The 204,837-nt window shown below is 44.8% G+C and overlaps 13 protein-coding genes and 2 long non-coding RNA genes across 24 annotated transcripts in view; 8 read left to right on the forward strand and 7 right to left on the reverse strand.

Annotated features, from left to right (window-relative positions):
* The first annotated feature begins 2,803 nt into the window (after positions 1-2,803).
* Positions 2,804-13,730, forward strand: LOC148899842 (uncharacterized). Its single transcript, XM_088994183.1, has 6 exons — positions 2,804-3,143; positions 4,316-5,086; positions 6,800-7,177; positions 10,155-10,433; positions 10,573-11,736; positions 12,454-13,730. The coding sequence occupies exons 1-6, from the start codon at positions 2,966-2,968 to the stop codon at positions 12,573-12,575; spliced, it is 2,892 nt and encodes a 963-aa protein (XP_088850309.1). The 5' UTR covers positions 2,804-2,965; the 3' UTR covers positions 12,576-13,730.
* A 6,740-nt stretch (positions 13,731-20,470) lies between these two features.
* LOC148899843 (uncharacterized) lies at positions 20,471-26,062 on the forward strand. 2 transcript variants are annotated; one of them, XM_088995253.1, is made up of 5 exons: positions 20,471-20,711; positions 23,840-24,133; positions 24,224-24,380; positions 24,918-25,225; positions 25,908-26,062. In XM_088995253.1, exons 1-5 carry the CDS (start codon positions 20,534-20,536, stop codon positions 26,027-26,029), a joined length of 1,059 nt encoding a protein of 352 aa, XP_088851379.1. In that variant the 5' UTR covers positions 20,471-20,533; the 3' UTR covers positions 26,030-26,062. The 2 variants fall into 2 exon arrangements, with proteins under 2 accessions (XP_088851379.1, XP_088851378.1); XM_088995252.1 differs by having other exon boundaries at positions 20,472-20,711; positions 24,224-25,225.
* A 6,499-nt stretch (positions 26,063-32,561) lies between these two features.
* Positions 32,562-38,766, forward strand: LOC148899844 (uncharacterized). The gene is made up of 4 exons (XM_088995289.1): positions 32,562-33,100; positions 34,032-34,298; positions 34,457-35,359; positions 36,522-38,766. Exons 2-4 carry the CDS (start codon positions 34,094-34,096, stop codon positions 36,680-36,682), a joined length of 1,269 nt encoding a protein of 422 aa, XP_088851415.1. The 5' UTR covers positions 32,562-33,100; positions 34,032-34,093; the 3' UTR covers positions 36,683-38,766.
* Positions 38,767-43,422: 4,656 nt separating this feature from the next.
* LOC148899845 (uncharacterized) lies at positions 43,423-46,662 on the reverse strand. Of its 2 annotated transcripts, XR_016114817.1 has the most exons (3): positions 45,623-46,498; positions 44,101-44,391; positions 43,423-44,011 (listed from the first exon to the last, which is right to left on the reverse strand). It is a non-coding gene; the product is annotated as an uncharacterized LOC148899845 (long non-coding RNA). The 2 variants fall into 2 exon arrangements; XR_016114816.1 differs by having other exon boundaries at positions 43,423-44,391; positions 45,623-46,662.
* A 763-nt stretch (positions 46,663-47,425) lies between these two features.
* Positions 47,426-51,703, reverse strand: LOC148899846 (uncharacterized). Its single transcript, XM_088995312.1, has 2 exons — positions 51,543-51,703; positions 47,426-49,403 (listed from the first exon to the last, which is right to left on the reverse strand). Exons 1-2 carry the CDS (start codon positions 51,637-51,639, stop codon positions 48,496-48,498), a joined length of 1,005 nt encoding a protein of 334 aa, XP_088851438.1. The 5' UTR covers positions 51,640-51,703; the 3' UTR covers positions 47,426-48,495.
* A 398-nt stretch (positions 51,704-52,101) lies between these two features.
* Positions 52,102-55,640, reverse strand: il1b (interleukin 1, beta). The gene is made up of 4 exons (XM_088995326.1): positions 55,501-55,640; positions 54,509-54,674; positions 54,170-54,331; positions 52,102-53,533 (listed from the first exon to the last, which is right to left on the reverse strand). The coding sequence occupies exons 2-4, from the start codon at positions 54,672-54,674 to the stop codon at positions 53,169-53,171; spliced, it is 693 nt and encodes a 230-aa protein (XP_088851452.1). The 5' UTR covers positions 55,501-55,640; the 3' UTR covers positions 52,102-53,168.
* Positions 55,641-62,627: 6,987 nt separating this feature from the next.
* Positions 62,628-78,172, reverse strand: LOC148899848 (metal transporter CNNM4-like). Its single transcript, XM_088995335.1, has 8 exons — positions 77,577-78,172; positions 76,078-76,924; positions 70,328-70,471; positions 70,115-70,249; positions 69,872-70,041; positions 68,256-68,352; positions 65,654-65,856; positions 62,628-64,318 (listed from the first exon to the last, which is right to left on the reverse strand). Exons 1-8 carry the CDS (start codon positions 78,147-78,149, stop codon positions 64,094-64,096), a joined length of 2,394 nt encoding a protein of 797 aa, XP_088851461.1. The 5' UTR covers positions 78,150-78,172; the 3' UTR covers positions 62,628-64,093.
* Positions 78,173-80,683: 2,511 nt separating this feature from the next.
* On the forward strand, positions 80,684-118,219 carry LOC148899849 (phospholipid-transporting ATPase ID-like). Of its 3 annotated transcripts, none has more exons than XM_088995339.1 (28): positions 80,686-80,890; positions 96,939-97,033; positions 98,210-98,271; positions 100,562-100,675; positions 100,734-100,832; positions 102,807-102,868; positions 104,052-104,124; positions 104,198-104,268; positions 104,348-104,430; positions 104,504-104,662; positions 104,738-104,826; positions 105,944-106,140; positions 106,913-107,121; positions 107,193-107,239; positions 107,304-107,457; positions 108,237-108,425; positions 109,453-109,568; positions 109,631-109,795; positions 111,629-111,740; positions 112,662-112,767; positions 112,836-112,929; positions 113,159-113,342; positions 113,401-113,624; positions 115,240-115,323; positions 115,392-115,616; positions 115,684-115,822; positions 116,729-116,859; positions 116,929-118,219. In XM_088995339.1, the coding sequence occupies exons 2-28, from the start codon at positions 96,991-96,993 to the stop codon at positions 117,250-117,252; spliced, it is 3,555 nt and encodes a 1,184-aa protein (XP_088851465.1). In that variant the 5' UTR covers positions 80,686-80,890; positions 96,939-96,990; the 3' UTR covers positions 117,253-118,219. The 3 variants fall into 3 exon arrangements, 2 of the variants coding, with proteins under 2 accessions (XP_088851465.1, XP_088851466.1); XM_088995340.1 differs by having other exon boundaries at positions 98,213-98,271; XR_016114824.1 differs by lacking the exon at positions 115,684-115,822 and having other exon boundaries at positions 80,684-80,890; positions 116,929-117,067.
* Positions 118,220-118,321: 102 nt separating this feature from the next.
* Positions 118,322-141,192, forward strand: dapk1 (death associated protein kinase 1). 3 transcript variants are annotated; one of them, XM_088995338.1, is made up of 27 exons: positions 118,322-119,879; positions 120,295-120,492; positions 125,206-125,427; positions 125,509-125,647; positions 125,924-126,053; positions 128,117-128,165; positions 128,245-128,271; positions 128,355-128,507; positions 128,573-128,618; positions 128,708-128,797; positions 128,869-128,961; positions 129,032-129,259; positions 131,155-131,253; positions 131,333-131,431; positions 131,495-131,692; positions 132,621-132,818; positions 133,319-133,417; positions 133,496-133,573; positions 134,281-134,488; positions 134,889-135,077; positions 135,135-135,332; positions 135,402-135,540; positions 136,662-136,782; positions 136,868-137,056; positions 137,519-138,007; positions 139,539-139,880; positions 139,944-141,192. In XM_088995338.1, the coding sequence occupies exons 2-27, from the start codon at positions 120,329-120,331 to the stop codon at positions 140,322-140,324; spliced, it is 4,368 nt and encodes a 1,455-aa protein (XP_088851464.1). In that variant the 5' UTR covers positions 118,322-119,879; positions 120,295-120,328; the 3' UTR covers positions 140,325-141,192. The 3 variants fall into 3 exon arrangements, with proteins under 3 accessions (XP_088851464.1, XP_088851463.1, XP_088851462.1); XM_088995337.1 differs by having other exon boundaries at positions 118,322-119,918; positions 139,539-141,192; XM_088995336.1 differs by having other exon boundaries at positions 139,539-141,192.
* Positions 141,193-146,267: 5,075 nt separating this feature from the next.
* ctsla (cathepsin La) lies at positions 146,268-150,004 on the forward strand. Its single transcript, XM_088995341.1, has 8 exons — positions 146,268-146,409; positions 147,182-147,322; positions 147,402-147,524; positions 147,598-147,765; positions 148,766-148,990; positions 149,077-149,245; positions 149,566-149,683; positions 149,745-150,004. The coding sequence occupies exons 2-8, from the start codon at positions 147,194-147,196 to the stop codon at positions 149,842-149,844; spliced, it is 1,032 nt and encodes a 343-aa protein (XP_088851467.1). The 5' UTR covers positions 146,268-146,409; positions 147,182-147,193; the 3' UTR covers positions 149,845-150,004.
* A 958-nt stretch (positions 150,005-150,962) lies between these two features.
* On the reverse strand, positions 150,963-153,520 carry LOC148899852 (uncharacterized). Its single transcript, XR_016114825.1, has 3 exons — positions 153,396-153,520; positions 152,720-152,788; positions 150,963-151,103 (listed from the first exon to the last, which is right to left on the reverse strand). It is a non-coding gene; the product is annotated as an uncharacterized LOC148899852 (long non-coding RNA).
* An 836-nt stretch (positions 153,521-154,356) lies between these two features.
* LOC148899853 (fructose-1,6-bisphosphatase 1-like) lies at positions 154,357-159,928 on the reverse strand. Its single transcript, XM_088995343.1, has 7 exons — positions 159,710-159,928; positions 157,930-158,092; positions 156,216-156,308; positions 156,002-156,145; positions 155,613-155,750; positions 155,440-155,559; positions 154,357-154,624 (listed from the first exon to the last, which is right to left on the reverse strand). Exons 1-7 carry the CDS (start codon positions 159,877-159,879, stop codon positions 154,427-154,429), a joined length of 1,026 nt encoding a protein of 341 aa, XP_088851469.1. The 5' UTR covers positions 159,880-159,928; the 3' UTR covers positions 154,357-154,426.
* A 5,698-nt stretch (positions 159,929-165,626) lies between these two features.
* On the forward strand, positions 165,627-191,231 carry kank1a (KN motif and ankyrin repeat domains 1a). Of its 3 annotated transcripts, none has more exons than XM_088995345.1 (12): positions 165,627-165,909; positions 178,012-178,129; positions 181,833-183,356; positions 183,695-183,793; positions 184,645-184,756; positions 184,839-184,958; positions 187,636-187,723; positions 188,295-188,511; positions 188,596-188,738; positions 189,059-189,350; positions 190,484-190,582; positions 190,660-191,231. In XM_088995345.1, exons 2-12 carry the CDS (start codon positions 178,093-178,095, stop codon positions 190,815-190,817), a joined length of 2,889 nt encoding a protein of 962 aa, XP_088851471.1. In that variant the 5' UTR covers positions 165,627-165,909; positions 178,012-178,092; the 3' UTR covers positions 190,818-191,231. The 3 variants fall into 3 exon arrangements, with proteins under 3 accessions (XP_088851471.1, XP_088851470.1, XP_088851472.1); XM_088995344.1 differs by having other exon boundaries at positions 165,628-165,909; positions 188,292-188,511; XM_088995346.1 differs by having other exon boundaries at positions 165,629-165,909; positions 188,292-188,511; positions 189,059-189,259.
* LOC148899855 (uncharacterized) lies at positions 191,229-199,783 on the reverse strand. Of its 2 annotated transcripts, XM_088995347.1 has the most exons (5): positions 198,769-199,776; positions 197,130-197,395; positions 194,819-194,969; positions 192,417-192,690; positions 191,229-191,366 (listed from the first exon to the last, which is right to left on the reverse strand). In XM_088995347.1, the coding sequence occupies exons 1-5, from the start codon at positions 199,083-199,085 to the stop codon at positions 191,313-191,315; spliced, it is 1,062 nt and encodes a 353-aa protein (XP_088851473.1). In that variant the 5' UTR covers positions 199,086-199,776; the 3' UTR covers positions 191,229-191,312. The 2 variants fall into 2 exon arrangements, with proteins under 2 accessions (XP_088851473.1, XP_088851474.1); XM_088995348.1 differs by lacking the exons at positions 191,229-191,366; positions 192,417-192,690 and adding an exon at positions 193,581-193,857 and having other exon boundaries at positions 198,769-199,783.
* A 2,362-nt stretch (positions 199,784-202,145) lies between these two features.
* dmrt1 (doublesex and mab-3 related transcription factor 1) overlaps positions 202,146-204,837 on the forward strand; it is a 13,416-nt gene continuing 10,724 nt past the window's right edge. The window contains exons 1-2 of the mRNA XM_088995577.1: positions 202,146-202,854; positions 202,915-203,098. Coding sequence (XP_088851703.1) covers positions 202,642-202,854; positions 202,915-203,098 — 397 coding nt within the window. The 5' untranslated portion in view covers positions 202,146-202,641. The remainder of the gene's footprint in view (positions 202,855-202,914; positions 203,099-204,837) is intronic.

Here is a 204,837-nt window from a genome sequence, read left to right on the forward strand (position 1 = left end):
TTAACCACCTCAGTGACTTCAGTCACAAGGATCGGAGAGCCCACCTCGGAGTCCCCAGACACTGCTTCCTCAAGGAAGGCGTGTTGGTGGAGTCTTCGAAGTACTCTTCCCACCGGTTCACGACATCTCGAGTCGAGGTAAGCAGCGCCCCACTCTCACTGTACACAGCGTTAGTGGTGCACTGTTTTCCCCTCCTGAGACGCCGGATGGTGGACAAGAATTTCCTCGAAGCGGCCCGGAAGTCAGGCCTCTCCTGGTCCCTCACCCAGGACCTGTTTGCCATGGGTGACCCTACCAGGGGCAAAAAGCCCCAGACAATGTAGCTCCTTGGATCATTGGGACACACAAACCCCTCCACCACGGTAAGGTGACGACTCATGGAGAGGACTTTATGATACAATGCAGTGTATTTCTTTCATTACAATACATTTATTATACATAGAATAAGGTATGTTGTGTGTAGTTTTAAGGCTTATTTAGTTGAAAAGTATATTTTATGGAAACCCGGGAACGGATTATTCCCATTTTAATGGTTTCCTATGAGAATTTTTTTTTGAGATACACACACTGTTTTTAGTGACAACCATTTTGGATTTCTGACGAAACTCTGCCTGCATTTGATCGTTGATATTTGCTCATTAGTATTTTAAATCTTTTCTTGTGTTCTCTCTTCTCGTTTAGAATTTCAAAAGCTTTCCGATGGTACCTTACTCGTTAAGATCTGCCAAAAATGACGAAAGTTATGATCGTTTAAACTGTAATAAAGAACTCGCTGACAGATTTTCATTGTTTTAACTGCGTCATTACAGGCAGAAAATCCACTCATATTTCCAAAATTAAAAATGCCATAATTTCCTAATTATTTGTCATAGATCAATCATCTATTCTTCATTTGAAAGCTATTTAAATGCACTTTAATATGGTACAGTCATACCTCGATTTACGAACCCCGTGGCTTATGAACTTTTCGGTTTACGAATGTCAAATTTATGAAAATTTTACCTTGGCATCCAAACTATTTTTCGGGATACACAGGGAACGCCACAATGTGTGATGTGTCGTTCGCAAATGAGCCCGTTCTCCTAACAAGAAAATGTCAGCCGGCTTGTTTTTGTCCTCGATTCCCCGCCCCCAGTCTTCGGTTAAAGCCACGTGATTGGTCAAGAACGCAGCAGTGAGGGGAGGTGGTTTAAACATTAAAGAGACAGGCAGAAGACAGAGACCGAGTGAGAAAATGGATAGAAAACAGTGAAATCTGGACTTATTTCAACTTTGATAGTTCAAAGGCAGAGTGTACACTGCAAGGTTAAAATATCCCATCATTCAGGCTCCACAAATAACCCGCACAAGCCATCTGTACACTTGATGCAAAAAGCTCTCAACCCAGCTAAACAGAACACAATTGATGAGGAACAAGGTAAAATTATGGCAGAGAAAGCACCTGCAATGGATCATTCCTCAAGATGGTGTAAGAAGAAGACTACTCCATTTCATCAAGCCATCAACGACCATCACAAATGTCAATAAAATGACTTTATTATACAGTACCGTTTATTTCTTTAATTATAATACCATAGCACATTTATTATACATAAAATAAGGTATATTTTGTGTAGTTTTAATGATTACAAAGTAGAAAATGATGTTTTATGGGGACCTGGGTACGGATTATTCTCATTTTAATGGTTTCCTATGGGAAATTAATTTTTGGTATACACACTTTTTGCCCTACACACTGCGTCTGGGAACCAATTAAGTTCATAAGCCAAGGTATCAGTGTATAAAGAACCCGGAGTCCTCGCATGTTTCCAATGGAAGCACAAAATACGTTTTGGCAATATGGCCGCACTATTTTTGCAAAAATAAAAAATAAAAATAAAAAGACGAAACACTGCCATTCACTTATTTATTCGTGAATTGAAAATATGACGTGGAACGTAGATTCCCAAATTTGTTCTGGTTTTGTTTTGTTTTCTTGTTTGGGTGCTGATAAAGCGTTGGTTAGACCTCTGACCAGGGTTTATTAAGAATAATAATGTAACTCTCAAGTAATAATAATAACTCTCAAGGTCACTTTTGTTATGATTTGGTTGGCGACCAACGGGTGGCGCTGTCGGCCCCGCCTGCACCTGCACAGATGCTGGTCGTCCCGAGCCTTGGCGGACTGTCACGTTCGGATTGGCGACCAATGGGTCGCGCTGTCAGCCATGCCTGCTGCCTAGCAGGTGCTGGTCGTTACAATTAGTGACACTTGAAAGGACTCCCGGCACGACCATTCGGTGTCGGGTGATTGTAAAATGTCATTGAATGCTGTTCACCTTGGCGGACTTTTAATCTTGGTTTTCTTTTGATACTTTTTTGATACTTTTACAAAAGAACCCGGCTCCCTGTAAGGAGCCGGAATTCTCATCACGACTCTGTACACATATAAATCAAGACATATAAATAAAAATATTTGATATAGTGTATTTTTTACATGAGTAATCCGTTTTTAACCTAATTATACATGATTTTTGGGCGTTAATTCATTTAAGCAACAAAAAAAAAAAACTGAGGAGCCATGCGAGAGCCAAAAACAACGGATCTTTTTTAGTGAGTCGAGCCGAGCCAAAAGAACCGGCTCTCTCTTCGTTTTTCACATCCGTAGTTATACGTGATTTTTTTGGTAGTTCATTTCTTCTTCTTTTCCTTTCGGCTTTCCCTTTCAATGGGTCGCCACAGCAAATCAGTGTCCTCTATCTTTAGAGGTTTGATCGAGCCGAGCCAAAAGAACAGGCAAAAATTCCCATCACTCGTTGTTACACTCCGGTCCGATAGGTGGCGCCCACACGCCGCTCAGCTGACCCTTCTGCGCACGCGCAACCTTTCAAGCTCAACAAGGAAGACGAACGTTAGCCTCGCTGTTCAAGTCCAAGCGACGACACGGAACAAATCGCGTCATTTGCAACCGTTTAGCGTCACCGAAATGTTGCGAGAGTTGGTGAGGGAGCGACTGATGGCGGCCGCCGACGAAATCTTCGATTTGTTCCAAAGCACCATCGCGTCGTACGAAGAGCAACTTCGTCGAGCGAGAGAAGAGAGCGAGCGACGCCGACGGCAACTGGAAGACTTTCGCAAGAATGCGGTCGGGATTCGAGGCGAAGGTCAGTCCGCGGCCGCCTTGGGGGAAGGGGGAAGGCGTAAAGGGTACTACTTCCAAACGGGTCGTCCCAGAAGCTCTCCCGGTTCGGTTCTCTTTGTTGACCGCGGTCAAAACACCTCAGGCCGACGCCGGAGCCTCAAGACTCGGAAAAGAGACGCCGAGTAGACTGTAGTGATGTGTCGTTCGCGAACGAGCCGGTTCCTAACAAGGAACCGGAAATGGGAGCCGACTTTTTACCCCTGATTTTCAGCCATTTTCAATTGTGGATGACAAAGGATTCAAACCCAAACAGGAATTTCCCCCATTGTTGGGCTATTAAAGACTTTCTGATTCTGAAAATACTTTCTCAAATCATATACAGTGATACCTTGGCTTACGAACTTAATTGGCTCCCACACAGAGTGTGTAAGGCGAAAAGTGTGTATCCCAAAAGTTAATTTCCCATAGAAAACCATTAAAATTAGAATAATCCGTTCCAATTTTATGCTTTCTAATTTTCTAAGCTTTAAAACTACATAAAATAAACCTTAGTTTATGTATCATAAATGTGCTATGATATTATAATGAAAGAAATAAACTGTACTGTATAATAAAGTGGTTTTATTGACCTTTGTGATGGTCGTTGATGCTTGATGGAATGGAGTGGCCGCTTTCATCAGCATGAAACACTTGATGAGGAACGTAGCCTTCTTCTTACACCATCTTGAGGAATGATCCCTTGTAGGTGCTTTCTATGCCATCATTTTACCTTGTTGATCATCAATTGTCTTCTGTTTAGCTGGGTTGATAGCTTTTTGTCAAGTGGACAGATGACTTGTGCGGCTTGTTTTTGGAGCCTGATTGATGGGTTATTTTAACCTTCCAGTCTGCACTCTGCTTTTGAACTGTATATATCTAACTCTATCCACTTTCTCACCATTCCACTTTTGTTTTTTTCACCTTTGTTTTTTTTGTTCTTTGCTATTATCTATCTATTAGCTGTCTAGCTATCTATTAGCTTGCTAGCTTTCTATCTTTTTGAGTAATTCCGAGTTGAGTGAACGCTGGCGCGTGTGGCTGCCGCTGCTCACCCACAGGAAAACTTATCCCGTGACTGTAAAGTGACCTTGAGAGTTTTTATAGGCACTGAGAAATGACATGTATCATTATTATTAATATTATTTCTTTGCTCAGATCCTGCAGATGTAAAGGACGACGATCCGCAGGTGACCCCCCTCAAAGAAGTCCCGAAAGAGGTCGTGGTGTGGCCAAAGCATCCCCGCGTGAAACAGGAAGCAGAAGAGGCAGACTGCGAGTGGCCAAAGCTTCCCCGCGTGAAACAGGAAGCAGAAGAATTTGCACTTCCTGCCTTCTACGCAAAGAGTGAAGACGAGCCATCGAAGAGTGAAGACGAGTCGTCATCGTCGTCGCCGCCGCCCGCAAGCGAAGGGGCCCACCTTCAAGGACCACCGGCGTACCCGCACCCGCTTTCAGCCGATGACCGACCTTCCGGAAAGTGGACTCTTGGCCGCAAGGAAACGTCGGAAACGTGCCAACGGGACTTTCCCTGCTCCGTTTGCGGGAAGGTTTTTGCGAAAAAAGCGGTTCTGATTCGACACTTGAGAACACACACGGGTGAAAAACCCTTCCACTGCTCCCTTTGCGGCAAAAGATTCACTCAAAAGACCAGCATGAACGTGCACATGAGGACCCACACCGGAGAAAAACCCTTTGGCTGCTCGTTTTGCGGCAAGGTCTTCAGTCAAAAGCCCAGCATGGTGACACACATGAGAATACACACGGGCGAGAAGCCCTTCACGTGTACCATTTGCGGCGAGAGTTATGCCCGCCGCTCATATTTGACGGCGCACATGCACACACACGCCACAGAGTGTCACGATTGCCAATTTCCCCCATGTGGGACGATTAAAGGACAACCGACACCTCAGGACAAGTCGCGTCCATAATTTGGAAAATGACTTTAAATAGCTAGATTTGACAGTTTAAGATTTGCGCTGAATATTCATGAAGTCTTGTTTTTGAGTTAATGACGATGCCTGACATGACGTCATGTCAGGAACACCCCTGACAGAGAAAGCGACACACAATGCATTTTGGGTACTTTTTTCGTGTGTTGATGGCGAACTTAGAAGGAAAACGACATAAATAATGCGATGGTGAATCGTGTGTCGCAGCCAATTGCGGCAACACACGAAGATATACATCGGAGTCCAGACGGCTCGAATTGATTCGGAAGGACTTCTTTTATCGATGTCAAACATGTATGCTTTCCTCTTCAGAACTATTTGAATCATATTCATAACTGGTTGTGTAATAAGAAAGCATCTTCTCTGAATCAGAACTCTATAAAGCCATTAATTTGATTGTGGAGCAAGGCAGTTTGTGAAGGAGTATCCTGGTGTGATGTCACAAACAAGTGGGCGGGACTTTCTGAATCTCACCAGTTCCGAGCAGATTTTATGGCAGTTTTGGGACACTTGAAGCCATTTTTTATTGGTGTTTTGCATTTGACTCAAAATATCAGCCTGCGTCTTTTGGCTATTTTAGATGCTATCAAACGTTTTTTCTGATGCTAGTTAGGAAACAAAAAAAAAAAAATGGTGTCTGTTGTCCTTTAAAGCTTTTCTGATTGTGAATTTATTGCAGTCATCCAATATGTGAAATGTACGTTAAGTGATCCTTCCAACTCGAAACGGGACGGCTTTGTTGTGTCAAACGGCGCAAGGACATCTTTGAATTTCCACAAGCGCAAGCAGCACGGACAGAAGAAGTCAATGGAAAATGCTTCCTGGCCGAATGCAGCGTTCTGGAAGCTTTTTTTCCGACGCTACTACACATTTGCTCGACTCCTAATGAAGTCGTCAACACCACTGCAAGTTTTCATAAAATACATTTACTTTAGAAGCACATTTTGAATTGTATTTTTTGACTTCAAGATGGCGCCGCAAGAGTAGCTGCCTTTCCAGCAGCTCCCATATTTTGTTTTTCTTTCCTTTCCTCTTGCTTTCATAACTTTGCTGCTGTGAAATGTCAATTTATCCCCTGCCAGATGAATAAAAGTATACCCAATCCAATTTCAGAAACTCAAGGACACTTGCACACGACACAATACACATCCCAAAACCATAAATAAATGACCATGAAATAGCTGATTAAACTAAACCGCGAAAGCACCATCAAAAAACAAAAATGCTATGAATAAAGGGTGTTGCCTTGCAAATTTTTGCATTATCTCTGCAAAAATTGTGACATCTCACAATCTATTTTTAATAACAGTAATACATTTAATTTCTAAGCGCCTTTCAAAACTTTTATTATTTCGGGTCATCATCCGGGTAAACGAAAACAAACAAAAGCGGAGCATTTTCACCCGTTTAAGAGTTTAACTTTAAAACTAGCGTGAAATACAAACACATTAAATCTGTTCTTGAACTTAAATGCGATTTCTGAATAAGCAAAAGACATTAGAAGCGAGTGGCGAACAAAAGAGGAACGTTTCATCAGTCATGCTGACCCGGAAGTACATCAATGCGAATTTAACAAAAAAAGATTGCAGGATTTCGTAATTTTGCCGAGGGAATGCAACGTTATTTTCCATGTCCCCTTTGGGACTCCGTAGTTTTCTGACCTCTTTAAGGGTATTGTAATGCCCCTCAGTGCAAATAATAAGCACCGGACGTTACATAATTTTTCTTAGCTCCTCCGCTGTCGTCAATACCGTTGCAAGATGGCGGCCGCTGTCGGAAAAGCGTGGCCGCCGCCGAAGAAGAAGACAGCCGGAAGTTGATTTGCCAGACCGATCGAGCGCTCCACCGGGCGCCCAACCGCCCACCAAAAAACATCGAAACAGATTGAAAATGTTGAAAGAGTTGGTGAGAGAACGGCTGCTTGCGGCCGCCGACGAAATCTTCGGACTGTTCCAAGCGACCGTGGCTTCGTACGAGGAGCAACTTTGTCGAGCGAGGGAGGAGAGCGAGCGACACAGACGGCAACTGGAGGCGGTTTGCAAGACCCAGATTGTGATACGCGTCGAAGGTTTGTCCGCCATACTTGGATTCGGCATTCGCGGCGCTCTATTCGGCGGGAAATGCGTTAAACGACACCGACGCTCTATTTTGTTGAAACGGAAGCCCACGGTCTTCTGGTTAGATTTTGGCCTATCCGCGCACAATCTCGGACCGCACGAGACGCCGAACACCCGAATTCGAATCGGAAGACGTCGATTCGCTGCACTTTAATTTGAACAGAAAAGCTAGCAAGACCGTTGACCGGCCGCAATCGGAAGTAGTGATGTGTCGTTCGCGAACGAGCCGGATCTCTGAAGTGAACGAAGAGAGCCGACTTTTTTTCGCCCCCGGTTAAAGCCGCACGTGATTGGTCGACATCCGTGGTAGAGGAGGGATTTTCTTTGAAGAATTACAGATACAAGCAGCAGTGAAGAGAAGGGGGTGGGGCAAGGGGTTATGGTAGACAGGTGGATAAATGTTATCACATTATGCTTTTATTATTATTCAATGATGATATTTTTTTCGGGTTGGTATGATATGATTATTAATATGAAAAGCAAATGAGTGACAGCTGATCTTCAGACCAGACTAACCACGGGGAAAGTCAAAGTTAGCTTCCACTAACTCTGTGCACATAGAAATCAAGCCATATTAATACAAATACAGTGAGACATTGGCTTGCCAACTTAATTGGTTCCCAGACAGAGTGTGTAAGGCGAAAAGTTTGTATCCCCCCCAAAAATTCCCGTAGGAAACCATTAAAATGAGAATAATCCGTTCCCAAGTCTCCATAAAACATAATTTTCAACTAAATAAGCCTTAAAACTACACACAACATACCTTATTCTATATATAATAAATGTGCTATTGTACTGTAATGAAAGAAATACACTGCACTGTATAATAAAGTCGTTTTATTTACATTTGTGATGGTCGCGAGCGGCGGCCCCGCCCCAGCTGTCAACTCGCACGTGACAATTTCTGCGTCATTAGTCACGTGAAAGCATCGACTAAATAACGCCTTTGTGTCAAGCTTTTAGGTGAAGGATGGTGGCAATGGTGGAAATGGAGAAAGTTACTCTCAGGGAAGTGACACACACCGTGAAAGATGTGTCAGGCTGAGATTCACATGACAGCCGCGGTGTGCACATGTGACGCCACAAACGCACATCTTGTTCGTGTTTCTCAATGATCTCCTTCTCCTCGACGGTGATTTTATTTTTTGTGTCTTCTCTGGCTGAACACGAGCCTGTGGTGGGTTTTTTTCGGTCCCATAATAATAAAATTATCTGCAAAAAGCTCCTCGGAGGCGATCGACGTGTGAATTCAGAGAGAGGGGCCGTGTAAAGTAGCGCCGGCTGGAGCGCTGTTCGGTCGTGTGCTTCCGCCGAAGATCCGAAGATCACTCCGCCAGATCCGAAGAGCACTCTGCCAGCCGTGGTGGGTGTGTATCGCGAAAAGTAGTGCATATTCCAAGGTTTAATTTTCATAAATTTGGCGTTCGTAAGCCGAAAAGTTCATAAGGTAAGGTGGTCGTAAGCCGAGGTCGCACTGTATTTGATATAGTGTGTTTTTACATGAGTAGTTCGTTTTTCACATAATTGTACATGATTTTCTGTAGTTAATTAATTTAAGCAACATAAAAACCGAGGAGCCAAAAGAGCCGGATCTTTTTAGTGAGCCGACTCTATGAAAGCAGCCGCAATTTCCATCACTACTATGGACATAATTTTACATGATTTTTGGTAGTTAATTAATTTAAGCAACAAAAAAACAAACAAACAAACTGAGGAGCCATTTGGAAGCCATGAGAGTCGGATTTTTTAGTGAGCCGAACCAAAAGTCAAAGTCAGCTTTATTGTCAAATATGCTAATATGTATGACATACAGCACAGATGAAATGACTGTCCTCTCGGACCCAGCATGCAAGACACTTAGAATGACTTTAACAAACATAATAAACATGAAAACGGCAATTTGCCGGGAGAGGGGAGCCGCTGCGAAATAACAAATATGACAACACAAAGACAAACAGTCATTCGTTCTTCAGGACTTGCTGTACCCTCTTTGTGATGACATGAAGCAGTTCTAGTTGAAAGAGGAGAGGATCAAAGCATCCATGTCAGCAGTGGATCAGGGACGTACGTCATGGTGGAATTTGTACGTCTACTACAAGCTAAATGTTGAAAGCAAACACGAAGCTGTAGCATCCATTGACGAAAAGACACTGTCTCACATCTCCTGTCCGACATAAATCCGCTTCAATTCCAAGCCGCGACAGTTCCACATACGCATCGACGCTCTGCGCTGACGCTGCTTTCTTCTTATCGCGGGTTCCTCAAGCCACGCATCCATCCAACCGCAGACTGTCCAACAGCACTGACCTTTCCACTGAACAAAGCGGGGCTGTGAAGATGCTGCCCATGACAGGCGCAAAAAAGCACAATGGCCCCTTTGGTGTCCAGCGATGACAGTCAAATGGCTCCGACATTCCTCCCATTCAAACACAGTACTGGCACATTCATGCTGCCGAACGGCGCAACCGCTCAGCACAGTCTCCTCCTTGTTGATTGTCGTGGTCAAAAATGCTGAAAAACAATCTGTATCCGTTCCACGTGACGCACAACAACATAAAGTGACAAAAGAAAACACAATAACAAGACAAAAACAACCAAAAAGCAAGGCTCGTGAGAGCACTTGCTGATGGCTGCCTATTCAGGCGCCAAAAGAAAAGAGCCGTAATTCCAATCACTAATCGGAAAACGTCGATTCGTTGCACTTTCATTTGAACGGTCAAAGAACAGTACTGGCCGGCCGCCATCTTAGATTTAGCTTTCAGCCAATGAAACGGCGCTTTGGCGTCACGTGGCAGTGACTTCCTCTCGCGCCGTGGTCTTGGAAAAATGTTTCTTTTGCAGTTCAGAGGAAAATGTCGCACTCTGGCTCCTTTTGCCCTTCTATGATTTTCGAACTGTGTGAATGACGTCCTGCTTGTGTCCCTGCAGATGTCAATCAGCTAATCGGTCGTCAAGAAAAAGGTCCTGATATAAAATCGGGAAGCTCCGCTTTGGAGTACCCACAAGCCCCCCACGTTAAAAAGGAAGAGGAGGAGGAGGAGGAGGCCGATGTCAGCAGTTTGCCGCAAGATGGCGTCTCCGAGGAGAGTGTCGACGACCGACTTCCACCACTCGAGTGGTCAAAGCTTCCGAGTGAAGATCGCCGCTGGACGCCCACCTCGGGGCTTCACACAGAAGAAGCTTTGGGGAGCGCCGGCGATTGTGAAGGTAATGACATGTAGTCAAAAAATATGGCGGCTGTGACGTCGCAGGCGCAAAAAAACGTCTCCAGCAGCTCAATTCTTGGCACGTTTTACGATCAAACCAAAAACAAATCATCAGATTTTTTGTGTATTTAAATCTTTAGAGAAGGAGGAAAAGGCCGATGTGAGCACGTCGGTCCCGACCGGCGCCCGCCCGAAAAGCAAAGCGGGTGAAGACGAAGCGCCCGAATGCTCTGATTGGTCGCCGGCAGACGACCTTCTGGCGCCGATCTCGGACAACGACGACACCGACAGGCAAGGCGAGGACGAAACGTGCCCGGGATCTCCGAAAATGATCCCCGGCAAGAAAAGTTCCCGCAAACCCCAAAAGCGTCCCGCCCCCAATAAGCGTTTCTGCTGCTCCCGTTGCGGTAAAAAGTTTCCTTGCAATTCCCACTTGATGAGACACATGAGAAGCCACACGGGAGAAAAACCCTTTTGTTGCTCGGTTTGCGGTAAAAAGTTTCCTTGCAATTTCCACTTGATAAGACACGTGAAAACCCACACGGGAGAAAAACCCTTTTGCTGCTCGGTTTGCGGTCAAAAGTTCCCTTCCTATTCCAAATTGATGAGACACATGAAAAGCCACACGGGAGAAAAACTTCTTTGCTGCTCGGTTTGCGGTAAAAAGTTCATTTACAATTCCGACTTGATAAGACACGTGAGAAGCCACACGGGAGAAAAACCCTTTTGTTGCTCGGTTTGCGGTCAAAAGTTCCCTTGCAATTTCCACTTGGTAAGACACGAGAAAACCCACACGGGAGAAAACCACTTTTGTTGCTCGGTTTGCGGTAAAAAGTTCCCTTCCTATTCCAAATTGATGAGACACATGAAAAGCCACACGGGAGAAAAACCCTTTTGCTGCTCGGTTTGCGATAAGAGGTTCAGTTACAAATCCGACTTGAGAAGACACATGAAAACCCACACTGGAGAAAACCACTTTTGTTGCTCGGTTTGCGGTAAGAGGTTCCCTTGCAATTCGCACTTGATGAGACACATGCAAAGCCACACGGGAGAAAAACCCTTTTGCTGCTCGGTTTGCGGCAAGGCCTTTTCTCGGAAGGGAAACATGATGGTCCACATGAGGAGGCACAGCGGAGAAAAACCCTTCGGATGCTCCACTTGTGGCGAGACCTTCGCCGATAAGGGAATGCTGGTCAGGCACGTGAGGACGCACACCGGAGAAAAGCCCTTCACCTGCCGAGTGTGCGGCAAAAGCCTCGCCCGGAAGTCCAATTTGGATTCGCACGTCCGCACGCACCACGCCGGCAAGTAAACCGCACGCAGCGACCGGCGCTCGGCGATCCCTCGAATGGAGTGTCTGATTGTTATTATTATTATTATTATTATTAATAATAATAATAATGATAATACATTTCATTTATAAGCGTCTTTCAAGACTCTCAAGGTCACTTTACAGTCACAAGATAAGTTTTTCTGTGGGTGATCAGCGGCAGCCACACGCACCGGCGTTCTCTCAACCCGGAAGTAACTCAAATGGATTGAAAGCGAGCTAGTCAGCTAATAGATAGATAATAGCTAGCAAGCAAGCCAGCCAGATAGCTAATAGATAGCCAGCTAGATAGCTAGCCAGATAGCTAATCGACACCTTCTGGCTAGCCATCTTTCAAAACTCAAGGACACTTTACAATCACAGGATAGGTTTTTCTTTGGATGAGCAGCGGCAGTTGACCAAGAAATAATCTTTTTTTTTAGATTTGTCACCATATACAATTTGTTTCAGTTGCAAATTGCCATTTTTAGAAAATCGAGGGCCTCATTTGGTCAATTACAGTGTTTTTTAACTTTATGTAACTTCCGGGTTGGGTGAACGCTAGCGCGTGTGGCTGCCGCTGCTTACCCGCAGAAGAAATATCCTATGACTGTAAAGTGACCTTGACAGTTTAGAAAGGCGCTTAAGTCGAAATAAAATTGATTATTCTTAATGTTATTATTAATGTTATTGCTTTGCTCACGTCCTGCAGATGTCAAGGACGCCGATCCGCAGGCGACCCCCCTCAAAGAAGTCCCGAAAGAGGTCGTGGAGTGGCCAAAGCCTCCCCACGTGAAAGAGGAAGCTGAAGAGGCAGACTGCGAGTGTCCTTGAAAGTTTTGAAAGGGGCTTAGAAATGAAATGGATTATTATTAGTATTATTATTAGTAGTAGTAGTAGTAGTATACTGTGGCGACCCTTTGAAAAGAAGATTATAATTAATATTAATATTCATATTAATATGCTGTTCCTAATTGACCTCTAGATGGCAGCACTTAGCATACAGAGGTAACAGTGCTACTGCTCAATGGATTCATTCTACATGCTTGCCAGACATGATTGATTTTATGACGGAGGCTGTGGGCCGGAAGAAAATTGACCACGGGCCGCATTTGGCCCCCAGGCCGGACTTTAGTCTTGTTTGATGTAATAATACAGTAAAGTCTCGTTATATCGATATCGGCTATATCGACAGTCCCGTTTATTACGATACTATTTCTATGCATGCAAGGAGAAAATTACATGCGCGCGGGGTCGGATATATCGATAGTCCCGGTTATATCGATATTTTTCGGACTCCCGAGAATATCGATATAACGAGACTACTGTAATAATAATAATCACAATCATAATCACAACAACAGTAGTAGTAGTAGTACTAGTTGTAGTAGTAGTAATAATACATTTGATTTATAAGCGCGTTTCAAAACTCTCAAGGTCACTTTTGTCATGCAAGAAACGAAATGAGTGGAAATTTCGTAAGTAATCTCGTCAAAGCATACCTGCCAAGTACAGTGATGACTCGGCTCACAAACTTAATTGGTTCCCAGAAAGTGTGCGTAAGGCGAAAAGTTTGTCTGCTAAACATTTATTTCCCATAAGAAACCATTCATATGAGAATAGTCTGTTCCCAGGTGCCCATAAAACATCATTTTCTACGAAATAATAATGATACATTTAATTTACAAGCGCCTTTCTGAACACCCACGGACACTTTACAACAAAGACAATACACAAAACAGTAAAATCATGCATATGCAATAAATAATAAAACAGCATAATAAATTAGACCATGTAAGCAAGTTTAAAGAGGTGGGTTTTCAGGTGAGATTTGAAAGTAGGAAGGGAGGCAATGTTACGGGTGTTGGGTGGAAGTGCGTTCCAGAGTTTGGGAGCGGAGCGGCTGAAAGCTCTGCACCCCATCGTGGTGAGACGGGCAGAGGGCATATAGAGGTGGAGGGAGGAAGAGGATCTGAGGGCCCGAGTAGGAACGGAGATTTGAATTGGGTCAGACAGATGGGGGGGGGGGCAAGGTTATGGATGGCTTTAAATGTAAACAGAAGTATCTTGAATTCAATACGGACTTTAACAGGGAGCCAGTGGAGCTGTTGGAGGACAGGAGTGATGTGGTGAAAGGAGGGGGTTCTAGTGATGATCCGGGCTGAGGAATTTTGGACTAGTTGGAGTTTATGGAGACATTTTTGATTGACCCCGAAAAGAAGTGAATTACAATAATCGATACGGGAGGCGACGAGACTGTGGACGAGGATAGCAGTGGTGTGAGGGGTGAGAGAGGGACAGAGACGATTGATTTTACGGAGGTGGAAATATGCAGACCGGGTTATGTTATTTATGTGGGAGTGAAAAGATAGTGTGCTATCGAGGATGACACCCAGGCTCTTGACCTGAAGGGCGGGGGACACGGTGGAACTGTCAGTGGTGAGAGAGAAACTGTTAGCTTTGTGAAGGGTGGATTTTGTATCGACAAGGAGAAGTTCCGTTTTTTCGCTGTTTAGTTTGAGAAAGTTATGAGAAAACCAGGATTTAATTTCTGAGAGGCAAAGTGTAAGGGATGTAGGTGGAAGAGAGGCGTCGGGTTTACTGGAGAGGTAGAGCTGGGTGTCATCCGCGAAGCAGTGAAAATGAATGCCAAAATTGCGGAAGATATCACCAAGGGGAAGAAGGTATATAATAAAGAGAAGGGGCCCCAGGACAGAACCTTGGGGCACACCAGAAGACACAGGGGAGGACCGTGAAGTGAATGAGGTAATTTGGATAAACTGTGAGCGGCCAGTGAGGTAGGAGTGAAACCAACTGAGTGGGGTGTGTGTCACGCCTAGAGTGGAGAGTCGGTTCAGCAGGATGGGGTGAGAAATGGTGTCAAAGGCCGCAGATAGATCAAGAAGGATGAGAATAGAGAGGGAGCCGGTATCTGCTGCTATGAGAAGGTCGTTAGTGATTTTTATCAGAATCAGAATCATCTTTATTGCCAAGTATGTAGAACACACAAGGAATTTGTTTCCGGTAGAACACGCTGCACTAGTATCGTCGTCAAAAAAAACTGCTAAGTGGCACTATACAGTTAAATTTGGGCTACTGTTGAAGAGTTCAAAGAGTTAATGGCTTGGGGGAAGAAGCTGTTTAAATGTCTGCTGGATTTGGTGCGCATGGATCGGTAGCGCCTGCCTGAGGGGAGTAGCTGGAAAAGGTGGTGGGCAGGGTTCGGAGGGTCCAATATGATTTTCCGCACCCTAGTTTGGATTCTTGCAATGTGCAAGTCCTCGAGAGTGGCTAGGGCGGTGCCAATGATTTTTTCCGCCGTCCTAACTGTCCGTTGAAGTCGGATTTTGTCCATTTTTGTGGCGGCCCCGAACCAAACGGTGATGGAAGAACACAGGATGGATTCGATGACAGCCGTGTAGAAATGTTGCAGCACCTCCTGTGGCAGGCCATGCTTCTTTAGCAGCCTCAGGAAGTACATTCCCTTTTGGGCATTTTTCAGGATAGAGTTGGTGTTGACCTCCCACTTCATGTCCTGGGACACTGTGATTCCCAGGAACTTGAAGGTCTCAACGAAGAAGGCTATGAAGGCTGATTCAGTGCTGTGGCGGGGACGGAAACCAGACTGGAATTGTTCGTAGAGGTTATTGTGAGTGAGGTGAGAGTGGAGCTGAGAGGCGACGTTTTTTTCGAGAATTTTAGCGATAAATGAAAGATGCGAAATTGGACGTAGGTTATTGAAATCATTGGGATCTGAACCAAGTTTTTTCAGGATTGGCGTTACAGCTGCGGTTTTGAGAGGGATAGGAACAATTCCAGTGGATAATGAGGAGTGAGTAAGAGCTGAAATAAAACGGAGGAGAGGGGGTAGACAAGATTTGATGAGGATAGTCGGGAGAGGGTGAAGCTGACAGGTGGAGCTGAGAGAGATAGGGGGTTGAATGATTTTGTTGTACAGGGAAAAGAGAGTCCGTGCATTCCCAGTGTTGGCGTCAATCAGTCCAGAATAGTATTGTGATTTTGCGCGTGTGATAGAGTCCTTGTAATGGGTGAGGTGAGCTGTGTACATGTCCTTGTGGGTGGTGAGGCCGGTCTTCCTGTAAAGTCTTTCTAGTTGCCGAGTTTTCGCCTTGGTGGAGCGGAGGTCGGCGGTGAACCAAGGGGCGGATCGGGTGAATTGGACTGACCGGGACTTGACAGGAGCAAGGGCGATTAGCATGTTTGCAAGGTCCGTGTTGTACCGGGAGACAAGTTCATCGGGGGGGAGTTGTAGTCCGGATTGAGGGTGGCAGCCATTGCAGTGAGGGAAACAGTGTCGATGTGTTTGACGTTCCGATAAGTGATGATGCGGGGTGGCTTGGGGAGAGAGAGTGTGATGGGAACGTTAAATGAGACAAGGAAATGGTCCGTTACAGGTAGTTCATTTGCTGTGCAGTTGGCGGGGGTAAAACCACAGCAGCATATCAATCAGAATCAGAATCGGAATCATCTTTATTGCCAAGTATGTAGAACACACAAGGAATTTGTTTCCGGTAGAACACGCAGCACTAGTATCGTGTCCACTAATATCAAGTCCAGGGAATGCCCTTTTATATGCGTGGGGAAATCAGAGAATTGATGCAAGCCAAAACTCTCCAGTGAGGAAATGAAGTCTTTGGTGAGGGGATGGGTGGAATTGTCAATGTGTATGTTGAAGTCCCCCAGGATACTAATATTTGGTGACAGAGTGGAGAGGTGTGTGAGGACGGCTGAGAAGTCTTTTAAAAAGTCACGATGTGGTTTCGGGGGACGATATACAGTGGCTATAAGCCTTAAAACTACTCAAAATCGACCTTATTTCATGTATAATAAATGTGCTATTGGATTCTAATTAAATAAATATCCTCATACTGTATAATCAAGTCGTTTTATTGACCTTTGTGATGGTCGTTGATGTCGCTGCCTCTTGATGACATCTGAGTGAAGTTGCTGTGCTTTCTGGGCGATCATACCCTCACTCACACTGTCCCCTGCTAGCTGCTTTTCGTCCATCCAAATCAACAGAAGTTTGTCAACCTCTTCTATTGCCTGAGACCGTTACTGAGACGACACAGAAACACCCTTAATAGCTTCCTAGTTATGAAAGATGGTAGCAATGGTCGACTGCGAACGCTTTAGGTCACGAAAACATATAATCATGCTGTTAGATGCTTAGTCAACACTTGTGACTCAATACACAATTGAAGCACAGACAACCTGGGGTCAATCGGGTCAACAGACACAGCAAGTTAAACTGTCAGCTTCACAGAATTTAGAACTTGGGAAACTCTTAATCACCGAAGTTATTTACGACTTGAACATCCTGCACAGGAAGAGCTCATTAGCCAGGTTACAAATTTATCAGTTCATCCAAGAGTCAATGTTTTACAGCTGTTGGTGCTCAGAACGTCCAGAGGCGTGGTATTATAATCAAGAAAACTATGTTTTACTAATGCATCACTTTAATTTGCATGTCCTCTCAATAAATAGCTTGGCAGAGGGCCGCAGAATTCAGACGTGTGTCATGGATGACTATGTTTCCTGCCAGAAGTAAGGACAATCTTTCTGGTTCCGAGTCTCTGTCCACAGTGTCTGACAGTCATATCTCTGACACTCACTCTTAAGTTTAGTGCTTGAGCGCCACACGGTGGCTGTTAGGAAAAAAATAAATAAATTGGCCGCATCGTTGAAAGATTGTGACAAAAGTCGCGGCTTATAGTCCGGAAGTTACGGTGGTTTTCGTCACCCCCTTTCTTTGAGTGCGCATGTGGTTTGTTATCGAGTGGAGTACTTTTGCTATTACGGGACCAAAAAGACCCCACTACAGGCTAGCATTAATTCGAAGAAGACATGAAAGAAAATTAAGATCAAGCAGAAGAAGATCATTAAGAAACACAAACGAGGTGTGCGTTTGTGTGACTTAGTCTCCCAGTACGCTAAGTTGACCATTGCTACGTGTGGCAAAGGGTGTTCCTGTGTTGTCTAAGCAACGGTCTCAGGCAATTGAAGATGTTGAAAAACTTCTGTTGATTTGGATTAACGAAAAGCAGCTAGCAGGGGATAGTGTGAGTGAGGGTATTATTGCCAAGAAAGCAAGGCAACTTCACTTGGTCACCAAAATTGACGTGAACATTTTTACAATTGTCAACGTCAACTGATGCTCCAGCTTCGTGTTTGCTTTCAACATTTAGCTTGTAGTAGAAATGCACATTCCACCATGACGTCCATGATCCACTGCTGAAAAGGACGCTTTGAGCCTCTCCTTCTTCATCTAGAACTGCTTCATGTCACAAAGAGGGTACAGCAAGTGCTGAAGAATGAATGACTCTGTGTCTTTGTGTTGTCATATTCTTTGTTATTTAGGTTATTTTTTCTTTCTTTCCTTTCATAACTTTGCTGCTGTGTTACTTCCGGGGAGAGTGAACGCTGGCGCGAATGGCTGCCGCTGCTCACCTGTACACAAAAAAAAAATCATGTGACTGTAAAGTGTCCTTGAGAGTTTTGGAAGGCGCTTAGAAATGAAATGGATTATTATTATAATTATTACTTGGATATCATCAAGAGGCAACCTGGAAGTTCATCATCCATTGACAACGAACATTACAAACGTCAGTAAAACCACTTTTTTATATGGTACAGTTTATTTCTTTAACACCAATACAATAGCGCATTTATTATACGCATAAAAAGGTATATATTTGTGTAGTTTTAAGGCTTGTTTAGTAGAAAAGGATCTTTTATGGGGACCTGGGAACAGATTACTCTCATGTTCATGGTTTCTTATGGGAAATGAATGTTTGTCAGAAAAACTTTTCACCTTACACACACTTTCTGGGTGCCAATTAAGTTTATAAACTGATGTATCACTATATTTTGTGTAGTTTTAAGGCTTATTTAGCAGAAAATTATCTTTTATGGGGACCCGGGAACGGATTATTCTCATTTTAATGGTTTCTTATGGGAAATAAATGTTTGGCAGACGAACTTTTCACCTTACACACACTTTCTGGGAGCCAATTAAGTTCGTAAACTGAGGTATCACTATATTTTGTGTGGTTTTAAGGCTTATTTAGTCGAAAATGATCTTTTATGGGGACCCGGGAACGGATTATTTTCATATTTTATTTTATTTTAAAGCAGATTCTTTACTTACAGACAGTGTAGGCGTTCAAATACCTGACATGCTTTAAATTAGATATCAAGTAGACAGGATGAACTTAGTACAAGGATTATTTTCATTTTAATGGTTTCTTTTGGGAAATAAATGTTTGGCTGATGAACTTTTCACCTTACACACACTTTCTGGGAGCCAATTAAGTTCGCAAACTAAGGTATTGTGGCGGGCACTAGGACCAGGCATTTCACCCAACAGGTGCACAGGAGGGGGCGGGTTTATGTTCCATATATATCACCGCATTTTCTGTTTGAGTTCGATCCACGTTGCAATAAACACGTCTCCACTTTCAGTCGTGTGTGCGCTTTCCTCAACGGCTACAGTATCACTGTATTTTGTGTAGTTTTATGGCTTATTTAGAACAAAATGAAACTTTCTCAGATCATTTTGAAGTAGTTTTGGGAGAGTTTAAGTCATTTTTTATTTGTGTTTTTCATTTGACTAAAAATATCAACCTGCATGTTTTTATCAGAAAAAAAACCTTTATTCGTCCCACAATGGGGACATTTGCACCTAAAAGCTAGCAACCACTCATTTGACGACAATGAGGTTAAAATCTTAGCGAAAGAACATAGATGGTTTGAAAGGGGAGTAAAAGGAGCGATTCTCATAAAACAACTAAATCCTTCATTAAATCGGTCTGGTGGGGTGAGGTTCAATTTGGATCGTTCATATAATAGCCTGCTTAAGCAAAACAGGTTAGGCAACATCCGTAATGCTGATGAGGTGATACCGGAGGGGGTGGGGCAAACAGGCCAGTCGTTAGTCAGGAATGTAGGAACAATCGGTGGGGCCGCAGGGAGTGGTCCTCTGCTCCCCCCAACCTGAGAATAGGGACCTATCATAGCTGTGTCCGGCGCCGCCATGTCTGGACATTAGGAATAGATAAATAGGGCCGATACTACCAGTAAGACTTGAGTTCGCTGTCGAAGCCTCCTGGATGGGAGGCGAAACGTCGTACACCTTCAAAAAGTACAGATGACGGCTGAAGAAACCTTCTCATCGATGGACCACTCCTGTACGACTGTGAGCTTATGCAGACGTACTGCATGTTTTGGGTATTTTAGGTGCTATAAAACGTTTCTCTGGTCAGTTAGGAAACAAAAAAATGGTGTTGGTTGTCCTTAAAGTACTTGTAATGTCAAAAAGCGTTTGGCTAGAGCCCCTGACCAGGACAAAGTCCTCGACGGACCAGGGCCTGTTGCACCTCGACCCCGCGGCGCATTACTCAGCTTTTCTGGTTTCAAAAGTTAGCACGTATGTCAAAGTAGGAGCTTGCAAGTACGTGCCCGCCAGGTGGGGATATAATCAATAAAAGACTACTTGCCTCTTGCAACATATTGAGCGGCCATACACGTGTGACTGATTCGAGTTTGCCTTTGAGAAAACGGCCTCCCACAAGCTGAGCAACAACACCGGGCAGTGCCGCCACTCGCAACATGGCGGAGCGTCACACGTGTTACCGGATCGGTGTGGCGGATCAAGGCGGTCTCGCGATTCTCGCGCGTTTCGATATGACGTCACCAATACGAGACCAGATTTAGGCGAGCAGACGCCGCTTCGAGCCCAAAACCAGAAAGAACCTCGAGTTGTCGACGACATGTTGAAAGAGTTGGTGAGGGAAAGGCTGCTTGCGGCCGCCGACGAAATCTTCGGACTGTTCCAAACGACCGTGGCTTCTTACGAGGAGCAACTTTGTCGGGCGAGGGAGGAGAGCGAGCGACACCGACGACAACTGGAGGCGGTTTGCAAGACCCGGATTGTGATACGAGTCGAAGGTTTGTCCGCCATATTTGGATTCGGCATTCGCGGCGCTCGATTCGGCGGTCGAGGCGTTAAAGACGAAGCTACCGCTAAATTTAGTTGAAACAGAAGCCTACAGTCTTCTGGTTATATTTTGGCCTATCCCCGCTCATTCCCGGGCCGCACGAGACGCCGAACACGCGAATTTGAATCGGAAGAAGTCGATTCGCTGCACTTTCATTTGAACAGAAAAGCTAACAAGACCGTTGAACGGTCGCCATCTTGAATGTGAATCGGAAGTAGTGATGTGTCGTTCACGAACGAGCCGGATCTCTTAAAGTAAACGAAGAGAGCCGGCTAACAAGGAGTCGACTTCTGTGTAAGCTTTCAGTCGTACAGGAGTGGTCCATCGATGAGAAGGTTTCTTCAGCCGTCATCTACAAAAGTGAAGGTTTCGGACGTTTCGCCTCCTATCCAAGAGGCCGAACTAAAGTCTGACTGGTCGTATCGGCCCCATTTATATATCCCTAATGTCCAGACATGGGCCCTCACATCCTTCCCAGGGACTAAACCTAGACACTGGTTTAGATATGTGGACGATACTTTTGTCATAATTAAGAAACAAGAAATTCAATCCTCAACTCTGTAGACTTCAACATTAAATTTACTCGTGAGGACATTAAAGAGAACCAACTAGCCTTCTTGGATTGTAAAGTAATTATAAAAGAGGGCAGAGCGCTAAAAACACAAGTCTTTAGGAAGGCTACGCACACTGACCAATACTTACTTTTTGACTCTAACCACCCTTTACAACATAAACTAGGAGTTATCAGAACCCTCCAGCATAGGGCTAAACTAATAGCAACTAGCACTGAAGGTAGAGAAAAGGAGTCAAAACATATCAGGAGAGCACTCACTAACTGTGGGTACCCTCAGTGGTCATTCAACAAATGTCAGAAAGAAAGAATAGCGAACGAAACCAATAATTCTCAAGATTCAAAAAGGAGAGGAGTAGCAGTACCGTACATTGCAGGAGTTTCTGAAAAATTACAAGGAGTCCTTTGGCAACATAAAATTCCTACTTATTTCAAACCGATAAACACGTTAAGGCAAAAATGAGTGCATCCAAAAGATAGACTACCAAAAGAAAAACAAAGTAATGTAGTTTATTCCATACATTGTAAGAATGAAAATTGTAAAGAGCAGTACATTGGGGAGACTCAACAAACTCTCAAAAAAAGACTTTATCAACATCGCAGGGATAATACTAGTGGACCTCAATCGGCAGTACATTTGCACCTAAAAGCTAGCAACCACTCATTTGACGACAATGAGGTTAAAATCTTAGCGAAAGAACATAGATGGTTTGAAAGGGGGGTAAAAGAGGCGATTCTTATAAAACAACAAAATCCCTCATTAAACCGGTCTGGTGGTGTGAGGTTCAATTTGGATCGTTCATACAATAGCTTGCTTAGGCAAAACAGGTTAGGCAACTTTCGTAGTGCTGATGAGGGTCGTTATGCTGATGAGGTGATACCGGGGGGAGTGGGGGAAATAGGCCAGTTGTTAGTCAGGAATGTAGGAACAATCAGTGGGGCCACAGGGAGGGGTCCTCTGCCCCCCCCAACCTGAGAGTAGGGACCTATCATAGCTGTGTCCGGCGCCACCATGTCTGGACATTAGGGATATATAAATGGGGCCGATACGACCAGTCAGACTTTAGTTCGCTGACGAAGTCTCTTGGATAGGAGGCGAAACGTCCGAAACCTTCACTTTTGTACAGATGATGGCTGAAGAAACCTTCTCATCGAAGGAGTCGACTTGTTTTTGTCCTCTATTCCCCACCCTCAGTCTTCGGTTAAAGCCGCACGTGATTGGTAGAGGAGGGATGAGAGAATTACAGATATGCAGTAGTGAGGAGAAGGGGAGGTGGTAATGATCACATTATGTTCTTATTATTATTAAATTCTTATATTTTTTACTAGTTGGTATGATACGTCTGTGTAATCTCTCAGTCGTACAGGAGTGGTCCATCGCTGAAAAGGTTTTTTTCAGCCGTCATCTGTACTTCTTTGAAGATGTCGGACGTTTCGCTTCTTATCCAAGAAACTTTGTCAGCAAACTAAAGTCTTACTGGTAGTTTATATATAAACTAACCTATATATATCCCTACTGTCCAGACATAGCGGTGCCGAACTCTACTATGATAGGTCCTTGCTCTCAGGTTGAGGGGAGCCGAGGACTACTCTGTGCAGCTCCACTGATTGTTCCGATTGTTCTGACTAACGACTGGCCTGATTGCATCACTTCGACCAGTATCAGTATTACTAATCCTATGTTGCCTAAGCAGGCTATTGTATGAACGATCCAAGTTGAACTTCACCCCACCAAACCGGTTTAATGAAGGATTTAGTAGTCGCTTAGTGAAAGAACATAGATGGGTTGAAAGGGGAGTAAAAGCGATTTTCAGAAAACAACTAAAGCCTTCACTAAACCGGTCTGGTGGGGTGTGGTTCAATTTGGATCGTTCATACAATAGCCTGCTTAGGCAAAACAGGTTAGGCAACTTTCGCAATGCTGATGAGGTGATACCGGAGGGAGGGGGGCAAACAGAACCGGCTCTATGAAAGGAGCCGGAATTCCCATCACTAGTGTGCACGTATAAATAAAGCCATATAAATACAAATATTTGATATAGTGTATTTTTTACATGAGTAATTCGTTTTTCATATAATTTTACATGATTTTTGGTAGTTAATTAATTTAATCAACAACAAAAAAACTGGGGAGCCAAAAGAGACGTATTTTTGTGTGAGCCAAGCCAAAAGTCACTTGTGTGCACATATAAATAAAAAATATTTGTTAGTGTTTTTTTTACATGAGTAATTTATTTTTCATATGATTTTAGGTAGTTAATTTAAGCAAAAAACAAACCAACTGAGGAGCCATAAAAGCCGATCGTTTTAGTGAGCCGGAATTCCCATCGCTAATCGGAAGACGTCGATTCGCTGCAGTTTCATTTGAATGTACAAACAACACCTCTGGACGGCTGCCATCTTAGAGTTAGCTTTCAGCCAATTGGAACGCCGCTTTGGTGTCACGTGGCAATGACGCTCCATCATTTTCTAAAGGTGTGAATTACTTCCTGCTTGTGTCCCCGCAGATGTGAATCAGCTAATCGGTCGAAAGGAAGAAGTTCCTGACGTGAAATCGGGAAGCTCCGCTTTGGAGTATCCACAAGTCCCCCACGTTAAAAAGGAAGAGGAGGAGGAGGAGGAGGAGGCCGATGTCAGCAGTTTGCCGCAAGATGGCGTCTCCGAGGAGAGTGTCGACGACGGACTTCCACCACTCGAGTGGTCAAAGCTTCATCCCGGCGGTCCGAGTGAAGATCGCCGCTGGACGCCCACCTCGGGGCTTCGCACAGAAGAAGCTTTGGGGAGCGCCGACGATTATGAAGGTAATGACATGTAGTCAAAAAACATGGCGGCTGTGACGTCGCAGGCGCAAAAAAAACGTTTCCCGCAGCTCAATTCTTGGCACGTTTCAGGATCAAACCTAGTGAAGGAGGAAAAGGCCGATGTGAGCGCGTCGGTCCTGACCGGCGCCCGCCCGAAAAGCAAAGCGGGTGAAGACGAAGCGCCCGAATGCTCTGATTGGTCGTCGCCACACGACCTCCTGGCGCCAATCTCGGACAACGCTGACAGGCAAGGCGAGGATGAAAAGTGCCCTGGCTCTCCGAAAATGGTCCCCGGCGAGAAAAGGTCCCGCGTACCCCAAAAGTGTCCCTCCCCCAAGGAGCGTTTCTGCTGCTCCTATTGCGCTAAAAAGTTCACTTGCAAGGCCTACTTGATGAGACACGTGAAAAGCCACACGGGAGAAAAACCCTTTTGCTGCTCGGTTTGCGGCAAAAAGTTCACATGCAAAGTCTACTTGATGAGACACGTGAAAAGCCACACGGGAGAAAAACCCTTTTGCTGCCTGCTTTGCGGCAAGGGCTTTTCTCAGAAGGGAAACATGGTGGTCCACATGAGGACCCACACGGGCGAAAAGCCCTTCCGATGTGCCGTTTGCGACGGCACCTTTTCCGCCAAGCAACACCTGATAACGCACATGCAGATCCACGCCAGAGAGAAACCTTTCACCTGCTCTTTGTGCAGAACTGCCTTTTCTCACAAGGGCAGCCTGGAAAGGCACGTGCAGATCCACGCCACAAAGAAACCCTTCGTCTGCTCCTTTTGCAGCGCTACTTTTTATCGAAAATACAACCTGGAAAGGCACCAGTGGACCCACACCAGAGAGAAACCCTTCGCCTGCTCCCTTTGCAGCGCCACCTTTCATGGAAAGCAAAGCCTGGACAACCACATGCTAGCGCACCCGGGGGAAAAACCCTTTTGCTGCTCAGTTTGCGGCGAGACGTTTTCTCGGAAGGAACACGTGGCGCTCCACATGAGGACGCACACCGGAGAAAAAGCCTTCGCCTGCCGAGTGTGCGGCAAAAGCTGCGCCCAGAAGTCCAATTTGGATTCGCACGTATGCACGCACCACGCCGGCAAGTAAACCGCACGCAGCGCTCGGCGATCCCTCGAATGAAGTGTCTTATTGTTATTTCTTTTAATAATAATAATAATACAAAACTCTCAAGGTCACTTTATAGTCACAGGATAAGTTTTTCTGAGGGTGAGCAGCGGCAGCCACACGCATTCTCTCCACCCGGAAGTAACTCATAGATTGAAAGCGAGCTTGTCGGCTAATAGATAGATAATGGCTAGCAAGCTAGCCAGCCAGATAGCTAATACATAGCCAGCTAAATAGCTAGCCAGATAGCTAATCAATACCTTCTGGCTAGCCATCTGATCAGCGTCTTTCAAAAATCTCAAGGACACTTTACAATCACAGGATAGGTTTTTCTGCGGGTGAGCAGCGGCAGTTGACCAAGAAATAATCTTTTTTTTTTTTTTTTTAGATTTGTCACCATGTACGATTTTTTTTTTCAATTGAAAATCTCCATTTTTAGAAAATCGGGGGCCTCATTTGGTCAATTACAGATTTTTTTTTACTTTATGTAACTTCCGGGTTGGGTGAACGCTAGCGCGTGTGGCTGCCGCTGCTTACCCGCATAAAAAAAATATCCTGTTCCTGTCAAGTGACCTTGAGAGTTTCGAAATGCGTTTAGAAATGAAATGGATTATTATTATTATTATTAATGTTATTGCTTTGCTCACGTCCTGCAGATGTCAAGGACGACGATCCGCAGGCGACCCCCCTCAAAGAAGTCCCGAAAGAGGTCGTGGAGTGGCCAAAGCTTCCCCGCGTGAAAGAGGAAGCTGAAGAGGCCGACTGCGAGTGTCCTTGAAAGTTTTGAAAGGGGCTTTGAAATGAAATGGATTATTATTATTATTATTGTGATTATTATTATGAGTATTATTAGTATTATTATTATTATTAGTAGTAGTAGTATTATTAGTATTATACTGTGGTGACCCCTTGAAGGGAAAAGCCGAAAGGAAAATATTATTATTATTATTGGTAGTAGTAGTAGTAGTAGTATGATTATTAATATTAATATACTGTTCCTAATTGACCTCTAGATGGCAGCACTTAGCATACAGAGGTAACAGTGCTACTGCTCAATGGATTCATTCTACATGCTTGCCAGACATGATTGATTTTATGACGGAGGCTGCGGGCCGGAAGAAAATTGACCATGGGCCGCATTTGGCCCCCAGGCCGGACTTTGGACATATAATAATAAAAATACATTTGATTTATAAGCGCCTTTCAAAACTCAAGGTCAGTTTTGTCATGAAAAAAACAAAATGAGTGGAAATTTCGGAAGTAATCTCGTCAAAGCGTACCTGCCAAGTACAGTGATAACTCAGTTCACAAACTTCATTGGTTCCCAGAAAGTGTGTGTAAGGCCAAAAGTTTCTCTGCTGAACATTAATTTCCCATAAGAAACCATTAAAATGAGAATAATCGGTTCCCAGGTCCCCATAAAACATCATTTTCTACAAAATAAGCCTTAAGACGACGCAAAATAGACCTTATTTTACATATAATAAATGTGCTATTGGATTCTAATTCAATAAATATACTGTACTGCAGGGGTGCTCATTACGTCGATCGCGATTTACCGGTCGATTGCGGAGGTAGTACTGGTCGATCGCAGCATGATGTAAAAAAAAAAAAACATTTGTCAGCCTATCAAACGTCCCGTCACTTGATTGACATACAGGGCAACCATTCAGAACTGAATTTTTACTTTTAGGTTGCCGTGCATACGTAAACAACGGCGCTAAACGCAGGAAAATTTAAAAGCTAGTCAGCGAATTACCTCAGGTTTTAAGCCCTTGCTAAAACATATGGTGTTCAAAATGAGTGAGAAAGCTTGACCAAGTAAGGGGGCAAAACGTATTACTTTCATACGGAATGGGAAAATGTGGAGCGGCATTTTCGGACTCTTCATGGAAAATGCGACATTGACTTCCCGCCGAAAAGCCAGCTGAGCAAGAGAACGGTGGCCGAACTAAAATCCCAGTTGTCCGGACAGCGCTCATTTTTCACTCAACATACTTCAAAAGCGAAAGCCGCCAACTGAAGCATCGTTCCCCGTGAGACACGCCATCGTTAAAAACAATAAGTAAGTCCTTCCAAGACGGAGAGATGGTAAAAGAAGCATTCGTTGAAGCAGCTGACTCCTTGTTCAGAGATATTATCTTCAATCAAAGCTCTGCAGCTGTCAAGACATACAGTTACACGGACGGCGCTGTGAAGCCACGGCTGAGGATTTAACCCAGCAAATGTGGAAAGACATCGGAGATTGTGAGTGTTCTCACGGCTCCTGGACAGTTCTGTAACTTACTCACACAGGAAAAGTACCCCAACATGAGGACATGTGCTACCTCCTTGACTGCATTATTCGGCTCCACTTATTTATGTGAGTCGGCCTTTTCCTACATGAAGATCATTAAGTCCAAATAGCGTTCCACCATGAATGATGAACATTTATTTGGAAATGTGCTTGAAGCTGGCTGTCAGCAGCTACTGTACGGACGATGCATCCCTGGCTGATTCAATTCAGTGCAAGTCATCAAAGTAAACTCAGGTAATTACAAAAAAATGTTCATAGTTATTTATTATGTTATGTATATGTAGTTATTATGTGTGTTGTGCAATATTGGCTTATTCATTGATGCAAGGTACATCAACATACATTGCACATACAAAGAATCCTTAAAACATTTGAAAATAATTGTTTTGCATTTTTGTCGTGGGTACATCATTTTCACTTGGTTGTTTTTATAAGTATCTTGTATGCTGAAAAAGTGTGAGCACCCCTGCTGTACCATATAATTTCCCATAAGAAACCATTAACATGAGAATAATCTGTTCCCAGGTCCCCATAAAACATCATTTTCTATTAAATAAGCCTTAAAACTACGAAAAATAGACTTTATTTTACGTAGAATAAATGTTGGATTCTGATGAAATAAATATACTCGTACTTTATAATAAAGTGGTTTTATTGACCTTTGTGATGGTCGTTGCCTCTTGATGACACCTGAGTGAAGTTGCCGTGCTTTCTGGGCGATAATACCCTCACTCACACTGTCCCCTGCTAGCTGCTTTTCGTCCATCCAAATCAACAGAAGTTTTTCAACCTCTTCTATTGCCTGAGACCGTTGCTTAGACAACACAGAAACAGCCTTAATAGCTTCCTTGTGCTGAAGGATGGTAGCAATTTTCCGGACTACAGAGCGCACCTGATTATAAGCCTCACCCAGTACATTTTTAAAGGACAAACCATTTTGTACATTTGTACATGTTTATAAAAAAAAAGTTTTCATAATATACCTTCACTTTTCTTTCAAAACAGTGCCTGTTACGCAGCTGCAACACAGCGTGCATGACGGTAGTAACACGGCGAGGCAGTAACACGTTAGCACTGGCTAACAGGTCTGGTACAAAATCATAGCAAGTCACTGAGACACGTTAGCGAAGTTGCTCTTGGCGTCAAAGATTTCTCGCCGCTTATCCAAGCCTCCGATTCAACTCGGAGGGGCCACTTTAAATGCACAATTCACACGCGTAGTTACATGAAGTTGCGTCTACCTCGGCACAGATATTCACCATGATGGAAAATAAGAAGTTATCAGATTTAAAAGTTTCATACTATTAGATGCTTAGTCAACACTTGTGACTCAACAAGTGAAGCACAGACAACCTGGGGTCAATCAGGTCAACAGACACAGCAAGTTAAACTGTCAGCTTCACAGAATTTAGGACTTGGGAAACTCTTTATCATCGAAGTTATTTACGACTTGAACATCCTGCACAGGAAGAGCTCATTAGCCAGGTTACAAATTTATCAGTTCATCCAAGAGTCAATGTTTTACAGCTGTTGGTGCTCAGAACGTCCAGAGGCGTGGTATTATAATCAAGAAAACTATGTTTTACTCATGCATCACTTTAATTTGCATGTACACTCAATAAATAGCTTGGCAGAGGGCCGCAGAATTCAGACGTGTGTCATGGATGACTACGTGTCCTGCCGGCAGTAGGGACAATCTTTCTGGTTCCGAGTCTCCTTCAGTGCTTCCGTGCGTTTAGTGCTTGAGTGGCCCATGGTGGCTGTTAGAAAAAAAAAAGTATAAATTGGCCCCATCGTTGCATAAACCGCAGGGTTGAAAGCTTGTGACAAAAGTCGCGGCTTATAGTCCGGAAATTACGGTAATTTTCGTCACCCCCTTTCTTTGAGTGCGCATGTGGTTTGTTATCGAGTGGAGTACTTTTGCTATTATGGGACCAAAAAAAAAACCCCACTACAGTCTAGCGTTAAGCCGAAGAAGACAAAGAAAATTAAGATCAAGCAGTAGAATGAGATCATCAAGAAACACAAACAAGGTGTGCATTGGTGTGACTTATGTTGTACAGTTTATTTCTTTAATGACAATACAATAACACATATATTATACATAGAAAGGTATATATTTGTGTAGTTTTAAGGCTTATTTAGTAGAAAATTATGTTTTATGGGGACCCGGGAACAGATTATTCTCATTTTAAATGGTTTCTTATAGGAAATAAATGTTTGGCAGATGAACTTTTCACCTTACACACACTTTAATGGAACCAATTAAGTTTGTAAACTGAGGGATCACTATAATTTGTGTAGTCTTAAGTCTTATTTAGTAGGAAATGATCTTTTATGGGGACCCGGGAACAGATTATTGTCATTTTAATGGTTTCTTATGGGAAATAAATGTTTGGCATATGAACTTTTCGCCTTACACACGCTTTCTGGGATCCAATTAAGTTTGTAAACTGAGGGATCACTATAATTTGTGTAGTCTTAAGTCTTATTTAGTAGGAAATGATCTTTTATGGGGACCCGGGAACGGATTATTGTCATTTTAATGGTTTCTTATGGGAAATAAATGTTTGGCATATGAACTTTTCGCCTTACACACGCTTTCTGGGATCCAATTAAGTTCGTAAACTGAGGGATCAAGATTTTTCCATTGAACATGGAGGAAGAATCACCCACAGACTTTATTTGATACACGGTGACGTCAGCGCTATTTTATGGCATCAGCAAATGTGCTTTAATAAGGACTCTGGTTCAGGCATTAAAATGGGATCCAAAGCATTCCTTCAACATATCCGTCTGATTTCAGCTTCTCAGGACTTGTTTTGACTTATTTGTCTTGAGTGTCATTAAATAGCTTCATTTTGTGGATCTCAGATGATATGAGAATTGATCGTTGTCAAAGATGATGTGATTTGATATGATTCATATCAATTTGCGAGTCATTGATTTGAACAATCCTTGGTACCATGTGAGTACATGATGGCACTTTTTTGTACACTTTACAATGATTGTGTGTCTTTTTGTGTCTGTGTAAGCTCTCAGTCCTACAGGAATTGTCCATCGATGAAAAGGTTTCTTCAGTCGTCATGTACTTCTTTGAAGGTGTCGGACGTTTTGCTTCTTATCCAAGAAGCTTCGTCAGCATACTAAAGTCTTACTGGTAGTTTCGGCCCTATATATATATCCCTACTGTCCAGACGTGGCGGTGCCGGACTCTGCGAACATTGGTTCCTGCTCTCAGGTTGGGGGGAGCAGAGGACTAATCCCTGCGGCTCCACTGATTACTTCTATTGTCCTGACTGATGACTGGCCTGATTGCTCAATTTGCCCTGTTATCACCTCATCAGCATAACTAAGCCTATGTTGCCTAAGCAGTCTTTTGACTTCAAGATGGTGCCGCGACAGTGGCTGCCTTTGCGGCAGCTCGAGTATTTTGTTTTTCTACTTCTTTCATTCCTTTCATCTTCCGTTCATCACCTTGCTGCTGTGAAATGTCAATTTCTCCACTGCATTCCAATTCAATTTTCACGATTGACAAGTTGAAATGTGTATTTGTATATACAGTAAAGTCTCGTTATATCGATATCGGATATATCGATAGTCCCGGTTATATCGATATTTTTTCGGACTCCCTTGAATATCGATATAACCAGACTTTACTGTATATATATATATATATATATATATATATATATATATATACACACATCTTTGACGCTGTTGGTGGCTGACGAAGCCTCTTGGATGAGGAGTGAAACGTCCGACACCTTCAAAAATTACAGCTGACGGCTGAAGAAACCTTCTCATCGATACATCTTTGACATTGATTTGATCAACATTGATCAATGGTGGTGTTTTTAGCTTCATTTTAGGTAACTGCAGTGTTTGAAGTAACGTCTGCCCGGAGGCCCGGGGCGTACAACTTTTACGTCGTGCGTACAAGTTTTAAAATGTCTCTGCCCTGGTGGCCGACAACTTCAAGGAAAAAGAAAACGATTATTTTCAAATCAAACGTTTGTTTTATTCAATAAAGCAAACCGCTACAAGCCACGCGGACTCCTCTTTCTTAGCTTTCAACACTTTCAAGTACACTTTTCAGTCACGGTATAGTCCGAAGCACGAAACAGGCTTCTGATTGGCTGCCGTGCAGAGTATGCAAATTGCCAAACAAGCGGAAACGAAATGGAAGAGATGGAGAAACAGGCCCTCACATCCTTCCCAGGGACAAAACCTAGACACTGGTTTAGATATGTGGACGATACTTTTGTCATCATTAAGAAACAAGAAATTCAATCCTTCACAGATCACCTCAACTCTGTAGACATCAACATTAAATTTACTCGTGAGGACATTCAAGAGAACCAACTAGCCTTCTTGGATTGTAAAAGAGGACAGAGCGCTAAAAACACAAGTCTTTAGGAAGGCTACGCACACTGACCAATACTTACTTTTCCATTCTAACCACCCTTTACAACATAAACTAGGAGGGTGGATGGACCACTCCTGTACCACTGAGAGCTTACACAGACGTATTGCCAAACAAACGTTCGTTTGGAAATTTGCATAGTGATTAGTCATCTTATTGTGTTTTAAGTTGTGAAAAATGGGGCAGGCAACTTTTCAGAGTTGTCTGCCCGGGTGTCCGCTAACTTTTGTCATGAGTTTCAGACACTGGTACCTGTAATGTTTGTCGTGGACCGACCAGGGCCTGCGGCACCTGGACACCCGCGCATTACTCGGCTTCTCTGGTTTCAAAAGTTGGCACGTATGTCAAAGTAGGAGCTTACAAATACGTGCTTGCCAGGTGGGAACATAATCAACGAGCAAATGAACACAGGAGTTCCAAAACTTTGTTTTGTATGTCATTAATGTAGTTTTTCTGTCGTGTTGTCAAATAAGGCACATGTGAGTCCAGCTGTTCCATTAACGTGGGTAACTTTTATTTTGCCTCCAATGCAATGCCTTTTCCCCAGTCACCCCCCCCCCCCTCCCCGCTGGTCCTTGGCGCCTCCTCCTGACGTCATCGCCCAGCGCCACTGATCTTGTCAACAATCACACCACATTTCAAACTTAAAAATGTGTCCTTTTGTTCATTCTATTCCCTCGTGCGTCCATCATAAAAGACTACTTGGCCCTTGCAACATATTGAGCGGCCATACACGTGTGACTGATTCAAGTTTTGCCTTTGAGAAAACGGCCTCCCACAAGCTGAGCAACACCACCGGGCAGATCCGCCACTCGCAATATGGCGGAGCCCCACACGTGTTCCCGCAGGGGATGAGGCGGATCAAGGCGCTCTCGGTCTAAACGCGACGTCAACAATACGAGACCAGACGTCGCTTCCCTCTCAAAAGCAGAAAGAACCTCAAGTCGTGGACATTTTGAAAGAGTTGGTGAGGTAAAGGCTGCTTGCGACCGCCGACGAAATCTTCGGACTCTTCCAAACGACCGTGGCTTCGTACGAGGAGCAACTTTGTCGAGCGAGGGAGGAGAGCGAGCGACACCGACAACTGGAGGCGCTTTGCAAGACCCGGATTGTGATACGAGTCGAAGGTTTGTCCGCCATACTTGGATTCGGCATTCGCGGCGCTCGATTCGGCGGGAAGGGTGTTAATGACGACGCTCACGCTAAATTTTGTTAAAACGGACGCCTACAGTCGCCTGGTTATATTTTGGCCTATCCGCGCACATTCCCGGGTCGCACGAGACGCCGAACACACGAATTTCAATCGGAAGACGTCAATTGGTCGCGATTTCATTTGAACGGAAAAGCTAGCAAGACCGTTGAAAGGCCGCCATCTTGAATGTGTATCGGAAGTAGTGATGCGTTGTTCGCGAACGAGACGGATCTCTGAAGTGAACGAAGAGAGCCGGAAACGGGAGCCGGACTGTTGTACGTCTTCGTGTGCCCTGCGATTGGCTGGCAACCAATTCAGGGTGTCCCCTGCCTCGTGCCTATAGACAGCTGAGATAGGCTCCAGCACCCCCAGCGACCCTAATGAGGAAGAAGCGCTACGGTAAATGTATGGATGGATGTTATAGTGTATTTTTTACACGAGTAATTCGTTTTTCACATCATTTTACGTGATTTTTGGTAGTTAATTAATTTAAGCAAAAAAAAAAAAAAAACAAACAAACCGAGGAACCATTTGGGAGCCATAAGAGCCAGATCGTTTTAGTGAGCTGAACCAAAAGAACCGGCTCTCTGAAAAGAGCCGTAATTCCCATCACTAATCGGAAGACGTCGATTCGCCGCACTTTCATTTGAGCGGTCAAAGAACACTACCGGACGGCCGCCATCTTAGATTTAGCTTTCAGCCAATGGAACGCCGCTTTGGCGTCACGTGGCAGTGACTTCCTCTCGCGCCGTGCTCTTGGATAAATGTTTGTTTTGCGGTTGAGAGGAAAATGTTGCACTCTACCCCCTTTTGCCCTTCCATGATTTTCTAAATGTGTGAATGACGTCCTGCTTGTGTCCCCACAGATGTCAATCAGCTAATCGGTGGTCAGGGAGAAGGTCCTGATATAAAATCGGAAAGCTCCGCGATGGAGTATCCCCAGATTAAAAAGGAAGAGGAGGAGACCGTTGTCAGCAGTTTGCCGCAAGATGGCGTCTTCGAGGAGAGTGTCGACGACCGACTTCCACCACTCGAGTGGCTTCATCCCGGCGGTCCGAGTGAAGATCGCCGCTGGACGCCCACCTCGGGGCTTCGCACAGAAGAAGCTTTGGGGAGCGCCGGCGAATGTGAAGGTAATGACATGTAGTCAAAAAACATCGCGGCTGTGACGTCGCAGGCGAAAAAAACGTTTGCTGCGGCTCAATTCTTGGCACGATTTACGATCAAAAAATGTAAAAAAAAAAAAAAACAATCAGATTTTGTATATTTTTTTGTGTATTAAAATCTTTAGTGAAGGAGGAAAAGGCCGATGTAAGCGCGTCGGTCCCGACCGGCACCCGCCCGAAAGGCAAAGCGGGTGAAGACGAAGCGCCCGAATGCTCTGATTGGTCGTCGCCAGACGACCACCTGCCGCCAATCTCGAACGACGACAACGCTGACAGGCAAGGCGAGGACGAAACGTCTCCAAAAATGATCCCCGGCAAGAAAAGCTCCTGCAAACCCCAAAAGTGTCCCGCCCCCAAGGAGCGTTTCTGCTGCTCCTGTTGCGGTAAAAAGTTCCCTTGCCCTTCCCACTTGATGATCCACCTGAGAAGCCACACGGGAGAAAAACCCTTTTGCTGCTCGGTTTGCAGTAAAAAGTTCATTTACAATTCCGACTTGAAGAGACACGTGAGAAGCCACACGGGAGAAAACCACCTTTGTTGCTCGGTTTGCGGTAAAAGGTTCCCTTGCAATTCCCACTTGATGACACACATGAAAAGCCACACGGGAGAAAAACCCTTTTGCTGCTCTGTTTGCGGCAAGGCCTTTTCTCTGAAGGGAAACATGGTGGTCCACATGAGGACGCACAGCGGAGAAAAACCCTTCGGATGTTCCGTTTGCGACGCCACCTTCTCCGCCAAGCAACACCTGGAAAGGCACATGCAGACCCACGCCACAAAGAAACCCTTCGCCTGCTCCCTTTGCAGCGCCACCTTTCAAGGAGAAAAAAGCCTGGACAAGCACATGCGGGCGCACCCGGGGGAAAAACCCTTTTGCTGCTCAGTTTGCGGCGAGACGTTTTCTCGGAAGGAACACGTGGAGCTCCACATGAGGACGCACAGCGGAGAAAAAGCCTTCGCTTGCCGAGTGTGCGGCAAAAGCTGCGCCCAGAAGTCCAATTTGGATTCGCACGTCCGCACGCACCACGCCGGCAAGTAAACCGCACGCAGCGACCGGCGCTCAGCGATCCCTCGAGTGGAGTGTCTGATTGTTATTTCTTGTCATCATAATAATAATAATACATTTCATTTATAAGCGTCTTTCAAAACCCTCAAGGTCACTTTACAGTCACGGGATAAGTTTTTCTGTGGGTGAACAGCGGCAGCCACACGCGCCCGCGTTCTCTCAACCCGGAAGTAACTCAAATAGATTGAAAACGAGCTAGTCAGCTAATAGAATCGATGCTAGCCAGCCATGTAGCTAATCGATAGCCAGCTACATGGCTAGCCAGATAGCTTCTAGCTAGCTATCTAGATAATAATCATCATCATCATCATTATCATCATAATAATAATCCATTTAATTGATAAGCATCTTTCAAAACTCTCAAGGACACTTTACAGTCACATGATGTGTTTGTCTGTGGGTGAGCAGCGGCAGCCACACGCGCCGGCGTTCTCTCAACCTGGAAGTAACTCAAATAGATTGAAAACGAGCTAGTCAGCTAATAGATAATAGCTAGCAAGCAAGCCCGCCAGATAGCTAATAGATCGCCAGCTAGATGGCTATTTAGATAGTAATAGATAGCTTCTAGCTAGCCATCTAGATAATAAGAATAAGAATAATCAATTTCATTTATAAGCATCTTTCAAAACTCTCAAGGACACTTTACAGTCACAGGATAAGTTTTTCTTTGGGTGAGCAGCGGTAGCCACACGCGCCAGCGTTCACTTAACATAAAGTAAAAAAAAACATGTGAAACATGCATCTCAAAATTGAGTTGACATTGAAAACTCAAATTGACTATTCACTGAACTTCACTTTTTTCAACACTTTAATGAACTTTTTCTTCACAGTTGACCAAGAAGTAATCTTTTTTTTTTAATAGATTTGTCACCATTTACGATTTCTTAAAATTGAAAATCGCCATTTTTAGAAAATTGGGGGCCTTATTTGGTCAATTAGAGATATATTTTTTTTTTACTTTATGTAACTTCCGGGTTGGGTGAACGCTAGCGTGTGTGGCTGCCCCTGCTTACCCGCAGAAAAAATATCCTGTGACTGTAAAGTGACCTTGAGAGTTTTGAAAGGTGCTTAGAAATGAAATGGATTATTACTATTTTTAATATTTTTGCTCTGCTCACATCCTGCAGATGTCAAGGACGACGATCCGCACGCGAACCCCCTCAAAGAAGTCGTCGAGTGGCCAAAGCCTCCCCGCGTGAAAGAGGAAGCTGAAGAGAACGACTGCGAGTGGCCAAAGCCTCCCCGCATGAAAGAGGAAGCTGAAGAGAACGACTGCGGGTGTCCTTGAGAGTTTTGAAAGGGGCTTAGAAATGAAATGGATGATGATGATTATTATTAGTAGTAGTAGTATACTGTGGCGACCCCTTGAAGGAAAAAGCCGAAAGGAAAAGATTATTATTATGATTATTAATATACTGTTCCTAATTGACCTCTAGATGGCAGCACTTAGCATACAGAGGTAACAGTGCTACTGCTCAATGGATTCATTCTACATGATTGCCAGACATGATTGATTTTATGACGGAGGCTGCGGGCCGGAAGAAAATTGACCACGGGCCGCATTTGGCCCCCAGGCCGGACTTTGGACATGTTTGATATAATAATAATAATGATAATTTGATTTATAAGCGCCTTTCAAAACTCTCAAGGTCACTTTTGTCATGAAAAAAAACAAAATGAGTGGAAATTTCGGAAGTAATCTCATCAAAGCATACCTGCCAAGTACAGTGATGACTCTGCTCACGAACTTCATTGGTTCCCAGAAAGTGTGTGTAAGGGCAAAAGTTTGTCTGCCGAACATTAATTTCCCATAAGAAACCATTAAAATGAGAATAATCGGTTCCCGGGTCCCCATAATACATCATTTTCTACAAAATAAGCCTTAAAACGACGCAAAATAGACCTTATTTTATGTATATTACAGCTTACAGGTTGTTTCCACTCAGAACGTTCCAGGGGCGTGGTATTCTAATCAATAAAACGGTTTTACTAATATATCACTTTAATTTGCATGTACTCTCAATAAATAGCCTGGCAGAGGGCTGCAGAATTCAGACGTGTGTCATGGATTACTGCGTTTCCTGCCGGCAGTAGTGACAATCTTTCTGGTTCCGAGTCTCTGTCCACAGTGTCTGACAGTCATATCTCTGACACTCACTCTTAAGTTTAGTGCTTGAGCGCCACATGGTGGCTGTTAGAAAAAAAATATATAAATTGGCCGCATCGTTGAAAGCTTTTGACAAAAGTCGCGGCTTATAGTCCGGAAATTACGGTAGTTTTCGTCACCCCCTTTCTTTGAGTGCGGATGTGGTTTGTTATCGAGTGGAGTACTTTTGCGATTATGGGACCAAAAAAGACCCCACTACAGGCTAGCGTTAAGCCGAAGAAGACATGAAAGAAAATTAAGATCAAGCAGAAGAAGATCATTAAGAAACACAAACGAGGTGTGCGTTTGTGTGACTTAGCCTCCCAGTACGCTAAGTTGACCATTGCTACGTGTGGCTAAGGGTGTTCCTGTGTTGTCTAAGCAGCGGTCTGAGGCAATAGAAGAGGTTGAAAAACTTCTGTTGATTTGGATTAACAAAAAGCAGCTAGCAGCGGACAGTGTGAGTGAGTTTGCTTTCAACATTTAGCTTGTAGTAGACGTGCACATTCCACCATGACGTCCGTGATCCACTGCTGAAAAGGACGCTTTGATCCTCTGCTCTTTCATCTAGAACCGCTTCATGTCACAAATAGGGCACAGCAAGTGCTGAAGAATGATTAATTCTCTGTGTCTTTGAATTGCCATATTAGTTGTTATTTAGTTTTTTTTCTTTTCATAACTTTGCTGCTGTGTTACTTCCGGGGAGAGTGAACGCTGGTGCTAATGGCTGCCGCTGCTCACCTGCACACAAAAAAATAATCCTGTGACTGTAAAGTGTCCTTGAGAGTTTTGAAAGGGAGATAAATGGGAGTATATGGGAGTACATTTATGGGAGATAAATGTTTGGCAGATGAACTTTTCACCTTACACACACTTTAATGGAACCAATTAAGTTTGTAAACTGAGGTATCACTATATTTTGTGTCGTGTTAAGGCTTATTTGGTAGAAAATGATCTTTTATGGAGACCCAGCAAGGGATTATTCTCATTTTAATGGTTTCTTATGGGAAATAAATGTTTGGCAGATGAACTTTTCACCTTACACACACTTTAATGGAACCAATTAAGTTTGTAAACTGAGGGATCAAGATTTTTCCATTGAACATGGAGGAAGAATCACCCACAGACTTTATTTGATACACGGTGACGTCAGCGCTATTTTATGGCATCAGCAAATGTGCTTTAATAAGGACTCTGGTTCAGGCATTAAAATGGGATCCAAAGCATTCCTTCAACATATCCGTCTGATTTCAGCTTCTCAGGACTTTATCATTTGTCTTGAGTGTCATTAAATAGCTTCATTTTGTGGATCTCAGATGATATGAGAATTGATCGTTGTCAAAGATGATGTGATTTGATATGATCCATATCAATTTGCGATTCATTGATTTGAACAATCCTTGGTGCCTCGTGAGTACATGATGGCACTTTTTTGTACACTTTATAACGATTGTGAGTTTTTTTAACTTTTGAAGAGTATCACCGCTAAAATGTCTTTATAGTGCACAACGAGATTCCTGTGAACCAAATGCACATATGAAAATTCAACATCGATGAGGCCGTCATCTGGACTTCTTTGAAGGTGTCGGACGTTTCGCCTCTTATCCAAGAAGCTTTGTCAGCAAACTCGTCTTACTGGTAGTTTCGGCCCTATATATATCCCGTAGACCTCTTCAAAATTGACCTTTTTCTTCAAACATGGAAACTGACATTATTCCCATTCTCCAAGGTCTAAATGAGCTAAATATACCAGTTATTGTGATCTTGGACCTTGACTATGCCTACCTCAAGAGCCATGTTATTTTATTGTGGAGGTTTTTCAAAAACGCTGCAAAATTTGGGAAACTAAGGACATCCTTATTTTCATTGTAGCTTTCCAGAGTTTGATACTATAGCATTGAAAGTGGGACCAAATGAAGGCTAATAAAACTTTCTTGAATATGGTGGTAAGCACAATAAAACGTGATTACCTGTGTAAATTTTAGCTAATTTTAATGCACAATGTTGGACCGGGAAAGTTCCAGGAGGGGATTCTTCAGAAGGGAATGAGGTTATGGAAGTTCGGGCGCGAGGACTGGGAAGAAATTTAAAAATTAGATTTTTTTTTAATTTTGACCCAGGGGATTATGTGTTCTTTTTTTATTTAAATGCAGCTGCAATAGATCGTGGATTACCGTAACATTAATGCATTCACCAACATGAGCGCGTGGTCAGCACTGCTAGCCGTTGCTACGGGATTTCCCAGGGAGTTTCAGTGTCCAGGGGACAGGGGGGGGCTTGGGGGAGACGTCTTTGTGTGTGTCTTTTTGTCTCCCCTTTGTGTTCTTTGTCTCTCGTCTTTTTGTGCATGCACGCCCAGTCTCGCCTGCGTAGCGCGATGGGTTAGGTAGCTGAAGCGTGTGCCCACCCGCGGGCGGGGAGGCCTGGGTTGTGAGGGCTGCCAGGCTCGTCTCGACCGTCTCGAGCCAGCGAAGTGGTGACTTGGCGGAGTTCCGCGATGGCTCGCGCCATCTGGCTCGAACGCTCCGCTTGCATGGAGAGGGCGGTGAGGAATCTGTCTTCGCCGGCGGGATCCATAGGTGGTCGGAGTATTATGTTATGTCTCTTGAGGCTTGGAGGCAGGACTCAAGTGACGAGGGAAAGCGGGGAGTTCGGATCCAAAGTACACGGCGAGACAGATACTCGTGAAACAAGAAAAGTCTTTACTGAGACACATGTGCAAAAACTATACCAGTGGAGATGAGTGAGGACAAAAGATTAATGCAGACCTGACGGAAGGGAAGTCGCGACGGTAGCTTTCAGAATACTCCGACGAAGACGGTCTAGTTCGATCGGCAAATATAGTCAGAAGGCACAATCAAGGGAATGACAAACAACTGTGGGAACCCAGGTGCGTGATGATGGGAGGGGCCGTCTCCAGGGAGCAGCGGAGGAGGTGACACGGGGGGCGGGGCGCGCCCAGGACGGCGACGAGATGTGACCGGGGGGGAGTGGTCTGCCAGCAGAGAAAGTGGACAGCACACTCCCTCTTCCTTCTTTCTCTGCCCGTAAGAGGGGGGTGGGGGTGAATTCACAGCCGCATTCTGAGATCGGCAAATTGATTCATTCGCGAATAGGTTAATAAGCAAAAATAAAATTAATACAGGGTTGCTTAACATTCACGAACGTATTGTGCAAAGGCATTGTTCCTGCCGAATGTGATCTGCCGCCTAGGCCTCTCTTCTCCACAGGACGAGAGGCTGCCTTGTCATTACAAGATGACTCGACCGGGTCCCATGGAGTCGACTATCCTGTCTCATTGGGAAACCTGTCCAACCATGCAGCGAGGAGACTTTCGTCTTCGCTCGACGTCCTCATGAATGACATAACACTGTTTTTCCCCATAGCTTTTTGACGAATACCGTCCACTTGAAACAAAAACTGAATTAAATAGTCAGGCAAATTAAACTGGGCGAATCAAAATAATCCAACATTTTGGTGTTTCCGCCCGGTTATCTCTCGAGATACCCATTCTCAGGCGCCGTCTTGAAAGAGGGGTTTAACACCCAGAGGCCCCCACCACATTCCACGGTGTTGACCTCTCGTAAATGACAGGAACATTTGGAAGAATTACATAAAATAGTCAGTGAATTAGGCTAAATGACAGAAACATTTATCTTGAATTGGATGGAAATTGGCAAGGTAGATGTTGCTGGATTCACTGATAATTGATTACTTAATAGAAATTAACCCGTTGAAATTATGAGCCGTTTTCATGAAAGATAGCTTTATTGATTGAGAATAATCCGTTCCCAGTGAATAAGCGTATTGATAATTTTTGACCTGACAATTTGTTAATCCACTGAAGTCAAAGAACAGATGATTTCATTCATATATATGATAACAAATTGAATTTGATCAGATTCACCTTTATTAGTTTCTATGCGAATAAATTAATTTGAAGAGGACAAGATTGATTTGCAAAATATTGTGATTAACCTTTTTTCATTATGCTTTTATGCAGATGATGTGGTGAACCGAAACAATTCGCAGACAGTGCTGGGAGATGGTGAGAGAATTGTTGAGATTTGTTCCATTTGCAGGACGAATTGATGAACTGTGGGATGCACAAGCCACTTGCATCCACCCATCCTGTGATTTTCTAGGAAGACGCTGCTGAATCACAGTCTCATCCCAACTGAATTTTGATTCTTGGTGTCTTTGGAAACAAAATTTAATCTCTGTTTCAATTGTCATAGGAGATCCAACAAAGGAGCAGCCGCAACGGCTGGTGGGATTCACCCGCACAACTAGAGTTGGCACACCCAACTGATGATTTGGGATCGATGACAGAGCTCCTATCGAGAATAATTTTGATTTCCAAAAGTATAGTGTTTGGCATTTATTCAAATGCATGACATTTTTTATTTTTTGCAAATATTTCTCATCCAACCATCCAGCGAGCAACGAATTGTTACAATTAGGCTTGATCGTACGAAAAATATTCAACATTGTGGAGATGTGATGGCGGAAATCCAACGTTTATTAAGACAGCCGCAAATGCTAATTTATCTTCTGGCTGCCTTTGTGTACAGTAGTAGTTTGTAGTTACGACTAAAAAGGCAGGGTAACCTGTTGAGATTAATTTGATTATGAATTATCGTTATTATTATGAATTGAATGCAGTGCACATTAAAGGAATTTCTCGCCGGTAAGAATTAAATTGACGGATAAGTTGAGTGGGCACCGATGTCAGTCAGAGATTCAGGCGGAATCAAATATTATATTGTACAGGGTCTCCACGCTAACCAGCTTCTTTCAGAATTGGGAGAAGGAGATTCTTCAGGAGAACTCCTGGTGCATCCGTGCCAGGGTGACCGGAGATGAAGCTGGGTTGCGCGGATGGATGTCCTATGCAGAAGCGAAACTGACTGTCAACTGGTGCCCTCCAACTGAATGACAAAAGGCCAGTATGATGACCATTTACGCAGATTGCCATAATGTTGCTGACCATGTCAACTTGTGCTAAAGAATTGTGGAAGGCTGTCCTCCACCCAAGCAATGTGGCGACATGCCAACATTTGGCCTCCAAAATTCTGGGACAGTGATTGACAAATGGTTTTATACAAATTGATAATCTGGGCAATGTCAAAGACGGATCGTGTTCCACGCAAATACGCAGCCACAAGCTTCATCTGGATTCGCGAGGACATCGTGCGTCAAGAAGATTCCCGATGCACGTCACTGGAGCCGCGTTGACAGATCACACCCTCTTTCCCAGTCACCATCTCATCCGTGCCACACCCTGGGGCCTGCTTGCGACAAATGCTGCAAGCAGTTTCGTTCCTCCTCATCGTCCTGGCGATCGCCATCCAGGATGCCATGAAGATTTGACTGTTGTGGCGAATGACATGACTTTAAATTGAGATTGTTTCCATTGTGATTGTTCTATTTTGTGATTTTCTTTTCTTTTTTCTTTCTGTTCACCTTCACCGATGTTAGATATGTTCGTCAGGGGGGAGATGTTGGGGTAATTCGCTAAACAAACATCTTTAAACATTGCTTTCTAATCTTTGTTTACGACTTTATTTTGTGCAGTTTATTTCTTTAATTACAGTCCTTATGGAATGTGACTCTCTTTCCAAACAGCAATTCCTTTTGACCTCGGACCTCCAACGCCATTCCATCAATGACCACCGCAAATGTAAATAAAGTGACTTTATTATACAGTGCAGTGTATTTCTTTCATTACAATACAATAGCACATTTATTATACATAGAATAAGGTATGTTGTGTGTAGTTTTAAGGCTTATTTAGTTGAAAAGTATATTTTATGGAAACCTGGGAACGGATTATTCCCATTTTAATGGTTTCTTATGGGATTTTTTTTTGTGATACACACTTTTTGGCTTACACACTGTCTGGGAACCAATTAAATTCGTAAGCTGAGGTCTCACTGTATATGTATTAGTAACATCCTATCTGACAGTTACTTATGCAATATATGTGTCAGTGCAATGCTATCATACTACCAAACTGATTTTTTTTGGTAGTGTCCCAGCTGTTTGTGCATTAAAATTAGCTAAAATTTACACAGGTGTTTTATTGTGCTTACCACCATATTCAAGAAAATTTTATTAGCCTTCATTTGGTACCACTTTCAATGCTATAGCATCAAACTATGGAAAGCTACAATGAAAATAACGACATAATATCCCAAATTTTGCAGCGTTTTTGAAAAACGTCAACAATAAAATTACATGCCTCTTGAGGCATGGAATTAAAAAAAAAATAAAATTAAATAGGCATGAAGAGGTTTAAGGGATGTATATATAGGGCCAATACTAAACTTTAGTTTGCTGACAAAGTTTCTTGGATAAGAGGCGAAACATCCGACACCTTCAAATTTGTACAGATGACGGCTGAAGAAACCTTCTCATCGATGTTGAATTTTCATATGTGCATTTGGTTCACAGGAAACACGTTGTGCACTAAAAAGACATAATACGAGGTGATACTCTTCAAAAGTTTAAAAACCACACAATCGTTATAAAGTGGACAAAAAAGTGTCATCATGTACCCACGAGGCACCAAGGATTGTTCAAAACCCGTTGGCACGTTTCCGACGTTTCCTTGCGGCCAAGAGTCCACTTTCCGGAAGGTCGGTCATCGGCTGAAAGCGGGTGCGGGTACGCCGGTGGTCCTTGAAGGTGGGCGGCGGCGACGAGGACTCGTCTTCACTCTTCGCGTAGAAAGCAGGAAGTGCAAACTCTTCTGCTTCCTGTTTCACGCGGGGAGGCTTTGGCCACACCACGACCTCTTTTGGGACTTCTTTGAGGGGGGGTCGCCTGCGGATCGTCGTCCTTGACATCTGCGGGACGTGAGCAAAGCAATAATAATAATAATTATTATAATAATAATACTAATACATGTCATTTATAAGCGCCGTTCAAAACTCTCAAGGTCACTTTATAGTCACAGGATCACACACAGGAAGTTTTTCTGTGGGTGAGCAGCGGCAGCCACACGCGCCAGCGTTCACTCAACCCGGAATAACTCAAAAAGATAGAAAGCTAGCTTACTAGCTAATAGATAGCTAGACAGCTAATAGATAGATAATAGCAAAGAACAAAAAAAAAACAAAGGTGAAAAAAAACAAAAGTGGAATGGTGAGAAAGTGGATAGAATTAGATAGACAGTTCAAAAGCAGAGTGCAGACTGAAAGGTTAAAATAACCCATCAATCAGGCTCCACAAACAAGCCGCACAAGTCATCTGTCCACTTGATGCAAAAAGCGATCAACCCAGCTAAACTGAACACACTTGATGAGGAACAAGGTAAAATGATGGCATAGAAAGCACCTACAAGGGATCATTCCTCAAGATGGTGTAAGAAGAAGGCTACGTTCCTCAGCAAGTGTTTCATGCTGATGAAAGCGGCCACTCCATTCCATCAAGCCATCAACGACCATCACAAAGGTCAATAAAACCACTTTATTATACAGTACAGTTTATTTCTTTCATTATAATATCATAGCACATTTATGATACATAAAATAAGGTTCATTTTATGTAGTTTTAAGGCTTAGAAAATTAGAAAGCATAAAATGGGAACGGATTATTCTAATTTTAATGGTTTTCTATGGGAAATTAACTTTTGGGATACACACTTTTCGCCTTACACACCCTGTGTGGGAGCCAATTAAGTTCGTAAGCCAAGGTATCACTGTATATGATTTGAGAAAGTCCTTTCAGAATCAGAAAGTCTTTAATAGCCCAACAATGGGGGAAATTCCTGTTTGGGTTTGAATCCTTTGTCATCCACAATTGAAAATGGCTGAAAATCAGGGGTAAAAAGTCGGCTCCCATTTCCGGTTCCTTGTTAGGAGCCGGCTCTCTTCATTTTCTAAGAACCGGCTCGTTCGCGAACGACACATCACTACAGTCTACTCGGCGTCTCTTTTCCGAGTCTTGAGGCTCCGGCGTCGGCCTGAGGTGTTTTGACCGCGGTCAACAAAGAGAACCGAACCGGGAGAGCTTCTGGGACGACCCGTTTGGAAGTAGTACCCTTTACGCCTTCCCCCAAGGCGGCCGCGGACTGACCTTCGCCTCGAATCCCGACCGCATTCTTGCGAAAGTCTTCCAGTTGCCGTCGGCGTCGCTCGCTCTCTTCTCTCGCTCGACGCGATGGTGCTTTGGAACAAATCCAAGATTTCGTCGGCGGCCGCCATCACCAACTCTCGCAACATTTCGGTGACGCTAAACGGTTGCAAATGACGCGATTTGTTCCGTGCCGTCGCTCGGACTTGAACAGCGAGGCGAACGTTCGTCTTCCTGGTTGAGCTTGAAAGGTTGCGCGTGCGCAGAAGGGTAGAGCGGCGTGTGGGCGCCACCTATCGGACCGGAGTGTAGCCACCAGGTATGGGAATTGCGGCTCCTTACAGAGAGCCGGTTCTTTTGGCTCGGCTCACTAAAAAGATCTGGCTTTTTCGGCTCCCAAATGACTCCTCACTTTGTTTGTTGCTTAAATTAATTAACTACCAAAATCATGTTAACTTATGTGAAAAACAAATTATTCATTTAAAAAAACACATATGATTTTTTTAATATGGCTTGTTTTCTATGTGCACAGAGTTAGCAAATGCTACATTTGACTTTCCCTGTGGTGACTCTGGTCTGATGATCAGCTGTCACTCATTTGCTTTTCATATTAATAATGCTATCATACCAATTGGTCAAAAATATCATCATTGAATAATAATAACAGCATAATGTGATAACGTGTCCACCTGTCTACAATTCTCCCCTACTTCCTCTACCACGGATATTGACCAATAACGTACGGCTTTAACCGAAGACTGGGGGCGGGGAATAGAGGAGAAAAAAAGGCGGCTCCCATTTCCGGCTCCTTGTTTGGAAGTGGCTCTCTTCGTTCACTTCAGAGATCCGGCTCGTTCGCGAACGACACATCACGAGCTGATATGACGTAGAAAAAGAAGATGGCGGGCTGACCCGCTTTTCTTTTCATGAAAAGGATTGGAACTGGCGCCATTATTGAGTCGTTGGTTGCCATGACGACAGAAAAAAAAACATTTATTTGGTCATCTTGTTTTCTAAAGGTTTTTCACGTTTCTACGTTCACGTTTTTTTCTCCAAATCCTTATTTTGTCATGGATCACTTCCGGTTCCGTGTCACGTGTTTCGATGTGCCAAACGGAAGTAGAAAAACGGACGCAGAGAAATCGCCAGCGAGTTTATAACGTCATTAAAGTTGATCTACTTCCTCTTAAGGTGCACCCAACACGTTATTAATTTACATATTTATTATCGGTATTGTCAAACAGTCAATGGTTTTAACAATTTAAATCCTTTAGTTTTCACGGTGTTCCACAATAAATGTTTTGCTCAATGGATGCTACAGCGGCGCGTTTGCTTTCAACATTTAGCTTGTAGTAGACGTACGTGCGCATTCCACCACGACGTCCCTGAGCCACTGCTGAAAAGGACGTTTTGATCCTCTTCTCTTTCATCTAGAACTGCTTCATGTCACAAAGAGGGTACAGGGAGTTCTGAAGAATGAATGACTCTATGTGTCTGTGTTGTTTTTATATTATTTGCTATTTTTTTTCTTGACTTCTATAATATATAATAATAATAATATGACAACACAAATACAAAGTTATTCATTGTTGTGCACTTGCTGTACCCTCTTTGTGACATGAAACATTTCTTGATGAAAGAGGAGAGGATTAAAGCGTCCTTTTCAGCAGTGGATCAGAGAACATGCAAACAGCACACGGGGAGGCCAGTGCTGGAATTGGAAGCCCCCACACCTCTGCGCTAACAATGTTAGCATGGTAGCATTTGATCATTTCTTATTTGAAACAGGACTACAAATGATACGGATTGTATTGAATTAGCCTTCATTCGTCTGGCAGTGGAGAAATTGACATTTCTTAGCAACAAAATGATGAAAGGAAAGGAAGAAGTAGAAAAACAAAATACAGGAGCTGCTGGAAAGACAGCCCGTCTCTCATCTTGAAGTCAAAACAACAACCAAAAACCTAAATAACAAATAATGTCACACAATCGTTCCATTTTAAGCACTTTGTGCACCCTATTAGTTGCATGAAGCAGTTCTAGACGAAAGAAGATAGGACCGAAGCGTTCTTCTCACCAGTGGATCAGGGAAAGAAAAAAACAACACGTGACGCAAAACACCCTGTTTACATTATATTATTATGAATAATTTGTCTTTTCTTTCAAGAATTATTAGCTTTCTATCTATTTGAGTAACTTCCCGGTTGAGTGAACGCTGGCATATGTGGCTGCCGCTGCTCACCCACAAAAAAAAACCACTTATCCTGTGACTGTGAAGTGACCTTGAGTTTTGAAAGGCGCTTAGAAATTAAATGGATTATTATTACATTAGCCAGATGGCTAGCTTTCTATCTAAATGAGTTACTTCTGGGTTGAGTGAACACTGGCGCATATGGCTGCCGCTGCTCACCCACCAAAAAAATTATGCTGTAACTGTGAAATGACCTTGAGAGTTTTGAAAGGCGCTTATAAATGAAAAGTATTATTATTATTATTAGCTATTTATTCGTTATTATTAGCTATCTATTAGTTAGCTAGCTATCTGGCAAGCTTTCTATCTATTTGAGGTACTTCCGGGTTGAGTCAACGTTGGCATGGTTGGCTGCCGCTGCTCACCCACAAAGAAACTTATCCCGTGACTGTAAAGTGACCTTGAGTTTTGAAAGGCCTTATAAATGAATCTTATTATTATTATTATTACTTTAATGTGGCCCTTTACTTCATGCTTTCACAAAGGAATCTTGACGTCGTTGCGTTTCATTTTGTTTATTTCAAGCAATGAATGTTTTTCTCTTTCTCCAAGCGATCAGCCATCGGTGAAATAAACATGCGATGGATGAAAAGTACCTGCGCGTCGCGCGCGTCTCACCGGAGGCTCAGTCGGCCGCGTGCGTTCTCATGTGGGCGTTCAGCTGCTTCTTCCGGATGAAAGACTGAGGACACAGCGAACAACGCAGGGGTTTCTCCGCCGAGTGCGTCTTCACGTGGGCCGCCAGATTGGAGCTGTGGGAGAAGGCTTTGGCGCACAGCGAGCAGCCGTAAGGTTTCTCCCCGGTGTGCATCTTCAAGTGGGACGTCACGTGCTCCTTGCGGGCAAAGGCCTTGGCGCAAAAGGGGCAAGGGAAGGGTTTCTCCCCCGTGTGCATCCTCTGGTGCGCCAGCAGGTGCGGCTTCTGGCCGAAGAGTTTCCCGCAGAACGAGCAGCCGTGGGGTCTCTCCCCCGTGTGGACCCTCATGTGATTCTCCATGTTCTCCTTCTGGGAGAAGGGCTTCCCGCAAAAGGAGCAGACGTAGGGTTTCTCGCCCGTGTGCGTGCGCAGGTGCGACTTCAGATGCGGCTTCTGGGAGAAGGCTTTGCCGCAGGTGGAGCAGGCGAAGGGTCTTTCCCCCGTGTGCGTCCTCATGTGCGTCGTCATGTGTTGCTTGTAGGAAAAGGTTTTGGCGCACACCGAGCAGACGTACGTTCTCCGCTGCGCCGCCTCTTTTCCGGCGGGCCCTTTCGGCGCCGCGGCGGCGCCGCCCGAAGGTCCGTCGCCCGCGTCGTCGCTGTCCGACAGCGGCGCCAGGAGATCGCGCGGCGCCGCCCCCGCCTCGGCGCCGGCGCCGCCGCCGATGTCGGACTCGTGTTCCTCCTCTTTGACGCGCAGGCGTTGTGGCTCCTCCTCCTCCACCTCCATGAGGAGCGGCGGGGGGTGGTCTTCCTCTTTCACGCGAGGGCTCCGAGGATCCGCCTCTTCCTCCTTCACACGGGGCGGCGGCGGAAGTCCAGTCGGCCGCCAGACGCCTGCCGGGCACGAGCGAGAGTTTGGAAAAATCAACGGCGCCTCGTGGCGACGCTAACCGACGACAAGTAACCTTCACCTCGACTTGACTCGCTTGCTTTGTTTTTTTGCTCCCCTTTCAAATTGCTGCTGTGGATTGCAAAGTTCCCCATTGCGGGACTATTCCTACCAACTGCTGGCAGGATTCGCAATAATCACATGTGAAAAAAAATACAACTGCAGCCTTGTACTGTAAATATCAGTGATGGGAATTGCGGCTCTTTTCAGAGATCCGGCTCTTTTGGCTAGGCTCAGTAAAATGACCCGGCTCTTTTGGCTCCCAAATGGCTCTTCAGTTTGTTTGTTTTCTGTTGCTTAAATTAATCAACTACCAAAAATCATATAAAATGATGTGAAAAACGAATTACTGATGTAAAAAATATAAAATATTTCTATTTATGTGGCTTGATTTATATGTGTACAGAGTAGTGATGAGAATTGCGACTCTTTTCAGAGATCCGATTCTTTTGGCTCAGCTCAGTCAAAATGATACGGCTCTTCTGGCTCCCAAATGGCTCCTCAGTTTGTTTGTTTTTTTGTTGCTTAAATTAATTAACTCCCAAAAATCATGTAAACTTTTGTGAAAAACTATTAGCTATACAACTTTCTAGATGGCTAGCTATCTGTTGGCTGTTAGCTTTCTACTAGCTAACTGGCTATCTATTAGATGTCTACCTAGCCAGCTGCCTTACTAATAGCTATGTATCCAGCGAGCTGGCTATCTATTAGCTAGCTACTCACTGTATTAGCTGACTGACTATCTAGCTGGCTATTAGCTATATAACTATCGAGATGGTTAGCTATCTAGCTAGCTATCTGTTGGCTGTTACCTTTCTATTAGCTGGTTAGCTAGCTTTCTATCTATTTATTCGCTGCTCACCCACAGAAAATGTATCCTGTGACTCTAAAGTGACATTGAGAGTTTTGAAAGGCGCTGAGAAATCAAATGATTTATTATTATTATTATTATTATTATTATTATTATTATTATTATTATTATTATTATTATAAAAGCGACCCCTTAAAGAGAAAAGCCAAAAGGAAAAGAAGAAGACAGTTCATCATGACTAGAAAATACTCCCAAATGAGTTTTTTGTGTTGTATTTTTTTTGTATTTTGTATTTGTATACAAACGAGCTAGATAGCTAGCTAGATAGCTAGATAGCTCAAGCCCCATCCTTTTTTGGGACTTGCCACCTTTTCTTTTATAATAATAATAATAATAATAATAATAATAATAATAATAATAATAATAATAGATTTGATTTCTAAGCGCCTTTCAAAACTTTCAAGGTCACTTTTCAGTCACAGGATAAGTTTTTTCTGTGGGTGATCAGCGGCAGCCACACGCGCCAGCGTTCATTCAACCCGGAAGTAACTCAAATAGATAGAAAGCTAGCTAACTAATAGATAGCCAATACATCGCTAATTGATAGACAGCTAGCTAAAGACATTTTGTGTGTTCCAAATGTAAATTTAAAGTACAATTTACAAAGTATCACAATCTGAGCGATCAAACGAAAACACACAATTGACGGAAAAATGAAATTGATTATTATTATTATTATTATTATGACATTGTGATTTTCGATCTGTCAATAAAAATAGTACTTTTGTCACCAAAAACACAATTCAACTTGACATCAGTTTTCTTTTGTCATAATGATCCGGATTTAGCTATCTATATGCTACTTATTAGCTATTTCGTTCGCTAGCTAGCTATCGAGCTAGCTATAGGGCTAGCTATTGAGCTAGCTATAGAGCCAGCTATAAAGCCAGCAATAGAGCCAGCTATAAAGCTATCTATTGAGCCATCTATAGAGCTAGCTATCTATTAGCTATCTAGTTATCTATTAGCGAGCTAGCTAGCTTTCTATCTATTTGAGTTACTTCCAGGTTGAGTGAACGCTGGCTCGTGTGGCTGCCGCTGCTCACCCACAGAAATAAATTATCCCGTAACTGTAAAGTGACCTTGAGAGTTTTGAAAGGCGCTTAGAAATCAAATGTATGATGATTACTATGATTCCAAGATGTCCCCCTCCCCCTTTTTGGCCACCGGAAACGTTTTCAACGAGCGATGAAAAGACGATGAACGAACGCACCTTGGAGGCTTTGGGTGGACAAATCTTCGTTGCTTCGTCGCCGTGGCGGTTCGTTTTGCGATTCCGCTCGACAAAATTCATTTTGTGACCCGCTCATGTTGCTTTTTTGGGGCGATTTTTCAAGCTTTCTTCCACGCGTTTGTCCCTCTTCGATTGAAGTCGCCCCCACCCCTTTTTTTCTTCGTGTTCGTTTTCACAGCCGCGAAGGCAGCCACGACATCCCGCGGTCGCCACCTGGCGGCGGTTCACCAAAAGCCAAAGATTGGCACAAATCAACTCAATTATCATAATAATAATAATAATAATAATAATAATAATAATAATAATAATAATAATAATAATAATAATAATAATAATAATAATAATAATAACAAATAATATGACAACACAAAGACACAGAGAGTCGTTCATTCTTCAGCACTTGCTGTACTCTCTTTGTGTCATGTAGCAGTTCTAGATGAAAGAGCAGAGGATCAAAACGTCCTATTCAGCAGTGGATCAGGGACGTCATGTTAGGGTCATTATTAATGAAGCAGGAATCAAAAGTAAAAACAAAAAGAATCTTTAATCTTCAGGACGTGATGTCATGACCAGGAAGTACAGGTAGAAAACAGAAGTCCGAGAAAATAAAAGGATATAAAGACGGACAGAACGTGACAACATGACAGGAAGTCTGAGAAAATAAAACGATGTAAAGACGGATAGAATGTGACATCATGACAGGAAGTCTGAGAAAATAAAACGATGTAAAGACGGACAGAATGTGACATCATGACAGGAAGTCTGAGAAAATAAAACGATGTAAAGACGGAGAGAATGTGACATCATGACAGGAAGTCTGAGAAAATAAAACGATGTAAAGACGGATAGAATGTGACATCATGACAGGAAGTCTGAGAAAATAAAACGATGTAAAGACGGATAGAATGTGACATCATGACAGGAAGTCTGAGAAAATAAAACGATGTGTAAGGAAATAGAAAAGATGTTTAAAATATGTTCGTACAGCGAGTTGCCCAAACACTTTATTCTAAACACAAGCACACAGATTTGTATAAAATAAATAAATAAATACATAAATAAGATAAATAATGTCATAAATACTTTTGCAAATACAGCTAACATTCTACTTACGACCGGCGCAACTTACAACCAACCATACTTACGACCGCCAGACCCTATTTTTTTTAATTGTAATTCTACGCCTGGCACAATGTGGTGTATTAACCACAAAAGTTAATCGTGGGTTGTTTGGATACTTGGAGTTGCCGTTCAACATTTCAAATTGATCTCAACTTACGACCATTTTGACTTACAACCAAACGGTCGTACAAAAAAATTCATCTGTCACACGGTGAGGTCATGTCGGAAATAGTGAGGCTTGCTTTCGCATGGATGGACAGGTAAAATCCGACTTACGACCATTTTGACTTACAACCAAACGGTCGTAAAAAAATTCACACGTCCCATGTTGAGGTCATGTCGAAAATAGTGAGGCTTGCTTTCGCATGGATGGACAGGTAAAATCCGACTTACGACCATTTTGACTTACAACCAAATGAAAAAAAAAGCAATTTTTTGGGGGTCTCAGTCAGCAGCCATTTTGTGGCCTCCCCGGTCAGTTCTTTAGCTGTGCCTGAGGATGTGGAAGGCGACGTAGCGGTCGGCGGCGGCGGCGGGGCCGCGGCACATCTCCACGGGCATGTCGTCCTCCTCGGCCGTGCTGACGAACCATTTGGGGAAGCGGGCCGACGCTAGCGTGCTGAGGCTGACGCCCGAGTCGCGGCGGTAGAAGAGGAAGCGCAGCATGTCGCCGTCCGAGGCCACGCCCGTCAAACGCCGCCCGTCCTCCACCGACTCCAGGCGTAGGGCGGGCGTGTCGCCATCTTGCCGGCACGACAGGTACAGGTCGGTACCCTTGACGCCCAGGGCTACCGCTCGGGCTTCGGCGCCGGGTCGGGGTTGCGCGTAGGTGGACACGTTGAGGCGAACTGCGAAGGCGAAAAGCGACAACGTGAGACGGTTTCTGTCAGGAGACTCAACTCCCTCCCAGCCCTGCCCCCCCTGCCCCTTCCCACTGCCACACTCACCGAACTCTGAGTACACGCTGCATACAAATTACATCTATTGTCTGTTGTTGTCCATTGTCTGTCTTTTTTAGCCACATAATAATAATAATAATAATAATAATAATAATAATAATAATAATAATAATAATAATAATAATAATAATAATACTAATAATAATAATAATAGATAGCTAATAGCTAGTTGGGAAGCTAGCCAGCTAATAGATATACAGATAGATAGCTTGCTAGATTGCCAAGATAGCTATATAGCTAATACATATACAGACAGATAGTTTGCGAGCCAGCTAGAAAGCTAGCCAGCCAGTTAGATAGCTAGCTAGCCAGCTAGATAGCTAGCTATAAGTGCCGACAGGACATTAATTTCATCTGTGCTGTATGTCATGCATATTAGCATATTTGACAATAAAGCTAACTTTGACTTTGAGACGGCGCCGCCAGTCTGCGTGTGCTGCTGCGCCTTTGGTGTTCCCGTATGAGGACGGCGGCCGCCCGAATGCTACTTTGGCGACCGCCCTGAGGGTGCGGGCGGCGGCGAACCTTGGCGGTGGCTGTTTCCTCCCTGCAGCGTGACGGCGTGAAGTTCCAGGCTGTCCGCGAGTAGCACCAAACTCTTCTTCTGGCTATCGCTAACGCTGCACTCGTACTGGCCCGTCCGGATGAAGCGGTTTCGCGGCGTTCGCCCCTCGGGCAGGTACATCGCTGACAAGGAAATGAGACAGAAAATATTGGACTTGGACAAGCAAGTTCTTTGGGCCCACCGCAAGGTTGTCCGAGTTCTTCGTCCCGCTTTTGATTTGTCACCGCGGACGGATTGGTCGCCGAGTGGCTATCCGGCGACCGTTCCAGGGTCCCCGTAGCGACCTGGGCGGGGCTTACCTTCCAACACGTCGTCCGTGGTGATGTCCAGGAAGTTTCGGCCGCCCTTCCACCGGTCCACGGCCACCACCAGGTTGACCAGCTGCCTCAAGCTCGGCGGGTGACCGGAGAACTCCAGGCTGCGTCCTGTCGGCATGATGGACAATCTCGTCGTCTCGGCGGCCATCTTGAAAAAAACAACAACAAACATTTTATATCCTTATCATATTCTTGGAGGAAAAAAATGGAAATACGTACAGTGATACCTCAGCTCACAAACTTATTTGGTGCCCGGAAAGTGTGTGTAAGGCCAAAAGTGTGTATTCCAAACATTAATTTCCCATAGGAAACCATTACAATGAGAATAATCCGATTCCAGGTCCCCATAAAACATCATTTTCGACGAAATAAGCCTTAAAACTACACAAAAACACAGCGATGCCTCAGATCACTAACTTAATTGGTTCCCAGAAAGTGTGTGTAAGGTGAAAATTCATCTGCCGAATATTTATTTCCCATAGGAAACCATTAAAATGAGAATAATGCGTTCCCAGGTCCCCATAAAAACATAATTTTCGACTAAATAAGCCTTAAAACTGCACAAAATAGACCTTAATTTATGTATAATAAATGTGCTATTGTATTGTAATGAAAGAAATCTGAACTGTGTTAATAAAGTTGTTTTATTGACCTTTGGGATGGTCGTTGCATCTTGATGATATCCGAGTGAAGTTGCCGGGCTTCAATACCCTCACTCACACTGTGTCCTGCTAGCTGCTTTTCGTTCATCCAAATCAACAGAAGTTTTTCAACCTCATCGAAACACCCTTAGCCACACGTAGCAATGGTGGACTTAGCGTACTGGTACTGGGACGCTAAGTCACACAAACGAGACCTTTTAATTGTTAATCGGGCCGCGTTTCTTGAAGACTTTGACCTAAAATGGTTTTCAGTATCTTCGTTTTGCTGCTTATGGCCCCTCAAAGATTAAAATCAAAAGTGCATGTTTTTACCTTCTCTTGGTGCGTGTAAGTCGTTGTCGTTCTCCGCTTGGCGATGCTCTTTTTGCTGTTGCTGCAGTTGCGGTTGTGCTCGCGTGTTCAGACCTGAGCGCTTTTATGCACCTTTGGAGGAATTTCCCCGCAGGAAGTGGGACGTCACGGCCGCCGTGACGCAATCCTGTCTTGTTCAAGTCAATGAGTGGGATGATGAAACCAAAAAAAAGGGGCGGGTTCGGGGGGGCGGAGCCACGTTACGATTGACGCAAAATTGTAGGCTCATAAAATGGATGGTTGGGGTCTTTGTCTTACAAGTGCACACATACACATACACGTACACATACACATACACATACACATACACATACACATACACATACACACACACACATACACATACACATACACATACACACACACACACATACACATACACATACACATACACATACACATACACATGCACATACACATTAACACGCACACAAACAAGCACACCCAGATAAGTAGATAAAGGGCAAAGTTAATCTCTTCCCACATCTAACAACATTCAGACTTTTTCCTGTTGGAAAATATGATTGAACAAACGCAATCTGCTCATACAGCTTACAAACACTTTAGCTAACAAACTTCGACTTACGAACATTAAAGAATCATCTTGGTATAAAAACTAGTTTTCGGCGGATGACCCAAACCACACGGTGCCACGGTGGATGGCGGACTAGTTTTCTTTGAGTGCAGATGTGGTTTGTTATCGAGCGTAGTACTTTTGCTATTATGGGAGCGAAAAAGACCCCACCGCAGGCTAGTGTTCAACCAAACAGGACACAAAAGAAAATTACGAAAGAGATCATGGAAAAACACCAACGAGGTGTGCGACTTAGCGTCCCAGTACCAGTACGCTAACTCCACCGTTGCTACGTGTGGCTAAGAGTGTTTCTTTGTTGTCAAAGCAACGGTCTCGGGCAATAGAAGAGGTTGAAAAACTTCTGTTGATTTGGATGAACGAAAAGCAGCTAGCAGGGGACAGTGTGAGTGAGGGTATTATCGCCCAGACAGCACGGCAACTTCACTTGGCTATCATCAATTGGCAACTACATCAACGAGCATCACAAAGGGCAATAAAACCACTTTATTATATAGTACAGTTTATTTCTTTCATTACAATCCAATAGCACATTTATAATACATAAAATAAGGTCTATTTTGTGTAGTTTGAAGGCTTATTTAGTAGAAAATTATGGTTTATGGGGACCTGGGAACGGATTATTCTCATTTGAATGGTTTCTTATGGGGAATAAATGTTTGGAAGACAAACGTTTCTCCTTGCACACACATTCTGGGGAACAATTAAATTCGTAAGCTGAGGTATCACTGTATTTTGTGTAGTTTTCAGGCTTATTTAGTAGAAAATGAAGTTTTATGGGGACCCGAGAACGGATTATTCTCATTTTGAATAATTTCTGATGGGACATAAATGTTTGGAAGACGAACTTTTTGCCTCACACACACTTTCTGAGAACCTATTTAGTTTGTAAACTGAGGCAAGACTGTATTTTGTGTAGTTTTAAGGCTTATTTAGTCGAAAATGATGTTATATGGGGACCTGGGAACGGATTAATTTCATTTTAATGGTTTCCTATAGGAAATTAATGTTTGGATTACTCACTTTTCGCCTTAACACACACTTTCTGGGAACCAAATAAGTTCGTAAGGCAAGATATCACTGTAGTTGTATTTTTTTCAATGATAAGGATGTAAATGTTTTTTGTTTTTTTGTTGTTGTTGACCTTTCAACTCCAATAGTTTAATGTCATTTTTGAAATCATATTTCTTGAGTGTTGCCTTCCACAAATAACAATACTAATAATTCTTGTACTTCCTCGTCGTGAGCGTCCGTTTGAGGTTGCGCAAGCGCGGACGCTTTGACGATTTCGCCAGCGACAGCTGCGCTAACGACGCTACACATGACACGTTTCTTTTACGGCCATTTCAGCTCTTGGCTGCCGACACGCAGCCACATTTCTATTGGCTATCTATGAGCTATCTCTTAGCTAACTGGCCGGCTAGCTAGCTAGCTGGCTGGCTATCTATTAGTTATATTGCCAGTTGTCTAGCTGGCTATCTATTGGCTATGTATTAGCAATCTATTTGCTATTTATTAGTTCACTGGCTGGCTAGCTAGCTATCTGGCTGGCTATCGATGAGTTATAGAGCTAGTTGTCTAGTTGTCTATCTATTAGTTAACTGGCCAGCTAGCTAGCTATCTAGCTGGCTATCTATTAGTTATATAGTTAGTTGTCTAGCTGGCTATCTATTGGCTTTCTATTAGCAATCTATTAGCTAACTGGCCGGCTAGCTAGCTATCTGGCTGGCTATCTATTAGTTATATAGCTAGTTGTCTAGTTAGCTATCTATTGGCTATCCATTAGCTTTCTATTAGCTATCTATTAGTCAACTGGCTGGCTAGATAGCTATCTGGCTGGCTATCGATGAGTTATATAGCTAGTTGTCTATCTATTAGCTATCTATTAGCTAGCTAGCTTTCTATCAGTTTGAGTTATTCCGGGTTGAGTGAACGCTGACACCAAAGCTCACGGACAAGAACGCACTTGAATAAACGAGGATTCCATCTGTCTAAATGTGTTGCTCCACCTTTTGTGTTCCCCGCTTCTGTAATGGAACTGTATAGTGCCACTTAGCAGTTTTTTTGACAACGATACTAGTGCAGCGTGTTCTACCGGAAACAAATTCCTTGTGTGTCCTACATACTTGGCAATAAAGATGATTCTGATTCTGATTCTGATTCTGATTCTGATTCTCAAATCGCAGTTACTTCCTGTTGAAAGCGGTTCCCGGTGAGACCACGCCCAGTCTGGGACCAGGAAGTGAAAGAACGTGTTTTCTTCCGAGATGGGGAATTTTCCGGGGTCAAAGCAGTCTTGCGTGCAAACGACAAAAAGGATGATGATGAAAGAGCCTCTGGCGCGGGTAAGCGTGGGTGGGTGATTGCCGTGGGATCCAAAAAAATCCGCCACGCTGACGTCGTGAGCGTTCAAAGTGGAATGTGGTGGTTGTTACATTTCAAGAACAAAAGCGATCATTATTGATTAAGGCTCATTCGGAACTACAACGCATCGCCCTTCAAAGTAAAATACAACAGAAGTCGCCGTAGGATCGTGTCGCACTGGAATTAAAAAAAACAAAAATGTCTATACGGTGACGCCTCAGCTTAGGAACTTAATTGGTTCCCAGAAAGTGTGTATGAGGCGAAAAGTTCGTCTTCCAAACATTTATTTCCCATAGGAAACCATTCAAATGAGAATAATCCGTTCCCAGGTCCCCATAAAACTTCATTTCCTACTAAATAAGGTGTAAAACTACACAAAATACAGTGATACCTCAGCTTACGAACTTAATTGGTTCCCAGAAAGTTCATCTTCCAAACATTTATTTCCCATAGGAAACCATTCAAATGAGAATAATCCATTCCCAGGTCCCCATAAAACTTCATTTCCTACTAAATAAGATGTAAAACTACACAAAATACAGTGATACCTCAGCTTACGAACTTAATTGGTTCCCAGAAAGTTCGTCTTTCAAACATTTATTTCCAATAGGAAACCATTCAAATTAGAATAATTCGTTCCCAGGTCTCCATAAAACATCATTTTCAACTAAATAAGCCATAAAACTACCCAAAATCCAGTGATACCTCAGCATATGAACTCAATTGGTCCCCAGAAAGTGTGTGTAAGGCAAAAAGTTAGTCTTCCAAACATTTATTTCCCATAAGAAACCATTAAAATGAGAATAATCTGTTTGCAGGTCCCCATAAAACAACACGGACAAACCCTTAGCCACACGTAGCAACTTAGCATACTGGTAGTGGGACGCTAAGTCACACAAACGCACACCTTGTTGGTGTTTTTCGATGATTTCCTTCTTCTGCTCGACCGTCATTTTCTTTTGTGTCCTCTTCGGCTTAAAATTAGCCTGCGGTGGGGTCTTTTTTGCTCACATAATAGCAAAAATACTCCACTCGATAACAAACCACGTCTGCACTCAAAGAAAGTGGGTGTGGAGAACTAGTCCGCCAGCCACCGTGGCGCTGTTCGACCGTGGGGTTTGGTGTTCATCCGCCGAAAACTAGTTTGTATTCCAAGATTATATTCTCGCGAATTTAATGTTCGTAAAACAAAAAGTTCGTTAGCTAAAGCGTTCGTAAGTTGAGGTATCACTGTATATATAAAACACGCTAGGGTAAAAGATTGTATTGGGTGCTTGGTTGAGTTTTTCCCTTGTCGGAGGACAAGAGGCAGCCCGCCGACCACAGTTTGAGAAGCGGATCCTACAAAATAAAAGATCCAAGATGGCCGACGTAGAGAAATAGATCTCATGTTTATTCACAACATTCATCATGAAAAAAAATTAAATTATAAAAACACTATTTACAAGCTCATTTGGAATTTGAAGATTGCGGCAAAGTCCACATTTATTGATTGATTGATTGATTGATTTCTTTTTTCCTCCGCTCGCTGGCAGATCCGGCGTGGCCAAAACGACACGACAACGATCCTCGGCAGTGTTTTCAGGTACCAAAAAATAAAAATAAAAAACAATCTGAATGAACTGATTGACAGGCACGTGGAATCAATTGATTGAAAGCATTCGGGGTTGATTGAACGAGTGATTGCTTGCATGGGTTACCCCCCCCCCCCCAAAAAAAAAAAACAAAAATACAAAATAAAAGTTCCCGAGATACTGCTTTCCTTTTTAAAGTGCAACCATGAATAAACACACACACACGCGCACACACAAATGGAGAGATTTTCATTTAACGCCATTATGAGGAACAAATTGTCACCCACCCCACCAAAATAAAATAAAAATTAGATATATATGCTTCCCCTAACCCAAAATAAAGTAAAGTGACACTTAGGGGTGATTAAATTAAGTGTGTGTGTGTGTGTGTGTGTGTGACTGCATTTGTGAAGCTAGCATACAATCAAATGTCCGCTTCTTTTTCAGGTCTGACACATATTTGTATCTATTTAAACGCAAGCGCTATTTAGCTAGGTAGCTAGTCCGTTAGCTAGCTAGCTAGTTCGCCATTCATCCTTATCCATTTATCACAAGCTAGCTAGATCGCCATCTATCCATCTCCATTTATCACAAGCTAGCTAGCTAGTTAGCCAGTTCGCTGGCTAGTTAGCTAGCTCGCGAGCTAACTAGCTAGGTTGCCATCTATCCCTATCCATTTATCACGATCTAGCTAGCAAGCTAGCTACCTAGCTAGCTCGTGATATATGAACATTTTCAATTCTGATACATATTTGTCTCTATTTAAACACAAGCGCACGCATACTGTGCGTCTCTGTGTGTGTCAATCTAGTAAGACGTTTATTTCGATGTCTCGTACACTAGTTAGCTAGCTAGCTAGCCCGCCATCTATCCTTATCCGTTTATCACAAGCTAGGAAGTTAGCTAGATAGCTAGCTCAAAATCTATCCTTATTCATTTATTATAGCAAGTCAGCTAGCTAGCTAGCGAGCTTGTCATCTATCCTGACCAATTATTAAGAGTTCCGTAGCTAGCCAGCTAATTAGTTAGCTAGCTAGCTCGTCATCTATCCTTATCCATTTATCATGAGCTAGCAGGTTAGCTAGCTAGCTAACTTGTCATCTATCCTTATCCATTTATCACAAGCTAGCTAGCTCAAGACACACGCACACCTGTTAGCATATGGAAGGGAAAGTCCATCCTTTCCAAGAATGAGTTTGTTTTTAGCGTCTTTCAGAGGTCGCGGCGGGGTCAGTTTGAGGACGGCCGCTCAAAGTCTTTGGCATGGACAGTATTCAAGATGAAAACGTGCAGCGCAAAACGAACGTCTGTGTAAGCTCTAAGTGGTACAGGAGTGGTCCATCGGTGAAAAGGTTTCTTCAGCCGTCATCTGGAATTTTTTTTTCAAGGTGTCGGACGTTTCGCTTGTCATCCAAAAGGCTTCGCCAGCGAACTAAAATGTTGCTGGTAGCTATCAAACCGAGGACATGACTTTGTTTTTCGTTTGGCAGCTTCGTGTTTGCTTTCAACATTTAGCTTGAAGTCGACGTGCGCATTCCACCACGATGTCCCTGATCCACTGCTGAAAAGGAGGCTTTGATCCTCTCCTCTTTCATCTAGAACTGCTTCATGTCACAAAGAGGGGACAGCAAGTGCTGGAGAATGAATGACTCTCTGTGTTGTCATATTATTTGTTTTTGTTCCTTCAAGACGGCGCCGCGAGAGTGGTTGCCTTTCCAGCAGCTCCTGTATTTTGTTTTTCTACTTCTTTCTTTCCTATCCTCTTCCTTTCATAACTTTGCCGCTGTGAAACGTCTCCACTGCGAGACAAATGAAGGTACATCCAATTATTGGGGAGACTAAACAAATTCTCAAAAAAAGACTTGATCAACATTGTGAGCACCTCAAAGCTAGCAACCACTCACTGGCGACAGTGAGGTTACAAGCTTAGCCAAAGAAAACAGATGCTTTGAAAGGGGAAGCTATTTTGATAAAACAGCAAAACCCCTCACTAAATCACCATGGGGGGCAGAACTAACTCAAATAGCCAATAGATAGCTAATAGCTAGCTATCTAGATAGCTAACAAGCCAACTAGATAGATATATAGCTAATACATCGCTAGCTAGATTGCCGGCCAGGGAGCTAGATAGCAAATAGATAGCGAGATAGCTAGCTAGATCCTCAGAGAATAGTCCTCTGCTCCCCCCAACCTGCGAGCAGGGACCTATCATAGCAGATGTCTGGCACTGCCACCTCTGGACTGTAGGGATATATATATATATATATATATATATATATATATATATATATATATATATATATATATATATATATATATATATATATATATATATATATGGGGCCAGAGCTACCAGAAACATTTTAATTCGCTTATGAAGCCTCTTGGATGAGAAGCAAAACGTCAGACACCTTGAAAGAAGTCCAGACGACGGCTGAAGAAAACTTTTCATCAAAGCGCAAAACGAACCGAAAAAACGCCCAAATGTTGCCGCCAGGGAAATTTGGAAGCACCCCCCCCCCCCCCCCCAAAAAAAAAAACAACAACAACAACAAGAATAAAGGACGTCCATTTGACAGGACGAATTGGATCAAAAGAACAAGCGCAACCTTTTCAACCGAGGAGGTGAGCAAAACAAACGCTCCCGTCAATAATTCCATCAAAACAAGGGGGGCGGACGTGATTGTTTGTTTTTTTTTTGTTTGTTTTCCTCAATTTGGATCCAATCTTCATAGCGTGACAGGAAAAAAAAAAGGTGACATTTCACGTGAATCATCGGAAACAAAAACGTTACTAGCCCCATCATTTCCAAAAATGATCAAGAAGACCAGCTGGAAAAAAAAACAACAACTTTTGATTAGGCGAGGGGAAAGCGCACACAAATTTCACCCGACAAGATGGCGAGCTTCCGGCTTGTTCGCTAGCTAGCTGGCTAGTTAGTGAGACAACTGGTGAGGTAGTTAGCTGGCTAGTTATCTAGCTAGTTATCCAATGTTATAGCTAACTAACTAGTTAGGTAGTCAGTTGGCTAGTTAGCTGGTTAGATAGCGTTAGCTAGTTAGTTAGCCAACTAGTGAGCTAGTTACCTAGCAAGTTAGCTGGCTAGTTAGTTAGCTAGCTAGTTCGCTAGATAGCGAGCTAGCTAGATAGCTAGCTAGTTAGCTAGTTAGATAGCTAGTTAGATAGCTAGCTCACATCTATCCTTGTCCATTCATCACAAGCTAGCTTAGCTCCGCCTGAACTTTTTTATGAAGGCAAAAAGGACAATCAGAGTGCACGCATGCACTTTGATTTTGCTAACTGGACTGTGGAAAGTGTCAATCATCCGTCCAAAACGTTTCCATCTTCTCACTGCGGAGGGGGGCGGGGTTATCTGGGATTCTAACTGTCATGGGTGCAACGCTCAAATTTAGCTCACCAAATGTTGTCTTTGGTTCCAAAATAACTTTTTGGGGGGGTCAAACCACTCCCTTATTTTCCCGATCTGGAAAATCAATTAATTCCGCTTAAAATATAACCGCTTGATTTTTCATGGATGGGGGGGCGGGGTTTAAGGTGGCGTACTACTCGGCTCTTACTTTTAGCATGATGTGCCTGTGAAGATCAAGGTCGCAGCCGGCCGCCATTTTGTAGCACTAAAATGGCGGAGGGGTGTTCCTGACCAGCTGGGTTACCAACGACGCCCTCTTCCGACGTCATTCTTTGAATTCTTTGGCTTGCTTTGGGCGGCGTGGCCCGCCTCCCTTCTCGCTACAAACTTAATTTGCTTCCCTTCGAGTCAACTCGCCTCCATTTTGGTTCCCTTCGAGTCAACTCGCCTCCATTTTGGTTCCTGTGACACAAAATGGCGACATCCATTCATCATGGCGCTGATTGTCGCCCGACGTCCACCAACTAAACGACAGAACGAGGGTGATTTTTGGATTTTTCCTTGGTTTGCGACGGGGGTCTCCCTGAGTCTCTTTGGCGGCGGCGTGCAAGCGTGCGAGGGGGGCGGGGTCAAAAACACGAAAAAGGCGGGTGTTTAGATAGTTTGGTCGGGCTGCCCGCGGTGGTTGAGAAGCAGCACGGCCGTCTCGTCGGGCCCGTTTTCCGAGGGGCCCTCTGAGTCCAGCTCGCCCGGGGCCACGTCGGAGGCATCGGCGTCGGGCGGCGTCGGCGCGGGCGACTGGTGGACGCTGACCGGCGACTGTGGCGTGCTGTCCAGGCGCGACGCCATCAGGCCGTTCTGGTACTGCGAGCGGCTGATCTAGAACGCAATGTCAATCATTCGCCATTTGACTTCCACTCACACTTCTTTAAGAAATAATAACAAAGAAGTCATAATAATAATAATAATAATAATAATATAATATTAATAATATCATAATATCATAATCATCATCATAATAATCACAATAATAATAATATAAATAATAACAATACGGATAATATGAATAATATAATAATATTAATATTATAATAATAATATATGAATATTATTATTATATCAAAATAAAATATAATAATTACATTAAAATAATATTAAAATAACAATAATAATAATAATATAGTGGCAATAATGGCAAAAATAATGGCAATAATAATGATAAAAATATTAACAATATAATATAATATAATAATAATAATAATAATAATAATAATAATAATATCATAATAATATAATGACAACAACAACAACAATAATAATAATAATAATAATAATACATTTCATTTCTAAGCACCTATCAAAACTCTCAAGGTCACTTTATAGTCACAGAATCAGTTTTTCTGTGGGTGAGCAGCGGCAGCCACACGCGCCAGCGTTTACTCAACCCGGAAGTAACTCAAATAGATAGAAAGCTAGCTAGCTAGCTAGCTGAGATATAGCTAATAGATAGCTATATAGCGAATAGATAGCCAGCTAGATAGCTATATAGTTCATCGATAGCTAGCTAGATAGCCAGCCAGCCAGCAGATAGCAAATAGCTAGCTAGTTAGCTAGCTAAATAAATCAAGAAATATTCAGACTAAATGCAGATTTTTCCCCTTGTCATTCATTTAGTTTAACTCTCTCTAGCTAGCTACTTAGTTATGACTACCTAGCTATCTAGCTAGCGATGTAGCAAGCTATTAGCTATAATATAATATATAGCCATCGAGCTAGCTATCTATTAGCTATCTATTTAGTAATCTATATAGCTGGATATTTATAAGCTAGCTAGCTTTCTATATATTTGAGCTATTCCGTGTTGAGTGAACGCTGGCGCGTGTGGCTGCCGCTGCTCACCCACAGAAAAACTGATTCAGTGACTAAAGTGACCTTGAGAGTTTTCTCTATCTATTATTAGCAATCTATTAGCTACTCAAATAAATACAAAAACAGCTGGCTAGCTAAGATAGTTAATGGCTAGCATGCTGGCTGCCCGGATAGCTAGCTAGCTTTCTATCTATTGAGTTACTTCCGGGTCACTAACTAGCTCGCTAGTTAGCTCACTAGTTAGGTTTTTCTGTCTGAACTTTAACTCCTGACTCAGTGACAAATAACGGTCCCAGATTGGGCCCGCGGGCCTCCACTTGGACACCCGGCGGTCCAAAGACGTACCTTGACGTACTGCAGGTCGCTGAGCGCCCGCACGTAGAAATCGGGCGTGTAGACGGTGCTGCAGTTGAGCTGACTGCTGAGTTGCGTGTTGAGCTGGCCGCTGCTGCCGCCGCCGCCGCCGCCCAACAGCGACTCGGCCCGGTCGGCGCCGCTCAGGGACGTCGTGCGGTTCAGCCCGCTCAGGTGCGACGGCGAGCGGAACTCTGGCCGGGCACAAAAAGGGGGCGTGCGTTAAGACACCCGAAAAACCACAAAAATCAACCTGCTGGGACACGAGGAAGCTGTAGGGGCTGGGGGGGCGGGGCTTAGCCGCCGCTGCCATCTTCTCACGCCGTTCGTCCCGCCAAAAGATGGCGCCCGAGGTGGGTATCGCCCAAAGTGGGTCGAGAGCCGATGACGCGGCAGCGAGAACCGTCCAGCAGGGGGCCTCGGTGAGTCATGGCAAAAAAAGAAGACTCCTTTTCATTTATCAGCGCCTTTCAAAACTCTCAAGGTCACTTTTCAGTCACAGGATGATGTTTTTCTGTGACTGAGCAGCGGGAATAGATACAAGTCTAGCTAGCTAGCTAGCTAATAGATAGCTCATAATAATAATAATAATAAATTTCATTTATAAGCTCCTTTCAAAACTCTCAAGGCCACTTTTCAGTCACAGAATCAGTTTTTCTGTGGGTGAGCAGCGGCAGCCACACGCGCTAGCCTTCACTTCACCCGGAAGTAGTGACTCAAATAGATAAAAAGCTAGCTAGATTGCTAATAGATAGCGAATAGCTCGCTAGTTAAATAGCTAGCAGGCTAGATAGCTATATAGCTAGTATATAGCCAGCTACATAGCCAGCTAATAGATCGCAAATAGATAGCTAGCTAGGTAGCTAGATGGATAGATAGATAGCTGGATAGCTAAATAAATAAAAAGAAGTGAAGAAATACATATTTTATTTCTAAGCACCTTTCAAAAGTCTCAAGGTCACTTTACAGTCACAGGATTAGTTTTTCTGTGGGTGAGCAGCAGCAGCCACACGCGCCAGCGTTCACTCAACCCGGAATAAATCAAAAAGATAGAAAGCTAGCTCACAAGCTAATAGATAGCCAAAAGCTAGCTAGATAGATAGATAAGATAGCCAGCTCGATATCAAATGGAGAGCTAGCTAGCTTGATAGCAAATAGAAAGATAGATAGATAGCCAGCTAGATAGCAAATAGAAAGCTAGATACGAGCTAATAGAATGCTAGACAGCTAGCTAGATAGCCATATAATAATAATAATAGTAATACATTTCATTTATAAGCACCTTTCAAAATAGCTAATAGCTAGCTAGCTAGCTATGGGAGGGATTCACCGAGCTTTATTTTCTACGTTGGGTTTTTGTTCCGTGAGCCTGGAGCTAGCTAGCTCGCTCGTTAGCAGGACTTGGATTTCGGATCGGGAGCGGTGGTGAGTGATGACGTCGACTGCTACCTTGTTAGCCGCTAGTGCTACTTGGACGCTTTCTCCCGCGACTTTCTAGGCTAACCCCGCCCCCCTCCCCCTCCGGTGTTAAGGAGACCCCGACATGCCGGAGGTTACCTGGCAACCAAGCCAAAAGTGAAAACCTCTTAAAGGAGTGACGGCGAGGCCGGGGGGCGGCCGCTGAGAGGAGAAAAGTACAAAGGGTGACCCGGGTGGGGGAGGACGGGGGAGGACAAAAAGGTGCGGCGCCGTGATAGCAACGCACAAACAAGGTGAGCACGTCTTCCAAAAAATAAAATACAAACAAAAAAACAACTCCTAGATAGAAAGCTAGCTAGCTAATAGATAGCTAATGATAACAATCAGAATAATACGTTTCATTTACAAGCGCCTTTCAAAACTCTCAAGGTCACTTTTTCTATGGGTGAGTAGCGGCAGCCACACGTGCCAGCGTTCACTCATCCCGGAAGTAACTCAAATAGATAGAAAGCAAGCCAGCCAGATAATGGATAGCTAATAAATAGCTAATAGTCATATAGCCAAGAGCTAGCCAGCTAAAAGCGCTATATAAACCGACATGCATGTACCGCATTGTATTTTGTACATCTGCCCCCATTTCAAGCTCACATAACTCCAGACCTATATCACTTAGGAATCAACCTTTTTTTCTGATGAAAAAAAGAGAGTCTCAGGTTTCTGACGCCAAATTGAATGTTGATGTGGTCCTAAAAGTCACTATTCTGTGGGTCCGGCAATTTAAGTGACAATGACAAAAACCCTGGCACTGGAGTGGACACACCCCCGTACGTCTGGTAGTGAATGAGTTACTATTATTATTTTTACCGTAGCTAGCTAGCTAGCTAGCTAATAAACACAATATAGCATGATTATATACCGTAGCTAGCTAACTAGCTAATAAACACAAAAAATAAACACAATATAGCATGATTATCTGCCGTAGCTAGCTAGCTAATAAACACAATATAGCATGATTATCCACCGTAGCTAGAAGTGATTTTACAAATTATGGGCCCAACTTGTCCGGCGGTGTCGGTTGTCCTTTAAAGTGACAAATGGATGCTAATGAACTGAAGTGGTTTGTCATTCATGTGAGCTAACTTTGCGTCTGCGGACAAAGTTTAGCGCGACTCACCTAGCATGGGCGCGCTGAGAGCCATGATGCCGTAGTAGGAGAAGGGGCCCGTCTCAAACTTCATGTTCTCGTTGCCGGCCTCCACTTCCACTCGGCCCTGAAGGGGGACAAAAACACGTCAAGTGGGTTGGGGGCGGGGGGGCCATCATGGGGGGCGGAGTCATCGTTTCCTCTCGGGGGCCATTTTGAATCTGGCTTTCTAGCTGGCTACCTAGCTAGCTATTTGCTATCTATTTATTTCTCTCTTGTATTATTGTCATGATTATTATTAGCTAGTTAATAGATAACTATATATTAGCTATGTAGCTAGCTATTTGGCTATCTAGCTAGCTAGCTATCGTATGACTGTAAAGTGACCATGAGAGTTTTGAAAGGCCCTTAGAAATGAAATGGATTATTGTTATTATTAGCTATCTATTAGCTAGCTAGCTAGCTAGCTTTCTATCAATTTCAGTTACTTCCAGGTTGGGTGAAAACTGGCGCGTGGGGCTGCCGCTGCTCACCCACAGAAAAACTGTATCCTGTCACTGTAAAGTGACCTTGAGAGTTTTGAAAGGCGCTTATAAATGAAATATTATTATTAGTATTATTAGCTATCTATTAGCGAGCTAGCTAGCTTTCTATCTCTCTATTTCAGTTACTTCCGGGTTGAGTGAACGCTGGCGCATGTGGTTGCTGCTGCTCACCGACAGAAACTGATCCGGTGACTGTAAAGTGACCTTGAAAGTTTTGAAAGGCGCTTGGAAATCAAATGTATTATTATTATTATTATTATTAGCTATCTGGCTGGCTTACTGGCGATCTAGCTATCTATTATTTAGTTTTCTTTGTTTTTTTATAATAATAATAATAATAATAACTCCTTTCTGTGAGTCATAGAAGGAAAAGTGGGTCAATTAGCGGCCTCGGCTAACGAGTCAATGATTGACGAGCGGACTTTGGAAGGACAAAATAGAAGAAAAGTTGGGAGAGTTGATGAAATCCAAGACGCAAGGCAGCCAGCGCCACACTCGCCCTTGCGTCACGTCCATTTCGCCAATGCGGGCGGGCGGTGTGCAAAAGCTTCCATCTGAAGAAACCTTTTGTTGTGCCTTTTTTTTGTGCTTTATTGGCTTTTTTGGGGCTTTTTATTTGCTTTTTTGTTGCTTTTTTTGGCTTCTTTTTCTTTTTTTGGGGCATTTTTGGCTTTTTTTAATGTTTGGCTTTCTTTGTCTTTGCTTCATTGACTTTTTGGGGATTTTTATTTGTTTTTTTGTTGCTTTTTTTGGCTTTTTTGGGCTTTTTTTAAAATTTTGGCTATTTTTTGATTTATTGCCTTTTTGGGGCTTTTTATTTGCTTTTTTGCTGCTTTTTTGTTGCTTTTTGGCTTTCTTTTTTCCTTTATTGGCTTTTTTGGCTTTTTATTTGCTTTTGTTGGTTTTTTGGATTTTTCTGCGGGCATTTTTTGGGGGATCTTTATTTGTTTTTTTTTTGGCTTTTTTATAATACTACTACTACTACTACTACTAATAATAATAATAATAACGTCGTTTTTTAGTTGACATTGCATAAAACAAATATTTTATAAAGAATCTTTTGGGCTTTTTTTGTGTCTTTTTTGTGAAATAATTTTTGACCTGCAAGATGAGGATGAAGTAGTCGACGGATTTCCCCCTCTGGTAGACGTAATTCTGCGGCGAGCGCTTGTCGCTCTCGTTGAACTTGATCTCCTGGACGACGTCCGGGTGGCGCAGCATCCGCAACAGAACCTTGTCCGAGATCTGAGTCGGGCTGAACAGGGCCACCTCTGCGCAAAACACCCGCAAACGCCCGCTCCGTAAACCGGCGAGATCCGCCATCCGACGGACGGCGACGCCCACCTGTGGCCAGGAAGCGGTGGGCCGCCAGCAGCAGCTGAGGCGAGATCTTCACCTTGGACTCGCTCTCGTGCTTGAAGGCCGAAAAGTCCCTCTTGTTCTTGTCGGGCGCCACCTTCTTCCTGGTTCGGTTGTCGGCTAATCAAAAGCAGGCAAAGTCAGACGGCGGCCATGACGGGCGGCCATGACGGCGGCCATGACGGACGGCCCACTCACTGTATTGATCCGACTCGTCCAGAATCTCCGATTTGATGATCTCCTCGATGACGTCCTCCAGCGTGACCAGACCGAGCACCTCGTAGAAGGGGTCACCCTCGCCCTCGTTGTTCACCTTCTGCACGATGGCCAGGTGCGATTTGCCTAATTAGGGGCGAGGAGCCAAAAAAACAACATTTCGGGCTGAGCAACAAAACGCCTTTCGCGGCAGAAGAAGCTGCATCCGCAAAATAGTGAGAAATCTGGAAATCCCAGGGGCTTTGAACGCATCCGCAGTGGGCCTCTCATTCGCAAACATCTTCAGTCCAGGACAGTCCAACACGTGTACAGCGATACCTCAGCTTACAAACTTAATCGGTTCCCAGAAAGGGTGTGTAAGGCGAAAAGTGTGTATTCCAAACATTAATTTCCCACAGGAAACCATTACAATGAGAATAATCCGTTTCCAGGTCCCCATAAAACGTACTTTTTGACTTAATAGGCCTTAAAACTGCACAAAGTACAGTGATACATCAGCTTACAAACTTAATTGGTTCCCAGAAACTGTGTGTAAGGCAAAAACATATTCTCCCAAACACTTATTTGCCATAAGAAACCATTCAAATGAGAATAATCCGTTCCCAGGTCCCCATAAAACATAATTTTCTACTAAATAAGCCTTAATACTACACAAAAATAGACCTTATTTTACGTACAATAAATGTGCTACTGGATTGTAATGGAAAAAAAATACACTGTACTGTATAATGAAGTTGTTTTATTGACCTTTGTGATGGTCATTGAAGTAGTTGCCTCTTGATGATATCCGAGTGAAGTTGCCGTGCTTTCTGGGCGATAATACCCTCACTCACAATGTCCCCTGCTAGCTTCTTTTCATTCATCCAAATCAACAGGTTTTTCAACTCTCTTCTATTGCTTTGACCGTATCTTAGAAACACCCTTAGCCACACGTAGCAACTTAGCATACTGCTACTGGGACAGCTAAGTCACACAGATGCACACCTGGTTGGTGTTTTTAGATGATCTCTTTCTTCTGCTCGACTGTCATTTTCTTTTGTGTTTTATTCGGCGTAACACTCGCCTGTGGTGGGGTCTTTTTCGCTCCCAAAAAAAGCAAAAGTACTCCACTCGATAACAAACCACATCTGCACTAAAAAAAAAAGAGGTGACGAAAACTAGTCCGCCAGCCACCGTGTGGTTTGGTTCGTCTGCCAAAAACTGGTTCGTATGCCAAGATTATATTCCCGCCAATTTAATGTTCGTTAGCTAACGTAAGCTGAGGTATCACTGTACGTGCACGCCTGTCAGTCCCACATTACGCTGAGCCTTTCAAACGGACACACACACACACACACACAGGTGAGCGTAGCTAACATGTAGCGACTCGTCCCAGGCTGACTTTAGTGCCGTGTTCTCCTCCCCAGCTAAGCAAAGGCGCCAACGCCGTCCGCAGCTTAGCGCCGAAGCGAACACGCCGCCCGCCTGACAAGACGGCGACCATTTTGCTTTATTAGCATGGCGCTATTCACGAGGCGCTATTCCTCTTTGAAGGAAATGGAGTGGCCAGCTTTGTCGTGAGCACCCTTTCCTGGTTGACACCCGGGTTGCCTTTCCCGCTCCGTGGTTATCGTCACCCGTTAGCCTGATGGCACGCAGCAAGAGATAACTAGCTAACTCTGTAGCTGGCTATATAGTTAGCTAACAATCATCCAAAAGGAAACACGCTAGATGGCAATTGTCAGTGTTTAGTTATGAGCTAACTATCTAGCTGGCTCGCTACTTGCTATCTATTGGGTATCTGGCTAGCTCTCTACTTGCTATCTAGCTGGCTATCTATCTAGCTATTAGCTGGCTATCTAGCTATTAAATATCTATCTATTTAGCTATTAGGTATCGAGCTAGCTAGCTCTCTATTTGCTATCCATCTATCTATATATCTATCTATCTAGCTATTAGCTATCTAGGTAATTTGCTAGCTAGCTCTCTATTTGAGAGTTTTGTATTAGTATTATTATTATCTAGCTGGCGAGTTATCTATCTAGCTATTAGCTATGGAGCTAGCTAGCTATCTCTCCATTTGCAATCTATCTGTTTGAGTTACTTCCGGTTTGAGTGAATGCGGGCGCGTGTGGCTGCCGCTGCTCACCCACAAAAAAAAAATCATCCTGTGACTGTAACGTGACCTTGAGAATTTTGAAAGCCGCTTAGAAATGATATGTATTATTATTATTATTCTTATTATTATTACGAAGAGGCACACGCCCGCTTGACAAAGCGCCAGGGCTTGAGTTTCAGGTGCGCCCGGATGATGTCATCAGCGGCGGGTTGGCTAACGAGAAGGCGAGAGAGAGTAAAAAATGTTTTGCGAGCGACACGTTGTGCGCGAGCGAGTGGGTGGGGGCGGGGTCTTGGGGTCAAAGTGCAGAGGTGACGGAGGACGAGCTGTCAAGGAGACTTGAGAAATGATTGGAGCAAACACCAACAAAAGAGCCTCGCCAAAGATACACACACGCGCGCACACGCACGCGCGCGCACACGCACACGCACACACACACACACACACACACACACACACACACACACACACACACACACACACACACACACACACACACAGCCGTGTTGTTTGAACAAAGACGAGGCGGGCGCCCAAACCGGCTTCGGCAAAGCGACAATACGTCAAGCGACAAATTCGAATAAAGTTATAGCAATACAAACATTCTGTTGATTGATCAGCAAGCCACAGATTGATTGATCGGCGTGACATTTTTCAATGGCTTATTTGGTTAAACTGTTTACATCATGTTTCTAATGTGACTTATACAGGTGACATCCAACTTACGACCGGCTCAACTTACGACCACGACCTCCAGAGCCTATTTTAAACATTTTAATTCTACGCCTGGCAATGCAACGCGTATGACAATTTTGGCCAGCCAGCATGTCACACACTCGCACAGCAATCGATCGTGTGATGGCACCAGAGGGAAGGAGTTTGCCAGTCATTTAGCCTACGAGTCTCTATTCAACACTTTGAATGGATTTCAACTTACGACCATTTGGACTTGTGGCCATTACGACCACATGCGCCAGCGTTCAATCAACCTGGAAGTAACTCAAATAGATAGCGAGCTAGCTAGCAAATAATAATAATAATATGTTTCATTTCTAAGCACCTTTCAAAACTCTCAAGGTCACTTTACAGTCACAGGATAAGTTTTTTTTTCCAGTGGGTGAGCAGCGGCAACCACACGCGCCAGCGTTCACTCAACCCGGAAGTAACTCAAATAGATAGAAAGCTTGCTAGATAACAGGTAGCGTGGTAGATAGCTAGCTAACTAATAGATATCTAATAATACAAATAAATAAAACATAACTGATAATAATAATAATAATAATAACAATAATAATTTTCATTTCTAAGCGCCTTTCAAAACTCTCAAGGTCATTTTACTGTCACAGGGCATGTTGGAAACCTAGCTAGCTTGCTAACTAGCTCGATAGCTATAAAGATAATAGATAGCTGGCTACCTATCTATCTATCTATAGCTAGCTAGCTAGTAGCTAGCTAGCTATCTATTAGATATACTAGTAGATAGATAGTAAATACATATTTTTGAATGGTTGAATGTTGTTTTTTGTTTTAAAGATAAGGAAAGAGATTTTTGGGGGTGTCAAATTTGCTCGCACGCCGCGATCGGCCATTTTCGGCCTCCATGTTTCTCAGCCGTGACCTTCAAGGCGAAGGTAGCGCCGCTTGAACTTTGCCGCCTCCCGCCGCGACTTCCCGCCGCCGGCCTGAAATTTTCATCACGGCGAACGGCGGGGGGTTGCCGTCTCGGAAGGTCACCCGCCAGTCGAACCGGACCCCGTCACCGCGGCAACCGACGCCCGGCAGCGGCGCGCGGAACTCGGCGTACCGGCAAGCTCAACTGGCCGATTTGCGTCATCTGCAATATGTTCAGCCATCGCTGGTGTTTGGACTTGAAAGCCCGGCCGCGGGACGACTTGAACTCGCGAGTCAAGGCGGCGGCGTGGCCCCCCGCTGTGTTTGTAGTCAAACCCTCCCGCCGCGCCGGAGCGACAAGCACCGCCGAGATTTTTGTTGGCTCGCCGCCACGACAACAGCGGCGGCGGCAAGCTAGCGGGGGAGGGGCTTAGGGGTGACTGACACCCGGCAGGAAGTGACTCCTCTCGAGCCTCGTTGCGAAATAGCGCGCTTTTAAGGATGACCTGAGCCAAGATGGCGGACACGGGGGAGGCCAAGAGGAAGTGCACGAGTGCGAGCGCCGAGGTCAACTAAGGCAACAACAAGCGGCCGTTTAATAATAATAATAATAATAATGTGTTTCATTTATAAGCACCTTTCAAAACTCTCAAGGTCACAGGATATTGTTTTTCTGTGGGTGAGCAGCGACAACCTCAAGCGCCAGCGTTCACTCAACCCGGAAGTAACTCAAATAGATAGAAAGCGTGCTTGCTAATAGATGCAAATTTCCCCATTGTGGGACGAATAAAGGTTTTCTGATTCTGAGAGCTAAAAGATAGCTCGGTAGATAGTTAGCTAACTAATAGATAGCTAATAATAATAGCAAATAAATGAAAAAAGCTGATAATAATAATAATACATAATAATACCAATAATAATAATAATGTTTCATTTATAAGCGCCTTTCAAGGTCATTTTACAGCTAACTGGCCAGATAGCTATTGATAATAGACAGCCAGCTAGCTAGATAGCTATCTAGCTAATAGATAGCCAGTTAGCTATATAGCTAATAGATAGCCAGCTAGATAGGTATATAGATAATAGATAGCCAGCTAGCTAGATAGCTAATAGATAGCTAGATAGGTATATAGATAATAGATAGCCAGTGAGCTAGATAGGTATATAGATAATAGATAGCCAGCTACCTAGATAGCTATATAGCTAATAGATAGACAGCCAGCTAGATAGGTATATAGATAATAGTTAGCCAGCTACCTAGATAGCTAATAGATAGATAGCCATCTAGATAGGTATATAGATAGCCAGCGAGCCAGATAGCTAGATAGCTATATAGCTAATAGATAGATAGCCAGCTAGATAGGTATATAGATAATAGATAGCCAGTGAGCTAGATAGCTATATAGCTAATAGATAGCTGGATAGCTAGATAGGTATATAGATAATAGATAGCCAGTGAGCTAGATAGCTATATAGCTAATAGATAGCGAGCCAGCTTGTTGCTTTCCACTATCTGGGGGGGGGGCGTTAGCAAAAAACCAATCCAGAGAAGCACAATTGGTTTTGCTGACTGTCATTCTTGGTGGGACTTTGAAAGCAGTGGCAGAAATTTTGCCACAGAGTGAAAAGAAAAGAAGAAAAGCGCTTATACATGAAACCTATTATTATTATTTTTTATTATTCTTATTATTATTATTCTAAAAGACGCAAAGTTGAAAGGGAGCTGTGTTTCTGGCGCCGATCTTGCGTTTTGAGCCACGCGGTGACGCGACACCCCCAAAACTGACGGGAGACTCGCATTTGCTGAGCAGAGCGTCGACAGGCAGCTCAGGTTAGCGGTTAGCAGTTAGCATTGCAAAGTGTAAAGCGCGGCCAACGTTTCCACGTCCGGCACGTCTCGGCTAACCAATTTGTAGAAAGGCGCTCGGCCGCCATCTTGGAGACCTTCCAAGACGGCGTCCGCGAATTTGGCGTAGCCGACGGGAAGCTCCGCCCACCCGCCCGCCCGCCGGGCGGAACCGACCTTTTTTGAACTCCTCCAGCATGGAGTCCAGCTTGGTGTCGTGGAAGACAAAGTGCACGGGGCGGTTGTAGAACTTGGTGATGGTCTTGAGCGTGGTGCTGTCGTCGGGGTCGACGAAGGCCAAGTCCTTGACGAAGAGCACGTCGACGACGTTGGAGCGCTCGCCCTCGTAGACGGGGATGCGGGTGTAGCCGCTCTCCATGATCTCCGACATGGTGTCAAAGTCCAGCAGGGCCTCGCTGCGGATCATGAAGCAGTTGCCCAGCGGCGTCATCACGTCCTCCACCGTCTTGGTGCGCAGCTCCAGCGCCCCCTGGATCATGTTGAGCTCCTCCTTGACCAGGTCGTTGTAGGGCTCCGTCACCCGCAGCATCTCCACCAGCTTCTCGCGGTTGTACACCGTGCCGATCTCCTGGCCCAGCGCGCAGTCCAGCAGCTTGCTGATGGGCCACGACAGCGGGAAGGTGAGGAGCATGAAGAGCTTGGTGACCAGGATGGTGTTGGCGCCCACCGCCAGGCCGTGGCGCGAGCACAGCGCCTGGGGGACGATCTCGCCGAAGATGACGATGCCCACGGTGGAGGCCACCACCGCCCCCACGCCCGACTTGGTCAGGTCGTCCAGCAGGATGGTCAGCGTGGTGTTGACCAGGACGTTGCCCAGGAGCAGCGAGCACAGCAGGTAGTTGCCCTGGCGCCGGATGGGCTCGATCTTGCGGGCGTACTTCTTCTCCTTGTCCGTGCCGCAGCTCTGCACGATGCGCAGCTCCATGGGGTCCAGGGCCATCAGGCCCAGGTTCAGGCCGCTGAACATGCCCGACAGGACCAGCAGGAAGGAGATCAGGATCACCTGGAGTGGGGGGGGGCGGGACCGGGGTCGCGTTAGATTTGCCACCGCCGTCGGACATTTTCTCGTCTAGCTAGCCGGCTATCTAGTAGCGATTTCCACTTACGACCATTTTGACTTACAACCGTTTGGTCGGAACGGAACTCGGTCGTAAGTTGGATGTTACCTGTGTATACATTTTTTTTTTTAATCGCTGCATACAAAATTTGACACATTTTGGCACAGGTAACATCCGACTTACGACCACAAGACCCTATTTTTAACATTTTAATTCTACACCTAGCAGCGCAACGCGCTAGCAGGCCGGCAACGCGCGCGACAATTTTGGCCAACCAGCACGTCACACAACACACTCGCACAGCAATCGACCGTGTGATGGCACCAGAGAAGGCGGAGTTTGCGTGGCATTTAGCCTCCGAGTCTCGATTGAACATTTTGAATGGATTTCAACTTACGACCACTCGGTCGGATGTTACCTGTATAATTTTGGACTGCTCGGTTGGCCATTTTGTCACAAAGGATTTGGCCGTAAAAATAAAGTTCAGAGAAAGCACCCCCGGTCCTACTTTGGAGCCAAAAGCAAAAGGGTCGATTTGAGTTTGGCTCGAAGCCCTCCAGTCCGTTTCCCGGTCTTTTGGGTCGCAGTTCGCCTCACCTGAAGCCAAATGGGCAGCAGCGACTTCTTGACCTCCACCACCCGCATCCTGCCGTCGCGCTCGTCCAGCAGCGACCACTCGTCCGGGGGGTCCAGGGGGTCCCGCACGCACAGGGCGAACACCTTGACCACCTCGCTCTTGCGGAGCTGCTTGACGGCGACGCTGGCCAGGCCGGCCGTGTTGCGGTTGCTGACGTTCATGGCGCCCTTCACCACCAGGTCCTTGCTGTGCTCCGGGCACGTCCGGTTGAGGGCCACCTCCACGGCGCCCAGGGCGTCGTCCTCCGCGTCGCTGGCGTACAGCTCGGTGAAGCGGACGAGCGCCGAGCTGTTGGGGAACAAGTGGAGCCCGTAGAACCGGACCAAGACGTCGCTGCCCTCGGTGACCTGGATCACGCCGCGCTCGGTGGTCCCGGCCGGCATGTCGCTGCGCTCCAGCCGCATGCCGAGGATCCGCGTGGCGCCCGCCGCCTCGCCCCACAGGTGGCCCAGGAGCAGCAAAGTTGGCAGGAAGCCGCGTCCGCTCAACGCCGCCGCCGACGACGACGCCATGTTTGTTTCGCTCACTGTCATTTGGTGGCGGAGGGAGGGGGAGGGAGGAGGGAGGCCGCTATGACGTCACCGCTTTCGCCCGGCTCATTTCCATTCGCGGAAGGCGGCCAATCGCATGCTGCCGCGTCACCGCCGCGCCGGCCGTCGGACCGCCCTCCCGGCGGACTTAAAGAGTTTCTTTTCAAACCCGATCGCGAATTTCAATTTTCTGCCGAAAAGAAATCGCCGTCGAAATATTTTCGCCTTCGTGATTTTCCTGGAAAGGTACCCGTTTCCCTTCGCCGTTTTCTACAAACTTTGGCCGCGTCGAAAGATCTTTTTTTGACCATTTCCGCATTTCCCCACTGCCTATTCTCTCCACCGTTTACTATTAAGTCGACACACTACTGATCCAATACAATGGCCGAATAAAAGGACAAATAATAATAATTATCTTTACGTTTCCCTTTTTTTTAACGGCCAAGAACGCCGAACTTCCTCATTGAAATACAGCTCCATAAATGTTATTTAGCAACGGCCTGTCGTTCAGTCCACCCCATTAAACCGCCCTTTCTTATTTTCAACAGACTTCCGGTGACTTCAAAGGTCTTATTTATTTCAAAGTAATGTACACATTTCCCATAAAAAAAGACCAAGTGGCGTTTTCTGTTCAAGAAACCAAAGCATGGTGACGTCCGCCCGAAATGACTCCAATACATGAGCGATATAAAACACAAAAAGTGTCACTTAAAATCGTTTCCTTTGATTTCGCTTTTGATTAACGACGCCCTGTCAATGTCAAAGTCCAAAACCCTAAAAGGAAGTCATTGTCAGAATTTCGGTGACAGCGCCATCTTTTGGTCAAGTGACACACTCCACCTTTCCATCCGAGAGATCTTGGTGGAAATTCACATTCTACATTTCTTTGTTTTTATTTTATGTTACCCGCAGAAATAATATCCTGGGACTGTAAAGTGTCCTTGAGTTTTGAAAGGCGCTGATAAATGACATGTATTATTATTATTATTATTATTATTATTATTATTATTATTATTATTATTATTATTATTATTATTATTATTATTTCTCTGACAGTGTCAATCAATCGACAGTCGTATGTGGGAAATGTTCACCCCAACCAGCCCACGTCAACGATTCTCCTCTTGGCCACTAGATGGCGTGACGTCATTGTGTTTTTATGTCTCGCGATGTTTTTTTTTTTTTCGATTCCTTTATTTCTAATAATAATAATAATAATAATAATAATAATAATAATAACAATCCATTCATTTCTAAGCGCCTTTCAAACCTCCCAAGGTCACTTTACACTGTCACAGGATAAGTTTTTTTTCTGTGGGTGAGCAGCGGCAACCACACTCAACCCAGAAGTTACTGAAATAGATAGAAAGCTTGCTAGCTAATATAAAGCCAATAGCTAGATAGCTATATAACTAATAAATAGCTAGCTAACTAGATAATAATAATAATAATAATAATAATAATAATAATAATAATACGTTTACAAGACTGTTAGTTAGTTATTTATTGGCGCATTAGCTACAGGCATTTTTGTATGCTTATCAAGAACGGTGCTTATAAATGAAATTTACTATTCTTAGTAATATTCTTCTAATATTCTTCTTCTTCTTCTTCTTCTTCTTCTTCTTCTTCTTCTTATTATTATTATTATTATTATTATTATTATTATTATTATTATCTATTAGCTATCTATTACCTGGCTAGCTGGCTTTCTATATATTTGAGTTATTTCCGGGTTGAGTGAATGCTGGCACGTGTGGCTGCCGCTGCTCACCCACAGGAAAAAAAATGACGGTCTAAGTGGTGGGAATATTGCCATTGGTTGCCATTACAACCAAATATAGAATTTATTTAGTATTTTTATTTTAAGTGTTGAACGTTTCTATTTGATCCTTTATATTGATTTTTTCTCTCTCAAGCTTCAACATTCGTAAAATCGATCCTCTTCCCACCTTCAAATCCCATCTCAAAAGCCACCTATTGAAAATTGCATTTTGGGTGTAGCTATATCTCTTGTTTCTATTTATAATTGTAGTTTATTTATTATTGTATCAATGCTTGTCTATCACTGTAAAGTGTCCTTGAGAGCTTCAATAAATTTATTATGATTATTATTATTATTATTATTATTATTATTATTATTATTATTATTATTATTATTATTATTATTATTATTATTCTCTCGCACATCAAAACACGAAGTGATCATGACAAAACATTCCAAATAAGGTATTTGGGACGATTTCAAGAAAAACATAAATGCAAAGGTTCACATAGAAACGTTGACAAAATAACAAAGACCAAATAAATTATATATTTTGTTGTCATAACAACCAATGACAATATTCCCGCCAGTTACAAGACGGAAATCCTGAAGATGGTTTACTGGAGGGCATATCGGACTTCCCGCCTTCCGGGATTGCAGTGACGTCATACTCGTCGTTTTACGAGTGGAAAACTCGCGAGATTTGTCGACCTCGAGCGCGATGATTTGGTCCAAGTTTGGGACTTTTTTTGGTGGGCTGTCGGAGAGGCGGTGGTTGGAATGGAGGAAACGGAGGAGGGCCCAACTTGCCGAGAGAAGAAGAAGAAGGAGGAGAAGGAGGAGGAGGGTGGCCAGCTTGTGGACGTCGAAGCGGACCCCGAAAGGAAACTTTTATTCCTTCGCGGTGGCTCCTCCGAGCTCGACGACGTCCTTCCATCCCCGGCGCCATCGGCGGTGCTTCCCCGGCTCGGCGATCGAGGTAAGTCGCCCCGACACCGACACCTCCGGTCACTCCCCGCTCAGTCGACGTCGAGGTTGATTCTTAAAAGTCGAGCAAGAAGAAAGTTGAACAAAATCAGCTTCTCCTTTTCTTCAGCGGCGAAAACGGACATTTTGACTTGGATGTAAAGTGCTCGCTGACTCATTTTCCGTCGCTTCATTTCACTTTCATTTGACAATGTTTCAATAATCATTCATCACACATTTTCTAATACCCTATTAAAGTGAATTTAAATAGCTTTCAAATAATTGGATTGGATTGGATGTATAAGTGGTACCTTGGCTTACGAACTTAATTGGTTCCCAGACTGTGTAAGGCGAAAAGTGTGTATCCCCAAAATTAATTTCCCATAGGAAACCATTAAAATGAGAATAATCCGTTCCCAGGTCCCCATAAAACATAATTTTCTCATTTCCTAAGCTTTAAAACTACACAAAATGTACCTTATTTCATGTATAATAAATACACTATGGTATTATAATGAAAGAAATAAACTGTACGATATAATAAAGTGGTTTTATTGACCTTTGTGATGGTCGTTGATTGGCTTGATGGAATGGAGTGGCCGCTTTCATCAGCATTAAACACTTGATGAGGAACGTAGCCTTCTTCTTTCACCATCTTGAGGAATGATCCCTTGGAGGTGCTTTCTCTGCCATCATTTTACCTTGTTCCTCATCAAGTGTGTTCTGTTTAGCTGGGTCGATCGCTTTTTTGCATCAGGTGTACAGATGGCTTGTGCGTGTTATTTGTGGGGCCTGATTGATGGGATATTTTAACCTTGCAGTCTACACTGTGCCTTTGAACTATCAAAGTTGAAACGAGTCCAAATGTCACTATGTTCTATCCATTTTCTCACTCTCTCTCTCTGTCGTCCCCCTGTCTCTTTAATGTTTAAACCCCCGCCCCGTCACTGCTACGTTCTTGACCCTGGTCACAAATGATGGCTGAAATGCGATTGGTTCAATGCGAAAACACACATCGGGAAGCGGCACAATCGGGGAAAAGGAAGCCGAAAGACAATTTGGAATGATTTCATAAGAATTCGTGGCCAAAATAGAATTCACATTCATCTGTGATGTCAACATTATTAGGATCTTAACGAGTAAGGTACCATCGGAAAGCTTTTGGAATTCTAAACAAGAACAGAAAACACGAGAAAGGTTAAAAATAGAAATGAGCAAATATCAACCATCGAATGCAGGCAGATTTTCGTCAGAAATCCAAAATGGCCGTCACTGAATACAAGGAAAGAAAATTGCTAGCTCTAGAAATATTGATGCTAACGCTTCTTTTTGCTTGAAACTTGGCAGTTATGGAGAAAAATATATAATCTACTACTTCTATGAGTTATAAAAATACAACGTACTCACCTTTATAAACTGTAGTGGTAGCAAAAAGAGTTTCTCATTGTCGCATTAGGAAATCTCAAGAACCAGCATGGAGGGAAACGTGTAATACTACATCGATAAATACATAGATATAGATATCTATCTAGCTAGCGCTACAAAAGCTAGCTTAAAAGGTCTTTAGCTCAATATATTGCCCAGCTGCCTAGCTATCTATTAGCTATCTAGCTATCTGGCTACCTATATAGCTATCTAGCTATCTGGCTACCTATATAGCTATCTAGCTCGCTGGCTAGCTATCTCGCTCGCTGGCTATTGGCTATCTATTAGCTAGATGGCTAACTTTCTATCTATTTGAGTTAGGTCCGGGTTGATTGAACGCTAGCGCGTGTGGCTGCCGCTGCTCACCCACAGAAAAAAAACTGATCCTGTGACTGTAAAGTGACCTTGAGAGTTTTGAAAGGCGCTTAGAAATGAGTACAGAGTGCGCTCGCTTCACTGGCGGTGGAATATAGCGAACTGTAGCGTACCTACCTGTTTTTTTCTAACAAGGAGTCAAATTGGCATTTTGGCAAGGAACGGTATTTAACGACGTTCTCGGAAGAGGCTGTTGTTTGGTTGAGTCTGACCGAGAAAGCGACACACAATGCATTTTGGGTACTTTTTTCGTCTTAAAAAAACCTGTTGATGGCGAAATTAGAAGGAAAACGACATAAATAACGCAATGGTGAATCGTTGTGTGTTGCACCAAGACTACTATTTGATACTAGTTGACACAAATTGACAGAAGCCAAAAACTCCAACGACGGAGGCAACCCCCCCCCCCCCCCTCTGGTGACATCACACGGCCGATTGCTGTGCGAGTGTGCGACATGCTGGCCGGCTGGCCAAAATTGTCGTACACGTTGCCGACCTGCTGGCGCGTTGCGGTGCCAGGTGTAGAATAAAAAAAAATAAAAATAGGGTCTGGAGGTCGTGGTCGTAAGTATGGGTGGTCGTAAGTCGAGCTGGTTGTAAGTTGGATGTTACCTGTAGTCCTTGCGGAAGCCATTGAAACTTAAGCTCTTTGGTGGAAGTCATTCGGCTTCAACCTTTGTAAAAGAAAGATCCAATCCGAAATCAGGTGATTTGGTCAAGAAAGCTTTGGAAAGGTCGTCCATTTGATCTCCAATCCATCCATTGGATCACAGAGGTCAATTCAAAGGTCGGGCGTTTAATCAGGTAAGATGAGAGGAGGCCCGAGGTGTCAGGTGAATTATTCAGAGGGCCATTGTTCGGCGCTGGCCGGGTGTTGCCGTTAGCGCGCGGTCCTCAGTCCAAATGTTCAAAGTTGGGCCTCCTGCCCGGCCGGTCCGGCGAAGAACAACTTAGATTTGACCTTAGAGGGCAACCGACACCATTTTTTTTGTTTTGTTGACGTCACGGAGGATTTGACAAAATCAATAATAATAATAATGATGTAAATGTATTTGGTGTGCATGGATCGTTAGCACCTGCCTGAGGGGAGTCGCTGGAAAAGGTGGTGTGCAGGGTGCAGAGGGTCCAGTAGGATTTTCCGTGCCCTTGTTTGGATTCTTGAGAGTGGCTAGGGCGGTGCCAATAATCTTTTAGATTTTTTTCCGCCGTCCGTCCAACTCAGAGCTCCTTGAGACACTTGATGCAAAAAACTATCCATTCCATCAAGCCATCAACGACCATCACAAAGGTCAATAAAACCACTTAAGTACAGAGAAGGTCAGAAGGAATTGCATTGTGTCTTTGTAGATCTGGAGAAAGCGTATGACAGGGTGCCCAGAGAAGAGCTGTGGCATTGCACGAGGAAGTCTGGAGTGACGGAAAAGTATGTCAGAGCCGTGCAAGACATGTATCATGACTGTAGGACAGTTGTGAGGTGTGCAGTCGGTGTGACTGAGGAATTCAAGGTGGAGGTGGGACTCCACCAGGGGTCAGCTCTGAGCCCCTTCTTGTTTGCTATGGTGATGGACAGGCTGACAGATGATATTAGACAAGAATCTCCTTGGACCATGATGTTTGCAGATGACATTGTGATCTGTAGCGAGAACAGGGAACAGGTGGCGGAGAAACTAGAGATGTGGAGATATGCCCTGGAAAGGAGAGGAATGAAGATCAGTCGCAGCGAGACGGAATAGATGTGTGTGAATGAGAGGGATCCAAGTGCAAGAGTGATGCTACAGGGAGAAGAGATAAAGAAGGTGGAGGATTTGAAGTACTTGGGGTCAACTGTGGAAAAGAGGTGAAGAAGCGTGTCCAGGCAGGCTAGGAGAAAAATGTCAGGTGTGATGGTTGATGTCAGGCTTTCAGCTAGGATGAAAGGAAAAGTGTATAAAATGGTGGTGAGAGCAGCCATGATGTTTGGACTGGAGACAGTGCCACTGAAGAAAAGACAGGAAGCAGAGCTGGAGGTAGCAGAGCTGAAGATGTTGAGGTTCTCTTTGGGAGTGACCAGGTTGGATAGGATCAGGAATGAGCACATTAGAGGGACAACTCAGATTAGAGGCTTTGGAGAGAAAGTCAGACTGAGATGGTTTGGACCAGATGTCCAGAGGAGGGAGAGTGACTATATCGGGAGATGGATGCTAAGTCTTGAACTGCCAGGCAGGAGACCGAGAGGAAGACCCAAGAGGAGGTTTATGGATGTGGTCAAAGCGGATATGAAGGTAGCTGGTGTGAGAGAAGAGGATGCACAAAACCGAGATAGATGGAAGACATTGATTCGCTGTGGCGACCCCTGAAGGGAAAAGCCCAAAGGAAAAGAAGAAGAAGACCATAGCACATTTATTATACATAAAATAAAGCATATTGTGTCTCGTTTTAAGGCTTATCTCGTCGAAAATGATGTTTTATGGGACCTGGGTGTAGTTTGACTGCTTATTTAGTAGAAAATCCTGGGAAGGGATTATTCTCATTTTAATGGTTTCCTATGGGAAATTAATGTTTGGAATACACCCTTTTCGCCTTACACACACACACACACACACACTTTGTGGCAACTAATTAAGTTCATAAGCAAAGGCATCACTGTATGTGGAGGGGATGAAACTTCCCCAAAATCATAACGGCCCTCGATTGGAAACGGGAACTAACGACAATGTGGCCTGCTTGGCAAAACAAAATGGTGTCAGTCGGTCTCGCTAATGTTGCTAACTGAGAAACCAATGAGGCTAAATGACCTTGAGGCTAAATTAGTGGATCCAACCAAGAATTTTCAAGCACCAGATATTTGTGCTTTTTAGGCTATCTGGCTGGCTAGCTTCTAGCTGGCTTGCTATTAGCTGTTTAGCTGGATAGCTGTTGGCTATCTGGCTATCCATTAGTTATTTATTAGCTGGCTAGCTAGCTTTCCATCTATTTGAATTTATTCCGGGTTGAGGGAACGCTGGTGCATGTGGCTGCCACTGCTCGCCCACAGAAAAACGGATACTGCGACTGTAAAGTGACCTCAGAGTTTTGAAAGGCGCTTATAAATTCAATGTATTATTATAATTATTAGTATTATTATTTTTATTTCTTTTTTCCTCTCTTCACTTCATTTTATTACCGAGCTAGCTATCTAGTTGCCATCTATTAGCTGGCTATCTATTAGCTATATAGCTATCTATCTGGCTAGATATTTAACTAGCTAACTGTTAGCTATCTGTTAGCTAGCTAGCTCGTTTTCTATCTATTTGAGTTACTTCCTGGTTGAGTGAACGCTCGCGCGTGTGGCTGCCGCTGCTTACCCACAGAAAAACTGATCCTGCGACTGTAAAGTGACTATGAGAGTTTTGAAAGGCGCTTATGAAATAAAATGTATTATTATTATTATTATTATTATGATTATTATTATGAACTCGTCGCAACTATCGCTAGTTTTTCCAAGCAAAAATGGACAAAATCCAACTTCAACGGACAGTTAGGACGGTGGACAAAAACATAGTCACCGTCCTACCCACTCTGGAGGACTTGCACACTGCAACAATCGAAAAAAGGGTGTGTAAAATCCTACTGGACCCTGCGCACCCTGACCACCACATTTTCCAGCGACTTCCCTGAAGCAGGTGCTACTTATCCAAATCCAGCAGACATTTCAACAGCTTCTCCCCCCGTCACCATTAACTCTTTAAACAGGAAGCCAAACAGAAGTGGATAGTGCCTCGGAGCATTTTTTTAATGATGATACTAGTGCAACGTGTTCTACTGGAAACAAATTCCTGGATTGTTCTTCATATTTGGCAACAAAGATGATTCTGATTCTGATGTTCCCACGTGGCGGTCAGCTCGAAGGGGGGCAGGTACAACAATTGGCAAGGGACGACCTTCGGTGACCCCTGCTTGCTATTATTAGCCGTCGCCTTTGATAAAAGCGCCGCCATCCAAAAGTCATCCGGAAAGACATCCTGGCATTCCTCAAACGCCAAAGACTTGATTTGATCCGCACCAAACGTTTAAGCTCTCAGTGGTACAAGAGTGGTCCATCGATGGAAAGGTTTCTCCAGCCGTCATCTGGACTTCTTTCGAGGCGTCGGACGTTTTGCTTCTCATCCGAAAAGCTTCATCAGCGAACTAAAATTTTGCCGGTAGCTACGGCCCTATATATATCCCTACTGTCCAGAGGTGGCGGTGCCAGACCTCTGCTGTGATAGGACAAAATAGTCTCGAAAGAGCTTCACAAGTTGTTACGGTATTCTTCGTCGTATTCGCTTGCTTTGAAAACCCGCCGGAACGAAATTTTCTGCAATGCGGGTGACACCCGGCGTGTCGTTTCAGGGCGTTATCTTCCCAAAAACGCCTTTCTATACATGGTCATTTTTTTTTCAGTCAAAAAGGAAAAGAAGAAGATTTACCTAGCTATCCAGCTATCTAGCTGGCTTCTCGCTAGCTAGCTATTTGTTATCTAGCTCCCCGGCCGGCTATCTGGCTAGTTATGTATTGGCTATATAGCTATCTAGCTAGCTTTCTATCTATTTGAGTTACTTCGGGCTTGAGTGAACGCTGGCGTGTGTGGCTGCCGCTGCTCGCCCAGACAGAAACTTATCCTGTGACTGTAAAGTGACCTTGAGAGTTTTGAAAGGCGCTTATAAATTAAATCTATCATTATTATTATTATTATTATTATGATATACGGTGATATCTCGCTTTACGAACCGTTTGGCTTACGAACTTTTCGGTTTACGAAGGTTACATTTATGAAAATGTAACCTTGGCATATGAACTTTTTTTGGGGGGGGGTTTAAACATTAAAGAGACAGTCAGACGACAGTGAGAGAGTTTCAACTTTGATAATTCAAAGGCAAAGTGTAGTCTGCAAGGTTAAAAGATCCCATCAATCAGGCTCCGCAAACAACCCGCCCAAGCCATTTCTACACTTGATGCAAAAAGCCATCAAACCAGCTAAACAGAACACACTTGATGAAGAACAAGGTAAAATGATGGCAGAGAAAGCACCTACAAGGGATCATTCTTCAAGATGGTGAAAGAAGAAGGTTACGTTCCTCATCAAGTGTTTCATGCTGATGGACTTCCTTCATTATAATACCATAGCACATTTATTATACGTAAAATAAGGTCTATTTTGTGTAGTTTTAAGGCTTATTTAGTAGAAAATTGTGTTTTCTGGGGACCTGGGAACGGATTATTCTCATTTGAATGGTTTCCTATGGGGAATTATTTTTGGAATACACACTTTTGGCCTTACACACTCTGGGAAGCTGGGAAGCAATTAAGTTCGTAGTTCATCCGAGGGATGACTGTATGTATATAGGGCACACCTTCCAAGAAGTCTGAAGAGACCTTTTCCTTTTCATTGACGCCAAGCGGTCGGTTAGCCGCCTTTGGTTCCGTTTGCTGGGAGACACAACAGAGGAAATCCAGTCGTCTGCTCGCCGCCTTATCTGTCACGCCGGGCCTTTGTTTCGTGCAAGAATGCCACCGGCGCGACGCTCGCACTTATTTGGGATGACTTATCAAATAAGGAGGTGGGGGGGGGTCCCCAGGTTCAACTTTGTCAGAGTGGGATTTCGGGGCTACTTTGGCCACAAAACGTCTATACTCAGTGTCCGAGCCGGATTTCTTACTTCTTTAGCTTGTATTTCTTACTTTTTATTACTTTTTTATTTTCCTACTTCTTTAGCTTGTATTTCTTACTTTTTTATTATTTTTTAAATTTATTTTCTTACTTCTTTAGCTTTTATTTCTTACTTTTTTATTATTATTATTTTTATTTTCTTCTTTCACTCCGGACGCCCACGCAGAGTTGGAGGGCTTCCAACTCGTACGAGCGCAAATAGTTGCATGGCTAGCTAGCTGGCTATCTATTAGCTATATAGCTATCTATCTGGCTAGATATTTAACTAGCTAACTGTTAGCTATCTGTTAGCTAGCTAGCTCGTTTTCTATCTATTTGAGTTACTTCCTGGTTGAGTGAACGCTCGCGCGTGTGGCTGCCGCTGCTTACCCACAGAAAAACTGATCCTGCGACTGTAAAGTGACTATGAGAGTTTTGAAAGGCGCTTATGAAATAAAATGTATTATTATTATTATTATTATTATTATGATTATTATTCTGAACTCGTCGCAACTATCGCTAGTTTTTCCAAGCAAAAATGGACAAAATCCAACTTCAACGGACAGTGAGGACGGTGGACAAAAACATAGTCACCGTCCTACCCACTCTGGAGGACTTGCACACTGCAACAATCGAAAAAAGGGTGCGTAAAATCCTACTGGACCCTGCGCACCCTGACCACCACATTTTCCAGCGACTTCCCTGAAGCAGGTGCTACTTATCCAAATCCAGCAGACATTTCAACAGCTTCTCCCCCCGTCACCATTAACTCTTTAAACAGGAAGCCAAACAGAAGTGGATAGTGCCTCGGAGCATTTTTTTAATGATGATACTAGTGCAACGTGTTCTACTGGAAACAAATTCCTGGATTGTTCTTCATATTTGGCAACAAAGATGATTCTGATTCTGATGTTCCCACGTGGCGGCCACGTCAGCTCGAAGGGGGGCAGGTACAACAATTGGCAAGGGACGACCTTCGGTGACCCCTGCTTGCTATTATTAGCCGTCGCCTTTGATAAAAGCGCCGCCATCCAAAAGTCATCCGGAAAGACATCCTGGCATTCCTCAAACGCCAAAGACTTGATTTGATCCGCACCAAACGTTTAAGCTCTCAGTGGTACAAGAGTGGTCCATCGATGGAAAGGTTTCTCCAGCCGTCATCTGGACTTCTTTCGAGGCGTCGGACGTTTTGCTTCTCATCCGAAAAGCTTCATCAGCGAACTAAAATTTTGCCGGTAGCTACGGCCCTATATATATCCCTACTGTCCAGAGGTGGCGGTGCCAGACCTCTGCTGTGATAGGACAAAATAGTCTCGAAAGAGCTTCACAAGTTGTTACGGTATTCTTCGTCGTATTCGCTTGCTTTGAAAACCCGCCGGAACGAAATTTTCTGCAATGCGGGTGACACCCGGCGTGTCGTTTCAGGGCGTTATCTTCCCAAAAACGCCTTTCTATACATGGTCATTTTTTTTTCAGTCAAAAAGGAAAAGAAGAAGATTTACCTAGCTATCCAGCTATCTAGCTGGCTTCTCGCTAGCTAGCTATTTGTTATCTAGCTCCCCGGCCGGCTATCTGGCTAGTTATGTATTGGCTATATAGCTATCTAGCTAGCTTTCTATCTATTTGAGTTACTTCGGGCTTGAGTGAACGCTGGCGTGTGTGGCTGCCGCTGCTCGCCCAGACAGAAACTTATCCTGTGACTGTAAAGTGACCTTGAGAGTTTTGAAAGGCGCTTAGAAATGAAATGTATCATTATTATTATTATTATTATTATGATATACGGTGATATCTCGCTTTACGAACCGTTTGGCTTACGAACTTTTCGGTTTACGAAGGTTACATTTATGAAAATGTAACCTTGGCATATGAACTTTTTTTGGGGGGGGGTTTAAACATTAAAGAGACAGTCAGACGACAGTGAGAGAGTTTCAACTTTGATAATTCAAAGGCAAAGTGTAGTCTGCAAGGTTAAAAGATCCCATCAATCAGGCTCCGCAAACAACCCGCCCAAGCCATTTCTACACTTGATGCAAAAAGCCATCAAACCAGCTAAACAGAACACACTTGATGAGGAACAAGGTAAAATGATGGCAGAGAAAGCACCTACAAGGGATCATTCTTCAAGATGGTGAAAGAAGGCTACGTTCCTCATCAAGTGTTTCATGCTGATGGACTTCCTTCATTATAATACCATAGCACATTTATTATACGTAAAATAATGTCTATTTTGTGTAGTTTTAAGGTTTAGAAAATTAGAAAATGATGTTTTCTGGGGACCTGGGAACGGATTATTCTCATTTGAATGGTTTCCTATGGGGAATTATTTTTTGGAATACACACTTTTAGCCTTACACACTCTGGGAAGCTGGGAAGCAATTAAGTTCGTAGTTCATCCGAGGGATGACTGTATGTATATAAGGCACACCTTCAAAGAAGTCTGAAGAGACCTTTTCCTTTTCATTGACGCCAAGCGGTCGGTTCGCCGCCTTTGGTTCCGTTTGCTGGGAGACACAACAGAGGAAATCCAGTCGTCTGCTCGCCGCCTTATCTGTCACGCCGGGCCTTTGTTTCGTGCAAGAATGCCACCGGTGCGACGCTCGCACTTATTTGGGATGACTTATCAAATAAGGAGGTGGGGGGGGGTCCCCAGGTTCAACTTTGTCAGAGTGGGATTTCGGGGCTACTTTGGCCACAAAACGTCTATACTCAGTGTCCGAGCCGGATTTCTTACTTCTTTAGCTTGTATTTCTTACTTTTTATTACTTTTTTATTTTCCTACTTCTTTAGCTTGTATTTCTTACTTTTTTATTATTTTTTAAATTTATTTTCTTACTTCTTTAGCTTTTATTTCTTACTTTTTTATTATTATTATTTTTATTTTCTTCTTTAGCTTTTATTTCTTACTTTTTTATTTTTTTTATTTTCTTACTTCTTTAGCTTGTATTTCTTACTTTTTATTACTTTTTTATTTTCTTACTTCTTTAGCTTGTATTTCTTACTTTTTTATTATTTTTTAAATTTATTTTCTTACTTCTTTAGCTTTTATTTCTTACTTTTTTATTATTATTATTTTTATTTTCTTCTTTAGCTTTTATTTCTTACTTTTTTATTTTTTTTATTTTCTTACTTTAGCTTGTATTTCTTACTTTTTTATTTTCTTACTTCTTTAGCTTGTATTTCTTACTTTTTTTATTACTTTTTTTTATTTTCTTACTTCTTTAGCTTGTATTTCTTACTTTTTTATTATTATTATTTTTATTTTCTTCTTTAGCTTTTATTTCTTACTTTTTTATTTTCTTACTTCTTTAGCTTTTATTTCTTACTTTTTTATTTTTTTTATTTTCTTACTTCTTTAGCTTGTATTTCTTACTTTTTTATTACTTTTTTTATTTTCTTACTTCTTTAGCTTGTATTTCTTACTTTTTTATTATTATTATTTTTATTTTCTTCTTTAGCTTTTATTTCTTACTTTTTTATTTTTTTTATTTTCTTACTTCTTTAGCTTGTATTTCTTACTTTTTTTATTACTTTTTTATTTTCTTACTTCTTTAGCTTGTATTTCTTACTTTTTTATTACTTTTTTTTTATTTTCTTACTTCTTTAGCTTGTATTTCTTACTTTTTTATTATTATTTTTATTTTCTTCTTTAGCTTTTATTTCTTACTTTTTTATTTTTTTTATTTTCTTACTTCTTTAGCTTGTATTTCTTACTTTTTTATTATTATTATTTTTATTTTCTTCTTTAGCTTTTATTTCTTACTTTTTTATTATTGTTTCGTGTATTTTCTTCTTTGGCTTTTATTTCTTACTTTTTATGATTATTATTGTTATTGTCTTACTTCTTTAGCTTTTATTTCATAACGGGACTGCCGACTCATTGTCTGAGTGGCATTTCGGGGCTTCTTTGGCCACAATCAAACCATCTTTGCCTGCTTCCTCATTTCCTTCCCTCTAACACATATTTGTCTACATATTTGTCGCGGGCCGCATCGTTCTCACGGTTTCCCTTGGGGGGGGCCGTTATGAATTTTGGGAAACCTTCTAAATGTTTCATCATCTCCACATATTATATACAGAGCACACAACAAAATAATGAATAACTAGTTTTCAAATCTGAAGTCAAAAAATAATGACTACAGTGGGACGTTGGATTACGGGGTTACAGACAGAGAGAGAGAGTGAGGCCGTTCTCTAAAAAACAAAATGGCGTCTTCGGTTAAAGCCACGTGATTGGTCAAGAACCCAGCAGTGTGGGGGAGGGGGTTAAACATTAAAGAGATATGCAGACAGAGAGAGAGAGTGAGAAAACGCACACACGAAAGGGAGATGACAGAGCTTGAAACAAAAACACAAAAGTGAAAAAAAGAAAAGTGAAATAGTGAGAAAATGGATAGAAAACAGTGAAATTTGGACCCAGTGTAGACTGGAAGGTTAAAAGATCCCATCAGTCAGGCTCCACAAATAACCCGCACAAGTCATCTGTACATTTGATGCAAAACCCAGCTAAACAGAGCACAATTGATGAGGAACTAGGTAAAATTATGGCAGAGAAAGCACCGACAAGGAATCATTCTTCAAGATGGAACAATTTGAAGAGAACCTACAAGCAAGGGAACCGGCTATGAATGAAGTTTCTAGTGCGTCTGTCTGCATCTGTTGCAATATCACAACTTCTAAGATGTCCAACCCACACTTGATGCGAAAAGCTATCCATTCCATCAGGCCACCAACGACCATCACAAAGGTCAACATCACAACTTTATTATACAGTACAGTTTATTTATTTCATTACAATACCATAGCACATTTATTATACATAAAATAAGGTATATTGTGTATAGGTTTAAGGCTTACTTAGTTGAAAATGATGTTTTATCTAAACTCCTTACTAAATGGCGCCCCCCTGTGTGGCTGCCTCCACAGCAGCTCTTTCCCTTTCTTGTCTACTTTTTCACTTCTTTACTTTTCCGTTTTTGTTTTGCCTGATCTCGCTCCATAAACCTACGGAGAGGAGATGGGCATCTTTTCTTTTGCTCATCGCCGTTATTTTTTTACTTTTTCATCGCTCCTGTGAACGGGGAATCCACGCGCACGCGGAATCCCATTGTTTACAGTCGAGACCAGCTACTAGCGTGGCGGGCTAATAGCGGACTAGCGGCCGCCGCACCAGACATCCCCGATGAATTGAAGAGGAGGAAACGAGGATGTCGGGCCGGGAAAGATCGCCGCAAAAGAACGAGGAAATACCGACACGTTCTCCCGTCCGTCATCATGGGGAACGTGAGATCGCTCCCAAATAAAATGGACGAGCTGGCGGCGCTAACGCGACATCAGAGGGAGTACCGGGAAGCCAGCTTGCTACTCGTCACGGAGACATGGCTTTCGGCAATCACTCCGGACGCCCACGCAGAGTTGGAGGGCTTCCAACTCGTACGAGCGGACAGAAATGAAGGCAGCGGTAAGCAGAAAGGAGGGGGGATTGCTGTATTTGTGAATGACAAATGGTGCAATCCTGGGCACATCACGGTGAAGGAAAAACTTTGCACTCGGGACATCGAGCTGCTAGCCGTTAGCCTCCGGCCGCGTTACCTGCCACGGGAATTCTCACACGTCATAGCCGTGACGACGTACATTCCCCCTACGGCAAATGGCGGCGCTGCCTCCGATGCCCTCATATCTGTTGTAAACAAGCTGCAAACCCAGTCCCCCAACGCCTTGTTTATCATCTCAGGGGACTTCAATCACGTTTCCCTGAAATTCTCCCTCCCAACATTCACACAGTATGTAACTTGTGCCACCAGAGACAATAACATATTGGACCTATTTTATTCAAACGCCAAGGACGCATACAAACCCTCCCCCCTCCCCCCTCTCGGAAGAGCAGACCACAATATGGTTTATCTCCAGCCTGTGTACAAACCCCTTGTCCAGAGGCAACCAGCTGTGACCCGCACGATCAAAAGATGGTCCACAGAAGCTGAAGAAGCTCTGCGGGACTGTTTTGATTCAACCAGGTGGGAGCTCTTTACTGAGATTCATGGGGAAGACATTGACTCACTCACCAACACCATCACAGACTACATTAACTTTTGTGAACAAAACACCGTACCCACCAGGACTGTGCGGTGTTTTGCCAACAACAAACCATGGATTAATCCCGACATAAAAGTCCTCCTGAAGGAGAAGAAAAGGGCTTTTGTGTCGGGCAACAGAGAGGAACTGAAGGCCGTGCAGATCCAACTGAGGAGGAAGATCAGAGAGGGGAAGAAGGCCTACAGGATGAAAATGGAGGAGCAGCTGCAAGCCAGCAATGTCGCTGGTGTCTGGAAGGGCCTGAAAAACATCTCAGGCCACAAAAGCCCAGTGACATTGAACGAAAAAGACAAGGACTGGGCAGATGAAATCAACCGCTTTTTCAATCGGTTTGACAAGACGCCAGCCGCCCCCGGCCCACCGTCAACTTCACCTGTAGCTGCACCTGCACCAACTCTCACTGTGGCCTTACCCTCCCTGCCCCCTCTCACGACCAGCTTTCCACAACCAACATCTGCCCTCCCAACCGTTGCCACACCCTCAGCCGCCACTCTGCCTCCTGGTTCCTGCCTGTCTGTCACAACTGCGCAGGTGAGGAACCAACTGAGGAGGATGAAGGTGAGGAAGGCAGCAGGTCCGGATGACATCAGTTCCCGACTCCTCAAGACCTGCTCCGACCAGCTGTGTGACATTGTCCAGCACTTGTTCAACCTGAGCCTGAAGCTGGGCAGAGTTCCACAGCTGTGGAAAACGTCATGCCTGGTCCCAGTGCCCAAGATTGCCAACCCCAAAGAGCTCAACAGCTACAGACCGGTGGCGCTGACGTCTCACCTGATGAAGACGCTGGAGAGACTCGTCCTCGCCCACCTGCGACCGCTGGCAAGCTCATCGCTGGACCCGCTGCAGTTTGCCTACCAGCCCAGCATCGGTGTGGAGGATGCCATCATCTACCTCCTCCATACGGCGTTGCTGCACCTGGAGAATGCTGGGAGCACGGTGAGGATCACATTCTTCGATTTCTCCAGTGCCTTCAACACCATCCAGCCCAGTCTACTGGGGGACAAGCTGCAGCATGCCGGAGTCGACCATCACCTCACATCCTGGATTACAGACTACCTCACAAACAGGCCACAGTACGTGAGGGTAAAGAACTGTGAGTCGGACAGGCTTCTCTGCAGCACCGGAGCGCCGCAGGGAACAGTCCTGGCTCCATTCCTCTTCACCCTCTACACCTCGGACTTCAACTACAACACCCCAACCTGCCACCTTCAGAAGTTCTCTGACGACTCAGCTATTGTCGGCCTCATTACAGAGGGAGACGATAGGGAGTACAGGGGACTGACAAAGGACTTTGTGGACTGGTGCCAGCAGAATCACCTCCAGATCAACACTGGCAAAACCAAGGAGCTGGTGGTGGATTTCTGCAGGAAACAATCGTCACCTGCACCATTGAACATCCAGGGTTCGGACATTGAGAGGGTGACCTCCTACAAGTACCTGGGTGTTACTCTCAACAATAAACTGGACTGGACAACAAACACGGATGCCCTAATCAAAAAGGGACAGAGTCGCCTCTTCCTCCTCAGGAAACTGAGGTCTTTTGGAGTTCAGGGGTCACTCCTAAAGACTTTCTATGACTCTGTGGTGGCATCAGCCATCCACTATGGCATTGTCTGCTGGTCAGGCAGCATCACCACCCGGGACAGAAAAAGACTGGAGCGCTTTGTCAAGCGGGCCAGTTCTGTCGTGGGCTGCTCGCTGGACTCTCTTGAGGAGGTGGGCAACAGACGGACGCTAGCTAAACTAAAAGCTATGACGGACAGCCCCTCCCACCCCCTCCTGCCCATCCTGACAGCTCTGGGTAGCTCCTTTAGCCAGAGACTATTACACCCGCGCTGCAAGAAGGAGAGGTACCGCCGCTCGTTCCTACCGACTGCTGTCAGGCTTCACAATTCCCAATGATCACATGTGAAAAAAAAAAAAAAAACAAAAACAAAAAAACTGGTCACTTGTAAATATGGGTTGTTGCAATATATCTAAATGCATCTCTTGATTCTGCACTATGTACAGTCTTGTTTATAGAACGGTTTTTGCACATCTACATTTGCACAGTATACAGTTGACATTTTTATTTTGTTATGCTTAGAATATCTTGTTTTCTATCCTTTCACTCCCACCCCAACCCCATCCCTCTTCAATTGCTGCTGTGGACTGCAAATTTCCCCATTGCGGGACGAATAAAGGTATTCTGATTCTGATTCTGATTCTTTATGGGGACCTGGGAACGGATTATTCTCATTTTAATGGTTTCTTATGGGAAATGAATGTTTGGAATACACACTTTTGCCTTACACACACTTTCTGGTAGCCAATTAAGTTGGTAAGCCAAGGTATCCCTGTATTATGTTCACATTGACAACATCACGATGTCTACATATTGAAGAATGAACTTCCATCAACTTTACAACCAACAAATGCAATATTTGAACCATGGCATAAAAATGAAAGTGATATGAGAATTTTGGCATTCTGGTTGCCCACCAAACACGGGACTTTGTTCACGTTGCTTCGTTCTCCACAGACGCCAACGACGTCGACGAAGACGATGAAGAGCAGATAGCAAAGAAGTCAAGATGTCGTCGTTCGGCCTTCGTTGTGCCAGGAAGAAAGAGCAAGGTCAGCTTCAGGAGACTCTCATTTGCCACACAACACATTCTTCTTCTTGTCGTCCTTTGTTCAATAAGAATCATAATCATAATAATAATAATACATTTCATTTATAAGCGCTTTTCAAAACTCTCAAGGACACTTTACAGTTTTCCTGTGGGTGAGCAGCGGCAGCCACACGCGCTAGCGTTCACTCAACCCAGATGTACCTCAAAAAGAGAGAAAGTGAGCAAGCCTGCTCAAGGTAGCTAATATCTAGTCAGCAAGATAGCCATATAGCTAATAGATAGCTAGCGAGCCAGCCAGATAGCAAATACATAGCAAATAGATAGCCAGCTAGCTAGTTAGATAGCGAATAGATAGCTAGGTAGCTAGTTAGATAGCAAATAGATAGCTAGCTAGGTAGCAGCCAGCTAGTTAGATAGCGACTAGATAGGAAATAGATAGCTTGCTAGGTAGCCAGCTAGCTAGTTAGATCGCGAATAATTAGGAAATAGATAGCTAGGTAGCCAGCCAGCTAGTTAGATAGTGAATAGATAGGAAATAGATAACTAGCTAGGTAGCCAGAGAGCTAGTTAGATAGCAAATACATAGCCAGTTAGCTAGTTACATAGCGAATTGATAGCAAATAGATAGAAAATAGATATCTAGCTAGGTACTAGGTAGTCCGCCAGCTAGTTAGATAACGCATAGATAGCAAATAGATAGCCAGCTAGCTAGTTAGATAGTGAATAGATAGCAAATAGATCGCAAATAGATATCTAGCTAGGTAGCCAGCCAGCCAGCTAGTTATACAGTGAATAGATAACAAATAGATAGCCAGCTAGCTCGTTAGATCGTGAATAGATAACAAATAGATAACTAGCTAGGTAGCCAGCGAGCTAGTTAGATAGCAAATAGATAGCCAGCTAGCTAGTTAGATAACGAATAGATAGCAAATAGATAGCCAGCCAGCTAGTTACATAGCGAATTGATAGCAAATAGATGGAAAATAGATATCGAGCTCGGTAGTCCGCCAGCTAGTTAGATAGCGCATAGATAGCAAATAGATAGCCAGCTAGCGAGTTAGATCGCGAATAGATAGCAAATAGATAGCTAGCTAGGTAGCCAGCTAGCTAGTTAGATAGCGAATAGATAGCAAGTAAATAATAAGGCCGCCTTGGCGATGCTTCTGTTCTTTGACAGCAGAACCGGAGAGGAAGCTGAGGGCCAACGACCGCGAATACAACCTCTCCTTCAAATATGCCGTGAGTGTCCGCATCACCACATTCCCACGCAAAAAAAAAAAAAACAACAAACAACAACAAAAAAAGGTGGTGGTGGGGGGTTCCACACGCGGTGTCAAAGGTCGCATTCATTTCAATCACAGGTCTCAAAGTGAAGGCCCGGGGCCCAAAGCAACATTTCATATTGTCATTTGAAAACCATAATCACAGTCATTATCAGAATCAGAATCATCTTTATTGTCGCTGGAAAAGGTGGTGTGCAGGGTGTGGAGGGTTCAGTGGCATTTTCCGCGCTCTTGTTTGGATTCTTGCAGTGTGCACGTCCTCCAGAGTAGGGAGGGCGGTGACAATGTTTTTGTTTTTTTTCCGCCGTCCTCACTGTCCGTTCAAGTCGGATTTGGTAAAAATCCACACAAAACAGTCAAATAATAGGTGACATCAGCAGCTATCTAGCTAGCTATCTGTCTGCCTGGCTACTTGGCTATCTATTAGCTACTCCAATAGGTCGAAAGCTAGCTGGCTAGCTAATGGATGGTTAATGGCTAGCTGGCTGGCTGGTCAGGTGGCTAGTGGATAGCTAGCTAGCTAGCTTTCTATCTGATTTATTCCGGGTTGAGTAAACGTTGGCGTGTGTGGCTGCCGCTGCTCACCCACAGAAAAACTGATCGAGTGACTGTAAAGTGACCTTGAGAGTTCACTCAACCCGGAATACCTCAAATACAGTAAAGTCTCGTTATATCAATATTCAAGGGAGTCCGAAAAAATATCGATATAACCGGGACTATCGCTATATCCGACCCTGTTTGCATGTAATTTTCTCCGTGCGTGCATAGAAATAGTATCGATATCACCGGGACTATCGATATATCCGATATCGATATAACGAGACTTTACTGTAAATAAAAAACTAGCTAGCTAGCTAATAAATAGCCAGCCAGCCAACTAGCTAACAGATAGCCAGCCAGCTAGCCACTAGATAGCTCATAGATAGCCAGCCAGCTAACAATAGCACATTTATTATATAGAAAATAAAGTACGGTATTGCAAATTTCCCCATTGTGGCACGAATAAAGGTTTTCTGATTCTGATTCTGATATTTTGTGTAGTTTTAAAGGACAACCAACGTCACTTTTTTGTTTCTTAACTGACACCAGAAAAACGTTTTATAGCATCTAAAATACCCAAAACACGCAGTATGATATTTTTAGTCAAATGCAAAACACCAATCAAAATGACTTAAAGTGTCCAAAATCTGCAAAAAATTGAGCTGCGAATTGGGCATTTTCAGAAAGTCCCGCCCCCAGTTCGTGACGTCACGCCAAGACGTCTTGCATTGCTGGAGAACCAAAACAATGGCTTCAGATTCGGACAATATGCTTTCTTGTTACACATCCAGTTATGAATATGATTCAAATAGTTCTGAAGAGGAAAGCATACATGTTTGACATCGATTAAAGAATCTATTTGTGCCATTTTGAGGCTACATTGGGGAGAAACGATCACCAGAAAAGCCGTTTCCACAGGCTGATAAATCCCTTATATGGAGCTTGGACGCCCTCTTCTGGTGGCTTTTGGGTGCAACATGAGGTCCCCAGACCAAACAAGTACAGCAAAATACATTGACACGATGGAAGGACTGCTGCAATGTGTCTTTTTTTCAGGGGGGCGTTCCTTTAGTGACGTCACGTACGGACTCATCACCAACTCCAAAATAAGACTTCCTGAATATTCATCGCGAGTCTTAAAATGTTAAATATAGCTATATGCGGTGGAATCTTAGTAAAATACGCTCAGTAGAAGTCATTTGAAGCCATTTTACAAATTATGGACACAACCTGTCCATAGACGTCGGTTGTCCTTTAAGGCTTATTTCGTAGAAAATGGTGTTTTATGGGGACCTGGGAACGGATTATTCTCATTTTTATGGTTTCTTATGGGAAATGAATGTTTGGCAAATGAACTTTTGGCCTTACACACACTGTATGGGAACCAATGAAGTTGTCAAGCTGAGGTATCACTGTACTTTGTGTCGTTTTAAGGCTTAGTTCGCCGAAAATGATGTTTTATGGGGACCTGGGAACGGATTATTCTCATTTTAAAGGTTTCCTATGGGAAATAAATGTTTGGCAGACGAACTTTTGGCCTTACACGTTCTGGGAACCAATTAAGTCCGTAAACTGAGGTATCACCGTACAATGTGTCCCGCCCGCGGCAAAAAAGGACTTTGATAGCCTTGATTTCATGCAGTCGCAATCTGCGTTGGGATTTTGATGATCAATCGTGTGATCGATTTCTCGTCCCCCCGTTGCAGACGAACGCCATCAAGACGTCCAAGTACAACTTTTTCACCTTCCTCCCTCTCAACCTCTTTGAGCAGTTCCAGAGGATAGCCAATGCCTACTTCCTGTTCCTGCTGGTGCTGCAGGTACGCATCGTTTGGCTACTTTTATTTTGTAGGCGCTTCCCCCATTTTTCTCCATCAGTTGATTCCTGCGATCTCGTCGCTGTCCTGGTTCACCACCGTGGTGCCGCTGGCGCTGGTGCTGTCCGTCACCGCCGCCAAGGATGCCACCGATGACATCGTAAGCGCCTTAGCCGCCTTTCGCCGCTTGCCTTTCGCCGGTTTCGCCTTCTCTGCAAACCGTATTAGAAGTTTACAGTTTACGAACGTTTCGCATCACCAAAATTACATTCGCTAGAATATAATCTTGGCTGACGAACTAGTTTTTGGCGGAAGAACACCAAACCACACGGTCAAAAAGCGCTACGGTGGCTGGCAGACGAGTTTTCCACACCCACTTTCTTTGAGTGCAGATGTGGTTTGTTATCAAGTGGAGTACTTTTGCTATTATGGGACAGAAAAAGACCCCACCACAGGCTAGCGTTAACTTGAAGAAAATGACGGTCGAGCAGAAGAACGAAGAACTTTTGGCCTTACACACACCAATTAAGTTTGTAAGCTTGTCAAGATGTATGAATTGTCATCAACCAGTGGTGGGCCGTCAGGGCCTGCAAGGCCTTCTCTGCTGGGCTAAAAATATCGGAATTGCACACTCTCACAGCTGTGTATTTAGTTTTGCGGGTTCACTTTGTACGCCTTCATTTCTCTGATTTGAGTCGATTTTTTTCAGAGCGTACAACGTGAAACGATCCCAATAGACTTAAACTCACGCATGGCAGATATGCGGGTGTTGACTGAATTCCCTCAAAGCGGCCGATTGCGTCACCCCCGATTTCACAAGCCACTGCTCGTTTCCCCTTTTTTTTGGACAAACTAATCGCGGTAACTCAACTGCTTCCCTCGTGCGATGACCTTGCAACCTTTTACGCTTAACTCCTTCACTGCCAGACGATGTGCAGAAATGTGTTCACTCCAGTGCCAGGGTTTTTGTCATTGTCACTTAAATTGCAGGAGCCACAGAATAGCAACTTTTAGGACGACATCAACATTCAATTTGGCGTGAGAAACCTTCGACTCTCTTCTTTCATCAGAAAAAAAAAGTTAATTCCTAAGTGATATGGGTCTGGAGTTATATGAGCTTGAAATTGGGCCAGCTGTACAAAATACAATGCATCCATATTCATTTGTATAATAATAATAATAATAATAATCAATTTAATTTCTAAGCGCCTTTCAAAACTCTCAAGGTCACTTTACAGTCACAGCATCCGTTTTTTGTGTGGGTGAGTAGTGGCAGCCAAACGCGCCAGCGTTCACTCAACCCGGAAGTAACTCAAATAGATAGAGAGCTAGCCAGCTAGCCAATCGTTAGCCAATAGATACCTAGCTAAATAGCCAGCCAGCTAGATAGTGAATAGATGTAGCTTGCTAGATAGCTAGCCATCCAGATAGCAAATGGCTGGCTAATAATAATAATAACAATAATAATAATAATAATAATAATAATAATAATACATTTCATTTCTAAGCGCCTTTCAAAACTCTCAAGGTCACTTTACAGTCACAAGATCAGTTTTTCTGTGGGTGAGCAGCGGCAGCCACACGCGCCAGCGTTCATTCAACCTGGAAGTAACTCAAATAGATTGAAAGCTAGCTATCCATTAGATAGCTAACAGATAGCCAGCCAGCTAGCTAGCTAATAGATAGATAACAGATAGCCAGATAGCTAATTTATATCTAATAGATAGCTAGCTAATAGATATCAAACAGTTAGCCAGCTAGCTAACTAATAGATAGCTAATATATAGCCAGCTAAGAAGCTAGGTAATAGCTAGCTAGGTAATTAGCTAGGTAATAGCTAATAGATAACTAATAGATAGCCAGCTAACTAGCTAGCTAATAGATATCTAACCGGTAACCAGCTGGATAGATAGTGAATAGATAGCCAGCCAGATAGCTAGATAGCCAGCTATCAGCTTGCCAGCTATCTGGATAGATAGCTAATAGCTAGCTCGCTAGATCACTAATAGATAGCTAATAGATAGCTAGCCAACTAGCTCGCCAATAGACATGTAATGGAAATAAAATAGGCTAACGTCACAGATTCTTGGGTTCACGTTTTTTTCGCTTGACTTTTGTTTGTTTGCTTTTGCAGAATCGCCACCGAAGTGACAATCAAGTCAACAACAGAAAAGTCCACGTCCTCATGGATGGAAAGCAAGTATTTCTTTGCGCCCGTTTGCTGACTTTGGATTCCAGGAAAACAACGGGCGCGCTCTTCCCGAGCGGGCGCCACTTGAACTTCTAAACGTGAAAACAAAAGTTGCGGAGGGAATGGGGAAACTTCCTGTTGCCCACGCCCGTATTTGCCCATTAATAATCATCACACATTTCATTTCTAAGCGCCTTTCAAAACTTTCAAGGTCACTTTACAGTCACAGGATGAGTTTTTCTGTGGGTAAGCAGCAGCAGCCACACGCGCCAGCGTTCACTCAACCCGGAAGCTAGCTAGCTAAAAGCTAGTTAATATCTAGCTAGTCAGATAGTGAATAGACAGCTCGCTAGATAACCAGCTAATTAGTCAGATAGCTAATAGACAGCAAATAGATAGCTTGCTAGCCTGGTAGTTAGTTAGCTAGCTAATAGACAGCAAATAGATAGCTAGCTAGCCAGCTAGTTAGTTAGACAGCTAATTGACAGCAAATAGATAGTTTGTTAGTTAGTTAGCTAATAGACAGCAAATAGATAGATAGCGAATAGATAGATAGTTAGACAGTTAGCAAAGAGACAGCTAGCTGGATAATGTAGCTAGCTCTTTAGTTAGATAGCTAATAAACAGCAAATAGCTAGCTAGCTTGCCAGCTAGTTAGTTAGATAGCTAATAGACAGCAAATAGATAGCTAGCCAGACAGATAGCGAATAGACAGCGAGCTAGATAACCCGCTAATTAGTCGACCAGCAAATAGATAGCTAGCCAGCTAGTTAGTTAGATAGCTAATAGACAGCAAATAAATAGATAGATAGATAGCCAGCTAGTTAGTTAGATAGCTAATAGAGAGCAAATAGCTAGCTATCCAGCTAGCCATCTAGTTCGTTAGATAGCTAATAGACAGCAAATAGATAGCTAGCTAGCCAGCCAGCTAGTTAGTTAGATAGCTAATAGACAGCAAATAGATAGCTAGACAGACAGATAGCCAATAGACAGCTAGCTAGATAACCCGCTAATTAGTCAACCAGCAAATATATAGCCAGCCAGCTAGTTAGTTAGAGAGCTAATAGCTAGCTAGCTAGCTAGCCAGCCAGCTAGTTAGTTAGATAGCTAATAGACAGCAAATAGCTAGATGGTTCGATTTGTTTGTCCCTCGCGGCTAACACCCGTTTTTTGACTCCCGCCTTCCAGACTGCGTAGCCAGAAGTGGATGGACGTCCAGGTGGGAGACATCATCAAGCTGGAAAACAACCAGTTTGTCACGGTGAGCCTCCGATTGGTCGCTTTGGAGACGGCTTTGCAAATGTTTCCTGTCCTCAAACGGGTTCCTCGCTCAGGCCGACCTTCTGCTGCTGTCCAGCAGCGAACCGCTCAACTTGGTCTACATCGAGACGGCGGAGCTGGACGGGTAAGCCGTCTCGCTCTCGCTCTCGCTCTCGCTGCCACCCTGATTTCGGCCCAACTTTTCTCCTCGTCCTCCTCCCAAGCGAGACCAACCTGAAGGTCCGCCAGGCCCTGCCGGCGACCGGCCACCTGGGCGATGACGTCGGCAAGTTGGCGGCCTTTAACGGTAGGACGAGACAAACGTGGACGCCGTCCCGCTTGACCTCCGGCTCACCGTCCCCCCGCCCCGCGTCGCCAAGGCCACGTCCTGTGCGAGGCCCCCAACAACCGGCTGGACCGCTTCGGCGGGACGCTCGCCTACGCGGGGCAGAAGTACGCCCTGGACAACGAAAAAATCCTGTTGCGAGGCTGCGCCCTGAGGAACACCGAGTGGTGCTTCGGACTGGTGATCTTTGGAGGTGAGGGACGCCGCCGCTTTTTGGGATGGACGGAAGGCTCCAAGGCTCCTCCGACCTTCTTGTTTCGCCCTGCAGGTCCCGAAACCAAGTTGATGCAGAACTGCGGCAAAAGCACCTTCAAGAGGACCAGCGTGGACCGCCTCATGAACATCCTGGTTCTCTGCGTGAGTGACGCAAAAAACACTCGCCACCCAAAAGATAGCTTGCCTCATTTCACCTTCGCTTTATCTATCTATCTATCTATCTATCTAGCTAGCTAGCTAGCTAGCTATCTATTACCTATTTAGCTGGCTATCTATTAGCTAGCTATTAGCTCTCTCGCTGGCTATCTAGTTAGCTATCTGGCGAGCTAGCTATTAGCTGTCTAGCTATGGATCTAATAGCTATCTATCTATCTATTAGCTATCTATCTGGCTACTAGCTAGCTAGCTATCTAGCTAGATAGATAGATAGATAGATAGATAGATAGATAGATAGATAGATAGATATTAGCTAGCCAGCTATCGATTAGCTATCTATTAATAATAATAGCTAGCTAGCTGTTTCAGTTACTTCCGGGTTGAGTGGACGCTGGCGCATGTGGCTGCCGCTGCTCACCCACAGGAAAATACTTATCCTGTGACTGTATAGTGACCTTGAGCGTTTTGAAAGGCACTTATAAATTAAATGTATTATTATTATTAGTTGTATTAAGTCTACTTGATATCAGGTATTTGAAACACCGACAATACACTGTCTGTAAAATAAGAATCTGTTTTAAATTATTATTATTATTTTATTATTATTAGCTAACTATCTATTAGCCGTCTAGCTAGCCATCTATTAGCTATCTAGCTAGCTGTCTATTAGCTATCTATTTGCTAGCTCGCTATCTATCTATCTAGCTCTTAGCTAGATAGATAGCTAGCCCGCTATTTGAGTCAGGAAACATATTAGCTAGCTAGCTATCTATTAGCTATATTGCCATCTGTTAGCTAGCTAGCTTTCTATCTATTTTTGAGTTGAGTGAACGCTGGCGCATGTGGCTGCCACTGCTCACCCTCAGAAAAATTGATCCTGTGACTGTAAAGTGACCTTGAGAGTTTTGAAAGGCGCTTATGAATTAAATGTGTGATGATTATTAATGCCCAAATATGGGCGTGGGCAACAGGAAGTTTCCCCATTCCTTCCGCAACTTTTGTTTTCACGTTTAGAAGTTCAAGTGGCGCTCGCTCGATTCTGATGATGATAATGGTAGTCATCCATTTTGCAGGCGTGTCCTGAATGTTCCCCCTTTTGCAGATCTTCGGCTTGTTGGCGCTGATGTGCGCCGTCCTGGCGGTGGGCAATTACTGGTGGGAGCTGAACGAGGGTTCGGCGTTTGCCCGTTTCCTGCCCCGGCAGGAAACGGGCCAGCGCGCCGCCTTCTCCTCCTTTCTCACCTTCTGGTCTTACGTCATCATCCTCAACACGGTGGTGCCCATTTCGCTCTACGTCAGGTCAGGCCAAGGTCACGGTTTTCGTGGTGAGGAGAGGGGGGGAGGGGGTCTGCTTTTCATTTCTCCGTTCTTCCATCGCCGTTTGGTCCACAAAAATGGAGAAAATCCAACAAAAAATCATCGGCAGCGCCCTAACCACTCTGGAGGACTTGCACGCTGCAACAATCGAATACAAATGGTGCGAAAAATCCGACTGGACCCTCCGCACCCTGCCCACCACCTTTTCTAGCGACTCCCCTCAGGCAGGCGCTACCTGCACCAAATCCAGCAGACATTTCAACAGCTTCTTCCCCTGTCGCCATTAACTCTTTAAACTAACCCAAATAGAGATAGTGCCTCCATTTTGTCTTATGATGATACTAGTGCGGCGGAGACAAATTCCTTGTGTGTTCTACATACTTGGCAATAAAGATGATTCTGATTCTGGAAAAAAAAAATGGCCCTATTATAAAGGAAATGTATTGTTAATATTATTATTCTTAGCTATCTATTAGCGAGCTAGATAGCTACCTAGCTAACTTATCCTGTGACTATAAGGTGACCTTACAAGTTTTTAAATGCGATTATAAAGGAAATGTGTTATTGTTACTAGAATCATTCGCTATCTATTAGCTAGCTAGCTTTCTATCTATTTGAGTTACTTTGGTGTTGAGTGAACGCCGGGATTTACATCCGTGGATTGGTCGCCGCCATTTTGTCCGTTTTTTTTCACGGCGATCTTGCCAAAGCGATCTGGTCCGGAAGTGACGTTGTGGCGTTCTCTCTCGACTAGCGTGGAGTTGATCCGCCTGGGCAACAGCTTCTACATCGACTGGGACCGGCGGATGTACCACGCCGCCAGCGACACGCCCGCCGAGGCGCGAACCACCACCCTCAACGAGGAGCTGGGACAAATCAAGTACGTCTTCAGCGACAAGACGGGCACCCTCACCCAGAACGTCATGACCTTCAACGGGTGCTCCGTCAACGGCAAGGCCTACGGTGGGTGCGGGGAGGAGGCGGGGCCTGGCCCGGCTCGCCCGCTGAACGCCCGCCGAACCCTTTGTCTGCAGGCGACGTGTCGGACTGCGATGGAGGCCGGCGACTCCAAGCCAACGGGGTGAGTGGTCGCCCGCACTTGCGCCTCGACCAATCTTTTCAACGCCGCCCGTCTCCGCCGGCAGCGCGCCACGACGGGCGACTTCTCCTTCAACCCGCTGGTGGACCCCCGTTTCACCTCCCTGGCCGAGGCGGTCCGGCAGGAGGTCCCCGAAGTGCAGGCCTTCTTCCGACTGCTGGCCCTCTGCCACACCGTCATGGCGGAGGAGAGGAAGGAAGGTGAGGCGGCGGTGGTACTCGCTCTCCCGTCGGCGGACGAACCAACCACGCAGCGCCACCGTGGCTGGGAGACTGCTTTTCTTTGAGTGCAGATGTGGGTTGTTATCGAGTGGAGTACTTTTGCTATTATGGGAGCGAAAAAAACCCCGCCACATGCTAGTGTTAAGTTAATTGGTTCTGGAAAACAATTACATCAACAACCATCAAATAAAACGACTTGATTATACACTACAGTTTATTTCTTTCGTTACAATACAATAGCACATTTATTTTACATAAAATAAGGTATTTTTATGTGTAGTATTAAGGCTTATTCAGTAGAAAATGATGTTTTGGGAGCGGATTATTCTCATTTTAATGGTTTCCTATGAGAAATTAATGTTTGGCAGACACACTTTTGGCCTCACACACACTTTCTGGGAATCAATTAAGTTCGTAACATGGGGTATCACTGTATTGTGTAGTTCTAAGGCTTATTTAGCAGGAAATGATGTTTTATGGAGACCTGGGAACACATTATTCTCCTTTTAATTGTTCCCAATGGGAAATAAATGTTTGGCAGACACACACAAATATTTGGCCTTACACACACTTTCTGAGAATCAATTAAGTTTGTAAGCTGAATTATCACTGTAACTTGTCAAGAATTGTCATCAACAAGTGGTGGGCCGTCAGGGCCCGCAAGGCCTTCTCTGCTGACCTAAAAATATCAGAATCACAGACACTGGCTGTGGATTGATTGAGACGTAGCACGACTGAAGGCCTCCTCTTTTCTGCAGGCCAGCTCACGTACCAGGCCCAGTCGCCCGACGAGGGCGCTCTGGTGACGGCCGCCAGGAACTTTGGCTTTGTGTTCCGCTCGCGGACCCCCGACAGCATCTCGGTGGTGGAAAATGGCCGCCAGCGCACTTACAAACTCTTGGCCATCTTGGATTTCAACAACGTCCGCAAGAGGATGTCCGTCATCGGTAAGAATAATTATCATCATCATAATCCATTTCATTTATAAGCGCCTTTCAAAACTCTCAAGGTCACTTTACAGTCACAGGATCAGTTTTTCTGTGGGTGAGCAGCGGCAGCCACACGCGCCAGCGTTCACTCACCACCGGAAGTCACACAAATAGATAGAAAGTAGCTAGCTAGCTAATAGATCGCTAGCTCAAAAACTAGCCAGCCATATAGCTAATAGATATACAGATAGATAGCCTGCCAGAAGTTAGCCAGCCAGCTAGATAGCTATCTAGCCAGCCAGATAGCTCGCTAATAAACTTTACATTCACAGTAGTAGTTTTCCTGCGGGTGAGCAGTGGGAGCCACACACGCCAGCTTTCTATCAAATAGATAGAAAGCTAGCTAGCTAGAAAACTAGTCAGCCATATAGCTAATAAATATACAGATAGATAGCCTGCTAGCCAGCCAGAAAGCTTGTTAGCCAGCTAGATAGCTAGCTAGCCAGAAAGCTAGTTAGCCAGCTAGATAGATAGCTAGCCAGACAGAAAGCTCCCGATCCAGCTATATAGCTAGCTAGCCAGCTAATAAACTTTACAGTCACTGAGGTTTTTCTGCGGGTGAGCAGCGGCAGCCACACACGCCAGCGTTCACTCACCCCGGAAGTTGCTCAAATAGATACAAAGTAGCTAGCTAGCTAATAGATAGCTAATAGATCGCTAGCTGGGAAACTAGCCAGCCATATAGCTAATAGATATACAGAAAGATAGCCTGCTATCCAGCCAGAAAGCTAGTTAGCCCACCAGCTAGATAGCTAGCTAGCCAGCCAGATAGCTCGTGAGCCAGCTATATAGCCAGCTAATAAACTTTACAGTCACAGACGTTTTTTCTGCGGGTGAGCAGCGGCAGCCACACGCGCCAGCGTTCACTCAACCCAGAAGTAACTCAAATAGATAGAAAGCTAGCTAGCTAAGAGATAGTGTTTTATAAGGCGATGGGGGGGGGCGTCTTTCACTCACCGCGGTGTCTCCTTCCGATGGAAACCAGTTCGCAGCCCCGAGGGGAAGCTGTCGCTGTACTGCAAGGGGGCCGACACCGTCATCTACGAGAGGCTTGACCGCTCCTGCACCGAACTGATGGACGTCACCACCCAGCACCTCAACGTCAGAGCGGTCGTGGGGGGGTCGCTAACGCTAAAGTGGCTTGACGTGGACTCCCTCCGCAGGAGTTTGCGGGGGAAGGCCTGCGGACCCTGGCGCTGGCCTACAAAGACCTGGACGAGGACTTTTTCCTGGAGTGGCAACAGCGCCACCACGAGGCTAGCGTGGCGCCGCAGGAGCGCGAGGCCCGCCTGGAGCGGCTCTACGAGGAGATCGAGAGCGACCTGCTGGTAGGCCGCCCGCTCGCCTGCCGTCAACCCCTCAGCGCATTCAGAGCAAGCTAGCTATCTAGCTAGCCATTTAGCTAGATCTCTAGCTGGATAACTATTTGCAATCAATCTATCTAGCTATCTGGCTGGGTGGCTTTCTAGCTATCTAGCTGGCGATCTATTAGCTTAATAGAAGCTAGCTGTTAGCTATCTATTAGCTACATACCTCGTTTTCTATCGATTTGTGTTACTTCCGGGTTAAGGGATAGATAGCTAGCTATGTAGCTGGCTTGACAGTTAGCTAACCATTATTCATCCAAAAGGAAACACGCTGGATGGCGATTGTCAGCGTTAAGTTGTTAGCTAACTATCTAGCTGGCTAGCTATTTGCTATCTATTGGCTATCTGTTGGCTGTCTAGCTAGCTATCTATCAGCTGTATGGCTGTCTAGCTATCTACCTAGCTATCTTTTAGCTAGCTAGCTTCCCATCTATTTGAGTTACTTCTGGGTTGAGAGATAGATAGCTATGTAGCTGGCTAGATAGTTAGCTAAAAAATATTCATCTAAAAGGAAACACGCTGGATGGCGATTGTCAGCGTTTAGTTGTTAGCTAACTATCTAGCTGGTTAGCTATTTGCTATCTATTAGCGATCTGGCTGGGTGGCTGTCTAGCTATCTAGTTGGCTATCAGCTTAATAGCAAGCTAGCTGTTAGCTATCTATTAGCTAGCTTGCTCGTTTTCTATCGATTTGTGTTACTTCCGGGTTGAGAGATAGATAGATAGCTATGTAGCTGGCTAGATAGTTCGCTAACAATTATTCATCCAAAAGGAAACACGCTGGATGGGGATTGTCAGCGTTTAGTTGTTAGCGAACTATCTAGCTGGCTAGCTGTTTGCTATCTATTAGCTATTTGGCTGGGTGGCTGTCTAGCTATCTAGCTGTCTATCTATTAGCTTAATAGCAAGCTTGCTAGCTATCTATCTATTAGCGAGCTAGCTCATTTTCTATCGATTTGTGTTATGGGTTGAGAGATAACTAGCTATGTAGCTGGCTAGATAGTTCGCTAACAATGATTCATCGAAAAGGAAACACGCTGGAGGGCGATTGTCAGCGTTTAGTTGTTAGCTAACTATCTAGCTGGCTAGCTATTTGCTATCTATTCGCGATCTGGCTGGATGCCTGTCTAGCTAGCTAGCTAGCTAGCTGGCTCATTTTATATCGATTTGTGTTACTTCTGAGTTGAGAGATAGATAGTTAGCTATGTAGCTGGCTAGATAGTTAGCTAACAATTATTCATCCAAAACGAAACTCGCTGGATGGCAATTGTCAGCGTTTCGTTGTTAGCTAACTATCTAGCTGGTTAGCTGTTTGGTATCTATTGGCTACCAGTTGGAGTGTCTGTCTAGCTTTCTATTGGCTGTCTAGCTATCTACCTAGCTATCTATTAGCTAGCTAGCTTCCCATCTATTTGAGTTACTTCCGGGTTGAGAGATAGATAACTAGCTATGTAGCTGGCTAGATAGTTAGCTAAAAATTATTCATCCAAAAGGAAACACGCTGGATGGCGATTGTCAGCGGTTATTTGTTAGCTAACTAGCTAGCTGGCTAGCTGTTTGGTATCTATTGGCTATCTGTTGGCTGTCTGGCCAGCTTTCTATTAGCTAGCTAGCTTTCCATCTATTTGAGTTATTCCGGGTTGAGTGAGCGCTGGCGCGTGTGACTGCCGCTGCTCACCTGCAGAAAAACTGATCCTTTGACTGTAAAGTGACCTTGACAGTTTAGAAAGGCGCTTATAAATCAAATGTATTATTATTATTATAGTTATTATTATTATTTTGCCTGCCCGCTTAGCTTCTGGGGGCCACAGCCATCGAAGACAAGCTGCAGGACGGCGTCCCGCAGACCATCGAGCTTTTGTCCAAAGCCGACATCAAAATCTGGGTTCTGACCGGCGACAAGCAAGGTAGCCATCAACCTCCAAACAAACCTCCTTTTCCTCAATTGATTTCACTTTTTCTTAGATGAGATTTTATCTCCACTGCTCACCTTTTCAAATACGCCTTGTTGATGACAGTGGCAGGCCGTGCATGTCACTCGTAGGCCTTCAGTTGTGCTACGTCTAAATCAATCCACAGCTGCAAGTGTCTGTGATTCCAAAAATTTTTTAGGCCAGCAGAGAAGGCCTTGCAAGCTCTGACGGCCCAACCGCTCGTTGATGACAATTCAGATATCTTGTCAAGTTTCAGTGATACCTCAGCTTACGAACATAATTGCTTCCCAGAAAATGTGTGTAGGGCCAAATGTTCATCTGCCAAACATTAATTTCCCATAGGAAACCATTAAAATGAGAATAATCCGTAAAACTACACAAAATATACCTTATTTTATGTAGAATATATGTGCAATGGTATTATAATGAAAGAAATAAACTGTACTGTATAATAAAGTTGTTTTATTGACCTTTGTGATGGTCGTTGATGGCTTGATGACACTATGAATCCCTGTACGAAGTTGAAACCAGTCCAAATGTCACTGTTTTGCATGTCTCTTTAATGTTTAACCTCCCCCCCACCACTGCTGCATTCTTGACCAATCACGTGGCTTTAACCGAAGACTGGGGGCGGGGAATAGAGGACAAGATCAAGTCGGCTGCCATTTTCTTGTTAGGAGAACGGGGTCGTTTGCGAACAACACATCACTCTGTGTGTATCCCGAAAAGTAGTTTGTATGCCAAGTTGATAAATGTCACGTTCGTAAAGCAAAAAGTTCGTAAAGCGAAAAGTTCGTAAGGCGAGTTTCACTGTATTTCTTTTCCGTTTTCTTTCCACGCGTGTCGTTTTCGCTGGCACCTTCTCGTGACATGAAAACGTCGTTTGCGTTGCAGAAACGGCGGAAAACATCGCCTACTCGTGCAACCTGCTGAGCGATGAGATGAACGACGTCTTCGTCATTAGCGGCGCGTCGCCGGAGGACGTCGGGCGGGAGCTCAGGTCGCCGCCGCCCATTTGGCCCGCCGCATTTTCGCCGCTTTTGACGCGTTTTTGCCGCCGTTTTTCAGGAACGCGCGCCACTCCATGAAAGCCGACGCTGATGACGATCGGGACCGAACCCCCGACGGCGACTTTGGCCTCGTCATCAACGGCCGCAGTCTGGTACGCCTGTCAGAGATGCGCGATCGGACGCTGCGGACGAAGGCTCGCACCCAGAAGGATTTACTTTTACTTTACTGCCGGCGGGAGACGTAGCTATTCGTGACAGACGTCTGAATTCTGCATCCAACAGCATGACACGTTGAAATATGATAACTTGTTATTCTTGCGCTTTTTGGCGGCGAGAATGTGATTGCGCTGGGCTTAATTTGCCCTTTGTTGCGCTTGTCAGGCGCAGGCGTTGGACGGCGGCCTGGAGCTCGACTTTGTGCGCACGGCGCGCATGTGCAAGGCGGTGCTCTGCTGCCGCGTGACGCCGCTGCAGAAGGCGCAGGTGGTGCAGCTGGTCAAGACGTACGAGCGCGCCGTCACGCTAGCCGTCGGCGACGGCGCCAACGACGTCAGCATGATCAGAGGTGGGCCCGTTGCGATTGGCCGCCTTGGCGCTCCTCCTTGACACGCCCCCTCCCATAGTGGCGCACATCGGCGTGGGCATCTCGGGCCAGGAGGGCATGCAGGCGGTGCTGTCCAGCGACTACTCCTTGGCGCAGTTCCGCTTCCTGCAGCGCCTCCTGCTGGTTCACGGCCGCTGGTCCTACTTGCGCATGTGCAAGTTTCTGCGCTACTTTTTCTACAAGAACTTCACCTTTACTTTGCTACACTTCTGGTTCGCCTTCTTCTGCGGCTTCTCCGCGCAGGTCAGACTCGTCATACGCCCGTTTTGACACTTGCTGTGAGCAGCGGCAGCCACACGCGCCAGCGTTGACTCAAACCGGATGTAACTCAAATACATAGAAAGTTAGCTCGCTTCTAATAGCTAGCTAGCTAGCTAGTTAGATAACTAATAGATAGAAAACCGATAGCTAGCTAGGTAGCCAGCCAGATAATACAATAATAATAATTGGATTGGATATGCCTTTATTAGTCTCACAGTGGAGAAATTTACATTTCACAGCAGCAAAGTGATGAAATAATAATAATAAATTTCATTTCTAAGCGCCTTTCAAAACTCTCAAGGTCACTCACTATACAGTCACAGGATAAGCTTTTCTGCGGGTGAGCAGCGGCAGCCACTAGCGCTTTAGCAACAGCTGCCCCCTTGTGGAAAAGAAAAAAAAACATTGCCAGAGGCCATGTCCAGCGCTTTATCGGCACCCGAGCAAGAAAAACCAAAACCCAAACAAATTAGGGAATTTGTTAATTTATTCCTGATTCATCTTTTGGTGTTTTTACTCGGTTGGAATTTTTAATGAATTTGAATTTAATTATTTTTTTTTGGTCAGTTTTAGCATGAATTTTTCATTGGCTCATTTCATTTCATTTGTTTTTAGCACATTTTTATTTTTATTTTTGTTCAATTGGATGTTACATTTTTTTTTGGTACAGTGATACCTCAGATTACAAACATAATTGGTTCCCAGAAAGTGTGTGTAAGGCGAAAAGTTCATCTGTCAAACATTAATTTCCCATAGGAAACCATAAAAATGAGAATAATCCGTTCTCAGGTCACCATAAAACATCATTTCCACTAAATAAGTCTTTGAACTACACAAAATACTGTGATACCTCAGCTTACAAACTTAATTACTACCCACAAAGTGTGTAAGGCGAAAAGTTCATCTGCCAAACATTAATTTCCCATAGGAAACCATAAAAATGAGAATAATCCGTTCTCAGGTCACCATAAAACATCATTTCCGACTAAATAAGTCTTGAAACGACAGAAAATACCGTGATACCTCAGCTTACGAACTTAATTGGTCCTCAGAAAGTGTGTGTGAGGAGAAAAGTTTGTCTTCCAAACATTAATTTCCCATAAGAAACCATTAAAATGAGACTAATGCGGTCACAGGTCCCCATCCAACATCATTTTCTACTAAATAAGCTTTTGAACTACACAAAATAATGTGATACCTCCGCCTATGAACTTAATTACTACCCACAAAGTGTGTGTAAGGCGAAAAGTTTGTCTGCCAAACATTAATTTCCCATAAGAAATCATTAAAAATTAGGATAATCCGTTCCCGGGTCCCCATAAAACATCATTTTCTACTTAATAAGCCTTAAAACGACACAAGATATACCCTATTTTTCTGTATAATAAATGTGCTATGGTATTGTCATTAAAGAAATAAACTGTACTGTATAATCAAGTGGTTTTATTGCCCTTTGTGATGGTGGTTGATGTCGTTGCCTCTTGACGATATCCGAGTGAAGTTGCCGTGCTTTCCGGCCGATAATACCCTCACTCACACTGTGCCCTGCCAGATGCTTTTCGTTCATCCAAATCAACAGCCGTTTTCCCCTTTGCAGACGGTGTACGACGAGTTCTTCATCACGCTGTACAATCTGGCGTACACGGCGTTGCCCGTGCTGGGAATGAGCCTGTTGGATCAGGTGAGCGAGTTGGCCGTCGGTTGGCCGCCGCAATTTCAACCGGCGTTGACCTTGCGGGGCGGTTGAAGGACGTGAACGGCGCCTGGAGCCTGCAGCATCCTCAGCTGTACGTGTCGGGCCAGCTCAACTTGCACTTCAGCAAGGCGGCCATCTTGCGCTGCGCCTTGCACAGCTGCTACAGCTCGCTGGTGCTCTTCTTGGTCCCGTACGGCGCCGCCGGGCGGCACCCGGCCGACCGCCAGTCCTTCGCCGCGCTCACGCAGACCTGCCTGCTCTTTGCCGTCACCCTCCAGGTAGCGCCCGCCGCCGCCGCTTCTCTGACGCCCGTCGCCGCCCCGGTGACGTGAGCGCTGTTTGCAGCTAAGCCTGGAGACGTCCTATTGGACGGCGGTCAACGTGGTCTTTGTGGCGGGCAGCCTGCTCGTGTACTTTGCCGTCACCTTCGCCTTGTACAGCGACGGCCTCTTCCTGGCGCTGCCCTCCGCCTTCCCTTTCGTGGGTACGGACGAGTCACGTGTCGTTCGCAAACCAACCGGCTCTTAGAAGTGAACCGAGGGAGCCGGCTCCTGACAAAGAGCCGGAAATGGGAGCCGACTTTTTTTTTTTTTTATAAAAATGCACTTCATTCATAAGCCCCTTTCAAAACTCTCAAGGACACAGGATAAGAACAACAATGGGTTTTTTCTGCGGGTGAGCAGCGGCAAACACACGTGCCAGCGTTCACTCAACCTGGAAGTAACGTGTGTACACACATTTAACTCAGAATTCTGACTTTTAATAGAGCTAGCTAGCTAGATGGTTAGTTAGCTAATACACCGAATGTCACTATTAAATACACAGAAAGAAAGCTAGCTAGCTAGCCAGCTAGTAGATAGCCAACAGGTAGCTAGCTAGATAGCTAGCTACTTATAGAGCTATATAGCTAATAGATGAATAAAGCCATATAAATAGACATATTTGCTATAGTGTATTTTTTACATGAGTAATTCGTTTTTCACATCACTTTACATGATTTTTGGTAGTTTGTTAATTTAAGCAACAATAAAACTAAGGAGAAGCCATTTGGTCGCCATAAGAGCCGTATAGTTTTAGTGAGCTGAGCCAAAAGAACCCGCTCTCTGAAAGGATCCGGAATTCCCCTCACTACTCTGTACACATATAAATCAAGTCATATAAATAAAAATATTACATATATATTTACATGAGTAATTCGTTTTTCACACAATTTTACATTGTACATTTAAGCAACAAAAAAAAACTTCGGAGCCATTTGGGAGCCAAAAGAGCCGGATCTTTTGAGTCTGAAAAGAGCCGCAATTTCCATCACGAGTACGGACGCCCGCCGCCGCCATGCGCAATTCTCAAAGCGCCGCCCGCCATTTCACGCCGTGTCCCATCCGCTCAGGCACGGCGAGGAACGCGCTGAGCCAGCCCGCCGTCTGGTTCAGCGTCGGGCTGACCTCCATTTTGTGCGTCCTTCCGGTGGCGACCGATCGCTTCCTGTCCATCTTGCTCCGCCCCAGCGTCAACGACAAGGTAAAGGCGCACGCCGTCGAGTCCAGCTCGCCGCGTTTTACGTCAACGCGCCGCCGCCGCTCTCCGCAGGTCATGTCGGAGGTCCGGCGGGCCAAAGCGTCCCCTCCTCCGCCGCCGCGGCGCGCCCGAATGCGCCGCACCAGCTCGCGGCGTTCCGGTTACGCCTTCTCGCACGCGCAGGGCTACGGCGACCTGGTGACGTCGGGCCGCTTCCTGCGGAGGCCACGCCCCTCGCCGTTCGCCCAGGCGGGCCGCGGCGCCGCCGGCTTCAGCCCGCTGGGACGCTCGGCCGGCTACAGCCCGGCGGGGCGCGCCCGCTACGTCAAGGCCCAGGATGTGGAGGTGACCTCGCTGCAAATGTACGGCGACGCCCCTCGTGACACCTCCCCGTAAAACATCATCATCATCATCATCATCATCATCATCATCATCATTGTTTAATTCCTAAGCACCTTTCAAAACTCTCAAGGTCACTTTACAGTCACAGGATACAGTCACTAATAGCTAGCTTTTGGTTCCCCCGTGAATGCATTTATTAGCATTAGCATTGTTCTCAGTCAGAGTTCATTTCGTGTACAATTCAGCCAGGACGCACGCGGCTAAAGAATAGACGTAGAAAGGACGTAGGCAAAGAAAAGGCTACGCCTGAGCTACGATAGCTAACGGCGGTGTCGGAAATAACACCTACCCGGATGCCCGGGGCGTGCAACTTTTACGCTTGGGTAGCCGACAACTTCTTCAAGAAGTAAAGCAAACGTTTCAAGGAAGATTTCGAAGAAATCACAATTAAATGATTCCGATTTAGAAATCTTTGTTCGGTTCATTTGGCAATTTGCATACTCAGCACGGCAGCCAATCGGAAGCCTGCTTGGTGCTTCCGGACTTTCCCGCGCGTTATAAGGTCGTGCATTTGCGTATCGTTTTCCAAAGTAGACGCACGGAAGGAACTTCAGCTCCAGAAGAAAGATTCAAAAGAAGCTAACAACATTTAGGACGCTACAAAAGAAAGATTCTAAAAGAAGCTAACATTAATGACGCTACAAAAGGTAAACATACATTATCCTGTGACTGTAAAGTGTCCTTGAGAGTTTTGAAAGGCGCTTAGAAATGAAATGCCTGATGATTATTATTCTGTTTACATTTCACCTCAATAAAGTTGGGATTTTACAAAAAATAAATAAAATCTGCATGGATGTCGCGCAGCGCTCTATTTGCTGGCTATTTATTAGCGATCTATCCAGCTAGCTGGCTATCAGCTATCTATTAGCTAACTATCTTACTAACTGTCTATCTATTAGCTATCTGCTAGATAGCTAGCTATCTGGCTGGCTATCTATTAGCTATCTATCCAGCTAGCTGGCTATCTATTAGCTATCTATTAGCTAACTATCTTACTATCTATTAGCTAGCTATCTGACTGGCTATCTATTAGCTATCTATCCAGCTAGCTGGCTATCTATTAGCTATCTATTAGCTAACTATCTTACTATCTATTAGCTAGCTATCTGGCTGGCTATCTATTAGCTATCCAGCTAGCTGGCTATCTATTAGCTAACTATCTTACTATCTATTATCTAGCTGGCTATCTAGCTAGCTAACTGTCTATCTAGTAGCTACCTGGCTATCAATTAGCTATCTATCCAGCCAGCCGGTTAGCTGTCTATCTATTAATTATCTATACAGCCAGCTGGCTTTCTATTAGCTAACTATCTTACTATCTATTAGCTAGCTAGCTAACTGGCGATCTATTAGCTAGCTATTAGTTAAATATCTGACTGGCTATCTATTAGCTATCTATCCAGCCAGCTGGTTAACTGTGTATCTATTATCTATCCAGCTAGCTGGCTATCTTTTAGCTAAATATCTTACCATCTATTAGCTCGCTAACTGGCTATCTATTAGCTATCTACCCAGCTAGCTGGCTATCTATTTGCTATCTGTTGGCTATCTGTTCAGCTAGCTAGTTATATAGCTGGCTATTTGTTAGCTATATGGCTATCTAGCTAATTAGCTAACTGTCTATCTGGCGATCTATTTGCTATCTATTGCTATCTGTCTAGCTAGATAGTTGTATAGCTGGCTATTTGTTAGCTATATGGCTGTGTGGCTAGTTAGCTAGATGGCTAGCTTTCTATCTATTTGAGTTACTTCCGGGTTGAGTGAACACCGACGCATGTGGCTGCCGCTTCTCACCCGCAGGAAAAAATGATCCTGTGACTTGAGAGTTTTTAAAGGCGCTTAGAAATGAAATGAAATGTATTATTATGATTATGATTATTATTTGATCATTTTATACGCATTATTGTGGACAATGAGGGATTTTTTTCACAAATATCTTTTTGTATTTTTTTTATACCACGACTTGCAACCTTATATAATAAATGAATACAAATAAAAGTCAGTGAATCGTATTTCTTGGTCTGCTTGAAGTAACCTGAGATGGCAAAAGGCCTTTCAGCCTCAAGCTAATGTACACCTCATTCATATGACAGCAGCAAATATCAAATTAATAAATAATCATCATTAAAAATTAAACAGAGTCCAAGGCTTGTTTGAGCTGTGTGACGGGTACCTAATCAATTGGCCGCCGGGTGGACCGGATTGTCTTCCTGTTGTCTGAGACTGACCGATGCCGCCTTCGCGGTGCACCCAAAAAGTCGTACCTTCGACGTTTCCCTCGTCAAATCGTCCTTTTGGTCCTCACCGTCACGTGTATGTGCGCTCATACATTTGTACTGATTAATAAAGAGATTATCACGCTCAAATTGAATTTAAGCGGGTTTTAAAATTTTTGTTTAAAAAGTCTCTCGTGGATGTGCGCGTCAATTCCCACCGACACGTGAACGCAGCTGCGGCCGCCGACTGCCTTCTTGCTTCGTGGACGTCGATTTCCTCCCGCGGTGACGTTTCGTCGTCTTGCCGAGCGAGCGAGCCGACGAGCGGGCGAGCGTCGTCGTCGTCGGCGGCGGCGGCGGCACGAGCTCCAGGCGGAAAGCCGCCGAAACCTCGCCCGAGCGGGGGTAAGACATTCGGCCCCTCCCCGGCGTCTTCTTTCTCCGGCAAGTGCACCTGATAGCTTCCAATTCGGACAACCGTGGGCGACGCTCGTCCATTTTGGGATTCAATTCAAGAGGAAAATGGGCGTCACGAGAGCCTCTTTCGAGACGTTATTTGCCCGCTAGTGCCTTCGGCTCGCGGCTGGAAGAAAAAGAAGCGGGTTGCGGGGGGTGGGTGTCGCCGCGACGCCGCCGTTCGGGTCTCCTATGGCGACGGGAAGCCCCAAATGAAGAGCCGCTCACGAGTCGCCTTTTTCGAGCGGGGATTTCATTGAACGCCCCCGATCATCTCGCAGTGTCACGTCCCCGCCATTGTTTTCAAATGTCGGAGTCGTGACAAGCTTGACAGAGCCGCTCCATCCGATTTCCGCTCTTCCAGGCCCGAACATGGGAAGAGGGGGGGCCGCCGGCGAATGTGGCCCGAGCGGGGTGAGGGGGTTGCGGCTGTGACGAGCCCCGCGCCGCCGCCCCTTTTCCAGGAAATAGCCGGCACCCCGTCCAAGTGCGACCGCAACATGACTGTTTTCAAGCAAGAGAATGTCGAAGACTTGTACGAGATTGGAGACGAGCTGGGCAGGTGAGTCGTCACTCGCGCTTTTCATTGCAAAATCCATCCCGCAACCGAAGGGTGTCAGTCATTTTTTAATAATAATAATAATAATAATAATAATAATAATGTGTATATGTATGTATGTAATAATAGGTAATAATCACGTAACCCAGAAGTAACTCAAATAGATAGAAAGCTAGCTACCTAGCTAAGAGTTAGCTAATAATCACTCAACCCAGAAGTAACTCAAATAGATAGAAAGCTTGCTTGGAGTTAGCTAATAATCACTCAACCCGGAAGTAACTCAAATAGATAGAAAGCTAGCTACCTAGCTAAGAGTTAGCTAATAATCACTCAACCCAGAAGTAACTCAAATAGATAGATAGCTAAGAGTTAGCTAATAATCACTCAACCCGGAAGTAACTCAAATAGAAAGCTAACTAGTAATTCCTCAACACATGACAACAAATGAATGAATGAATACATTGTATTTATAAGCGCCTTTCAAAACTCTCACGGACACTTTCCTGGAACATTTTTTCCTACGGGTGAGCAGCGGCAGCCAGACGCGCCAGCGTTCACTCAACCCGGAAATACGGCACTAACTCAAATATAAAATGGCAACAATAATATTCAAAGTAAAACTACTCACCATTTGATGACAATGCTCTGATAGCCAATAGATAGACAACTAGCTAGGTAGCCGCATAACTAATCATTTATTAGCACCTTTCAAAACTCACATGGTCACTTTATAGTCACAGGATAAGTTTTTTGTGGGTAAGCAGCAGCAGCAGCAGCCACACGTGCTAGCATTCTCTCAACCCGGAAGTAACCCAAATAGATAGAAAGCTAACACGCTAGCTAATAGATAGCTAACAGATAGATAATAGTTCTGGAGCTAGCTTTCTAGCTAGCTAGATATCTATATTGCTAATAGATATAGCCGGATAGCTATATAGCTAATTGCCAGCTAGTTAGCTACAGACAGCATTGAGCACACCTCAGTAAGACAAATCTGAATAACAAAATGTATAATTTATACTGTTTTGGTGTGCACGACTTGGCCACCAGGGGGCAGGAGAACACATGATGCCATCCTGGGGGAAAAAAAGTAACAATCCCAATTGTCTGGGAAGCAGATCCGAGAAAGCGGCCGACGCCGGCCACCCGCTGACCTGCATTGAAGGCCTTCCTTTCAGCCGGGCTCACCTCTTTCTTTGAGTGCAGACCTGGTTTGCTAGCGAGTGGAGTACTTTTGCTATTATGGGTATTATGGGTTTGCTATTATGCTAAGTCCACCATTGCTATGTGTGGCTAAGGGTGTTTCTGTGTTGTCTCAGGCAATAGAAGAGCTTGAAAAACTTCTGTTGATTTGGATGAACGAGAAGCAGCTAGCAGGGGACAGTGTGAGTGAGGGTATTATTGCCCAGAAAGCACGGCAACTTCAAGCCATCAACGGCCATCACAAAGGTCAATAAAACAACTTTATTGCACTGTAATGTTTATTTATTTCATGACAATACAATAGCGCATTTATTATACATAAAATAAGGTTCATTTTGTGTAGTTTTAAGGCTTATTTTGTAGAAAATGAGGTTTTATGGGGACCTGGGAACAGATTATTCGCATTTTAATGGTTTCTTATGGGAAATAAATGTTTGGCAGACGAACTTTTGGCCTTACACACACTTTCTGAGAATCAATTAAGTTTGTAAGCTGAGGTATCACGGTATTTTGTGTAGTTTTAAGGCTTATTTAGTAGAAAATGGGGTTTTATGGGGACCTTGGAACGCATTATTCACATTTTAATGGTTTCTTATGGGAAATAAATGTTTGGCAGACAAACTTTTGGCCTTACACACACTTTCTGGGAACTAATTAAGTTTGTAAGCTGAGATATCACTGTATTTTGTGTTGTTTAAACGCTTATTTAGTCGAAAATGATGTTTTATGGGGACCTGGGAATGGATTTTTCTCAATTCAATGGTTTCTTATGGGAAATAAATGTTTGGAAGATGAACTTTTTGCCTTGAACACATTTTCTGGGAACCAATTAAGTTTGTACGCTGAGGTATCACTGTACTAGTATTGGAGGATGCCATTCCACTTTGTTGTCATCGGACGAGGACAGACGGACCAGTTTTTGGCCGTCCAAGGTGTTTTGATGCGCATTCTTCCAATCCTTCAATTGATCCAAAAAAAAAATGGCCGACTTCACACCAATAAGTGTCACAATTATTTGACAGTCAGTAAATACAGTGATACCTTGCCTTACAAACTTCATTGGTTCTGAGACAGTGTGTTAGGCGAAAAGTGTTTATTCCAAAAAATAAATTCCCATAGGACACCATTCAAATGAGAATAATCCGTTCCCAGGTCCCCATAAAACATCATTTTCGACTAAATGGGCCTTAAAACTACACAAAATAGACCGTATTTTATGTATAATAAATGTGCTATGGTATTGTCATGAAATAAATAAACATTCCAGTGTAATAAAGTCATTTTATTGACCTTTGTGATGGTCGTTGATGGCTTGATGGAATGGAGTGGCCGCTTTCATCAGCATTCAACACTTGATGAGGAACGTAGCCTTCTTCTTCCGCCATCTTGAGGAATGATTTCTTGTAAGCTTTGGCAGCTTGATCGCCACAACTGGCTGCCTCACCATGACGAAAGACACTTTGAATCCCTGTACGACGCTTCAAGTTCTCGAACCATCCGTGGCTCGCCTTGAAATCATCAATGGATGACGAAAATCCAGGTTGCCTCTTGACGATATCCGAGTGAAGTTGCCGCACTTTAATTTTATCTAGTTCCTCATCAAGTGTGTTCTGTTTAGCTGGCTTGATAGCTTTTTGCATCAAGTGTACAGAATGGCTTGTTTGTGGAGCCTGATTGATGGGTTATTTTAACCTTGCAGTCAAAGTTGAAACGAGTCCATATGTCACTGTTTTCTCCCCATTTTCTCTCTGTCTTCCTGTCTCTTTAATGTTTAACCCCACCTCCCCTCACTGCTGCGTTCTTGACCAATCGCGTGGCTTTATCCCAAGACTGAATAGAGGACAAAAATGAGTCGGCTGCCATTTTCTTGTTAGGAGAACGGGCTCGTTCGCCAACGACACATCACTCAGATTTGACCACCATTTTATTGTGATAAAATAACGATTCAACATTTGACGACCCTTGCGGCGACGTGCGTCAATCAAGTCAAAAGTGACGGCGTCAAGTTTTCCCGCTGGGACAAACGTCAATCAGACGAGACGCGCCTCGTCGTGACGCCATTTGCAACTTTCGGGGGTCAAAAAGGGTCAAATGCTCGTGACGAGCGGCCATTTATTGATTTGAGCCTCCAACCCGAGTTAAAAAGCACAAGAAAAGAGGGAGGGGCTTCGTTAGCCAAATTAGCGGCGTTACCTTCGCGTCATTTTCAGCCACACACGCCAGCGTTCACTCAACCCGGAAGTACTCAAATAGATAGAAAATGAGCTAGCTAGCTAATAGATAGCTAACAGCTAGCTAGTTAAATAGCTAGCTATATAGTCAATAGATAGCCAGCTGATAGATAGCAAATAGATAGCTACCTACATAGCTAGCTAGCTAGATAGCTGGATAGCTAAATAAATAAAATCAAGTGAAGAGAGGAAAAACGAAATAATAATAATAATAATCCATTTGATTTCTAAGCGCCTTTCAAAACTCTCAAGGTCACTTTACAGTCACAGGATCAGTTTTCTGTGGGTGAGCAGTGGCAGCCACACGCACCAACGTTCACTCAACCTGGAAGTAACTCAAATAGATAGAAATCTAGCTAGCTAGCTAGCCAATAGATAGCTAATAGATAGGTATTGAGAGAGCCAGCTAGCTGGCTAAATAGCTAGTTATCCATTACCTACATAGCCATCCATCTAGCTAGCTAGCTAACGACACACAAATACACAAAATGAAGCAGCATTGGTCGCAGGAACAAAATCTCCATCAAAAATAAGTCATCCGAAGAGAAAGGTCCAAAGTAGCAAACAAAACCATGAGTCAAACAAACAATGACCTGACACAAAATGGTGGTGCCGGGAGTTCTTTTAACTGCCACTGATTAAAACCCAGCAACACCACTTTCTAACACACCTCAAAATTGGCAAAAATTAGACTATAAAAACTAAATTAGCATCGCAAAGATAGTCCTGAACAATTAACTAGTGCCGTACTGATGAGACCAGCACGTAATAGAGAGTTTTATAGTAACCCCACTTTCTGGGCAGGGCAAGTTGCCAAAAATTAGGTGACTATGAAAACACAAAATAGCATCATAAAGATAGTTCCGAACAATATCTAGCTAGCTATCTTGGCTATTTACTAGCTGGCTAGATAACTTTCTCTCTGTGTATTTAATCAGGTCATTCATTGTATTAGCTAACTATCTCGCTAGCTGGCTATTAGCTATATAACTATCTAGCTGGCTAGCTATCGGTTGGCTGTCTATTAGCTATCTACTAGCTGGCTAGATAACTTTCTCTCTGTGTATTTAATCGGATCATTCAGTGTATTAGCTAACTATCTCGCTAGCTGGCTATTAGCTATATAACTATCTAGGTGGCTAGCTATCTAGCTAGCTATCGGTTGGCTGTCTATTAGCTATCCACTAGCTGGTTAGCGCGCTTTCTATCTATTTACTTCCGGGTTGAGTGCACGCTGGCGCGTGTGGGTGCCCCTCGCATTGCTTTGCGTCTTTGTGGGCAGCGGGCAGTTCGCGGTGGTCCGGCGCTGCCGTCGGCGGAGCACGGGCGACGAGTTCGCCGCCAAGTTCATCAGGAAGCGGCGCAGCAAGTCCAGCCGGCGCGGCGTCACCCGGGAGGACATCCAGCGCGAGGTGGACATCCTGCAGGACATCCGACACCCCAACATCATCGCCCTGCACGAGGTCTTTGAGAGCAAGGCCGACGTGGTCCTCATCCTGGAGCTGTGAGTGCGCCCGGGCGGGGGGGGGGCGAGGTGGGAGGGCGACGTCCATCGCCCAAGGGCGACTTGTTGTCCCTTTTTCAGCGTGGCCGGCGGCGAGCTCTTTGACTTCCTGGCGGAGAAAGAGTCGCTGAGTGAGGAGGAGGCCACGCGCTTCCTCAAGCAGATCTTGGACGGCGTCTTCTACCTGCACTCCAAGGGTATCGCCCACTTTGACCTCAAGGTAACGCCCGCATCCCATATTGGAGGCGACATTTGACACGGGTGTCAATAGGACACCCAACCGCAAAAAAAAATCAACTTTCCTGATAACACTGGTGTCCATGCCGAGGCCCGAGGGCCAAATGCGGCCCGCCATCTCATTTAATTCGGCCCGCCAAAGCAAATCAAACGTGGGAGATTCCACCATGTGTAACAGGCTCTTGGACCCGCCCACCCCAAAATAAATGTTAAAAATGAAGCGTGTCGCCGGCGCCAACCGGCTGTTGTGCCTTTTCAGCCGGAGAACATCATGCTGCTGAGCCGCTCGGCGCCGCACCCGCGCATCAAGCTCATCGACTTTGGCCTGGCGCACAAGATGGACGTCGGCAACGACTTCAAGAACATTTTTGGAACGCCCGAGTTTGTCGGTCAGTGACCCGCCGAAAGTGACCACGCGCCACAATGTCGCCCACTGAACTTGACCCGCCCCCCGAAATGGTCCTTGATGAGCTATCAAACGCCCCCCTCCTTCTGGTGATGGACACGTCCGCCGAATAATAATAATAATAATACATTTAATTTCTAAGCGCCTTTCAAAACACTCAAGTTCACTTTACAATCACAGGATCAGTTTTTCTGTGGGTGAGCAGCGGCAGCCACACGCACCCGCGTTCACTCAACCCGGAAGTAACTCAAATAGATAGAAAATGAGTTAGCTAGCTAATAAATGGCTAAGAGCTATCTAGTTAAATAGCTAGATCGTTAAATAGATAGCCAGCTAGATTGCTAGCTATCCAGCTAATAGATAGCAAATAGATCAAATAATGGAGAGAATAAAAAAAAAAGAATAAAACTCGACAAAAGAAGGTGGGCGGGGCGAATAAAATGGCACACTCGCGTCTAATAATCACCACGTTCAAAGCAAACTTTTGGAGCACAAGACATAGCGATGCACTTTGGTCGTAAACATGTCACTTGTGAGGTGACAGTGACTCGTCGAAATGAAATGAAATTGAAGCGTCGCGAGCGGCGGCCCCGCCCCAGCTGTCAACTCGCACGTGACAATTTAGCGCGACTATTGACACGCTGTTCCGGTGTGTGTGAAAACACTAGCTCTGATTGGCTTACCGTGACACATGACTCTCCCCTTTAGCCAATCACAATCACTTCTATCGCATCTTGACAGGGGGGTGCGTTCAAGTGTAGCAACGCAAAAACGTCGGCGAGTGTTTGTCACCGCTCATTCACTTAGACAATGCTTTCCAAACAGCCTAGAGTCTTAAGAAGTCGTGCGCTATTCTGGAACCTGAACGCAGCCCAAGTCTTGGATGACAAACAAACAGAGCAGAGTAGACGTGCACGGCTGGTAGTTTCTTCCATTTATTCATCGTAACGCACCACATTTGAACTGAGGCTGAACACCAGCCTGTGGTGTTTATTTTCCGGTCCCATCATAGTAAAATTATCTGCAAAAAGCTCCAAGTAGGCGATGGACGTGTGAATTCAGAGAGAGGGTGTGGAACGTAGCGCCGGCTGGAGCGCTGTTCGGTCGTGTGCTTCTGCCAAAGATCACTTTCGACAGATCTGAAGGTCGTGTGCTTGATGGACCGGCCGTGGTGGGTGTGTATTATGAAAATAGTGCTTATTATAAGGTTTAATTTTCATAAATTTGACGTTCTTAAGACGAAAAGTTCGTAAGATAAGGTGTTTGTAAGTTGAGGTCTCACTGTAAATAATTGTGCGGGTGAGAAGCGGCAGCCACATGCGCCAGCCTTCAATCAACCCAAAAGTAATAATCATAAGAAGAATACATTTCATTTCTAAGCGCCTTTCAAAACTCTCAAGGTCACTTTATAGTCAAGCTAGCCAGCTAGCTAACAGATAGCCAGCTAGACAGTTAGCTAACTAGCTAGGTAGCCATATAGCTTATAAATAGCCAGATACATAGCTAGCTAGCTAGACACATAGCCAATAGATAACAAATAGGTAGCCAGCTGTCTGATAGCCAGCTACAGAGTTAGCTCACTAGTAAGATAGCCATATAGCTAATAGATAGCCAGCTACATAGCTAGCTAGCTAGACAGTTAGCTAACTAGCTAGATAGCCATGTAGCTAATAAATAGCCAGCTACATAGCTAGCTAGACATATAGCCAATAGATAGCAAGTAGATAGCCAGCTAGACAGTTAGCTAATTGGCTATATAGCCAGCTACATAGCCAAGTAGCTAGACAGATAGCCAATATATAGCAAATAGATAGTTAGCTAACTAGCTAGACAGCCATAGAGCTAATAAATAGCCAGCTACATAACTAGACGGGCTGCGGGGGCTGAATTTTCAAAGGGGCGACTTTTGTCTGGAAAAAGGGCGTTTTATTGGGCAGACGGTCGATTTCAGTCACGGCGGCTTTGGGGGGTCAAAGGTCGAAATGGAAGTAAATAATAATAATAATAATAATACATTTCATTTCTAAGCAATGGTTGTCCTTGCAGCTCCCGAGGTGGTCAACTACGAGCCGCTGGGCTTGGAGGCCGACATGTGGTATGCCCTCGCCCGTCCACGCCCGATGCCACGCCACACCCGCACCTCAATCAAAATTTCCTCTTCCCCCCCCCCGCAGGAGCGTCGGCGTCATCACGTACATCCTGTAAGTCAGCCACGCTTTGTTTGCCCCCACTCAGACTCGCCCGTCCTCTCACGGGCTGTCTTTTTTTGCCGTCGGGCGACCAGGCTGAGCGGCGCGTCGCCCTTCCTGGGCGACAACAAGCAGGAGACGCTGGCCAACGTGTCGGCGGTGGACTACGCGCTGGACGAGGACTTTTTGGCCGGAACAAGCGCCCTGGCCAAAGACTTCATCGCCCGGCTGCTGGTCAAGGACCCCAAGTACGCCCGCCTCGCCCGCCTCCTTTTGTTTCTGAAAGCCGATGGATGGCCTTTTGCCTCGCCAGGAAGCGGATGAGCGTTCAGGACAGCCTGCGGCACCCCTGGATCCAGGTGACCGACCCCGCGCCGACCCCCCTCGCCCGGAGCAGCCGCCCGAACGCCGCCGTCTCTTCATTTTGGTCTTCCTTTTCCCCGACCAGCCCAAAGACACGCAGCAGGCGCTGAGCAGGAAAGAGTCGGCGGTCAACGTGGAAAAGTTGAAAAAGTTTGCCGCCCGAAGAAAATGGAAAGTCAGTCCGCGGGTGTCGCCCGGTTCCCCGTCGCCCCGTTTGGCGCTCCAATGGGCTTTGTTCCTTTGCAGCAATCGGTGCGCCTGATCTCCTTGTGCCAGCGCCTGTCGCGCTCCTTCCTGTCCCGCAGCGACGTGAGCGTGGCGCGCAGTGATGACACGCTGGTAGGGCTCCGCCCCCCCGAACGGGGACCACTTTTACCCCGCCCACGCCCCGCCTCCCCTTGCGGTCCAGGACGAGGAGGACTCGTTTGTGATGAAGGCCATCGTCCACGCCATCAACGACGACAACGTCCCGGGCCTGCGCCATCTTCTGGACTCGCTGAGCGGCTACGACGTCAACCAGGCCAACAAGCGCGGCACGCCGCCGCTGCTGGTGGCCGCCGGCGTCGGCGGCGGCGGCGGCGTCGCCGCGCTCCGCCTGCTGGTGGCCAAAGGGGCCTGCGTGCGGGCGCGAGACAAGGTCAGCGCTTGGCATCCTTCCTCAATTTCTTTGCTTGCATTTCGTCGACCCTTTTGTGGATTTCCAGTCATCCGGCGTTCCATGAGATGAGATGAAATTCAATCAGATGACATTTGATGAGATTCAATTAGATGATATTAGATTTAGATTCGATGAGATTACATTAGACATAATGAGATTCAATGAGATTCAATCATATTTGATCAGATTCACTGAGATCAGATTTGATGAGATTAGATTAGATATTAGATTTAGATTCAATGAGATTCGATCAAATTCGATGAGATTAGATCAGATGATATTTGATGAGATTCAGTTAGATGATATTAGATTTAGATTCGATGAGATTTGATGAGATTAGATGATATATGAGATTATATGAGATGATATTAAATAGGATTAGATGAGATGAGATACGATCAGATTAGATTAGATTAGACAAAATGACATTCAATCAAATGATTAGATGAGTTTAGATTAGATTATATTAGATTTAGATTGTATGATATTCGATGAGATTCGATGATATTAGATGATTTATGAGATTATATAAAATGAGACTTGATGAGATTGAATGAGATTAAATTAGGTGAGATTAGATTAGATGACATTTGAGGAGATTACATACAATGAGATTTGCTAAAATTAGATGATATTACATGAGATGAGATTTGATGATATTCAATGAGATTAGATTAGATATGAGATGAGACTTGATTAGATTCAAAGAGATTAGATGAGATTACATGAGATGAGATTTGTTGATATTATATTAGATGAGATTTGATGAGATTCAATTAGATGAGATTAGATTAAATGAGATGTGATTTGATGAGATTCAATGAGATTATATTAGATGAGATTTGATGATATTCAATTAGATGAGATTAGATGAGATGGGACTTGATTATATTCAACTAGATTAGATGAGATTCGATGAGATCATACGAGATGAGGTTTGATGAGATTAGATTAGATTAGGATGAGATGAGCCTTTATTTGTCTGACAGTGGAGAAATGGACATTTCACAGTAGCGAAAACAAAATACAGGAACTGCTGTAAAGGCAGCCACTCGTGTGGCCGCCATGTTGAAGTCAACAAATTCCCAAATTCATTCGGGAATTGAAAATATGACCTGGAACGCCATTCCGGAATTTGTTTACGTTTTGTTTTTTCATGCTAGGACTGCCGATAAAAGCGCTGGTCAGACCTCTGGCAATGTTTCTCCCCTTCCACGAGAGGGCAGCATTTGCCTTTTGTCCATGTTAGCGCTTTCTTCCAGCTTCAGCTGTTGTGAAAGCGCTACGGAAAGCAATGTTGTATTTTGCACAAAGGCCCTCATTTCAAGATCATATAACTCCAGATCCATATCACTTAGGAATTAACTAACTAATTAAGAGTCTAAGGTTTCTTACGCTGCATTCAATGTTTATGTCATACAACATATGTATTATAATAATCCATTTCATTTCTAAGCGCCATTCAAAACTCTCAAGGTCACTTGACAGTCACAGGATATGTGTTTTTTTTGTGGGTGAGCAGTGGCAGCCACACGCGCCAGTGTTCACTCAACCCGGAAGTAACTCAAATAGATAGAAAGCTAGCAAGCCGATAAATAGCGAGCTAGCCATCCAGCTTCATAGCTAATCGATAGCTAGCCAGATAGCTATCTAGACAGCTAGCGAGATATCCTAGAATTGGAGTGACTGTTACAATAACCCTGACACTTGAGTCGACACATTTTTGCACGTCGTCTGCCAGTCAACTTTCTGATTGGTTGCTTGAAGAAGTCGGCCATGTTTTTGGCTACCTTTGCTCCTAATTGCCATGGAAGCCATTTTCTCTGTTGACACCGCATATATCTTGAGCGCGCGTGTGTGTGTGGTTCCGGTAGAGCGGCGCCAACGCCATCTACTACGCGGCGAGACACGGCCACGTGGACACTCTGGAATTCCTCCACGCCAACAACTGCCCTCTGGACGTCCAAGATAAGGTTGGCGACATTTCAGCTTCATTGTCGCCAGTTGCCGTCTGGCGGGCGTCAAATGCGACTTGGCTTTGGTCGGTTGCAGTCGGGCGAGAGCGCCCTCCACGTGGCGGCGCGCTACGGCAACGCCGAAGCGGCGGCCTTCCTGTGCGACGCCGGCGCCGACCCGGACCTTAGCGACGGGGTGAGGCCTCACGAACGCGCCGGCTTCTGGCGGCCATTTTTTTCAAGCCACCGCCCCCTCCAGGAGCAGGAGACGGCGTTGCACTGCGCCGCCTGGCACGGCTACTCGGCGGTGGCGCGGGCGCTGTGCCGGGCCGGCTGCCGCGTGGACGCCAAGAACCGCGAGGGCGAGAGCGCCCTCCTCACCGCCTCCGCCCGCGGTTACGCCGACATCGTCCAGTGCCTCGCCGAGCACGGCGCCGACATGGAGACCGCCGACAAGGTAGGACCAAAAAAGAATATTTGTCAGCGGCACCACAGTCCTTTCTATCGATGAAGCTAGCTAGCTAGCTAGCTAGCTATCTCTCTATTTAATAATAATAATAATAATCCATTTGATTTCTAAGCGCCTTTCAAAACTCTCAAGGTCACTTTACAGTCACAGGGCAAGTTTTTACTGTGGGTGAGCAGCGGCAGCCACACGCGCCAGCGTTCACTCAGCCCGGAAGCTAGCTAGCTAATAGCAAGTTAATATCTAGCTATCTAGATAGCTAGCTAGACAGATTGTGAATAGATAGCTAGCGAGATAACTAGCTAATTTGTCAGATAGCTAATAGACAGCAAATAGATAGATAGCTAGCCAGCTAGTTAGTTAGATAGCTAATAAACAGCAAATAGGTAGCTAGCTAGATAGCCGGCTCGATAGATAGCTAATAGACACCACTTGGATATCTAGCTGGCTATCTATCTACCTAACTATTAGCTATTGGGTGAGCTCGCTTGCTCTCTATTTGTTATCTAGCTGGCTATCTATCTAGCTATTAGCTATCGAGCAAGCTATCTTGCTCTCTATTTACTCTCTAGTTGTCTAGCTATTGAGCTAGCTAGCTCTCTATTTTAGCTCACTTTTAGCTATTTGCGTTACTTCCAGGTTGAGTGATTATTAGCTAACCCTTAGCTAGCTAGCTTTCTATCTATTTGAGTTACTTCTGGGTTGAGTGATTATTAGCTAACTCTTAGATAGCTAGCTAGCTTTCTATCTATTTGGGTTACCTCCGGGTTGAGTGAACGCTGACGAGTGTGGCTGCCGCTGCTCACCCACAGAAAAACCTGATCCTGTGACTGTGAAGTGACCTTGAGAGTTTTGAAAGGTGCTTAGAAATGAAATATCTGATGATGATGATGATAATTCTTCTAATTTGGCTCCGCAGGACGGGCGCACGGCGCTGCATTTGGCCGTGCGGCGGCGGCAACTGGAGGTGGTGGACTGCCTACTGGCGCGAGGGTGCCCGTTGGAGCGGGCGGATCGCCACGGCAACACGCCGCTGCACATCGCCGCCAAGGACGGAAACGCGGACGCCGTCGCCGCCCTCTGCGCCGCCCGAGCCGCCGTCGACGTGCCCAACAAGGTGAGGCCGCATGATGGGATGTCGTCGGGCGACGTGACTTCCGGGTTGAGTGAACGCTGGCGCGGGTGGCTGCCTCTGCTCATCCTAGCTATCTAGCTAGCTACCGAGATAGCTATTTGCTGTACAGCTAGCTACCTTGCCAGCTATCTATTTGCTATCTATTATCCATCTAGCTGGATATATATTAGCTCTCTAGCTAGCTATTAGCTATCTATCTGGCTAGCTATCTAGCTGGCTAGCTATTAGCTATATATCAGCTAGCTTTCTATCTATTTGAGTTACTTCCGGGTTGAGTGAACGCTGGCACGTGTGGCTGCCGCTGGTCAACCTAGCTACCTCGCTAGCTATTTGCTATCTGGCTAGCTTCCTAGCGAGCTAGCTATTTGGTATCTATTATCTGTCTAGCTGGGTAAATATTAGCTATATATCAGCTATCTTATGAATGAAATGTATTCTTCTTCTTCTTCTTCTTCTTCTTCTTCTTCTTATTTTGGGAGCAGTACGGCCGGAACGCCCTCCACCTGGCGGCCGCCAACGGGGGCCTGGAAGCCGTGCGCCACCTGTGCCTGTGCGGCACCAACACCGAAGCCGTCACCAGCGTAAGTTCAACCGCCGTGGGGGGGTTGCCAGGGTTATGAAAAAGTCCATCCAAGCGGCCATTTTGTCCTTCCATCCAGGACGGCAAAAGCGCTGAGGATTTGGCGGCCGCGGAGCAACACCACCATGTGGTGGCGCTGTTGGGGAAGCTTAAAAAGGTAATCATAATCATAATCATAATACATTTGATTTCTAAGCGTCTCAAGGTCACTTTACAGTCACAGGATATTTTTTTCTGCGGGTGAGCAGCGGCAGCCACACGCACCAGCGTTCACTCAACCCGGAAGTTACTGAAATAGATAGAAAGCGAGCTAACAGATAGCTAATAGATAGCCAGCTACATAGCTAGCTAGCTAGACAGATAGCCAATAGATTGCAAACAGATCACCAGTTAGCTAGATAGCCATATAGCTAATAATTAGCCACCTTCATAGCTACATGTGCTAATAGATAGCAAATGGATAGCCAGCTAGTTAGCAACAAATAATGACAACACAATGACACAGTCATTCATTCTTCAGCACTTGCTGTACCCTCTGTGACATGAAGCAGTTCTAGATGAAAGAGGAAAGGCTCGAAAGCTAGCTAGCTAATTGATAGCTAGCTAGATAGCCTGTTAGTAGATAGTTAGCCATAGATAGTTAGCCAAATAGTTTGCTGATAAATAGCAAAGAGATAGTTAGCCAATTACAATTAATTATTAGTCAATTACGTTCTGATCTCATCAGTACGGCACTATTTTTTTTTGTCGGAACTATCTTTGCGATGCTAATTTTTGTTTTCATAGTCATCTAATTTTTGCCAACTTGAAGGAGGGGCTTGCAAAGCGGTCGGCGAATGCTATGTGTGTGCTTTGCCGCCGCAGGACAACCAGCGGCTAGCCCTGATCCAGCAGTTGCGGCCCACGTCGACGGCGCAGCCGCGCGTCAAGCTCAAGCTGTTCGGCCAGCAGGGGGCGGGCAAGAGCGCCCTGCTGGAGGCGCTCAAGTGCGGCCTCCTGCGCAGCCTCTTCCGCCGCCGGCGCGTCGCCGCCCGCCACGCCCAAGCCTGCCGCCGCCCCGGCTCGCCCGTCGGTAAGTCGCCGCCCGCTGCCCGACGTTATAGCTAGGCTGTCGGGTGTGCCAGCGTTCACTCAAACTGGAAGTAACTCAAATACATAAAAAGCTAGCTAATATATAGCTCATAGCTAGCCAAATGCACAGCTAATAGCTAGCTAGATCACCAATATATAGTCAGCTAGACAGATAATAAATAGCAAATAGATAGCTAGCTAGGTAGCTAGTCCGATAGCAAATACTAGCTAGGTAGCTAGCTAGCCAGATAGCTAGGTTGAGCAGCGGCAGCCATACGTGCCAGCATTCACTCAACCCGGAAGTAACTCAAATACATACAAAGCTAGATAGGAAATAGATAGGTAGCTAGGCAGTTGGCCAGATAGCAAATAGCTAGCTTGGTATCAACGTCCTCTTTCAGCGTCGGCGAGCAACGGCGACTTGTACGCCGGCCTGGAGAACGTGAGCGTGCGCAGTCGCAGCATGGTGTTCGAGCCCAGCCTGACCAAGGGCGCCCCGGAGGCCTTCGCCGCCGCCGCCGCCGCGCCGTCCCCCGGCGACCGCGAGCAGTCCACCGGGGCCATCGACGTGCAGCACGTCAGCATCCACGGTGAGACGCCGCCGTCGCCGGGCCGCCACCAAAACCCCACGCGGCTTTTTTTCGCAGGCGTCGGCGATTTTAGCGCGTGGGAGTTTTCGGGTCACCCGGCGTACCGCTGCGCCTTCGACCACTTTGCGGGCGGCGACCCCGCCGCCCTGCACCTGCTGGTCTTCAGCCTGGAGGAGCCCTACGAGAGCCAACTGGGCCACGTCAGCTACTGGCTCAACACGCTAAAGGCCTTAGCGCCGCCGCCGCCGAGCATCCGTGAGTCCCTCGGTTTTGGCCCCGCCCCCCCGCCCTCCCCCCATTTCATCACCCTGTGGCCCCTCGCAGCGTTCGGCGGCGGGGTCCCGCGGCCCCCGGCGGTGGTCCTGGTGGCCACCCACGCCGACCTGGCGGACCTGCCCAGAAGTCCCTCCGGAGAGTTCTGCTACGAGAAAGGGGCGGGGCTCCTCAAGGAAGTTCGCAGCAGGTCAGCTGTATAGCAAATAGCTAGCTAGGTAGCCAGGTTGAGCTGCGGCAGCCACACGCGCTAGTGTTCACTTAACCGGGAAGTAACTCAAATACATCGAAAATACATAGAAAGCTAGCTAATATGTAGCTAATAGCTAGCCAGCTAGATAGCTAGCAAAATGGATAGCTAATAGCTCGCTAAATCGCCAATATATAGCCAACTGGACAGATAATAGATAGCAAATCGATCGCTAGGTAGCTAGCTATGTAGAAAATAGCTAGCTAGCTTGATAGCTCGGTTGAACAGCGGCAGAAGTAACTCAAATACATAGAAAGCTAGCTGATATATAGCTAATAGCTAGCCAGCTAGATAGCTAGCCAAATAGATAGCTAATAGCTCGCTAGATCGCCAATATATAGCCAACTAGACAGATAATAGATAGCAAATCGATCGCTAGGTAGCTAGCTATATAGAAAATAGCTAGCTAGCTTGATAGCTAGGTTGAATAGCGGCAGAAGTAACTCAAATACATAGAAAGCTAGCTGATACATAGCTAATAGCTAGCCAGCTAGATAGCTAGCAAAATGGATAGCTAATAGCTCGCTAGATCGCCAATATATAGCCAACTGGACAGATAATAGATAGCAAATCGATCGCTAGGTAGCTAGCTATGTAGAAAATAGCTAGCTAGCTTGATAGCTCGGTTGAACAGCGGCAGAAGTAACTCAAATACATAGAAAGCTAACTGATATATAGCTAATAGCTAGCCAGCTAGATAGCTAGCCAAATAGATAGCTAATAGCTCGCTAGATCGCCAATATATAGCCAACTAGACAGATAATAGATAGCAAATCGATCGCTAGGTAGCTAGCTATATAGAAAATAGCTAGCTAGCTTGATAGCTAGGTTGAATAGCGGCAGAAGTAACTCAAATACATAGAAAGCTAGCTGATACATAGCTAATAGCTAGCCAGCTAGATAGCTAGCCAAATGGATAGCTAATAGCTCGCTAGATAGCCAATATCTAGCCAGCTAGCCAAAATGGCCGCCGGATGCCTGCCCGCCGTCCCCTTTGTGGGATGATCAAAGACTTTCTGGTTCTGGTTCTGATTGCGGATCTGGTTGTGGTTCCGGTTGAGGTTCGGAGCCGACGTGCAGATCAGCGACAGGCTGTTTGTGGTGGACGCCGGCGCCCCCAACTCCAAAGACGTCAAGATGCTGAGGAGCCACCTGCAGGAGCTGCGAGCGCGAGCCGTCCAGGTTGGCCCCGCACGCCGCGTCTACCGGACGCCACCGCCTCCGCCTCCACCTAACCCTAACCCCCCCCTCTCCCGTGGCGCCGCAGAGCTGCGACGCCTTGACGGCGCTGGCGGAACGCGTGCTGGCGGCGCTGCCGGCCTGGCGCAAGTCGGGCGGCCCCCACCGGCTGATGTCCTGGCAGCAATTCGTCGGCGACGTCCGCGACAACATCAACCCGCTGGTCGGCGAGCGCCACCTGCGCGGCTTGGCGCGGCAGCTGCACAGCATGGGCGAGGTGGGTGGGACCAGACGCCGCCCGACCGCCGCCGCCAATTGCTAGCTAGCTAGCTAGCTATTAGCTATCTATTAGCTAGCTAACTAACTTTCTACCCATTTGAGTTATTCATTCAACTATCTAGGAGTTAGCTATTAGCTCGCTAGCTATCGATTAGTTATCTATTAGCTAGCTAGCTAACTTTCTACCTATTTGAGTAATTCAACTATCTAGCTAACTATCGAGTTATTGATTAGCTACCTAGCTATCTTTTAGTTATCTATTAGCTAGCTAGCTAACTTTCTATCTATTTTGGTTGAACGCTGCCGCTGCTTACCCACGGAAAAACTGATCCGGTGACTGTAAAGTGACCTTGAGAGTTTTGAAAGGCGCTTAGAAATCAAATGGATTAGTATTAATTGCTCCCGATCGCCACCAATCGCAGCCAATCACCGCCAATTCCCCCCCCCCCCCGTGCCGCAGATCCACCTCCTCCAGAGCGAGACGGTGCGCGACGTGGTCGTGCTGGAGCCGCGCTGGCTGTGCGGCGCCGTCCTGGGCCGCCTGCTGTCGGGCGACGCCCCCCCGGCCATCCGCCATTACAGGGGCCGCTACGGGCCGGAGGAGCTGCGGGCCCTGGCGCCCGACGGCCACGCCGACGACCTGCTGCGGATCCTGGACGCCATGGACGTGTGCGCCCGCGACCCCGCCCGCCCCGCCGCCGCGGACGTGCCGGCGCTCATCATGGCGGGCGGGCCGCCGCGCCGCTGGAGCCGCGACGGCGCCGACGCGGGCGGCGACGTCTGCGGCGGCGTCCGACTGGTGCCCGCCGAGCATCTGGCCGCCTTCCCCTGCGGCTTCTTCCACAAGCTGCAGGTCAACCTGTGCCGCTGGAGTCGGCGCTGGGGGTCCGAGCCTCCCCGCCGGGACCAGAACCGGGACCGCGTTGACCTGTGGACCGACGGCGCCGAGGTGAGCGTCGTGCTCCCAAAAACAGAGAACCTCTTTTTAGAAAACGGCAGAACCCTTCAGTAAATGGCCACAGTGATAGCTAGCTAGCTAGCTAGCGATTTACTATCTATTAGCTAGGTAGATAGCTATCTAGCGAGTTAGCTACCTCAGAGCTATCTATTAGCTCGCTTGCTAACTTCCTATCTTTTTGAGTTACTTCCGGGTTGAGTGAACGCTGGCGTGTGTGGCTGCCGCTGCTCACCCGCAGAAAAACTCCTGGTACTGTAAAGTTTATTAGCTGGCTAGCTCAGATATCTAGCTGGCTCGCGAGCTATCTGGCTGGCTAACTAGCGATTTAGCTGGCTGGCTATCTAGCCAGCTATCTATTGGCTATCTCGCTGTTAATCTGATAGCTATCTGTTCTATCTTTTTGAGTTACTTCCGGGTAGAGTGAACGCTGCGGCGGCTGTTCACCCACGGAAAAACTGATCCTGTGACTGTAAAGTTTATTAGCTGCCTATCTATTTACCTGGCTGGCTGGCTAGCAGGCTATCTATCTGTATATCTATTAGCTATATGGCTGGCTGGTTTTCTAGCTAGCTAGCTATTAGCTATCTATTGGCTAGCGAGCTAGCTTTCTATCTATTTGAGTTATTTAACTTTCTAGCTAACTATCTATGAGTTATCTATTAGCTAACGAGCTAACTTTCTATCTATTTGAGTTACTTCTGGGTTGAGTGAACGCCGCCCCGTGTGGCTGCCGCTGCTCGCCCTCAGAAAAACTCCCGTTACTGTAAAGTTTATTAGCTGCCTATCTATTTATCTGGCTGGCTGGCTAGCAGGCTATCTATCTGTATATCTATTAGCTATATGGCTGGCTGGTTTTCTGGCAAGCTAGCTATTGGCTAGCGAGCTAGCTTTCTATCTATTTGAGTTATTTAACTTTCTAGCTCACTATCTATGAGTTATCTATTAGCTAACAAGCTAACTTTCTATCTATTTGAGTTACTTCTGGGTTGAGTGAACGCCGCCCCGTGTGGCTGCCGCTGCCCGCCCTCAGAAAAACTCCCGTTACTGTAAAGTTTATTAGCTGGCTAGCTAGCTATCTGGCCGGCTAGCAGGCTATCTATCTGTATATCTATTAGCTATATGGCTGGCTGGTTTTCTGGCAAGCTAGCTATTGGCTAGCGAGCTAGCTTTCTATCTATTTGAGTTATTTAACTTTCTAGCTAACTATCTATGAGTTATCTATTAGCTAACGAGCTAACTTTCTATCTATTTGAGTTACTTCTGGGTTGAGTGAACGCCGCCCCGTGTGGCTGCCGCTGCTCGCCCTCAGAAAAACTCCCGTTACTGTAAAGTTTATGAGCTGGCTAGCTAGCTATCTGGCCGGCTAGCAGGCTATCTATCTGTATATCTATTAGCTATATGGCTGGCTGGTTTTCTAGCTATTCGCTATCTATTAGCTTGCTAGCTAGCTAGCTAGCTTTCTATCTGCGTATTCTTCTTCTTCTTCTAATAAAACCCGTGTGGTTGCTGACCCCTCCCCCAGGTGAGCCGGTCCGGCGCGGAGGCGACGGTCCTCCTGGTCAACCGAGGCCAAGGTCTGGAGATCCGAGTGCGCGGGCCCGAATCCCGGCGGGCCGAGTGCGCCGCCCTGCTGGACGGCGTGTGCGGCGTGGCCGAGGGCCTGCTGGCGTCCACCCTGCCGGGCCTGCTGACCGCCAAGTACTACCTGAGCCCCCGCCAGCTGCGCGAGGGCCACGCCCCCGTCATGGCCTACCAGCCCAAAGACTTCCTGAGGGCGCGGCTGCAGGGCCACGCCCACTTGACCAACACCATGGCCGGATATCGCGAAAGTTTCTGCGCCGTCCTGGCCTTCGGCTCGGCCCAGGTAGGCCTTCGCCGAGGGGGGGCGGGGCCGTGGCGTTCTCTCGCGACTCCCGTGTCGCCGCAGGTGTACCGGCGCGGCGCGCTGGGCTCCGACGTGCCCGCGGGCGAGGTGGCGCCGCTCGCCCGCCGCAAGCTGTGCCGCATGCTGGACCCGCCCGACCCGCTGGGCAAGGACTGGCGCCTCCTGGCCGCCCGCTTGGGCCTGGGCGAGCTGGTGGCCGATCGCGGCGCCGAGGGCGGCGAGGGGACGCCCAGCCCGACCGCCGCCCTCCTCCGCCAGTGGGGGGGGCGACCCGGCGGCACGGTGGGCGTCCTGGTGCTCAAGCTGCGGGAGCTGGGCCGCAGGGACGCCGCCGACTTCCTGCTCAAGGCCTCGCCCGTCTTCAGGCTTCGGGCGGCGCGCGACGACGACGCCCGCTCGGGCGGCTCCGTCGTTTCCTGCTAAAGAAGAAGAAGTTTGCCTGCCGCCTTTTTCACGCGCTTTTTATCAGAATCAGAATCATAATAATCATACGTTCCATTTATAAGCGCCTTTCAAGGACACTTTACAGTCACAGGATATTCTTTCTGCGGGTGAGCAGCGGCAGCCATACGCGCCAGCGTTTATTCCACCCGGAAGTAACGCATACACATTTAACTCTGAATTGCGACATTTAACTAGCTAGCTAGCTAGCTAGCTAGCTGGCTGGATGGCGCCTCTTTCCCAACCGACCGCTGTGCCTCAAAAGCCCCTTTTGCCCCCTGGTGGCGGTTGGGTGAATTGCGCCTCCTCGCGCGCCGCTCGTCCAATCGGATTATTTTTTTCCTCAGTGGGCGGGGCTTCGGCAACCTTTGACATTGGCTACGTTTTATAATAATCCATTCCATTTCTAAGCGCCTTTCAAAACTCTCAAGGACACTTTACAGTCACTCGGAATATTATGGGATGGAGCAGCTCGGTTGAACTTCCCTTTGCTGATGCGTTACCTCGAGAGTGTGGCCAAAGCATCCTACGCGAGAGAAGCATTTAGTTCAATGAAAAAAAAGAATACGCAAAGAAAGAAACGCTTTTGCCTTTGCTCTCCACGTTGATGACGGACGCGCTGCCAAATGTCAATCATCTTTTGGAAAGGTCGCAAAGGTCGTCGAGGTTGCCCGACGTGGCTTTCAACGCACCGCTGCCTTTTTTATTTGCTTCGTGACATTTTTGTCTTTTAACCAAAACGGAAGTAAAAAAAAGGTGAAATGAAACAACACGCTTCTATTTATGTTCTCACTTTGTCATCATGTCCTATTTTTTTAATAATAAGCATGAAAAAAATAAAACAAACTCAACTGGATGTTTGTACATTCACGTTTTGGTTTTCATGTTATTTTTAGGAGACATTCGAGGCCAAATGAAGAAAAGTCGACTTTGGATTGGATTGGATTACACTTCATTGGTCTCGCAGTGGAGAAATTTACATTTCACAGCAGCAAAGTGATGCGAGGAAAGGAAAGGAAGAAGTAGAAAAACAAAATACAGGAGGAAAGGCAGGCGCCATCTTGAAGTTAAAAAAAAAACAATAACAAATAATATAATCATAATAATACATTACAAATACATTTTCCGTTCATGCAGTCGTCTTCTGACCTTTAACCTCATCACCAGTCAGCTGATCAGGGGATGGGGTTAAAGGTCAGAAGACTACATCGACAGAAACTTGGGCCACTCAACTTTATCCATCATGTGCCAGTAGCATTTGATAATAATAATCGTAATAAATTCCATTTATAAGCGCCTTTCAAAACTCTCAAGGACACTTTACAGTCACAGGATATTTTTTTCTGCGGGTGAGCAGCGGCAGCCACACGCGCCAGAGGTCACTCAACCCGCAAGTAACTGAAATAGAGAGCTAGCTAGCGCTCTCTCTCTCTCTCTCTCTCTCTCTCTCTCTCTCTCTCTCTCTCTGTATATATATATATATATATATATATATATATATATATATATATATATATATATATATATATATAGTGTGTGTAGTTTTAAGGCTTATTTAGTCAAAAATGGTGTTTTATGAGGACCTGGGAATGGATTATTCTCATTTTAATGGTTTCCTATGGGATATTAATGTTTGGAATACACACTTTTCACCTTACACACACTTTCTGGAAACCAATTAAGTTCATAGGCCAAGGTATAACTACATAAAATGGTGATAACATTGATTTTGAAAATATGACAACACAAAAGACACTGACAGTCAGTCACTCATTCTTCAGCACTTGCTGTCCCCTCTTTGTGACATGAAGCAGTTCTAGATCAAAGAGGAGAGCATCATATTGGACCGCAATATTAGGACTTTTTGGGTAAAAAAAACCAAACGACACCAGTGTTTGGGCGTCCAATCTAGCTGGCTATCTATTTGCTATCTATTAGCTACCTGGCTGGCTTGCTAGCTGTTTAGCTGGCTATCTATTAGTTATGCGGCTACCTAGTTAGCTGTTGTTATTATAATCATATCCAAATATGGCCGCCCATTATTCAGACGAGCGTTTGTTTGATCAGTCGAAAGACAACGAAATTGCCAACCGTGTGACATTGGAGAGAACGAGATTAAAGCCGTCGAGCAGTGCTAAACGATAGCCAGAGGTCACCCGGTCGCATTGGAACAATAGATGTCATCACGATCCCATCAATCAATCCATCAATCAGTCAATCAATCAATCAATCAGTGCAACCGTATATCCCATCAAAGAGTAACTCAAAACTGATTTTTAGGTTCTTTTTAACACTAGCAGCAAAAAAATTCTGACCAAAAATAACTTTTATATATTATATAGATTTATATATTGAAATATTTTGTTACTGCAGTTTCAGTTTACATTAGCGATCTGCTCTCTGTTTGCTAGCTCGCTGGCTGGCTATCTATTGGCTATCTATCCAGCTTGCTGGCTATCAGATATCTATTGGTTAGCTAGTTGGGTGGCTATCTACATATTAGCTATCTGGCTGGCTAGCTGGCTATCTATTGGCTATCTATCCAGCTAGCTAGCTGGTTGGCTGGCTATCTATTAGCTAGATAGATAGATAGTTTGCTATCTAATAGCTAGTTAGCTAGCTTTTTACTTATTTGAGTTATTCCGGGTTGAGTGAGCGCATGTGGCTACCGCTGCTCACCCGCAGAAAAACTTATACAGTGACTGTAAAGTGACCTTGAAATGAAATGTATTATTATTATTATTAAATGCTACATTAGCTATCTACTGGCACATGATGGATAAAGTTGAGTGGCCCAAGTTTCTGTCGATGTAGTCTTCTGACCTTTAACCCCATCCCCTGATCAGCTGACCCGTAATGAGGTTAAAGGTCAGAAGACGACTGAATGAACGGAAAAGCAAACATGGCCAGTCAGCAAAAAAGAAAAAAAAATCCATTTCCTGTTCTTCGTTGTCTTCACGTCGGCGTTCTTGTGACCTTCTTTTCCCGCCCCCCAAAAAAAGTGCCGAGTCAGTCATCACGCTAACATGCTAGCGTCAAGTCGTCACGTGAGGGATTGAACACGCTGACGTGTTCAAGGGGGCGACCACTCACGCAAACCACACTTTTATTATTTGCTTCAAAAGCTTTTTTATCTACGATGCATGATGATGCATAATGTGGCAAAAAAGGGAACAAAAAAGTTACCGTAGCAAGAGATTAGCGTGCCATTTCAAAGGCCTCGCTTCCCCTCAATAGCTGACTGGCTGGCTATCTAGCTAGCTAGCTAGCTAGCTAGCTATTTGCTGTCTATTAGCTATCTGAATGACTAGCTGGATATCTATCTCGCTTTCTATTTACTGTCTATTAGCTATTTAACTGACTAGCTGGCTATCTATCTAGCTAGCTATTTTCTGTCAGTTGGTGATCTAACTGACTGGCTGGCTATGTAGCTAGCTAGCTATTTTCTGTCTATTAGTTATCTAACTAGCTGGTTATCTGGCTAGCTATCTATTAGCTATCTATCAATCTAGCTATCTATCTAGCTGGCTATCTATTAGCTATCTAGCTGGCTATCTAGCGAACTATTTTCTGTCAGTTGGTTATCTAACTGACTGGCTGGCTATCGAGCTAGCTAGCTATTTGCTGTCTATTAGCTATCTGAATGACTAGCTGGATATCTATCTAGCTTTCTATTTACTGTCTATTAGCTATTTAACTGACTAGCTGGCTATCTATCTAGCTAGCTATTTTCTGTCAGTTGGTGATCTAACTGACTGGCTGGCTATGTAGCTAGCTAGCTATTTTCTGTCTATTAGTTATCTAACTAGCTGGTTATCTGGCTAGCTATCTATTAGCTATCTATCAATCTAGCTATCTATCTAGCTGGCTATCTATTAGCTATCTATCTAGCTGGCTATCTAGCGAACTATTTTCTGTCAGTTGGTTATCTAACTGACTGGCTGGCTATCGAGCTAGCTAGCTATTTGCTGTCTATTAGCTATCTGAATGACTAGCTGGCTATCTATCGAGCTTTCTATTTACTGTATATTAGCTATTTAACTGACTAGCTGGCTATCTAGCTAGCTAGCTAGCTATTTTCTGTGTATTAGTTATCTAACTAGCTGGTTATCTTGCTGGCTATCTATTAGCTATCTATCAATCTAGCTATCTATCTAGCTGGCTATCTATTAGCTATCTATCGAGCTGGCTATCTAGCGAACTATTTTCTGTCAGTTGGTTATCTAACTGACTGGCTGGCTATCGAGCTAGCTAGCTATTTGCTGTATATTAGCTATCTGACTGACTAGCCGGTTATCTAGCTAGCTTTCTACTTACTGTATATTAGCTATTTAACTGACTAGCTGCTATCTAGCTAGCTAGCTATTTTGTGTCAGTTGGTGATCTAAATGACTGGCTGGCTATGTAGCTAGCTATTTTCTGTCTATTAGCTATCTAACTAGCTGGTTATCTGACTGGCTATCTATTAGCTATCTATCAATCTAGCTATCTATCTAGCTGGCTATCTCTTAGCTATCTATCCAACTGGCTATCTACAGAGCTATTTTCTGTCAGTTGGTTATCTAACTGACTGGCTGGCGATCGAGCTAGCTAGCTATTTGCTGTCTATTAGCTATCTGACTGACTAGCCGGTTATCTAGCTAGCTTTCTACTTACTGTCTGTTAGCTATTTAACTGACGAGCTGCTATCTAGCTAGCAAGCTTGCTATTTTCAGTCAGTTGGTTATCTAATTGACTCACTGGCTAACTATTTTCTGTCAGTTGTTCATCTAACTGACTGGCTGGCTATCTAGCTAGCTAGCTAGTTTCTGTCTGTTAGATATCTAACTAGCTGGTTATCTGGCTGGTTATCTGCTAGCTATCTATCTAGCTGCCTATCTATTTGCTGTGTATTAGCTATCTGACTGACTAGCTGGCTATCTAACTAGCTTTCTATTTACTGCATATTAGCTATTTAACTCATTAGATGGCTATCTAGCTAGCTATTTTTTTCTATTAGCTATCTAACTAACCAGCTGGTTATATGGCTGGCTATCTATTAGCTATCTATCGAGCTGGCTATCTATCAGCTATCTATCGAGCTAGCTATTTATTGACTGCCTGTTAGCTAGCTAGCTAGCTTTGGATCTATTAGACTTCCGCGCGTGTGGCTGCCGCTGCTCGCCCACAGAAAAACTTTTCCTGTGACTGTAAAATGACCTTGAGAATTTTGAAAGGCGCTTATAAATCCAATGTATTATTATTATTATAATCACATTGTTTTTGTTTTGTTTTGTTTTCAATCTCCCACAAGTGCAGCCATTTACACATTCCAACAAACTCTACGATGGATTTTAAAATAAAATAACATGGCTGTTATTTTATTTCAGTTTTCTTTAAGCGCTCCAAAGTAAACACTTTTGACATGGTTTCCATTTGTGTTGAACAAAACACGTAATAGCATAAAAACATGAGTGGTTTTATTGACTCCGACTAAGACGACGTGGTTTATCGATCAAGTTAGACAAAGGTGATCAATAAAAAATGGCAACAGTGTTGTTGTGACGGCCGTTCAAAGTCCACATACTTTATTTAACCTGCGTTACGATAACAAACAAGGTGAATGTTTCTTTTCTCGCTCGTTTTCGATTCGTCGTCCACGAACGTGTCAACTAACCGGCGTTCGCTCTTCCGAGCGTACCGGGCGCTCATAACGAGCGCACCCTGGCATTCTCTTCAAATGCGTTACATGTTGTCACGCTAAAAGAAAAAAAACACGTCAGGAAACGCGAACGCATTAGTTTGCGTTGTGATGAAACCGTCAAAGAGTTTTTATCGATGTCATTTTACGGGGTTATCGTTCAATAAGAGTGCTTTTATTTGCCGTGTCATTCCAGGGAGGAATCACGTGAATCCCAGTGACGTCACCGAGGGGGGCGTCGTTTGACACTCGGACAAACAAAGAACAGGCCAATGAGAGAGCTCGGTAGGCGGGGTCTCGACTGCCACTCAAACCTTTATAAGTTAGTGTGGCTTCGCCGCAATTGGATATTTTTTTCCTTCTTTTCCTTCCAAGCGGTCTTTTCCAGTAAGTATGGCTGATGTGATTGATGCTTCTAAACAATGTTTAAGAGTTACGTTCTCTTGGTGACCAGAGTTTTAGCCCGATAATTCGGCCACGTTACTTTGGCCATTCGTCGCCCGGTCGTCAACGCAATGGCCGACGCGCTCCGTCCGACGGGACCAAATGTCGATTTTCAACGTCAACAAATGGACGTTTTCAATCGTTGTCGTTTTCAATTCGGCGGTCTTGAATCGGCGGGCCTTTTTTTCGGCCTCTCGTCTTAAAACAAAAGACAACAAACGGACACTCGACCGTTTGTTTTCGCCTTTGAGCGGCTGAGAACGAAGGTCAACGTGGCGAGAAAAGATGTCGGAATATGTATTTGCGTGTTTCTTGTTAATTGTGAATTGTTCGGACGGCCCACTAGTTCTTGGCTCTCCTTCGCGGATCCCGTGACTGGGGGGAAAAAAGCAGGAAGGACAAAAAAACAAGAACGGACCTGTTTCCGTTGTCGATCCGTATTTGAGCCGATGACGTCAGAGCTCATTTTGGCGGTGGGCGGGGTTCATGACCCAAACAAATATGTCTTCTGTCACCCTCCCAGCCTCTTTTTTATATCACTTGTTCTTATGGGGGACGTACGGAAGAGCATTAGGGCGAGGTTGAAATAGATCTAGGTATTATTCTGAGAAAAAAAAGTTGTAAAGTCTTAAATTTGCTCGATTTAAAGTGGCAAATTTGCTGGATGAAAAGTCACAAAGTTGCAGGGTTGACTGGTTGCCCCCACTTCCCGCAGGTTGCCGCGAGCATGTTGCCCCTGGTGGTGGCCCTGTTGTCTTTGTGCCTGAGCGCCGCGGGCGCCGCCCCCAGCCTGGACCCTCAGCTGGATGAGCACTGGGACCTGTGGAAGAGCTGGCACTCCAAGAAGTACCACCAGGTAGGCCCGCCTGCCAGCCTGGCGCCGCTTGGGGGCGGGACTCGCATCCGGACTCATCCGAGGGGTCGTGTCATCATAGAAGGAGGAAGGCTGGAGGCGGATGGTGTGGGAGAAGAACCTGCGCAAGATCGAGCTGCACAACCTGGAGCACTCGCTGGGCAAGCACAGCTACAACCTGGCCATGAACCACTTTGGGGACATGGTAGGTCGCCCGCCCGCTCGCCCGCCCGCTCGCCCCAAATTAGCCCCATCGGCTAAGCCGCGCCGCTCCGCAGACGCACGACGAGTTCCGGCAGATCATGAACGGCTACAAGCGCGGCGGCGCTGTGGAGGGCTCACGCAAGAAGGTCAAAGGGGCCCACTTCATGGAGCCCAACTTCCTGGAGGCGCCGCGCTCGCTGGACTGGCGAGACCACGGCTACGTCACCCCCGTCAAGGACCAGGTAACGCCGTCGTTGGCTAGCTAGCTAGCTATTAGCTATGGAGCTATCTGGTTGGCTGTCTTGCTATCTATCTTTGACTTTGAATAATGGAGAAAAAATGCAGTAATAATAATAACAATATTAATAAATACAAGAAAGTCTTTGGTAGTCCCACAATGGAGAAATTTGCAGTGTCCATTTTTCAAATTGCCTGCGGTATATGGCTATCTAGCTAGTTAGCTTACTGTCTAGCTGGTTATCTACAGTAAAACCTGTGACTGAAAAGTGATCTTGAGAGTTTTGAAAGGTGCTTAGAAATCAAATGGATTATTATTATTATTATTTGCTATCCATTTGCTATCTACTCGCTATCTATTAGCTAGCTGGATAGCGATGTAGCTGACTATTTATTAGCTAAATGGCTATCTGCTAGTTAGCTATTAGCTATCTGTTAGCTAGCTAGCTAGCTACAATCTATTTGAGTTACTTCCGGGTTGAGTGAAGGCTGGCGCATGTGGCTGCCGCTGCTGAAACCACAGAAAAACTGATCCAGTGACTGGAAAGTGACCTTGAGAGTTTTGAGAGGGGCTTACAAATGGAATGGATTAAAAGAAGTAGAAAAACAAAACACAGGAGCTGCTGGAAAGGCAGCCACTCTGGCGCGCCATCTTGAAGTTAAAAAAAAAAAAAAAAAAAAAAAAACTTAATAACCATTATGACAACACAAAGAATGGGGCAATCAGAGCCAGTCGTAGACCCCATAATCAGTCGGGACAATAGAAGTAATCAGTGTAGCCTCAGGGAATAGTCCTCTGCTCCCCCGCAACCTTAGAGCAGTGTCCTATCAGAGCAGAGGTCTGGCACCGGCCACCGGCAAAATTTTAGTTAGCTGCCGAAGCTTTTCGGATGAGAGGCGAAACGGAGTCCGGATGAGCTTCCACGGATGTCCCGGAAGCGCTAGCGGCTGCCGGGCGAGCTCCGCGTCGACGTTCCTTGACGTTTTTGGGTGGCGCGTTTGCAGGGCCAGTGCGGGTCGTGCTGGGCCTTCAGCACCACGGGGGCCCTGGAGGGCCAGCACTTTCGCAAGACGGGCACGCTGGTGTCCCTGAGCGAGCAGAACCTGGTGGACTGCTCGCGACCCGAAGGCAACGAGGGCTGCAACGGGGGCCTGATGGACCAGGCCTTCCAGTACGTCAAGGACAACGACGGCCTGGACTCTGAGCGGGCCTACCCCTACCAGGGAACCGTACGTGGACACCCGTCCGTCCGTCCGTCCGTCCGGCTGTCGTGGACTTTTCGTGGTGATGCAGTTTTCCCGTCCCGTCCCCGCAGGACGACCAGTCGTGCCGCTACGACCCCAACTTCAACTCGGCCAACGACACGGGCTTCGTGGACGTGCCGAGCGGCAAGGAGCACGCGCTGATGAAGGCCGTGGCCTCGGTGGGGCCCGTCTCGGTGGCCATCGACGCCGGACACGAGTCCTTCCAGTTCTACCAATCAGGTCGCTGCTTGCTTGCTTGCTTGCTTGCTTGCAAATTTCACTCCAAATGTTCATACGAAGAAAACATGTAGTAGCCAGCCATCGAGCTAGCTAGCTTGCTGTGCTATCTATTTGCTATATAGCTAGCTACCTAGCTATTTGAGTCAGGAAGCATATTAGCTATCTAGCTAGCTATCTATTAGCCATCCATCGAGCTTGCAATCTATTAGCTATGTTGCTAGCTACCTAGCTATTTGAGTCAGGAAACATATTAGCTAGCTTGCGATCTATTAGCTATGTCGCTAGCTCCAACTTTTCAAGCTGCCTTTGTTTTTGCGCAGGCATCTACTTTGAGAAGGAGTGCAGCAGCGAGGAGCTGGACCACGGCGTGCTGGTGGTGGGCTACGGCTTTGAGGGCCAAGACGCCGACGGCAGCAAGTACTGGATCGTCAAGAACAGGTGGGCAAAGGCTAGCGCTAGCGTCCGCCGGCTAAACGCTGACCCTCCGCCGGTCCCTCAGCTGGAGCGAAAAGTGGGGCAACAAAGGCTACATCTACATGGCCAAGGACCGCAAGAACCACTGCGGCATCGCCACGGCCGCCAGCTACCCGCTGGTCTGAGCGCGGCGGCTCCTCTTCATTTCCAAACGGCAACGTCGACATCGCGGACGACCGACCGACCGACCGACGAGCCTTTTTCTTGTCTTTTATTCCTTGTACATACGTTGGTTGCTTTTCTTGTTTTGACGTTTTATCGACCATTAAAGGTGGAAAACACAAACGGCCTTCTTCTTCTTCTTCTTCTTCTTCTTCTTCTTCTTCTTCTTCTTCTTCTTCTTCTTTTTCCCTTTGGGCTTTTGCAACCAGCCAATCGGTGTCCTCCGTCCATCTTCAGAGCTTTGATTGGCATCTTTGGGTGCCCTTCCTGACGCAAGCCTCTGGATTTATCCGGGCTTGGGACCAGCGCAAGAACACACTGGCTTGTGTCCCCTTGACTAACTTATTATACTACTACTAGTACTAACTTTTATTATACTACGACTAACTTATACTACTACTACGACTAGATTTTGTTCTACTACGACTACCTTTTACTATACTACTATGACTAACTTTTGTTATACTACTACTACAACTAACTTAGTATATTACTACTAGTACTAACTTATTATACGACTACTAACTTATTATACTACTACTAATTTTTATCATTCACTAACTTTTATTATACTACTACTAACTTATCCTACTACTATGACTAAATTTTGTTCCATGACTACCTTTTACTATACTACGACCACTAACTTTTGTTATACTACTACTGTGACTAACATATTACTACTAGCACTCACTATTATTATACTACTAACTTTAATTATACTACTACTAACTTATTATACTATACGACTAACCTATACTACTATGACTAACTGTTATTATACTACTAACATTATACTACTAACTTTTCTCATACTACTATTACTAACTTATTATACTACTACTAACTTTCATCATACTACTACTCACTTATACGACTACTAAGTTATCGTACTACTACTAATGTCATTCTGAAACTAAATTGGGGGGTGCAATGAGGACATTTCGGCACATCTTTTCAGCAATTGGCAGTTTTATTATGGGTCAAAGTGGGTGGGGCTGCCCGCAGGTCCCGCCCCCTCTCGGATCCCGCCCCCCTCGCCGTACTTGCGGACGCAAGCCAAATAGTCGCGGACGTCTCGCGGCGAGCCCACCGCGAAGGGGACTCGCTGGTGGAGGGCTTGAGGATGCACGTCCAGGATCCTTTGGGTGCCGGTGGTGGCCACGCCCCCCGCCTGCTCCACCAGGAAGGCCATCGGGTTGCGCTCGTACAGCAGGCGCAGCTACGACACACGCCAAAAAATGGCACAAATTACAAACCTTGAAAGTTAGTAGAAGCATACATTTCATTTCTAAGCGCCTTTCAAAACTCTCAAGGTCACTTTACAGTCACTGGATCAGTTTTTCTGTGGGTGAGCAGCGGCAGCCACACATGCCAGCGTTCACTCAACCCGGAAGTAACTCAAATAGATAGAAAGCTAGCTAACTAATAGATAGCCAGAAAGCAAATACACAGCAAATAGCCAAAAGGTAGCCAGACAGATAGCTAATAGAAAGCAAATAGCTAGCTAGCTAGGTAGCCATCCAGATAGCTAATAGACAGCAAATAAGTAGCTAGCTAGGTAGCCAGCCAGGTAGCTAGCTAGGTAGCCAGCGAGATAGCAGCTAGGCAGATAGCTAATAGACATTAAATAGATAGCTAGCTAGGTAGCGAGCCAGTTCGACTCCAAAGCGAAATGCTGCCCAGTCCACTTCCTCTTTTGGCCTTTCTGGCATGCGTTATTTTAACCTTTTGTTAATCTGTTAGTCCATCTGAAAGGTTGACTATTTTTGTTGTTGTTTCGTTGAAGGCACTTTTGTCGCTCTCCGAGCGCCTTCATCGTTTCCTTTTTTCGGGTTGCGACAGAAAAGTTAGTCATCTGGTCGTCGCTTTCACTTCCTTGTGCGTGCGTGACCTCTGCCGGGCGTGGCTTCCCTTCCCTTCCCTTCCCTTCCGGGCTTTTCCGGTTGGCCGTGTACATAAAGATGGCGCCGTAAGCGATGGTGCGGTGGACGTCCGCCACCATGGAGCCAGCGTAGCGCACGCCGTACGGCGCCCCGGCGTCCTGAGGCACAAAAGAGCTCACATTTCGGTTTTTAAAAAATTAAAGTATAAATACTGTTTGAGTAGAAGCCTTTTTTTCCCATGCTCCAATGGACCCTAAACGCACCGTTTTGCCTCACGGCCCAAAATGTGCACCCTTGTGCAAATGAGTTGCACCACTCTGTGATCAAAATCATTGGAAAGCTTGTGAAAAGTTCACAACAATGTTTGCCACCAAAGGGGTGGAGTCTGTTCGATATACTTGACCAACCACATTCCCGAATGACTTGTTTGCCAAGCCTCTCTCATTGGCCATTGGCTATCTATTAACTAGCTACAGAGCTGGCTATCTATTTGCTATCTATTAGCTATCTGGCTAGCGAGCTAGCTAGCTCTGTAGCTGGCTATCTATTAGCTGTATGGCTATCTAGCTAGTTTGCTAGCTGTCTAGCTGGTTATTTATTAGTTAGCTGGCTAGCTTTCTATCTATTTGAGTTACTTCTGGGTTGAGTGAATACTGGCACATGTGGCTGCCGCTGCTCACCCGCAGAAAAACTTATCCTGTGACTGTAAAGTGTGTTTTGAGAGGTGCTTAGAAATCAAATGGATTAGTACTAGTATTAGTATTAATAGTTGATATGAGTAGACACAAGGAAAGTCAAAGTTAGCATCCGCTAACTCTGTGCACATAGAAATAAAGCCATATCAATAAAAAAATATTTGATATAGTGTATTTTTCACATGAATAAATCGTTTTTCACAACACTACATGATTTTTGGTAGTTCACTAATTTAAGCAACAAAAAACAAACAAACCGAAGAGCCATTTGGGAGCCAAGGGGGAGCCGGATCTTTTTAGTGAGCCAAGCCTAAAGAACCGGCTCTCTGAAAAGAGACAGATTTCCCATCACGAGTGTGCACATATAAATAAAGCCATATCAAGCAAAAATATTTGATATAGTATATTTTTACGTAATTCGTTTTTCACATCATTTTACATGATTTTTTGTATTTAATTAATTTAAGCATAAACTGAGGAGCCATTTGGGAGCCAAAAGAGCCGAATCTTTTTCGTGAGCCGCCCAAAAGGACCGGCTCTCTCTGAAAAGAGACAGAATTCCAATCACAAGTGTGCACATATAAATAAAGCCATATCAATCAAAAATATTTGATATGGTGTATTTTTAAAATTAGTAATTTGTTTTTCACATCATTTTACACGATTTTTGGTTGTGAATTAGTTTAAACAACAAAAAACCGAGGAGCCATTTGGGAGCCGAAAGAGCCGAATCTTTTTAGTGAGCCACTAAAATTCACTAAAATGCTCTCCGGAATTCCCATCACGACTCGGTTGGCCTTTTTTGGACGAGCCTTTCCCCGCTACAACGTTGCTCCCTCTGGCGGCCACAAGGCGCTACTACGCACAGCGAAATGCCACCGAGACGAAGGCGAAAAAGCCCACCCGGAACTGGACCGGACGGGACGGACTCACCCGCTTGTAGATGGCAAAGATGGTCCCGATGGAGGCCAGAACCGAGCCGGAGTGAGACCCTCGTTTTGGGGGAGGGGCTATTTGCCTTGGAGGTGACGGGGGGGGGGGGCGTCCTGAAGCTCTCAGCTGAAAGGTCACAAGTGGAAGCGGAGAAGAGCGGACGCCGAGCGCCAAACGTACCAGGAGGGCCACGACGGGGGAGCCAGGATAATAATAACCATCATCATCATCCATTTCATTTCTAAGCGCTTTTCAAAACTCTCAAGGACACTTGACAGTCGCAGGATAAGTTTCTTTCTGTGGGTGAGCAGTGGCAGCCACACGCGCCAGCGTTCACTCAACCCCAAAGTAACTGAAATAGATAGCAAGCGAGCTAGCTACCGAATAGATAGCTAATAGCTAGCGAATAGTTAGCTATTAGCCAGCGAATAGATAGCTTTTAGCGAGTGAATAGATAGCTATTAGCCAGCGAATAGATATCAAATAGCTAGCAAATAGATAGCTAATAGCTAGCAAATCGCTAGTGAATAGCTCGTGAATATAGTTATTAGCTAGCAAATAGCTAGCTAATGGCTAGCGAATAGATATCAAATAGCTAGCGAATAGATGGCTAATAGCTAGCAAATCGCTAGTGAATAGCTAGTGAATAGATAGTTATTGGCTAGCAAATCGATAGCTAATAGCTAGCAAATCGCTAGTGAATAGCTAGTGAATAGATAGTTATTAGCTAGCAAATCGATAGCTATTAGCCAGCGAATAATTAGCTAATAGCTAGCAAATTGTCGCTTCTTTTTGTTCTTTGGACAGCGCTGCTGCAAGATTTTGTTGTCTCTGGATTTCTTCACAATTTGAATCGACATCCCGTCCCCCCTTGGCTACTTTTTGGGGTCCTCCATTCGCCTCCCGGCAAACGTCGTGACACCAAGCGGCGGCGGCGGACAATCAACCGACAAGGTGAAGCTCTGGACAACATTTTTTTATTCGCTGACCGCGTTTGTCCCTCCCCGCCAAGTGGGGCGGGGCTAACGTGCTCATTTGGCGGCGGCGGCGTGCTTGCGGCAGACGGCCACGTAGTCGGCCACGTCGTCGGGGGAGCCCATGGCCACCGGCGCCCTTTGATGGATGTTGCTTGGACGGATGTCCAGGATGTCCTCATGGCCCGTGGAGGCGGAGCCACCCGCCTGCTCCATGATGAAGGCCATCGGGTTGCCCTCGTACAGCAGACGCAGCTGGCGGAACGAGAAAAAGGGGGCGTGGGAGACGGCCATGGGTTTTTTGGCAGGGTTGCCGCGTGAAACTGTCCAAGAAAATGCCTCGAAGCGGGAAAAAATAATCATAATAATACATTTGATTTCTAAGCGCCTTTCAAAACTCTCAAAGCTAGTGAATAGATAGCTAATACCTAGCCATTTGCTAGCTAATGGCTAGTGAAAAGATAGCTAACAGCTAGCAAATAGATAGCTAATTGCTAGTGAATAGATAGCTAATAGCCTGCGAATAGATAGCTAACAGCTAGCAAATACATAGCTAATACCTAGCAAATAGATATCTAACAGCTAGCAAATAGATAGGTAATGGCTATCGAATAGCTATTAGCTAGCAAATAGATAGCTGATACCTAGCCAATAGCTAGCTCATTGGTAGCGAATAGATAGCTATAAAGCTAGCAAATAGATAGCTAACAGCTAGCGAATAGATAGCTTATGGCTAGCGAATAGATAGCTATAAAGCTAGCAAATAGATAGCTAACAGCTAGCGAATAGATAGCTTACGGCTAGCGAATAGATAGCTCATACCTAGCAAATAGATATCTAATACCGAGCGAATAGATAACTATTTGCTAGCAAATAGCTACTAGCTGGCGAATAGATAGCTAACAGCTCGCGAATAGATAACTAATACCTAGCAAATAGTGCAATGCAATACATCCATATTGGTTTCCATGTTAGCGCTTTAACAACAGCTGAAGCTGGAACAAAGCGCTCGTGGAAGGAAAAAAAACATTGCCAGAGGCCTGACCAGCGCTTTATCGGCGAGATCTCACCTTGCCTTCGGGGTTCTTGGCGTTGCCCGGGTACAGAAAGATGCCGCCGTACATCAGCGTCCGGTGCACGTCGGCCACCATGGAGCCAACGTAGCGCGCGTTGTAGGGCTCGCTCTTGTCCTGCGGACGGTTAGCATTAGCCGCTAGCCGTTGGGTGGTGGCGGCCGCCTTACCCGAGGAAACTTTTTGTGCTGCAAATACTCGGTGACGGCCGGCTCAAAGTATTTGGCGTAGCCTTCGTTCAGGCTGTAGATCTTGCCGCGCTTTTTGATCTTCACGTCGCGATCCACCAGGATGAATTCGCCGATGGCCTGCGCGCAAAAAACTTCCGTTAGCGTCCGGCGCTAACATTTAGCAAATTTGTTTTCAACATCGCAGCTCAAAGTCGTACACGAGTGGTTCATCCATGGAAAGCTGGCTACCTAGCTAGCTATCTATTTGCTATTGTCTATTAGCTAGCTAGCCGGCTATCTTTTTAGTTTGCTGACGAAGCCTCTTAGATAAGAAGCCGACACATCGGAAGCCATTTTGGAGCGGCGGGCGAAGGGAATTTTCCACTGACCGGGTCCAGCATGAAGCAGTTGACGCCGCGTCCGGTGGAGAGGACCATCATGGTGGCGCTGCCGTAGAGGGCGTAGCCCGCCGCCACCAGGTTGCGGCCGGGCTGAAGGGCGTCCTGCTCGCAAGGCTCGCCGTCCTCAGAGTCCTGCGGGAGGAGACGCCCGACGGGGGTCACGCGTGGACTCGGGACCCCCGACCCCTGACCCCACGGGCACCTTCTTGTAGATGCCAAAGATGGTCCCGATGGACACCAGGCAGTCGATGTTGGACGAGCCGTCCAGCGGGTCGAAGCACACGATGTACTTGCCCTGAGGGGGAGACACGGTGGCTATCAGCTATCTATGTGCTAGCTATTAGCTATCTATTTGCTAGCTATTAGCTATCTTTTCGCCAGCTCTTAGCTATCTTTTCGCTCGCTAGATAGCTTGCTTTCTATTTGAGTTACTTCCAAGTTGAGTGAACGCTGGCGCGTGTAGCCGCCGCTGCTCACCCGCAGAAAAAAATTATCCAGTGACTGCAAAATGGGGATCACGTCACACGCCACCTAGCTGTTAGCTATCTAGTTGCGAGGTACTAGCTATCTATTTGCTAACTAATAGCTATTCGCTAGGTATTAGCTATATATTCCCTAGCTATTCGCTATCTATTCGCTAGGTATTAGCTATCTATTTGCTATCTATTCACTAGCCATTAGATATCTTTTCACTAGCTATTAGCTATCTATTCAATATCTATTCGCTACCTAATAGCTATTGGCTAGGTATTAGCCATCTATTCGCTAGGTATTAGCTCTCTATTCACTAGGTATTAGCTATCTATTCGCTAGCTATTAGCTTGCTAGCTTTCTATCTAGTTATTCCGGGTTGAGTGAACGCTTGTGCGTGTGGCTGCCGCTGCTCACCCACAGAAAAACTGATCCTGTGACTGTTAAGTGACCTTGAGAGTTTTGAAAGGCGCTTAGAAATCAAATGTATTATTATTATTATATTATTATCTATTGGCTAGACATTAGCTATCTCTTTGCTAGCTATTAGCTATCTTTTCGCTCGCTAACTAGCTTGCTTTCTATTTGAGTGACTTCCGGGTTGAGTGAACGCTGGCGCGTGTGGCTGCAGCTGCTCACCCACAGAAAAAAAACATCATACGCCGCCTTGTATAATAATAATAATAATAATAATAATAATAGATTTGATTTCTAAGCGCCTTCCAAAACTCTCAAGGTCACTTTACAGTCACAGGATCAGTTTTTCTGTGGGTGAGCAGCAGCAGCCACTCGCGCCGGCGTTCACTCAACCGGGAATAACTCTAATAGATCAAGTTAGCTACCTAGCTAATAGATAACTAATAGATATAAAGCTAGCTAGTTAGACAGCAAATAGATAGCAAATAGATAGCTAGCTAGGAAGCCAGCAACGGTGACCCCGTTCGTCCGGGAATAACTCAAATAGATCAAGTTAGCTAGCTAACTAATAGATAACTAACACATAGCAAGCTAGCTAGTTAGACAGCTAATAGATAGCAAATAGTTAGAAAATACATAGCCAATAGATAGCGAGCTAGATAGCCAGAAACTGTAACCCCGTTAAAACAGGAATAACTGAAATAGATCAAGTTAGCTAGCTAGCTAGCTAATAGATAACTAATAAATAGCAAGCTAGCTAGTTAGAACTTCTAATAGATCAAAAAAATCGATAGCAAATAGAAAGCTAGCTAGGTAGCCAGCAACGGTGACCCCGTTCACCTGGGAATAACTCAAATAGATCAAGTTAGCTAGCGAGCTAATAGATATCTAATAGATAGCAAGCTATCTAGTTAGACAGCTAATAGATAGCAAATAGGTAGCTAGCTCGGTAGCCAGCAACGGTGACCCCGTTCAACCGGGAAAAACTCAAATAGATCATGTTAGCTCGCTAGCTAATTATGCCCGACCCTGGTTTCGGGATCCACGATGATGGCCTTGTCGTTCTCTTCGGACACCAGCACGCAGGAGGTGAAGGACGACTTGATCATGTTGATGACCAGGTCGTTGGACAGGATGTCCAACTTCTTCACTTGGTCGCCCGTCACGTTGGTGCTGCCGGCGATGCCGTAGCTGGAAAAAACGGACGCCAACAGCCCGACAATTGAAAATCCCAAGCGCTACATCAATCAAGATGGATTGTATTGTATTGTTTTGTATTGTATTGTATTGTATTCTATTGTACTGGACTGTATTGTATTGTATATAAAAACCCTCCCCTCTGTCTTCTATTTACTATCTATTAGCTATCTGGATGGCTAGCTAGCAATCTAGGTATCTATCTATTCACTATCTAGCTGGCTGGCTGGCTAGCAATCTGGCTGGCTATCTATTAGCTTAATAGCTATCTAGCTAATTATCTATTAGTTAGCTAGCTCACTTTCAAGATGGCGACAAAATGTTCGGAGCGCTTGCTATCTAGCTCGTTATCTATGTGGCTAGCTACCTCGCTAGCTATTTGCAATCTATTCGCTATCTATCTGGCTGGCTAGCTATCTATTAGCTTAATAGCTATCTAGATATCTAGCTAGTTATCTATTAGCTATCTATTAGCTAGCTATCTCACTTTCAAGATGGCGGCAAAAAGGAAGGAGAGCTTGCTGTCTAGCTAGTTATCTATCTGGCTGGCTACCAAGCTAGCTATCTATTTGCAATCTATTAGCTATCTAGCTGGCTGGCTAGCTATATGGCTGACTATCTATTAGCTTAATAGCTATCTAGCTAGTTATCTATTAGCTATCTATTAGTTAGCTAACTCACTTTCAAGATGGCAGCAAAAGGGAAGGAGAGCTTTCTATCTAGCTAGTTATCTATCTGGCTAGCTATCTAGCTAGCTATTTGCAATCTATTAGCTATCTAGCTGGCTGGCTGGCTATCTATTAGCTTAATAGCTATGTAGCTAGTTATCTATTAGCTTTCTATTAGCTAGCTAACTCACGTTCAAGATGGCAGCAAAAGGGAAGAAGAGCTTGCTCTCTAGCTAGTTATCTATCTGGCTAACTACCTAGCTATCTACTTATTTGCAATCTATTAGCTATCTAGCTGGATGGCTAGCTATCTGGCTGGCTATCTATTAGCTTAATAGCTATCTAGTTAGGTATCTGTTGCCGATTGGCTGGCTAGCGAGCTTTCTATCTATTTGAGTTACTTCTGGGTTGAGTGAACGATGGCACATGTGGCTGCCGCTACTCACCCGGAGAAAAACTGATCCTGTGACTGTAAAGTGACCTTGAGAGTTTAGAAAGGTGCTTAGAAATCAAATGTATTATTATTATTATTATTATTATTATTATACTTTGTGAATTTGGAGGGCAAGGCATCCCATTTTCACACCCTCAATGGCGCCGCCTCCCCTTTGATGACGTTTCCCTCCTTCGCGATTTGTCATTCCGGCGGCGGCGGTTGGAGCACCTTCGCCATCACTTTCAAAATGGGGAAGTGATCAATACCGAACGGAATTTGACAACGATTGGATGCCAAAGGGTGAGGGCGTGGCCTCAGGTATGCGCTTCCTGATTGGTTCGAGCCAAAGCAGAATCTCCTGCCTGCTCTGTGCCGACGTGGAAGTTCCCTCGCGAGGTCGAAAAAGGCTTTTAATGGCGCCCCCCCCCCCCCTCCCAAGATCCTTCAAAAAAGAAGAAGAAGAAGAAGAAAGAAGCCGGAAGTCCCGTTTGGCGCGACTTAACTTACAGGTGAGCGATGCCGGCTTTTCGGACGGCGCTGGAAATGGCCTTGACGGCCGTGCACAGCGAGTTGAGCAGGCGGGTGAGCTCGCCCGTGCCTTTGGCCCGCCGGCCCTCCTCCATCACGAAGCGGGTCACCGTCACCACGTTGGTGTCGAACGTGCCTCGGTCGGACATGATTGATTGACACCCCGCGGGAACAGAAGTTGCCCGAGTCCCGAGGAGGAAGTAGTCCCAGGTTTAAATGCACCTCTGACGCGACGGCGGGGGGCCAATGGGGAGAGGGGAAAGTAGAAGGGGGCGGGGCCTAAGGACCAAACGCCGCTTGGCTTTTTTTTTTTTTTTTTTGATAACAAAGATGGCGTGTGGGGCGGAATGATTGCGATCTCAAGTTGCTCAACTCGCTCAAGTTGCTCAACTTGAGCACGGAAGAGCATTACGTTGAAATATAGACACATATAGTCATATACATATAGACATATTTTTTAGAGATGGGGTATCATTCTGAGAAAAAAAACTCGCAAGTTTCAAACCCGCAAATTTGCTAAAGTTAATAATAATCATAATAATCCATTTCATTTCTAAGCACCTTCAAAACGCTCAAGGTCACTTTACAGTAAGTTTTTTTTTTTTTGCGGGTGAGCAGCGGCAGCCACACACGCGCCCAGAAGTAACTCAAATAGATAGAAAGCTAGCTAGCCGGCCAATCGTTAGCCAACAGATACCTAGCTAGCCAGTCAGCTAACTAGCCAGCCAGCTAGATAGTGAATAGATAGATAGCTAGCCAGCCTGCTAGCTAATAGATAGCAAATAGTAGAAGACAGATAAAGTGGCAAATTAAATCGAGCGCATTTGTCAGTTTGTATCGAGCAAATTCAGACATCCGAATTTTTTTTCCCGATTAAGGAATTTCCGTTTGACAGAATTGCTTATGAGAGAAGACTTATGACACCCTAGCTAGCTATCAGGCTATCTACCTAGCAATTTATTTGCTATCCATTAGCTATCAATTATAATAATATCATTGAATTTCTAAGGCGCAGTACGCCGTACATTATTTGAAATGATAAAAAAAACGCTAAAAATGTACAAATTAACTAGCTGGCTATCTAGCTAGCCATCTATTTGCTATCCATTAGCTAGCTAGGTAACTGGCTATCGACCTCGATATCTACAGGATTATCTGTCTAGTTAGCTATCTACTGTATTAGCTATGTATTAGTTAGCTAGCTAGCTAGCTTTTGATCTATTTGAGTTACTTCCAGTTTGAGTGAATGCTGGCGCGTGTGGCTGCCGCTGCTCACCCACAGGAAAACTGATCCTCTGACTGTAAAGTGACCTTGAGAGTTGTGAAAGGCGCTTATAAATGACATTTATTATTATTATTATTAATATTATTATTAAGCATCTTTCAAAATATTAGCTGGCTAGCTAGCTATCTAGCTAGCTATCGTTTAGCTATCTAGCTGGCCAGGTAGCTATCAGCGACCATATCCTGTGACTGTAAAGTGACCTTGAAGAGTTTTGAAAAGTGCTTATTAATGAAATGTTTTATAATAATAATAATAATTATTATTATTGTTATATCTATGAGCTAGCTAGCTAGCTTTTGATCTATTTTACTTACTTCTGGGTTGAGTGAATGCTGGCACATGTGGCTGCCGCTGCTCACCCACAGTCAAGCTTATCCTGTGACCTTGAGAGTTTTGAAAGACGCTTATAAATGCAACGTATTATTCTTATTTAAGATTAAACGCGGCGTTTAGGGACGTTAGTGAAAGGAGTTAGCGTTGCGTTGGAGGTTCCCGCCTGTTCAGGTTGAGGTTCAGGTTGTTCCCGTTCGTAGCCGGTTTCAACATCCTCCTCTGCGGCGTCGTGTTGGACTTTCGTAAGTGGGAACAATGCGGGTTTCTTAAGTACAGCGTTTTGGTGTTGAGTTTGTCGACTTCGCAATTGACCACACGTCAAACAAGCCATTGTTGTTTCTGTTGGACACCCTGACCCCATTTTGACCTTTGGCCCAAGTCTGATGCAAAACCCTCTTTTGCAAGGTCGCATCACATATAATCATCATCATAATAATAATAATCCATTTCATTTCTAAGTGCCTTTCAAAACTCTCACGGTCACTTTCCAGTCACAAGATATTTTTTTCTGCGGGTGAGCAGCGGCAGCCACACGCGCCAGCCACACGCGCCAGCGTTCACTCAACCCGGAACTAACTCAAATAGATAGAAGGCTAACAGATAGCTAATAGATAGCCATCTAGACAGTTAGCTAATTAGTTAGATAGCCATATAGCTAATAAATAGCCAGCTACATAGCTAGCTAGCTAACCAGATGGCTAATAGATATGCATTTAGCTAGCTAGACAGCTAATAGGTAGCGAGCTAGATATAGTGAATAGATAGCAAATACATAACAATAAATCCATTTCATTTCGAAGCGCCTTTCAAAACTCTCAAGGTCACTTTACAGTCACAGGATCAGTTCTTTTTCTGTGGGTGAGCAGCGGCAGCCACACGCGCCAGCGTTCACTCAACCCGGAAGTAACTCCCAAATAGATAGAAAGCTAGCCAGCTAGCTAACAGATAGCTAATAGATAGCCAGCTACATAGCTAGATAGCTAGACAGATAGCTAATAGATAGCAAATGGATAGCAAATGACTTTGAGTCACACTATTTGTTATTTAGTTTCTTTGTTGTTTTTTCGACGAGTAACTCAAATAGATAGAAAACTAGCTATATAGCTAATAGATTGCGAGCTAGATAGATAGCGAATAGATAGCAAATACGTAACAATAATAAACAATCCATTTGATTTCTAAGCGCCTTTCAAAACTTTCAAGGATACTTTACAGTCACTGAATAATAACTTTTTTTGTGCAGGTGAGCAGCGGCAGCCATTTGCGCCAGCAGCAACGTTATGAACGGAAGAGGAAAGGAAGTAGAAAAACAAAATACAGGAGCTGCTGGAAAGGCAGCCACTCTCGCGACGCCATCTTGAAGTCAAAAAACAACAACAAAAAATAAATAACAAATAATATGACAACTCAAAAACACAGTGTCATTCATTCTTCAGCACTTGCTGTATCCTCTTTGTGACATGAAGCAGTTCTAGGTGAAAGAGGAGAGGATCAAAGCCTCCTTTTCACCAGTGGCTCAGGGACGTCATGGTGGAATGTGCACGTTTGCTACATACAAGCTAAATCCAACCCTATCTACCTATTACCTGGCTATAAGCTAGTTATCTAGCTAGCTATCTATTCGCTGTCTATTAGCTATTTAACTGGCTATAAGCTAGTTATCTAGCTGACTATTCGCTGTCTATTAGCTATTTAACTAACTAGCTAGCTATCTATTAGCCATCTATCTCGCTATCTATCTATCTGGCTATCTATTAGCTAGCTATCTAGATAGCTATCTATTAGCTGTATATTAGCTATTTAACTAACTAGCGAGATATCTATTAGCTATCTATCTCGCTATCTATCTATCTGGCTATCTATTAGCTAGCTATCTAGATAGCTATCTATTAGCTGTATATTAGCTATTTAACTAACTAGCGAGCTATCTATTAGCTATCTATCTATCTAGCTAGCTATTTGATGTATATTAGCTATTTAACTAACTAGCTAGCTATGTATTAGCTATCTATCTCGCTATCTATCTAGCAGCTAGCTATCTAGCTATTTGCTGTCTATTAGCTATTTAACTAACTAGCTGCTGTCTAGTTAGTTATGATGATGATGAAAACCTGAACACAGACAACAACTACACGTTGATGCTGTTTTTGGTGGATCAAATACTTTTGAATTAAGCGGCGGAAACAACATTTTCCACATCTATAAAATATTGACGACCACCGACATTGATACATATTTTGAGGTTCTATCTGTACCGCTTATTCTTCATTAGGGTCGCGGGTCGCGGGGAGCCTATCGTCTTCAGGCATTAGGCGGGGGACACCCTGAACCGGTTGCCAGCCAACCGCGGGGCACACAAAGACAAACAGCATTTCACTGTCACACCTCGGCACAATGTTTGAGCGTTCAATCACTCCGCCATGCACGTTTTTGGAATGTGGGAGGAAACCGGACGACCCGGAGAAAGCCCAAACACACAGGCCCCGGGAGAAGTGCAAATTCCACACCGGTCTTGAACTCATCACCTCTGCACTGCGAAGCCGGCGTGCTAACCACTCGACGACACTAGAGTCTTATTTTCATGTTGACAATGAATTTTTGCACAACATTCGTGTTATATTGCGGTTTAAACTTCTGGTGATGTGAACAATAGTTGTACTGCGCATTTAAAATTAACTTGTAGTCAATAAAAAAATAACAAAATACGAATGAACTTGGAAAGAGAGACCGGAGAGAGAGCGTGTATAAACGGCACTGTTAAAAACTACAAAGGACTACAAAATGTCGGCCATGTTTTGTGTTGTTATATGTGCGGTCGCCACAAGATGGCGGCCACCGATCGTTCTGTCCCACCGCGCGACGACGCGCGTGCAACCACGCGATACTGGCAGCGTCGAATGTTTGTACAATTAGTCTACACTCACTCCCTCCCCACCAAAGTTGTCTCTAGTTAGCTGAGTTATGGTCGTCATCTTTATCGAGCTCGTACGGGGAAACAAAACTAGATTATTTGGCGGAGGAGAACCAATTGCCGCTCATGAACGTTGTGGTTGGGCAGGAGTAACAAACAGTGATGTGTCGTTCGCGAACGAGCCGGTTCTTAAAGGCGGATTTCTGAAGTGAAAGAAGAGAACCGCTTTCTAACAAGGAGCCGGAAAAGGGAGCCGACAATTTTTGTCCTCTATTCCCCGCACCCAGTCTTCGATTAAAGCCGCACGTGATTGGTCAATATCCGTGGTAGAGGAGGGAGGGGAGATTTACTGACACGCAGAAGTGAGGAGAAGGGGAATTAGGGTAGACAGGTTGACAATTCTTATCACATTATGATGTTATTATTATTCAATTATTCTATTTTTACTAGTTGTTATGATAGCATTATTAATATGAAAAGCAAATTAGGGACAGCTGATAGTCAGACCAGAGTAACCACAGGGAAAGTCAAAGTTAGCATCCGCTAACTCTGTGCACATAGAAATCAAGCCAAATAAATACAAATATTTGATATTGTGTATTTTTTTACATGAGTAATTCGTTTTTTATTTTTTGGTAGTTAATTTAAGCAACAAAAACAAACAAACAAACTAATTGAAGAGCCATTTGTGAGCCAAAAGAGCCGGACCTTTTTGGTGAGCCGAGCCAAAAGACCGGCTCTCTGAAAAGAGCCACAACTGCCATCACTACTCTGTACACATATAAATCAAGCCATATAAATATTTGATATAGTATATTTTTTACAGGAGTAATTTGTTTTTCATATAATTTTACATGATATATGATATTTAATTAATTTCGATGGACCACTCCTGTACGACTGAGAGCTTACACAGACGTATTAATTAATTTCAGCAAAAACAAAAACCGAGGAGCCATCTGGGAGCCATTTGGGAGCCAAAAGAGCCGGATCGTTTTAGTGAGCCGAGCCAAGAGAACCTGCTCCTTGAAAAGAGCCGGTATTCCCATCACTAGGAACAATATTCAATTCAAAAGTGTTTTGTATCGTTCCCCTAACTTATGTTCCATTTTAATACGGATATAAAGTTTAGTTGCTTAATAAAATTAAGAGACAAGACTTGGTTTGACCCTATTTCTTTTTTTCTTCTTCTGTGGATTAAACGGTGGTCGCTTTTAATGGCCTCGTTTTGCTTTGGTGTAGTTTAATATTTGAAACGTCTTGTAGTGTTGAATTACAAAGACGATTTTCGACTCAGGTAACTTCTTCCACCTGCCTTGCTAGTTGACCTTCGCGCTAAGCAGAAAGTTAAGAAGCGCAATGCGCATGCGCGCAGTTCGACCACAACTTGCTGCTCTCACACGACGGACGAGCCACAACCAACCAAACAAGTCGACCAAGAAGTGGCTCGGGACGACGAAAATTGAAACGCGAACGTCGCACGAAGGGCTCGACCGACCGCGTTTCTTCTGACGAGTTTGGCACGCGGACGTCGCCGACTTGGAAAGTTTGTCTGGACCGGCGCGGCTTTTCTTCGAGCTCGTTCGAGGCGCCGCCGGTGTGGCGTTCACGTTCCGGTCGGGCGTCTCGAGCGAGGACACCTTGCAACGGGTAAGCAAGCCTCCGTCCGTCCGTCCGTCCGTCCGTTCGAGTGAGCGAGCTGTCATTCATTCAAGCAGTGGAAAGGGGGGGCTGCAAATCGGACGGTCCGGTGAACCGCCGGGACGACGTCGAAAGTTTGACCGCTCCGCGGACGTGCTCGGCGTTTGCGGCGTTGGCCTTCAAATCCCGTGGGAAAAGGGACACTTTGCTATTTGCAAGCAGCCCCGAAATCGAGTCGCGGTGCCCCTTTCGCGTTTTGAGGACGACTTTGGACGTCATTTGACTCCTCTCAAGATTTCGGCCCTTAAAGGACAACCGACGTCACTTTTTTTGTTTCCTAACTGACATCAGAAAAACGTTTGATAGCATGTAAAATAGCCAAAACGCGCTAGCTGATATTTTTACTCAAATGCAAGACACCAATAAAAATGACTTCAAGTGTCCCAAAACGTCTTCAAAATGAAACCGGAAACGGCCAGTTTCAGAAGGTCCCGCCCCCTTGTTCGTGACGTCACGACATGACGTCTTCGCCTTGCTAGTTCTGAAGAGGAAGGCATAAATGTTTGACATCGAAATTAAAAGGAAAATTAATAAATAATGCGATGCTGAATGGTTGTGTGTTGCAGCAACACTACTATTTGATACTAGTTGACACAGATTGATTCCCAGCAGACAAATCAGCCCATTTCCAACGGCGCTTGGGCGCCATCTTGTGCATTTTCTGGGACGCCACATTGCTGTCATTGACGCCTCAAATTGATATGGGAGGACTCCTTTGATCGAGAGCTGGTTCCCTTGCTTGTCTTTTCTCTTCAAATTGAACTGATGGCTAGTGCGGGTTATTTGTGGAACCTGATTGATGGGAATTTTAACCTTGCAGTCTACAGTCTGCCCTTGAACTATCAAAGTTGCAACGAGTCCAAATGTCACTGTTTTCTATGCATTTTATCACTCTGTCGTCTGCCTGTCTCTTTAATGTTTAAACCACCTCCCCTCACTGCTGCGTTCTTGGCCAATCGCGTGGCTTTAAGCGAAGACTGGGGGCGGGGAATAGAGGATAAAAACAGTCGGCGTCCATTTTGTTGTTAGGAGAACGGGCTCGTTCGCCAACGACTCATCAGTCATTGTGGCGCTCCGTGTGTATCCCGAAAAATAGTTTGTATGCCAAGGTAAAATGTTCATCAATTTAACGTTTGTAAAAAATCTGCCATAATTGCCCAACAACGACCCCCGGCAGAGCTTAAAACGTCTCTTTTGGTGGCCTTTTGGTGCGCCTGGCTCATTTCCAGCTTCTTTTTAACTCCTCACGTGCTGGTGGACGGCCGCTGCCTCGCATGTGTCCAAATCTCCCTGCCGCATTCAAATGATCATTGTTTATTATAATAATAAAAAAAAAATAATAATAATAATAATAATAATAATAATGCTCCTACTGCTAATACTACTACTAATGCTAATAATAATGCTACTACTACTACTACTACTACTACTACAACAACTACTACTACTACTACTACTACTACTACTACTACTACTACTACTACTAATAATAATAATGCTACTACTCCTCCTCCTCCTACTACTACTACTATTACTACTACTAATAATAATGCTGCTACTACTACTACTAATAATAATAAAAATACTACTACTCCTACTACTACTAATACTAACAATAATAATCATCATAATAATACATTCAATTTATAAGTGTCTTTCAAAGCTCTTAAGGACACTTTAAAGTCACAGAACACGAAAAAAAAAAAGCCTTTCTTTGGGTGAGCAGCGGCAGCCAGATGCGCCAGGGTTCACTCAACCCGGAAGTAACACATCCGCACACATTTAACCCAGAATTCTGACTTTTAACTTAGCATTCCTACTTCTAATTCGGAATCCCGACTTTAAACTCAGAATTCCGACTTTTAACTCAGAATTCCGACTTTTAACTCGACCGGCTGGACTTGCGACCCCCCCTACTTCCGACCATGACCTCCAGACCCCATTTTTAACATTTTAATTGTACGCCTGCCACCTCAACGCACTCGCAGGCCGGAAACGCGTACGTAATTTTAATAATAATGATAACACATTTTATTTCAAGCGCCTTTCAAAGCTTTCAAGGACGCTTTACATTCACAAACAAGCATAGATACAATCATAAATAAACTACAACATTATAAATAGAAACAAGAGCTAGAGCTCCACAGAAAATGCCATTTAAAATAGGTGGCTTTTGAGATTTTGGCCAGCCAGCCAGCATGTCACACTCTCGCACAGCAATCGACCGCGTGATGGTACCAGAGGGGGGGAATTTAGTTTGACAGTCAATTTGCCTCCGAATCTCTATTCACCATTTTGAATGTATTTCAACCTACGACCATTTCCACTTACGACCGTCTGGTCGGAATGGAACTCGGTCGTAAGTGGGATGTTACCCGTACTTACAATGGAGCCCGCGGAGGAGATTTGACGCCATCAGGCGAGATGGGAGACGCGGCGGCCCTCTACAAGCGGACTTTTGACACCTACCTTCTAGAATGTGCTCCAAAGTTGACCCGGCACAGGCGCACAGTGGGAATTTGCTTCAAGAGGTTGGTTAGCTTCACGATTGTTAGCCTCGTCGTGTTTTGGGAGCTTTTGAGATCTTTGCCGTCGGCGTGGAAGGGGGTGGGGCTCAGAGGGGGCCCACCTGAGACGGGCAACGGCAAGAAATGGTGTTCTTGTTCCAGGCTTTTGACATTGGCTAGCTCACTAGCTTTCTTTCTATTTGAGTTACTTCCCTGGTTGAGTGAACGCTGGCGCGTGTGGCTGCCGCTGCTCACCCACAGAAACATTTTATCCTGTGACTGTAAAGTGAGCTTGATCCTTTTGAAAGGTGTTTAGCAATCAAATGGATTATTCTTATTCTTAATTCTTAATTCTTAATTCTTAATTCTTAATTCTTAATTCTTAATTCTTAATTCTTAATTCTTAATTCTTTATTCTTTATTCTAAATTCTAAATTCTTATTCTTATCATCTGGCTATCCAGCGTCCGTAGCGCCATCGGGGCTGTCGCTGGAGGCCTCCCGCGCACCCCCTTCGGTCCACATCTGCCCTCTTGGCCGGCTGGTTGCAGCTGTTGTTTATTTGGCGGCGGCGGCGGCGCACTTGTAATTTGCCCGCGGGCCGCGCCTCGGCGCATACTTTGGATGCTCCAAATAAATGCCGCGCCAGCTCGCCCTTGACTCACGCTGTTGAATTGCAACGTGGATTCAATGCATATGCATATTTAATGATAATAATAACAACAATAATACTTTGATTTCTAAGCACCTTTTATAACTGACTCAGATAGAAAGTTAGCTAGCTAGCTAATAGATAACTAATAGCAAATATATAACTAATAGACAGCAACACGAGCCAGCGTTCACTCAACCCGGAATATCTCAAATAGCTAGAAAGTTAGCTAGCTAGCTAATAGATAACTAATAGCTCGCTAGATAGCAAATATATAGCTAGCTAAGTAGATAGCTCATAGATAGCAACACAAGCCAGCGTTCACTCAACCTGGAATATCTCAAATAGATAGAAAGTTAGCTAGCTAGCTAATAGATAGCTAATAGATAACAAATATATAGCTAGCTGGGTAGATAGCTCATAGATAGCAACACAAGCCAGCGTTCACGCAACCCGGAATATCTCAAATAGATAGAAAGTTAGCTAGCTAGCTAATATATAACTAATAGATAGCTAATAGATAGCAAATATATAGCTAGCTAAGTAGATAGCTCATAGATAGCAACACGAGCCAGCATTCACTCAACCTGGAATATCTCAAATAGATAGAAAGTTAGCTCGCTAGCTAATAGATAACTAATAGATAGCAAATATATAGCTAGCTAAGTAGATAGCTCATAGATAGCAACACGAGCCAGCGTTCACTCAACCCGGAAGTAACTCAAATAGATAGAAAACTGGCTAGCTAATAGACAGCTAACAGGTAGATAATAGTTCTGTAGCTAGCTTTCTAGCTAGCTAGGTAGGTAGCTCATAGAGAGGAACACGCGCCAGCATTCACTCAACCCGGAAGTAACTCAAATAGATAGAAAGCTACCTATCTAATAGATGGATAATAGTTCTTTAGCTAGCTTTCTAGCTTGCTAGATATCTATACAGCTAATAGATATAGCGGGATAGCTATATAGCTAATCGCTAGCTAGCTACAGATAGCATTGAACACATCTTCTAGAATGTCTATAATGGCTCTCCCCCACATTTTATCTATACCTTGTCGGTGCTTTGTCTGCGGTCATTTTACCTAGTTCCTCATCAGTTGTGCTCTGTTTAGCTGGGTTGTTATTATTATTATTATATTATATAGTATATTATTATAGTATATTATTATAGCCGACGACGTGAGCGCACGCGGGCGGGCGGGGGAGCAGCTAGCTCCCCCCCGCTTTGTTTATTTTGCAGTTTTTTTTTCTTCTTCTTTTCTTCAAGGGGGGCGGGGCTTTCGTTGCGATTTGGATCAAGCCCTCAGCTACGCGGGCGGGCGTGCGCAGACGTTGCCCGGCGAGCGCAGGCATTCCTCAAAGGCGTCGTCTTCCTGCGTTTAGCCAAGGACGAGATCTGATCCGGCCCGCAAACGGCAACCACGTGGAAGTCGGCGCCGCTAGTCAGGCAAAACTATCTAGCTTGCTATCTATTAGCTAGCTAGCTAGCTAGCTATTTGAGTCAGGAAACATATTAGCTATCTACCTATCTATTGGCTAAATGGCTAGCTAGCTATTTGAGTCAGGAAACATATGAGCTATCTAGCAAGCTAGCTATTAGCTATCTAGCTATCTATTGGCTATCTGGCTATATATTAGCTGGCTAGTTGCATTTATTAGCTGGATAGCTATCTATTAACTCTATATCTAGCTAGCTATTTGAGTCAGGAACCATATTAGCTATATAGCTATCTATTGGCTAAATGGCTAACTAGCTATTTGAGTCAGGAAACATATTAGCTATCTCGCAAGATAGCTATTAGCTATCTGGCTATCTGGCTATCTATTAGCTGGCTAGCTATCTATTAGCTCTATAGCTAGCTAGCTATTTGAGTCAGGAAACATATTAGATATCTAGCTATCTATTGGCTAAATGGCTAGCTAGCTATTTGAGTCAGGAAACATTAGCTATCTAGCGAGATAGCTATTAGCTATCTAGCTATTGGCTATCTGGCCTTCTATTCGCTGGCTAGTTGGCTATCTTAGCTGACTAGCTATCTATTAGGTCTATAGCTAGCTAGCTATTTGAGTCAGGAAACATATTAGCTATCTAGCTATCTATTGGCTAAATGACTCGCTAGCTATTTGAGTCAGGAAACATATTAGCTATCTAGCAAGATAGCTATTAGTTATCTAGCTATCTATTGGCTATCTGGCTATCTATTAGCTGGCTAGTTGGCTTTCTTCGCTGACTAGCTATCTATTAGCTCTATAGCTATCTAGCTATTTGAGTCAAGAAACATATTAGCTATCAGGCTATCTATTGGCTAAATGGCTATCTATTAGCTGGCTAGTTTGCTTTCTTAGCTGGATAGCTATCTATTAGCTAGCTAGCTAGCGCTCTTTCTTTTTGAGTTATTCTGGGTTGAGTGAACGCTAGCGCCTATGGCTGCCGCTGCTCACCCACAGAAAAACCTATCCTGTGACTGTAAAGTGACCTTGAGAGTTTTGAAAGGCGCTCAGAAATGAAATGTATTATTATTATTATTATTATTATTATTATTATTATCATTGCGTTTCTCGCCCACGGGGACGCAGATGAAGCTGCCTGATGACGGGCGGGGGGTGGGCGGGTCTTCTCAGGTTTCAGTTTCCAGCGAGCGAGCGCAAGGTCCGGTTGCCGGGGCAACGCCTGAGCCCTTTTCCATCTTGACCAGGGAACGCTCACGCTAGGCTAGGCTAGGCGAGGTGAAGTGAAGTGAGGCGACTCCAGCTCGCGCTCGCTTTGCATCGTGGGCTCAATGTTTGTTTTGGGGAAGGGGGGGGGGGGCGCCAGATGCTGCCGTCCGCCGTTGGTGCAAGCGCATCCTGGCACAAGCGAGAGGAAACAACTGAGCAACTTTTACCAAAAGCAACCGCTGACGTTTTTTTTATTTTGAAAGGGTGGGGGCATGCAGCAAATGGGCACGCTGTGCTTTCCACAGGAATGACCCCACCACAAACAAACATGGCAACCCCCTTAAATAATAAGAATACATTTCATTTGGAAGCGCCTTTCAAAACTCTCAAGGTCACATTATAAAATCACTGGATAAAGTTTTTCTGTGGGTGAGCAGCGGCAGCCACATGCACCAGCGTTAACTCAAATCAATAAAAAGCTAGCTAGCTAGCTAGCCATTAGATAGCTAATAGATAGACAGCCAGCTAACCAGCTAGCTAATAGATAGCCAACAGATAGCTAATAGCCAGCTAGCCATCTAATAGATAGCTAGCCAGCCGGGTAGATAGCTAACAGATAGCCAGCCAGCCAGCTAGATGGCTAATAGATTTCTAATAGATAACCAGCCAATAGATAGCTAATAGACAGCCAGCTAGCTATTAGATAGCCAATAGATAGCTAATAGCCAGCTAATAGATAGCTAGCCAGCCGGATAGATAGCCAATAGATAGCTAACCAGCCAGCCAGCTAATAGATAGCTAACAAATAGCTAGATAGCTAATAGATAGCAAGACGTCTGTATAAGCTCTCAGTTGTACAGGAGTGGTCCATCGATGAGAAGGTTTCTTCAGCCGTCATCTGTACAATTTTGAAGGTTTCGGACGTTTCGCCTCCTAATAGATAGCAAGCTAACTAACCATCCAATAGATATCTAATACTTAGCCAGCCAGCTGGTTAGATAGCTAACAGATAGCCAGCCAGCCAGCTAGATAGCTAATAGATTTCTAATAGATAGCCAGCTAACTAACCAGCCAATAGATAGCTAATAGATAGCTAGCCTGTTAGCTAATAGATCACTAATAGACAGTCAGCTAGCTAATAGCTAGCTATCCAGCTATAAATAGCTAATAGATAGTTAACAGATAGCCACCCAGCCAGCTACATAGCTAATAGATAGCCAGCTAACTAACCAGCCAATGGATAGCCAACCAGCCAGCCAGCCAGTCATGAAACATGGTAAAAGACATTTTTAAGAAGAGCATCAACTATTAGGCAAAGAAGAGGGCAATAAAAAAAGGGAGAAAATGAGGCCAATTTGAAAGGACAACCGACGCCTCCGGACAAGTTGCGTCCATCATTTGTCAAATGGCTTCAAATGGCTTCCAATGAGCGTATTTGACTAAGATTCCAGCACATAGAGCTCGATTTGACCTTTTAACACTCACGCTTAATATTGAGGAAGTCTCGTTTCGGAGTTGGTGACGAGGCCTCACGTTACGTCACGTCAGGAACGCCCTTGACCCAAAAAGGGACACACAATGCATTTTGGGTACTTTGGTTGCTCTGAAAACACCGTCGTCTCTATGACGACATTAGAAGGAAAACGACATCAATAACGCAATGGTGAATGGTTGCACCAAGACTACTATTTGATACTAGTTGACACAAATTCCCTGCGGACAAATCAGCCCATTTCCAACGGAGCTTGGGCGCCATCTTGTGCATTTTCTGGGACGCTACCTTGTTGTCATTGACGGCTCCAATTGATACGGGAGGACGTCTTGAGTCGATGGCAAACATGTATGCTTTCCTCTTCACAACTATTTGAATCCTATTCATCACTGGATGAGTCACAAGAAAGCATCTTTTCCCAATCTGAAGCCATTGTTTTGATTCTGGAGCAAGGCAGTTTGTGAAGGAGGTTCCCAATGTGACATCACAAACGGTGGGGGCAGGACTTTGTGAACCTGCCCACTTCTGGTGTCATATTAGCCTGTGTGTTTTGGATGCTATAAAAACGTTTTTCGCATGTCAGTTAAGAAACTGACCCCCCCCCCCCCCCCCCCCCGTGAGACCTTGTCCTTTGGGAATGGAATGCAATGGAATGGTCCGGGATGTCAAATCCCAGATCCAAGTCCCAGCACCTCCCGACAATTGCGGAACAAATCATCTGGCTTCCACTTTGATGGGATTAGGCCCCTGCGCCCCTACGCCATCTTTCTTTTCCCTTCTTCGGGGGGGGGGGGGGGGGGCATTCCAATGCCGCTTCAGCACCATGAAAAGTGAGCGAATGAGGGAATCTTTTGGACCCAACCCGCCGGATGGTGCCGCCCACTCTAATTACCCATAACCCCCCTCCGCCGGCCAATGGCGGGGAAGCCGCCTGAGGGAAGTCCGCCGCCGCAGCCAGTCAAACCGCATCGCCAACTACGTCATTCGGCCCAGTGCTAAATGCGCTGTAAGCACTAACTGCTAACTGTTAGCGCTAACTGCTGACTGTTAGCCCTAATTACTGGCATAACTGCTGGCAATAACTGCTAATCTTTGGCGCTAACTGTTGGCGCTAACTGTTTCAGAACTGTTTGGCGCTAGTTGACACCACCATTATTATGATAATTTGCTATCTATTAGCTATCTGGCTAGCTTTTTGCTATCTAGCTAGCTATCTATTCACTATCTAACTGATTGGCTATCTAGCTAAATATCTGTTGGCTATCTATTAGCTAGCTAGCTTGATTTCTATCTATTTGAGTTACTTCCGGGTCGAGTGAACGCCAGCGCGTGTGGCTGCCGCTGCTCACCCACAGAAAAACTTACCCCGTGACTGTCAAGTGTCCTTGAGAGTTTTGAAAGGCGCTTAGAAATGAAATGGATTATATGATGATTGATTATGACCACACGTTAGTTGTACTTGCGCGTGTCTGATCTTGGATCGGTGTTTTGCTTTTTGGTAACGGCGCCGCCGGTTGTTTTCGACAGTCCAGATGGGAAGCGAGGCTCGCGCTCCTGCCTGCAGGGGGCACTGTTGCCCACAAGCGCTCCCTGGTCACGTTCCAAGGCCATCAATCCACATTTAACAGCGGACAACCGTGGACAAGAACACAATGGTGACCAATGGTGACCGGTGCTGACGGCTATTCCTTCGTAGATGGGGGCGGGGGCAGACAGAGGAGACGGCGCCGTTATAATAATAATAATGCCTTTGATTTCTAAGCGCCTTTCAAAACTCTCAAGGACGCTTTACAGTCACACAGTTGTTTTTTTCTACGGGTGAGCAGCGGCAGCCACACGCGCCAGCGTTCACTCAACCCGGATGTAACATACATACGAATAAAACCAAGTTGATGGAGAAATAATTAAATCAATACATAATAAATAATGAAAATACATGAATAAACATACATAAAAACAAATGAATAAATGGGTAGATTAAAGGGAAAATAAATTTAAAAAAATTAATGGATGGATGGAGAAATAAATAAATAAATACTAATAAATAAACTAATGGAATAGATAGAAAGCTAGCTAACAGATAGCTAATAGATAGCCAGCTAGACAATTAGCTATCTAGCTAGCCAGATAGCTCATAGATAGCAAATAGATAGCAAATAAATAGATAGCTAGCTAGTTAGCTAACTAGATAGCAAACGGATAGATAGCAAATAGCTAGCTAGCTAGTTAGCTAGATAGATAGCAAACGGATAGCAAATAGAGAGCCAGCTGGGTAGCTAGCTAATAAATAGCAAATAGATTAGGCACACATGCCAGAGTGGACAATTTGTGCTTTTTGACCAAACTTTTTTTGTTTGTTTGTAATTATTCAGCAAACACACATCCTAGCCCCGCCCCCCACCAAAAAAATCAAACCCGTATGTCAGGCTGAAATCAGTGTTAGCATTAGCATTTAACCGAGCCCTGGGTGAGAATTCTTTGCGCGGGGTGCCGCAAGGCGCTGCTCGAGGCGTCGTTACGTTTGGGCCGCCTTTTCGGCGACCTTTCCAAGTACGCAAAGACGTACCGGTCGCAGATCAAAACCGGTCGTTCAGGTTTGTTTGCGACCATCAAATCCGTCCACTTTGCCTTCGTGTTCGCTCAATCCGGTGAGTTTTGCATATTATAATCATAATAATAATCCATTTAATTTATAAGCGCCTTTCAAAACTCTTAAGGGCATTTTTCAGTCACGGGATCAGTCTTTCTGCAGGTGAGCAGCGGCAGCCACACGTGCCAGCGTTCACTCAACCCGGAAGTAACTCAAATAGGTAAAAAACTAGCTAGCTAATGGATAGACAGATAGCTAGCTATATAGCCAGATAGCTATTATATAGCAAAAAAGCTAGCTAGCCAGGTAGAGAGCCAGCTACATAGATAGCTAGCTAGGTAGATAGCTGGCTAGGTAGATAACTAATATATAGCAAATAGACAGCTAGCTAGGTAGATAGCTAGCTAGTTAGGTAGATAGCTAGGTAGATAACCAATACATAGCAAATAGATAGCCAGCTAGGTAGCTATCTTGGTAGATAGTCAGCTAGGTAGATAACTAATATGTAGCAAATAGTTGGCTAGCCAGGTAGCTTGCCAGGTAGACAGATTTTGCCTTAGATTTGCTTGAGTGCTTCACGTGTCGGGGTCGGGGGGTCAAGTAGACACTGTAATGTTTATTTGGCCTCCCCAGGAGGAGCCCGTTTCCCCTTTTAGTCGGCGCTTTGCTCGTTTTGTCATTTGACGTCATTGTCTAAACTTAGCTTGGTCTCAGCCACAAATCCCCCCCAAGCCCACCAATGCGGCGGCGTGAGCTTTGCTGTGCCGCTCCGCCACTTTTTCGGGGCCGCCGCCGTTTGTGGGGACGCTCACGTGGTGTGTCGTTCGCCCACGAACCGGCTCTTAACGCCGTCTCCGTGAAGTGAACGACTGGAGCCAGCTCTTCATAGGGAGCCGATTCCGCAACCCCTTCGGTTCTAATAATAATCATCATCATAATAATAATAATAATAATATTTGATTTCTCAGCGCCTTTCAAAACTCAAGTCTCACTTGACAGTCACAGGATATTTTTTTTTTGCGGGTGAGCAGCGGCAGCCAGACGCTCCAGCGTTCACTCAACCCGGAATAAGTCAAATTGAACGAAAGCTAGCTAAATAGCTAATAGATAGCTAGTGATATATTTAATAGCTTGCTAGCTAGATAGCTAATATGTATCTAGCTAGATAGCTAATGGGTAGCTAGCTAGATAGCCAGCTAGCCAGATAGATAGCCAATAGATGGCAAGCTAGGTAGCCAGCCAGATAGCTAGCTAATAGACAGCAAATAGATAGCAAGCTAGGTAGCCAGCCAGATAGCTAGCTAATAGATAGCCAGCTAGGTAGCCAACCAGATAGCCAGATAGCTAGCTAATAGACAGCAAATAGTTAGCAAATAGATAACCAGCTAGGTAGCCAGCCAGATAGCTAGCTGATAGATAGCAAATAGATAGGAAGCTAGGTAGCCAACCAGATAGCTAGCAAATGGATAGCCGGCTAGGTAGCAAGCTAGGTAGCCAGCTATGTAGCAAGCTATGTAGAAAGCTAGGTAGCAAGCTGGGTAGCTAGGTAGCCAGCCAGATAGCTAGCTAATAGACAGCAAATAGATAGCAAGCTAGGTAGCCAGCCAGATAACCTTTTAGTCGCACATGATTGGTCAATTCCGTGCTAGACACACACACACACACGCACGCACGCACACACACACACACACACACACACGCACACAGGAATCTAATTAAAAATTAAAGTCACATAAATTTAAAAAATGATCTAGTGTATCCTATATTTTTGGTAGTAAATTAATTGAAGCAACAACAAAAAAGCTTGCTACCTAGCTTGCTATCTATTTGCTGTCTATTAGCTATATATTTGGCTAGCTGGCTATCTATCTAGCTACCTATTAGCTATTTAGCTAGCTAGCTATCTATTAAATATCTCGCTAGCTAAAGGAGCGATTTGGGAGTCGAAAGAGCCAGATCTTTTAAGTGAACCGAGCCAAAAGAATCGGCTCTCTAAAAAGAGCCGCGATTCCCATCACGGCGAACTCGAAATGGCGGGGGGGGTCGCCTATGCGTGTCACTCGCCTTTATTAGCGCGTCGTCTTTGATCACATGGCGGCGTTCCTCACATGTGTCGTCGACATCGCTGACCCTATTTGTGTTGGTGTCTTTTAGGGTGCGCCGCATTGGGCACTGGATGCCGCCGCGGCTGCCGTGGGTGGCGCCGGACTGGACGCAGCGCGCAAAGTGGCGAATATGGCTGACGCCGCGCACGTGAACAACAGCGGTCCAGGTCAGGTTCTTCGCCGACGCCAAAAGCTCCGACTTTGCCAGGGTTGCGCCGTCCGAGTCGCCATTTTGGAGGCCCCCGAGGGCCCGGACCGATTTTCTACGTCACGGCTGTCAAACGTCACATTTATTGAATTTGGGCAAGCCATTAGCAATGTTTCAGACCCTCCACGTATGATATACCGAAATCACAACAAATTGATCAATAAATAAAGTGATACCTTGGCTTACCAAATTAATTGGTTCCCAGACAGTGTGTAAGGCGAAAAGTGTGTATCCCAAAAAATATTTTCCCATAGGAAACCATTCAAATGAGAATAATCCGTTCCCGCTTCCCCATAAAACATCATTTTCTACCTTCTACTTTTCTGAGCCTTAATAAAACTACACAAAATAGATGTTATTTATGTATAATAAATGTGCTATGGTATTATAATGAAAGAAATAAACTACTGTATAATAAAGTCATTTTATTGACCTTTGTGATAGTCGATGGCTTGATGGAATGGAGTGGCCGCTTCCATCAGCATTAACACTTGATGAGGAACGTAGCCTTCTTCTTTCACCATTTTGAGGAATGATCCCTTGTAGGTGCTTTCTCTGCCATCATTTTACCTAGTTCCTCATCAATGATGTTCTGTTTAGCCCAGCTAAACAGATAGCTTTTTGCATCAAATTGTACAGATGGCTCGTGCAGGTTAAAACAAAGTTTCAATCCAGCAAATACCATGAAAATGAAAGTTTGTTTCGTAAACTTGAGAAATATTTTCAGTTAGTTTTCATTAATGTTTGCCTTTGGCTTAAAAACAACAAAAAACAGTTCAAAGAAGTGTTATTCCAGTGAGGTCAGCCCCCCCCCCCCCCCCACCCCTTCCCAGCTGAATAGCGGCTCTCTTCTCCGAGCGAGGGCAGCGCCTCGCGCCATTGGCCGAGGTGGCCGTCCAATAGCGCCTGGCGACAAGAGTTCACACCAGCGGTGGCCCCGCCCCCGTCCGCTTTCCGTTAAGTCCGAGCACGGTGTCGTCTTTGTACGGTCGTAGCGGAGGTCTCGACGCCTGCCGAGGGACTCGAGTCCGGTGAGTGACACCCGGTCGCCGTCTCGCCTTTGCAAAATGGCCGCCGACGCCGAGGCGGCGTTCCTCAAGTTCCTCGCATACCGGACGCTTTTAGAGCAGCCAGTCGGAGGGAGAGGGAGAAACGGGACGGGGGGGGGGGGGGACTGCAATTTTCCAGTGGGGTCGGGGGTCGGCGGGTCGACATTTTGTTGCTGCGAATGCGACTTTGCTCTGATTGACGTCGCCAAAGTGTGTCTTTCTCTAATCACGTTGGCCAAACGTGACCTTTGACCCAGAAACCCGGAGGAGCTGCAGCTAGCGCTCCCACCCCCCAAAAGTTGGAAAACAATCCATGTATGTTTTTGTCTTTTTTTTCCGATCTACAGGTAACATCCGACTTGCGACCGAGTTCCGTTCCGACCAAACGGTCGTAAGTCGAAATGGTCGTAAGTCGAAATCCATTCCAACTATTGAATAGAGACTCGGAGGCTAAATGAGTCGCAAACTCCCTCTGGCGCCATCACGTGGTAGATTGCTGTGCGAGTGTATGACATGCTGGCTGGCCAAAATTGTCGTACGCGTAGCCGGCCGGAATTGAAAATGTAAACAATAGGGTCGAGAGGTCGCGGTTGTAAGTACGTGATTGACGGGCACTTTTATGTTCTTGCAAGGCTTTGGGTGGAACGATGACATGAAATGCTCAGGCAGTCACTTTACAGTCACGGTATAAGAACATTGTTTTTTTTGTGCGGGTGAGCAGTGGCAGGCATTCGCGCCAGCGTTCACTCTGCCCGGAAGTAAGGAGAGGTTGTAAACTCTCGCGGCGCCATCTTGAAGTAAAAAAAAAAAAAGGAAGTAAATAACAAATAATATGACAACACAAAGACAGAGAGGCATTCATTCTTCAGCACTTGCTGTACCCTCTTTGTGACATGAAGCGGTCCCACATAAATCCGCTTCAATTCCAAGCTGCGACAGTTCCACATGTGTTTGTCTGTCTATGTGACTGTTATTCATGTATTTATCTGGTATTTAATTTCTAGGTTTTAATTTGTTTTGCGTTTATTCTTTCTTTTATTTATTGTCTTTATTTATGTATCAATTTCTTTCTTTCTTTATTTATTATGTGTTTGTTTATTTTTTATTTATTTATTTGCTTATTTACATATTTATCTATTTATTAATTAATGTATTTATTATGTTGTATGTTTGTTTATTTTTTTAGGTATTGATGTATTTATTTGCTTATTTATTTATCTATTTATTAATTTATTTAATGTTAAGCAGATTCCTTATTAATTTATTTGTTTGCTTATTGAATGATTTATTTTGTATTTTATTTTATTGTTATGTCTATCTTTTATTTATTTATTTATGTATTTGTGTTTTTAGTTATTTCTCTTTTTTATTTCTAGTTTTTATTTGTTTATGTAATTACCGTATTTACAGTATTTATTTATTTATTATTATTTTTGTATGTATTGATTAATTTATTTGCTTATTTAATCATTTTTTTTTATTTTATTGTTATGTCTGTCTGTTAATATTTTTATGTATTCGTGTTCTTATTTATTTCTCTTAATTTTTATTTTTTTATTTATTTATGTATTTACAGTATTTATTTATGTGTTTGTTTATTTTTCATGTGTTGATTTATTTAATTTCTGATTTATCTATTAATTTATTTGTTTGCTCTTTTAATGATTTTTTTTTGTATTTTATTGTTATGTATTTATTTATTTATATTTGGTTTAATTATTTCTCTTTTATTTCTATTTTTTCTTTTTTTATTTATTTATGTATTTACAGTATTTATTTTTTATTATTATTTTTGTATGTATTGATTAATTTATTTGCTTATTTAATCATTTTTTTTATTTTATTGTTATGTCTGTCTGTTAATATTTTTATGTATTCGTGTTCTTATTTATTTCTCTTAATTTTTATTTTTTTATTTATTTATGTATTTACAGTATTTATTTATGTGTTTGTTTATTTTTCATGTGTTGATTTATTTAATTTCTGATTTATCTATTAATTTATTTGTTTGCTCTTTTAATGATTTTTTTTTGTATTTTATTGTTATGTATTTATTTATTTGTATTTGGTTTAATTATTTCTCTTTTATTTCTATTTTTTCTTTTTTTATTTATTTATGTATTTACAGTATTTATTTTTTATTATTATTTTTGTATGTATTGATTAATTTATTTGCTTATTTAATCATTTTTTTTAATTTTATTGTTATGTCTGTCTGTTAATATTTTTATCTATTCGTGTTCTTATTTATTTCTCTTAATTTTTATTTTTTTTATTTATTTATGTATTTACAGTATTTATTGATTTATTTATTATGTGTTTGTTTATTTTTCATGTGTTGATTTATTTATTTTCTGATTTATTTATTAATTTATTTGTTTGCTCTTTTAATGATTTTTTTTTTTTGTATTTTATTGTTATGTATGTATTTATTTATTAATTTATATTTGGTTTAATTATTTGTAGTTTGTATTTGTTTGTGGCCGTATTTCTTTCTTTCTTTCTTTCTTTCTTTCTTGCCTTATTGGTTGTTCATTTGGGGGCTTGAGATCAACAGCAGCTGAAAGCCCCCCACCCCAAAAATGTGATGTGGGCGTGCTTGTGCGGTTGCAGGAGCAGAGCGGAGACGCCCGAGCTCGGACGACCACCAAGACGGCGGCGTCGGCGCCGCCCCCTACGCGGTGGAAACGCCCTACGGTTTTCACCTGGACTTGGACTTTCTCAAATACGTGGACGACATCCAGAGGGGCAACGCCATCAAGAAAGCGAGCCTTCAGAGGAAGGCGGAGGGGGCCCCGCCCCCGCCCCCGCCTCCTCTGCCTCCGCCCCTCCACGCGGGGGCCCAATGGACGTCCAGCGACTCGCCGTCATCCTCCAACGGCGACGACAGGCCCTCGACGGAGGCCCAGTCGACGGCCCGGCGCCGACCCCCCGGCGACGCTGACCCCCTTGCGGACAAGACCCCGATGGAGACGCGGGAGCGCCCGTCAGCGGAGCCCCGCAGCCCCCCGGCCTCCCCCCGCCCCAACGTCAGCCCGCTGCAGTTGCAGCAGATCCGCCAGCAGATGGCGGCGGCGCTGCGCCGGCTGAAGGAGCTGGAGGAGCAGGCCCGCGCCATCCCCGTCCTGCGGGTCAAGATCGCCGTCCTGCAGGAGGAGAAGCGCCAGCTGGCCGCCCGCCGCCAGGGGCCGCCGCTCGCCTTCCGCAAGCGCTCCTGCAGCGTGGGCGGCGCCGAGAGCCCCGCCCCCCGAGAACCCCCGCACCACGGCGACGCTCCCCGAAAGCCCCTCCGCCGCTCGGTCGGCGTGGGCACGGAGGCGGGCCCCGCCCCCCCCGCCCGCCGGGACGCGGCGGCGGCCACCGAGCCCCCGGACACCCGCGCCGCCTCGGTGGGCGTCACCGAGGCCATGCTGGGCCTCTCGCCCGAGGCGGAGCGCCAACTGGAGCTCCAGCGCCGGAGCGTCCGGACCCTCCAGGACCAGACGTACCGCTTGGAGGTCCAGCTGAAGGACGCCGCCCACCGGCTGGAGATGAGCAAGCTCAAGCTGGAGCTGCGGGCCGCCGCGCCCCCCGCCAAGAAGATGGCCGACAAGGGCTGCGGCGCCAGGCCCGACACCTTCAGCGTGGCCGTGGAGGCCAAAGTGGGCGAAGGGCCCCTCGCGGAGCCGCGACGCCCCTCCGTCGGGGTGTGGTGTCACCCCAGCGTCGCCGACGTCGCCGCCGGGCCCGAGGCGCCGCCGCTAAGCCACGCCTCCGCCGGCACCGAGACGCGATCGGTCGCCGCCGGCGACGGGCCGCCGGAGATCCGCCACTTTGGCGTGGGCTCCGTCGGCGTGGACCAGAACTTCCTGGTGGGTCTGGAACGGCGCCACGTGGCCTGCGGGCCTTCGCGGCCCCCCCGAGAGGCGCCGTCCGGCCCCCCCGTCCTGGACCGCTACATCCGGAGGGTCCGGCAGCTGCTCGGCGAGCAGCAGCAGCTGCTGGCGGAGAACTACGGCGAGCTGGCCCAGACCCGCTTGGGCTCCATCAACGGCCAGCTGCTCAGCGCGCTCTCCTCCATCGAGACGGCCGCGGAAGGCGCCGCCGCCGACCGCGACCGCCCGGAGCTCCGAACCCAAGCCGGCGCCGCCCGCTCAGGTCGTTCGCCCGTCGTTTTTTCTCATTGGGGAGTCTCAAACGCTCTCTACCCTTAGCTAGCTAACTATTGGCTGGCTACCTAGCTTTTTATCTACTTATTTTGGGTTGAGTGAACGCCGGCGTGTGTGGCTGCCGCTGCTCACCGACAGAAAAACGTATCCTGGGTTTCTCCAAGTGACATTGAGAATTTTGAAAGGCGCTTAGATATCCAATGGATTATTATTACTATTATTATTATTATTACTAGCTAGCTAGCTATCTGTTAGCTATATGGCTAGCCAGCTAGCTCAAAAATTATGTGACTGTCATTATGATGATGATGATTATGATCATTTCAGACGCCACGCCCGAGACGCAAATGGTGGCTCGGCGGCAGCCGCCCGGCGACGCCGAGCAGAAGAGCCGCATGGACCTGCAGATGTCCACCGCACTGCATGGTGGGAAATGCGCCGCCGCCACAAACAAACAAAAAAAAATCCAATCAATCAATCAATCAAAACATCCTGCTCCAAAAAAGTTCCAAAATAACAATTTCAAACATTCTGGACATTTTTTTGCTTGTTTTATTTGACTTGCTTTTATTCGACTTTATATAGTGATACTTCAGCTTACGAACGCTTTGGCTAATTAACTTTTCGGCTTACGAGCGTTAAATTCACAAAAAATTAATCTTGGCAATCTTGGGGCGGTTACAGAAACACGGAGATGCTAATATAAAATAGATAGGCAGACGACAGAGAAGGAGAGAGACAAAATGGATAGAAAACGGTGACATTTGGACTGGTTTCAACTTCGTACAGGGATTCATAGTGTCTTTCTTTGGTCATGGTGAGGCAGCCAGTTGTGATGAGAAAGCTGCCAAAGCTTCCAAGGAATCATTCCTCAAGATGGCGGAAGAAGAAGAAGGCGACGTTCCTCATCAAGTGTTTAATTCTGAGGAAAGCGGCCACTCCATTCCATCAACGACCATCAACCACCATCACAAGGGTCAATAAAATGACTTTATTGTACAGTACAGTTTATTTATTTCATTATAATACCATAGCACATTTATTATACATAAAATAAGGTCTATTTTGTGTAGTTTTGAGGCTTATTAGTAGAAAATGATGTTTTATGGGGACCTGGGAACGCATTATTCTCATTTTAATGGTTTCCTATGGGAAATTAATTTTTGAGGTACACACGTTTCGCCTTACACACTCTGTCTAGGAACCAATTACGTTCGTAAGCCAAGGAAGGTATCACTACCTCAAACTCCAAATGTTTTTTTCAACTTTAATTCCAGGCGAGGCTTGCTTGGCCAACGCGCTCAAGTCCATCATGAAGAAAAAAGACGGGCGAGGCGACTCGGGCGGCGCCAAGAAGAAGAACCTTCAGTTTGTGGGCGTCAACGGCGGGTGCGTGCCTGGCCTGGTTTTTTCACGTCCCGGCTAAGCGCCTCACCCCTCCTCACCCCTCCTCACCCCCATTGCGCAACAGCTACGAGTCCACCTCCAGCGACGAGTCCGGCTCGGAGGACGGCGGCTCCTCCGGATCCCAAAAGGAAGACGAGACGGAGGACGGCGCCGCGAGTCCCGACGAGCGGGAGGCCAGAGAAAGGTCAGCCAACAGCTTTTTTTATTTTGTCGCGGGCGCCATTTTGGGGCTGCCGTTCTCTTTGGAAACGCCCGCATGGTGCAAGTCAAACTCCCGCAAATCATAATCATAATATTCCATTTCATTTGTAAGCGCCTTTCAAAACTTTCAAGGTCACTTTACAGTCGCACGAAAAATTTTCTTCTGTAGGTGAGCGGCAGCCACACGCGCCAGCATTCACTCAACCCGGAAGTAACTCAAATAGATAGAAAGTTAGCTAGCTAGCCAGCCAATAGATAGCCATCAGCCAGTGAACAGATAGCTATTACCTAGCGAATAGATAGCTAAAACCTAACAGATAGCTAATAGCGAGAGAATAGGTAGCTAATAGCCAGCCAATAGGTAGCTAATATCCAGTGAATAGATAGCTAACACCTAGCAAATAGCTATTACCTAGCGAATAGATAGCTATTAGCTAGCAAATCGATAGCTAATACCTAGCAAATAGATAGCTATTAGCTAGCAAATAGATAGCTGATACCTAGCAAATAGATAGCTATTAGCTAGCGAATAGATAGCTATTACGTAGCGAATAGATAGCTAAAACCTAACAAATAGATAGCTAATAGCTAGTGAATAGGTAGCTAATAGCTAGCTAATAGCTAGCGAATAGGTAGCTAATAGCCAGCGAATAGGTCGCTAATATCCAGTGAATAGATAGCTAACACCTAGCAAATAGCTATTACCTAGCGAATAGAGAGCTATTAGCTAGCGAATAGATAGCTAATACCTAGCGAATAGATACCTAATACCTAGCGAATAGATAGCTGATACCTAGCAAATAGATAGCTATTAGCTAGCGAATAGATACCTAATACCTAGCGAATAGATAGCTATTAGCTAGCGAATAGATAGCTGATACCTAGGAAATAGATAGCTATTAGCTAGCGAATAGATAGCTAATACCTAGTGAATAGATAGCTATTAGCTAGCGAATAGATAGCTAAAACCTAACAAATAGATAGCTAATAGCTAGTGAATAGCTAGCGAATAGGTAGCTAATAGCCAGCAAATAGGTAGCTAATATCCAGTGAATAGATAGCTAACACCTAGCAAATAGCTAACACCTAGCGAATAGATAGCTGAAACCTAGCAAATAGATAGCTATTAGCTAGCGAATAGATAGCTAATACCTAGCGAATAGATAGCTAAATTAAAGCGGTCTGGTGGGGTGAGGTTCAATTTGGATCGTTCATACAATAGCCTGCTTAGGCAAAACAGGTTAGGCAACTTTCGCAATGCTGATGAGGGTCGTTATGCTGATAAGGTGATGCCGGGGGGAATGGGGGTAATAGGCCAGTCGTTAGTCAGGAATGTAGGAACAATCAGTGGGGCCACAGGGAGGGGTCCTCCGCCCCCCCCAACCTGAGAGTAGGGACCTATCATAGCTGTGTCCGGCGCCGCCATGTCTGGACATTAGGGATATATAAATGGGGCCGATACGACCAGTCAGACTTTAGTTCGCTGACGAAGCCTCTTGGATAGGAGGCGAAACGTCCCAAACCTTCACTTTTGTACAGATGACGGCTGAAGAAACCTTCTCATCGATGGATGGACCACTCCTGTACCACTGAGAGCTTACACAGACGTAGATAGCTAAAACCTAGCGAATAGATAGCAAATAGCTAGTGAATAGATAGCGAATAGATAGCTATTAGCTAGCGAATAGACAGCTAAAACCTAGCGAATAGATAGTGAATAGCTAGCTGTTGGGTTTAAATTCTTGTTTCTTTCCTGGTTCGGTGTTCAAAGAAGTTCAGTGCTAAAAATATCAGTGACGACGATAGATGGTGAACAAAAAACTACTTTATTCTCGTGAGACAGAAAAAGCACTCTCTCGTCTCGGTAGGAGCACACGGACAAAGATAGGAAACAAAGAGAGCGAGCTCCCGCTCTGACAAGTTTTTGAATGTCCACAGCAGCGATCTGTTGTCCAATCAGCTCCGGGCAACTCAGTGTTGGGAGGGTCTTAGATTGAAGTTGGAGCCGTTGCTTCTTTGCAACGACTATTGAACTAATAAGATTGATAATGCTATTAGACTGAAATTAAACGTGCAATAATCATAATGTGTACTAAGCTAAACATGAAATAACATAATATGTTTACTAATGTGCATAAAACACTATCAATAGCGAATAGATATCCATTAGCCAGCGAATAGATAGCCATTAGTACTTGAGACTTCAAACAAAATGGCGGAACAAACATCCTTAAAGATGGTGTAAACGAAAGAAACACCAGAAGTAACTCAAATAGAAAGAAAGCTAGCTTTCTAGTGAATAGATTAGCCAATAGCTAGCGAATAGAGAGCCAATTGCTAGCGAATAAATAGCCATTAAACACTGAATAAATAGCCATTGGCCAGCGAATAGATAGCTATTAGCTAGTGAAAAGATAGCCATTAGTACTTGAGACGTCAAACAAAATGGCGGAACAAACAACAAACCTCCTTAAAGATGGTGTAAACAGAAGTAACTCAAATAGAGAGAAAGCTAGCTAGCGAGTAGATAGCCAATAGCTAGCAACGAACGCCAGCAGCCCCCCTCAAAAATGCAAATAATTAGCTTGGCGCGCTTTGAATAAACGTCGTTGGGTGTCAGAAAACTGAATTTTGTTGTTGTCTTTGTGGCCGCACGAAAGGTTCGAGCTCAGCGAGAAGATGTTGGCGGCCTGCAACGTCCTGAAACTTCATCTCAGCAAGCCCGACCACGTGAGCCACAAAGACCTGGTGAGACTTTCACTCCGTTTGCCTTCTCTCACACCAAAACAAAAAAACTAACTTCAATTTATTCCATTGAAATATTTTGTTACTGCAGATTCGGCTCACATTAGCTGCCTGGCTAGCTGCTAGCTGGCAGGCTGATGGCTGGCTATCTAACTGGCTATCTGTTGGCTAGCTGGCTGGCTATCTGTTAGCTATCTAATAGCTAGCCAGCTTTTTATTTATTTGAGTTATTCCGGGTTGAGTGAACGCTGACGCGTGTGGCTGCCGCTGCTCACCCACAGACAAACTGATCCTGTGACTTTAAAGCGACATTGAGTTTTCAAAAGGCGCTTAGAAATTAAAGGGGATTATTATTATTATTATTATTATAGTTGTTGTTATTCAACAAATTCATCAAAGCGTCCTTTTCAGCGGTGGATCAGGGACGTCATGGTGGAATGTGCACGTCTACTACAAGTTGAAAGCAAATACGAAGCTGTAGCATCCATTGGCGAAAAAGAGATTGTCAATCCGCTTCAATTCCAAGCCGCGACGTTCCACATACGCACGGGCGCTCCTTTCCCCCCCGCAGCAGGCGAGCGTCAACGCGGTGCAGCACGAGTGGTTCCGAGCTTCCAGCCAGAAGGCGGCGTCTGCGTCCGCCGTGTCGGACTACCTGGCGGCGTTGGCCGCCGTCTCGCCGGACCTGCCGCGCCACGTGGTCAACATGGCCGACGGCAACGGCAACACGGCGCTGCACTACAGCGTGTCGCACTCCAACTTTGCCGTCGTCAAGAAGCTTCTGGATGCCGGTGAGTCGCCGGCCGCCGCCGCCGCCGCGTCGCTCGCTCGCCGTCCACACCCGCTCAAAAGCCGCTCGCTCGCGCGTGCGGCAGACGTGTGCGACGTGAACCAGCAGAACAAGGCGGGCTACACGCCCATCATGCTAGCGGCGCTAGCCGCCGTGGAGACGCCCGGCGACATGCGCGTGGTGGAGGAGCTCTTTGGGAAGGGCGACGTCAACGCCCGCGCCAGTCAGGTGGGTCAAAGGTCACCGACACTCAAATTCAAATCAAGTTTGAATCGAGCCAATTTGCGACTTTAAATCCGGCAAATTTGCAAGTTTGAAAGGTGCAAATTTGCGAGTTTAAATCTGGAAAATTAGTGACTTTAAATGTCTCAAATTTGCGTGTTAAAAGGTCAAATATATCATTTTTTCCGGTGGAATCTTTGTCAAATGCGCTCAGTGGAAGTCACTAGAAGTGATTTTCAAATGATGGCCGCAACTTGTCCGGAGGTGTCGCTTGTCCTTGAAGGTGCGTTTGCGTTTGCGTTTGCTTGCTTTGCGCCCGCCCGCAGGCGGGCCAGACGGGCCTGATGCTGGCGGTGAGCCACGGCCGCATGGACATGGCGCGGGCGCTGCTGGCCAACGGCGCCGACGTCAACGTGCAGGACGACGAGGGCTCCACGGCGCTGATGTGCGCCAGCGAGCACGGCCACGCCGACATGGTCAAGCTGCTGCTGGCCCAGCCCGGCGCCGACGCCACGCTCAGCGACAGCGTGAGTCGCCGCCCCATCCCTTTGACTTCCAAGCGCCTTTCAAAACTCTCAAGGTCCTCACTTTACGGTCACGGGATCAGTCTTTCTGCGGGTGAGCAGCGGCAGCCACGTGCGTTCACTCAACCCGAAAGTAACTCAAATAGACAGAAAGTGAGCTAGCTAGCTAATAGATAACTAGCTAGATACCTAATATGCTAATAGATAGCCAGCCAGCTAGCTAGATAGCTATTAGATTGCAAATAGATAGCTAGCCAGATAGATAACTAGCTAGACAGCACGCTCCTTCCCTTTTGCCACCATCTTGAAAGTGAGCTAGCTAATAGATAGCTAATAGATAACTAGCTAGATAGCTATTAGGCTAATAGATAGCCAGCCAGCTATATAGCTATTCGATTGCAAATAGATAGCTAGCTAGGTAGCTAGCCAGATAGATTACTAGCTAGACAGCCCTTTTGCCGCCATCTTGAAAGTGAGCTAGCTAGCTAATAGATAACTATCTAGATAGCTATTAAGCTAATATATAGCTAGCCAGCCAGCTATATAGCTAATAAATTGCAAATAGATAGCTAGCTAGGTAGCTAGCCAGATAGATTACTAGCTAGACAGCCCTTTTGCCGCCATCTTGAAAGTGAGCTAGCTAGCTAATAGATAACTATCTAGATAGCTATTAAGCTAATATATAGCTAGCCAGCCAGCTATATAGCTAATAAATTGCAAATAGATAGCTAGCTAGGTAGCTAGCCAGATAGATTACTAGCTAGACAGCCCTTTTGCCGCCATCTTGAAAGTGAGCTAGCTATCTAATAGATAACTATCTAGATAGCTATTAAGCTAATATATAGCTAGCCAGCCGGCTATATAGCTATTAGATTGCAAATAGATAGCTCGCAAGGTAGCTAGCCAGATGGATAACTAACTAGACAGCAAGCTCTACTTCCCTTTTACCGCCATCTTGAGAGTGAGCTAGCGAGCTAATCAGAATCCGAAAACCTTTATTCGTAATAGATAACCAATAGATAGATAGCTAGATAGCTATTAAGCTTATAGATAGCTGGCCAGCCAGCTAGATAGCTAATAAATTGCAAATAGATAGCTAGCTAGGTAGCTAGCCAGATAGATAACTAGCTAGACAGCAAGCTCTCCTTCCCTTTAGCCGCCATCTTGAAATGAGGACGGCCCCCAAAATGGACGTCACGAAATCCCACTTTGACTTTCTTTGTCCAGGACGAAAGCAACGCGCTGTCCATCGCTCTGGAAGCCGGCCACAAGGACATCGCCGTCCTGCTGTACGCCCACGTCAACTTCTCCAAGGCGCCGTCGCCCGTACGTGCCGCGTCCCGTCGCCGCTTTTCAGGCGATCGGACGCCGGTCGGTCTGACGCCGTCTTTTGTCCCCCTCAGGGAACCCCTCGGCTGGGCCGCAAGATGTCGCCGAGCCCCACGCGCCGTGGCGCCTTCGATTAGCCGCTCCGAGGCTAACGCTAGCGCAAGGGAGGCTCCTTTTCGTTAATCCCACTCACTCGACAGGTACTTCAAGTACAGGGCGACTTTGGCTTTGAGGCTATTTTTAGCCCCTGAGATGTTAGCCACGCCCAAAGTGGTTTTCAAAAGTCCCAAGTTAGCATTAGCGACACCCAAAGTTTTTCAAAAGTCCCAAGCTAATTATTCGCCACGCCCAAAGTGTTTTTCAAAGGTCCCAGGCTAGCATTAGCGACACCCAAAATGTGTTTCAAAAGTCCCAGGCTAGCATTAGCGACTTGCGGGTTAGCAAGTCGGTTAGCCCAAGTGGTCCTCGCCTTCTCTGCCGCTCGCTATGGTGGCCACCATCTTTTTTTAAATTTAATTGAGTTGAAATCCGCCACGAAAGTTGTCATTGGTTGAGGCTAGCTGTAAATAGCGCTGATCTGAGATCAGCAACTTGTCTGCTTTATCGCTTTGTATCCATTTGAAATTAAAGTGTATTTATCAACGTGTACTTTGCAACGCGCCTCTTGTTTATACATCGCGTTGTGATGTCATCCATGATGATGTCATCATGTCACAATAAACGTCAATCAATGGCCGCTTGGACTCGCGATGACCTCATCACACTGCAGGCAGGTCGTTGGCTGCAAAATAAGAGTCAAAAAAACACCACGAGTCACTTGTTGCTAGGCAGAAACAGTATTTCTTTATCTATCTTTTAATATATTTCTTTATCTTTTTTTACCCATTTCCATTTTTATATATAAACTATCAGCAAATAAACTATATAAACTACCAGCAAATTTTTAGTTCGCTGACGAAGCCTCTTGGATGAGAAGCGAAACATCCAACGCCTTGAAAGAAGATAGCGGCTGAAGAAACCTTTTCATCGCTACAGCCTGAAAAAAAACGTTAATTCCTAACTGATATGGGTCTGGAGTTATGTTTGCTTGAAATGAGGGCGGATATACAAAATACAATGCAATGCATCCATATTGGTTTCGATAGCACTTTAAACAATTTAAACAAACATTATCAATTTGTGAATGGCAGTGAAAGAGTTAACAAGAGTTGAACAAGAATTAGTGTCGTGTGCAAAATGTTACCATGGCGCCAGCCGCCATGGTAACATTCCCACGGGCGAGCCCCCCCTGACGGCCTTCAAGGCCTTCTGTGGGGCGGTTCAACATTATTGTGTTTTGGAGCGAGTTGCTTGTTCTGTAGCCACAAAAAGGGACACAAGTCTTCTTGTGCCGGTCCCAAGCCCAGATAAATACAGAGGCTTATGTCAGGAAAAGCATCCCACATAAATCTGTTAGCTATTTATTAGCTAGATAACTAGCTAGGTAACTGGCTATCTATTCGATGTCTCGCTATCGTGCTGCCTTACTATTAGCTATCCAGCTACCTATCTATCTGTTAGCTATCTGTAAAAAGCTATCTGGTTAGCTATCTATTAGCTATCTAGCTAGCTCTCTGGCTGGCTATCTATTAGCTATCTATTATATAGCTAGCTAGCTACTCAGTATATTAGCTGGCTGGCAATTAGCTATATAACTATCTAGATGGCTAGCTAGCTATCTGTTGGCTATCTATTAGCTATCTACTAAGCTTGAGAGTTTTGAAATGCGCTGAGAAATCCAATGTATTACTATTATTATTATTATTATTATTATTATTACTATTATTATTACCCTGTTGCGTCGGCAGCTACGTCGAGCCATTTTGCGGACGGTTTCCTCCAGGACGGCCACGTCGGCCGCCAGGCGGGCCTTCTGTTGTCGCAGGGCCTGGTTCTCGCGGGCCAGCTGCTGGGCCTTCTCCGACAGGCGGTCGGTGCGGCTCAGGGACTCCGGCTCCGGCTCTGGCCCCGGCTCCGACTCTGTCTTCAACTCCGACTCTGGCTCTGGCTCCGGCTCCGACTCTGTCTTCAACTCCGACTCCGGCTCTGGCTCCGGCTCCCCCAGACTGTCCGCGGTGCAGACACGAAATCACTTGAACAACTTGCAGTGTCTGAAATAACGTCTGCCCGGACGCCCGGGGCGTGCAACTTTTCCGTCGGGCGTACAATTTACAAAACATCTCCGCCCGGGTGGCCCACAACTTCTTCAAGAAAAAAAAAGGAAGGATTTTTATTCAAATCAAACGTTTGCTTTATTTAATATTCTAGATATTCTAGTTCTAGATGAAAAGGGAGAGGATCAAAGCATCCTTTTCAGCAGTGGAACAGGGACATGTGTGCGCCGCTTTTAAGCCCAAATAAATTGGTGAATGGCAGTGAATGAGTTAATTCCAATGAATTGATTGTGAATTTTGAAAATGTCTGGTGACGGCGCTCCGTCCAAACATGTCGTCTGCATCGTAAATACCTTGCTAGCTATTTGCTATCTATTAGCTATCTGTCTAGCTGGGTAGTTATCTCGCTAGCTATCCATTAGCTGCGTGGCTATCTATTTAGCGTCTGGCTAGCTATCTATTAACTACTATTAGCGATGTGTTGGCTAGCTAGCTTTCTATTCTATTTTACTATTAGCTATGTATTAGCTAGCTAGCTAGCTAGCAATGATATACGGCTGTGAGTACAGAGTGTGCTCGCTTCACTGGACAGAAACAATCGTGGTGGAATATATTAGCTAGCTACCTAGCTATCCTTTTGCTATCTATTTGCTTTCTATTGGCTATCTGTCTAGCTACCTAACCAGCTATCCATTTTCTATCCATTAGCTAGCTACCTAGCTGGCAATATATTTGATATCTATTAGCTAGCTTTTTAGCTGGCTATCCTTTTGCTCTCTATTTGCTTTCTATCAGCTATCTGTCGAGCTACCTAGCCATCTATCTATTTGCTATCCGTTTTCTATCGATTAGCTGGCAATATATTTGCTATTTATTAGCTAGCTGCCTATCTATTTGCTATCTATCTGCTATCTGTCTAGCTCGCTATCTGGTTATTTCTTAGCTATATGGCAATCTAGCTAGTTAGCTAACTAGACTAGGTGGCTATCTATTAGCTATATGTAAGCTAGCTGGCTAGCTTTTGATCTATTTGAGTTTCTTCTGGGTTGAGTGAACCCTGGCGCGTGTGGCTGCCGCTGCTCACCCGCAGAAAAAACGATCTGGTGACTGTAAAGTGACCTTGAGAACACAAAAACAGAATTCCTTATAAGAAATCACTTGTGACAGTCTCGCTAGCTTTCAAGCTAGCTACCTATTTGCTATCTATTAGCTGTCTAGCGGACTGGCTAGCTATCTAGCTCGCTAGCTAGCTATCTATTAGCGATTGCATTACAACAACATGATTGTATCTACTAGCTATCTAGCTAGCTGGCTGGCTATCTGTTAGCTATCTATCAAGCTAGCTAGCTGTCTATGGGCTGGCTGGCTGGCTGGATGGTTAGCTGGCTATCAGTTACCTATTGAACGGAGCTTACAAATGAAATGTATTATTATTATTATTATTGATTAACTAAATGGCTAGCTATCTAGCTAGCTATTAACTATCTACTAGCTAGCTAGCTTTCTATCTTTTTGATTTACTTTCGGATTGAGTGAACGCTGGCACGTCTGGCGACCGCTGCTACCCCACAGGAAAAAAAACTTATCCCGTGACTGTAAAATGACCTTGAGAGTTTTGAAAGGAACTTAAAAATGAAATGTATTATGACAATTATTATTTCCATAAATATTGCTATCAGCTGTCTAGCTGGCTATATATTAGCTATCTAGCTAGCTATTAGTGATATATCTGGCAACTATCTAGCTGGCTAGATAGCTAACTATTAGCTACTGTATCCATTAGCTCGTGAGCTAGCTTTCTATCTATTTGAGTTACTTCCAGGTTGAGTGAACACTGGCTTGTGTGGCTGCCGCTGCTCACCCACAGAAAAAAAACGTATCCCGTGACTGTAAAGTGGCCTTGAGAGTTTTGAAAAGCGCTTACAAATGAAATGGACTATTATTATTATTAGTATCTAAATGGTTAGCTAGAAGCTAACTATTAGCTAGCTAATGGCTATCTATTCGCGACCTATTAGCTCTCTATACTATTCCGGATTTGACATTTTTGGGGTGCCTCGAGCGTCGACCTCCTTCTCACTTGTGTTTTTCCAGCAGCGCTTTCAGCTGCGCGGCGTGCTGGTCCTCGCGGTCCGCCATCTTCTTCTCCGCCGCCGCCAAGTCGCCCACCAGCCGCTCCCTCTGCTGGTCGAGGATCTCCGCCGCCGTCGTCGCCGTCGCCAGCCGGGCCACTAGGGGGTGCCGGAGAGGAGCGTCATTTCGTCTCACGCGCACTTTCATATCAATCAAGTAGCTACCCTACACTGACCGATATGATATTAATAATAATACATTTCATTTCTAAGCGTTCACTCAACCCGGAAGTAACTCAAATAGATAGACAGCTAGCCATCTGGCAAACACATAGCTAATAGATAGCCAGCTAGTCTAGTTAGCTAACTAGCTAGAAGCCATATAGCTAATAAATAACCAGCTACGTAGCTAGCTAGCGAGACAGATAGCTAATAGATAGCAAATGGAGAGCAAATAGATAGTCAGCTAGGTAGCTAGCGAATAGATAGCAAATATATTGCCAGCTAGGTAGCTAGCTAATATATAGAAAAAGGATAGCAAATAGATAGCTGGCTAGGTAGTTAGACAGATAGCTAATAGAAAGCAAAAGGATAGCCAGCTAGGTAGCTAGCTAATATATTCCACTGTGATTGTTTCTGTCCAGCGAGTGCACTCTGTACGCCATGGTCTTTGCTAGGATTTTCCAAGCTATGTAGTTTATGATGACATATAATAATAATAGTAAATATAATTATAATAATCCATTTCATTTATAAGCGCCTTTCAAAACTCTCAAGGTCACTTAACAGTCACAGGATCAGTTTTTCTGTGGGTGAGCAGAGGCAGCCACATGCAACACGGAAGTAACTCAAATAGATAGAAAGCTAGCCAGCTAGCTAATAGATAGCCAACAGCCAGCGAGCTAGATAGCTAGCCAGTGAAAAAGATAGCATCAGTATATAGATAGCTAGATAGTTAATAGATATCTAGCCAGCTAGACAATATAGCTAGCTAAAGATCTTTTTAGCTAGCTTTTGTAGCACTAGCTAGCTATATATCTATATCTATGTATTTATCGATGTTGTATTACACGTTTCCCTCCATGCTGGTTCTTGAGATTTCCTAATACGACGACGAGAAACTCTTTTTGCTACCACTACAGTTTATAAAGGTGAGTACGTTGTATTAATATAACTCATAGAAGTAGTAGATTGTATATTTTTCTCCATAACTGCCAAGTTTCAAGCAAAAAGAAGCATTAGCATCAATATTTCTAGAGCTAGCAATTTTCTTTCCTTGTATTCAATGACAGCCATTTTGGATTTCTGACGAAAATCTGCCTGCATTCGATGGTTGATATTTGCTAATTTGTCACTTATATTTCGCTCTAGACATCAAATACTGAAGAATACAGATGATTTAATATGCAATCGAATAAATGATCGCTAAATCATTCCAATTAATAACTTAAATAACGAAAATATTGAGCGTGTTTACTCGGTCACAGATTTTCATTGTTTCATTGTGTGTAATTACAGGCAGAAAAATCCCCCTCAAAAATGGATTGAAGTTGACGCTCTTTTTGCTAACGCTGCAGTTTATGAAGGTGAGTACGTTGTATTTTTATAACCCATAGAAGTGGTAGAATATATATATTTCTCCATAACTGGTAAGTTTCAAGCAAAAAGAAGCATTAGCATCTATATTTCTAGAGCTGGCAATTTTCTTTCCTAGTATTGAGTGACGGCCATTTTGGATTTCTGACAAAAATCTGCCTGCATTCGATGGTTGATATTTGCTCATTTATATTTTCAATCTTTTCTTGTGTTTTCTGTTCTTGTTTAGAATTCCAAAAGCTTTCCGATGGTACCTTACTCGTTAAGATCTGCCAAAAATGACGAAAGTTATGATCGTTTAAAGTGTCATAAAGAATTCGCTCACTGATTTTCATTGTTTTAACTGCGTGATTACAGGCAGAAAATGCCCTCATCTTTCCAAAATTAAAAATGGCGTGATTTCCTTATTATTTGTCAAAGAACAATCATCTGAAAGCTATTTAAATGCACTTTAAAGGACAACCGACAGCATTTTTTTGGTTTCCTAAGTGACATGGGAAAAACGTTTGATAGCATCTACAACAGGCAAACCACGCAGGCTGATCCTCTGAGTCAAATGCAAAAAAATAAAAAAATACAATTGACGTAAAGTGTCCCAAAACTGATACCAAAATGCACTCGGAATGGCGAGTTTCAGGAAGTCCCGCCCCCCTTGTTGGTGACGTCACGCCAGGATCCTCCTTCACAAACTGCCTTGCTCCAGAATGAAAAAATGCGGCTCACCGAGGCCCGCGTTGTCCTCCTCCAGCCGCCGGACGCGTTCCCGGAGGTCATCGGCCTCCGATCGGGTCAGGACGCCGCCGCCGTCTGGCGGGGTTTGGTCCAGACTCCGCTGGAGCCTTTGGGCCAGCCGCTCGGCCTCGTCCTCTTTGCTCAGCAGCTCCGCTTTCAGGTAGTCCACCGCGTCCTTCTTGTCCGTCTCGGCCGAGGCGCAGCGCCGCGCCAGCGCCGCCTTCTCCCGTTCCAGGCGTTGGCATTTCGCTTGCTCTCTGCACAGGTCGGGTCCATCGGCGGTTCGGGAAAGCGTCCGAGAAAACGTCGGCAGTGAAAGCGAAATGAGATAAAAGTGTGTATTCCAAACATTAATTTCCCATAGGAAACCATTAAAATGAGAATAATTTGGTCCCAGGTCCCCATAAAACATCACTGTCTGCTAAATATGCCTCAAAACTACACAAGATACAGTGATAGCTCAGTTTACAAACTTAATTGGTTCAGAGAAACTGTGTGTGAGGCGAAAGGTTTGTCTGCCAAACATTTATTTCCCATCGGAAACCATTAAAATGAGAATAATCCGTTCCCAGGTCCCCATAAAACAAAATTTTCTACTATATAAGCCTTAAAACAACACAAAATAGACCTTATTTTATGTACAATAAATGTGTTTTTATATTGTAATGAAAGAAATAAATTGTACTGGATGATGAAGTCATTTTATGTCATGATCTGGTTGGCGACCAACGGGGGGCGCTGTCGGCCCCGCCTGCGCCTGCACAGGTCCGAGTGAAGTTGCTGTGCTTTCTCGGCGATATTCGCCTCACTCACACTGTCCCCTGCTAGCTGCTTTTCGTTCATCCAAATCAACAGAAGTTTTTCAACCTCTTCTATTGCCTGAGACAACACCCTTAGCCACTTAGCATACTGCTACTGGGACGCTAAGTCACACCAACGCACACCTGCTTGGTGTTTTTCGACGATCTCCTTCCTTTTGTGTCCTCATCGGCTTAAAACTAGCCTGTGGTGGGGTCTTTTTCGCTCCCGTAATGGCAAAAGTACTACACTCGATAACCAACCATGTCTGCACTCAAATGAAACTACTGTGAGGCTGCGTGTGGTTTGGTTCGCTTGCTGAAAACTAATTTGTCTGCCAAGATTATATATGCTTGCAAATTTCATGTCGGTGAGGTGAAAAGTTGGTGAGCGAATGCTGAGGTATCACCGTACATCGAGCTCACTTGATTTCGGGCAATGGCGCCCGATGATCCGAGTGGCCAAGAGGCTCCTGGTCGGTCTTCGAACTTGGCTTCGGTGAAGCCAAGACATTTCTAACATTGCCATCCATGTTTATGAGAAAAAAAGGCACAAGTTTGACAGTTTCAAACTCGCACATTTGCTCGATTTAAAGTCACAAATTTGCTCGATTTAAAGTCGCAAATTTGCAAATTTTGTGAAGTCACAATTTTTATATTTGCACGATTTAAATTCGCAAATTTGCGAGATTTAAAGTCACAATTTTTATATCTAGCACTTTAAATCGTGCAAATTTGCTAGAATTCAAGTCACGTCTTTTCTCCAGTGGCAAAGGTGACGCGTGTGGATGAACGTCTGCATTTGAGTAGCGGCGAGCGAGTGAGCGACTCACCTTTCGAGCTCGTCGCTCAAGAAGCCGAGTTGAAGGCGATAGCGGTTCTTCTCTTTGTCTTTGTCTTGGGCGGCAGCCGGCGGACTCGGCTTTTTCTTTGGCTTTTCGTCCTCCTCTGCTTTCTTCTCCTTCTTTTTGGGCATGGCGACCAAAACAAACAAAAAGAGGAGGAAAAAAGTCCGCTGGACAACAGTTGACGCAAGGCCACTTGCGGAGCTGTTTTGGTTGCTAGGCCACGGTGCGTTCAGGGAACCTCGGACAATTCTCAACCGTCGCAGCGACGACCTCAAATCGTCCTGCTGGACCAAAATGGACATTTGCTTGAAGAAGCTCACCTGATCACTTGAAGAAGGTCAAATGGCCAAATGACATTTTTATAATAATCATAATCATCATCATAATCCATTTCATTTATAAGCGCCTTTCAAAACTGACACTTTACAATCACAGCTAATAGATAGCCAGATAGCCAACAGCTCACCAGCTAACTTCATGTCCCGGGAGACTGTGATTCCCAGGAACTTGAAGGTCTCAACGGTTGACACACAGGCACTTGGATAGTGTGAGGGGGAGCTGCCGTGATGGATGTTTGCGGAAGTCCACCATCATCTCAACTGTCTTCAGCGTGTTCAGCTCCAGGTTGTGACGGCTGCACCGGAGCTATATCCTTTTCAAATCGGCAAAAGAAGAAGAATTTAGTCTCATTGGTTTCTCGGTTAGCAACGTTAGCAAGACCGACTGACGCCATTTTGTTTTGCCAATATCTTCGAATAGAAAACCCAGAACGAGTGTTCCTTCCACATCTGCAGGACCAAAAGGGGAAAAAAATCTATCTATAAGTGGACCGGGGCTACCATCCTTCAGAACAAGGAAGCTATTAAAGGGTGTGCCCGCGTTGTAACTAAGCAACGGTCTCGGGCAATGGAAGAGGTTGAAAAACTTCTGTTGATTTGGATGAACGAAAAGCAGCGAGCGGGGGACAGTGTGAGTGAGGGTATGATCGCCGACAAAGCACGGCAACTTCACTCGGATATCATCAAGAGGCAACCGGGAAGCTCATCGTCCATTGACAACGACCATCACTAAGTTCCCAGAAAAAAAGACAAAAATATATATATATATATATATATATATACATATATGACTATTTTACCAGCAGACAAGGGCAGATGTACAGTGCTTCTCAACACATTGGATGATGAAGACAAAATAATTAGGTTAATCAGTGATTCTAACACTTATGAGCAACTAAAAAGGGACCCTTCCAATAGATACAAGAAAGAAATGATTGACTGTCTCCAAAAGTTAGAGAAAGGAAAACAAACAGATGTATTTTAGATGATAGCCGGGAGAGGCCACGCCATGTATCTATGGCCTGCCAAAAATACATCAAGAAGGGTTCCCCCTCAGACCCATTGTTTGTAGCATTGACTCCTCTACATACAATGTAGCCAAATATTTAAAAACTATTTTAGCTCCATTGGTTGGTAAGACAGAATATCACGTAGAGAACACCACAGGGTTTGTAGAGAGGATCAAAGACCTCATATTGGAACCTGAGGAAACATTGGCATCATACGATGTGACTTCTCTCTTGCCATCTGTCCCAACCCCAGCAGCAGTCTCAGTGGTGAGGACGAGGCTGCTGGCGGATGTTTCTCTGCATGAAAGAACCAAACTGAAACCGGATCACATCTGCCAATTATTAGAAATCTGCCTTAATACTACGTATTTTCAATTTCGGGAAACATTTTATAAACAAATTCATGGTTGTGCTATGGGCTCACCAGTTTCACCCATAGTGGCTAATCTTTACATGGAAGAGATGGAGAAACAGGCCCTCACATCCTTCCCAGGGACAAAACCTAGACACTGGTTTAGATATGTGGACGATACTTTTGTCATCATTAAGAAACAAGAAATTCAATCCTCAACTCTGTAGACTTCAACATTAAATTTACTCGTGAGGACATTCAAGAGAACCAACTAGCCTTCTTGGATTGTAAAGTAATTATAAAAGAGGACAGAGCGCTAAAAACAGAAGTCTTTAGGAAGGCTACGCACACTGACCAATACTTACTTTTTGACTCTAACCACCCTTTACAACATAAACTAGGAGTTATCAGAACCCTCCAGCATAGGGCTAAACTAATACCAACTAGCACTGAAGGTAGAGAAAAGGAGTCAAAACATATCAGGAGAGCACTCACTAACTGTGGGTACCCTCAGTGGTCATTCAACAAATGTCAGAAAGAAAGAATAGCGAACGTAACCAATAATTCTCAAGATTCTAAAAGGAGAGGAGTAGCAGTACCGTACATTGCAGGAGTTTCTGAAAAATTACAAAGAGTCCTTTGGCAACATAAAATTCCTACTTATTTCAAACCGATAAACACGTTAAGGCAAAAATTAGTGCATCCAAAAGATAGGCTACCAAATGAAAAACAAAGTAATGTAGTTTATTCCATACATTGTAAGAATGAAAATTGTAAAGAGCAGTACATTGGGGAGACTCAACAAATTCTCAAAAAAAGACTTTATCAACATCGCAGGGATAATATAAGTGGACCTCAATCGGCAGTACATTTGCACTGAAAAGCTAGCAACCACTCATTTGACGACAATGAGGTTAAAATCTTAGCGAAAGAACATAGATGCTTTGAAAGGGGGGTAAAAGAAGCGATTCTTATAAAACAACAAAATCCCTCATTAAACCGATATGGTGGTGTGAGGTTCAATTTGGATCGTTCATACAATAGCCTGCTTAGGCAAAACAGGTTAGGCAACTTTCGCAATGCTGATGAGGTGATGCCGAGGGGAGTGGGGGTAATAGGCCAGTCGTTAGTCAGGAATGTAGGCACAATCAGTGGGGCCACAGGGAGGGGTCCCCTGCCCCCCCAACCTGAGAGTAGGGACCTATCATAGCTGTGTCCGGCGCCGCCATGTCTGGACAATAGGGATATATAAATGGGGCCGATGCGACCAGTCAGACTTTAGTTCGCTGACGAAGCCTCTTGGATGAGAAGTGAAACGTCCGAAACCTTCACTTTTGTACAGATGACGGCTGAAGAAACCTTCTCATCGATGGATGGACCACTCCTGTACCACTGAGAGCTTACACAGACGGACCATCACTAAGGTCAATAAAATGACTTGATTATTCAGTTCAGTTTATTTCTTCAATTACAATACAAAATTTTAAAATCAGGTCTATTTTGTGTCGTTTTAAGGCTTATTTAGTCGAAAATGAGGTTTTATGGGCACCTGGGAACGGATTATTCTCATCTTAATTGTTTCTTATTGGAAATTGATGTTTGGAACACACCCTTTTGGCCTTAGACACACTTTTTGGGAACCAATGAAGTTCATAAGTTGAGGTCTCACTGTATTTTGTGTAGTTTTAAGGCTTGTTTTGTCGAAAATTCTTCTTCTTTTCAAGTTAGTCGAAAATGATGTTTTATAATTATAATAATAATGCATGACATTGAAAAGCGCCTTTCAAAACTCCCAAGGACCCTTTACAGTCACAGGATATTTTTTGGGACCTGGGCACGGATTATTCTCATTTTAATGGTTTCCTATGGGAAATTAATGTTTGGAATACACACTTTTGGCCTTACAACGACTTTCTGGGAACCAATGAAGTTTGTAAGATGAGGTATGACTGTATTCTGTCTAGTTTGAAGGCTTATTTAGTTGAAAGAAAAGAAAGAAGGCAAAAGTGAGTGTTCACTGCAAATGGAGATTGTGGCTAATCACTCCCACACTTTAGTTGCTACTTGACGGCCTGACGGGGGAGGGCCGGCATCCTCCCCCCCTCCCCCCGTCCATCCCTTTGCCATCTTCATAGCGAGCGCAACCGCGACGGCTCAGATGCCATCGCGGCCGACCATGAGCAAGCTGCCTGCGTCGGCTTCGCCGCCGCGCCCGCCGCGGGGGGCCCCCCGGATGCCCAAGTGCTCCCGCTGCCGCCATCACGGCTACGTGTCGCAGCTGAAGGGCCACAAGCGCTTCTGCCCGTGGAAGGACTGCCAGTGCGACAAGTGCAAGCTGATCGCAGAGAGACAGCGTGTCATGGCCGCTCAGGTAAGCGTCCGCGACCCCCCCGCGACCCCCAGCCACTTCAAGTGGTTTCTTCCCTCCCAGGTGGCCCTGAGAAGGCAGCATGCTCAGGACGAGGAATTGGGCCTTTTCAGACCCGCTTTTTCAGCCCCGACCTCCATGCCCTCGATGGAAAGCGAAGACGCGCCCCGCCACCTGTTTGCCTCCGAAGGACGACCTTTGACCGTGTCCGCAGATTCTTCTACTTCTTCTCTGCCGACAGCTGCCGGTGAGGCCGCCCGACAAATTTCTGTCTTTTCGAAGCGCTTGCAAAGTTGAGGCCCGAGGGCCGCGATCTGGCCCGCCACTGAATTTGAGATGGCCCGGGAAAACCAAACCAGCGTGTGGGCCAAAATGCCCGCCAAAAATGGCCCCCATTTTAAAAACAATCATAATCCATTTCATTTCTAAGCGCCTTTCAAAACTCTCAAGGACACTTATTAGTCACAGGACTTTTTTCTGTGGGTGAGCAGCGGCAGCCACATGCGTCAGCGTTCACTCAACCCAGAAATAACTCAAATAGATAGAACGCTAGCCAGCTAATGGATGGCTAATAGATAGCCAATATCTTTCCTGACTCAAATAGCTAGCTAGCTAGCTAGATAGATAGATAGATAGATAGATAGATAGATAGATAGATAGATAGATAGATAGATAGATAGATAGATAGATAGATAGATAGATAGATAGATAGATAGATAGATAGATAGATAGATAGATAGATAGATAGATAGATAGATTAGTCCCACAAGGGGGAACTTTGCATTATTTGCTAGCTAACTCCAATCCAAAACTACTCTCTCACAAAGTCAGTCTTGCCTGGGAAAAAAAAAAGTTTCCCATCATACTACATTTCATTTCTAAGTGCCTTTTAAAACTCTCAAGGTCACTTTACAGTCACAAGATACTTTTTTCTGTGGGTGAGCAGCGGCCGCCACATGCACCAGCGTTCACTCAACCCGGAAGTAACTCAAATAGATAGCTAACTAATAGATAACTCAGATATCTGGCTAGATAGTTAGCTAGATGGATAGCTAATAGCTATCAAATAGCTAGCTTGCTAGATAGCCAGTTTGATATATAATAGTAATGGAGTGATTCTACTTTACAAATTCACTCTTAGATAGCAATTCAATTAGCTAGCTCTCTCCCCTTCTTTTGATAAAGTCGAAACATTTGTCAACATTTTGCGAGCGAGCGATTGTTCCGATTGTGCGGATACATCTGTATCTGCCGAGCGCCGCATGACACGTCAAGGCCGTCGTCGTCGTCAACGCGAGTGGGAATAATAAGGAGGCGAGCACGCGGCGACTCGGCGTGACGAGTGACGGACGGCCCCACGCAAGCCTCACACCGGCCCGCGAGGTCATCGGGGTCGTCAAGGGTGGCTAAAACCCGGCAAAGCCGCTAGCCGTCGTTAGGGGGCGCCCTTCACTTGCTTTCAATTTCAAAAATGCGCACACGCACACAGACACAAAAATACACGTTCACACACGCACATACACATTATACAGACAAACGCATATAAACACACACACACACAAATACACAACCACACATCATATAGACAAACGCACACAAACACACTTGCACACACACTAATATAAACACACAAAAATACAGATTCACATAAGCACACACGCGCACACACACACACACAAACACACACATGGACAAACAAATACACATTCACACACACATTATATAGACAAACGCATATAAAACACACACACACACTAATACACGTTTACATACACACATATAGATACATGCATATAAACACACAAACACTAATATAAACAGACACACACACACATATACAGATTCACATAGGCACACACACACACACACACACACGCGCACGCACACACACACACACACACACACACAAATACACAACCACACATCATATAGACAAACGCACACAAACACACTTGCACACACACTAATATAAACACACAAAAATAC

Source organism: Hippocampus bargibanti, linkage group LG04 (genome assembly GCF_051943395.1).
Source record: "Hippocampus bargibanti isolate YZ-2025 linkage group LG04, ASM5194339v1, whole genome shotgun sequence".
NCBI lineage: Eukaryota > Metazoa > Chordata > Actinopteri > Syngnathiformes > Syngnathidae > Hippocampus > Hippocampus bargibanti.

Coding starts and splice junctions, on each gene's coding strand:
- LOC148899842 (XM_088994183.1), top strand. CDS start 2,966: ATGTTGCGAGAGTTGGTGAGGGAGCGACTGATGGCGGCCGCCGACGAA. Junction 5,087..6,799: donor TCAGGACAAGTCGCGTCCAT/AATTTGGAAAAT, acceptor AATGCCCCTCAG/TGCAAATAATAAGCACCGGA. Junction 10,434..10,572: donor GAGCGCCGGCGATTGTGAAG/GTAATGACATGT, acceptor TTAAATCTTTAG/AGAAGGAGGAAAAGGCCGAT.
- LOC148899843 (XM_088995252.1), top strand. CDS start 20,534: ATGTTGAAAGAGTTGGTGAGGGAAAGGCTGCTTGCGGCCGCCGACGAA. Junction 20,712..23,839: donor GATTGTGATACGAGTCGAAG/GTTTGTCCGCCA, acceptor GTGTCCCCGCAG/ATGTGAATCAGCTAATCGGT. Junction 24,134..24,223: donor GAGCGCCGACGATTATGAAG/GTAATGACATGT, acceptor GGCACGTTTCAG/GATCAAACCTAGTGAAGGAG.
- LOC148899844 (XM_088995289.1), top strand. CDS start 34,094: ATGGAGTATCCCCAGATTAAAAAGGAAGAGGAGGAGACCGTTGTCAGC. Junction 34,299..34,456: donor GAGCGCCGGCGAATGTGAAG/GTAATGACATGT, acceptor TAAAATCTTTAG/TGAAGGAGGAAAAGGCCGAT. Junction 35,360..36,521: donor CGTCCGCACGCACCACGCCG/GCAAGTAAACCG, acceptor CACATCCTGCAG/ATGTCAAGGACGACGATCCG.
- LOC148899846 (XM_088995312.1), bottom strand. CDS start 51,639: ATGAGCGGGTCACAAAATGAATTTTGTCGAGCGGAATCGCAAAACGAA. Junction 49,404..51,542: donor GTCCACCCAAAGCCTCCAAG/GTGCGTTCGTTC, acceptor CGTGCCCGGCAG/GCGTCTGGCGGCCGACTGGA.
- il1b (XM_088995326.1), bottom strand. CDS start 54,674: ATGGCCGCCGAGACGACGAGATTGTCCATCATGCCGACAGGACGCAGC. Junction 54,332..54,508: donor CACGGACGACGTGTTGGAAG/GTAAGCCCCGCC, acceptor TTTCCTTGTCAG/CGATGTACCTGCCCGAGGGG. Junction 53,534..54,169: donor AGGAAACAGCCACCGCCAAG/GTTCGCCGCCGC, acceptor TCGCCTTCGCAG/TTCGCCTCAACGTGTCCACC.
- LOC148899848 (XM_088995335.1), bottom strand. CDS start 78,149: ATGACAGTGAGCGAAACAAACATGGCGTCGTCGTCGGCGGCGGCGTTG. Junction 70,472..76,077: donor GCTGGAGGAGTTCAAAAAAG/GTCGGTTCCGCC, acceptor GCCCCTAATTAG/GCAAATCGCACCTGGCCATC. Junction 70,042..70,114: donor CCACCGCTTCCTGGCCACAG/GTGGGCGTCGCC, acceptor TGTTTTGCGCAG/AGGTGGCCCTGTTCAGCCCG.
- LOC148899849 (XM_088995339.1), top strand. CDS start 96,991: ATGTCGTCGTTCGGCCTTCGTTGTGCCAGGAAGAAAGAGCAAG. Junction 106,141..106,912: donor CCCATTTCGCTCTACGTCAG/GTCAGGCCAAGG, acceptor TCTCTCGACTAG/CGTGGAGTTGATCCGCCTGG. Junction 115,823..116,728: donor CTCCGCCTTCCCTTTCGTGG/GTACGGACGAGT, acceptor CCATCCGCTCAG/GCACGGCGAGGAACGCGCTG.
- dapk1 (XM_088995337.1), top strand. CDS start 120,329: ATGTGGCCCGAGCGGGGTGAGGGGGTTGCGGCTGTGACGAGCCCCGCG. Junction 128,508..128,572: donor CTGCTGGTCAAGGACCCCAA/GTACGCCCGCCT, acceptor TTGCCTCGCCAG/GAAGCGGATGAGCGTTCAGG. Junction 128,798..128,868: donor CCGCCCGAAGAAAATGGAAA/GTCAGTCCGCGG, acceptor GTTCCTTTGCAG/CAATCGGTGCGCCTGATCTC.
- ctsla (XM_088995341.1), top strand. CDS start 147,194: ATGTTGCCCCTGGTGGTGGCCCTGTTGTCTTTGTGCCTGAGCGCCGCG. Junction 147,323..147,401: donor ACTCCAAGAAGTACCACCAG/GTAGGCCCGCCT, acceptor GTGTCATCATAG/AAGGAGGAAGGCTGGAGGCG. Junction 147,766..148,765: donor TCACCCCCGTCAAGGACCAG/GTAACGCCGTCG, acceptor GCGCGTTTGCAG/GGCCAGTGCGGGTCGTGCTG.
- LOC148899853 (XM_088995343.1), bottom strand. CDS start 159,879: ATGTCCGACCGAGGCACGTTCGACACCAACGTGGTGACGGTGACCCGC. Junction 158,093..159,709: donor AAAGCCGGCATCGCTCACCT/GTAAGTTAAGTC, acceptor CGTTTTTTCCAG/CTACGGCATCGCCGGCAGCA. Junction 155,751..156,001: donor ACTGCTTCATGCTGGACCCG/GTCAGTGGAAAA, acceptor TTTTGCGCGCAG/GCCATCGGCGAATTCATCCT.
- kank1a (XM_088995344.1), top strand. CDS start 178,093: ATGGCTGACGCCGCGCACGTGAACAACAGCGGTCCAG. Junction 188,512..188,595: donor CAAGAAGCTTCTGGATGCCG/GTGAGTCGCCGG, acceptor CGCGTGCGGCAG/ACGTGTGCGACGTGAACCAG. Junction 190,583..190,659: donor TCTCCAAGGCGCCGTCGCCC/GTACGTGCCGCG, acceptor TGTCCCCCTCAG/GGAACCCCTCGGCTGGGCCG.
- LOC148899855 (XM_088995347.1), bottom strand. CDS start 199,085: ATGTCCATTTTGGTCCAGCAGGACGATTTGAGGTCGTCGCTGCGACGG. Junction 197,396..198,768: donor TTGAGCGACGAGCTCGAAAG/GTGAGTCGCTCA, acceptor CGACCTGTGCAG/AGAGCAAGCGAAATGCCAAC. Junction 194,970..197,129: donor GGAGGACAACGCGGGCCTCG/GTGAGCCGCATT, acceptor GGCACCCCCTAG/TGGCCCGGCTGGCGACGGCG.